The sequence below is a fragment of the Heteronotia binoei genome, chromosome 7 (assembly GCF_032191835.1).
Source record: "Heteronotia binoei isolate CCM8104 ecotype False Entrance Well chromosome 7, APGP_CSIRO_Hbin_v1, whole genome shotgun sequence".
Lineage (NCBI taxonomy): Eukaryota > Metazoa > Chordata > Lepidosauria > Squamata > Gekkonidae > Heteronotia > Heteronotia binoei.
In genome coordinates this window covers 25,718,862-26,007,219 of record NC_083229.1, presented here as the reverse complement: position 1 = coordinate 26,007,219, position 288,358 = coordinate 25,718,862, and the positions used below count along the sequence as shown (strand labels likewise).

The 288,358-nt window shown below is 44.9% G+C and overlaps 3 protein-coding genes across 4 annotated transcripts; 1 reads left to right on the top strand and 2 right to left on the bottom strand.

Moving 5' to 3' along the window:
- Positions 1–57,733: 57,733 nt before the first annotated feature.
- TAF2 (TATA-box binding protein associated factor 2) lies at positions 57,734–147,167 on the bottom strand. The gene is made up of 26 exons (XM_060243270.1): positions 145,798–147,167; positions 143,691–143,745; positions 139,377–139,537; positions 135,441–135,559; positions 134,626–134,767; positions 132,518–132,749; positions 130,185–130,369; positions 128,363–128,476; positions 127,460–127,559; positions 125,390–125,475; positions 123,031–123,166; positions 116,772–116,926; positions 114,653–114,767; positions 113,581–113,690; positions 112,800–112,865; positions 112,063–112,315; positions 98,917–99,057; positions 96,735–96,845; positions 94,979–95,172; positions 93,414–93,553; positions 91,646–91,715; positions 89,891–90,000; positions 81,001–81,230; positions 78,698–78,850; positions 77,698–77,803; positions 57,734–59,070 (listed from the first exon to the last, which is right to left on the bottom strand). Exons 1-26 carry the CDS (start codon positions 145,848–145,850, stop codon positions 58,805–58,807), a joined length of 3,603 nt encoding a protein of 1,200 aa, XP_060099253.1. The 5' UTR covers positions 145,851–147,167; the 3' UTR covers positions 57,734–58,804.
- Positions 147,168–148,787: 1,620 nt separating this feature from the next.
- DSCC1 (DNA replication and sister chromatid cohesion 1) lies at positions 148,788–162,563 on the bottom strand. Its single transcript, XM_060243269.1, has 9 exons — positions 162,236–162,563; positions 160,926–161,091; positions 159,587–159,721; positions 155,308–155,398; positions 154,789–154,927; positions 153,543–153,595; positions 152,291–152,445; positions 150,857–151,005; positions 148,788–149,224 (listed from the first exon to the last, which is right to left on the bottom strand). The coding sequence occupies exons 1-9, from the start codon at positions 162,403–162,405 to the stop codon at positions 149,116–149,118; spliced, it is 1,167 nt and encodes a 388-aa protein (XP_060099252.1). The 5' UTR covers positions 162,406–162,563; the 3' UTR covers positions 148,788–149,115.
- Positions 162,564–178,970: 16,407 nt separating this feature from the next.
- DEPTOR (DEP domain containing MTOR interacting protein) lies at positions 178,971–272,857 on the top strand. Of its 2 annotated transcripts, none has more exons than XM_060243266.1 (9): positions 178,971–179,101; positions 208,620–208,798; positions 211,262–211,385; positions 231,479–231,657; positions 248,739–248,942; positions 250,452–250,586; positions 253,871–253,941; positions 256,090–256,194; positions 272,443–272,857. In XM_060243266.1, the coding sequence occupies exons 1-9, from the start codon at positions 179,013–179,015 to the stop codon at positions 272,569–272,571; spliced, it is 1,215 nt and encodes a 404-aa protein (XP_060099249.1). In that variant the 5' UTR covers positions 178,971–179,012; the 3' UTR covers positions 272,572–272,857. The 2 variants fall into 2 exon arrangements, with proteins under 2 accessions (XP_060099249.1, XP_060099251.1); XM_060243268.1 differs by having other exon boundaries at positions 178,972–179,101; positions 248,739–248,924.
- Positions 272,858–288,358: the final 15,501 nt, after the last annotated feature.

The following is a 288,358-nucleotide window of genomic DNA, read 5'->3' as shown; positions in this document are numbered from 1 at the left end:
AAAGGAGTTCCTGCCACAAAAATAAGCACTGGAAATGAGCATCTACAGTTTTTCATGGTTAAGGTACACAATGTCACCGGGTAGAGTCCCACAAAAAGTTTTTTTTTCTCCGGGTAGCTGGTGTGGTGTAATGCTTAGAGCAGTGTTAGGTCATAAGAACATAAGAACATAAGAGAAGCCATGTTGGATCAGGCCAATGGCCCATCCAGTCCAACACTCTGTGTTACACAGTGGCAAAAAATTTTATATACACACACACACTGTGGCTAATAGCCACTGATGGACCTCTGCTCCATATTTTTATCTAAACCCCTCTTGAAGGTGGCTATGCTTGTGGCCGCCACCACCTCCTGTGGCAGTGAATTCCACATGTTAATCACCCTTTGGGTGAAGAAGTACTTCCTTTTATCCATTTTAACCTGTCTGCTCAGCAATTTCATCAAATGCCCACGAGATCTTGTATTGTGAGAAAGGGAGAAAAGTACTTCTTTCTCTACTTTCTCCATCCCATGCATTATCTTGTAAACCTCTATCATGTCACCCCGCAGTCGACGTTTCTCCAAGCTAAAGAGTCCCAAGCATTTCAACCTTTCTTCATAGGGAAAGTGTTCCAGCCCTTTAATCATTCTAGTTGCCCTTTTCTGGACTTTCTCCAATGCTATAATATCCTTTTTGAGGTGCGGCGACCAGAACTGCACACAGTACTCCAAATGAGACCGCACCATCGATTTATACAGGGGCATTATGATACTGGCTGATTTGTTTTCAATTCCCTTCCTAATAATTCCCAGCATGGCATTGGCCTTTTTTATTGCAAATGCACACTGTCTTGACATTTTCAGTGAGTTATCTACCACGACCCCAAGATCTCTCTCACTTAAATGATACTTTATGTTCTACAAAGAGATGGGCCAGTTTATTCAAAACCAGGAGAAGGGTCATTTAGGCTGGACTGTGTTGGTCAGCAAACAAATAAGCACAAGGCTTTTCCATAGTTAAAATGAACAAAAAAAAATTTTTTTTGCACATCACAATAGTTTTGAAACCTCTTGCTGAATATCTGCATTCTGCACGAAAATGGTTCACATGGAATAGAAGGCAAGCAAGCAAAAAAAAAAAAAGGAAGGCAAGCAAGCTCCATTTTGAAACCCGCTCTAGCATTTTTTTTTCTACAAAAGAAGGAAATGTAGACAGCGGTCCAATGTTGTGTACGAACGCCCCACCACATTTCTCAGGACAAGTCTAAAGATTACTCCAGTGGAGATTAAGATCATGAGAACAGCACTGATCAAAAGGTCTACATAGCCCACAGCTGCCACCCAGATGCCTTTGGGAAGCTCAATTACAGGGCAAGTTCCCCCTCCCCGATGTTGCCCCCGGCACAATTCCTCTGGACATAGAGGTGAGGAAGGAAGAGAGTACCAGAAGCGGGCCACGATGCTGCTACATCTAAAGCAAGAAATCCAGGTGGTGCTTCCAGTGTGATTTTTAAAAATGAATCCATTTCTTTTTAGGGTACTCCATAATCTGCTGCTATAGGTGAACCACTTCATCCTGGTTACGGCTTTTTTTGTAGAAAAAAAGCCCAGCAGGAATTCATTTGCATGAGGGCTGTGGTAAGCTTGTCAGACTGCGCCAGGCTACTGGTGTGAGAGTTGGCAGTGGGGATGCCATCTCATCTGTGCTACATAGGGTAGCTCTAGGAATTGCCAGAAACTCTTACGAGAATACCAAACGTTGCCCTATATCTCTTCTGGGTTTTCCCCAGACTGGCATAATGGCATAGATGACATTGCTATTTTTAAAAAGTATTCTCTTGCCACAACCAGCATGAGGGTTTGCAATGGGGACATTGAGGGATTGTGATGTCATCTGTGCCATGTAGGGTAGCTCTAGGAATTGCCAGAAACTCTATAGCAATTCCTAGAGCTATCCTACATCACTTCTGGTTTTTTTCCTGAAACCAACATAATGGCATAGACGATGTCACTATTATCTAATAATAATATATATATATATATATATCTGCAGACACAACCAGTGAGAGAGTTGGCAGTGGGGACATACAGCAGATGACATCACTGTTTTTGAAATAATTGTTTCTATTTTCAAAAGAAATCTTTCACCCACTCCTGCTCTGGCGGGAGACCTGGCAGCCCTGGTGCTGTGTTATATTTCAAGAGTTCAAACCCGCTTCACTCACATTATTTCCATAATAGTTAGCACTATGGATGGGCACAAACTGGCTAACGAATGAAAGTTTTATCACGAATTTTGCGTGGTTTGTGGTTTGCAGAGTAATGTTCATGAACTGAAGAATTACCAGGAACACGCAGTTTGTGGTGGTTCGTGGAGGTTTGTGAAGAGCAAAAAGCAGGAGTTTAAACTCCTACTTTCTGCTCTTCATGAAAAACAGCTGAGCTGTTTGGTTTAAGGGGGTGGAAGCCATTTAAACCCCTGCTGTCTGCTCCCCATAGCTTTTCATGGGGAGCAGAAAATAGTGGTTTAAATGGCTCTTTTAAAGTTTAAATGGCTCACACATTGATACAAACTGGTTCAATTCATGAAGCCACCTCCCAGTTCATATTGATACATGGCTCAGTTCATGGTTCAGCCATGAACCATGAAGCCGAGTGCAAAAATGCAGTTCGTGCCTATCCCTAGGTACCACAGCCCCATTTAACAGGCCATGTATTAAGCTTGCCTCCAGGTGGAACCTGGAGATCTCCCAAGAGTTACAATTAATCTCCAGACTACAGAGATCAGTTCAGTGGGAGAAGATGGTGGTTTTGGAGGGTTGACTTTATGGCATTATATTCTACTGAAGTCCCTCTCCAAACTCTGCCCTCCCAAGGCTCCACTCCCCCAAATCTCCAGGAATTTCCTAACCCAGAGCTGCCATCTTCCCAAGTGAAGGAGAGGATTCCGGGCTCCTAGCTCAAACTCTCAGCCTCTGAACTCGCAAACCAAAGAGCAACCAAAAACGAGGAGGCAGTTCTGTTTAGCAAACTGGTCCCAGGCTGTATGTTGGCAGAAAATGCTATTTACTTTCAGATGGCCCATTTACAGGAGCTCTCATGTCAAACAAAGGGCCTATTTCAGGAAAACTTTGCTCTCCATGCTTCATAGGCCAGCGCCGACTTCTCAGCAGTCCCCTGGGACCAAACCAGAGTGCCTGCTCAGAGCTATCTAGCCGTGTAGCTAACAGGAACGATGAAGTCAGTCAGAAGTTGATTTACACTTTTACAGGAATAAAAAGCCACACGTCTTCTCCAAAGTACCGTATTTATCTGAAAGAAAGACTGGGCTTTTTCCCCCATGTGTTCTGTCAAGAAAAAAAGAGAGGACCTGTGATTGAAAGACGTGTGTGTGTGTGTGTACCCTTTTCAAAAGGACGATTGCCTTGCATTCTGGGTTATCTTCCCTCCAGGTAAATATGGTACCCTTTCTGTTTCAGCTAGTTTTATTCTGTAAAACAAACTTAGCAAGCCAACATCCATGGCACAATGTTGCCTCTCTCCCTGAAGCAAAACTGTGCTTGAGAGTGATCCATGTGGGCAGCCATGTTGGTCTGAAACAACAGAACAAAGTGTGAGTCCAGTGGCACCTTTAAGACCGACAAAGTTTCATTCTGGGTGTAAGCTTTCGTGTGCGTGCACATTTCATCAGAAGAGCTCAAGAGTGCTTAGAATATCCCAGAGATGCCATTTCAGGTTGTAGAGGGGGAAGAAGTAGCCAAAAAGGATCCCAAGACCTTGCATATATTTGAGTTAAAATTCACATTGGGAGGGACAGTAGCTCAATGATAGAGCATCTGCTTGGTAAGCAGAAGGTCCCAGGTTCAATCCCCGGCATCTCCAACTAAAAAGGGACCAGGCAAATAGACGTGAAAAATCTCAGCTTGAGACCCTGGAGAGCTGCTGCCAGTCTGAGTAGACAATACCGACTTTGATGGACCGAGGGTCTGATTCAGTGGAAGGCAGCTTCATATGTTCATGTGTTCACTCAAAAATTATAGTGCATTTATGATAGTTAAATTCTTCACAATAAATCAGAGAGAGAGAGGTGTTCCAGATGAATAAATGCATAGAATCTGAAATATGGGTAGGAACATCCATTTCATTTGTTACAGTTCCAGATCAGGAACATGTATGAAGGGGTTTAGAAGAAGAATGCCACTGAATTGCACCCAGAGTCGCCATCTCCATCTTGGGAAATTCCTGGAGCTTTAGGAGAGGTGTCTGAGAAGAATGGAACTCAGAGAAATATTATAGCCATACTATCTTTATTCCATTTCTGGCATTGAAAGCTCATCCTATAACTTGGCCCTAAGTGTGAGCAGGAAAGACAAGGAAAGCTTTGTGGCCCCTTTAGATTAAGAGAATTATTTATTTTGGCAAGGGCTTTTCTTGTAGGAAAAGCCCATCAGGAACTCATTTGCATATTAGGCCACCCCCCCTGACATCACCATTGTTTCACACAGGGCTTTTTTGTAGGAGAAACCCAGCAGGAACTTATTTGCATATTAGGCCACACACCCTTGATGCCAAGCCAGCCAGAACTGCATTCCTGTGCATTCCTGCTCAAAAAAAAAAAAATCCCTTATTTCAGCCACTCTTTTCTCCTCAGGCAGTTTACAAATCACACTCCTCCCCCGTTTGTACTCAAATTGACCTATCTGTGGGCAAAGACTACAGTGACTGGCCCAGTATCACCCAGCAAGCTTCCAGGGCACAGGCCAAAACAACATGTTATGTTTTCACACAGCTCCAGTGCAGGGCCAGACCCTGACATTAGACAAACTAGGAGATTGCCTAGGGCGCCAGCCTTCAGGGGTGCAGAATTGGGCACCACCATGTGACTCAGTGACATTATCAGTGCAGAGGGGGGCACCAGAAGTTAGCCTTGCCTAGGATGTCATCGTCACAGTTGATTTATGGCAACCCTGTGGGATTTCAAGGTAAGAGACATTCAGAGGATGTTTGCCATTGCCTGCCTCTGCATCACAACTCTAGTATTTCTTGGTGGTCTCCCATCCAAATGCCAGCCAGGGCCAACCCTACTTAGCTGCCAAGATCTGTCAAGATCAGGCTAGCCTGGCCCATCTAGTTACCCCTCAATAAATGTGGATTTTGTTGCAGCCTGTGTCCTGGAGCAAAAAATTTAGGGTAGGGTCCATTCCATCTTTTTAGGAGCCTTACCCCAACAGACAGTAACACCACAGGAACATAAGAGAAGCCATGTTAGATTTAGGCCAATGGCCCATCCAGTCCAACACTCTGTGTCACACAGTGGCCAAAAAAACCAAGTGCCATCAGGAGGTCCACCAGTGGGGCTAGAAGCCCTCCCACTGTGCCCCCCCCAGCACCAAGAATACAGAGCATCACTGCCCCAGACAGAGAGTTCCAACAATACGCTATAGCTAATAGCCACTGATGGACCTCTGCTCCATATGCTTATCCAATCCCCTCTTGAAGCTGTCTATGCTTGTAGCCACCACCACCTCCTGTGGCAGTGAATTTCATGTGTTAATCACCCTTTGGGTGAAGAAGTACTTCCTTTTATCAGTTCTAACCCGATTGCTGAACACTCTCTCAGTAACCATGTTAATACAGACCACTGTTATCAGGGCTTTTTTTGTTGTTGCAGTAACTCCTTTGCATATTAGGCCATGCACTCCTAATGTAGCCAATCCTCCAAGAGCTTACAGTAGGCCCTGTAAGAAGAGCCCTATGAGCTCTTGGAGGATTGGCTACATCGGCGGGGGGGGGGTGTGTGTGTGTGACCTAATATGCAAAGGAGTTCCTGCTACAAAAAAAGCCCTGGTTATTGTTATTGTTCAAAGGTGAAAGTAAATAGTTTGCTAAGATAGCTCAGAACGTCAACAATGGAGCAGATTTTTAATCAGAAATTTCCCGGCTTGCACTCTTAATCAAAGCACACGATGTCCCCACCTTTCTGAAGCCCAGCCAATTTGGCTCTGGCCAGTTTCTGAATGGGAGGCTGCCTGGGAATTCCAGGTATGTTATCTCCAGTCCTTTGCAAAAAAGGCAGATTAGTACAGATAACGAAATATACTTTAAGAGCAGAGTACTATATACACACAGCTTCACAACAACATGTAGGGGCATCGTAGACCGTCTGGACTCTCTTTTCCAGACACATGCTGGATTGCCAAAGCACATCAGAGTGAAGATCTCTGAATGCAACAAGCACATCTTATTCTTGCAAACCGTAAGAAATCTGAGTTGAACCGGCTTAAATATCCCATACTTATTTCAAACAGCTGTTCATTGATTTCTTTTTAATCCCGATTGTACAGATGTGTCTTTCCCCTGAGGTTTGCCAAGCAGTTACAGTTCAGCACAGCCAATATTCTTTATGACAGAAGGGAATTCATAAAGACCCCATGCAACCTGCACCATCTAGATAGCTCAATTTTCCCAAATGCCTCATCCCACCTCATCCCAATTGTAAGGAGCCTCCCCATTATATCAGATTTAGTGCTGAAGGGTCAGATGTGCTTAATAGTTTATCAAGAGTATGTCAGATCAAAGATTCTCAAAGTCATGCCGGTAACTTTGAGAATCTTTGATTTCTAGGCCAGGGGTGGCCAAACTGTGGCTCGGGAGCCAGATGTGGCTCTTTCACACATATTGTGTGGCTCTCGAAGCCGCCACACGCCGGCTTGGAGAAGGCATTTCTCTCTTTGAATCACTTCTCTGGTGGCTTGGAGAATGCATTTAAAGTTGCTTTCTTTCAATCCCTCCCTCTCTCCTCCCTTCCCCCCCCCCCCATTTTATTGCCTGCCTGCCTGCCTCCTTCCCTCCCTCTCCTCTCATCTTGCAGCTTTTAAGCATTTGACGTTCATGTCTTGTGGCTCTCAAACATCTGACATTTATTCTATGTGGCTCTTACCTTAAGCAAGTTTGGCCACTCCTGTTCTAGGCTAACAACAGATGGCCGGTTCGGGGCAGCTTGAAGCCGCCCCAAAAAGGGACAGCCGGAAATAGAGTGCCCCAGAGCTTTCAGACAGCGCTCGGAAAAAGGGCGGACTGTGGATACCCAGGGAGCATCTGGAACGCTTACGCTTCCTGTCTGCAGCTCTCCGGCCGCTCTCTGGGTACTTCCTGACCTTCCAGATGGTTGGAGAGGTGCCTCGGAGGTGCCCCAGTGAAAAGGCACCACTTTCAAAGTGGTGCCTTTTTGAGCTGGCTTCCAGCAAGCCGAGGGCAACTTGGGGGCAGGAGGGGAACAGGAAGCAGATGTGCACATGTGGACACGCTTTTTTGGTCCACCTGCCTCCCATCCCTGGGGCAGCTTTAAACACCTGTCTGTAATCACCCCCAGAGCATCATCATAAGTTTATGCTTCTCTGTTGTTCCTGTAGGGAACACTGGGGCCATTTTCACATGGGGTTTTTTGCCCTGGGGTTGATGCTTTCTGAAAGTGGGTGGCAGTGGGGGGGGGGTTCCTGCTTCCCAACAGCACTGTGGTATATTTGTGCACCTCCCAGGGTTTCCCCAGTTTTTCTCTGACCTTTCTCAAATCTGCTTTGCTGCACAGTTTTGGGAAAGAACACAGTAAAGCCCAGAAGACTGCTGTGTAAGAAGGGTTGCCAGCACAGCCTGGCAACCAAAGGGAGACCAGGAGGGGGCCATATCCAACAGTGAGACATCACTTCTGGGGGGAAACCTAGAAGTGATGTCACACCTTTCTAGGGCTTTTTTTTTTTGTAGCGGAGCACCTTTGCATATTAGGCTGCACCCCCCTGATGTAGCCAATCCTCCTGGAATTTACAGTAGTCCTTGCACTATGAACCCTGTAAGCTCTTGGAGGATTGGCTACATCAGGGGTGTGTGGCTTAATATGCAAAGGAGTTCCTGCTACAAAAAAAGCTCTGCACCTCTCTAGGAAAAGTTGAAAACTCTATGGTGAAATCAAAGAGTTCCTAGGGAAGACATTACACCTTAGGCACAATGGCCATTTCTTGAATTTCTCCCACCCGAAAAAGGCAGAAGGAAACAGAAGTTAGGGGTGGGGAATCCTTCTTCCCCACCAGGAGACTAGAAACCCTACTGAGTGGGTAGGAAACTTTGGATTTTTCAGCCACATAACAATCAGGTCAGGCTTTTTCAGGGTTATGTCTATAGAAATAGCCCAGCAGGAACTCATTTGCCTATTAGGCCACACCCCTGACATTCCTGCTAAAAAAAAAATGCTGGGCTTTTCAAAATCCACAACTGAATATTGTAATAAAGTTATAACAACGTGTTTATGAGGCTCTCTGAATTCTCTCTGCATTTTTTCACTTCTGCATTGATGACAATGAGTTGCATCCTGCCAGGGCTTTTTTGGTAGAAAAAGCCCAGCAGGGACTCATTTGCATATTAGGCCACACCTTCTGATGCCAAGGCAGCTGGAACTGCGCGTTCCTGCTCAAAGAAAGCCCTGCATCCTGCTGAGCAGATCTGCTAGTGGTCATTCTCTCCAGCAGTGCAATGAGTCTTTCCTCAACACAACATGCTCTAGAATCAGGTGAAGGCTCCTTGTGATGGATGTTGGGAAGCAGGTCTCCAGCTACAACAGGAGACATTCAACCCCTTGCACCCAGCTACCCACTCTGCAGTTGCAGGAGAAAATGGAGGGGGGGGGGGGAATGTGCCATCACTGCACTGCTGCAGCATCACTTCTAGTTGCTTTGCCCTAACCTGGATAGCCCAGGCTAGCCCAATCTTGTTGGATCTTGGAAGCTAAGCAGAGTTTGCCGTGGTTAGTATTTGGATGGGTGACCTCCAAGGAATACCAGAGTCGTGATGCAGAGGCAGATAATGGCAAATCACCTCTGAAACATCTCTTGCCTTAAAAAAACAAGTCTAGCTCGCCACCTAGTGGTGCATTATGCTAAAAGAGCTAGGACTTCTAGCTGCCAGACTGTCTTAGGATCTCCTGGTTATACTACACACACTTCCATTCAGTAGCTTAACCAACAGAGATGTCATGCATCACCATGGGGCTCTAGCAATCCCACACACTGCTACCGGGGGGGAGGGGACTGCTAGAGAGTCATGTGACACCGAGCCCTGTCCTAAAAAGCTTCCTTCAAGCTGGAGGAAAGCACAACCTCTAGCAGGCCATATATGCTTGCGGGAAGAGCAGAATATAAATATAAACCTAAATAAATGCCAAAATATCTTAAATAAATTATTGTTTGCCAGTCTTTAAGAGGGAAGGTAGCATGGTATACTCCAATCTTCTCAGACTGCAGAAGCTAAACAGGATTGGTACTTGGAGGGGAGGCCACCAAGGAAGACTCTGCACAGGAAGGCAATGGCAAACTGCCTCTGCTTCTTACTTGCCTTGAAAGCCCCTTGCTGGGGTCACCATAAGTTGGAAGCTAAGTAGTGTCAGTACTTAGAATTATAGAATCATAGAGTTGGAAGGGACCTCCAGGGTCATCTAGTCCAACCCCCTGCACAATGCAGGAAACTCACAAACACCTCCCCCTAAATTCACAGGATCTTCATTGCTGTCAGATGGCCATCTAGCCTCTGTTTAAAAACCTCCAAGGAAGGAGAGCCCACCACCTGCCGAGGAAGCCTGTTCCACTGAGGAATCGCTCTAACGGTCAGGAAGTTCTTCCTAATGTTGAGCCGGAAACTCTTTTGATTTAATTTCAACCCATTGGTTCTGGTCCTACCTTCTGGGGCCACAGAAAACAATTCCACCCCATCCTCTAGATGACAGCCCTTCAAGTACTTCATCCACTGTGATGGTCCACTGTGATGGTGACAAACAGTATGGACTGTCTGCCAGAGTCTCGAGGCGGCAGGACAGAGGTGGCGGGCCTAGCTTGCCTGGGAAATTATAAATGTTTGTATGCAAATGCTAGAAGTGTCCGAAGTAAAATTGGTGAATTGGAATGTTTAGTGTTGGGAGAAAACATAGACATTGTGGGAATTTCAGAAACTTGGTGGAATGAGGAGAATCAGTGGGACACGGTGATTCCTGGATATAAGTTATATCGGAAGGATAGGGAGGGAAGGGTTGGAGGTGGGGTGGCTCTGTATGTCAGAGAGGATATACGGTCCAGTAAGACTGAGGTCAGAGAATTAGATTCCCTTTTAGAAATGCTTTGGGTTGAAATAGAGGGCCCAAAAGGAAATTTAACTATGGGAGTTTGTTATCGCCCACCAAATCAAAAGAGAGAGGACGATTATAATATGATGGAAGGATTAAAGATAGCGGCTAAACATAAAAACTGTGTCATAATAGGTGATTTTAACTACCCGCAGATTGATTGGGTCAATATGTGTTCTGGTCGAGAGAAAGAGATTGAGTTTCTTGATGCTCTCAATGACTGTGCTATGGAGCAGATGGTCTCAGAACCTACCAGAGGTGGGGCGATCCTGGATCTGGTCCTAAGTAATGCCCAAGACTTAGTGAGAGACGTAAAAGTGATTGCGCCGCTTGGGAACAGTGACCATAATGTTATTGATTTCACCGTTTGTATAAATAGGGAGTTGCCCAAAAAGACCGCCACAACCACATTTAACTTTAAAAGGGGTAAATTCTCTGAGATGAGGAGGCATGTGAGGAGGAAACTGAAAGGAAAGGTAAATACGGTCAAAACCCTTGGGGAAGCTTGGAGACTATTTAAAACTATAATCCTAGAAGCTCAGATAAAATACATACCACAAGTTAGGAAAGGCACAAACAGGTATAAGAAGAGGCCAGCATGGTTAACAAACAAAGTAATGGAAGCTGTAAAAGGTAAGAAGGACTCCTTTAAGCGGTGGAAAACCAGTCCAAGTGAGATTAATAAAAGGGAACACAGGCAGTGGCAAATCAAATGCAAGACTGTGATCAGGCAGGCAAAAAGGGACTATGAGGAGCATATTGCAAAAAACATAAAGACCAACAATAAAAATTTCTTCAAATATATTAGAAGCAGGAAACCAGCCAGGGAAGCAGTGGGGCCCTTGGATGACCATGGGGTAAAAGGATTACTGAAGGAGGATGGGGAAATGGCTGAGAAGCTGAATGCATTTTTTGCCTCCATCTTCACCGTGGAAGATGAGAAGTGTTTGCCCGCCCCAGAACCACTAATATTGGAAGGGGTGTTGAAAGACCTGAGTCAGATTGAGGTGACAAAAGAGGAGGTCCTACAACTGATAGACAAATTAAAAACTAATAAGTCACCGGGTCCGGATGGCATACATCCGAGAGTTCTGAAAGAACTCAAAGTTGAACTTGTGGATCTTCTAACAAAAATCTGTAATCTTTCATTGAAATCTGCCTCTGTTCCTGAGGACTGGAAGGTAGCAAATGTCACCCCCATCTTTAAAAAGGGTTCCAGAGGAGATCCAGGAAATTACAGGCCAGTTAGTCTGACTTCAATACCGGGAAAGTTGGTAGAAACCATTATCAAGGACAGAATGAGTAGGCACATTGATGAACACAGGTTATTGAGGAAGACTCAGCATGGGTTCTGTAAGGGAAGATCTTGCCTCACTAACCTGTTACATTTCTTTGAGGGGGTAAACAAACTTGTGGACAAAGGAAACCCGATAGATGTTGTTTACCTTGACTTCCAGAAAGCTTTTGATAAAGTTCCTCATCAAAGGCTCCTTAGAAAGCTTGAGAGTCATGGAGTAAAAGGACAGGTCCTCTTGTGGATCAAAAACTGGTTGAGTAATAGGAAGCAGAGAGTGAGTATAAATGGGCAGTCTTCGCAGTGGAGGACGGTAAGCAGTGGGGTGCCGCAGGGCTCGGTACTGGGTCCCATGCTCTTTAACTTGTTCATAAATGATTTAGAGTTGGGAGTGAGCAGTGAAGTGGCCAAATTTGCGGATGACACTAAATTGTTCAGGGTGGTGAGAACCAGAGAGGATTGTGAGGAACTCCAAAGGGATCTGTTGAGGCTGGGTGAGTGGGCGTCAACGTGGCAGATGCGGTTCAATGTGGCCAAGTGCAAAGTAATGCACATTGGGGCCAAGAATCCCGGCTACAAATACAAGTTGATGGGGTGTGAACTGGTAGAGACTGACCAAGAGAGAGATCTTGGGGTCGTGGTAGATAATTCACTGAAAATGTCAAGGCAGTGTGTGTTGCAATAAAAAAGGCCAACGCCATGCTGGGAATTATTAGGAAGGGAATTGAAAACAAATCAGCCAGTATCATAATGCCCCTGTATAAATCGATGGTGCGGTCTCATTTGGAGTACTGTGTGCAGTTCTGGTCGCCGCACCTCAAAAAGGATATTATAGCATTGGAGAAAGTTCAGAAAAGGGCAACTAGAATGATTAAAGGGCTGGAACACCTTCCCTATGAAGAAAGGTTGAAACGCTTAGGGCTCTTTAGCTTGGAGAAACGTCGACTGAGGGGTGACATGATAGAGGTTTACAAGATAATGCATGGGATGGAGAAAGTAGAGAAAGAAGTACTTTTCTCCCTTTCTCACAATACGAGAACTCGTGGGCATTCGATGAAATTGCTGAGCAGACAGGTTAAAACGGATAAAAGGAAGTACTTCTTCACCCAAAGGGTGATTAACATGTGGAATTCACTGCCACAGGAGGTGGTGGCAGCCACAAGCATGGCCACCTTCAAGAGGGGGTTAGATAAAAATATGGAGCAGAGGTCCATCAGTGGCTATTAGCCACAGTGTGTATGTGTGTGTGTGTGTGTGTGTATATATATATATATATATATATATATATATATATATATATATATATATATATATATTTGGCCGCTGTGTGACACAGAATGTTGGACTGGATGGGCCATTGGCCTGATCTAACATGGCTTCTCTTATGTTCTTATGTTCTTATGTGATCATATCACCTCTCATCCACCTCCTCTCCAGGCTAAACATCCCCAGCTCCTTCAACCTTTCTTCATAGGACTTGGTCTCCAGACCCCTCACCATCTTTGTTGCCCTCCTCTGGACCCATTCCAGCTTGTCTATATCCTTCTTAAAATGTGGTGCCCCAAATGAACACAATACTCCAGGTGAGGTCTTACCAGAGCAGAGTAAAGCGATACCATCACATCACGTGATCTGGACACTATACTTCTGTTGATACAGCCCAAAATTGCATTTGCCTTTTTAGCCACTGCATCACACTGATGACTCATGTTCAGCATATGATCCATTAAGACCCCTAGATCCTTTTCGCACATACTACTGCTGAGAAAAGTCTCCCCCATCCTATAATCATGAATTGGATTTTTCCTACCTAAATGCAGAACTTTACATTTATCCCTGTTAAAATTCATTTTATTGATTTTAGCCCAGTTTTCCAGCCTGTCAAGATCATCCTGTATCCTATTTCTGTCTTCTTCTGTGTTTGCAACCCCTCCCAATTTAGTATCATCTGCAAATTTAATAAGCATTCCCTCTATTCCTTCATCCAAATCATTGATAAAGATGTTGAACAAAACAGGTCCCAGGACAGATCCTTGAGGCACTCCACTTGTCACTCCTCTGCAAGACGATGAGGAACCATTCACAAGTACTCTTTGGGTGCCATCCGTCAACCAGTTACAGATCCATCTATCGGTAACAGGATCCAAACCACATTTTACCAGCTTGTCAACAAGGATAGTATGTGGAACCTTATCAAAAGCCTTACTGAAATCAAGATAAATGCTGTCTAGAGCATTCCCCTGATCCAGCAAGGTAGTCACTTTCTCAAAAAAAGAGATCAGGTTAGTCTGACATGACTTGCTCTTGAGAAACCCATGCTGGCTGTTAGTAATCACATCCATTCTTTCTAAATGTTCCAGGACCAACTGTTTGATGATTTGTTCTAAATCTTTTCCAGGTATAGACATCAACCTGACAGGTTGGTAGTTACCCGGATCATCTTTTTTCCCCTTCTTGAAGATGGGGACAACATTCGCCCACCTCCAATCTTCTGGCACCTCTCCTGTTCTCCAAGAATTTTCAAAAATAATAGCCAGAAGCTCAGAATTTACATCCACAAACTCTTTTAGAACCCTTGGATGCAATTCATCTGGCCCTGAGGACTTAGTTTCATTTAAAGAAACTAGGTGTTTATGTACTACCCCTACGCTGATCCTAGGTTGGAACTTCATATCCCCCTTATATGTTCTGTTTTTGCCATGTTGAGCACCGGTTCCCTCAGAAGAGAAAACTGAGGAAAAGTAGGAACTGAGCAGTTCTGCCCTCTCTCCATTACCTGTTACAATTTCAATTTCTTGCCTTTGCAATGGGCCTATCATGTCCTTGCTCTTTTCCTTACTCTGAGCATAAGAAAAGAACCCTTTTTTGTTGTTTTTAGCATCTTTGGCCAGCCTAAGCTCATACTGAACTTTAGCTCTCCTAACTTTTTCTCTACAACTTTTTCTCTACTCTCTGGTGATTTGTTTATATTCATCCTTGGTTATAAGGCCCTCCTTCCAATTCCTAAAGGAGGTTTTTTTTTATTTCTCAAGTCTTTAGAGAGCTGTTTACGGAGCCACTTTGGCTTCTTAAGGCTTTTTCCATTTTTTCTTCTCATAGGAATAGCCTGTGATTGCGCTTTCAGTATTTCGCTTTTAAGAAACTCCCATCCCTCCTGAACCCCCTTCCTCCTAAGTATTTCTGACCATGGGGTTTTACCCAGCATAGTTCTAAGTTTATCAAAGTTTGCCTTTCCGAAGTCCAACCTATGTCTGACTACGTATAGTTTTTCCTTTCCCTAAGACTGTAAATTCCAAAATCACATGGTCACTACTGCCCAGGGTGCCCACTATTTCCACTTCTTCAATCAATTCTTCCTTGTTGGTGAGAATCAAATCCAAGATAGCAGATCCCCTTGTTTCCTTCCTCACTTTCTGGAAAAGGAAGTTGTCAGGAAGACAAGTCAGGAATCTATTTGACTTTTCATTTTTAGCAGGATTGGACTTCCAACAGATGTCCGGTTAATTGAAATCTCCCATGATCACTGTATTCCTTCTCTTGGAGAACTTTGCAATCTGCTGTTGAAGTATCTCATCCAAGTCCTCTGCCTGACTTGGTGGTCTATAGCAGACCCCCACAGACCCCACCTGTTATTTCTTACTCCTTTTATTTTTACCCAGAGACTCTCAACTGAGCTGCCATGCTCAGATTTACATATTTCCTCACAAGTATATACCTCCTTCACATATACTGCTACCTCCGCCCTTTCTCATTTGCCTGTCCCTTTTAAATAAGTTGTATCCCTGAATCCTAATATTCCAGTAGTGAGTGTCATTCCACCAAGTTTCAGTAAGGCCTATTATGTCATAGTCTCATTCCTTTATTAGGACTTCCAGTTCCTCCTGTGTGTTTCCCATACTCTGTGCATTAGTGTAGAGACATCGGAATCCACGTTTTATGCATCCCGAGGGTTGAGTTTCCATACAAGCCTGCAAGTTAACATTACCTAGCGTATGCACCACTCTTTGCAAATCTTTAATGTTCTTATCCCCAGTTTCTGGTATTATACGAGGCTTTGAATTATTGTCTCGCTCCCCCATACAATTTAGTTTAAAGCCCTCCTTATTAGGTTAGCAAAGCTATTACCAAACACCTTTTTTTCTACTGCCATAAGGTGCAAACCATGGCCCGATAGAAGACCAGCATCTCGAAAGCGGAAGCCATGGTCCAGAAATCCAAATCTTTCCTGACGACACCATCGACGTAGCCAGTTGTTTATTTGGCATATTCTTCTTTCTTGTCCTAAGCCATGGCCTTCAACAGGAAGCACTGATGAGAACACAACCTGTGCACCCAGCTCCTTCACCTTCTGACCCAGAGCCACATAGTCTTTTCTAACACGTTCAGGGCTATAACGGACAGTATCATTCGTTCCCACGTGGATCAGCAAGAAAGGATAGTAATCCGTGGGCTTGGTAAGTCTTCCAATCCTTTCTGTCACGTGCTGGATGGGAGACCACCAAGGAAGGCTCTGCAGAGGAAGGCAATGGCAATCCACCTCTGCCTCTCACTTGCTTTGGAAGCCCCTTGCTGGGCCACTGCAAGTCAGCTGCAATTTGACATCACTTTACGCACGGAGAGACATTCCTAGACTGATGTAGCTGCAATCATGTATACGTGTATTGGAAGACAAATCCTTTTGAACTTGGCTGGAATTATTTTTGGGTAGGCATATGCATAAGAGCAGGGTCTTATTGCCCTCAGGGATCGCATGGGAATCCTTTTTAAACTTTGGAATGAAATTTGTTTAGAAGCTCTGAAATAGTATGCATTCCTACCAGCTCAGTCACGTATCCTCAGGAGAAGACGGTCTCAGCAATCTTGAACATGAATGCAACCAGAGCTAATTATATAAGCAGAATTTTACTGCAGGGAACATTTTAAAGTCAACCGGCCTTTTACTGGAAGCGATGAATGATTCCATTCTCCCAAGCATTCCAATCCAAACCTCTCCATTCTTGTATGTTGTTATTTATGCAGATGACAAATTGGCCAACGTAATTTGAATGACAGACCTTCCTTCACTGGACACTCAGAAATGAGGGTACTGGTATGTATTTACAACTACCTTGTTGCATATTATCTCTGCTCACAGGCTGCAGCACCTAGAGAGGCTACGTTTCTTGATATCTGACCGGCATCCTCCTATTACATACTTGGTTGCAAATTATCTTTCAATTGCTATGATGACCAAAGAGCACAATATTATACCTCTTACTGGGTGACTTTTTATTGTATTTCAAATCTTAAGAAGAATTTCAATCTGTATTCATGGCTGTATCATAGAGCTGGAAGGGACCTCCAGGGTCATCTAGTCCAACCCCCTGCACAAGGCAGAAAATTCACAAACAATTCCCCCTAAATTCGCAGGATTCACGTTGCTGTCAGATGGCCATCCAGCCTCTGTTTAAAAATCTCCAAGGAAGGAGAGTCCACCACCTCCCGAGGAAGCTCTAACTGTCAGAAAGTTCTTCCTTATGTTGAGCCGGAAACTCTTTTGATTTAATTTCAACCCACTGGTTCTGGTCCTACCTTCCGGGGTCACAGAAAACAATTCCACACCATCCTCTATATGACAGCCCTTCAAGTACTTGAAAATGGTGATCATATCACCTCTCAGCCGCCTCCTCTCCAGGTTATCTCTTTATGTATCTGTTTATGTATGCCAATAAAGGTATTGAACTGAACACCAGTTGTCCATTCCTTTCTGCACAGCCCCCATTAGGGCTGCCTGCTGTCAACAGCCAGTTACCAAGACCCACCACTGGCCCCTGAACAAAGATTCCACCTGGCCCTGTATTATGTGTTGTTATAGTGATCTCACCCTCTTCTCTCCCCCCCCCCCCCACAAGACTTTTCATTTGTTTCTCCTTTCTTTCTTGCTGAGCAGCCCCTACATCAGGGGTGGCCAACGGTAACTCTCCAGATGTTTTTTGCCTACAACTCCCATCAGCCCCAGCCATCAGCCATGCTGGCTGGGGCTGATGGGAGTTGTAGGCAAAAAACATCTGAAGAGCTACCGTTGGCCAACCCTGCCCTACATCTATCTTCTTATTTGTTGGTCTACAGCTGCCCCACCCTGTCACGTTATTATTTTTTTGTGTTTGTTGTATATTTTTGTGTGTATATGTATGTGCACACATGTGTCTGTACATGGAAGTCATGTTGACCTCTGGTGATTGACCCTTACTGGGGTGGAGGATATTCAGAGAGGTGGCTGAATAGAGTCTGCCTCTGCCTCCTGACTGGATATTTCAAGTCCATGTACTAATCACAGTCAACTCTGCTTACCTTCCAAGATCTAACGAGATTGGGCTTACCTGGGCTATCAGACCATGGCACGTTATTATATATTTTGATGCTGGCCTAGCCCAGGGACTTGAGGGAAGAGACAAAATCACTTGCTAATATTCTACTCCTGCTGTGGCACACAAGAGGCTTTTGAAAGTTCAAAAAGAAACTAAATATTTTATTTAACTTGAAAGCCCTTGGACTAGTGGCTCCAGCAGCATCTCCCTGTGTCCCTGCCCTGCTTCTGACTCTCACTGGTTGCTGGTTTCTGGCAGGCTAGAAACAGTCATGGACTCTATTGCCCATTTTGGCCCAGTTCAAGGAACCTTCCATTTTCATTCCAGTAATGTAGACAGGGCTTTTTTTGAGCTGAAACACACAGGAACGCAGGTCCAACCAACGCTGGCTTGGTGTCAGGTGGTAATATACAAATAAGTTCCTTTGGAATGAAATTTGTTTAGAAGCCCTGAAATAGTATTTAATCCTACCAATGCAGTTCTGGCTGGCTTTGTCAGGGGTGTGGCCTAATATGCAAATGAGTTCCTGCTGGGCTTTTTCTACAGAAAAGCACCATGCAAAACAGTGCTGATGTCAGGAGTGTGGCCTAATATGCTAATGAGTTCCTGCTGGACTGTTTCCATTTTTAAAAAAGACTTAATGTAGGTAACACCTACATTCATGTGTATTTCATGTGTATTTTTTTAAAAAAATCCAAAGAACACTCCTCCATAAAACATATATACATGTTTATACAAAGTGCACAAACAACATGAATTTCAGCTGTTGGAAAAGACTTTTCAATTGCATGTGCATCACTCAGTTTATTGCTCTGCACTTCTTTCTTCTTAAAAAAATGTTTACTGAGAACTTTCATGAAATAAAGTGCTAGAATGAACAAAGGGTCGGGGAAGAAGACACATCCTGTTGGAACAGAACTGTCTGTTTTCTCCAGTAAAGCAGAGTATAAACAATGTTTTCAATGACAAAATAATGGCCTATCGTTTTGATTTGTTTTTTAAAAGGTCGTGTGCCATAGAGCATAATTCAGACTCTTAGGAAAAGAGAAGTCACATATTGGAGCAAAGTCCTTGTATATACAAGGCATCAGAATTTCTCCTGTAATTGCATAGCACGGAGAAGTAAGATTGCAGATGTTCACAGCAACTTTTAAGGATCTTAATTCACTTAATTTAAGTAGTAATATTTCATCATTTTAAAATCTTTTGATCAGTTTAATCAATTAGCCTAATTGTTTTTAATGCAAACCAAGGCTTTTTGGGTAGAAAAAGCCCAGCAGGAACTCATTTGCATATCAGGCCACACACCCCCTACTGCCAAGTCAACTGGAACTGCATTCCTGTGCGTTCCTGCTACCAAAAAAACCCAAAAATCCAGCCCTGATGCAAACCCTTTAAAAATGCAGACATCATTGACGAGGTGTTCCTAGAAGATGGAATGCTTCTAAAATAGGTCTGCTCTGACAGAAGGATGAATCATTCAAAAAGCAAAGAAGTGTTTTATTGATATGCACATAATGCACACCATAGAGCAGATGAATGAGGTCAGCAGAGGCTTCTGCAGATGCCAACCTGCAAACTGGCAAAATCAGGGCTTTTTTTGTATCAGGAAATCATTTGCATATTAAGCCACACCCCCTTGATGTAGCCAATCCTCCTGGAGCTTACAGTAGGCCCTGTACTAAGAGCCCTGTAAGCTCTTGGAGGATTGGCTACATCAGGGTTGTGTGGCCTAATATGCAAAGGAGCTCCTGCTAAAAAAAGAAGCCCTGGGCAAAATCAACACGTGTGCCAATCTCCGTTGCTGCCCCTGCCTTGTAAAATGGCCTTGCAGAGGAGGTCAGGAAAGCTCCCATTCTCCTGGCTTCCCACAAACTATGCTAAACTGAATAATTCAAGAGGGCTTTTCTGCAAAGCTAATAAGGTTGCAGTGCACAAAATGGTTTTACAAACTTCCTTGGGTCATTGATTAGGGACTGTGGTCTCTACTGCTGAGTCTACTTTACTGTTAGTAGGATCTTATTATGCGATTTCTGCACCACTTAATGGGTCATGTTAATACTCATGCTATGCTGCAGTTCTTTCTAGTGATTCCAGACTTCTAAAATCCTAAGGCATTGGTTATCGGATGTCTCATTTGGTTGACCGTACTGATGTACTCTGTGTAATCTGCCTGGAGTCTGTGCAAGAAGGATGGAGTGTACACATTTAAAAAACAAAAACGAATTCTTGATCCCAAGGCAATGAGATGCAGCAATGTTGCTTTAAACGTTATGCCTGCTCAGAGAAGAGAGCAAATGGTAGGGATGCCAACCTCCAGGTGGGACCTGAAGATCCCCCCGGAATTACAGCTCATCTCCAGACTACAGAGAACATCTCCCCTGGAGAAAAGGGAAACCTGGGAAGGTGGACTCTGTAGTGTTGTACGGTACCCACTGAGGTCCCTGTCTTCCCCAGGAAGGACCAGAGTAGCCCCCAGTTTAGTCAAGATCCAGTACTACTGGGAGGATTGATCCCACTGAAAAGATAACAACAGCTGTGGAGTAAGCTAAGAAATGAAAGCATTTTACAGGTTTAATTTAAAAAAAAAATACAATTCTTTCTGTTTTTTACCAATAAATGTAAGGTCAGAGTACTAACTAGCTAGTTCACTCCCATGAGGAACGCCCCAGGCAAAGGAGTAGAACTGGGTTTGGCCAGAACCAAGACAACATAGGATTTAGGACTGCCAAACTGCTGCAGGGGACAGGGAATACCCCTCCCAGGAGGACCCCAACCCGCCAGCAGGGAGCAGGCCACCGGGGGGGATCCCTGCCATCCAAGAGCCTCATCGGCATGTGCCGTCATCACGCTGAGGACGTTGCACTGGGGATGCTCCAGGACTAGCGCAAAAAAATCTATGGTGCCATGGCGGGGGGGGACAGGACTTATGGCTTGTCAAAAAAACAATATTTTCTCAAAAACATATAACAGTAAGACTACTTTGCATTTCCCTAGTGTGGGTTTTTTGTTTTGTTTTGTTTTTTTAAATATTCTACAAGTAGGAATTTCCTTGGCATGATTCATGCATTTTGCTAAAACATAATATACTGCAGTTTTCTGGATAAGCATTTAAAAAAGGATAATAGAGCAACCTCTGTTTAAGAGCAGGCTGTCAAAACAAACAGCCTTGCTTAAACCCAACACAAGAGTGCAAACCAGCAATTAGGAGTTCCCTCCATAGACAGGGGAGGAAAACAGCAAAGTATTGGAGGAAGCCAGCAAAGAACAAGTTTCTTGTTCACTTTCAGGGTATAACAGCTCTCCATCCCCCAAAATGTTTTGTAGTTACGGCCTAAAACTGCTTACTGATATTGGTGCTGCTGATCAAGGGTGGTTCCCTTCCCTTACTACTTCTGTATATCTTGCCCATCAGATCTGATATTTGGTCCAAAATCCAGAGCCAGTAAGATGACTTTCTGTTAAGTGGCGGAGGAGCTGGAATCATGCTAATTGGTATGAGAAGAGAGATGTGATTAGTGTACTGATTGGCGAGATCACAAAATTCACCAAAACCTGAATACCCAATCAGCCTGGATGACTTCCTCCTCCATTAGGGTTGCAAGCTCTGGGTTGGAAAATACATCGGGATTGAGGAAGTAGACCCTGGAAGGGGCAGGGTTTGGTAAGGGACCTCATCAGGGTAAAATGCTACAGAGTCCATCCTCCAAAGCAGCCATTTTCTCCAGGGGGAACAGATCTTGATCATCTGGAGAGCAACTGTAATAGCAGGAGATTGCCAGGTGCCAACTGGAGGTTGGCGACCCTTCTCCTCCATATCCTCAGGGAAAGAGGAGAACAGAGGGACCAAGGCCAGTCCATTTCCCTTTTTTTATGGCTCCGTGAACTCATATCTTCCCCTCGCGCCTGCACACCAATTTCTACTGTAGCATCAAAAATTTTGAGGCAGACAGAACATTGGCTCATCGTTTAATTTATCATTTATTTACTTTATTTATATCCCACCTTTCTCCCCAGAGGGCAGCCAGAGCAGCTTACATCGTCGTTTGGTCCTCCATGTTATCCTCACAACAACCCTGTGAGGTAGGTTAGGCTGAGAGTATGTGACTGGCCCAAGGTCACCCAGCCAGCTTCCATGGCACAAGTGGGGATTTGAACCTGTCTCTTCCCAGATCCTAGTCCAACATTTTAACTACTACACCACGCTATGTGCCTTCCTCCCCATTTTTGAAAATAAAGTTGCAGAGAGTAGAGTTGGGAAAAGCAGAATGTGCTCTGAACACATATTCCATATTTCTTGCCAGCTCTTCAGGGTTCAGTGGAGTTAACAGTGTTAAATACAGGGTGTTTTTTGAGCAGGGATGCACAGGAACGCAGTTCCAGCTGGCTTGGTATCAAGGGGTGTGGCCTAATATGCAAATGAGTTCCTGCTGGGCCAGGGCCGGATCTAGGGGGTGCTTGCCCCGGGCGCCAAGAGGGGGGGCACCAAATTGGGTATGGAGTCCATTGTACTTTATGGGACCATAAGACAGAATGGCCCATAAGGGGGTGTCATTTTTAAATTCTGCCCCCCCTCAAAAAAATGGAGATCCGGTCCTGTGCTGGGCATTTTCTACCAAAAAGACACCTGGGTAAATATATCTTAAGGACCACCTCATCCCATATGAACTACCTGACCACTACAGTCCTCAGCAGAGGCCCTGTTTCAGGTGCCTCTGCCATCTGAGGCTCGATGGATGCCAACTCAAGAAAAGAGACTTCTCTGTCTTGGCACCTGTATTCTGGAATTCCCTCTAAGGAGATTCATCTGTTCCTTTCTATCAGGGCTTTTTTTGAGCAAGAATGCACAGGAACCCAGATCCAAATGGCTTGGTGTCAGGGGGTGTGGAAATGTGTCCCTGCTGGGCTTTTCCTACAAAAAAGTCCTGTGCGAAACAATGGTGATGTTAGGGGGTGTGACCTGTTATGCAAATGAATTCCTGCTGCACTTTTTCTACAAAAAAGCCCTGCTTTCCAGAGTTCCCTCTAATTGAGTTAGCGTGAGCTAGCTCACAGATTTTTAGCCTCCAGCTCATACATTTTTGTCTTAGCTCAGGAAGGATGACCCCAGAACACAATAAGTTATGCAGTAGTTCACAACTTTAATACCAGTAGCTCACAAAGTAGGATTTTTGCTCACAAGACTCTGCAGCTTAGAAGGAACATTGCTGCTTTCTATCATTGTCTTCTGCCAATGGATGAATACTTTTCTGTTTTGTCCGGCATTCCCTCACCAATTTTTATTGGCCCTTCCTCTCATTCATGTGTTTTGTGTTAAATGGTTTTATATATTCACACATTTTAAATCTTGTTTGCTGCCTTGGTGACTCCAAACTGGGTGAAATCCAGCTTTAAAACCTTTTAAATTAAAAAAAAAGGCTGAATACAGCCTTTTTTGAATTCCTTGGAGGGCAAGATAAAAATGTATTAATCAATAATAATGATCTCTTCCAACTTGTCTTTGCATTCCGCCATAGCAATGCAATGGCTTTTCATAATTCTTATAGGAATACATGGACAGCCATGTTAGTTTGAAGCAAGAGGAAAAAGTTTGAGTCCAGTGACACCTTTAAGACCAATGAAGTTTTATTCAAGGTATCAGCTTTTGTGTACATTAAATGTTAATTAAACTTCGTTGGTCTTAAAGGTGCCTCTGGACTCAAACTTCGTTCTCGTAGGCTTAGATAACTAAAAACACATTGCAGTTTTAAAGATGCTTCTTATACTGGAAAAAGTGCCTTCTACTGTGGAGATTTAAACCACACTTTCTCTCCAATGGGGATCCAAAGTGGCTCACAGCATCATTCACAACCACCCTGCAAAGTAGACTGGTAGTAGTTTAGAATAAGGGCGTATAACTGGTCCACAGTAAATGGATGTAGCAGAGTAGAGAAATGGAACCACATTTCCTTGATCCTAGTTCAGCTCTCTCAGCTCTCCACATCATTGCGGGTTGCCAACCTCCAGATGGAGACTTTTGTTGTTGTTCAGTCACACACTCAAGTCTGACTCTTTGTGACCCTATGGATCAAGTCATGCCAGGCCCTCCTGTTTTCCACCATCCTCCAAAGTTCATTAAAATCCATGTTAGTTACATTAGTAACGCTGTCCAGCCATCTCATCTTTTGCCGTCTCCCTCTTCTTTTGCCTTCAGTCTTTCCCAGCATCAGGGTCTTCTCCAGTGAGTGCTCCCTTCTCATTTGGTGGAAACTAGAGTTGTGTAATTACAACTGATCTTTAGAGTACATAAATCACTTATCTATTGATTTAATGTTTATTCCAATTCTCCCTGGGGAAATGGCTGCTTTGGAAGGTGGACTGCATGGCATTATACCTTACTGACCTCTAGGGCTTTTTTTTTGTAACAGGAACTCCTTTGCATATTAGGCTACACCCTTCTGATGTAGCCAATCCTCCAGGAGCTTACAGCAGGCCCTGTAAGTAGAGCCTTGTATGCTCTTGGAGGATTGGCTACATAAGGGGGGGGGGGGGGTGTAGCCTAATATGCAAAGGAGTTCCTGCTACAAAAAAGCCCTGCTTGACCTCTCCCCTCCCCAAACCTTGTTATTCCCAGTTCTACCCCCAAATCTCCAGGAATCCCCCTAGTGTTGTCAGCTGCTGCATGTGGATAGGGTCGCCGGGTCTGTGTTGGAAAATACCTGGAGACTTTGGGGGTGGATCTGGGAAAGGGTGGGGTTTGGAGAGGGGAGGGGCCTCAGCATGGTACACTGCCATGGAATCCACCCTTCACAGCAGCCATTTCTCCAGGGGAGCTGATCTCTGCCACCTAGATCAGTTGTAAAAGCGGGAGATCTCCAGTCCCACCTGGAGGCTGGCAACCCTAATTTCCCCCAACCTGGAGTTGGCAACCTAGTGGATGTACTTAACAGACAGTAAATTACATGTAGACTATCTTACATGGGACCCCAATGTAAGTCTCCTTTTGAGAATCTTGCTGAGGGACGGATTTGTTTTATTTGGTTTTGTTTTGAAGCAGATTTCTAGTCCTCAAGGCTGTGATGGCAAGCTTACACAAATTTACCAAAAATAATTTTGTATTAAGCCACAAAATAATGCAGCCTTCATTATTGATCCCAGCTGTTCGCCTCCTGTTACCCATTCTGATGCCAACCCTTGGACAAACAGTGGTTATTTGAGCGCATGGCATTTAAATAAAGTGACCATCCCTGGGCCGAGAGAGGTCAAACTTCAAAACACCAGAACACGGGCCTTTTCAGCTGCGGCCCCTGCACTGTGGAACCAACTCCCGGAGGAAGTGCGGGCCCTGCGGAACCTTGACCAGTTCCGCAGGGCCTGCAAGACCGCCCTTTTCAAACAAGCCTATGCTGATATTGATTACTGAGTTGCTAAGAATAATGAATCGCCATTTATAATACGATCATGGAACTACCTAAACTGGCAGAACCAGCGCCAAACAATTTTATTGCTGCCAGATATATTTAATGTAATTTGAATGATGTATTTTAACTTAATTAACTGGTTTTTATGTCTATTTTCTTTTTAATTGTTAAATTTAGAGTTTTACTTATTTATGTTAATTGTGTAAAATGTTGTTAGCCGCCCTGAGCCGCCTAGGCGGGGAGGGCGGGATATAAATAAAATCTATTATTATTCTATTATTATTATTACCCAGGCAGGCTCTGACAACTGAGGGATGCTAGGACAAGGGGGAGAAAGGCAAAGTGTCTACACACACGCAGTGCAACAATTCTGTTTAGAAACGAGTCAAGCGAAAGCTATTAGTGATGGGGAGACATTAACAGTGGGAGTTGGAGGTAGGGCCCAGGGGAGAAGGCTAGGGCACACAAGGCCTTGTACTCACCGGAAATCAAACATGTACTGTTTCTTATCACAGGGATGCAAGGCCAACGTTATGACATGAACAAGGCAATTTGGCACCAATGAAGTAATGACAATTGCTGAAGGTCAAAGCAGAAAGTGCCAAAGCAGGGTTACAGACAAAAGTAATGACTGCTGGGGAAATGACACGACGTTAAGGGTGACAATGAATAAGGTGAAATTGTTCAAGATTTTCTATTCCTTGGCTCCCGCCTCAACCCAAAGGGAGACTGCAACCAAGAAATCAGAGGGAGACTGAGATTGGGAAGGGTAGCTTCTGAAGCAGCTAGAATAATGCCTTAAGTGTAAAGAGGTCTCACTGGTGACACAGATCAAGCTAATTCGTGCCCTAGTATTCAACCATCACCAGTGGTCTGACCTAGCCTCAGATCGCAAAGCATGGAGACACACCATCCACCAGGCTGTCTCTTCCTTTGAGAACGCACGCATAGCTGGTCTTGAGGACAAAAGGAGATTGAGGAAGAATCGCACTGTTACAGCACCAACCCTAAATCAGACTTTTCCCTGCAGCCACTGTGGCCGGACCTGCCTGTCCCGCATTGGTCTTGTCAGCCACCAGCGAGCCTGCAGCAGACGTGGACTATTGCACCCTTCTTAAATCTTCGTTCGCGAAGCCAAGCCGAGAGAGAGAGAGAGAGAGATTCCCTGTTACTACACATGAGTGTGATAGTTGGGCAATGAAGAAAGCTGTCAGGTAGGAAGTGGATTTATTTGAAATGAGGTCTTAGAGGAGAGCTGTGCAGACACCAGAGCTGGCAATCCAAAGCGGTAAGCTTATGCAACCTGATTGCCAAGCCCCCAAATAAATGCAGCCTTCAAAAGACATTTGTCTTTTGAGTGGGATCCAGATCAAATCAAACCTGAACACTGAGCTACTGGAAAAGACAATAATGCTAACAAAAGCAAGAAAAGAGGCAGCCCCAACATGAGAGGGCATGGCTCAACACAGGAAGCCGGAGCCCTCAGTTTGCAAGACCTGATCAAAGCTGTTTTCTGTATCTGAAGAAATGAGCAGTGACTCATGGAAGCTCACACTCTGCCACAGATCTTGTTAGTCTTTCAAGGTGCTTTTAGACTCTTGCTCATTTCTAAGGCTGTTTAAAACTGGGCATTCTGGAGATCTTGAATTCCCAGAGCTGTCATAAGTCAGCAGCTTCACAGCATTTAATTCACACCCATGTCAAGTGATACCCCTAAGCATAACTTTTTATACAACTCTCACTAGTAGGAGACAGCATTTCCCCAAACTTCAACAAGGTGAAGGCCATTTGCAAAAGGAATTGTTTCTTTTGCATTCGGTAGCCAGGTTTTTGAACTGTTCTTGACCAGAAACCTCCATGCCACAAGAGCCATGCTATAGAAAGCAAGACCGATTTCGCACGAGGCTTGTTCCGGGTGGAGAGCCCTTTTGCTCCTGGGGCTTCTCTCCATTTTCGCACAAGTTGCCCTGGAGCTGCGAGTTGGTGCGCCATCTTCCCCACGGCAAACAGAAACCACTTGGAAGAGGATCTTGCTTGCTGTGGGAGAACAGCGTGCCAATTCGCAGCTCTGGGGCAACTCAGGCGAAAATGGAGAGAAGCCGCGGGAGCAAAAGGGCTCTCCACCCGGAACAAGCCCTAGTGCGACATCAGTCTGAGACCTCTCCTAAACCATATTTGAACTTCCTTTTAAATAGCCTGTAGCCAACCCATTTCTCTAAAGAAAGCATTACACCTGCTGTTTCCCGTATTAGGTTCTCTGGCCCTGCTCTTGTGCTTTTGAACATCATCCAGCTGCCATGCAAAAATTTATCGTCAGCCTTGCTCAACAAGAAATGAAGAATTCCCTCCTTGCTAGTCAGGAAACGCTTACCTGCTAACTTTGCATGCATCTAGTCACAGAGGAAGAAGAAGAAGAGGAGGAGGAAGAAGAAGACCACAGATTTATACCCTGCCCTTCTCTCTGAATCAGAGTCTCAGAGCAGCTTACAATCTCCTTTATCGTCTTCCCCCACAATAGACACCCTGTGAGGTGGGTGGGGCTGAGAGAGCTCTCACAGCAGCTGCCCATTCAAGGACAACTCCTATGAGAGCTATGGCTGACCCAAGGCCATTCCAGGAGCTGAGTAAGAAAAAGCTGGATAGGGTTGTCAGGTCCCTTCATTGCTCCAGTGGGGAAATTTGGGGGGCATTCTAAGATGTCCCCAACATGATGGCATCACCAGGAAGTGATGTCATCACATCAGGGATATCAGTGACGCTTTGGTTTTTGGACAAAACTCTGTGCTAAAAGCAGCTTCATACCATAGAGTTTTGCCCTCAAACCAGAGCATCACTGCGTAACGCCCCCAGCATGATGACATCACTTCTGGGTGACATCATCGAGTCAGAGATGTCACACAGCAACATCACTGTTTGGGGGCAGGGAGATAACCTGAAAACCGGGGGAAACCCCACTAGGACCCTGGCAACTCTAGCTACCTAGTATGAATCTTTGCTGGAACAGAGAGAGAGAGGTCCCACGCAACTGAAACTTTCTATCAGGATGAAAACTAACTCTTATTTGATGCACTTGATATTTTGTAAGGGTGCCAATTCAACAGAGATACTTTCAAAAGTTATAACTTTTTTTCATCAGCATTCCTTTTTGAAGAGCGATTAGCCACCGCTAGTGTCTTAGGAGATACATAAACCAAAAACAGGGTTAGCATTTTTTCATTTCTTAAAAAAAGCAGGAACTTTTAGTGATCATCGTCTTCAGTTATCTATCCTAAAAAGAAGGGTTGCCAGCTCTGGGTTGGGAAATTCCTGGAGTTTTTTGGTGGGTGGATCTTGGGGAGGGCAAGGTTTGGGGAGGGTCCTCCTTGAGCTACAGTACCATAAAGTCCACCTCCCAAAGCAGCCATTTTCTCCTGGGGAACTGATCTGTAGCTTGTGGACCAGCTGTAATTCTGGGAGACCTCTTAACCTGGAGATTGGCAACCCTAAATTCACACACTGAGAGAGAGAAAAGCCCCTTTGTTGTTGTTGTTGTTGTGCACAAATTACCAGATCTAAATTACCAGGGCCACCAAGTTCTCCTTAGAAAACCCACAACAGGAACTGCAAGTTCGCATCTTATCATCCTGGTGTTATAATGAACATTTCCCACTGGTAGGAAACTGTAAAGAAGCTTAAGAACTGTTATGAACTATTTGAAAGTGTTACCATGCAGGAATAAAATTACACATGAAAAATAAGCGTAACCAGGGCTTTTTTTTTTTTTTTAAAGCAGGAATGCACAGGAACGCAGTTCCAGCTGACTTGGCATGAGGGGTGCGGCCTAATATGCAAATAAGTTCCTGCTGGGCTTTTTCTACCAAAAAAAAAGAAGCAGCCCTGAGCTTAACTGCAAGGGGTCACAGGCCTTCCACATAAGAAAATTAAACCTCCAGTCACTGGAAAATACAGGCCAGGAGCCTCAGAATACTTTTCTGTAAAGCCATTCCTTTGAGGACTGCTATTGAGTAAACTACTTTGCCCCACAATCCTAAAATCATCATTAACTCAGGCTCAGCTGGTTTCTCTTCAGTATTATCAAAATGCATGAAAGTTAGAGACAAACAGGAAAGAAACATATGAAGCTGCCTTATACTGAATCAGACCCTTGGTCCATCAACGTCAGTATTGTCTATTCAGACTGGTAGCGGCTCTCCAAGGTCTCAAGCTGAGGTTTTTCACACCTATTTGCCTGGACCCTTTTTAGTTGGAGATGCCAGGGACTGAAGAACCTGGGACCTTCTGTTTACCAAGCAGAAGCTCTACCACTGAGCCACTGTCCCTCCCCAAAAGAACCCTTTACCAGCACATATGAATATATGAAGCTGCCTTATACTGAATCAGACCCTCGGTCCATTAAAGTCAGTTTTGTCTAATCAGGCTGGCAACAGCTGTCCAGGGTCTCAAGCTGAGGTTTTTCACGCCTACTTGCCTGGACCCTTTTAAGTTGGAGATGCCGGGGACTGAACCTGGGACATTCTGCTTACCAAGCAGATGCTCTGCCACTGAGCCACCGCCCCTCCCCAAACATGCTGGTTTTTTTCTCTCTCGTGTTTTGTAAACTGGATTACATACAAGTAAGCTCCACCAACTTCAAGAGGATTGACCCAGATGGCATGCAATTCAGTATTGCTCCTTAAATTTCAGCACAACGTTTGGCTTATGAGGTTTTCAACATTATCATTGATGCCACTGGCTCTGTTTTAAACACTTCCTGCTGTCTCACATCTAAGGCCAAACATCTAGCGTATATTTTAGAGCTGACTTACTCAAGATTTCAGTTCTTCATACAACCTGTCAAAGGGTGCATTCACACTGCACTAAATAATGCATTTTGCGTTTGGATGTTCGTTATTCTTACAAAGTAAAACTCCAGTTGCAAAATTCACCCTAAGTAAACCCCAAAGAATTGAGCACACAACTTATTCCCACATAATCTCAGACCTTAAACATTAAGACAGGAATATTACCTGTTGTAGTACTACATCAGCAACTGCATTTTTAAAAACAGTACAATGAATGAGAAGGGAGTGAGAGAGAGAGAGGGAGAGAGAAAATCATACCAGTTTGGTTTTCTTATCCATGGATAAACCTGCCTTTATCTCCCCCTTTCTGCTCTCGGTTGATCCCCCAGAGTCTGTGAGATGCGAGAGCCAGCCTGCCTGGGATTGTTTGTCCACTGGGTAAGCGTTTGTTTTTGAAATTGGTCCAATGCAGATGAAGTCAGGGTGCCAGCTGTCCACAGAGGACAATGGTGCAATTGGAAGATGCCTTTTCAAACAAAAGAGCAGCTTCCAGGATTGATTCTTCCTCCCCACCCCTTTCCCTCCCTTCAGGCTCTCTGCATACAACCTTTCTCCGAAATGTGGAAAGTGTCATCACCCTTCCAAAACCTGCTTTCAAAGGCATCGGCCTGATAGGCATTGAATTCCTTTGGCCACCACCACATTGAAGGGAGGCTGTCAGAGGTTACAATGTGCAACCAGTCAGATTTTAGTGGAATTGTTTCACAGGCTGACCTTTCTCTTTCGTCTTGAAATCGCTAGAGCAAACCTTCAGTGCCCTGAACATATCAGCACCCCAGGCTGCATACGGAATGTTATTGTGGCCCTTCCAAAGAACTAAAAAAAAGCCCAAATTTTCTTCCTATTTAAATAACAAACCAGATAACTCAAAAATAAGTCCAATTGTGTTCAATGGCATTGACTACCAGGTAAAGTTTAAGACTGCAATCCCATGCAATTCAGATCCAAGTAAGTTCCATTTAACATCCTTCCTAGGTCGGTAAAATGAGTACCCAGCTTGCTGAGAGTAAAGTATACGTGACTGGGGAAGGTAATGGCAAACTACTCCATAAAAAGTCTGATGTGAAAACATTGCAATGTGACATCACCTCAGAGTCATTTTACTGACCTAGGATGGATGTTAAATGGAACTTACTTCCACTATATTTTAATATATTCTTTTTTTTCTAATGGGAAACTAGAATTACGTTTATATGTGCGTTACATGTTTAAATCAAACCTCTGAGAAACCGATGCCCTTATCTTAACCCAGAGCTAACTTTACAACATACTCTCATTTATTGCACCTCACACCCGGAATAAATAATGGGTTTAGTACATGGACATCAATCAGCTATTCCAACTTAATTGTTGTTTCAGCCCAGTTAACATAAACTAACAAACACCAGACCCCAATTTGTGACTCTTTTAATCTGCTAAAAAACATTTCCATGACTCTGCGTACTCACTGCCCACTTTCTCTATATTTAGGACTGCTTGTCATTCCATCCTATTGTCTGATGAAGTGTGCTTCTAGCACACGAAAGCTTACATTCTGAATAAAACTTAGCTTCAAGAGGGGGTTAGATAAAAATATGGAGCAGAGGTCCATCAATGGCTATTAGCCACAGTGTGTGTTTGTGTGTGTGTGTGTGTGTGTGTATATATATATATATATTGGCCTGATCCAACATGGCTTCTCTTATGTTCTTATGTTTGTTGGTCTTAATAGACAAATGGGACGGAAAGTCTCCAGTAAGATTTCAAAATGGCACTAAACTCCAAAAGACTCAAGGCCATTTTGAAATCTTACTGGAGACTTTCTGTCTCATTTGTCCATTGGGAATTCTATGTGCAGTCTTTGGACGCACTGAAAAAGAATCTTGTGGGTTCTGCAGCTTTTTGCAATTTATTGATGCATCAGAAACACTTTGATATTTTTTCTGAGCTTTTGCCTTTGGTTGAGGTATGTGGTTGGAGCACCCTATGCTAGAGGAGGATTTGAAGCAGGAATAATCAAGTCGACCTGTTCATTGGAACACCTTTGATGGAATAGCGAAACTTTTGGGGAATTGTTATTGCTATTTAGTCTTCTATTGAACATATTTGTATGATTTTGTTTCAATTCATTCTTAGTTATTCGGTCACTATAACTTCGGTTGTGCTGTCTTTATCCTACAAGTATCCTCCATCATTCATGTGGGGCCTGCAGCTCTTCCAGAATTACAACTTCTCTCCAAACTACAGAGATCAGTCCCCCTGGAGCAAATGGCAGCTTTGGATGGTGAACTCTATGGCATTACACCCTTCTGAGCTCCAGCTCCAGGCTTCACCTCCAAATCTCCCAACCTGGAGTTGGCAACCCTATTTCCTGTCATCATCTCTCCCTCCCTCCCACACACACTAAAAAGTCCCTAATTCTTTAGTCTTTCCTCATAGCAAAATGTTGTTTCCCAGTAACTTTCCCTTTGCTGACTTTGAGTTTTCCACTTATCTCACGATTCCTGCTATCTGCTTTGTGGGCAGCTGTGCTCTGAACAGGAATGTGTGGCTTGAAAGATGTGGCACCAGGGCCTCCTCTTCCTGTTAGGGTGATCGGAGGCAAAGGAGGGAAGGGCTCCTGGAACTCTTGAAAAGTCTGCATGGAAGGCAGAATTAAAGCGACCTCATCAGGTGCAGCTTGCGAGGCAGCAGAAAGAAAAGGCAGAATTGTTGTCGCCAAGGCTTTTTTTTATAGCAGGAACTCCTTTGCATATGAGGCTACACACACACACACACACACACACCCCGATGTAGCCAATCAGGGCTTTTTTGGTAAGAAAAAAAAACAGCCAGAACTCATCTGCATATTAGGCCACACCCCCTGATGTCACCATTGTTTAACATAGGGCATTTTGTGGGGAAAACCCAGCAGGAATTTATTTGCATATTAGGCCACACCCCCTGACACCAAGCCAGCTGGAACTGCATTCCTGCTCAAAAGAAGCCCTGTAGCCAATCCTCCTGGAGCTTACAGCAGGCCCTATAAGAAGAGCCCTGTAAGCTCTTGGAGGATTGGCTACATCAGGGGGGGGATGTAGCCTAATATGCAAAGGAGTTCCTGCTACAAAAAAAAAGCCCTGGCTGTCATCATGTCCTCCAAACTGTTTGTGCAGAATCTTAAGGGGAGCAGCAGCTGTGGTTTGCAAAATCCTGACAACGTGAACCCCACTGAGCTCGAAAATTCCACAGCATTCGACCCTGTTTACTTGGCATCTTATCACTTTCACTTTTGCCCTACAGCGTTTAAAGTCATGATTTCAAAACAGACGTTTTGGGAACTGTCTTGCATCTGTCAAATATTCCATAGGGGGGAGGGTGGAACCACGAAAAACAGACAGTAACGTAGAGAGACAAAGTGGCTTTCTAATAACCGTAAAATAAAATGAGACTTATGACTAACAAAGGCAACTCATATTCTCTCTGGGCTATTAATCAAGTCCATCTTTCAGAATGAATCATAGGTTAAAATATATCCTTATGTTGCTGTTCATTCCACTCACAAAGACAGCCAGCAGGGGGCAGTGGTTCAAGTGTCGGACTAGGATCTGGGAGACCCCGGTTCCAGTCTGCTCTTTGCCATGGAAGCTCTCAGGGTGATCTTGGGCCAGTCACACTCCTTCTGTCCAGCAAACCTTTTGGGGATATTGTTATGAGGATAAAATGGAGGAGATGACAACAATGCTGTAAGCCATTGTGGGTCTTCTCTGCAAGTCCATGTGGTGATCACATGGTAGACATAATGCATAGTTTGTTCTGGAGTCCCCATGGTTAATGTATACCACAGGTGGCCAAACTGCAGCTCAGGAGCAACATGTGGCTGTTTCACACATATTGTGTGGCTCTCGAAGCCCCCACTTGCCAATATTCCCTTTAAGCTGTGGAGTCTTGTGAGCAAAAATTCTACTTTGCGAGCTACTGGCATTAAAGTTGTGAGCTACTGCATAAATTAGTCTGCTCTGGGGCCATTATCCTGAGATAAGACAAAAATGTGGGAGCCAGAGGTTAAAAAACTGCGAGCTAGCTCACACTAACTCAGCTTAAAGAGAACACTCCCCATCACCCCATTGGCTGGCTTGGAGAAGGTATTTCTCTCTTTAAATCACTTCTACAAGCAAAGCCAGCCAGCAACTTGGAGAATGCATTTAAAGTTTATTTCTTTCTAGCTCTCCCCCATCTATTTGCCTTCCTTCCTGTCTCCCTCCCTCCCTCACTCCTTCAAATATCTGATGTTCATGTCTTGCAGCTCTCAGACATCTGACATTTATTCTATGTGGCTCTTATGTTAAGCAAGTTTGGCCACCCCTGATATATACCCTTCTCCAGGAATCCGTACAGTCCCCTTTTAAAGCCAACTACACTCATGGCCATCATTCTGTCCACGATCAGTGAATTCCACAATTTTGATAGCTATCCAAAAACTCTGTTTTAATGTCTTGTTAGTTGGCTTGGAATATAAAACCCGTAATTTCATACAAATGAGATCGTAAACAAAATTCACATAATTCCTCTCAATTTTGCAAGGTTTGGTTGTCAGATCAATTTGTTTAGTGACCCAAGACTCCAAAATATTTCAGATTTAAGAACGTAGGAAAAGCCCTGCTAGATCAAACCAGTGATCCATCCAGTCCAGCAGCTGGTTTCACACTGAGGTCAGCTAGTAGCCCTGGATGAACAACAAACAGGGCCTTCCCTTGATGTTGCCTCCTAGCACCAGTATTTAATGTCTCTGAAAATAGAAGTAGTCAACCTGGCTAGTAGCCACTGATGGACCTCACCAGGGCCTTTTTTGGTGGAAAAGGTTCAGCAGGAACTCATTTGCATATTAGGTCACGCCTCCTGATGTCACCATTGTTTCACACAGGGCTTTGCTGTAGGAAAAAGTCCAGCAGGGACTCATTTGCATATTAGGCCACACACCCCCTGGCACCAAGCCAGCCGGAACTGCATACCTGTGCGCTCCTGCTCAAAAAAACCCCTGGACCTCACCTCCATAAATCTGTGTGATTCTCTTATAAAGCAATTTAAATCATACTTCTGTACCGACCCCAGCTTCACTCTGCCAATATTGGTTAACCATTTCTTAATCTACCTTAAATAACCCTGGTTTTCCAAATGGCTGTTCAAACTGCATAAGTCTCATGCTGTCAGTGTGGAGTGGAGGGGTGTGTGTGTTGAAATGGGCAGCTCTTCTGTGTAAACACAACTGACCACTGCAATCCCTTCTGGACAGCTGCCCAATATCCTTAGCCACTTACAGCTGCAGCCTCCTGTTACCCAACTGCAGGTTCCAACCCATCATTTGACAATTACTGCCTTAGATCAATGTGGTCTGAGCCGTACATCAATAATATGGTACCCACTGAATATCCCAAAGGTTCAATTAACAGAAAAGTTTACGCTGAGCTGGTATTTGAGAGGGCCCGTCTTGTGTCACATCCCACAATCAGAATGCATGCTTTTCTGCAATGTCTATAATTTAACTTTTTGGCATGGCTTTGCTTGAGTTTCGGGGAAGAATGTTTTAGTTACTGCACTTTGATCATCGGCTGTGCTATGTCCTGTATTTTCCAAAGGGATTCAGTCATCAGTCAGTTGTCAAAGATGTTCAGAATCCGAAGCAAGAAAACAAGGTCTGTGGTTCATAAGTCTTAAAGAAAGACATGTCATCCAATTCTATGTAGAGTTAAGCCTGCTTAAATCCATTGATTTCTTCTCTGCATAGTGTAAGGCTGGAACCATTGAACTTAATGGAACTTACTTCTGAACAAACATACAGAGGAGCTGGCTGAAAATTACATAACAAAAGCTCCAGTCCAGCAAATGCTGAGTGGGACACGTAAGTACACATGGCAACGTTTTCTGAAGACCACAGCACAATCACTAAAGATTTGCCAAGCTCAAATAAGTCTGTTAAGCCAATTCTGTTCAAGGAACAAATATAATTGAAATTTTCCAGTTAAACCCCCAGGAGTCTGAATACATGACATTGTCATATCTGAGTTGTTTTCTATTGCCCCAGAAGGTTGGACCAGAACCAACAGGTTGAAATTAAATCAAAAGAGTTTTCAACAAAACATTAGGAAGAACTTCCTGACAGTCAGAGTGGTTCCTCAGTGGATCAGGCTTCCTTGGGAGGTGGTGGGCTCTCTGGAGGTTTTTAAACAGAGCCTAGACGGCCACCTGACAGCAATGCTGATTTTGTGAACTTAGGCAGATGATGACAGGGAGGGAGGGAAGGGTTGCATCCGTGCTCAGTTCTCATGGCCCTTTCTTACACTTACATGCTGATTGCCACTTTGGGATCAGACAGAAAATTTTCTCCAGGCCAGTTTGGCCAAGGATTCTGGATGTTTTTTGCCATCTTCTGGGCTACTGGGGGTGGGGGGGGAGGTATTTGTGAATTTCCTGCATTGTGGGGGAGGGGGGGTTGAACTAGATGACTCTGGAGGTCCCTTCCAATTCTATGATTCTATATCTGATCTAAAACTACAAGGATATGTGAAGAAAGCAGGAATTTGAAGTGATGCTCTTAATAAATATATTGTTTGAACTGGGACAATAAGAGTAATCTGCATGTGTGTGCAGCTTCACTACAGAAGGTAGCATAGACAGCCTGATCTTGTCATATCTCAGAAATTAAACAGAATTGATATTTGGAAGAGGGACCACCAAGGAAAGCCATGCAGAGGCAGCAATGGCAAACCACCTATGTGTCTCACATGCTTTGACAATCCCTTGCTGCGGTTGCCATGTCACCCGTAAACTTAGAGCCAGTTTTATGTAGTGGCTAAGTATGCAGACTCTTATCTGGGAGAACTGGGTTTGATTCTCCACTCCTCCACTTGCAGCTGCTGGAATGGCCTTGGGTCAGCCATAGCTGTTGTAGGAGTTGTCCCTGAAAGGGCAGCTGCTATAAGAGTTCTCTCAGCCCCCACCTACCTCACAAGGTGTCTGTTGTGGGGAGGGGGGAGGTAAAGGAGATTGTGACTGCTCTGAGATTCAGAGTAAAGGGCAGGATATAAATCCAATATCTTCTTTTTCTTCTGTGACATGACGGCACCTGACATACACCACACTGCTTCAGGACGTAGAAACCAGAACTCCAAAAATACAGCATCCAGTTCATCCATACCAAAGCTGTACACGCAAAGCCGCAAAATACAAGTGTTGCTGCTCAGACAACACTGAGAATGGGCATACTGGGAGGATCTAGATGTGGCTGGGAAGTTTCTGGTATGCATGGATAGGACATGTGGAAAGGATTCATGCGGTAGAATATCTAGAGGGCTGAGAACAAATCTCTCCCTGAGACCTTGGAGAAAAATGGCCAGCCAAAAATGACAGTTAAGAACTAGACTGAACAGTGATTTGACTCACTATAAGACAGTTTTGTATGCTCACAAAAGAGGATATCTGAATTCAACTATATTCTTGGCATAGAGCCTCCCAGGTGGTTTTTTTTTTTGCAGCAGAAACTCCTTTGCATATTAAGCCACACCCCCTGATGTAGCCAATCCTCCTGGAGCTTACAGTAGGCCCTGTACTAAGAGCCTTGTAAGCTCTAGGCGGATTGGCTACATCAGTGGTGTGTGTGGCCTAATATGCAAAGGAGTTCTTGCTACATAAAAAAGGCCTGGAGCCTCCAATCAGTATTGCCCCCCCCCGGGTGGATCTACTGTCATAAATTTGTCTTTCTCCTCTTGCCTCATCAACTCATTTTGTTGTCATGAGTTATTTCTCATCCCAATGGATAACAAACTGCATGATCATAGGTAGTGTGTTTACCATTTAATCCAACATTTTGGTCAATAGGTCATGCTGCTTTGCCACCTCTAGCGCAGTTGACCTCATATCACCTCAGTGAAATGTGATTGGACAGTGACAGTTTCTTCTTTAGTTAATTAAAATTATTAATATTACAAAAGATTTTCCTAATGCCCTGACCTGGATAGGGCAGGCAAGCCTGATCTTGTCAGATCTCAAAAGGTAAGCAAGGTTGACTCTGGCAAGTACTTGGATGGCAGACCTTCTTTGGATACCAGAGCCAGGAGGGCAGAAACAGGCTTTATTCAGCCACCTCTCTGAATATCCTCCAGGCCCCCAGTAGGGGTCAATCACCAGAGGTTGCCGTGACTCCCAGGTGCATGCGTGCACGCACACACACACACGCATGCACACATATTTAAAAAATACAAGAAAGGGGAAGAAAAAGAAAAGAAGATCTCCATAATTATACTTTGGTCACAGTATATTGTTCAGCCTCATTAGTCTGGGCTAACATTATTGTGGACAAAGGCAGGAACCCTCATGAAGACAGTCCTATCAAAAAGCTTCCCTACATCTATGAATCTGGCTTTTATTAAGCTAAATATCACCCAGGTGAGGCAGAATGTCAAAAAAGGACGTGTTAGTCCACCATTTATTCAGGGAGAGTGGAATAGTACTGGCATCTGATAAGCTCTGGGATGCTACTGCAACCAACCTTCCTTTATCTAATCTTTCCCCCCTCTCTTCAACTAAGCTCACATTATGCCCTGTGATTCAGAACAGCCTCCGAGTCCGGAGTCCCAGTCAAAACATTATAACTCATTCAACAATTACAATCAAAAGCCTTAAATTCGGTACTGCTCAGAGCTTCTTGTTGTTGAAAAAGCCCAGTAGGAACTCTTTTTTGCATATTAGACCACACCCCCTGACATCACCATCGTTTTTCACAGGGCTTTTTTTGTAGCTCATCAGGAACTTATTTGCAAATCAGGGAATACCTCCTGACGCTCAGCCAGCTGGAACTGCGATCCTGGGCTTTTCTACTAAAAAAAGCTCTGGTACAGCCTATCTTTTCTATCCCCCCCTCCCCAAATTTCAGTCGTGTTTGCCTCATCTACCAGTTCACAAAATCAGTTGCAGGGTGCCAGCTCCTTCTTAGCCACTAGCAGTAATGGGTGGAGGGCAGGCTGCCAAATCCAGGTTAGGAAACTCCTGGAGATTTGGGGATGGAGCCTGGGGGGGACAGGGACCTTGGTGGGGTACGACGCCAGAGAATCCACCCTCCACAGCATCCCTTTTCTCCGGAGGAACTGATCTCTATAGTCTGGCAATGAGCTGAGATTCTGGAGGATTCCCAGGTCCCTCCTGGAGGCTGGCATCCCTACAAAAATAATACCATGCATCACTAAATATTCCAACAGTTGGTTAGCATGCATAAGTCTCCTGAAGGAGATGGGGCTCTTCTTTTCCTCAGGATGGTTAACTAGGGATCTAGTAAACAAAACATGTTTTAAACACAAAATGAATATCCCACCTTTCTGATCTTGCAAGGGCCACCAAGGCAGCTAACAGGGTTTAAACCTACATGATCAAATCACATTTTAAAACCATTGAAATCAACCCTCCTCCCAGACACATAATTAAAACAAATTAAAAAGTTTAAATATGCACAAAGATAGAAGTACAACAATTAAAGCACTGGTCAGGAAGGAGGGATCACTGAGGGAATGCCAAACAAAATGAGGAAAGTATTGACCCTCTGGAGGAAGTTGGCAACAACTACGGTTGTCAGTCTCCAGGTGGTGGCTGGAATCTCCCTCTATTACAACTGACCTCCAGGTGACAGAAATCAGTTTACCTGAAGAAAGTGGCCACTTTGGAAGGTGGATTTTATGACATTTATTTATTTATTTATTTCATTTTTATTTATTTTTTAGCCCACCCTTCCTATAGAACAGGCTCAGGGCAGGTTACATCATAAAAACAATCAACAATAAAAACAATATAAGACCTATTTGAATACATAACATCTAAAACTACAGAATGACTAAAACGGCAGGTTCTGCCTCACAGACATGGCCTGTTGTCCAGGTCCAGTAGATCTTACAGTACTGGGATGGACTAAAGCGGGGAGACCGGTAACAAGTGACATCCACTGCCTCAGCTGAAAGTCTGGCGAAAGAGCTCTGTTTTACAGGCCCTGCAGAACTGGAGCAGATCCCACAGGGTCTGGATCTCCAATGGGAGCTCATTCCACCAGGCAGGGGCCAGGGCTGAAAAGGCCCTGGACCTCGTCAAGGCCAGATGGACGTCTCTGGGGCCGGGTATTACCAAAAGTTGCTGGGTCGCTGATTGTAAAGACCTCCGGGGCTCATACAGGGAGAGGTGGTCCCAAAGGTATGCTAGCCCCTGGCCATATAGGGCTTTAAATGTAAGTACAAACACCTTGAACCGGATCCGATACTCAATAGGTAGCCAGTGCAGTTCGCGCAACACAGGATGGATCTGTGCCTGTATAGGCGATGATGTCAACATCCATGCAGCAGCGTTCTGCACCAGCTGGTTTCCAGAGGAGGGTCAAGGGCAGCCCCACATAGATAGAGTTACAATAATCTAGTCTGAAAGTGGCCATTGCATACGTCACTGTGGCGAGGTCGTGGAGGGTGAGATATGGGACCAATTGTCTGACCCGCCTCAGATGGAAAAAGGCCAATCTGGTGGTGGTGGTACTCCAAACCCACCCTGCTCACTCTCCACCCTCAAAATCTCCAGGTATTTCCCAACTTGGAGCTCTAAAGGGGACAGAGGAAATATAGGAAATATCTAGATCAGGCGTGTCAAACTCATTTGTTACAAGGGCCAGATCTGATATAAATGAGACTTTGTTGGGCCAGGCCCTATTTAAGATTAAGTAGCAGAGATACAATTTTATAAAGAACGAAAACACAAATATATTTTTTAAAAACTTAAAACATTAGCACTCATTGGACTTAATGATGCTTTCTTTGCATTTCTCCCAAGCGGTCCAGAGAACTGGGCAAAGGAAGCTCTGGCTCTTTCCTTCCTTCTGCAGGGGATGGGGGAAGGGGGGAGTCTCAGACAGTAGAAGGAAAAGAGGCTTGGCTCAGTAGCTCCACTGTGCAATTGAGAGAGCTTGGCAAAGGAAGCTATTCCTTCCCCCTTCCTCCCCAAGGGAGGAGCCTCAGCCAATGGAGAAAATAGAGGTTTTGCTCTGTAGCTCCTGTGCGATTGAGCAAGCCTGGCAAAGCAAGGGGTTATGCAGAATGAAGCAAGAGAGAGGGAGAAGGAAGCAGATGACAGCCAGTTGCTCGAGGGCCTGATAGAAGCCCTCTGGGGGCCTGATTCGGCCCCCAAACTGCATGTTTGACACTCCTGATCTAGATTGTTAACTAGGAGTCTAATCAGCAAAAGAGGTTTATGGTTCTTACCATGGTGAAAAAGGTGCCAAAATCCTTTTTTAAAGGACACTATTTTTTAACAGTTTTATTTCATTGCTTTTGGATCCCATTGGTCATCATAGTTTTTCTCTTCCAGTATGTGTATTTACACAGGGCTTTTTTTGTAGAAGCAGCTCAGCATGAACTTATTTGCATATTAGGCCACACCCCCTGACATCACTGTTGTTTCACATAGGGTTTTTTTGTAGAAAAAGCCCAGCAGGAACTCATTTGCATATTAGGCCACAAAAAAACGCCTGTATTTACATATGAGATGAAGTGTATTGTAGTCCATAGAGGCTTCTGCAATGACAATACATCTGTTTGGTCTTTAAGGTGTCACAAGGCTCTTTTGGGGGGGGGGGGGCAAGGAAAGCTAATTCACAGCTCTATCATTATTCTCACCAAGCACAAAAGGAATATTTAAAACAGTTGTTGTAGCCAACAGTCATCTTTCTCTATTAAGAAGGGCCTGGAAAAATGAAGGAATTAGATAATCTGGTTATTCGTATGACTAAATTTCTGTGGTGAATGTGGTCTGAGTAGAAATAAAATGCTATGAATGTATCCAAACAAGAAATACCTTCTCCTAGTTCTGGGTTTTATCACCAAACTAAAAGTATAGAAAAAGTTTCCTTGGCGAGGGAAAAAATGGCTAAAATATGGCATACCAGGTCTGTGTCTGTTGTGAACAGGCCTTGATATTTAAAGCTTCACGCATGATACTAAGGCACACATCTTTAATACAAATAGTGTTGTATGGCTTCCCTCAATGAATGATTGGAAACAGGAATAGGTTCAGTGAAATACTGAAAATCGTCGGTTAAATGTCCCTATTTTGTTTATTTGTTTCATATGTTTTATCTTGGCTTTTCTCCAAGGAGCTCAAGGTGGTTTCCATTGTTCTCTGTTCCTCCAACTTATCCTCACAACAAGCCCGGCTGTGAGGTAAATTAGATGGAGAGAAAATTACTGGCCTAAAGTTATGGAGTGAGCTTCCCTAGCTTTCTCTCCCTCACATAAGTACAATTCCCTGAGTCCTGTGGAAAAGAGGTGTTACAGTTAATGACTGTTTCATTTTTCCCTCAACCTGGTAGCCCCCATATTCTCATCATTCCTGACTTCCTTCTCTCCTGATCCCACCCACCAAGCCTGTATCTACCCCCCATCTTCAGCTATATTTATAATTTACTTTATTTGTATCCCATGTTTCTCCTTGTAGGGACCCAAAACAGCTCACATCATTCTCCTCTTCGTCAGTTTATTCTCCCAACAACATTGTGAGGTAGGTTAGGTTGAAAGTGTGTGACTGATCAACAGTGTAATCCTAAGAAAAGTTACTCCAGACAAACCCATTGATTTCAGTGGGTTTAGACTGGAGTAGCTCTGTTTAGGATTGTACTGTAAATCATTCAGTGAGCTTCCACAGCATTGGGGATTCAAATCTGTGTCTCCGACATCTTAGTCTGAAATTCTAACCACTACACTGGCTTTAGCAGGGAGGTTGCTGTTGAACAATACCATGCAGCTGGGTCTCTCACTCAATGAGTCACATGGCAGTAAATTGCCTCCCCTCAAAGGCCAAAACAGTCCGGGAAGGGCTCCTCCCTGCTCCCTGCTTTTTCCTAACTAAAACTAAGGTCTGAATACTATTGTGGTTGCCTAGCAACAACTAGTGTGGACATCTGTTTCTTAAAGCTACAGGTGCTCTTGGTATTATTTAGGGGAAGTCAACATACATGTGTTTTATTAAGGTTTCAGATTTTTCTGAAAACTTGGGGCTTTTCTCGCATTTATAGAAAGGTCTGTCTCATCTGTCCAATGTTCCAGTTTATGGATTTAGGTATCCACAGATGAGCCATGTTGAAAATTAGATAAATAAAAGGATATTGGACAATTTTTTAATAATGATCAAGTACTAGAAAAAAGTAGAATATGAATATAGGTTCTTATGGTTTAAGGGTACCTTTAAATGTTAGTATTTTAAGTATATAACTTCGGCGGGAGTCAAGTAACGGGAGGAGGGGGATTAGAAAATAGCATATGGGATAGATAAAAAGAAGGTATTAATGGATATGGTTACAATATGTTATCAATAAAATTGTGTTTAAACAGAAAATTAGATAAATTGATGATGATAATGATGACAATGATAACGACATCCATGGAATTTTGAGGGGGGGGCAGAAAAAGAGATTCAATAAAACTAGCAACATTTCTACGGGGGGGGGGGGCGGGGAGAAAAGGATTGCACGTTCTTGCTCTGTGTTATAGAGAACCCAAATCCACTAATCCAATTTTAGTGGAAACTTTCCTTATTCTTAGGAACAATTTGCAAAATCGAGGGGTCAGCTGGTGCACATCTGTGCCGAGTACACCACTGTGCACTCCAGGCAAAAGTATAGGAAGGTTTTTAAAATCTGATTCCAATTTCTTTTGCAAAATTTGGTTTATGTCATCGCTCACAGTTCATGGTCTGCTTCAGATTACTTCTGACATCTGTGCCTTCACCCCTCCCTTCTTGCTTGTCAGAGGATGGTGGTTTCAACTGTAATGTTGCCATCATAATCCAGCTGATTATTCATTAGGGAGTTCATCACCCTGCACTTATTGGCAGCAACAGGAGTTCTCAGAACTCTCCCTCTCACACACTACTACCCATACCACCAACCGACTAACAAAATTTGTGGGAGCGTATGAGCTTTTGTGAGTCGCTGCTCACTTCTTCAGGTACAGATATCTGAAGAAGTGAGCAGTAACTCATGAAAGCTCATACCCTGCCCAATTTTTTTTTAGTCTTTAAGGTGCTACTGGACTTTTGCTCTTTTCTACTGCTACAGACAGATTAACACAGCTGTGCATCTTGAATCAACCCACTGTTACTGTGTTTATAGGTTTGGTAATGAGAATATTGAATATGACCATAAGAGCTATTATGAAACAGATTATAATCTTTTTAAGGGTCAGAAGGTGAAAGATACGATAGAAACTGGAGATTTCCTAGAATTGTAGCTAATCGCCGTACAGAGATCAGTTCCCCTGGAGGATATGGCAGCTTCAGAGGACATACTCTATGGTATATTATAGAGTCTAAGAGAAATTAGAGTCCTAGAATGACAAGCTTTAGAAAATTGCACACATCTTTTTAAAGTACCATGAGAAGAACAAATGCCTGATATGCTGTGTATACCAATTATTCAAATCATGTGACCATATCTCCTCTGTCAACAATATTTACATTTTCCTTCTGCAAAGCACAATGCACCCTACATCACAACTGTAACCAAGAAAACCACCGTACAAGACTAGCAGGCAGCATCTGTCTAATCACTTCAACCAAGGCTTTGAGGAAACTGCTTTGGATTATATTTTGTTATTGTGACTTCCCAGGAAATTTAAACAAATTATGTGTTCTGTGCATATATGAGAAAGAAAGAATCCCATGAAAGAACTCATTTGCTAATTTCATGCTCGTTATTATATAAAAGTGATTTCCATATAATAGTAGAAAGTGGTGTCAAGGTTAAACCAATTTATGGCGACCCCCTAGGGTTTTCAAGGTGATGTGTTCAGAGGTGGGTTTGCCATTGCCTGCCTCCATGTAGCAACATAACAGAAGCCATGTTGAATCAGGCCAATGGCCCATCCAATCCAACACTGTGTCACACAGTGGCCAAAAAACCAGGAGCCATCAGGAGGTCCATCAGTGGGGCCAGGGCACTAGAAGTCTTCCCACTGTGCCCCCCCCCCCCACAACCTTAGACTTCCCATCCAAGCACAAATCAGGGCCAATTCTGCTTGGCCACTGATATCTGACAAGATTGGGTTAAGCTGGACAATCCAAATCAGAGCTGTTTTCCATACAGGAGAAGCATAACTTGGGTTGGAGAGCCAGCATGTGTGATGGTTACAGCATCATACTTGGATCTGGGAGACCCAGATTCTCCACTCTGCCACGAAAGTTTGCTGGGTGGCATTGGGCCAGTCACACACTCTAGCTTTACCTACCTCACAGGGTCATTGTGAGCAGAATGATGCAAGCTGCTTTGGATCCCATTGGGGAGAAAGGCAAGGTGCAAATGAAGTCAACAAACCCAAGTCATAAAGAATCCCATGTAGTCTAAAATGAAGCTCTGTGGAATGGATATACATCTTTAAAAATGCCTCTCAACAAACAATATGAAGAGACGGTTCAGAGGATGGACAGGAAGACCACATGTCTTTCAGTTACATAATCTGAAAAAGCTGAGGGGGAAACTCAAGAGTGGGGATACAGCAAACTTTCATGGACTCCGTGAAAGCACTGGATGGCTTTTTATGAGTCTGGGTACTTCCATCTGACAAGTCACAGTAAAATGACTTGTTTGTTCCCTCTTATCGCTATGACACAAAACAGGAATTGGTTTATTGGTTCGGATACCTAAAGGGTCAAATGGGTGGCACAAAAGGTTGCCGAACATTTTCCTAGCAAGTGAAGTCACGAAGAAGTCCTTGTGGGTTTCCTTCCTCTCAGCAAATGTGTCTCCTCTGGTTATTTTATTTTGCTTCTGTTAAATCCGGTTCCCTCCCCCCCTTCCCCATGTTGTGAGTGGCCAACTTTTGGAGAGATGGAATGATTTAAAATAATTTAAATAATTTAGCAGCTGTGTGGAAAAGTTCAGATTATAAATCTAGTCATAAATCTAGTCATCTTTGAAATTAGTGGTGGGGTCTTAAGAAATCTCTAAGGAAAGCCTGAAGTGTTCTGATAAATCATATCTCGTGGAGTTACTGAAAGAGATTCTTCACATCCTTTTGTTACCAGCAGATTTTCCTCCAAGCCAAATTCAAAACAACTCACCTCAGGGATCCCAAACTGGAAAAAAAAGAGATCCCAAACTGGAGAATTCACCCTCCAGGTCTAGATTCAGAACTCAGATAATGGAGAGGAAGATCACATCATGCAGCATAGCTGTTTATTAGCCTGGTCTGGTCTCTCAGGGGGCAAAAAATAAAAAAGGTCATGGGTAAAGTCCTTGCCCACAGAAAGAAACCTGAGCCTTTCACATTCAAATAAATTTACCTCATGAAATGACACATTCTCTATAGGAGTGTCACAGCAACAATTGGTGGTTCGGGTAGGTGAACCAGTGATGTGCTAGTACTACATGTGAATACAGTAAGCACATTTGAATATGACAGATGTGCACAGACTGCTACACAGGTAAGCACTTTTTCTGCCCATTTTGGAGTTTCTTTCAGCCTTCAATTAATAGGGTTGCCAAACCCCTGGTAGAGATGAGGTCCACTGCCATCAAGCCCAGTCCCCCATCAGCTGATTGGAGGGGGGACTTACCAGTACAAAGAGAAAGGCCCAGCCCACGTTGCGAGTGTAATACAGGAAGTGACATCATCATGCCAATGACTTCTAGGTGATGCTCTGGTATTTGGGCAAAAACTCTACAGCAGATGCCAGTTTCACCATAGAGGGTTTTTTTTGTCCGAATACCAGTGTGTCACTGGGAAGTTATTGGCACAATGATGTCGCTTCCCATGTGACACTGACAATGTGGACTGGCATTTCTCTTTCTCCTGTTAAGTGCCCCCTCATCCGCCACCAGTTGCCAGGAGGGACTTGGCAATGGTAATTGAGATACTATGGCAATTTTAAGAATACTTTCCTGAGAGTAATAAAATGGGCCTTACTTCCCAGTAGACCTCCTTAGGATTGCTTCCTAAATGAATTAAGAATTATCCGATATTTTGTAAAGAGAACAAACAGAAGACAATTTGTGAAATGTCCCTTTTTCTCATCTTGGTGTAACAAATTATTGCCAGAAGATGATAGCGTCAAAGAAAAAGAACCGTATGGTAGCCACACCTCCAGTATATTCAGATGTCTACAGAAAAGCGAGGAAAGTGAAACCTTGTGATGTCATAGATGACTGCACCCCCAGGGGCATAAAGAACTTGCTGTCTGACATGTTTCACTTTGCAGACACTAACCTGCATTATTGCTCCATCAGCTTAAAATTTTATCAGCCAGTGATGATTTTGTTTGGGTGCAATATGCGTGTTCCACAGTTTATTTCCCATATTGTTTACCAGGAAATAGATTTGGAACAGGAAGAATAGGTCAAGGATTTGCATTAGGGCTGTATAGAAAACTTCATGAATCAACAAACACTTTCCATTGTTTTTATTTTTAAAAAACGTTCTGAAATGCTTTGAGGGAAAACAATCTAGCATTTCAGATTTATCATTCTTTTTATCTTTTTGCTGCTGTATTAACATTGCCAACTCTGGGTTGGGAATTCCAGGAGATGTGGGGGAGCAAGAGTGGGATTTGGGTGTAGGGGTGCAGGAACAGTATCAGACATCACGCTGGCAAACCACGTGGCTTGCCTGTGCTGCCTGCACCCTGCAGGGCCCCAACCGAAACTGCTTCGTGTGCATTGTACTTTGCCCTGGCACTGCACTGTTGTAAAAGGGTATCAATCATTACCTGAGCCAACGCCTGGCTTACAAGGATATAAAATAAAGCAGGCGCTCCTGGCTCGGGAGAGCAGCCTTTTTCCCCACGGTCGTCTCGTCTGGTTTCTTGACTCCCACAGCTTTTTGGCTCCCACAGCTTCTTGGCTCCCACAGCTGGTGACCCCGACGTGATCAGCTCCCGGCTCCTGCTCACCCGACCCTTCGGTCTTCACGGTGCACCAATTTCAGGTGAGTATGGGGGAAACGTTGTCTAAGGAACAGGTAGTGCATGCAGATGAACTAAGGAAATTATGTCAGTCACAGCAGCCAGACAGATGCCCGTCAGGGAAAGAGATCCTTGAGCTCCTGTGGGAGATAGACTGCCAGTGTCCATGGTATCCACAATGTGGTTCCATGAAGCCCAGTGACTGGGGGAAAATCGGAGCGGAATTAAAACAGGAACCCCGCGCTCCTATGTCTCTGCTCATAACCTGGCAGCGGATTCATCATGCTATTTGCCAGTTCACTCCGGCTGATAACATCCTCTGTAAGCCCCCTGAGACGTCGGGTGAACCCCCTCCTCATCTCTACCCGGCCCTGGCCCTTTGGTCAGAGGCCTCAGCTCCCGCGGGAGCTCCCCAGACGGTTGTGTCTCCCCAGACGGTTGTGTCTCCCAGTGAGCCTCTGGGCTCAGCCCTCCCGGTGCCCCAGTCCTCTCCCGCCATGCTTCTCAGTCCCTTAGAACGCTCTTTGGCTCGAGCCCGAGAGGCAGGGGAACTGGACTTGTCAGAGGATTGGGGGGGGGGGGAATCTCCAGGGCTGTTCCCCAGAACACGGGGACCAGATCCTAGTCACCCTGACCGAGGTTAGGTGACCTGGACAGGGCTACCTTATTCTGTCCTGAGAGAATTGAATAAATCTATTAAGGACTATGGGTTAAAATCCACCTTTGTGCAAGGGACCTTGGAGGGCATCGCCCAAGGATATGCCATGTTGCCCTATGATTGGAAAACCCTCTTGAAATAAACTCAGCCAAATTCAGCTTGAGTCAAAGAAACTGGAAAGAGTTACAATTTTGAGCCCCACCCAGGCAGAAAGCTCATTATGTCCCTCTTTTCCACCTTTCTTTGTAAAAACTTATCAGGATTAGATAAGAGAGTACTGGCCAAATCCATTGTGTCTGTTAAAACCTTCCCCTTCTTTCCCATCTAGGGGGGGAGGGTGGAAATAGTGTGGAAATATTTTTGTGCTACTTTGAATTCTCATCTCCTGGTTTTGGGTCTAAAGGATATAATTTCAAAAGTCTTTCATTACCAAACCTTTTTCTAATATTGCAGTCTCTCACAGACAGCCTCTTCCCAGCCAGAGAAATACCTGGATGGAAGATGTGCATACGACTTTGTTTTTGTAAGGTCGCCAGTCTCCAGGTGGGACCTGGAGGTCTCTCCCGAAATCATAGCCTTTTCCCCAATACATTGAGGCTAAAGCCTCTGGAGGAAATAGGTGTCCAAGGAAATGAACTGCATGCCTTGTGATCTTCAAATTTGATTCAAGATTTCAGGAATCTCCAGCCTGGAGCTGGCATCCCAAAGTTCTACTTACAGCCAATCCTTCTCTGCTGGAGAGAATCCTCTGCCTGTAAACTGCCCTAATACCAGGAGTTCTCCTAGGTTAGAAGCTTGCTTTCTGTTATCTATTTTTGCCTTACCTTTTGAGTCTTAGAATAATCTTCTAGTGACTGGTAAACCCTTTTAAAATAGTCAGCCTATGATTTCCATTGTTCTAAGGAAATGGTGCACCTAATAGAGAATCCTTTTTGTTATCAATCTTCCCCTTTCTAGCTATTTGGTGCAGCTTGAGTTTTAATTGTTGTTTAATCCAGTCTGCCTGTGGAAAGAGGTATCCACATGTTCTTAAAAGGCCCCACCTTGTGGGCTCAGTATATCTTGTTAGAGCCAGACTTTTCTGAGTGAAAACCCTTTTCTATTTTCCATGTTCTCAAGGAAATGCGCAATAACCTGTTAGATTCTTAATGCAGATCCCTCAGGGTTCATTTCTGATCATGATTTTCTTCTTGCCACTAAATGTCCTTTGTGTTATTTTTGCATCTATAACCAGTTGGCTGAGCCTATCAAGGCTCTCCAAATTAAGTCTTGTTGTATTATGCTCAAATTTTAGTCTATTTGGCATTTCTGACAGCATGTTGCCTTCCAGCAACACATTCCTTGCACTCTGTGTATGCACAGAGGAAAATCGTTTTCTGGCACAAGCCTTAAACCTGGAGCATTGTGCCATCATCCTAGTTCTACCTGTTACTCCATGAAAGGTCTCTTCTTAACGGGATATGCTTTCGTGCTTCTAGTCTTTCTTTTGACTTGTCCTTGCAACAACTCAGCATTTTAATCTTGGTCCTACAGATGCCTTGACACATCTTTTCTCTTTTTATGCATTGTTTTAGTGTGTCTATCAAGGTATTAACCATGATTTGCTTTCTAGGATGTTGTAACCGTTTTGTTAAGTTTGCTCATCTTTTCTTTCAATATAGATGTGCAGGGAATCTGGACCTGCAAATCAAGTCTAATGCATGCTCAGTAGTTCTAAAGGTTGTTGATAGTCCTGTTAAGAATTGTTTTATGTATGTGTAACCATTATGTTCCTTTTCAGAATCCTTGTTTTGTTAAGTTTTTGTTGAAATCTATGCTCACATGTGAGACCCCCATGCCAAGATCGTTTTAGCTGAACTAGCCCAGAGAAAAACTGGATTTAGTGGGACCTGATCACCTCACTTATGTCCAGGTTTTTAATTTCTCTGCTCTAGCTCACCTGTCATTTTGGGTATGATCCCTCTCATATAAAGCTAGCTAGCATTGTTCTATTGAGGCCTCAGTTTTTGTTTTTGAAGTTTTTATATTGTTTTGACAATTTATTATATTCCAAGGCTACAGCAAAGGTTTTCTTTTGTCTCTTTTTTATGGAACTATTTTCATCATATGGGGGACGCCCCAAACTATGGTCATTTTCCTGGATTGTGCACAATGTTTTATTTAAAGTTTTATGTTGCAACAAAGGATGTTTTGGGTTGTGTTTTCTGTATTGTGTATGTTACTTCCCTTCCTTGACAAGGAAAAGGCCTCCTGCAGTCCTGAATGCTTAGTGTACTAGGCAAACCTGCCCAATGCAGGCCCCTAACATGACATATGTAAGCTTGTGACGTAAAAGCTCACTGGTCACCATACTCTGGACAGGAGGACAATGTTAACGACACTCGGTTTCGAATGTTCCACTATCAATATGCATTGCCGGGTATGTGTTTTTGTTGTGGTGCCAACCGTACCTTGAAAACTGCCCTGGCTGTTCTTGAAAAACAGAAAGGGGGAGAACCCCCCTCCGCTGTCTCCTGTGAAATGCTCTTAGAACAAACCCTCTTTACTATTAATCACTTACTATTGATCACTTGAATTTATGTTTTTCTCAGCAGTCAAGCCCACTGTGGTCGGGGTGTTCTGATCTTGTCTTTGTAGACCCACAGTTAAGTGGGGGTCCCGAGAAGTGGGGTACGGGGAGGGCAGCCGCTGCAAGTCTCACAGGCATTTTAACCTTGGGCGGCTATTCTAATATAGTAGCGCAGGAGAACCGCGCTTCCATCATTGGACTCACCTGCCGTCTAGAACAATCCATTAATGCAACTACCTCCATCATTCGTGACCTACAGAAGGAGATCTTCAGTCTGCACCAAATACAGTTGCAGCACCGGCTTGCCCTGGACTATCTGTTGGCACGCCAAGGAGGGTTTTGTAAGATTGTTGGGCCAGCAGCCTGTGAGGTACGGTTTCAAGACTTCAACCGGACCATCGAGGAAGAGTTGAAGCACTTGCACAACCTCATTGCGGATAATGCACTCCGTCCTGATTGGGACCCTTTTGCTTGGCTAACCTCCCTGCTTCCAGACCCTACTTGGCTCCGACAATTGATTTGTGCCATAATTGTAATTGTTGTTCTTTTAATCATTGCCTGTTGTTGTATTCAGTGCCTTCCTAATTTGCTGCACATGTGTACACGTTCTAAGGAAACATGGCAACGGCGTGCATTGTATTATGCTTATCATCAGCTTAAAAACAAAAAGGGGGAGATGTAGGGGTGCAGGAACAGTATCAGACATCACGCTGGCAAACCACGTGGCTTGCCTGTGCTGCCTGCACCCTGCAGGGCCCCAACCGAAACTGCTTCGTGTGCATTGTACTTTGCCCTGGCACTGCACTGTTGTAAAAGGGTATCAATCATTACCTGAGCCAACGCCTGGCTTACAAGGATATAAAATAAAGCAGGCGCTCCTGGCTCGGGAGAGCAGCCTTTTTCCCCACGGTCGTCTCGTCTGGTTTCTTGACTCCCACAGCTTTTTGGCTCCCACAGCTTCTTGGCTCCCACATTTGGGGAGGTATTCAGCAGGGTAGAATACCATAGAGTCTGCCCCTCCAAAGCTGGAGATCTGGAGATCTCCAGCCACACTTGGAGGCTGGCAACTTATGCTGTATATTCATTCTGTTTCATCATAGGTTTGGAGATACATGGAAGAAACCAATACTGGAACATATAAAAGATATATATGAAACTGACTTGTACCTAAGTCATTGGTCTATAGCAACCAGGGCTATTCCTAGACTGTCTGGCGCCTTAGGCAAGACTAACTTCTGGTCCCCCCCCCACACACACTGATAATGTCAAGTCACATGAGGGGCACCCAATTCAGCACCCCCAGAAGGTCAGCGCCCTAGGCAATCACATAGTTTGCCTAGTGGCAGGGCTGGCCCTGCTAGCAACAGCTTTCTATGGTCTCAAGGGGGGGGGAGAGAGAGAGAGAGATTCCTTATACTTGAGATCCTTTAACTGGAGATGCCTGGAGTTGAATATAGGGTCTTCCAGGGTTTTTTTTTTTTTTAGCAGGAATGCACAGGAACACACTTCCGGCTGACTTGGCATCAGGGGGTGTGGCCTCATATGCAAATGTGTTTCTGCTGGGCTTTTTCTATAAAAAGCTGTGTAAAACAATGGTGATGTCAGGGGGTGTGGCCTACTATGTAAATGAGTCCTGCTGTGCTTTTTCTATCAAAAAAGCCCTGAGGTCTTCTATATGCTTTGGAAATGAAAACATGGTTGCACTTACCTGCCAGATGTTCGAGTGACTTCTGTGCAGGCTATGGAGAAGTTTTCCAAAAGCTTCTAGAATTTTAAACTGAGTGCTTTTTGCTCTTTACAACAATAGCACTTGCATGTATAATCACAACAGCATATATTATACGCTAAATAAACTGAACTGGAAACCACAACAAAGGTTGCCAGCTGGATCCTATTTCAGTATGATTCTTCATCACTTGTAAAAAAACTTTTTATAATTCATGCAGTGCAGATATCAAAACTTCAGTCTTCAGTCTTCATTAGTTCCTGTTGTGCTTATATATGCAAGTGCTATTGATGTAAAGAAAAAATAACTCATCTCAATTAATGTTGTGGCACAATTTTATGCGTTACAATCTTTATAATCTAATTTTTATACATTTTGTAATTATAATTAATCCTCAGATTTTTGTGATGTGGTTATTATATATGCACTTTCAGTATCTTTCCATTATCAAGTTCTGACATCTGCTAACATCAGGGGAAGACCTTGGCCTCTATGCCTCTGTTTTGGACCACCAGAGGAACTGGTCGGCCACTGTGTGAACAAAAAATACCAGGCACCATAGTATACTGCCAAGACTAAAGCATCCAAAAAGATTACCGCAGAAAAACTTCTATAATTATAAACTACTAGTAAACATTTAATAAACAATCTAAATGTGTGTACTTCATCAAGTCCAACAACAATCGGTTAACAATCTATTAGAGATTCATATGCAATAGAAATCATATCAAAGTCCATTCCAAAGCATACAATTAGAAAGTCCTCTAAGGAGCATGTTATAACACTGAGATGTTGAACCTCTATGAATAACAGGTTCTGCTGTAGCTGAAGAGTTCATTCCAACCAGACTTCTTAGAGTATGACAAGCTGAATATAAAGCAAGGACCCAAGAGCCCAATGAACAATTGATGTGGGTCATTTCGAGGACTCTCTTTCTCAAGAGCTTGTGATCCTTATAATGGTTCATTTCCCTTAGGAACAATGTTCTCTGCGTAGAATGTAGAGCCAAATGGAAAAGTCGAAGCAGTTGGTTATTGACTGTGAAGGCTATAGCATTCTGTCTTACAAAGTAACTCCCTCACATGCCTGACATGCTACTATTCCTAAATATGCTTGATCCGATAGCCTGTGAAATGTGTGCATTTCCTTTCTTCTCATGAGGGAGAATCCATCCTCCCAGCTTAATAGCCTAATTCAAACATCAAAGCCAAATTGTGGTTTGTGCCCTCAGATTCCTGCCCTCATGTCCCAGTTCAGGCAAACCAAAGTTTGCCATGATGCTCAAACGGGTAATATATGCCACAAATGATTGTTGGTCTCCAAACTCGTAATGGAAAGTGGATTGCCAGTCCTGGTTTGGAGACAAATTAGGGTTTGCCTAAACCTCTGGCAGTGAGGACGGAAAATAAAATCGGCCAGACTGCCTCCACCCATAGCCCCCCCCCCCCCAAGTTAAGTGCTGATCATCAGATCAGATGATTAGCATAGGTCAGTGAAAATTGTTTCTCCTCAGGCAATTTTCTTGATGGCTGCACCTCTTCAGTGAAAGGGGCTTCCTGAGGATTTAAGGGAGGTCCCAACTTTGAAAAGGTTTCAGGGCTCTGCTTTTCCAACTCACTTTTGATGGCTCATGGGTGGAGTTAAGCTCTACTTCTTTTCTGTATACCTGTTGAGGTTTTAGTTGGTTTTGATTGATGTAAGCCACCTTGAGTCCCTGTTAAATAGGACCAAAGCAGGATATAAATATTTTAAATAAATGAAAAGGAGACAGGAGGAAGGCATGTATGAGCCCGAGCCACCGTCTGTTGTTCTTATTTTTGTTTTAAATCTTGTTTCTGTGGCAAAAATAGAGACTTACACATCCTTGAAGTCTGTGCCATACAGCATAATTTCTCCCACATGGAAAACACTTCAGGGGAGCAAAGAGCATGGAACTTAAATGGGAATTTGCTGCAAGTGACAATCTCTTGCTCACATATACATGGCTGGATATACATGCAAGTTTGAGAAATCATGGCCAACCGTGGCTACTGAAAATGCATATACATGTGGTAATTCTTATGCATATACATGTGGTAATTCTCAAGTCTCATGCTATTTTTTACATGGGGAGAAAGCTACCACAAAACCCATGGCATCTTGTGGTACAATTAAGCTCAGTGGTAGAGCAGCTGCCTGGCATGCAGAAGGTCCCAGGGCCTTTTTTATAGCAGGAAGTCCTTTGCATATTAGGCCACACCTCCCTGACGTAGCCAATCCTCTTAAGAGCTCACAGCAGGCCCTGTAAGAACCCTGTAAGATCTTGGAGGACTGGCTACATTGGGGGGGGGGGTGTAGCCTAATATGCAAAAGGAGTTTCTGCTACAATTCCTGGCATCTCTAGTTTAAAGGATCAGTTGGTAGGTGATTGGAAAGACCCCTTTCGGAGACGCTGGAGAGTTGCTGCCAATCTGAGTAGACAATAGTGACCTTGATGGACCAAGGATCTGATTCAGTAAGAGGTAGCTTCACATATAAACTGGAGTCTCGCATGAATTATTATTTTTTACTTTTTATGCCACCCTACCACACGAAGGCCATAAAGCAACATATGTGGTTCTTTCTTGCCCCCCTCCACCATTTTACCTTCCCAACCACCAGCCTTTGGTAAAGGTTGGGCCAAAAAATTGGAGTTGACCTAAGGACTCCCAGTTAGTTTCTTGGTTTAGTGGACATTTGAACTCAGATCATGGTAGTCTGATACACTTATTTCACTCATAGCTGGTGTATGTCAGGAAAAAGGACCGTGGAAATACACATAAAAGGTAGGACCAGTGTCAGGGTCCCCCCCCCCCCCGAAAAAAGAGGTGCTGGAACTTCCAAGAGGGAAATTAAGGAGAAACACATGGGTGCTCCTCATAAACTTGTTCCAGAACTCTGTTCCACTGCATTCCTCCAGCAAAAAAATCACCATCATCATCCCTGGTGGCAGCGTTTTTTACAGAGGGCACTTTCTAACACAGTGATCTTGTCTACATTGTGGTTGCCTCAGGGCAGTTTAGTCAGTGTAGCCTAGAAACTAGGTAAAAAAAAAGTTGTATTTCTAAGAAATAGGATTAGCCATGTTCACCATTTCCAAAACACACACAGAGCCCGTACATAAGAGACAAAATGGGGAAAGCACCACCCACAAGCACATTTTCTATTAATTTGATATAGAAAACACTGAAGTTAAACTAATCATTCATTCACATTTTTTATAAAATTACACTATCCAGCAGCAAGGACACTCAAACATATGTATCGTACATCAAAGAAGCACTTTTTTCACAGGACCAAAATCAAATTTTGGCACCCAAAGTAATGGTTTAGGCTGTACAGTAACAGGCTAATGTGGACTCATCCCAGCAACTATTCCCCATGAATCTTGAAATTTTTACTGCCTCTTATGTGACTGCCTGTGGCAAAGCAGACGTACAACCGATAAGGCCTATGCCCCAAGTATGCTGAGAAGCAGAGATTCCTTGGGGGCCACTTCGACATACTTTGACATTAATCATCGGCACAGAATGCACAACCAAACCAAGCCCCCTACAACTGTTAAAATTAGTAACTGTTATATAATTCTACCTTCAATAGGAAGCTGGATTTTAATACTCTTTTAGTATTTTGTTTTTGTGACACACCTCAAGCAGGTTCCTGGAGAAGCAACGGATGTATCCATTTAGAATTCTAAATAAACGATAAAATAAACAAAGCAATGCCATTTATTGCATTAGATCTAAATATGGTCTGATTTCTAGCCTTTAATGCATGGGGGAAAGATAAATTGAGAACCAGTGTAGTGCAGTGGTGAGGATACTGTCTAGGACTGGAGTGATTGAAGTTCAGAAGCTGCACTCAATATCCAGAAGTCTTTGTTTAAGTAATCTGCACTCAGTGAAGGATTTCAGTGGGGGACTCACAATAAGCTGAATCTACCACATAGGGTTATTGTGAGAATAATCATGGGAGAAGATGACCAGTCACTCTGAGCGCACACTCTCCACATATGCACCAGAAGATGGCTTTTTCCAACAGCATGGAATGTTAGGCTGGGATAAAACTGCTGTTTTATTGGAGAAATTTAAACAGGGCAGTCAGGTTTCCAATTATAGCAGAAGAATTACTGCCCTGGACACCTCCCTCCTCATGCTCTACCAGCACTCAGCAGAGGAAAATGGGGGGAGGGAGTCAATGTCACATCAGTGCCATAACATCACCTCTGGCACAAACTGCAAGTGAGGCTTATTGTGCCAGGGCAATGTTCTAGGATTCCGCAAAATTTTAGTAATCGTCCACTCCCCCATGCACATATGTAGAGGAGACTTTGCATGTTATGGGTCCAATATGTGTCCCAATTTGGGCAACAATCCCTGAGAAGGGAAGAGTCTTTGATAAAAAATGTTTTGATAGTGCAAACAGAGCAGATTCCTACTGGTGTGCTTGTGACATTCAGAGCCTTCTCTAAGATAATGCAGATCTTTTCCTTCCTTTTCTTGGTTTTGCACAGCATTGCTTCTGATTTGAAGTTAACCACCTTTATTGGTTAAAGCAATAAAATCTGAGGCAAGAATACACGGTGCCAATACGAGGCCCGTGCAGACTCCAGCTGAAAGGAAAAAAGACACACATGTCATGGGGGCCATGTCTACATCTGCAGTCTCAGTCCAAGAGGCTGAATAACAGACATCCTGTACTTTTTATATAATATTGTTTTAGTTACAAAGAAAAGACACAAGCCTGTTTTCTCTCCCACTAGCTCGTGTTTATACCCTGATGATTTTTATACAGCAAGCACACCATTAACAGCAAGACGGTATAAAAGTGTTTATTAACAACTGATGGTCTCATTAGAAAATCCAGTCTGAGTCCCTTCTTGAACTTGCTTTTCCTGGATTGGCACTGTTCAGTGTTCTCTCCACTGTCAATGGGCTTTACGACTGAAAAAAATAACACATGCACATCAAATAAAATACTTAATCTAAAGGCCAAACTTACAAGGGAAGGGAAAAACACAAACCAGATGGAAAAGCAACTTAAAAGTGTCCTTGAAAACTGTACTGGGAAAAAAAGATGTACTTACAACTACACAAAGATAAAAATAATAATATATACATCTTTGCAATATTCACTCAGCTGTGGAAACTGAATAGTTGCTAGATATTGCTGCTTCATATTGCCTGAATTGCAGCCCACTGTACATTGATGGGATTCTTTTTTTTAATCACAGAGTTTCCAGGAAATTTATCATAAGGAGTTTTTAAACGTTTCTGCAGATAAGGCATTCCCCACGACCACTGTGCCACTTTACAAGGAGTGCCTTTGCAAGGTTAACTGACATTTTAGGGAAAGGCACGCTTTGCCAATTTTGCAAGGGCTTGTTTTTGCCCAAGCTTCATTATATAATTACGAGGCTGATTACAGGACACAGCAAAACAGCAGCATTTTTTTTTCTGCCACCAAAACAAAAAAAAAAGTTGTGGAAGTGATTGCCAAATGCAAGTTCAAGTCACATGGGTTATGCGCATAATTTTTTTTTTTTTTAAGTCAACATCCTAAAAATAAGAAGTTCTCAACTTCGACTGCAAGCATTTTTTTTAAAAGTCAGAACGTGGTGGGATAACGGCAACGGTTAAATGACATGTTGAAAAGAGATCAGTCGAGGGCCTCTGTTTTCTCGGGAGGCCAACATTACATTATACAACACGGAACCGCAACTTTTCCAGAGACTTCGGCAGCTGGCTTCTGTTTAAAACATGCTTTGCCTTCACGACAGCCATCAAAGGTTTCAAAAACACAATCCATTCTGGCAACGCTCAGAGGAAGCCTGTTCTGACCTGGGGGCCTTCCGATAAAGCCACAGCAGCGCGAGAGGAGCTCGCTTCAGTCCGACAGGGAGGGAGAGCGGACAGAGCGCCCGCTGGCAGGGCTGTTGGAGAAGGTGAAGGGCTCCTTCTCCTTTTCCTTGCTGTCGTGTTTATGCTTGTGCTTATGCTTGTGTTTGTGCTTCTTCTTCTTCTTCTTGTGCTCGTGATGATGGTGATGATGGTGCTCACTGTGCTTGGAGGAGTTGGACTCTTTCGGGAAGCCAGGAAGTGGAGGCGCAGGATTTGGCAATGTGCCCAAGTCTAGCGAAGACTGTTCTTTACCTGAAATGGAAGTGATTACAAACTCAATTTTATGGCAATGTTTGGACAAACGTGTGGTATTCTCACAGCAAGTGTGTACTCAAAAGCTCTGAGGATGGGGGTCACTAATGCACCTTGAGGACTCCCATATATCTATATTCCATCAAATCCAAGCTATATATTGTGTTTTTAGGCTGCACAGTCCATAAGCACATAAGTCACCGATCTGTAATTCACACTGCTTGACCACTCTAACGTCATGTTAGATCATGTTAAATCAAGTATTTTAAAATCATGTATTTACAAATCAAAACGCTGTCTTTTATGTTAAAACTGATTGCAGCCCCTTTGTTTAGAGATTTTACCAAACTTTTCTGCATAATTCTGTACAATGAGATGACCCCGGAGTCATTGGTTTGAATCCCATGTTTTTAAACAGCCATGTGTGTTGGGAGACTGCAAGAGGGGAGGAGCTGATATGAGGGAAAAGACAACATTATTTTCGGCCATCAGGTAGATTAATCCAGGCCTCTCGGTCCATGTTCTCTTAATAAGCCTTTTGTTGAGTAGTGACTGTCCTTCTGTGGCATCTCAAACCACTATATCATACTCTCTCTCTTCTGCCCAAGCCCAGAAAGAAAAGACATAGTTTCTTTTTCTACTTGGCCACTTCTCTAATACAATCTATTCTTTTGGACTATAATGAGACACGGCCCTTGCTTCTTCCCTTTTGGATTATTTGCTGCCCAGATGTTTGGACCTCTGCCTTGGAGTTTGGATTCTCACTTGGGCTATAGGCAGCTATAGTCTTCTTTCTGTGCAGCGCTTGGATGCTCAGAGTCACTGGCTTTTTATATGAGTGTATAATATCGGGTGTTACAACTGAATTCTTGGTATTATTTTGACTGCCTGAATTTGCTAGCTTCCCAGACCATTATTCCCCCTCAATAAACTTTATGTCTCCTTCCCTTCTGTCTGGTTCTCAGTATCCCTTCCTAGGTTGTAGTGGTACCAGCCACTTTGTCAACAATCCATGTGTGAGTCACTGCCCAAATTAGGAGCATTCTCTAAACTGGTTGTAAAACCAAAGCCAAAAGATGGCAAAAGGAATTCTTCTTCTTCTTTACACTCACAACATTTCAGTGCAGATTTGGACTGGAAAGTAAGCCACATTTACACTGACAGATAAGTACACCTTTGGCTCACACAAAGAGCCAGTTTGGTGTAGTGGTTAAGTGTGTGGACTCTTATCTGGAAGAATTGGGTTTGATTCCCCACTCCTCCACTTGCAGCTGCTGGCATGGCCTTGGGTCAGCCATAGCTCTGGCAGAGGTTGTCCTTGAAAGGGCAGCTGCTGTGAGAGCCCTCTCCAGTCCCACCCGCCTCACAGGGTGTCTGTTGTCGGGGAGGAAGATAAAGGAGATTGTGAGCCGCTCTGAGACTCTGAAATTCGGAGTGGAGGGAGGGATATATATCCAATATCTTCTTCTTCACACGTGGCAACTGAATCTGAAGATTTATAACTGAAACACAGTATGAACCCAGTCTAATACCCTACCAACTCTCTTACAGCCATGGGACACCAAATAAGTCTAATGGGTGTATCCATATTTATATGAATGGGCAGAGACACTATGCAGTGGCTATGAACAAGTCTGCATGGAAAAGAAAACCTAAGAAAGAACTAGTGGCAAAGAAACAGACAGTTGATTTCTACCACAGATGCTCTCAGCAGACTGAACAGAACAGAGCCCATCCTACAGAAGAATAAACTGGTCAGAAAAAGAGACAGCAATGTGACTCAGCGTTGCATTGTATTGTAAATGTCTTTGCCCCCTGAAATAAAGTGCTTTTTAAAAAGAGACAGCTGTAGATAGGTATTGAAACGTTGTCCATAAAGGTGCAATCTATATAGGCTCAAGTTCCTATGTGTGAGATGGATAGACACCACAAAGAAGATAAGTTATCTCCCAACTGAAATAAACAAGCGTCACACTGCAGACTGTGGGGATCTACTGTTCTAAATGTAAAACTCCACCTGCAAAGTCTTTCTTTTCACAATGAGTTCAACTAGTTCATCTCTGTCTCCAGCTTAATGCCACTTAAGAATTTTCCTGCCTTCCTGATCTGAGAGCAGAGGGGACAGCAAGATCTTTCTCAGGATCAGTATATCATGTTCATGTTCAAAGTCTGAGAGCAATAATCTAATTTTGGAAGTCTCATAATCTTGTCCTTAATTCAGAATACCCACTGAAGATCACTATTCACAAGGGTGAGAACGACCCTTGGCACTTACCGTGAGGGGTCCTTCTCCTAGGAGGAAAGGAGGACATCTTGGGTGCTTTCCCACCGTCCAATCAGGGAGGCAGGAATCAAAACTTCCTCTTCCTGTGGCTGTGGGGAACCACCCATCTTCAGTTCGGGTGACTCCGAGCAGCAGTATAACGTTAACTGTATCTATAAAAATAAAAACTTCTAACAAGTGAAACAACAACAACTATTAGTCTGTCGGTGCCCATAAAGGAGATGGGCGATCGACGAAGGTATAAACTTTATTGATAGGAAAAGTAGGGAACAGGCCCGAAGGCCAAGTGGAGAATTCAGCTGCCCGAGGTAGGGCGATAGATGGGAGGGCAAGATGTCCTCCTTTCCTCCTAGGAGAAGGACCCCTCACGGTAAGTGCCAAGGGTCGTTCTCCCTAGGAGGCGGAGGACATCTTGGGTGCTCCTAGAGCAGTAGGTTACTTAGGGAGGGATCGCCCTACTCAGGCAGTACATGCTGTAAGATTCGTCTACCGAAGGCCGCATCCGCCGACGCGTAAGAGTTCAGCTTGTAGTGTTGAACGAAGGTGGAGATTGACGACCACGTAGCTGCCTTACACACTTCCTCGACTGAGGCGTTCCTGCTGAAGGCTGCGTTGGCGGCTGCGCTTCTGGTCGAGTGTGCTGTGATCCCAGGCGGAACCTCGAGGTGCAAGGCCTTGTAGGCCTCCGCTATGCACTGTTTAATGGCATGACTAATGGCCGACTTGGACATCTTTTGCCCCAATCTGGGTGCAGAGATATTGATGAACATAGAGTCTGACTTACGTAGTGACTCTGTTCTAATCAGGTAGACTTTGATCGCCCTGCGCACGTCCAGGGTGTGCCAGGTTCGTTCCTTGGGGTGTCTGGGATCCGGACAAAAGGATGGTAGGTTGATCTCTTGATTTTGGTGGAATCTGGATGACACCTTTGGTTGGAAGGTAGGATCCGGGTAGAGTACGACTTTGTCCTTGTGGAACACGCATAGCTCCTTCCTAGCAGATAGAGCTCCTAACTCGGAGACCCTTCTGGCCGATGTTATTGCCACCAGGAAAATCGTCTTCATGCGAAGCATCTTTAAGGGCACTTGCATGAGCGGTTCGAAGGGTGGACCTGTTAGGGCGGTCAGCATTGGGTTCAGCCTCCAGGTCGGGAACCGATGGGTCTGCGGTGGGGAGCTTAAGGAAGCCCCTCTAAGGAACCGTCGGATGTGAGGGTGAGACGACAGGGATACACCATCCACCTGCTGAAGTACTGATGACAGTGCCGCGATCTGGCGTTTGAGGGTGGCTGGCTTCAGGCCGGACTGTAGCCCATCCTGAAGGAATTGTAGCACCCTGGGAACAGTAGGGTGTAATGGATCCACACTCTTTCTCCGGCACCACCTGTGGAAGGCTTTCCAAGACATGTTGTAGATCCGCGTCGTGGATTCCTTTCTGGATGCTAAGATGGTATTCGTCACCTCGCTGGTGTACCCTAGGTCTAGAAGCGATCTCCTCTCAACCTCCACGCGGTCAATCTCAGCCATTCTGGGCGGGGGTGCCACACTGGTCCCTGCAGCAGCATGTCCGGCCCGGTTGGTAGGTGGAGGGGTTGCTCCGCCGACATCTGCTGGATTGAAGAGGACCAGGGACGCCGAGGCCACCAGGGCGCAACTAAGATGACTTCTGCCCCCAGCGACCTGATCCTTCTGAGAACTTTTGGGATGACCGGGATTGGCGGGAAGGCATACAGGAGACCTTGAGGCCACGGGGATGTTAGGGCGTCTGTGGCCTCCGCCTGACTGTGAAAGTACCTTGTGAAGAACCGGGGCAGCTGGTGATTCTGCGGAGATGCGAAGAGGTCCAGGGTTGGCGGGCCGAAGTGATCCACTATCTGTAGGAATATAGTCCTGTTGAGAGACCACTCCCCTGCCTGGATGCTCTCTCGACTGAGCCAGTCCGCCTGCACGTTGTGCGCCCCCTTGATGTGTTCTGCTCTTATTGACTTCAGATGAAGTTCTGCCCAGCCGAACAGTTTTCCGGCCTCCCTGTAGAGGGAGCTGGACCTGGACCCCCCTTGATTGTTTAAGTAGGCCTTCGCTGCTATGTTGTCCGTTCGCACTAGGACGTGTTGGCCTGAGACCTGGTCCTGGAAGTGTAGGAGGGCTAGGCGAACTGCCCGAAGCTCTAGTAGGTTGATTGGGAGGTTCGATTCCCTGGTCGACCACTGGCCCTGTGTTGGGATCTCGTTGAGGGTTGCCCCCCAACCGGAGAGTCCCACCTGGAGACAGGCAACCTTACAAAAAACAAAGTAGTATGCACATCTTCCATCCAGGTATTTCTCTGGCTGGGAAGAGGCTGTCTCTGTGAGAGACTGCAATATTAAAAAAGTTTGGCAATGAACAACTTTTGAAATTATATCTTTTTAGACCCAAAATCAGAAGATGAGATTTCAAAATAGCACAAAAAATACCTCAACTGTATTTCCACACTATTTCCACCCTCCCCCCCCTCCAGATGTGAAAGGAGGGGAAGGTTTGAACAGACAAACCAAAATTCCTTCCCTCTTGGATTAGGTGATGCTTACCTTAACAAAGGCTAAAAACAGACACAATGGATTTGGCCAGTACTCTTATCTGACCCTGATAAGTTTTTACAAAGGAAAGGTGGAGGGGGAGAATAATGAGCTTTCTGCCTGGGTGGGACTCAAAATTGTAACTCTTTCCAGTTTCTTTAACTCAAGCTGAATTTGGCTGAGTTTAATTCAAGAGGGTCTGCATGAGATTTGCCAATCAGTACTACATTAGTTGTTGCTGCTCCTGCAGCTGGAGGTTCTACTTTCTGTACTTTCAGATTTAAATGACAAACTTGCCCATTTGAGGTTAGCTGTCTTGTGTTACTGTGACCTTTGAGAAGGAGAGGCAACACCTCTTATATTACAAACACTGAATTTGATCTTTTCTGAGGCTCTGCAAGAAAACTTTCCTAGCCAGCCATCCACTGGAAGATATTGGGACAAGTTCTGTACAAGAATGGTGGCAAACCAAAAACTGTGGTTCCTCTTGCCACTGGCTAGTTATAGGTCTATAAGAAAATGAGGCTTTCTCTCAAAGACACTGAGTTGCTTGTACCTTAAGGAGACCTGAGATAAACAAAAATTTAATTTCTCAGGGCAATGCATTTAAAATTCTATTCCTTTGCCTTAGTTGCTTATCAAATCTTTACTGCTACAGATTTCCATTGAGCAAGAGGGAGAACAATTAACATTTCTTCCTGATGGCAGGAGTGCTGAGCATTTGCATATTTTAGCCAGTTCTATTTGGGCTAATCTGCAGGCACTCTGTACAAGCTCAGAGGCTATACCATTTAAATTTCATAGAACTGAGGAAATAAATATTTCCTGACTTTATAAGCAAGAGAGAGAAAGATGAACTTGGGAGTTTCACAGATTTTCATTCAGCCAATTTGAAAGTTAAAACTGGTCAGTTTCTTACATTTTGCTATAAATGCTTTGAATGAATAAAAACTAGTTCAATCTCTCTTTCTCAGGTACTTGATGCTGGCATCTTTAAAGGGTTAACCTAAATATATTACATCAAGCTCCCATTACCCTGCAGAGAAAACTAACTCTGCAGGCTGGAACCCTTGCTGGGATTCCAGGAGATCTCCAGGCCTCACCTGGAGAAATGGCCTGGTCTAATTGTAGTCCAAGTCATTGCTTGTATGTTTTCTTGTTTAGTCAAGGGAAAAGGCGCCCTTGTTACCTTTAAACCTAATAAAGCCAGATCTCTCTGTTTTAAGAGACATTCAAGTCTAGATGTTAGATTTTCCTTTGGGTAGGGGGGGAGGTTCAGAGACAAAGGAACCTTGCCTGCCCATGCGGGACAACCATTCCCTGAGGTTCCACAGAATTCTGGCTTTCAAATTCCCCAAATGGGATGAGCTAAAGACAGAAAATTTCTGGCGTAAAGGGCTGAGGCTTGCTCATGTAGCAGTGTCTGGAGCAAGTCCTTGCTAAAGGAATACCTTGTGCCATAAGTGGGGGACTCTGCATCTTCTGCTAGTAGACCCTGGGACTGTAGATCTGCCACAGGTGCATCAACCAGGGGAACCTGCAGTAAGTTATTAGCAAAGGCAGGTAGCTCATATAGCTTCTTAAAAGAGTTGGGAACCTGCCTGCTGGTACTTGGTTTTGCCCATTCGGCTCTTAGCTGGCGCTCGAAGAACTCTGGAAAGGGGAAGATCCTGTCAGAGGGTCGGTGCCTGGGGAAGAACTCTGAGTTCCCCTTGGGTATGTTCCTGGGGCTAGTCAGGGGGTTGACAACCTCCTGGTCCTCTGGCGACCCTTGGAGGTCCAGAGCAGCCAGCACTTTGGGTAAGAGGGATTGGAACTCCTCTGCCCTGAAGAAGCGTGAGGAGGGTTCTGGTACAGTCGTACCCTCTATCTCCTCATCCGATATGAGTTCGCCCTCCTCCCTTTCCCCCTGTTCTGACTCATCTGAGTGATCCCAGTACTGGGATCTCTCGCCCTCCAGGGAGTCACCGGCTATGGAGTCTCTGGTGGCCCTGTAATGGGAGCCCCGTTCCCTAGACCTTTTGGGTGAGGGGGACCCGGGAGGAGAGGGTGGGCTAGAGGGCCTTGGCCTCTTGAGGGTGGCTGCCTCAACTGCAGCTCCTACAGTCTGCCTGATTGATTCTAGGAAATCAGAAAAACAGAGAAGGTCCCATCATGGGTACATTACCCAAGCCCGTCTGGGGCTGGAGGGTCTGCGTGGCCTCCTGCTGCGGCTGCACCTAGAAGGTGTCGAAATCTCCCGCCTGGAGGTTGGCATGGGGGGTTCCCCGCCCCTGGAGGCTGCTCAGTTGCTGGTCCCCGTCCTTCCGTGCGCGTTTGCGCTTTTCAAAATGGCCCTCGTGGCCAGGGCGGCGCTCTGAGGAGGAAGTCTCCTCTGCTGCCGAGGACGACCAGCGCCGCTTCCGCTCCGCTCGCTCCTCTTCGGATCTTCTCCCTGTTCTGCCCCTACAGGGCACGTTGCCGGCAGCCGCGGCAAGCCCCGTGGTCATGCCGGCTCCGGGAAGCGGCCTCTCGGTCCCGCGCGATGCGCAGGCAGCCGAGTCCTCGTTGGGGCAAGCGTCCTTTGCCCTGCGCGCCATCTGTTCCGCGCCGCGGCTTGAGTGCAGCCCGAGCCGCCGGCGCGCCGCTTCTCTTCGGGGGGGGGGGGGATTCGAGAATCCCCAGGAGCAGAGAAGCCAAGAAGCAAAGAAGCAAGGAAGAAGTATTGGCAGGTGAATAAGGATCCAAAGAAGCAGTAGAGAAAGCTTGGTAAGATGAATAGAAGGAAGGAGGAAGAAAGATCTTTTTTTTTTTTTTTTGAAAGGAAAGGCACTTAAAGGGATAGGACCTATCCTAAGCACATGCTCTCCCTGTCGAGGCAGGAAAGGAACTGAAGATGGGTGGTTCCCCACAGCCACAGGAAGAGGAAGTTTTGATTCCTGCCTCCCTGATTGGACGGTGGGAAAGCACCCAAGATGTCCTCCGCCTCCTAGGGAGAAGCACTTATATTCAGTTCCAGACAAACTGGTTAAGCTTTTTCAGGGAAACTGAACACAAGCTACCTTTTGCTGAATCAGACAGCTAGTCCATCAAGATCAGTACTGTTGAAAAGCAGCAGCTTGCACATTTTTTTTAAACTGTGGATACTGGAAACTGGATGTGGGACCTTCCGTATGCTGAGCATCAGGCCTTGGATTCAGCAGGAGCTCAAAGGAGCACAGCTCCTGAACCTTTCTGACAGTTCCACCTCCTCCTTCCCATCTTGTCCACTGAATAGTAGGTGCAGCTGCATAACAATCCCTGGATGAGCTCCACCACCTTTTTTCCCTACAAAATGACCTCTGCTGAGCAGATACCCTACTGAGCTCTGATTCCTCACCAAAATTCTGACACTCCTATTTGATTGTTTCTTTAATAAACTGTAGAAACCAATCTGAAAGCATTATGCAATAAATGCCAGGGAGAAGTTCCATGCTTCCTTCTGTTGTGTGCTTTCTGCTAAACTGCTGGGTACAATCAGGAGGTAGAGGTCAGAGGCTTTACTGTTAACTGATGCCCTCAACTATTGCAGGGCCGGGGGGGGGGGGCAGGGAGCTGAACTTACTAACAAACGACATCGTAATGAAATTAAAAAGGCAAGCTCCCACAAACACAGTGGCGCCCTTGGGTTTATGAAATGTTCAACAGCAGTAAGACTGCTGACTGACTGATATGCCGACAGTACCTATCACCAAGCTTATGTGGCCTTTGAAATAATATAAGTTCAGACTGTGGTGAAAAAGTGCAGGGAAGTTTTGAAGGTAGAAGGAAAGTACCCATGATATACCTGGAAGCTATCCATTCCTGCTAAACATGTGGAAGAAATCCTTGTCTAGAGATATGAATCCATTGACCGGAAAGATTATACGTGATACAGGGCTTTTTTTGCAGTAGGAACTCCTTTGCATATTAGGTCACACACCCATGATGTAGCCAGTCCTCCAAGAGCTTACAGGGCTCTTAGTACAGGGCCTATTGTAAGCTCCAGGAGGACTGGCTACATCAGTGGTGTGTGGCCTAATATGCAAAGGAGTTCCAGCTACAAAAAAAGCCCTATACATAAAACTCTCTTGTACCAAGCTAGACCAATAGTCCATCTGCTTTAGCACTCCAGGGGATCAGGTGGAGACAGGACTTCCAAATACTAGCTACCCAAGACCCCTTAACTGGAAATCCTCTGGACTGAATCTGGGTCCTTCTGGATGCAAGGCTAACACCACGCCACAGTCCTACAGACACAAGGCAGCTTCTACCATAGAGAAGGACTATGCAGCTTAATAAGTTAGGGTGAGCTTAATAAGTTAGGATGATCTTCTCAGGAATCTGAAGCCTATTATGTTGTTTACGTTACTGTCTCTTTAAAACACTGGATTTCTTGCCCTGTTCTATTCCCAGACAAGCCTCTGGCCACATGATTATAGCTTCCATGTTACGGGCTTTTGTTGTATCTATGAAACTGTCATCCACAATTCATTACATGAACATAAAAAGGGCACCCTGATGATTTGGGTACACACATCTAACACAAATCAAACCAGATTTCAGAGCCATTTCAAAACGCGAGTTCAGAAACCAACCGCAAATACACAAAATGGAGAATGTATGTATGAATACCAGAGGTGCAGGAGAAGCAGGAAAACCGAGCAGAGGCAAGCGCTTGATTTAGGGCCTCAAATCCTCAGAACCACATCATTAATATATATATATATATATGACAAACTTCATTTGTGTGGTGGGGCTTGTGTATAAGCCAGAATATAAGCCCTTGAGTTTTATTGCTGAAACCTTTACCGGTTCCTTAAAAGATCTCAAACAAAAACAAAAATGTTGGAAGTTCTTGTAATTAATTAGCACAAATACCCAAATAAGATAAAGTCTTAAGTCTCTCATGTTGATTTCAGGTAAAAACCCCTAGCTATGTCCATTTCTTTGCCATGAGATATTTTTCCTGACTTCTAATAACACTAACTTTGCAAATGTGCTTACAAGTGCTTTGCCGTAGAAAACATCAAAACACATGGAAGAGGCCATGTGAGGAGGCATCTCAGACATATTGAACCTGAAGCAGCAAAACAGGTTCTCAAGTAGAACCACTGCTTATGTTTCTTGATATAAAAATATCAATATTAGGAACTCATTAGGCTGCTGTTCTAGAAACCTTAGTCACTTTTCTTTTGAAGTTAGCCACTGAAAAAACACATCAGTGGCCTGCCAAAAAAACTGGACACACCCTTCAACAAATGGTAATACATTTATTTCCAGGACTCAAACATCACCCTCAAATACCTCTGCGATTCCCGGGCTTTAGCTCCCTTAGTTCTCCGCATATATGAATAGCTCCCCTTCCACAATTATGCTATGATTAATAATCTGTCCCCAAACACTTCCTTCATATTGTTCTTAAGAGAACATACTGACAATGTACGCCCTGCTGCCCTTAAAGGGTACTTTGCTCTCTCTGATGGTTCAGGAAACAAGAGAATGAATCAGGGATTCTCAGCAACCATCCAAAGCCACCACAGAAGGGTGAGGTCTCGGAGTCTGCATTTGAAGTGGTTAGGAATATTCCTTGGAACAGAATATGCATTATACTAGCCTATTCACTTGGCACCTCCCCACAGTTTTGGATGTTCAGAGGCCAACGTAATTATTAGTTCTCTCTGTGGAACAGATGTTTAGAATCAGAACTGCTCTCCCAATTGAGAAGGTCAACTGGTCCCCAGATATCCCAGAACAAAGCTCACAATAATCCCAAGTAAAGTAAGAGCATGGGGGATCTGGGGTATGCATTATGGTCTACCCCAACTTCGGGTGCTGTCTCATGACTGCTGTAGCTCTTGGCTCCCACTGAATAATATCATAGGGATAGCTGTGTTGCGCCATTAGAAGTGTAAATAAACAGGAGTGTAGCAGCACCTGAAAGACTACCAAACATTATTCTGGCATCAGTTTTTATGGACTAGCATTCACCTTGTCTGGTGCATCTGCAAAGCAGATTCTAGCTCATGAAGCTTTTACCGAAATTAACACTTGTTGGTTTTTAAGATTCCACTGGCATCCTATGATTTTAACAACCTTGCTGCAATATGAAAGGCATTCCCCGCTGGGACACCTGAATCACCTTTAAGCACAAAACAGCTTCTTGTGTTGACAGCCATCTATGTTGGACAAGGCTTCAAACTTTGCTGAGAATAGGGGCTGGATTCCCCTCCATATAACACCAGGATGGTGAGGAAAGGGGAGAAGGGAGAGACTGGAAGTTACATATACTTCCTGGTCCCATAAGAACACAAGAAGAGCCTTGCTGGATCAGACCAGTGGTCCATCTAGTCCGGCATACTGTCTCATACATTTTCTCTGGAGAGTCAACAACAGGGCAGAGAGGGCATGGACTTCCCCTGATTTATTGACCTGTCCTCCATGGAACTATGTGATGCTTGAAGGCACTCATACTAACAATCCTGATCTTACCTGTGTTTACTAGTAAACAAAATCTCTGTATTTACTTATTTATTTAAAACACTTGTTGACGACATTTCTTTCTTACAGAGCTCAACACTGCTTAATATAAATAAAACAACTATAAAATAATTGCAAAAAAGACCACAATTTATGATCTCAACTACAAAGGCCTATTAATAAAAACTAAATTAGTCAAGTGCAGACCTAAATAAAATCAATGCCAACTGCCTACTGAAGATCGAAAGTGAAAGGGCCTAGTGCATCTCTCTGGGGAGGCTGTTCCAGAACTGCGGGGCTGCTACCAAAAAGGCCTTCTCTCATGTGCCCACCTGCCAAGTCTACAAAGTGACGCGACACAGGCATTGGGGGCAACTGTCAGACTTGGATCAGAGAGACCCCAGTTGACATCAGGAAGGTCACCAGTTGACCTCAGCACCAGGTGCTGTCTGTTGCAGAGGGCTGATGTGAGTGCAGGATGTTTTTCAAGCGGGAACGCACAGGAACGAGTTCCGGTTGGCTTGGTGCTGGGGTGTGTGGCCTAATATGCAAATAAATTCCTGCTGGGCCTTTTCTACAAAAAAAAGCCTTGTACGAAAACACCCTTGAGCCAGTTTGGTGTAGTGGTTAAGTGTGCGGACTCTTATCTGGGAGAACCGGGTTTGATTCCCCACTCCTCCACTTGCACCTGCTGGCATGGCCTTGGGTCAGCCATAGCTCTGGCAGAGGTTGTCCTTGAAAGGGCAGCTGCTGTGAGAGCCCTCTCCAGCCCCACCCACCTCACAGGGTGTCTGTTGTGGGGGAGGAAGGTAAAGGAGATTGTGAGCCGCTCTGAGACTCTTCGGAGTGGAGGGCGGGATATAAATCCAATATCTTCTTTTTCTTGTATTATGTCAGTGGGTGTGGCATAATATGCAAATGAGTTCCTGCTGGGGGTTTTTTAATAAACAACAAAGCCCTGTGTGAGTGCATGCTCGTGCACACATGAGGAAGCAGCAATGACCATGCTTGTCACCCTGAGGCTCCTTGGAGAAAGGGCAAAACAGAAACAGAGCCCAGTTATGAAGAATAAATCATAAATCTCCCAAGTAACTGCTCCAGTGCAAAGACTTCCTTTTATTTCCTCATGCAACATGAACAAACCTTCTCATACTAGGTAAAATAATCTGGAAGCTGGCGTTCAGAATTACAATGAGAATACAGCATGCCCTTCAGGCTCTTTCCTCCATGTTGAGGGTGGAACACTCCCTACAGTGTTTGAAGGTTTCATAGCAAATAAAATTCTGTTTTTCATATCAGGAGTCAGATCCCAAATGACATCAGCAGCTTAAAAAGACTTCCTACTGATGCTTTCAAAGCTACTGTATTTAGAACAGAGCTACAATTTTCACACCAATAGTTGACTGGAGGAATGTGAAAGGGTGATAATTTTTAGCTTCTGACAAATGAGAAACGGATTTTACAAAGGAGGGGTTTTTTTACTTTGGTATTCAGTGCCCTATGTATTTTTTTTTCCTAAGCAGATTTAAACATCAATAAAATTAAGGACTCTTGATGTTAACTATTTCCCTTGAGGTTTTCATTTCTATCGAGTGATGATAAAAAAGAAAAACAGCTTTTAACATTGTGACACTCAGGACAACTGAGGGGGGGGAATGGAACAAAGAGCACAATGGAAAATTTATATGTAAAACACACACACAAAAATTACCAGATGCTTTGCAAGTGTGCCAGCATCTTTCATCAAGACTTGTGTATTATGAAAGACATCTCCATGAAATGTAGATCTGGGTGGACAGGATCGTTCTCTTGTCTGCCATGGTCATAATTCTTCCAAGAAGCACCACAGCGCAGGCTCACAGGCAGAAGCCAGGGATGACCTCGCAGCGCTCAAGCAGCAAGGGCTATTCGGAACAAGCATGACTCCTAAAATAGCTCTCTTTGCCTGCTTTTACATGTACGCTGGTCCAACTGGCCCCAAAACTCCGCTTGTTTGCACTGAGCCCATTTCTATCCCAGTGCATTTGACAAGGAACAATATGTAGCACACAGCTGGTCGACCCAAGTGTCCCAAAAGCAACATCTGTTAGCTTTCTGGCACCATTCGCCAGCATCTTTTGTTTATTATAACTTTATACCCCCCATAAGGGTGGATGAGAATAGCACAGAACAGAGTATTATGAAACATCAGGAAAAGAGCTACTTCTTGGCCTATGAACTTGGACACTCCCCTGCATTTTTACACAAGGCCTCTCACTCTGGACTGTGCTTGCCACAACAGCACTTCGTTTTAAAATACTGAAATTGTCTACAGCCATATTGTCTCCAGAGCTTGCTGGACATTTGGTAAAAGAAACCTTGAGCATACTTTCAGGCTAAGTTATTTTTAGGGGCCTAACTAGGGGAAGCAATACTGCACTGACAGTGTCCATATGAAGAAACGCTACAGTCCTAGATTAGGGGTGGCCAAACGTGCTTAATAAACATCAGATGTTTGAGAGATGCAAGACATAAGCGTCAGATGTTTAAGAGCCACAAAAGGAAGGAAGGAAGGAAGGAAGGAAGGAAGGAAGGAAGGAAGGAAGGAAGGAAGGAAGGAAGGAAGGAAGGAAGGAAGGAAGGAAGGAAGGAAGGAAGGAAGGAAGGAAGGAAGGAAGGAAGGAAGGAAGGAAGGAAGGAAGGAAAGGTGGAGAGAGGGAGGGAGGGAGAGGTGGAAAGAAAGCTGCTGGCTGGCTTGGAGAACTGATTTAAAGAGATAAATGCTTTCTCCAAGCTCACCAACTTGGTGGTAAGGGCTTTGAGAGTTGTACAATATGTGCGAAAGAGTCACATGTGGCTCCCGAGCCACAGTTTGGCCACCCCTGTCCTAGACAGTTGCAGAAAATAGTTATGTTGGTCTCCAGCAGAACACCTAGATTTGAGTCCAGTAGCACCTTAAAGACCAGCAAGGTCTGGGGGCTTTGAGCTTTTGAGAGTCAAAGTGCTTCATGGACTTGAATCTAGCTGCACTCCCCCTTAGGTCCACTGGAAGTCAAAGGCTCAGAGCAGAGCAACTCTGCACAGCATGGCCCTCTTTTTGAAAAACAAAGAGCCAGCAAGTCACTCCCAATATCACAAGGTTCAGTTTCTGATTCTTCAGGGTATATTCAGGGGGTATTCCAATCTCTACTCTTAGAACAGATCTCTGGGACTCACTGCCACAAGATGGGATAACATAGGGCTTTTTTTGTAGCAGGAAGGCCTTTGCATAATAGGCCACACACTCCTGATGTAGCCAATTCTCCAAGAGCTTGCAGGGCTCTTAGTACAGGGCCTACTGAAAATTCCAGGAGGATCGGCTACATCATGGATGTGTTTTCCTAATACGCGGAGGCTACAAAAAAAGCCCTGGGGATACATCATCTTCAGTAAAAACAACTCTCATTCACAGCTCCCTTCTCCAATCATTTTCAGCTAAAGAAATACACACCAGGCAACACCCTGTGTTTAGTCCCAGCACATCTGATACTCCAAGAAAACCAAATTCTGTGCTAGCCATTTTGCAAAAAGGGGCTCTCTTTGTCAGTTGAACTGCTGACCTTCGAAAGAACTTCAGCATATTTGCTTGCATCTACAGCTGAAATAAAGGGGTTGGCAGAAAACAATGAATTTGGTTCTGGGGGGACCTAATGCTCAGGGGCGGCAATCAGACTATTGCGTTCTAGGGGAGGTGCCACACACCCAGTGATTCCGGCATTAAACCTTTTCCTATGGAGGGAAAAAAAAAGTCTTCTGTGGACTCCAGAGGGGACTGCTATCTAAAAGAGCCTCCTATACAAACAGAGCACTGATCTGACTTTGCATTGTCTGTCAAGAGGACAAGATCCTCATGGTACCTCTACTTAACATGTGGCTCAGTAATCCATGCTCCTCATCAGAAGTTCTGATGGGTTCACTGCATAATGGATAGATAAGTCTCCCCCAACTATTTTAGCCTGGCAACAACACTGATGGGAATACTTTATTATGTCAAAAATTACAGCGCAGACTCGGATCCCTTTAACTGAGAAATATGAAAGTTTTTTCATTGCTATATGGTATCCAATAATTGGTTATCTCACTGAACACGATATTCTCCCAAGCAGAATAGCTCACAGAAAAATGATGTACTTTTAGCTCTACCTATTAAGATATTAGTTTCAAAAATGTAAAACTGGAATTACTTATAACAGCTATGTTACTAACCCATTCTTCCTTTTGCCTATGAAAATGTAAAATGTTATTATTTCATTATTTCTGTATTTCTTAATTCTGTATTGTATATATATGATAAGAATAAAGCTTATTTACATCTGAAAAAAAACTCTATGGTGAACAGTAAAAAAAATGTTCTGATGGGCCTACATTGGGGGTGGGTGCAGGACACTTGAAAAGGATATGACAGTTGTTGACACACTTACAAAGTAACTTGTATTTTCCAAGACATGCCACATAACGTTTGGGGTGGGGGGGGATGGATTTATTTGGTCAATGTTGATTCACTTGCAAGCTATTTCTATTTTATTACTGACCAATAGAAATAGAAACACTATCAGCAAAGGAAAACATCTAGCAATAGCCTACTTAATTCTGCAAAACAGCTCCGCTTAATTTTAAAAAAAGGTAAATGCCCTAAATGGAATCGTAACAAAAATTTCTATTCAAATGTAGCTTCTGATTTGACAAAAACTAAAAGTTAACACTCCTTTGTATTCACTGCTGATATAAAAACTGTAACAGTCCATATCTCAACAATGGCCTGAAAGTAGAAAAACTGTGCATGGAAGCAAATATTCAATTCTGCTCTATTAGCAAGACTCCAAAATCCCAGTGAAGATTGCTCTTCTCTGCTTCCTGTTTCCCATATAAATTTCTGAAGGTGTCACAAAGGTTTTCACTTTGTTGAAATTCCACAAGTTGCGCACAGTGGGATTATTCAAGGGTCTATGTTTATTAGTTGTTATGGATATTCAATTGTATATTGTTTCATTATAATAACTCTACCTGGTTTTGGACATGGGAGGACTAAAATGCTTTAACTAAAAAACAAACACATCTCTAACTTTTGTTAACTTCTCTGACCTTCCACTTCCAGGAAGCTATGCTGGGAAAGCCTTGAAACATTCCTTCAATTTGAAATTTTCTTTTTTTCACTTCTTTTTTGCTTGAAGGGTGGTTTGTAGCCCTTAATGATATCCCGCCATCATACTTAGCAAACATTAGGGCAGGTTTTCAGGTTCAAATGCATGTAACTTGACAATTACATGTATCCTGCCTTGTTATAAATGAGTCAGAGAGCTAGTTAATCATTGTTCTCAAACCACCAGTGACAAAGGAGAAGTGGCAGTGAAGAGGAGGTCCCATCAGTGTGGGGGAAGCTGCTTAAGCCTTCCCAGAACAAATGTGCTCAGTACTCCTAGCAAATTAAAAACAATCCCGTTTGAACTTATTTTTTAAACGATCCCAATGGAGACAGTCTAAGAGTGTGCTAGAAAAACTGGCCTTAGAACTGGAAAAACACTAGTCATTGCTGGAACCTTGTCAAATCTGAAAAGGCATAAGCATCTCAGAGGCCACTTTCGGGTCTCAGTTCATTCACACACTGTTCAGATGAGCTGCAGTGCTGTTGACACGCGACAAAGTGAGCGAGACATTCATGTTAAAGATTTTCAGTGGCCAAGCAGTGCTGGGGCTGTCCTCTGGAAATCTGATTTCAAAATTTAATCTCTGCCACAGGAGCGTGGAGCAGGTCTTTCTCCCTAAAGCACGCATCTATGAAAAGACCCTTAGTAGCCCCTGCCTCACAACACTGTTGTGAGAACACTTACAAGAAAACCCTTCAAACAGAGAAAATTCTGTAGAAGTTTTAATCAAGACATGCATTTCCCAAAGCTGAAAGATCTTATTTGGGGTGTTTTTTGAACCTCAACTATTTCTAATACGTCAGCTTTCTTTCTTTTTATGTGAGAAAATTAATCTTCTTCCTATATGAGTTTACTATTTGTGAAAAGGCCTTTCAGAAGGGTGCTTTTCTGCATATTTATTTATTTATATTGGAATTTATACCCCGCCCTTCACACCGAAGTGTCTCAGGGCGGCACATATGCACATTGTTTGCAGACAGCAAAACATACACATATGAAGTTGCATTTTAAATTACACCATTAATCCCTTTAGTGTATAATCATCTAACTGACCAGTAGTGGGCTCTCCACAATCCCAGGGAAACTGTTTCTTGCCACCTGAAATTCTTTTTACTGGAGATGTGAGGGAATGGCCCTGTAATCCTCTGCACATAAAGCGCATTCTCTGTTACTGAGCCATGCCCCCACACCCATGGAAGCAGTCACTGATTTTGACAATACACACAGGGCCTTCCAAATAAGAACAGCTAGATTTCAGTCCAGTAGCATTTTAGTGACCAACAAGACTTTTGGGATATAAGCTTTTGAGCCTCAGCACCCCCATTCATCAGATACATTATGAAGAGAGCAATGACCAGGCATGGGCACAAACTGCATTTTTGCGGCGGAATCATCATTTTGTGGCTGAACCACGAACCGATATGAACCAGGTTGGTTCACAAATTGAACTGGTTTGTATGGGTTCATGAGCCATTTAAAGTTGAAACCCCTGCTTTCTGCTCTTCGAGAAAAGTGGCAGGAAGCAGAAAGCTGAGTGGCAGGGAGCATTTCACCCTCAGATTTCTGTGAGCCACATCTTTTTGCAGCCAGCAAAAAGCAGGGGGTGAAATGGCTTGGACCCATTTAAATCCCCTACTTTCTGCTTCCTGCAGCTTTTTGCAGAGAGCAGCAGTTTAAATGGCTCCAATCCATTTGCCACCTGATGCTCAATTATTTGGTTTAAATAGCTCCAAGCCATTTAAACCAAATAATTGAGCATCAGGTGGCAAATGATGTGAGACTTCTACCTGGGACCTACAGAGCAGCTGCCAATCAGAATGGATAATATTGACTGCGGCAGACCAACAATCTGGCCCAGTATAGGGCAATTCATGGATTCAAATTATGGCCCACTAGTTGCTCCCAGAAGATCCACCAGCGACATACAGAAGCCAAAGCCTCATTCCTACCCTAAAGCACCACTGAATACCCTAAAGCACTGCTGGGCATAGGAAATTGAATAAAGGTTCTTAGCTCATAATAATGCCTAGAGCACTACTTGACAAAACAGAGGCTGGGGAATGTGATCACTATGATCTGTACAGACGAGGAATAGGGATGCTTAGTTATGAGCACAACACTGATTACTGCATGCAGCCAGTTGAACCAACCTGGTGTTGACGGTCTTTCCAGCATGTTCAAATGATGGTAGATAAAAGCCTGACTATCGTGAACAGTGTCCATATCGATCTCTTCCTCCTCTTGAGAGTTTGAGAACTACATGAGAAACAAACACAATCAAATTGCTTAGGGAGCACTGACTGATGCACGCTAATTCCTACCCTCGCAAAATAGGAAGACCTCTGACCACAGAAAAGTATTCCAACGAGAATGTGCAGATCAACCCCTTCCCATCCCCCAGTACTGAAATGGGCAGGTTCAGTCATGCTTAAGTCTGCACAGGACATGATGCAAAATTCATTTTCATTTAGGATCCTACATGGGTTACAACAACTCCTCATAGTTGCCCATTGCCCTCTTCATCTCTAGCATATGAGAGGGCCAGCACACATACAGCACAGCATTTCAGGACGAAGAGGAGGAGACTTAATGGATACCCCTTCACTCGGAGTCTCAGAGCTGCTTGCAATCTCCTTGCCTTTCCCCTCCCCACAACAGACACCCTCTGAGGCAGGTGGGACCGAGAGAGTTCTCCTAGAACTGCTCTTGAAAGGACAGCTCAGAGAGAGTTATGACTGACCCAAGGTCGTACCAGCAGCTACAGATGGAGGAATGGGGAATCAAACCTGGTTCTCCCAGATTAAGAATCAGTACGCTTAACCACTACACCAAACTGGCTCTCCAGGGGATAGTGAGGTGGAGTCGGGGGACTTTGAGTCCTGGCCGTTCCCCATTATGCTCTATGGTATAAGTAAAGCTAGATTTCAGTCTGACCAAGGAGGTATCAAGAGTTAGGTATCAGTTTGCCCTCCTTCTTTCGCAGTCTGAATTGCAAAAAGCAATGGGATCTCTCACACCAGTCAGGTGCAGGATGGGACAGGATGCCAGAGTTAAGAGGGTTCCACCAGGACTGGCTGGCCACTCCTCGTGCTACCTTACATTGCTCCCTCCAACCATCCAAAGCTCAAAGACTGCCTGCCATTCACTTACCCTTATCTTGAGCTTGACTTTACTGTCTTCAATCTTCTCCAGGATCTGGCCTGGTTCCAGTGGGGACCCCAGGGGCGTGTCAGCTTTCCTCTTCAACCCTTGCTGGTGACAAGGAGGCATGGCTGCCATTTCTTTAACAAGATGATCATGCTCCTGAAGGAAACAAGAAAATTTTCAGATAGCCCAAAACGCTGTCAAGACCGCTGGCAGCACTGTACAGAACTTGAGTTAATTCAGCCAATGCCACAAGAGGGGAAGTGCTGCAAAAGATGTTCCAAATGGCTGGAAGACAAACTTGGAGAGAGTGCCAGGGCTACTGCTCCTTCTAAATTAAACTGCTCCTACTAAATTAAATTAACAAAACCAAACCCAAACCCAGGACATTTTGAACAATGACAGTTCTTATGGAATGAAGTTTGGTATATTGCGTCTTTGTCTGACCACAACCTGAATTACAGAAGTCGGGGGGAGGGGGATGAAAAAGATTACTCTATCCTTCCTGACGGATGAAGCACAAATGGCAAGCCTCTGTTAATTATTCTCAGCATTCCACAATTAAAAAGGGTACATCTGCCTATCAATCTCCAATTCTGATATATTTATTTCCTTCACTGTGTTTCCCGCTAGAATTAAATCCAAACAAATGGTAAACATATAAAGTAAGCTTGTTATTCCTGTTTGGTCCTTGAATCTTTGGTATGTTGCATTTTAATTTGCTGCTTGCCCTATACCTATACGTATAGTCTGGCAACTTTCATTTATATGGATCTGAAGAAGTACGCATGCACATGAAAGCTTATAAAACTTTGCTGGTTTTAAAGGCGCCACCGGACTCGTACTTTGTTGTCTATCTTTCTTATTTATTTATTTACTTTAGATTTATATGCCACCCACTCTGCAAGCGGACTCTGGGCGGCTAACCGTCATGATAAAACAGTTTAAAATACAATTATAAAGGAATAAGAACATATAAACCGCATAAAAGGTGTTACAAGATAAACAAAGGCGGTTTATCAATATCTCTGTATCTTTCCTGGTAGACAGCAACTAGCATGAACAGCTGTATAGAACATCACTACTGGCCTTTCTCGATAGAAAAACAGTAATCAACGAAAAATTGTTACCAGGTTTAAGCATCAATGGCATATTCGCATTATTTTACTATGCCTTACATTTCACCTATATCCTGCTGAAATCTTGACCACCACCTACTGAGGATTTTTCATTAGAAAGGGAGGGGGGAGGTGTGAAGGAAAACTATTACCAGTGTGGAAGCAGAACTGCTTCACGTCTGACGCTGCAAAGAGCAATAGAATAGTAGAGGGGCCTCTCACAGTTCTGGCACCAAAATTATGGGGCTCCCTCCTCAGGAATATTTATCCCATTCTATCACTTGTTTCATCTGGTGTTCCTTCAGTGACCCGGGGTTGCTAACCTCCAGGTGGGGCCTGGAAACCTCCCAGTCGTACACCAGAACTCCAGATGACACAGTTCAGTCCCCAGGAGAAAATGGCTGCTTTTTTGGAGGGGGGGGAGGGGGAGTGTTATGGCATTATATCCTTCTGAAGTCCCTCCCCTTTCCAAACCCTGCCCTCCCCAGGCTCCGCCCCCAAAACCTCCAGCTATTTTCCAAGCCAAAGCTGGCAACCCTAGTGACCCCCCCCCCCCCTCCTTCCTGCCCCATGTTTTAATTGCTGTTCCTGCAGTCTTATATTAGGTATTTTAGTTTTGGTTTTATGATCTATTTTTGCCGAATAATATGAGAACTGATGAACCCCCAGGTCCAGCGAGTGCCACACATCAGCAAGATTATATGACTCGAGTAAGTTATTAAGTTCAGTAAGATCCGAGGAGCCTCTTTTCCCGGGTTTATGAGTTTTATCTACTCTAGGATTTACTATCAGGTTGAGGTCTCCGCCTATAATAATTTCTCCATCATGAAAATCCTTTAGCATTTGAAATGTATTGTCAAGGAAGTTTTTCTGGTCAGAGTTGGGTGCGAATATTGATGCAATAGTGAGAGATTTTCCATCTAACTCACCCTTAATGAAAATGAATCATCCTTTAGGGTCAGCCTTAACTTGATGGCAGCAAAAGGGTACCGTCTTGGAAATATGATCTTTTTTTAATCATCTAGCTACCTTGGTGAATTTGACCGGGCAGCAAGGCAGGATACATATCTCGTAAACAAACAAAGGGCAAGATGAAGCACAAAAGAGACAATCATGCAGATGTCGTGAAACCAGACTGTGCTTGGGAAACTAGCAACTGTGATTTTTGAGGACGGCTGTACAATTGCTTACAGTGCTCTGGAAGCCAATTATCTGTCCCAGATTGATCGGGTTGTTAGCCATTTCCGGGCCACTTGACCCCGTCTCAGGAATGATGGTGGGGTTCAGCACGGCTTTCTTTTCTTTTAGGTTAAGGACCAACCCGAGTTCCGGAAGTGGCAAACAGGAAGGCCTGCTGAGACCAAACAGTGTGTAATACAAGTCAACAGCTCCACACCGCAGCCGCCAGTCATGGGATGTACCTACAAAACCAAGAAGAGAGCAAAGGTTCTCTGTCATTTTTGCACACTGTCTTGTATAACGTTTAATGCCCATTCTGCTGCTATCTGCTTGTGTCTACTGCACTAAAGTGTGTGCGGGGGGGAGACACAGAATGCAGTACCAAGTGCAGGCTTCCGTATCCTGGGAACTAAAGCATTATTTCTTTTGAAGCAAGTCATAGCCCTTATATTTGAGCAGATAAGTTCTAAGTGTTTGTTGGAAAGGCAAACTTAGACGTCAGGAGTGTTTAAGATTTCCCATGGCTAGGATAGGACTTTAGTATCCTGCATCTTACCCATATTCATGATTAGAATAAACTGCACAAAATGAGCCAATTTTCATGTTTTCACCTAATCATTCATACAGATCACGGAATTTCTCAGTAAAGGATGGGTCATAATTCTGTATGGTTTTTTTTAACAGGGTACATATACATATTTAGAGCCCTGGCTCACCATGATCTCTTGTGTTGCTGTAAGCATATAAGAGATGCGTGTCCTGCTGGAGAAGAACAGCATTTCATCTATTCCAGCATCCTGTTTCACACAGCAGCTAACAAACAGGGCATAGAGACAAAAGGCTTCCAAGGATGTTGCCTTCTAAGCACCAATACTGTCTCTAGATATGAAAGCTCTTCTCCTCCTCCTCCTCCTCCATCATCGTAATCAGTCAGTGACGGCCCTTTCCTCCACAAATCTGTTTAATTCTCTTTTAAAGCTATGCATGGTAAGGACCATCACTATATCCACACAACTTATTCATTCACTGAGTGAAATCCTTTCGTTCTTCCAGAATTTATCACCCAACGTCATTGACTGCCCCAGACTTCAAGTTGTCTAACTTATCAGAATTACTTTTAATATAAAGGTGTGCACCAAAGTTTGAGTCCAGGAGCACCTTTAAGACCAGCAAAGTTTTATTCAAGGCATAAGCTTTCGTGTGCAAGCACACGTCTTCAGTATCTGAGAAAGCGTTTTTGCATATGAACGCTTACACCTTGAATAACTTCGCTGGTCTTAAAAGGTGCTACTGGACTCAAATTTTGATCTGCTGCTTCACACCAACATGGCTACCCATCTGAATAAAGTGTATACACACAAACACCCCCCACAATACACACACACACATATACAAAGAGAGGCATCTCAGACTGGTGCTTGAAAACAGCAGATCTGAAGATTGTACCCAGCTATTTTGAAACACTGATCTCAGATTTTGCCCCGCACACTTTGCATGCATGAAACAAGTTCCCCATTGGAGGCTGGGGGGTTGGCAACTCTAGATTTTGCCACTCAGTTTTGTGTCTCCTGATCTTTGCTTTGCTTGTGTCCAAAGACTGTATGAAACAGGGAAACTCTTCTTATATACAACTCAGAAGTTGTGAAAGAAACAGAGTCCTGGCTGACATCTTAGAAACCACAATATCCTGGGGATATAACTAGTGTTCCCTCTAAGCTGAGTTAGCGTGAGCTAGCTCACAGATTTTTAGCCTCCAACTCACACATTTTTGCCTTAGCTCAGGAAGGATGACCCCAGAGCACACTAATTTATGCAGCAGCTCACAACTTTAATGTCAGTAGCTCACAAAGTAGAATTTTTGCTCACAAGATTCTGCAGTTTAAAGGGAACCTTGGATGTAACCTTTTGAGAGTTAAAGCTCCCTTCACCAGGTATGAGTTGCTGTATTGACAACAGACATTTTTGGAATTATAATACCTGTTGTGGCAAAGCAGGGATCCCCAGCCCTATTGAGCTTGTGGGCACATCTGGAATTCTGACACAACACGGCAGGCACAGCAACAAAAACGCCGCCACAGGAGGTAAAGATGGTGACAAAATGATTGCCACAGCTCACCTTCAGTTACAGTGAAGATCCTTGCACTGTGGTAGCAGCTGCTACCAAAACACCATTTAAAAAAAAATCTGCACAGTCAATCAAATTTCCAGTAGTCAATCAGAAGCCTTGCATGGAAAAATCCCTACCTGGCCCCACTCGCTTCCTAAAAACACTTGGCAGATGACAAAAATAAGGATGTCAGTCAGTGCTACGGCACCCAGAGGCATCACACTGGGGAACCGTGTTATAAGGAAATAGAGCAGCAAAACCAGAATGATACCAAGGCGCAATCTGGTTCTCCAGGATAAAAGCAAGCTTATGAATTTTCTTAAATAAAACTGATTAACGACATACGTTCTGCTACGACTGCATTATCATTTTTACTAACTTTATTTCAGACGTCAAACAATGCAAGTTAAGCAGAACAATCATCCTGCTTTCCAAGGTTGGATTAAAAAACAAAAACTCCCCAAGGAAACTAGGTCATCTCCCAAATAAAGGGAACTGCACAGAATAGGATGACACAAATTGATAAAGGGGCCTGCAGCAGAATAAACTGCATATTCCAGTACCGCTATTATCAAGGGGAAAATGGCAGCCTTGGAAAATATAAGTTTCAGTAATGCTATTGGGAAGAATCCATGCCTTGCTGAAGTGTGGCTTGAGAAGATGGCTGGCATTTCATAGCACAGCATTTGCCAATGCTGAAGTCCTTAAATCACTCTGGATCAAACTTGCCGTTTTTCCACCTGGTCATTCTTCTGCATATTGGTCTCCTACAGCGTACTACATACAAACTGATAATATATACTCTTCTTTTTAATGCTCCCTAAAACACAAAAGGCCAGAATTTGCCAAAGAGATCCCAAATTCTCTTTGGCACAGCTCTTGCTAAAACAATGAGAATCCCAGCAGCTAAGGCTTTTTTTGTTGCAGGGACAACTTTGCATATTAGGCCACACCCCCTGATGTAGCCAATCCTCCTGGAGCTTACAGTAGGCCCTGTACTAAGATCCCTGTAAGCTCTTGGAGGATTGGCTACATCATGGGTGTGTGGCCTAATATGCAAAGGAGTTCCTGCTACCAAAAAAGCCCTGCCAGGAGCCTTTGTTCACTTCGGCTTTTTTTTAAAACTGGCCGTTTCTGACCTGCAGCTTCCCCACCACAAAACCATATCTCTGAGGCTTGTTTCTTTAAGACGACGACAGAACACAAAACCAGTAAGTTTAAAAAAGAAACTTGTGATTTGGGGCCAGGGGGAGACCGTTTGAAAGGCACAGGGGTCGCTTAAAAAACCATGCAAATGCATAACACACCTCTCTCATCAGGGGGCTGAATTTTAGAGGCATCTATACAACACACACTGTGGGGTCCCCTTCCTGTTTAAGACCTTCAGTGCTACAGTCTATGAAACAAAATTTACTGGCCGTATGCGGAGAACCCAGTTCAGACCACTGCCTTTGTGCTCTGAATCCCACATAAATCCCTAAGTTGGAGAACTAGCCCAGCGATTTCATCGACAATACTGAGCATGTAAATAAATCATATACCAATTATAAGTTTGGGCTAGTCACTGCAAAGGCATCTTTAAGAGGGTTATAACCCTCAGGCTTCTGAGGGTCCTCGCGGAGGAGGCTGCAAACATGCCAAATACGAACATGAAAGCACTCTTCGTTACCCAGAGAAATATGGCAGCCGCATACCTCTCATGAAGCTGCCTTATACTGAATCAGACTACTGGTCAGTCAAGGTCACTGGTGGCCATTCAGACTGGTTCTCCAATGGAACATATGAAGAGCCCTGCTGGATCAAACCAGTGGCCCATCTAGCCCAGCATCCTATCTCCCACAGTGGCCATCCAGTTCCTCTGGATGACCAACAACAGGGCATAGAGGCAGAAGCCTCTATTACCAACACTGAACATTTGCCATATTGCTGCTCATTCACCCAATTTGTAGAGATCCTCTTGGTGGTTCTTCACAGTCATCCTCCAGGGCGGAACTCTTTCACATCACCTACTGCCTACTGTAGATGCCAGGGATTGAACTTGGGACCTTCTGCAAGCAAAGCAGAGGCTCTTCCACTCAGCCACAGTCTCTTCTCTCCCACTGCTGCTTGGCCATTCGCTACAACTCCTTATCTCTGTGCTGCTGAACCTCCAGCCCTGCATTGCTGCACCAGCCTGAGATCAAGAGTCAACCTGTGGCAGAAAGCAGCTGCTGCAGGACCAGGAGGCACTGCTCAAACAGAGCTGCCTTGATAGCCTTCCTTCTGCTCTCAATGCCACCGTAAGCTTGGCCACGTGAGGTCTGCATCATGACCAAATTGCACTTCGTTGGACAGGACCACGTTGTGGTTCTTAACCTTCAAGTCACTAGTGTCAACTGAGGATGCAACATTATATGCAAGATATAAGAAGTCACTGCAAGTGGGGGACTTCACTAACAGGAGTGAGCAGAGGTGGTCCAATATATTTCATAAGACTGCTCCCCTGGACATACTATCAATCTCCATACAATGACAATGATTAGTCTCCCCTCTTTATGCTCTGCATTCTTGGTGCTTGGGGCAGTAACAGTGTGTGTGTGGGGGGGGGGGGGCTCCTGGAGTTCTGGTCCCACTGGTGGACCTCCTGATGGCGCCTGGTTTTGGCACAGATGATTGGTCTGAATGGGCCATTGGCCTGATCCTACATGGCTCCTCTTATGTTCTTATTGCACTTTTAGCTTTGCACGTGGCAGTCACAGGAAGAAGCCACAGAAGTTACTGCTGCTGCTTCTACCATCATTGGAACCATTCAGCAGAAGGCAAGTAGGAAGTGAGCCCCTGGCATTGGTGACTCTACTAGGTGACTTTCAGTTATGACCACAGAGGAGGTAATCAGCTTCTCTAGTGATGGGTATCTCAACGGCACAGACAACTGTCACACTCAGCTCCATTACCTTGCATAGAGAGGTGACCCTGTATGGCTGATGTTTCCATAACATGTAACTGCGTTTATAAGTGACATGCAGCTGCACGACTATCACACGGACAGCTTTCTGACAAAGGGAGTTTTGACTCTCAAAAGATTATATTCTGAAAATCTAATTGGTCTCTAAAGCGGTAATGGATGCAAATCTAGTGGCAACTAAAGCAGGGATATTGTGCGACATCCGAAAGCATGCTGTAACGGAGACCCAAGTCCAGAAGCTAAGCAAGCGTTCACAGAGTGGCCAGTTTCCAGATGGGAAAGAGATTCAACTAGGAGACGAGATAAAAGGCATATCGCTTTTAAAAAGAATGCTTAGCAAAAAGGAAAGTTGCAAGACAAGCTCCCAATGTCACAAGAGCCCTAAGAATATGACACTCAATAGCTCTCTGCAGAGATGTAGGCCTGCCTTGCCCTGGTAAGACTTTTCCTAATGTCTACAAAGACACACTGAAATGAAGCATTCTTATCATCCAACCCTGAGCATGTTTTAAAGGAGACACAAACTGAGAGATTTTTCACACACACACACACTTTACTTTGCAAATTGCTAAACTGTGAAAGATGCATTTGTTTCAATACCGAAAAACAAAGTTTGGCTAAACCATTAACATTTCGATCCATTCACAGGACAGAGGAATTTTTATTACAGCTCGCATAATCGGTGCTGTAATTTTAACTTTCTAGAAATAGACACCTACACTCCTGATTATGTAACATCTGCTTAAATATGTTTCAATTAATTGGGGAAAAAAATCTAAGTTTTAATGAATGCTCATGCCAATGCATTTTTCATTCACTAGCGTTACCATCCTAGATACTAGCACCAGTCGTTTCCCTGAAGTTGCAACCACCACCATAAAAACGTCTTCCTTCCATATGGACAATAATGTTACAAAGCATTAAACTTGGAGAGGCGGGGGTGGTTTACTGGCACTCTGGGACTCTGCCACTGCTCCTTACATAAAGTAGAATTTGGGCAAGAAGTCCACACAATTCACAGAAATTTATGTGCTTAACACACCAAATATCAAGAACAGAACGTATCTTCTTACTATCGCTCCTTTTGTTACAAGGTCCCTAAGTTAAAGGCTAGCTCGGAGGGGGGTGGAGAGAGAGAAAGAGAGAAACGAACAGACCCACCACGAATTCTCTGGTGGCAAGATCCAAACTGTTTACTTCCTGAGCTTGACATCTGGTAAACCTTTCCAAAAATTAAGTGAAACAGGTCCCCCCACCGCTGCCCCCCACTGTTGAACTGCAGCTGTGAACTGCCAAACTCTAAAAATAATGATGTATAAAGAGCACACAGCCCTCAACATCCCTAGAAGAACACGCACAAATGATCATATCAGAGTACTACAAGCAATGTGCCAAATTTGGAAGGCCATTTTTAAACACCACTGGTCTCTTACTGGGAGGGAGGGGAGAGGAGACGAATAGTAATTACAGGCTGATTCTGGCACAAAGTCTTCCCTCCATGGAGGGGGGACCCCCTGTGGAAATATTTATCTGGATGTTTCCAGGAACAGACCAACAAGTATCCCGCTCAAAGATCTACCCTGAGAAATCAAGCATGTTTTAAAAAGAGTGTGTGTGTGTGGGGGGGGGGGGATTACATTCAAAATGGTTCAGCTACAGTTTGTCTTTCTTTACAAACAACGCTAGCTCATATTTTTAAAAAACTTTTATTTTGACCCAAATCTTCCGAAAGTAGTGTGGCTCTTCCAGTTTTCAGTGACTCCAGTTCTGCAACCCTGAGAGAGAATAAAATACGTTTTTGTATAACTGTATCCTGCCCTGCACTTTATACTCCAAGCTTATCATAACAATAAGCTGCTAGTTCATAAAAATGCAATGTTATCTGCAACTGTTAAATGTAAAGGGGGCGACGAACCCACCCTTTTATCTCCAAAAGGGTTGCAACTTACAAAACCCCCACAAAAAAAACAGCATAGTAGGCAAGAGCTGACAAGATATGCAAAGGCAGGCACGACAGGAAGATGAAATTAGCAAAGGAAGGAAGGTAGGTACCATCAGCTACGATATGAAATGTGAGTGCTGCACATATGTAACAATCTCCACCCCCTCCTCCTTCCTGAAATGGCTTCAGAAGGTGAAATTATCATTTGAGACTAAGAGGATGAACTACAGCATTTTGGGGAGCAGCTTCCCCTGTATTCTATCAACCACATGCAAGACTGTACCAACTCTGTGCCTGAATCTGAGATCAACTTCTCTACTTCCAAGGCTGATGCGGGCATTTAAAATTTCTTCACCTTCTCTGGTGCTCCACAATGAATTAATTTCCAAATCCGACAGAATACTAAGTGGCCCATGGCAGGGAATAACAGAAGCACACTCTACTCACAGGCAAATGCACAAGCATGCAGTACAATGGGTAATCCAGCCCTCACCAAGTACAATGCGTAACCCAGCCCTCGCCAAATGACAAACCTTATGTTAATTTTACTAGGAATTAATATGAAATTCAAAGTTATTTTCTAACGCGGTCTTTAGAAAGCAAGGTTGCAATTGTATAAAATTTTTAAGTATCTATAACCTGTTTCTTCACCAATTCTGAAGCATCTGATAACAAAATAAAAAAACCCAAATCAATGCATAGCTTTCCATCACAAGAAGCAAACATCAAACACTTCATAGATCAGCATTGCCAGTTACATAGCCCAGAGCCATCAGATCCCCTGCTCTCCCGAAAAATAAACAAAAATCCCAAAGAGAACCCTCATCAAATTTAATCTAAAAAGATGTTCTTTGCAAGATCATGACCTTACACGATTTGCAAGAACTGAGCAGTAAAGACACTTCACAGCTCTTCCAGAGAACAGCTGCAATACCAGAGGAGGAGTCTAAAAACATCAGGGAGGAGCAAATCTGATGGTGTTAAGGGGGCTACAAAGTAGAGATGTCAAAAAGATTTTACTTGGCAAGTGGGCTTGCCACAGGGCATAGGTAATTCTTCAGGTCTATGGATCTCAAAAGTTGCAAAGAGTTTCATAGGTACTCCAACCAGCACCAGACACAAACCAGCACCATGACTTTGCTTCTAGGTGGTCATCACCTGTCTTGAATGACCAGCACCAATCAAGGCACACTTGCTCAGGTAGCAGCTAAGATAGGAAGGCATACATGATGCAGCAACCTGGTTGAAGCTATTCGAATCTGAGTTCAGTCAGTGGCTGGATAAGAGATATTCTGAAAGTGTGCATATGCTGCCCTAGGCATCATGATTGAAAAAAAACCAGAATGATACTGCAATAAAATCCAATTAAACTAATGAGCCTGTTGTACTCAGTGGAATTTAGTTACAAGCAGGGCTTTTTTGTAGAAAAAGCCCAGCAGGAACTCATTTGCATATTAGGCCACACACCCCTGATAGCACTATTTGCATATTAGGCCACACCCCCAACTGCACCATTTGTAAAAAAGGCCCAGCAGAAACTCATTTGCATATTAGGCCAGACCCCCCCTGACACCAGTCAGATGGAACTGCGTTCCTGCTCAAAAAAAAGGCCCTGGTTACAAGCAATGTTCCCTCTAAAGCTGAAGTGTCTTGTGAGCAAAAATTCTGCTTTGTGAGCTACTGACATTAAAAGTTGTGAGCAAGTGCTTTGGCTACTGTATAAATTAGTTTGCTCTGGGGCCATCCTTCCTGAGAAAAGACAAAAATGTGTAAGGCGAAAGCTAAAAAACTATGAGCTAGCTCACACTAACTCAGCTTAGAGAGAACACTGGTTACAAGTAAGCATGCAGAAGATCTACATACACGGTGATCTGTTTCTTAAAAATAGTGGGGGGTGGGGGAGTTTAACCTGAATTCATAAGTTTCCAGAGCTGATCCACTAGTGCTTCGTTGCACAAAGGAGATTCCATGTTCTTGGTAAATGGCGGGTTCTTGGTTAACATGTTCAAGATCTTGTGTCTAGAAAACAAAAGAATCAACTTTTAAATTTATACTAACAAACTTTCCACTCCTAAATTTTTGCCTTTCTCCTGCCTTTTGCCAGCTTCATATATAAAAAGTCAAATTTGTCCTTCGGTGCTCACATCTTAGGAAATCAAAGATTTAAAAAATACATCAAGCAGCCATTTCAAAGAAAAGTCCTGGGGCAACAGAGATCAGTGGTAACAAGAAAAGGAACCCAAGAGGGATAAAAATATGAAGAAAGACTGCAGTGCTCAAAAGTTGCTGTTATCCAGATCAGCACGGTACCTACCAATGCACACTTGCAAACATTAAACCAACAGGACACAATGTTCTTCTACAAATGTGTCATTTATCATCTTTGACCCCCAGCTACAGACTAGAAACCAGTTGGAACTCCCCTTGGCTTCCAAGCACAACGAGGCCCACTCTCCTCCGATACACTGGGACTACTGTGGATTCCTTCAAAAGGAAAGACGTTTTCAAGAAATTCCCTCTTCTATAGCCAAAATGCTACAGATGAAGGCCTCCTTATGGAGGTGTGGAACAGCTGTCAGGACAAGCACCAGAAGAACACAAGTAAACTCTCTTTTGCCACAAGGAGGTATTTTCCCTTAGGGAAGTGGAAGAGTGCTGCCCCCTTGCTTAATAGCTACAAATGACCTCCAGTTCTGGACAGGAACCATTCAGATGACTCAAGACAGCTCACCCAATGCTGACAGTAGTGGAAGATGGAGAGTTTCCTTCTTGACTCTAGAAGGATTGTCATGCTCTGTGTCAGGGGTCCCAAGCATCTTTCCCAGCACCCACCAAATGTATTTAGAAGACGACGATATTGGATTTATATCCCGCCCTCCACTCCAAATCTCAGAGCAGCTCACAATCTCCTTTATCTTCCTCCCCCACAACAAACACTTTGTGAGGTGGGTGGGGCTGAGAGAGCTTTCACAGTAGCTGCCCTTTCAAGGACAACCTCTGCCAGAGCTATGGCTGACCAAGGCCATCCCAGCAGGTACAAGTGGAGGAGTGGGGAATCAAACCCGGTTCTCCCAGATAAGAGTCCGCACACTTAACCACTACACCAAACTGGGTGGAGTCAGGTGGGACTCTTGTGCAGCCGGGCTTCTGATGGGTCACTGGCGATCTAATTGGCAGTGAAGATTAAAAAAGCAGCAGTAGCCCTTTCAGGACAGCTCTGTGAGAGCTATGGCTAACCCAAGGCCATTCCAGAAGCTGCAAGCAGAGGAGTGGGGAAACAAACCCGGTTCTCCCAGAAAAAAGTCCAAGCGCTTAACCACTACACCAAACTGGCTCTCAAACTGGTGGCCTTTTTGCAGTTGCATCCACCATCTGTCAAAATCCCAAAGATTACCTTAGGCTCAAAAAGGTTGGAAACTCCTGCTCTGGGTTAAGAACAGGACACAGCAATGATATGTCACAAATTTTCATCTTCCGAAATCTAGAACGTTTGGGCCCATTTAGTGCCTGAGAACCCCCTGTAATTTTTTTTTAAAGCAGAGATCTTTTAAATGGATGATTCAAAGTGGATTACTGCAAAACCTTTGTGAGATAGAACAAAGGTACTGTTAAAAATAAATAGAAGAAAAATGCAAAACTTTGCCTGCCTGCTTGAAAGACTAACCTTATGTACGGCACAGGATCATTCTGAACCATATTCAGCAGCCACTGTAATTCCTCATAGCTCCTGTCAACTATAAAGACAAAATGTAGGACACGCTCAGCAAGATGGTGGTCTCAAGAAGCCAGACGTGGTTAGAAACTTGGGGTAGATACGAAGAACTTTTCCTCTCAGTTTCATCAGATTTCCCCACCACGTTACAGTTCCCCCTCTACAATCCTGCAGTCCCAGGAATAACCTTTGCCATTTTAGATTACAAAAACAGACAAAAATAGGCTGCATTAAAAAATCCTTAAACTCTTAGAAATGAATGGATAAGAACAAGAAGATACTGGATTTATAACCCGCCCCCCCCCCCCCCACCACTCTGAATCTCAGAGTCTCAGACCGGTTTACAATCCACCTTCCTCCCCCACAACAGACACCCTGTGAGGTAGGTGGGGCTGAGAGAGCTCTCGCAGAAGGTGCCCTTTCAAGAACAGCTCTGCGAGAGCTATGGATAACCCAAGGCCATTCCAGCAGCAGCCAGTGGAGGGAACCAAGAATTAAAACCAATTCCCCCAGATAAGAATCTGTACACTTAATCACTACACCAAAGTGGAAACCCGATGAATGGTCCCAATTACGGAAATGGCTAGGACTCTTTAAAGTCATTGTAGAAATGTATTACTAGAAGTGACAGTCACATAAGAATTCTTTAGTTTTATAGTCAAAGGATATAATCAAGGTAAATATCACTAAAAGGGAAAGGTCCCCTGTACAAGCACCAGTTGTTTCCGACTCTGGGATGATGTTGCATCATCAGATATCCATTAGATCGTAATGTACTTCAGTGCTGACTCAGTTCAGCTCATACTCATATAGAATTTTGTGTACATGTATTTGTTTAAATTTTTGCTTTGTAAAAGTCCTTTCTTATATTTACGCAAAAATTAAACCATACTGTTGAATATTACTTATTATTGTAAGTTTAACTTTTACTGCAATAAAGAAAAAAGAAAGGAATGTATGGAAAAGGAATAACTAGAACCGTGTCCATTTTCTTCCTTCCTTCATTTTTAATTTGCGGACTGGATGGATTGTTTGCTCTGCATACTGGTTCTGATTATGCATTATCACACTTGAATAAAAATATTTTTTAAAAGCATGCAAAACTTGAGATATAACGCTACGATTACCTAGTACTAGTGACAGACCCAGGAATGAGGGCCTTGCCTACAATAGCCACTCACTCAGAGCCAAACCACATGTTACAATGCATGCAAATTCACCTCAGGGTTTGGCAGACGTATCGCAGCTGTGAGTTCCTGGGGAAAACTTTCTTTAAAAGTACTGTGGGGCCCTGACTCAGCATTGCAACACTGGCGGAGGGTGGGCAGGAGCCCCTCTTACACCCATGTTGTGTTCCCTATCTGAATCCAGCCCCTAGGCACTTTGAACTGGAGCTCCCATCAGGAAGTTGCAGCTGTAAAATGGCTGACAGTCCCTATGGCATATTTCTGTATGTAAATGTTGCTCCTACAAAGCTCAGAGAGAAAGGATGCACTCAGGAATGCCATTATGGAGAAGACTGAACTTCTGCTACCTGCTGATCCTCAGTCATTAAGAACCAAGTCCACTCCCATCCTGGGTTCTGTTCTGGGTTCACTCTAAAATGTGATGGAATGTCCAAAGAATGGGCCAGATGCCAGAAATCAACAATTACACATATGTTACATGGAAATATAGGGTAATATGTATCATGATGAACCAAATGGCTTTAAAAAATTACCTTTTGTATAGTCGACAACTGCCTCCAAGGCTGCTATTCGGATATCCACAAAGTGCCCGTATTCTGCGTATGACTTAAAGACAGCAGGATCACTTGGAACATGCCCATTCTTCTGTAGTATGCGAATGGCATTCAGGCAACTAGTATTCAAAGGATGGGAGAAAGAAGGAGTGGGGGGGGGGGAGGTTCTGCTTGAGAAATCAGAACGTCCAGTCACAGGAGAGAAATTCGATTTCACATTGTGCAGGAATTCACACCACAATACACTAAATTTAGCCACTAAATAATACCTAACTTGTATGATAATTCTCAGAAGCTTGCAAAAACAACATTTTAATTTAAATGTAAGAGATTGTTCTGTATTTCCTAAAAAGATTCTCCAGCCTGCACAGAGCAAAACATGAGACCATTTAGGTATGAGATCATCTGGTGTGACATATGAAGTGATAAGACCCAACACAAGTAAATATTGTTGAACAGTCCCCCACTGGCACCATGGGTTCCCATCAACACTTTTCCTGGTGCCCACCAAATGTTTTCAGAAAGTGGGTAGAGTGGGGCTTTTGCCCAGCAGGACTTCTGATTTGCCACTGAAGATTTGATCAGCTGGGCAGATTTTTAAAAAGTTGCTTCAGCAGCAGCTGCCACCACACCGCAAGGGGTCGTTTGTCACTGCATGACTGAAGCGGTTATGTATTCAAGAAAATATTTTTAAAACAATAAGTTCATTTTGAAAAGCACCCCGTTAAACCAAACCTGTGTGTGAAACACTGATAACTTATTATTATTTTTTAATTCAAGGGTTTATTTATTTTTTGTTGCAGCTGATAACTTATCATTAAAGTTATCCATGACCTCAATCGACATTTTGTACTTGTGTCCACCATGCTGTACCCAAATTCCAAAGGTGCCCTCAGGTTCAAAAAGGATGGGGACCCTGATCTAGTCCGTTCTGGACTGCATCCATATATTATCGCATACTACACTGTTGTTACACTACAACAATCATCGGCAGGTGCATCATCTGGCCCACACCATAATGAATAATTGCCACGGCACAATACCGCAATATCCAAAAATGTGTGGCTGCAGCATATTTACAGGTTCCTTCCCTTCCCTCCCATACATGATACTATGATGCAAGGTATTCTGTTGCCTTAATTCCCCATGAGCAGCTGCAAACATCTGATGTGCAATGCGCACTTAATTCTTCAATGCCAAGCTTCGGCTAATTGTAGATCCCCCTGCCCCATTCTTTTGTTGTGAGAGATCAAAAGAAAAAACTTGTGGTTTCAATTCCACCAAATACTCTGATTTTAGAAGTACCCGATGATGATGATGATGTGTGTGTGTGATTTTTTTTTCATACTCTAACAGGACTTCATTGGTGCATAGTCATTCTCCCATTTATCTTCTGACTTTTGTGTATTTATTAGTCATAGTGAGAAGGCAACTGAAGGTGCCAAGTCAAGTCTACAAGATCAGAATGAACCGCTGCGGCTCCAAATGACAAAGGAAGTTTACAGACTGATGTTGCAGCAGTTCACGATGTTACAGAATCCTACCTGACTGTGATGGTGTGTCTGTAACTGGGCAGTAACTTCTCCATGTTTAAGAACCGAGTAATTTCTTCAAGAATGAGGCGAACGTCAGGGTTTAAATTATCCAGCGTCCGGGCTTCATTGTTCACACTGACGGCGGGGGTTACAGAGTTTGCTAGCGCATCTATCAGTTCCGCTCGGTAATAGTTGTCTGAAAACTAAAGCCGCAGACCAAAATGTAAACCAGCAAACCACGCAGAATGGGTCACTATAAACAAGAGGGATCTACCTGAAGGCGCGTTCCACTGAGTTTGTTTCCATACAAAAATCTGCCACCAGATCTGTTGTTTTTACCATCAAGTCACAGCTGCCTTATGGCAGCCCCGTAGGATTTTCAAGGCAAGAGACGTTCAGAGGTAGCTTGCCATTGTCTGCCTTTGCATCACAGCTCTGTCATTCCCTAGTGGTCTCCTATCTAAATACTAACCAGGGCCAACCTTGCTTGGATTCTGCCTGAGTCATCCAGGTCAGAGTTGCCACCAGAAAGGCATCAGTAAATCCCTTTGTTTTCAAAGGGACTTATATCTGTGTGATATAAGGTACAAACCAGGGGTCCCCAATGCAAGTTTCATGATGCCTTTTCAGTACCTTTCCTGCAACCTACCCACTGTTTTTAGAAGCGGCATGGTCTCATGGCGCTCCTGCCTAGCAGAGTTTCTGATTGGCTGTGCAAAGTAAAATAATATTTTTTTTCTGCAGAAGTGATTTGATTCTTTCTCATAAGAACGTAAGAGAAGCCATGTTGGATCAGGCCAATGGCCCATCTAGTCCAACACTCTGTGTCACACAGTGGCCAAAAAAACCCAGGTTCTCTTACTTCACTTCCCAGTGTATTTTTTAAAATTACTCCTCTTGTCCCCTGCACTTGGGCCTTCTCTGTTGCTGGCCCTCCCTCTCATGGAGGCCATTCTGTGGTTGGCTTCACTTCCCATGGTGGCTATTTTGTGGTTGCAACCACCACCCTGTGTTAGATTTCCCAAGGTGTTCACTGGCTGAAGAAGGCTGGTAACCCTGATGTTAATAGTATACTTAAAGCCATATATTTTGCTACAGGATCAGCATCATCGCTGATTTATCATGGTTCCTTCTCAAACTGCTCCATACTGCAATCATGTGAGGGCAGTGAGATTATATAGGGAAAAATGCACTCAAATCGTATGCTGCATGAGTAGGCGCGCACAGAGCATATGCACTAGAAAGTGCTTTCAGACAATTTATAAATAGTACTGTGATCAATTCTCAGTGAAGTTTGTCATCTGAACACGTACATTCAAGCAAACTTGCATTTGTTGGTTGGCACCAAACCAGGATCCCAAAACCATAGTTTATAAAACACAATTTGCATTCATTGTGGTTTGTTCTGGAGTCTGAATTTACAAACCAATTTGATGAGCGGCACGTCCCACTCCAGTTACCTGCAGGAGAGAGCAGGGCTTGGAAAGAGATCTTAACCAGCAGGCTAGAATGCCAAGTGTGCTGCTCATGTAGTGTATGAACTGGGCTACACTTCTGGGTAGCAAAGAACACGGAAAAGCAATCATCACATGATTCTATAACGTTTAAAAATTGGTAAACAAACACACACACTTTTTACACTGTTAAGGTAAGATATACAAATACATGCCATATGATTACATAAACACAGGCTGATCTGCTAGAGACAATTTGTTCTCTGCACACCAAACAGTGAGATCATGAATGTTTAAAAACAGCTTTTTACCTTGTTTTTTCTATTGTCGTTGTACTTGATTAGGTCTAAAATGAATGTTAAAACCTCTTTGGGACACAGGTTATGAACATCTCTCAGCAAGGCCATTGCAACAGGCATTGTCTGTGAAAAAGATTAACAAATTAATGAGGAACTGGTTTGATTTTAATATTTAATCAGAAACTAGTTCATGGAAAATCACTTGTCTTGAAACGCAACAGCGTGAAGTTCTAACTTTCAGGTCTACTTGAGTAACTTCTCTAGCAGCAGGGTCAGTTTCGTATCAGGCAACAGACAAGTCAATTTTGTGAGATTCATGTTCAGAACTCTGGGGAGGCCTAGGCTTAAGGCAAAAATTGTCACAGTAGTTCAGATCAACTAGACCAGCAGGTCTCCAACTAATGAACCCCAGAAGCTCATAGACAGACACAGAGAACCAGCCCCTGTGATTTTCTCCCCAAGACATAGTAATTAAAGCTTTTTTGAAGGGGGGAGGTACCTTTTTGAAATGGGAGAGGTACGAAACTTTAGATGTGAAGACCCAGGGGGAAAAGGTGGGGTATTTTCCTTTTAGTTTTTGAGGACCTTTAAAAAAAAATTATGACTGGGAAATCTGGGGATGCACTAATAACTCCTGTGAAATATTTTCTTTTTTTAGAATGAGTAAAATGCTTCTTAAGGCAAGATTTTTCACACTCACAATCAGTGTTCCCTCTAAGCTGAGTTAGCATGAGCTAGCTCACAGATTTTTAGCCTTCAGCTCACACATTTTTATCTTAGCTCAGGAAGGACCCTAGAGCACATTAATTTATGCAGTAGCTCACAACTTTAATGCCAGTAGCTCACAAAGTAGAATTTTTGCTCACAAAACTCTGCAGCTTAGAGGGAACATTGCTCACAATGTATAGCACTGAAAAAGGCTCAGGACTTTGCAATTTGTCAAACAGAAAAACTGGGACCGATTTCGCACTCACTTTACGCTGCTCTCATGTTTGTCTTCTCAGCACGGTTTCCTTCCAATTTCCCACTATCTGCCCCAGGGCTGCAGCAAGGATCGGCGTTTTCATGCAGCAAACAGAAACTGGTTTTTAGCAGTTTCTGTTTGCTGCACGAAAATGCTGATCCTTGCTGCCGCCCCGGGGCAGATAATGGGAAATCGGAAGGAAGCCGCACTGAGAAGACGAATGTGAGAGCAGCGTAAGGTGAGTGCAAAATCGGTCTAGGAAATTCTGGGGTATGCTGACAAAACACTATAGATATATACAACACATTCAAGACTTTTTTCTTTTAAATGTAAACAATTTTGGCAACGTTAATATGCTATAATTTAATGACAATACATTATTAAAGAGTTCAAAGTTTTCAACGTTATAAGATTTGGCTTAATATCCAAACACGCTGGTAGTTTTACCCACAGTGACTATGACAGAGTTTTTGTACAAATAAATACACTACTTCATTTACTACTAAGTTTGTTTTCTACCTTCAACTTTTATTTTTTCCTACTTCTCAGATGGCAAAAATTAAACCTACATGTTATGTTGTACCACAGGATGCAGCAATTTGCGAATCTTTGTCAAATATTGAGAATACTTTCAGTTTCCACCCAAATTTCCATTGTTTTCAGAAAAAGCGGAAAAATGTTTTTAAAACAACAACAAAAAAGCCCTCTTTCTCAAAAAAGCCCTCTTTCTTTCCTGGGAATTTTATATCTTTACCTAGAACTGTGCACAGTACTCCCAGTGTGGGCAAACCACAAATGTATCAGTCTCCAAAGAATGCTGATACTTTCATGGTAAACACAGCTGATAACTTGAAGAAGAAGAAGAAGATATTGGATTTATATTCCGCCCTCCACTCCGAAGAGTCTCAGAGCGGCTCACAATCTCCTTTACCTTCCTCCCCCACAACAGACACCCTGTGAGGTAGGTGGGGCTGGAGAGGGCTCTCACAACAGCTGCCCTTTCAAGGACAACCTCTGCCATAGCTATGGCTGACCCAAGGCCATTCCAGCAGGTGCAAGTGGAGGAGTGGGGAATCAAACCTGGTTCTCCCAGATAAGAGTCCGCACACTTAACCACTACACCAAACTTGCTCTCCAAACTTGACCCCAGGCATTCCTATCTTTACAGTCCAGGTCTCCTAATGGAAATTAAGACATTTAGGAATGTGAGATGACAAATATATCTTTTACCTTTTGAAGAAAGTAACTCTGGAAGTTCATGAAGTTGTTGGTTTTCACAATGTTGGGGCAACTTTTACAGCAGAACATGCGGGTGAAAAGAGACTTCATGGCTGGCGGTCCGGTCCATGTGCTCACCATGAAATTTGCAATCTGAATGAGTAGGGCAAAAAAAAAGGAAGCCATATTAATATTGACTTGAGTATTGCTCACACAGTTCCCCTCCCCCTCTTAATCACATTTATTCATCAAAGGGGGTGGTGGGAAGCTGAAGCAAGTGAACAAAACCTACAACCTTTTAACAGATAAAAGATCTTCATCGTGGTCTCTGTGCAGTCACACACATGGGTCTTGCCTTTGGCAACGAAACCTAACCTCGGAGATTCCAAAAGCTCGCTTGAGCGTTATTTTTGGTGCGCCGGCTCATCCTGGGGAGCAGGCACCGACTGCACATGCCTGGAGCGAGCGGAAGGTGCCCCTCCCACTCAGTTTCTTCCTAACGGCCACTCAGACAACACCTTCCTCTTTGCGTTCCTCTTCTTAGTTCGTTCTTCTCTTCATCTCTTCGTGTTCCCTGTGGTATCGTATTCTTCCCTTTTCTTCTCTACTATTTTTCGTCCATATCTGTTTAAAAAAAAAAAAGGTGCCTTATTTCTGCGCTTTTCTTTTCTTTCCCCTTTCCACTCCTCTGTCCGGAGCGTATGGAAGGGAAAACTACTTTCAAAAAGTGCCGCAGCTGTGGGGCTAAAATCCCGTCCACCGACGGTCATTACCACTGCCTTTTCTGCCTTGGGGAAGCCCACAGGGTCTAATCCTGCACCCACTGTGCCAAAAAACAGGTGCGAAAAAACAGGGCCACCAGGCTTCAGAGCTTTCTTCCAGAAAAATCTCTCCGGGCTATGCCCACTTTTAGCAATTCGTCACCTCCCCCATTTTGAGAGGGAGATTCGGCTGCGTCAGCCGCTGTGGCATCGCTAAGAAAGCATAAGTCCGACAAATCTGCTTCCTGCCATTCCGAGTCCAGTCACAAGTCTAAGAAGTCAAATCATCTCTCGGATTCATCCGCTTCAGCTCCCAAAAAACATCGGGAATCTACATCCAAAATCAGCAAGGCTTCTACTAAGTCGACACCTCCAGCTTCGATAGCCTCGACTTCGACTTCCACCTCAACTCCGATGGCATCGACTTCGACACAGCGTACCATCCCAACACCCCTACCTGCAGAACTTGCAGCTCCCACTGATGTCATCACTGAGATGCCCCAACTAACTCGAACCGCAGATGTGATTCCGATCTCATCCAGATCTCCATCGATCCACGGCTCTCTGCCTCTGGATATCCTGGAACCTGACCCCAGGCATCTTTTGGATCTGAACGCATTCCGGGATATAGGGGTTTCTCCCCTGTATAGAGAACCAAACACATGTTGAGACATCGGGGTTTCTCCCCTGTATAGAGAGCTTCATGAGTCATCCACCAAATCTCAACACAGCTTTATCCAGAGATGTCCACTCAATTCTCAACTCAGGACTACAGGGCACCTCTCTCCTACGAAAGGGATCTTCCTCACCGCCGTTCTCAGAACTCCACCATGACTACCACTATCGCTACGACTACTCCTCAGCCTCGAGATCGCCTTCGCCTCGGTACCGGAGGGCTTACAGACACTAATCCAGATCTCCTTCATATGAAAGTTTTCAATGTTTCGGTACCGTGATTAAGCTTAGTACAGGCTCTTAGGAGTCGACATGCTTCTCCTACACATGTTCTTCGGCTCCAAGCCTTGGTCTTGACCTCCGGCTCATAGATCTCCGATCCGAGCTCCTTGTTCACCAATCGCAACGACACCCTCGGCTCCGATCCAGGCCCCTTGCTCACCAGTTGCAACCATGCCCTTGGCTCCCATAGCTCCACCGAAAGATCCCAACAAATGGCTGTCTCCTTTGACTTCGGATCAGCCTCTGCTTCCTCCAGACGTGTCCCAGGCTGGCTTGTCTCAGGCTTCCTTAAGTCCCTCAAGGTGGACAGGGAGCATAGGAAGTAAAGATCCGGCAGGCAGGTTGGATTGTACTAAATCATGCACCACATCAGTGACTGCCGGGGTGTCAGTGAGTTCTAGGTCCTCCGGCTTCTACCACCCTAATTCTCCAGCCTCTCCCAGCTCCGACACAGCTCGCCCGGACTGCCTTTCTCTATTCAATGGCTCTAAGGTCTATCAATCTAATTTCCACCATGGCTGAGGCTATCAATGTCACCTTACCTTCTGACACCCCGACAGTCACTGATGTGGTGCATGACTTAGTACAATCCGACCTGCCTGCTGGATCTATACTTCCAATGCCTCCATTGTGCCAACTCCAAGAAGGTTTGACTCTCTTTATAGAATCCATGCCCTGGATTCGAAGTTTCTCTCCTCTCATCCTGCTCTGAGCTTGATAATTGTACACTCGGCTTCGAAGGCAAAACCCTCTAGACACCCTGATCCCCCGGACCGGGAAGGGCGTAAACTCAACACCCTATCATGGAAGATCTATGGCCTAGCTACCACCAACTCAAAAATCAACAATTATCTGGCTTACCTTTCAGCTTATGTTTTCAACCTTGCCAACCAGTTCACGCCCCTAATTCCTACTTTACCGGACGCTTCTCAAAATCTGGCTCATCAATTGGTTTCAGAACTCTCCAGAGTCAGTAAACAACAGATCAACACCATTCGGCATGCAGTGTCCTGCTCCTCCAGGGTCTTTGTGTCATCAGTAACGCTTCGACGTCATGCATGACTTCACTCAACCAACCTCCATACTGACATCAAACAGAAGATAGAGGACCTACCGTTTGATGGTCAAGGGTTGTTCCACGCATCCATGGACGAAGTCCTCACATCCGTAGATGATGGTCGTAAGTGTGCTAAGCGCCTAGGTGTCACCCAACAACAGCAGCCCCAAACTTTCAACCACTCCCGACCCTGGAAACAGTCCTATCTGAAATGCCAACATTCCCCTAAACAGTCAGAATACTGGCGTCGGAAGGAATCCCAGACCAAACAGCCCTACCAGTCCTACCAGCAAAAGTCATGTTCACAACCAGGCAAGAAGACTATGCCACCCTCTAAGCAGTATCTTTGACTTCCCTCTCCTGCTTTTTCCAGGTCACACAAGGCTTTCCCCGTTCCTCAGGACTTGGCAAAAGATCACCACAGACGCCTGGGTACTTACTATAATTCAGATTGGTTATTCCATAGAGTTCGTATCGCCCCCTCACCATCATCGTTTTATTTTAACATCGCCATCCCCATTGCTCCACAAAGAAATCCAAGATCTCCTTCGCAATGGGGTCATAGAACCCGTTCCCCTCCACCTCCAAAAGATGGGGTTCTAATTCCAGATACTTTCTAGTCCCAAAATGAGACGGAGGCAGACATCCAATTCTAGATCTCAGGAAACTCAACGATCAGATAATTTACAAAAAATTCAGAATGATCTCTGTTCAGTCAATCCTGCCGTTGATCCCGCAGAACACCTGGATGGCATCCCTGGATCTTCAGGATGCCTACTTCCACATATCAATAAGGCCCCAAAATCGGAAATACCTGAGATTCGCCATGGGTCACCACCACTTCCAATATCGAGCCCTCCCATTCGGACTGTCCAAGGCTCCTCGCATTTTCATAAAGTGTATGGCAGTGGTGGTTGCAGCTCTTCATCTCCGAGATAGCACCATCTTCCCGTACCTGGACGACTGGCTCCTGACTGCTCAGTCACCTCAACAGCTCAAACGGGACATTCAAGTCACGCTATCCCTTCTGGCATCCTTAGGTCTGTGTGTGAACCTTGCCAAGTCACAGCTTACCCTACCCAGGGCTTACAGTTCATAGGTGTCTGCTTCTGCCCGCACCTTCATATGGTTTTCCTCCCTCTTCCACGCAGTGTACAAATCATAGCGACTACCACTATTATTTTTCAGTCTCCATCTCAACCTGCTGTCATGTTTCAACGTCTTCTGGGATACATGGCAGCAACTATATCTGTCATCAGATTCGGCAGGCTTCGGAAAAGGCCTCTGCAACTCTGGTTTGTCCGCGCCTTTCATCCTCACAGACAACCTCAAACCACGATTCTCACCGCGCCCAAGGAAGTCCTACTCTCTCTCCACTGGTGGACCCTTCAGCCCGACTTGCTTCAGGGGATGCACATCCTGCCTTTCCCTACTGCAGATGTCACCATGGATGCCTCGAAGAGGGGTTGGGGAGCCCACTTAGAGGACAAGACTGTCAGGGGTCTGTGGTCTCCTGCAGAGAGAAAATTCCACATCAACTGCTTAGAACTAACAGCAGTTCACAGGTCCCTTCAATCCTTCCTCCCTTCTCTAACGGGTCGTCATGTTCAAATCACATCAGACAACATGGGAACCGTCTTCTACATAAATGGGGGGGGGGACGGGGACGAGATCTGTTTGAGTTTGCCGAAGATAAATCCAATATCTTCTTCTTCTCTCCATTGCCCTGTGAAAATGGTGCATTAAGCACAACATATACCTCACTGCAATTCATCTACCCAGAGTGGAAAATACTCTAGCGGACTCTCTCAGCCGGTTTCGACTGGATGACCACGAATGGTCACTCAATCCTGCACATCTTCATCGCATCTTCCGTTGCTTCGGGAGACCCAGTGTAGATGTCTTTGCCACATGACTCAGCACCAAATGCCACTGCTTCTACGTGAGGGGGAGCAACGATGCATTTCTCCACGTTTGGATGGGAGGACTCCATTGCCTGTTCCCTCCATTTCCACTCATCACACGCTCGATCCTCAAGATCGTCCAAGATCAGACAGACTGCATTCTCATCACTCCGTGGTGGCCGAGACAACCATGGTTCATTAGGCTTCTTCAGCTATCACGCCACTCCTATCATTGTCTCCCTATAGTACCCGACCTCCTCGCTCAACATCCGCTAGCTCCAGGCATGCGCAGTTGGTGCCTGCTCCCCAGGGCAAGTCGGAAAGCGTGCCAAAAATAATGCTCAAGCAAGCTTTTGGAATTTCCGAGGTTAGAATCCGTTGCCGAAGGCAAGACCCATGTGTGTGACTGCACAGATGACCACTCGAAGATCATCAGTTACAGGTAAGCAACCTGTTTTTTTAAATCACTGGTTTGCAAAGCTTTCTACCCTGCAGTTGTGCTGCTGGAGAGCTCCTGAACATTTGTTATGGGATCTGCATACATTGCAGAGAATTCTGAGGCACATTCTAGAGCATGTACTCATTCTTGAAACCCTCTGTGGGTTGAATTCAAGGCTCTGGTTATCACCTGCAAAGTCCTTCATGATTTTGGGCCCACATATCATCACTCCTGCTACGCCCCACCGCAACACCTTTGTTCCTTTGAGGAAAGCTTTCTCAAGGTACCAGCCTGCAAAAGGGCAAGACTGACAACTTCCTGCTTATGCACATTCTCTGGGGTGGCTCCCACCTTGTAGAATGGCCTGCCTGATAGTCAGGAACATGCCCCCCCCTTCAATCATCTTGCAGAATATGTGAAACAGACATATTCAGGAGGACATTTTTACAAAGAAATTAGAACAGTTGTATAGCAGAGAAGCACAGAAGGGACAGAGGAGCTATGCTGATCAGACCAGAGGTCCATCTAGTCCAACCTCCTGTCTCATGCCATGGCCACCCAGTTCCTCTGGAGGGCCAACAACAGGGCATAGAAACTGATGTAACTCCACTGCTGTGACCTGCATATAAGGGTGGCATAACGCAGCTGAACATAAAAGCATCCCATTCCCCAAGGCATTAGTCCAAGTCTATTCACAGTTGGACACAAATAAGATCATGAGAACTGGTCTAAACATGAACCCTGGAAGGCTGCTAGAAAGCAAAACACCTGGCTCCTCTAAAGGTACTCCTCCTGCCAGGTAAGTGACATGCATTCCTGCACATCCCAATGTGTAGATGTGCTGTCCTGAAACTTCCTACTCTGAAGTGTAAATATCATCTTTCTGTAAGATGCTTTATGGGTTTTTCCTTGGCTAAATCTCTTTAAATGTAAAGCGATTTCTCTCTGAAAGGTAGATATGTCTGTCACTTATAGTCAGGGCTTTTTTTTTGTAGCAGGAACTCCTTTGCATATTAGGCTATACCCCCCTGATGTAGCCAATCCTCCAAGAGCTTACAGGCTGTTCTTACAGGGTGTACTGTAAGCTCTTGGAGGATTGGTTATATCCGGGGGGGGGGGGGAGGTGGCTTAATATGCAAAGGAGTTCCAGTCCTGCTTCTAGTCATCTTCCTGAGCTATTGTCTTGGTGACCAAGACAACCTTAACTTTGATAACAGCCATCCACCTAGCAGATGCATCCAGGATACACCTCATCAGGGTACCATCACATCTTTTGTTTAAGGAGAGGTAAACCTCACACTTTCTGTGTTAGGCTCACAGGCCCCTCCCCAGCAAAGGTATAAAATGGGCTGCCCCACTCCAGCTCTGTGTGATTCTCCTGGGCGCCATACAGAGTCTCACTCCCAAGCATCTTGTTTGGGTCACTGGGTTGGGTATGCTGGCCTCAAGGACTTCTTCGCATCCGGATTGGTAATTATACCCTAGAAATACCTTATATGTCTCTGAGCTGGCTCCTTTTCCTGTAACCTGAGTGTGGTATTTGATTGCTTTGTGTGTGTTTAATCATTGCTTCTCAAATAAACAACCATTTCCTTATACATTGGTCTCAGTTATTTGAGAGATTTCCTCCTGAAACCAACCTTAATATATATACATTAAATGATCCCTCTGTGCCCTCTTTTGCCAGCCTTGTCTCTTACTAATTCCCCATCCCAATTGAGAAAGGCTATCAGGGTAACACTGAGACCTTCCCATTGTTGCCTCCTGGCTCTGGGATTCAGAGGTCGACTACCTCTGAACATGGAAGTTTCCTTTGGTCATGAAGGCAAGTAACCACTGATAGAAAGATTTGTGGAAGACTGGTCTAATATAAAGAAGAAGAAGAAGAAGAAGAAGAAGAAGAAGAAGGAGAAGGAGAAGGAGAAGGAGAAGGAGAAGGAGAAGGAGAAGGAGAAGGAGAAGGAGAAGGAGAAGGAGAAGGAGAAGGAGAAGGAGAAGGAGAAGGAGAAGGAGAAGGAGAAGGAGAAGGAGAAGGAGAAGGAGAAGGAGAAGGAGAAGGAGAAGGAGAAGGAGAAGGAGAAGGAGAAGGAGAAGGAGAAGGAGAAGGAGAAGGAGAAGGAGAAGGAGAAGGAGAAGGAGAAGGAGAAGGAGAAGGAGAAGGAGAAGGAGAAGGAGAAGGAGAAGAAGAAGAAGAAGAAGAAGAAGAAGAAGAAGAAGAAGAAGAAGAAGAAGAAGAAGAAGAAGAAGAAGAAGAAGAAGAAGAAGAAGAAGATGATGATGATGATGATGATGATGATGATGATGATGATGATGATGATGATGATGATGATGATGATATTGGATTTATATCCCGCCCTCCACTCCGAAGAGTCTCAGAGCAGCTCACAATCTCCTTTACCTTCCTCCCCCACAACAGACACCCTGTGAGGTGGGTGGGGCTGGAGAGGGCTCTCACAGCAGCTGCCCTTTCAAGGACAACCTCTGCCAGAGCTATGGCTGACCCAAGGCCATGCTAGCAGGTGCAAGTGGAGGAGTGGGGAATCAAACCCGGTTCTCCCAGATAAGAGTCCGCACACTTAACCACTACACCAAACTGGCTAAGAAAAGTCCAGCTGGAACAGTATTGTACATATCTACTTCCCTAACCCCCTTTCCTCATTCTATTATCCAACAGTCAGGCATTGCAAGGATAGATAAGTTAACGGTAAAAAAGGTAAAAGGTAGTCCCCTGTGCAAGCACCAGTCATTTCTGACTCTGGGGTGACGTCGCATCACAACATTTTCACGGCAGACTTTTCTACGGGGTGGTTTGCCATCGCCTTCCCCAGTCATCTACACTTTCCTCCCAGCAAGCTGGGTACTCATTTTACCAACCTCGGAAGGATGGAAGCCTGAGTCACCCTTGAGCCGGCTACCTGAACCCAGCTTCCACCGGGATTGAACTCAGGTCATGAGCAGAGAGTTTGGACTGCAGTACTGCAGCTTTACCACTCTGCGCCATGACAGACAACAGCTATTTGCAAACAGCATTTCTGCCACTGCTGACCACTTTGCCACAGAAACCGGATAACTGTCCATAGACCCCTAGTGAGCGGGGGCCCAGGGAACACTATTTAAAATAGAACCACTATTTAAAATGTAAGCACTATCTAAAAACCAGACAGCCTCTCATCACCACAGCTTCTATAAATTGGAACTATAATATGTGGAAACGGTTTGTACTTACAGGACATCTGCAACTAATTATCATCTCACAGTCCATACCTGACTTTACTTGTTCCCTCAATCACCACAATTTACATTTCAGACAGATTTTTTTTAATTTGGTAAGCTACATATTCAGCTTCTACAGAAGCCAGCCGCATAAGAGGTGTTAGTGTTACCCACTTCCTCAATTTATCCGGCCCATAACCTCACTACAGACTTCAGCCATGCCTCAGCCACCCTGAAAGTACCAGACCACCTGATGAGAAAGACAATTCAGAATCCCATCTAGGTTTAAATTATAGTCTAGAGCAGATGGAGGAGCGAAGCAATGTCAGCAATCGGCACAACAGAGACAGAGCTCATTCAAACAACTTTAGGTAAGAAATTCTGCATTATAGAACAGTAAAGTCTTGCAGAAACAAACTGCATTTACCAATAAAGACAGCTGATAAAGACTCTACTGGTTGAGCAAGATCTCACAAAAAGAAACAGGGGGAAAGCTGTGTCCTCCTATAGGGGAGGACGAGGTCTACAGTTCAATTATCTCAAATGATTATGAGAGAAAATGAACGTTTGCCTCTCTGTATAGGAAGATACTGTGACTCAATAGCAGAACATCTACTTGACATACAGAAGGTCTCAGGTTCAACCCTTGGAATCGCCAGCTAAAGGGATCAAGTAGAAGGTGATGTGAAAGATCCTAGAGCCACTGCCAGTCATGGTAGACTGTACTGACCTTCATGAACCAATGGTTTTATTTAGTATATGGCAACTTCATATGTGTTTATATTTAAACACGTGTGTTTATGTAAAAAAAGAGTTTGAAAACTTTCACCTTCGAAGATTAGTAATGCAAAAAAAAAAAAAAATTAGACAAGTTGTATTAATTAATCTATTAATTTTTAAATGCAATAAGAATCAAAACTAAGTATTTTGATACTCGTATTAAAATTGCGTTTGTTCAAATTTGCCACAAGCTCACTTGCCCAACTCTGGGAGAAAAGGCAAGAAACACAGTCAAATAAATGAAAAACAGTGAGTTCCAGGCAAACAGTTCTGAAACATCCAGAGAATTCCTTAAAATAGTTCATCAGAGCAAGCGCACAATCAATGTTATTTTCTAAATGAACTTCTAAGCAATTTCCAAGAAACAATTTTACAAAACATATGGTACTGACAGAATGTATGCTTAAACATAATAAAAACTACAAACTGAAAAAGAAAACAGTATCTTTATCTGCAGACAAAACATCTGCTTTTCTCTCACTGTCTGGGCTGCACTGCAGAACAAAACTAAGTTGCCTATGGAACACCGTGCAGAGTTTTGAGGCAGGAGGTAATAGACAGGAGGGTGTGTGAGGGATTTTTTTTTCAAATTAGGGACTATTGAACCTGAAAAATATTGCTATTTCTTGATATTTTCAAATCCCATCCCTATAGGGTATAATGGAGAATCAATCTGGGTGTATTTGCGGCTCTCGGGGGTCTGTTTTTTGAGGTAGAGGCACCAAATTTTTACACCACTGCCACCACAGCACAGGTTGGCTTGGTGAAGGTGTTTAAAGACGTCTCTTTAAACACCTTCTCCAAGCTGGCCTGTGTCATCGTGGTGGTGGCATGATTCGGCAAGTAAACGCAGGAGGTATTTAAAGAGAGCCAATTTAGTGTAGTGGTTAAGAGCAGCAAACTCTATTCTGGATTCCCCACTCCTCCACATATAGCTGCTGGGTGACCTTGGGTCAGTCATGGTTCTCCCAGAGCTGTTCTCTCAAGAATAGTTCTCGGAGAGCTCTCTCACCTACCTCAATCTATGTAGGGTTAGCAACTGTAGTTTCAGAAATTCCTATATATCTGGGAAAAATGCCTGGGGAGGGTGGAGGGTGGGGATGGGAGAGAGTCAGTTTGGTGCAGTGGTTAAGAGCGGCGGACTCTAATGTGGAGAACTGAGTTTGATTCCCCACTCCTCCACATGCAGCCAGCTGGGTGACCTTGGGTCAATCACAGCTCTCTCAGAACTCTCTCAGCCCCACCTACCTCACAGGATGGCTGCTGTGGGGAGAGGAAGAGAAGGAGATTGTAAACTGCTCTGGGACTCTCAGTGAAGGGCGGGGTAAAAATCCAACCACCACCACCTCCAGTGCCCAGAAGAAGAGTCGGATTTATACCCCAGCCTTCAATTGGCTTCTCAGAGAGGCTTACAATCGCATTTCCTTCCCCTCCCCACAATAAGCACCTTGTGAGGTAGGTGCGAGCTGAGAGAGCTGTGACTGGCCCAAGGTCACTCAGAAGGCTTCTTGTGGAGGAGCGGGGAACCAATCCTGGTTCTCCAATTATAGTATGCCACCATTAACTACTAGACCATACTGGCTTCTCTGCAAGGCTAAACGTACAGGCTCATGCTGAATTCCCTTCGCTGAAAAAAGGGGCAGTGGTGGTGGTGGGAAAGAACCAAGAAGGCTGTAAAGCTAGAGGTGAAAATTTACCACTTACCCAGATTTCCAAGACACCCAAGAATTTCTCAAAGAAACAACACACACATTTTAGCTGTCTGTTACTGTTTTAAAAAGGAAAAGGGGGGGGGGGGGAATCCTTAACCACAAGGATTAATGAAAACGAGGAAACTATTTTAACATCAAATATCTCCGTTTCAGCAATTATGGTGAACGGTACCTCTAATGCCCTTTTACAAAACGATGCGGTTTTCTTTTCAAATTGGTCATTTCCGAGCACTTGGTAAATACTTCCATAAGGCTGGATCGGACAGCAATTCCATTCGGGAGATGTGGCAGAGTTTTGACTGTTACTGATAGCCGATGTGTTAAAAATGAACAGAAGTTCTGCACTCCAGTTCTGGAATGTATGCTGGTTTTAAATTCAAGTCCCGTGACACCTTAGAGACCAACAAAAGTTTCAGGGCACAACCTTTCAAGAGTCAGAGTTCTACTGTGTCTGACGAAGGAAGCTTTGCCCTCTTGAAAGTTACACTCCGAAACCCTGGTTGGTCTCTAAGGTGCTACAGGACTCGAATCGAACTGTTCTAATGCAGACCAACACAGCTGCCCTCTGGAACCATCTTCTGATTTTAAAGCCACTAATCATAAAGCGAGGGCCAGTGTGCAGTATTGGTCAGTGTGTTAAGACCAGGACCAAGCAGTTCTGGGTTCAAATTCCCCAATTATCCATAAAACTCACCAGCTGACTAGTCACTCTGACTCCACCTAGTTTGTATAACCCTTGGAACATAGCCTCTGACCTTACACCTACCTTGATCAATTCTGGACCATGAGGTGAGGCACACAATAAGACACTGGATACAGTATGTGTGCCCTTGATTAAGACATAAGGCTGTAGAATAAAAGGCCTCAATCATATCTTTAAGCCTTTGTCACTTCATTAAATTTCCTTGTGGTCCAGCATTGTTCTATGGTTTTATTGTATTCTGTATTATGAGCCAATATACGTGCACTCTTTTCTGACCTCTGAAGAAGACCAGACTAGGTCAAGTTAAGTTAAGTGGGTTCCCATTGTGGTTTTATGACTGTACAAAGGATAGAGGCTAATGATGTGCCCCTAAATGCTTTCAGCTTTCTATAATAAATACATGTATGTTTGCTTATGATTTATTGTACAGTTTGCTTTTAATGTTTGGCCCTTTAATGGCATATCCACCTCACAGGGTTGCTGAGAGGATAAAATGAGGGAAAGAAGAACCACATCCACGTCTTTTTGCTTCTTATGGGAAGGTCAGGACAAAAATGCAATTCAGAGCATGACCTCCTATACCAACTTCTTCCTCCCATGCTATCCAAAAATGCCTCCCGCAATACGGCTCCTGGGTTTCCCCCATTCCTTAGGAGCAGCAAGGTGGGTGCAGTTTGGGCTACCACAGGAGGGATGTGGCAGGGAAATCATGCTTTCCTGCATTGTTCTTTCACTGGGGATCCAACCTAATGCTCATAATCCAGAGACAGATCTTTATACACCTCCTTATGATTTTTCTTGTAACAGCAGATGACCCCACACACACAGTCTCTGGCACTATTTTTGAAATTCCCACAAGCTACAAAAGCTGGTTACCATATTACAGGTGCACATGATGATAGGACGACCAGAGTATGGCAAAACACAACATGTACAGCTATTTGATAGCAGCAAACAGGGGTGGAATCCTAGCAGGAGCTTCTTTGCATATTAGGCCACACCCCCTTGATGTAGCCAATCCTCCTGGAGCTTACAGTAGGCCCTGTACGAAGAGCCCTGGTAGCAAATCTTATTCCTCATGATGTATGTTCTATGTATATATAACACTGTGTATATTCTTATTTTGGTTTTAACGGTTTTGGGGGAGGGGACAAATGAAGTCTAAGAGCTCTAGAATAGCAGCAACCTTCCTTTAAAAGCCTGGAGACAATTCACAACAACTATTTGTGTAGGACAGAAATCGCTCTGCTGTTCCAGCTGGAAGCTACTCTTGTGGGGGTCAGTTCCAGTGTTCCCTCTAAGCTCAGTTAGCGTGAGCTAGCTCACAGATTTTTAGCCTGCAGCTCACACATTTTTGTCTTAGTTCCAGAAGGATGACCTCAGAGCACACCAATTTATGCAACAGCTCACAAATTTAATGCCAGTAGCTCACAAAGTAGAATTTTTTGCTCACAAGACTCTGCAGCTTAGAGGGAACATTTGGTCAGTTCTGCCTTTCTCTGCAGGGAACATCAAGGGCTCGGATCTGACTCAGGTTCAACAGGACACCTGGGTCTGACTCTGCGAAAGCTCCATGGAAGTCTCTGAACCTGCAAAGGCATTTAACAGAAGACCAAGGTGGCCATCTCTCACCTTTGCGAGACAGAAGCATGCCATTATTCTCACTCGGTAGAAACACTGCTCTTGTTCGAGGATATCAGTCAGCGCGAGCCGTGATGCCGGAGTGGGAAACTTCTGCAGAGCCAAAATGGATTCCTCCTGGGCAACCACGTCTCTCTCGTATCGGAGCTGGTACTGCCACATGAAGTCAGCCTGTTCAAATTCTACCTTCCTTAACACAGACATGTCTGGGTCTATCCTTATCCAGAGCAAAGGGGAGTCAGCACTGAAAAAAGAGAATAGCAAAATTTATGCCGAGGAATAAAATGTAACAGAGGCACGCAGACCAACAATAACATTTTAATGTAGTGTGACCAGGGAGCCCTAAACTGTAAACCTCTCGTTCTCTAGATGCATGAGGCTACAATTTTACTCCTGGGACAAGCTTTTAACTGCAGCAATGTGCTTTTGGGGGTGGCGTCTTCCCAAAGTATTTCTACACCAGAGCACTCTTGTTGAAATCCTCTCTTTGTTGACTTTCATAAGCCTACACTTCTTCCATGTGCAGCACCCTCCTTTCTGGTAAGCAGGAGGAAAAAAAGTACATCCTAGCAGGTAAACTACTGCTGGAGCCGGGGGAGAGAAGTCTTGCAAGTTTCCATATCCAGATGACTACTGCTGGTTTGGGACCAGTATCAGTCAATCTTACTTCCTTAAAACAATCAAACACAACACAGGAACAGCATATTTCTTTTCATGAAATAACTTACTCCATAGCAGAAAGATCCATGTCTACTTCTTCTCCATTCATTAGTGGGATCTTTTTCTTCTTATTCCTTAAAAAAAGAAAGAAAGCCAAACATGTATTTTTTTTTCCCTTTCTGACCTCAGCAAGCATGGATTAAATAATGTTTCGATACACTGCGCGATGAAAAAGGTTAAGTCCGAGTCACTGAGATTTCATTTAACTGGAACAGATACCCCAGGCCGTTTCTGTCAATGATCCTTCAAAGATTCATGGCCTCCTGTCTTCTAGAATCATAGAGTTGGAAGGGACCTCCAGGGCCATCTAGTCCAACCCCCTGCACAATGCAGGAAACTCACAAATGCCTCCCCCTAAATTCACAGGATCAGCATTGCTGCCAGATGGCCATCTGTCAACCCTGCTTAGCTTCCTAGCTCTGACGAGCTCAGGCTAGTCAGGCTGCTGCTATCCCTGTAACAGGGATTCACGCCTACGTGATCAACTGAGGACTCGATTCTTGCCCATTAACAGTATCAACGAAGCCACCACATGGCTGCTCCTTTCCAGTCCACCACAGTCACATTAGAAGCCCCAGGACTCATGCGAAGAAGCCATGCTACAACTTCTTTGCTACAACACCACTACCCGTTTCCACAGGGCTACCTCAAACATGACCTAGTAAGCATGGTGGCTCCCATGTGACATAAAAAAGGGGACCAAGACAGTGGAATTGGGATATGGTAGCTGTTCAAGTTACATGCTCCGTAAGAATACTCTTACAAACGGCCTAAAGTTCTAAACCCTACCGTCTGCTCTTTGAGTGGCAGGGGATGTCGTGCTTAAGGCTGTTTTCTTCTATTTGCAGAGTATGGTTGAAAGATCCGTCAAGCTCTTGCACTGTCACCTTCAGAGGGCCCTTGGAAGAGATTAATTTACCATTACCAGAACATGAAGGAAGAAGAAAAAGAAGATAAAAGTTTTTTATACCCTACTTTTCTCAACCTTAAGAAATCTCAGCTTACGATTGCCTTTCCCTTCACCTAACAGGTATCTTGTGAGGCAGGTGGGGCTGAGAGAGCTCTGAGAGGCCTGAGGTCACCCAGCAGGCTTCATGTGCAGGTGTGGGGAATCAAACTCGGTTCTCCAGATTAGAGTCCCCTGCTCTTAACCATACCACAATGCCTCTCCATACAAACACCAGCTACAATTTATGTAATGTGATTTGTTTTCCAAGGTATGTAGCTTGAACTAACCTCAAAGCACCTTTTCTCAGTCACCCTGTGAGGTAAGTCAGGTGAAGATAAAGGGGTTTGCCCAGATCCATCGTGTGATCTTCAAGGCTGATCCGAACACAACATTCACATGCCTAATGTTCAGTTCACCATACTATCTCAGCTCTCTTAGGAGAACTCTGTGGGGTCAACCATCTTTGGCACAACCCATTAAACTGTATCAGAAAAAAACCCACAACAAATCAGTCTTCATGACTCATTAGCTGCAGAGAGATGTAATCACAAAAACATGAAGGAAACCAGGAAACCATAAGTTAAACTGAATTCCTTATGCGCTCATCAGAGTTCTCAAGAGCTGATGTAACAGCTGACAAATAATTTGGAAAACATCAACTGGAAATTATGTCATCTGATTTCAACAAAATTGCTATTTAATATGCACTAATGCCAATGCAATCAAATATTTAAAGTAGCTGAAGGCTACTGACTCCCCCCACTTGTCATGCCCCAGTTTAGCTCAGAGTTTCAAAAAAGTTGCCTCCGCCCCTTATTGAATGGTAGTAAAATAACAAAAAGGCTAATTGGCCCATAGATGGGTACAACAAAGGAGAAGTTTCAATAAAAAAATTGAGAGAACTGAACTTACCACATATTTCTGAGTCCCAGGAGATGTATAGTCCTGCTTTATTTCTAATTCCAGTACATTTCGTTTTCTGTTAAATGCAAAACTTCCATAAAACTTTACCACGCCACTCTGATCTCTAATGAACAGAATAGGATAATAACCATGTGTGTTTAGAAGTCACTTAAATTCCTAAGCTTTGTAATCACAACCGTGAGCGCCTACAGCACGTTAAGACTCCGTATTTACATCAGGCTCACGTGGCAGAATTTTCCAGTTGTTCATGCGATTCAATTTGCAATTTTTGGCATAGCGTGAATGAAGGAGATTGTAACAAAGCACACTTTAATAGCCTTTATAATAATAATAACAATAAACTTTTATTTATATCCCGCCCTCCCCGCCGTTTTGTTTATAGTATCAAAAGGTCACCAACTTTCTGGATTTGCTTAGTTATTTGCACTTCAAATATTTTAACAGGAAGTAACAGATGCTGGTAACTTGATGTGGTCAAGAACCCTGATCCGTAGACTCCCAGGGATGGGTAAGACATGAGTGTTCACTACAAAATCACCACCTTTGAATAGAAGTTTACTGCAGGTAAATTTTCACCGCACCCACATTGCTTTTTCAATATGGTCGACTCACGAGGTCAACTGTGAGCCATCAAGGATGAAGGCAGTGAGCATCTTCTCTCACAGGGAGAAGGTCACCTGCGCTATCTTCCCATGTCATACAAGGGAGACTGTATAGAGCAGGGTCTTCTAAGTGGGCACTAGGACCACAGACCTCTGTTCCACGAGGATAATTCTTGGCTAACCAACTCCTTGCTTTGAGAGGACTGATGAAATCATCCTAATATGTGAAGTCTTTCGGTTGAATGGATCTTGGTATAAACTGAATGCATGTTCATAACTGCTAATCTCTGTTTGATGTTTCTGCCCCTCAAAGCTAAGCTTCTTTTTTTTAGTCTGTTCATTTGTTTTTTGGTTGGTTTTCTTTTCTTTCTTTCAGCTTGCTTTGTTTCAGCTGACTTCCCTCGCTGTTTATGCTTAATGCAATTTAAGCTGTAATTTTATTGACTTGACTGTAAAATGTCATTTGGCTGAGAAATTGTTGCTCATTCCTCACTACCAGCTGCTCCGCCCCAGGGTTTCTGCTTTCCTTGAAGCAAGCGACCGATTCCTCACTAGTCACTGCACAGCCGCATTTTGACTCGCAGCTCCCTCCAATTTCCCTCGCAGTTCCTGGATCTCCAAAAAATAAAACCAAATCACCAACGAGGGAACTGGAGAGAGCCTCAAATCAAAATGTAGCCGTGCAGCGATTAATGGGGAATTGGTCGCTTGTTCTGAGGAAAGCAGAAGCCCAGGGGCGGAGCAACTGCTAGTGGGGAATAAGTATAAGATATGCTTCCACACATGAAATAGGTTCTACAGTTATCTCACAGTGGTTCACGCTATTCTGAAGAAATCCAAACATTGCTGGAGAATGTACCAAACTGTGGTACATCTTCCAGATAAGACTCGTAGTTCCAAAATTCCTTGTTACACAGTTTAGATATAAATTCAACTCGAGTTGCTGTACGTTTTTCAGGCCGAGTGCAACACTACAGATTGTTGTCATCTCCTGCAAAGAGCCCCGTGGCGCAGAGTGTTAAAGCTGCAGTACTGCCGTCCTAAGCTCTGCTCACGACCTGAGTTCGATCCCCGGTGGAAGCTGGGGTTTCATGTAGCCGGCTCAAGGTTGACTCAGCCTTACATCCTTCTGCGGTCGGTAAAATGAGTACCCAGCTTGCGGGGGAGAAAGCGTAGATGACTGGGGAAGGCAATGGCAAACCACTCCGTAAAAAGTCTGCCGTGAAAACATTGTGAAAGCAACATCACCCCAGAGTCGGAAACGACTGGTGCTTGCACAGGGGACCTTTCCTTTTCCTTTCCTGTAAAGAAGGATTTACAGAAACCTAACTTACACAAAAGAGACCCGGACCACAACAACTGGAACAGAGCTATAAACTTCAACAAACTTCTGAACAATCTCAAGGCTTCTTTGTATGTTCCAGTGTACTCATTTAACTGGGCCACGAAACAGCTACTTTTCATCTTCACGGTTAACTAGCTCAGAGCTAGAACAAAAAGGATACACCCATTGCTTTATTAATGGCTGGATGTCTTTGCCAGAGACGTTGGAGATGGATTTCAAAAACCCAGATGTGGAAACCAGCATCTGACTCCACATATGAGACTGGAACTTCTGGGATGAGGCGGTGCTGGCTAGACTCAACAGTTTGTTGAAAACCTACAAAGAAAAATTAGCCTCAATCTGTACTCGCAGCAGATCTTAAATCTTTTAAAGCAATATTAAAGGCATTTGGATCATGCAACGCAAACAGAGTTCATTTTAAAACAAAGCCAGAGAGGATCCTAGGCGGTCCCGACTGGCAGGGAGAGGAAGGTTTCAAACGACATCTCCTGGGAGCGAACCTGAACATAAACTACTTGGAGTCGTGTATCAGAAAACACATTATTTCAGAAGCGCCCAGTACATGACCTGCATAATCAAACATTTTGCTGCCAGCCAGAGACCTCTGGGAGCTCACAGCACAGTTGGCTCCAACATCTTGTATTCAGAGAAAGGCTGCCTTTGCGCATGGAGGTTTCATTTAGCTATCACGACTAAGCACTGACAACCCCATTATCCAGCAGCTTAATAACTAGTAAAGCGTGCTGCTAAGGGATTACAGTACCATCCTGTGCAGAGTTACTCCTGCACACAATTGTACTGCATGATTGTTAAAACTGTTTCTTGTAGAGGGTGGGGAGACAGAGCAGCTCAAGACAGGCAACACATTGAATTGTTTAAGCCACTGGTGAGTACCCTTGTTTTTGTAAGCGATGGCCTGATTCCACAGCCAGCTATTCAAGAGGAAACCTAGTTTTCCAGGCGTGGTTCTAACTGGCCCCAAGCCACACGGGTCAGTTATGCAAACAGCTAACCAGGCAAAGAGGTGCTTGGGTTCTCTGGGCTCCACGGGGTTGCCTTAGGGCAGCATGACACGTTGACATCAGAGAACCTAAGAACGTTTTAGGCCTGGGTAAGGAGACCATTTAACAAGCCCGCATATGCTGCTCCCAGCCCACATATGCTGCTCCTAGTTATCCAAAGGAAAGGCAGGGTACAAGTGGAACTAATAAATCTTCCATGGTTCGGGCCAGTGCAGATGTAAGGATGGCTTTCTCTTGCTCGTAGTTAAGATGTGGGTTGTGTGAACCCCTCCCCCCACACACATGTCCTCTCTGGAACGAACACCCACCCTCCTGCCTCAACCATGGGTAAGTGAGATCTTGACACCGAGGCTCACCACAGAGAGAGACAGGTTGCTTACCTGTAACTGTAGATCTTCGAGTGGTCATATGTGCGTTCACACTCATGGGATAGAGCTAGGGTTGCCAAGTCCAATTTAAGAAATATCTGGGGACTTTGGGGGTGGAGCCAGGAGTCTTTGGGGGTGGAGCCAGGAGACATTGGGGGCGGAGCCGAGAGCAAGGGTGTGACAAGCATAACTGAACTTCAAGGGAGTTCTGGCCATCACATTTAAAGGGACTGCACAAATTTTTAAATCCCTTCCTTCCATAGGAAATAATGGATAGGGGCACCTTCTTTTGCGGCTCATAGAATTGGACCCCCTGGTCCAATCTTTTTGAAACTTGGGAGGTATTTTGGGGAGAGGCACTAGATGCTATACTGAAAATTTGGTGCCTCTATCTCAAAAAAACAGCCCCCCCAGAGCCCCCGATACCCGCGGATCAATTCCCCATCATTCCCTATGGGAATCGTTCATAGAGGTGCATGATGGCTCTGTGGGTGGGGCCTCCCCCGCCGGCCAGCTGGCTGGGGGAGGGGGAAAGCCTGTAAAACCGGGGGATCCCCCTCTGGGACCTGGGGATTGGAAAGCCTAGATAGAGTGCCCGCGCCGATCCCCAAATCGGTACCTAAAAAGCCCAGGATTTTTTCGCGCTCGGCACCAGTGGGCATACGCAGGCATCCCAGTACACATGCTCACCGGTGCCAGCGCGAGGATCCCGCCAGTTCCTTCCTGACCGCTGGAAGCCCCTACCATAGGGAGACCGTCAGCAGTGGGGAAGGAGGGCGGGTAGTGTGAATGCACAGATGACCACTTGAAGATCTACAGTTACAGGTAAGCAACCTGTCTATCTTCTTCGTGGTCTCTGTGCTTCACACTCATGGGAGATTAGCAAGCAAGACATACCTGGAGGCGGGAAGACAGTCAACCAGAAGAGACAGCTTGCAGCACCACAGCTCCCAGACGAGTCCTCTGCTGAGCATGCACATCCAGAGCGTAGTGCTTCATGAAAGCATGAGGAGAGGACTAAGTGGCAGTCTTACACATGTCCATCAAGGAAACAGCCTTCAGGAATGCCACCGACGTCACCATCGCTCTAGTAGAGTGTCCACTAATGGGTCCAGACAACGGCTTCTTCGCCAGCAAGTAGCACAGTTTAATAGTCTCAGTAAGCCACTTCGAAAGCCGCTAAGATGAAATTCTGGAACCCAACTTAGGAGCAGCATAGGAAACAAAAAGATGCTGGTCCTGATGGAAACTCCTAGAATGACTCAAGTAAAAAAGTAACGCATGCTTAACATCCAAAGCGTGCCACCGACATTCCTCATCCGAGGAAGGCGTGGGATAAAATGTAGGTAACCAAACATTCAACTTAAAGTGAAACTGGGAAACCACCTTAGGAAGAAAAGAAACATCAGGAGCCAATGACACTCCAGACTCATGAAAAACTAGATATGGGTGGTCACCACGCATAGCCATGAGCTCCCCTACACAGCGTGCCAATGTGATTGTCGCCAAAAATGCAGTCTTCCAGGATAGAAGCTGTAGGGAACAGGTTGCTATTGGTTCAAAGGGACACAGAGTCAACCTGTCCAATACTAACGGCAAATCCCACAACTGTGGAGGTGATCTAGATGGAGGATGCAATCTGACCAGTTCTTTTAGAAATTTCTTCGAATGAGGATGAGCAAAGACTGATTGCCCCTCAACAAACTCATGGTACGATGATATTGCTGATAAATAAATTTTAACAGAAGAAAAGGAAAGTCCAGCATCCACCAAAGACAACAGAAAGTCAAAAATCACCAGTAGACCCACCCATTGGGGTGAAACTGTAGGGTCAGCCAAAAACTGAAGAAACTTCCCCCACTTCCTGTCATAGGAAGCTCGGGTAGACAACTTTCTACTATTTAGAAAGACGTGTTGGACTCTGCTGGAAAATTCGCAGGGTCGATGAACCACGCCGTCAGCTTCAGATGAGGCACATTGTGATGAAACACGTGTCCTTCCTGGGCTGACAGAAGGTCCGGTTCCGCCGGGAACTGATAAAAAAACCCCTCACTAAATGAAGCAAAATCGGGAACCAGTTCTGCCGAGGCCACCACGGTGTCACTAGAATGCAACTCGGTTTCTCTCTCGCTATTTTGTTGAGCACTTTTGTCAGCAGCAGAAGAGGCAGAAATAGATACAGGAACCAACTGTTCCACGGGAACATCAGGCCGTCTCCCAATGACTCTGGATCCGGGCCCCCCCGGTGCAGAACAGGGGACACTTCCGATTCCTGGCTGTGGCAAAAACATCCACCTGAGGATACCCCCAGAGCTGGAACACAGGTTGAAGGAAGTGCCACTGCATCTCCCATTCGTGTGGAGATGCTGCTCCTCTGCTCAACAAATCCACCTGCAGATTGAGTAGTCCTGGAAGGTGCACAGCCTTTACATAGATGCCATGCTCCAGGCACTCCATCCACAGTTCTAGTGCTAGCGCACAGAGCCACCGGGAGACTGTCCCGCCCTGCCTGTTGACAAAACAAAGGGCTGTAGTATTGTCCGTCAACAGGGCCACAGCCTTCCCCGCCACCAGAGAACGGAAGGACCGAAGGGCAAAATGAATTGCCAACAGTTCTAGATAGTTTATATGGCAACGAGTCAGCTGTGGAGGCCAAGGACCCCCCAACACAGAGAATCCATGTAAGCACCCCAGCCCCATAAGGACGCATCTGTGGTGATCGTAACTGTCGTCACAGGCAGATGGAAGGGGGCTCCCTGACCGATGTTGTCTCTGGATGTCCACCATTCCAGGGCCCGAAGGATTGAGGGTAGAATCATGAACCTCTTTCGAGATGAGTCCCATAAAGGCCGAAACTTTCTGAGGAACCAAAGTTGAAGCCCCCTCATATGCAGTTTCGCAAACAGCAACACACTGGTAGTCGCCGCCGTCAGCCCCAGCATCCGCTTCAGCTGTTGTGCTGTGCCCCATTTCCGGCTTTGGAAAAGATGAATAAGATTGAAAATGTCCATCGCTCTCTGCTGAGGCAGAAAAGCACGATGAAGGTTTGTGTCCAGCAGAGCCCCGATAAACTGAACTTTCCTTGATGGTATGAGATGGGACTTTTTCATGTTGACCTGCAGACCTAAGGTGTGAAGAAGACGAAGAGTGGTTGCAATATGGCCGGACAGACGCTCTTCCGAATCCGCCACAAGCAGACAGTCGTCGATATACAGAAAAACGACCATGCCTTGAAGCCGAAGACATGCAGCTACCACGCTCATCATCTTGGTAAACACCCGCAGTGCAGTACACAGGCCAAATGGAAGGGCTTTGAACTGGAAATGGTTGGAGCCTATCGCAAACCAGAGGAAATGCCTGTAAGCTGGATGGATGCTGACATGGAAGTAGGCATCCTTGAGATCCAGCGTTGCCATCCAGTCCCCTTGGTTGATGAGGGGAAGGATAGTTTGCAGAGTAGACATCCTTAATTTCTGGTACACGATAAACTTGTTCAGATTTCGAAGGTCCATAATTGGTTTCAATCCCCCATCTCGTTTGAGAACCAGGAAATAACGAGAATAGAACCACCACCACCACCCCCCATTCTGGCTGCTATCGGGACCAATTCTATGGCTTGTTTCTGCAAGAGGGAAGGAGATGTGGTAACAATCACTGACTAAGAACCTGAACAAAGTCTATCTTGTAGCCTTCTGCTATGATGGAGAGAACCCATCTGTCTGTGGAGATGGACTCCTAAACCGGTAGATGGTGATGGAGGCGGATATGGTAAGAAAGAGGGGCGACGGTGTGTACGGCAGAAAAGTCAAAGGCCCTGCTTCTGAGGGCGGGAGCCCTTAGATTTGTTGGTCGCAGAAGGCGCAGTGAACCTGGACTTGTTGTTTCCCCAATAAGGAGATCTACTCTCTGTCTGAGAAGAGCGAGGTCTCCCTGATTGGTCAGGGGAAAATTTCTGATAAGGCCTCTTGGGTCAAGATTTGTGCCGCTGCTTAGGCTAAGAAGAGGAAAATCAACAGATTACCAGGCACCGACCGGAGCAGTCAAAGGCAAATCCTTTCAATGCAGCGGTCAAGAAGGAACTGGTGGGATCCTCGCGCTGGCGCCGGTGAACATGCGTACTGGGACGCCTGCGCATGTCCACTGGTGCCGAGCATGAAAAAATCCCGGGCTTTTTAGGTACCGATTCGGGGATCGGCACGGGTGCTCTATCCCATGAGTGTGAAGCACAGAGACCACGAAGAAGATCCATTTTGGTGTAGTGGTTAAGTGTGCGGATTCTTATCTGGGAGAATCGGGTTTGATTCTCCACCCCTCCACTTGCAGCTTGGGTTAGCCATAGCTATCACAGAGGTTGTCCTTGAAAGGGCAGCTGCTGTTAGAGCTCTCTCAGCCCCACCCACCTCACGGGGTGTCTGTAGTGGGGGGAGAAGATATAGGAGATTGTAAGCCGTTCTGAGTCTCTGATTCAGAGAGAAGGGTGGGGTATAAATCTGCAGCCTTCTTCTTAAAGACTGAACAGGTTCCCTCTTAACCAGGTCTGAAGCTAGTTAAGAATCCCTGCCTAAGCTGTGAACTTGGGCAACTATGGCACTTTAATATCCCTCAACCATGGCTAGGCAGGTAAGGGCAACTGGCTCAAATCCCTGGTTGGCTCATGGTTTCTTAACTATGATTAACAGTTTTTAATAGGTACCAGCCATTTACACAAAATGAGAACACACTGGTTTTACCCGAAGAGCTGGATCCACCAGGTTCAGCTTTTCAAGCTGCTCAAAAAAGGACCACTTAAAAATTGCTAAGCTGGGGATCATTACACCACCACGGACAAATGCCATGTGGGATGGGGTTGTGGTAAGGAGAGGAAATGGGCAGGGCTGGCTGGATCCAACCCATAGTTTGTTCGTATGCCTCTTTTTTTACATCACATAAACTGAATTTTTACAAGGTCACGGTTAATGGAAAGAAAATAATCTTATAGGTTACTTTAAGGTAACCAAAATGCATCTCACAGAGTGATCCACATACTTACTTGTAACATGAATTCCATGCTTATCCTGTTTTCTATCAGCCTCATGACTAGGTGGGCCTTGCATTGGAACATAGTGTAGTATTCCCATGATAAAGTATGAGGGTGCTTTATAGAAAAATGCAGATGCGATGAAGGGCTGGAAAATTAAACCAAGAACACCTCAGAATGCAAGAACATTGCATTTTATAACAAAATCCCACCATGCTTTACAGCAGATATGACAGCACAAAGATTTTTAAGAAGTCAGCCAGAGGGCGATTCAGAGACAAGGCCGGCCCTAGGGCACATGACGCCCCAGGCAGCCTCACTGTCCACCACCCCCAACCTATGCCACGCCCTGCCCCCCCTTCCATATTTTAATGCCCGGGAATGATGGCTGGGACTCTTTCAAAGTCCCCCCCCCCCCCGGCTGATCAAGTAAAACCGCATGGAGGACGACGTCTCCCATGCCAGCCTTCCAGCACACTCGTCACAATCAGAGCTAGGGCAGCAGCGGCAGGAAGGACAAGCAAAAAATCAGCCGCTGCTGCTGCCTCCTGCCCACTTCCTTCCCGTGTGGATCCAGGGAGGAAGTGGGAAGGAGGCAGTGGCGGCAGCTGACTCGTTCTTCCTGCTAACGCTGCCCCAGCACTGATCATGGCGAGCGGGCCGGAAGGCCAGCATAGGAGCGCCGGCCTCCGCACGGCTTTACCTGCCAATCAGCTGATCAGCAGGGGGGCCGACCTTGAAAGAACACCAGGAGCACAGTGCTTCACCGCCTATTCCCGGGCATTAAAGTGGGAGGAAGGGGGAGGCAAATAAGGATTTGCCTAGGGGGCGGGTCCAACTTCGGTGCTCCCGCCCTGTCTAGCGGGTGGGCCGGCCGGGTTCAAAAACATATATTAGAAAGCAAAAGCAAAGTTCTGTAAGTGGACTGTCAACATTTAATGACACAGATTGTGCAACAGGCACCTGGTGGCACCTCACAGACTAACAACAATTCACGCCTAGGGGCACTTGAAAGACTAACATTTCTTCCAGTGTGAGCTTCTGTGAGTCAGAGCTGACTTTCTCAGACTGAAGACATGCACTAGCATGAATGTAAAATCAGTCAGACACACTGAAGGAATATGAGGAACATTTCTCTATCCAATAGTAAACTGGTTGGCCCTATGTGGACGACAAAAGGTGTACTATGGGGCCTAAAAATGACACAGTAGGAGTTCTCTAGACTCTCTTATATATTTAAGATTGACCAAAAAAAAAAGGGGGGGGGAGCTTATAAATTACCCCAAGGGAAAAAACCTCAACACCAGCTTGATGAAAATTAAATAATACTCAAGAAAAGACAGAACGTTCAGTACAGCTAAGAGTCAAAAAAAAAAAAAAAAGGAGAGAAGAGGAAAAATCAGCTTGCTCTAACCCCCCCACCCCCCAATCTTAGAGCAGGATCTTCAAACAAAAGACTGTGATTCTTAGCTGGACTGCACAGCTCTCCCTGCTGAGAAGCGAGTCCTTACTGAGCAGCCGTTGACAAGTGGTGTTTTGAGGTCTCTCAAGATCCAGAAGAATTTCCCCCAGCTGGCTTGAAAGAGGCTGTGCATTAGTTAGTGCAAATGCACCACTGGTCTATGGGCAAAATGTGTTTAAGCCTTTAGCTCGAAGCTCAGTCACGTACGGCAACCAGTCTGTTCTAGGGCATCAGGTGCAACTTGATATAAGCAACTTGCAGAAGTTAGAGTTGGAATAGGATCCGGGAGACCCTGGATTGAGTTTCTGCTCTTAGAATGGAAATTTGGCTGAGTGACCTTGGGCCAGTCACTCTCTGTCAGCCTAGGGTACCACACAGGGTGATTGCTGTGAGGATTACATGGAGAAGGAGAGAGCAATGAAGGTCACTTTGGGGGGCTCACTTTGGGAGGATAAAGGCAGGATATAAATGTATAAAAATAAATAAATTCCACATTAACTGACTTTGCATTATAAATACCTAGTATGTATTGCTCTCAAAATACAATGGGCTTAAGACCAACAACTAAGTATTTAAAATCTGAAGACATCCCTTTGGGGTGATGCACACCAGCAATTAACAAGGTATTTATTTAACAATAAAATGCTGTAAAACAACTTAGGTGTTTAAGTCGCTTTTCACTTAACCAGCAAACTGTTTACATTATAAAAGTTTTTACGATAAGTTACTGATGTTCAGCCACAGCACTTCCATTTTTACAGCTCAAACAAAGATACTTACCAGGGGACAACCTTTACGGGAACACTGGGCAGCTGAAAGTAATTAGACTTTTGGCTCAACTACTATTTACTCACTAAATACTCATACAGTAATGCCCGCACCCTTAAATCATTGCCCAACTAAACATACTTGTCTTTTTCTTTTCCTCCACCAAATATTGGATGCAGTAAGACTCCGCCAGTCTTCAGTTCATATGCCACTATCTTGTCCAGTTCCTGAAACGTACAACATATATGAACACTGTAAATGAGTATCTGATTGCACAACGCCGGACAAGCTGTATACAAATTCTCTGCTAGCAGCAAATTACCCACTCAAAGAATATGAGCATCAAAAGCAGGGCAGCTTCTCTCATGAGATACAGCGACACGGTGCGTGTCCGATGGACCCTGAACACAAGGGGCATGTGGATTTCTCTCATCTTGCTCTTCTCCTCCCACTGACCCTCCTGACTCTTGAAAACATTATTGGGGGGGGGGGGTGTCACAGAACCTGTATGGATTAAGAGCCAAATGGGGCCGCAGTGATAACGGGAAAGGGAATGAAATCACACCTTCTGTCCCTGAACAGACTGAATTACTGTTGGGGATGGTGGGCAATAATGCTCTCTGGGAGTGGCAAGAATATAACATTATTCTCGTGGAAACATATGAAGCTGTTTAAGAAAAAAAAATGCAGACGGAGGATGCGGGGCTACAAAATTAAACCAAGATAATTTAAAAGCCCTTTTTGTGGCAAAACACACTGTGTATTATTGATAGACTATAAAGACCAAGTAAAAGAACCAGATGGTTGGAGCTAATTAAAAAATCATGTGCTGGATTGAAGGATGTATGGCCTCCCTAAGAGGCCTAGGTTTACCCTGGTACTGAATTAGAGTGTGGATTGCTCCACTTCAGACATTTCAGATGAACATATGAAGCTGCCTTATACTGAATCAGACCCTCGGTCCATCAAAGTCAGTATTGTCTACTCAGACTGGCAGCGGCTCTCCAGGGTCTCAAGCTGAGGTTTTTCACACCTATTCTGCCTGGACCCTTTTAGTTGGGAGATGCTGGGGATTGAACCTGGGACCTTCTGCTTACCAAGCAGATGCTCTACCACTGATCCACCGCCCCTCCCCCAATGTTCTTCCATAGGGACAAAAAAGTTCCACACTTAGAAAACTATTATGTAAGTGAGGAACCAAAAGCCAGTTTAAATTTGGGGCCCTACTTCTTTATAGTTTTGAGTCCAGGAGTAAAATGCTAACTATATAAACTTTCCATGCTGGCTTGTTGACACACACACTAAAAAGGGAATGGTGACAGTATTATTTCATCATAGAGGCAGAGATACAAGAATAGTAATGAGTAAATTTACACTTATGAATTAAGTGGGCAATCCAGTATGACAACAAGTTGTCTTAAAGATATAGCTAGATAATCATATAACTCAGAGCAGCCTAATTATTAAGGTAGATCTTTCTGCCTGTGTATTGTGGTATTGTCTTATTAAATATCTCCAGAATGGTGTTGACTTGCTTCCAAACCTTGGTCAATCAAGCCAAGCCAAGTTCACCTTTATTGGCATAAGAATATCAAAACAAATCTCAGTCAACCTTCTGCAATAACATATCTTGAGAGCCAGTGTAGTGTACTGGTTAAGTGTGCAGGCTCTTATCTGGGAGAATCAGGTTTGATTTCCCATTCCTCCACATACATCTGCTGATGTGACAACCATTGTGAGAGTCAGTCACAAGTTCTCACACAGCTGTTCTGCTCAAGAGCAGTTCTGGGAAAGCTCTCTCAGCTCCACCTACCTCACAGGGTGTCTACTATGGGGTGAGGAAGGGAAAGGAGATTGTAAACCGCTCTGAGACTCCTTCGGGTAGTAAAGGGCAGGGTATAAATCCAATCTCTTCTTCCTTAAAATGTGTAAGACATAAAGGCATAAAGGCACCTGAAGAAAAAGTGTGTTGCCATCAGGGGCAGTGCTTTACCATATGCTCTGCTCCGTTCCCTTCCCCTGTGCATTTGCTTGTTACTGCCAGGAAACTTGTATTTATGTATGTATTTGTGGCCTGTTGCTTTTGCATGCTGTAAGCTGCTTTGAGCTCACACAGTGGAGAAAAGTGGAGTAAAATTATCCAAATAAATAAAAGAACGAACAAAGAAGTGTGCAAATGTTTTCAAAGAGCTATCCATCTGGACATACTACCTCCTTGATCCAGTGTCGATACTCATTTACACCAAAGGTTTTCTTCATCCAAAGACCATAAATATAGCCAGAGATTCCCTTCAATACCCATTCATCTGACCTGAAAGCAAAAGAAGGAATAAAGACTATCTCATTTGATTTTACAGAGCATTGTAAACGATGAGAACAGTAGTTCCTGTTTTATGTTTTCCCAGAGCTTCTATGTAAGCAGCATCCTAACACATCTATGTTTAAAATTTTTTTTAAAAAGGCCAGCCAAGATGTGAATGTGGGTGTGTTTTTCCATCTGTCCCCTGGCCAGAAGACACTCAAAAATCACAGATCTACTGAAAACCAAAGGGCTTTGCTTCTGAAGCTAAACTATTAAATTTTGTGTTAGATGGTACAGAAAAAGTAGGTTATTAAAAGAAGAATTGCAGATTTATACTCCGCCCTTCTCTCTGAATCAGAGACTCAGAGCGGTTCCCATATCTTCTCCCCCCACAAAAACACCCTGTGAGGTGGGTGGGGCTGAGAGGGCTCTCACGGGGAGGGGGTAAGCTCTTAAAGAGCCTGGAAGGTGCTTTCCTGGCTTAACATCATAAAAATGGAGGGAGGAGGAGGTGCCACCGGGGGGCGGGGCAGCGAGGCTGAGTGGGGGGGGGGGAGGCCAAGTTCAGTTCCCCCACCCTGCCGGTCCTGGGGCAGCAGTGGGTGGGCTGCCGGTCCCTGGTGCCAAAAAAGTTGGGGACCACTGCTCGGGGATTCCTTGGGGATCCTGAAGGCGATTTCTTGAACTTGGGCAGCTTTCCCCTGGGAAGGACTTCCACTGCTCTTGCCCTTGGCCTTCTCTGGCCAGGCCTGCCACAAATACCCCTAAGCAAAATGCTACATGAATAGATTTACAGGTCAAGCTGTACTCACCAAGACATTCTAGATATAAAACAGCCAAAGAATTGCTGGGCCAGGGCTTGAGCCAAACATCTCCTGGTCAGCGGGGTCTCATCTATTATCATTGCACTGTGCAAAAGGTTTGTGCTAAATAATTTTAAAATACAAACACACACAAATTACCATAGTGTATAAAATAAAACCAATACCACCCTACTCTTACGTTTAAACAATCAACACAAAAAGTAACATTTTAGGAATCTTCAATCTCCACACACAGAAATGTCTTTGAAAAGTTAAACTTCCAAAAATACAAACTTTAGTGAAGAGTATTTGACCCTGGAATAATGTAAATGGTGCCAATTTGTTTTGCAAACTTCTGTGATGGGTTTCTTTCCCCCACCCTGAAAAAGACCAGGTATTACATATTCTTTAAAAATGTTAAGATCAGAAGCTTTTAAATGGTCTTAAATTAACTGTTCCAAATGTTTTTGTATACTTTTCTTGTATGAAAGAAGAGCCCCGTGGCGCAGAGTGTTACAGCTGCAGTACTGCCGTCCTAAGCTTTGCTCATGACCTGAGTTTGACCCCCGGCGGTAGCTGAGTTTTCAGGTAGCCGGCTCAAGGTTGACTCAGCCTTCCATCCTTCCAAGGTCGGTAAAATGAGTACCCAGCTTGCTGAGGGGAAAGTGTAGATGACTGGGGAAGGCAATGGTAAACCACCCCGTAAAAAGTCTGCCGTGAAAACGTTGTGAAAGCAACGTTACCCCAGAGTCGGAAACGACTGGTGCTTGCACAGGGCAACATTAAGGAGGTTGTACAAATCAGAGAGCCCTTTGCCTTGTGTGGGGTCACGTTCTATGAACGTTGGCCCTCCATCCTCTCCCTTTGCCCTTTCTACCCAGCAGATCTCTGCAGTGCATCACGGGCTGCTTCTGAAGTTGCGTTGAGTGCCATACAGATCCAAGCATTGTTTCTGGAGTGAGAGAGACCCATCCTAAGCCTAGCAATTTCCTTTGGGATTCTGGCCCAATAAAACTGCTCACATTAAGGAAGACAGCTCTTATACTGGAGGTACCAAGTTGCATGAGGAACTTGTAAGGGGAGTCGGTGGTACAGAGCTTCCCCTATCTTCCCCAACAAGCTTGGCTGTCATGAAAACACCAGCCAAGTATTATGGGTTGAATCTTGCAAACAAAATGTGCTGGAGCGCAGAGGTCTGCAGGAGGTAGAAGGAACTGGGCAAAACCACATCTACCCAACTCTTCCTAGCAGCTTGCCCCAGGGATGCAGGAAGGGACGATTCCACATGGTTCCCACACTCTCACTGCAGCCCATTGTACTATATGGTGTGTTTTGTTCAGAAACATCCAACTATGAACAAAGAAGAAACTGCTAGGGGAAAGGAAATGTAGGAAAGAGATCCATACCACCAACTCCACCCATGAGCTCTTCTGTAGGACCCAACCTGTAATACTTGCTCAATTAGCTGCTAAATAAAAGTCCTTTGAAGGTGATCGGTAACAAGCATTGGAAATTCTCTAGGAAGTGACTGCAGCACCTTACTGGCTTAGATTATACACTTTTCCTCCTCATGTTCCTCTCTGTCCACTGCAGAACTATCCTCCATTAGGAAGCATGTTCCTCTGGCACTAGGCACTTCTTGGCATATTGAAAGACACTGGAGCTTGCATGAACCGAAGTGCTTAGCACCAGATGAATATGTTCCACAGTGTATTACGAGGAGAGCAAGTGGAAAGAAGGTTATAAAATCCAGGCTTTTACTTTCAGCAATAAATTGTAAAAAAAAAAAAAACCACCCTAGTTTTTAGATATAAAAATTCTAAGCACCGACCTAAAAATGCTCATAGAAGCATAGGCAGCTACTTCAACATAGGCCTCATCTATAAAAACCGTTTTGAAGCAGGAGTAAGGGTAGCGACAGGTAAGTATCTCTTCGTAGAATTCAAAGACTTCATGGAGATACGAAGTGGTGTGTTTGAGCAGTGGGAGAAGCTGAGGTAAACAAAAATGCGTCACCTACAACAAAAAGGAAACATGTATATATAAGTTGGCATCTCTCAACTTTTTAACATTGGAAATCTTAAAACTCTTGGGCTGTATCCAGGTTTCTCCAACCCCATTTTTTGCAACCCACTTCAAGAAATGTAAATAATGCAATTAAAATGTAATAATATTCCGTCCAAGGAAAATATCAAGAAGAGCAGTTTAGAGTCTAACTTCGCAATCACTGAAAGGGGCTGTCAGCCAAAGGGAGACTGGGGGTGCGGGAGACATGGGGTTCACTGTTACTTGATGACACAATGGCATTTCTGGGGCAAATATGGAAGTGTCATCACTCCACTCTAGGATTCAGTGGAAACTCTATGGTAAAACTAGTTTCCATTGAATCCTAAAGCCATGTGACATCACTTCCATGTTCACCCTGATGTCATGCCATTGATGAGGTAACAAATGTTTTATCCCCCCTCACTCCGCACTAGCCTATCAAATGCTTGGATGGGATAGGAGGTTTGCTAGCTGGATACCATGAAACAACCATTTAAAATTAAGGGCACCGTTTGTTTTAATTAACATCAAATATGTTCCCTAACAGATAGAGGGGGGCCCACAATTAGAAAATGTATGATCTGCCTTTATTCAGCATTAGGACAGCCACAAAAACAGTTCTGCCCCTTATTTCAGTGTTTTCCCATGATGGTATTCAGCGAGCAGAGAACCGACACCACTTTGAATAATTAAATACAGAGTGGTTCAAAACCCTGTCATAATGGAACAAAACAAGCTACCTACACTGAGCTTCAGGCTAGGATGAAATGAAGTTCTAAAATAAGGTACTGATTGACAGAATCACAGAGTTTGAATGTAAATCTTTCTTTCAGCTTCTGTCGTTTCTTGTCAGTTTGTAAATGCTGATTCTTTTTTTCTCTGCGTCAGTTACCATATCTTTGTAAGTATCAGTTTTAGTTAACCTTTCCACGAACTGCAAGTGCAGTAGCAGCTCAAAAGTATGCTGCCTATGCCTAGACATCTTCATCTTGCCAGGGTGCTGCTTAGTGCAGCATACATGGTTCTTTCCATGGCCTGTGATGTCTTCACAATAACTCTGTAAGGTAGGCCAGGCTCAGCCCCAAGTCCCTCGTTGCGCTTTAAGGCAGAGTGGGGATTTGAACCCAGGTCTCCCAGGTCCTGGTCCAACATTCTGATCAGAGAGCCAGCATGATGTAGTGGTTAAGAGTGATGGACTCCAATCTGGAGAACTGGGCTTGATTCCCCACTCCTCCACAGGAAGCCAGCTAGATGACCTTGGTCCAGTCACAGTTCTCTCAGAACTCTCTCGGCCCCACCTGCCTCACAAGGGGGTCTTTTGTGGGGAGATGAAGGTCATTGTAAACCACTTTGAGACTTCTTAAGGTAGAAAAAAGTAGGGTATAAAAACCAACTCTTCTCCTTCTCCTGATAATTGTATCATATAAGTCTGTAGTCTCAAACTAAGCAATTAAACATACTGTTTTATTCCCTCTCCTTGGGAGGCTGTGCCCCATTTCCAGAGTTCTGAAAAGGCTGTACAGGTCTGGTTACATTCCAGCATTAGCTTATACAATTCAGTACAGGTAGCTACTGCCACATACATTCAATTGTGTCTTTATTTGGTTACTGGTTTTCAAAAATCCAACTACAACATGTATACACTGAAAATCAAAACAATAACCCCACAACAGTAAACCCCTGCAGAACTGGATTCTTGAGTTACAATGTAATGTAATACAGTTTAGCATAACCCATGGGTGGCCAAACTGTGGCTCTTTCACACATATTGTCTGGCTCTTCAAGTCCCCACCACCCCACTGGCCAACTTGGAGAAGGCATTTCTCACTTTAAATCGTTTCTTCAAGCCAAGTCAGCTGGTGGGTTGGAGAATGCATTTAAAGTTGTTTTCTTTCCACCTCTCCCTCCCTCTCATTTTGCAGCTCTCAAACATCTGATGTTTATTTCATGTGGCTTTTACTTTAAGCAAGTTTGGCCAAACCTGGTAAAACCTAACTAAAATTCATATTACTAATGTAACAGTAACAGTATAACCCCAACCCTACTCTGCCTGAAAACACCACCAAAAATCCCCTCCAATATAAAGGATACTACAACAAGTCAAACGAAAAGCAATACCTCATGCATGTATGGGTCAACAAGAATTTCAAATGGTCCTATAGCCAAAGAAATATTAGAGGCTGCAGTTGGAATTGTCAGCATATAGTGGAAGGTCTTCTTTCTCATATCGTGAGTGTATACTGTTTCTACCAGATCTCCATTTGAGACAGCCACCATTGTGGCATCGACCGTATACTCTAGCTTCCATGTGCAAAGTTCAGAATATGAGTCGACACAAGGAAACCAAAACCTAGAGGAAAAATCAGATCATCAATCACCATTGATCTTTCCCAACTCAAGACTCCTAACACTGATGCTTTAGCTCTCAATATGGATCAAAGTTCACTGGTTCTGCCAGCAAAAAGGCACGAGCAAGCTGATGCTGGTGGCTAGGTATCACTTATCCTGCCCCAGGCCTCTGCCACAAGTACAACCATATTCTATCCATGCCCAAACACAAAAACCTGGCCACTTTAATACATTCTCAACAGGGTGTAATTCTGTAATATAGAAAAAAAACAGCTGCTTTAGGATCTGTGCAAAACGTCCATGTTATGGGAAAGTGCATAATTTAAATGTATTGGATTCTGCTCCTTCGTGACATCACACAGCTATATAAAACACAGGAAAATGCACTCCTCATACAATTCAATATCTTATATCACAGTGAACTTTATATGTAATGTACAACAGTAAATGTGAAGTCATATGCAATTACTCTGTTAATACAAAACGTTCCACGTCTCCAGCAGTAGCAAAGTACTGGTAAGTTACTCAATCTATATCTCAATAAACAAGTCCACTCTATAAAACAAAAAATCCTTCAAAGAGAGTGCTCGAGGAATTATTTAACAAGACAAAAAAACTCTGGAGGACAATTAAACTCTCAGAAAGACGCTGAAGTCTCTTGCTCCTGGACTCCTTAAATTGTAGGTTACAATGACCACCTTGTGCAACTGGGGAAGGCTTTACCGTTCCATACAAATTATTAGTGAGGAGGAAATCCCAGCCCTTGAAAAACACCTTCCTTCCGGTGGAAACAATCATCGGGCAAGGGCTCCCAGGAGCAAGACTGCCTGATGGGTAGTGGTTGTCACGTATTGGGAGAGCCCCGATGTCGCCATGGATGACACCAGGTCCGTCACCCTCAGGGAGCCCACGTCATTGGCATGGACACTGACATCATCCAGGATTAAGAGCTGTGGGTATTCCAGTGCCCAGTCTGCTATGGCCTCCATCAGGGACAGTAAGGCACTGGCTGGTGAATTAGGCAGACGATATACCAGCCTTAAGAGTCTATCTCCAACAGAGGCAGCTGCTTTACCCGAGGAAGACTTTTACTTAGTGGAAGAGTCTTTAAAGTCTTGAGCTCACCATACTAGGGACAGGCAGCTTGGAAACATCTTAAAATGAAAACAAAGTCAACTTACTGACTTACCCAAAAGCCAGCTAGGGCTACTTTTGAACATCCTCAACTACAAGGAAAGGCAGAGGGGCTTGGGAATGTTCAGCCTGGAGAAGGCTGAGGGAGCAATGATTGCTCTCTTTAAATATTTGAAAGGCCGCCACTTAGAGGAGGGCAGGGATCTGTTCCCTTTAGCAGAGGGGGACAGGATTCGAAATAAGAAGTTTAAATTACAGGTAGAAAGGTACCCAATGGAGATCAGGATTATTTTTTTTTAACCAGTAAGAGTAGTTCAGTAGTGGAATTGGCTGCCTAGGGAGGTGGTGGTGAGCTCCCCCTAACTGGCAGTCTTCAAACAGCAGCTGAACAAACACTCATCAGGGATACTGTAGGCCCATCCTGCATTGAGCAAGGGGTTGGACTAGATGGCCTAACATGGCCCCTTTGAACTCTGTGGTTCTATATCTAGAAATTACGCTTTACCACTGGCTCTTCTCAACGCATGGGCAGTTACAGTCTCTGCAAAGGACAGTACACAGTGATTCACTCCAACCCCTGTACAGAGATAACATTAACTCTGATGCGGTTCTACAGACACTAAGGAATAACCAAGAAACACAGCAGAACTAAATATCACGGCGCTTTGTCATTAGCTAAAACAAAGTTTCGAGGAGAATTACATTAGCTGGGTTCTGCGGAGGCAAAACTGTACAACTCTCACCTTGTAGAATTTTGATATCCACAAGAGAAGACATGGGCCCCTCTTTCGGCCAGGCTGCCCTCCACGTTGGGTACCACAAAATGAAGGCCTCCTTTTGGCTGGTCCAGAGAAAAGTTGATGTGCACTTTCAGGGCTTTTAGTTCTGTAGCAATAAAACAGCAACCACACATTGAAGGTCATATTTATGTATTTATTTATATGCTTACTTTGTTTAAAGTCCAACCTTTTCACTGAGACTCACTCAGTGGGAGAGTTTTGCCACATTAACTGCTTTTAATATTCAGCCATGCAAGAACCAGTTTGGTGCAGTGGTTAAGTGGGCAGACTCTTGTCTGGGGGAACCAGGTTTGATTCCTCACTCTTCCACTTACAGCTGCTGGAATGGTCTTGGGTTAGCCATAGTTACTGTAGAATTGTCCTTGAAAGGGCAGCTGCTGTGAGAGCTCTCTCAGCCCCACCCACCTCACAAGGTGTCTGTTGTGGGGGGAGAAGATATAGGCGATTGTAAGCCGCTCTGAGTCTCTGATTCAGAGAGAAGGGCAGAGTATAAATCTGCAGTCTTCTTCTTCAAAAGCATCCATATTAACAACTTGGGGAGGTGGGGGGGAGAGAAATACAAGTGCTCGTGAAGCTGAGATCTTTGAAGATAACCTATGACTCCCAACTGAAATGCAATTTTCTATAAAGTAGGTCTTCACTGGCACTGCAGTGTCCATCAGCTGCCCAACCCCAAACTGCCCACATAAAAAAAGATTCTGGACTGGGGTTCAAAATCTGCAGGGCCTTTAAGGATCAACAGGGTCTCTACAATTTACCATCAACTTGCTTCCACAGCTCTGATGGCACCTTAATGCACAGCTCTCCATTTCCGGCATCTGGGTCTACAGCACTGACTGCGGCAGCGTAAGCGTTGGAAAAGTAGTTGAGGTTTCTCCTGCAATGAGAAAACCCAACAGTTCTCTTCAGGTCCAAATTCAAGCTGAGGTAAAGGGGAAAAGTCTCAAATGAAGTTCTCACCGTGTTGGAGAGAAATATCCAGTAAGGCAATAAAAGACAGTTTAAACTGCCTCAGTAAGTCATGTAGCACTCTATAGCAACAAAGCAAAAGCACACTCAACAGTCATCAGCCTTCTGAAAGAGGAGGGGTCTGCCTCCCCTCAGAAAAGCTTCAAGAATTGGACTGCTTCAGAACTCATCCGGGAAACTATCCCCAAGTTATGGAACAGTTGCAGCAAAGACTCAGTCCCTTGACCCAAACGTTTTTGTCTCTTTTGGCCTGTGCACATGGAGCAGAGTCTGCCCACCATATGTAAACACTAACTTGGGTTGTAGAAAAAGAGGCGATCTCTGAGGGATGGGGAGGGGGGGAATCCCAAGCCACCATGGGCATCAAAGAAGCAACAGGCAGAACTGGGTCCAGGAGTAAAATGGCAGCCAGTGTGTTTATTGCAGTGTACACTGAATCCATTTTCACCTTTCCGCATCTGACAAAATCATGGTTTGCCGAATGGCTACGTACTGCCTGTATAATTTAAACCACTTGTATTATGACCATGGTATTTTCCACTTGGACTTCCAATGTATTCTGGGCGTTAACAAACAGCTGTAATCTTACATTTCAGGCCATGTGGATGGAAATTCAAAGAACCCACCCTTCCATACCTAACCACAGCAAATCCCATTGATTAAACCACTGAAAGCCTCTGCATCCTATTTCTCTCTAATGATGGTGATTTCACACTCAATTGATTTCTTTGGCTGGATGGCTTCATACCATACCTCTAGCATTCTTTTAAAGGGTGATCTAAGGAAGAACAGGGAATACTTTTGATTCCTATTAGATTATGAACTAGTTCTGTTAAAAACAAATCCAACAAAATATGCAGCAGCCTGACTCCTTCCTCTGAAGACACTCATGCAAAAGATACACTGCATTTACTGCTTATGTGCTTTATAAAAGTCATTGTCAGGCACCGCACAAGAAAAAGGTTAAAGCTTCACAAAAATCAGACATGATCTCATTTCAGAGCTTTCTGTTCACTTCCCATTCCACGCCTAACACAAGCAGAATAAGCCTCATTATGGATGTTTTTAAATCTGTCTCAGAAAGCTCAAAAAGCTAAAACGATTTATGTGAGGAGACTCTGGGGATCACACGCATCCCAAACCTAAAGCACAAGCCTTGTCATTTGAAGGAAGTGTTCTAGATGCTAGCTCTAGTTGCCAGGGGCTACAGATGCCCCAAATCTAAAGCATAACCCTCATCATTTTAAGGAAACATTCTAGATACTAGCAGAACTTTGATAATTCTAAGGGTCAGTTCACATATGTACAAGTGGTGACTGGTATTCCCTCTAAGCTAGTCTCCAGCTCACACATTTTTGCCTTAGCTCAGGAAGGATGACCCCAGAGCACACTAATTTATGCAGCAACTTACAACTTTAATGCCAGTACCTCACAAATTTTTGCTCATAAGACTCTGCAGCTTAGAGGGAACCTTGGTGGTGACTTGCTTGTGTGATTGACCAGTCATACAGCAGATACCACAGAACTTTCCTTATCACATTGCAAATTCTCAAAACAAAGGTTATCAATGGAGGCAATTCACCCATTGCACTGGAAGCCACCAAGTGTTAAAATATTCAAGTTATGAGTTAGCGACCATTAGTCACACATGGACTAGCCCAGTTTGGTTAGATACCTAACCCGCCCAATCTTGAAAGTGTATCTAACTTACATCGATCCAATAGATTCCCCACTAAATATAACTTTATTTATTTAGAGAATTTGGAAGCTACCTTTCCAGAGACTTCAATCTGAGTCCAGTGGCCCCTTTAAGACCAACAAAGTTCAATTCTGGGTATAAGGTTTCATGTGCATGAAAGCTTATACCAAGAATTAAACTTTGTTGGTCTTAATCCAAAATTAAATCAAAGGGGCCACTGGACTCAGACTTTTGCTTCAGACCAACATGGGGCCACTGGACTCAGACTTTTGCTCAGACTCTATTGCTTCAGACCAACATGGCCACCCATCTGAGTCTATTTCCAGACCCTCTTCCCAAGACCTGTTTGATATAGCATGGAAGAATTGTCGATTTAGTTTAACCATGCTCATCAAGAGCCACCCTTGAGTTACTATTCCCATAAACAACCAAATCTACAAAGTTCCAGTAAATGCAATCTATCAGCATACTTTTCTTTCCAGAATTAGGCTTACTGCCCAGCAAAAATCAACCACCCATAAAACAATTTTAATTTTGCTCCTTAGTCCTAACAGTGTTTTTATGTTAAATCTTAACGGTTATTGTATAAATGAAAAAAATAAAATACATTATCGCGGCACATAATTTTCACCAGAAATAAAAATTAATGCAGATCTCGGCTTCAATATTAGTTTCAGAGATACTTGTTTAAAACAGATTTAAAGGGATATTTGCACTTAAAGGGACTTATACTTTAAAGCAAATTTGAAACAGGAATTTTCTGCCTGTGATTATCACCAAGGGACAGCTTTTCTTGAATGATTGTGTTTAGAGGGAACTTGTGGTTAGATACTAAATACCAGTGGATTCACAGACAGGAACAGGCCACAATTTATGTAACGAAAAGCAGACTCCTTGGAAGAAAGGCTAATATTTCAGAGAAACCATTCTTTATGTTGCTCTTTTTTTTTCCTCATGTGGATTGGTCCAGCTCAAAATGTGACTCACTATAGCAGGAATCTATCTAGAGTACCAGTACGGTGAATGAGATACTTGATGGCTGTGTTCGCCTCTTGTAAATGGAACATAAAGAGTTGTGTCAACAGCGTCTATATCTGGATTTATATCAATTTGCCTTACGTTCATTTATTGCTGACATTAAGAAAGTTCTTCATGATCCTCAGCTTGAACAGCAAGCTTCAAGCCCAGTAGCTTCTGAGAGACCAACAAAATGTTTAAGGTATAAGCTTTCAAGAGTCAAAGGTTCCTTTTGTCAGATGCCTCATTGTCCTTGGCTTAAATGGTGTATTTTAGGGCATATTTTTGGGGATGCGATTTATTTATTTTATTCGATTTTTAGCCCGTCCTTCCCGTAGAACAGGCTCAGGGCGGGTTACATCATAAATACAATCAACAGTAAAAAACCAATTTGAAGTATATAAAATCTAAAATTAAAGAGTAACGGTGGATACTAAAATGGCAAATTCTGCCTCACAGACATGGCCTATTGTCCAGGTCCAGCAGGTCTTATAGCACTGGGATGGAATGAAGGGGGGAATCCAATAACAAATGACATCCACTGCCTCAACTGAAAGCCTGGCGAAAGAGCTCTGTTTTACAGGCCCGACGGAACTGAAGCAGATCCCGCAGGGCCCGGATCTCCAGAGATGTAATGCTGAATTATTACCAACCATGAAGTTCTGTTCAAGCTCATTATTCATAAATTATCACTTCTGAGTTTTGTTTCAGAGGGTAGTCATGTGGGCCCGCAATAAAAACAGCTGGATTCTAATCCAGCAACAGAGTAGTTTGATTCTTGAAAGCTTATATCCTGAAAATCTCGTTGGCCCCTAAGGTGCTACTGGATTCAAATCTAGCTCTTTTTCCAAGTTGACAGTGAGTTAACAAATGCAGTTTAATCCGTAAAATTGTAAACTAAGCCAACTGATCCTCTGTCTGCTTTCCTGCTCTGGATATATTTAAGGAAATGTCTATCGTTTCTCTTGATGATTCCTGGAACATGAGCAAATAAGACTTGTATACTTACTGTTTTGATTCGCTGTGACAAACTTCCAGCGTGGGATCATTATAAATAAAAGCTGCTTCCAAATCATTGACTCTCACTCTGTATATCCTACATTGTTTACTGTTAAGCTTGATTCTGTTTAGGTTTGCCACAGTGGGAAATATTGTCAGCTCCACATAACCCTGTAAGGATTTAAAACCATAACATAAGACACAGGCACATGTTATAGAAATCAGTCTTGTGTTTTTTACTTAGAAAAAGTCTGTACTCAAAGTGATTTATTTTTATAAAAGCTAAAGCATGCATGCAAAAAGGATTCTGTGCTACCTGAAATGCCAAAGGAAAAAAAGGAAAGGTTCCCTGTGCAAGCACCAGTCGTTTCCAACTCTGGGGTGACGTTGCTTTCACAAAGTTTTCATAGCAGACTTTTTACGGGGTGGTTTGCCATTGCCTTCCCCAGTCATCTACACTCCCCGCCCCCAGCAAGCTGGGTACTCATTTTAAAGACCTCGGAAGGATGGAAGGCTGAGTCAACCTTGGGCCAGCTACCTGAACCAGCTTTTGCTGGGATAGAACTCAGGTCGTGAGCAGAGAGTTCGGACCACAGTACTGCTGCTTTACCACTCTGCGCCACAGGGCAAAACAGACAAACAAAACGCTGTCCTGCCTCCAATTTGGCTTTTCTCTTTGAAAGTTGTCTGGGTATGTGAGTTAGGTGTGCCTGAGCCAACATACTGTCCACAGCACACACCAATTCTTTTCTTTTTGCCACCCCTCTGCACTATTTATGCTGCTTGTGTTTGAGAATCCTGCTTTGTATGAAACTGGAAATATATTTACACATGTCACAAACTGAGCACATATAACACTACAATTATGTTAGCCAGGGCTTTCTTTGTAGAAAAAGCCCAGCAGGAACTCATTTACATATTAGGCCACACCCCCTGACATCACACAGGACTTTTGTGCAGAAAAAGTCCAGCAGGAGCTCATTTGTGTATTAGGCCACATCCCCTGATGCCAAGCCAGCAGGAACTGTATTCCTGTGCCTTCCTGCTCAAAAAAAGCCCTGATGTCAGCAGAGATGAGGGCAGTAGATATACCAGACTGGAGGTGGCCAATGGGTCAGGAAGGTAAGTATAAACTATTTTAGTAGGCTTTTAAAAAAAAAGTCACCCTGGTGGAGGAAGAAAAACAGTGCTGCAGTCAGAACGCTCGTATACATGAAAACCATTCCCTTTTGAGCTTCAAAATTTGTCTTGATACTGGACAAGTTTACTTGGCTTTCCCACCTATTTGTAGATTCCCTTCAAGGAATCCCAAAGTCTAGCAAACAGCTGTGGTAACCAGTGTTCCCTCTAAGCTGCAGAGTCTTGTGAGCAAAAATTCTACTTTGTCATCTACTGGCATTAAAGTTGTGAGCTACTGCATAAATTAGTGTGCTCTGGGGTCATCCTTCCTAAAACAAAAATGGGTGAGCTGGAGGCCAAAACCCTGCAAGCTAGCTCATGATAACTCAGCTTAGAGGGAACTCTGGTGGTAACATCACAACCCAATCAAAGTGGGAGGAGCTATAGTTCAGGGGCAGAGCATCTGCTTTGCCTGCAGAAGGTCTCAGGTTCAATCAGGTAAAGGGATCAGATAGCAGGAGATGTAAGACCTCTACCAGAGACCTTGGAGAGAAGAAGACGACGACATTGGATTTATATTCCGCCCTCCACTCAAGAGTCAGAGCGGCTCACAATCTCCTTTACCTTCCTCCCCCACAACAGACACCCTGTGAGGTGGGTGGGGGCTGGAGAGGACCCTCACAGCAGCTGCCCTTTTAAGGACAACCTCTGCCAGAGCTATGGCTGACCCAAGGCCATGCTAGCAGGTGCAAGTGGAGGAGTGGGGAATCAAACCTGGTTCTCCCAGATAAGAGTCTGCACACTTAACCACTACACCAAACTGGCTCTCTACACCAAACTGGCTGTTCCATTGCCAGTCAGAGCAGGCAATACTGTTGGCACGGTTACCAAAAGGCCAGGACAAAAAATACTGTCTCTAGAAGCCTAGTGTGTTGAAGGGAAATAAAACCCCATTAAGCTTCTTGAAAAAGGAACAGAACATTATTCTCCTGACCTGCTGGAAACGTTAAGTGTTAGAGCAAAAGTGTAACTAATGCTATCTTGAGCACCCATTCACCTCATTTAAAAAAAAATATGAAGCAATTCATGCTTCCCCCAGTGTAACTAAGAGAACAACAATAAACATTGCTGGTGGTATGGGTTCATTTGAAGCTTGTGGGGGTGAGCACATGAAATGGAGCATATGGAATATATTAAGGACCTCTGGGAATACAAAAAGCTCATGAAAAACAGGAGGTTGCACCAATGAAAACCACCATTCCCAATCAACATGAGGTGGAGGAATGCAGCTATTCACGGTTCAATTGTATAGAGGAGCAAGCCAAAAAAGCACACTAAGTAATTACCATCACAAATAATATATCACTATAAATTGCTATACTGCAAAATATATAATAAATTATGTTGGTGGTATACAACAAAGATTTTTAAATTTGTAAATTTTTAGTGCTCACAGGCATCCTGAAACCATTTACAAATATTTGAGCATGTAAGGTTCCATTATTAAGGATCCCATTATTATTATGTCCAGAATATTGAGATGCTGAAATCTGGTTTCACTGAAGCAGCCTACTAGATGTCTTTTGCAACTGATGAAGAGAAACTGAAACACCATGATATCCAGAATGGGTGTTTTACTGCTGCTTATTGCTTCTCAACTGCATTTATGATTGATATGGGTTGTCGCTGTATACCTTTTTGCGACTTTGCATGCACTATCTGACTTTTATTGGAACTACAGCATTACTTCGTTGAGTACTCAACTTGCCTTATATGTTCACATATTTGTAAACAGTTTCAGGGTGCCTGTGAGCACTACAGATTTATAAATTTAAAAATCTTTGTTGTATACCACCAACATAATTTATTGTATATTTTTTGCACTATAGCAATTTACAGTGATATTTTCTTTGTGATGGTAATTACTTAGCGTACCTTTTTGGCTTACTCCTCTACAGTTAACTATGTTAAGTTCCCCTTTGTCCTTGCAACTGAGATTCACGATGCAATGGCTTTCTCTACAAGGGAGGGATCCAGCAATTATCATCCAAGACTTTATAACCTTCCAGACTGATTCCTGCAAAGCATCTTGCGGGAATACAATGTACATCCAGCTTCAGTTCCTATAAAGTCTGGATGCCTTGTGAGCAGTGTTCCCTCTAAGCTGAGTTAGCGTGAGCTAACTCACAGATTTTTAGCCTCCAGCTCACACCTTTTTGTCTTAGCTCAGGAAGGACGACCCCAGAACACAATAATTTATGCCGTAGCTCACAACTTTAATGCCAGTAGCTCACAAAGTAGAATTTTTGCTCACAAGACTCCACAGCTTAGAGGGAACATTGCTTGTGAGGCTTAATCTGTTCTTATGATTTTCAATGTGGAAATAGTTTTGGGTGGGTAGCTATGTTGATCTGCAGTAGAACAGCAAGATTAGAGTCTAGTAGTACCTTTAAGACCAATGACTTTTCCGGGGTAGAAGCTTCCAAGAGTCAAAGCTCCATTTGTATCTGACAAAGGGAGCTCTGACTCTTGAAAATATTATATCCTAGAAATCATGTTAGTCTTTAAGGTGCTACTACCCTTGAATCTTGCTTAATGGGGAACGCCTGTTTCCCAAAAGAACGGCAAGCTGATCTCTGACACCTCAAAGTCTGCTTCCTAGGCTTGCCTTTTTGGACCCAGAAACCTGAATTTTCCATTAATCTGTAGTTATTCAGTATTTTGTAGGTTGGGCTACTGATTTTTGTGGGGGTATCAATATATTACCAGATTAACATGTGAATTTAGGGCTAATCAGTTGGTTTGTTATGTTGTCATTACTGCTGTTGCATCCTGCTGCTTTGTAAAACAAGAAATGTGTTTAAAATGATTGTATAATTAAGTCAAATTTAAGCCTTTTGTATATTCTCACAGAAATCATCAGAATACACAGATCTGAGCACTCTTAGCAACTAAGCCAGCACGCTGCACTCAGCATCTGCAGACCAGCTTGGTGGTCAGGAGTAGAAGGCCAGATCAGATAGATAAAGAAAAGAACAATGCTTCTCAGGAGGGCTTTTACTGTCTATGATACAACACAAATGCAGTGTATCAACTCTGAGGAGAATGAGATGGAGAAAAATAATTAACCCCCCCCCCCCAACCCACTTGGTAGCTGTAATAAGTAGAAAATATTTGACATTTTCTCCATACCAGTTATACTTACAACCACAGATTTTCTCTGGAAATTTATGTTGTTGATACAGACCACCTGGTGCGTTGTGCTGGGCAGAAGAAAAAAAAACAGAGTTCAAATAAGTATCTTGGCAAACACAAGCAAATGCGCAACTTGAAAATAAATGAGTATATGTGTCATAGAATGGTTTTTAGATGTGGGTGTGGTAAGCTACTTTATTGGGGGGGGGAATTATTTCCACTCAGCCAATGCCAATAGAGAAACAGTGTTTTCAGTAATGATTCAGGAATTAACATTAAGCAAACAGTTGTTTATGTGTGAATGCATGACTAAACACCGTCATAAACGTAAGAAGCTTCTCTGATAATGTAACATGAAAAACATATATTATTTGCTTAAAAAGAACAGTTCATAACATCATCAGTGATTATGTGAACCCACAAAGGGTTGTAAGTGTTCTATCAAACACTTGTCAGGGATGCTCTAGGCTGATCCTGAATTGAGCAGGGGGTTGGACTAGGCTTGGGAGCTACATGTGGCTCTTTCACACATATTGTGTGGATCTCAAAGCCCCCAGTGCCCTGTCAGCCAGTTCAAAGAAGGCGTTTCTCTCTTTAAATCACTTTGCCAAGCCAGCCAGCAGCTTGGAGAATGCAATTAAAGTTTAAGTTGCTTTCTTTCCTCCTGTCCCTCCCTCCATCTACTTTCCTTCCTTCTTTGTGGGTCTCAAACATCTGACATTCATGTCTTGCGGGTCTCAAATATCTGATTTTTTATTCTGTGTGACTCTTATGTTAAGCAAGTTTGGCCACCCTGGACTAGATGGTCTGTATGGCCCCATTTCAACTTTGTGATTCTAAGTTTCCTTGTACACCATTAGATATACTAATACGTGTTTTACATATGATGGTATAACAAGAAGTAGCTTTAGGGTTTACCTTTTCTAGTAAGGCAGCTACAAATGGACAGCTGAATCTTTAATCATTCCAAATCTCTCTTGCCCTTGAACAGCACAAACAGGGTGTGGCAATCCCTCCCCCCCAAATCCAAGTTCTCTTCTAGTATATTTTACATATAAACTGTTCTGATCTTAATGTAAGCCTCTCTTCGTTATCACTGCAGAACCCTGGCTCACTAACAAAGGAGAGACTTTATTTTGATTGTAAATCCACAATCTAGTTTTAAAATGAGGTAAAAAGAGGAGCTAATCCTACCTAGCTCAACATGCATAACGGTAATGCACAGAAATCAAAATATTCTAGTTGACTTTATTTGTGCTGTACACTACTTTCAGATATCAAGCTAATTTTGACTGTCGGGATCAGGAAATTAAGTCAGGGTTAAGTCACATGAAACTGCCTTATACCAAATCAGACCACTGGTCCATCAAGATCTGTCTTTTGTCCTCAGAGTGCCAACTGCTTTCCAGGGTCTCAGACAGAAGGTCTTTCACATCACCTACTGTTTGGTTCTTTCAGCTGGAAACACATGAAATTGAACCTGCAAAGCAGAAGCTCTACCACTGACTCACAGCCCCTCCCCAAATTAATGTGTACTAAAAGCAAATATTAAAAGAGGCCCATGGTGCAGAGTGGTAAAGCTGCTGTACTGCAGCCAGAGCCCTCTGCTCAGGTCCTGAGTTCGATCCCAGCAGAAGCTGGTTCAGGTAGCCGGCTCCAGGTTGACTCAGCCTTCCATCCTTCCGAGGTCAGTCAAATGAGTACTCAGCTTGCTGGGGGGGAAAGCGTAGATGACTGGAGAAGGCAATGGCAAACCACCCTATAGAGTCTGCCGTGAAAATGTGAAAACAAAGTCACCCCAGACTCAAAAACAACTGGTGCTTGCACAGGGGGCTACCTTTACCTTTTAAAAGCAAATACACAGTTTCCCATTCCTATATAACACTGTGTGTTCTACCTTGAGTCTCAGTAGGACAAGCAGACTATAAACAATGCAAATAACTAACTTAAAACTGCTTGTCAAAGTACAACTTTAACAGCTCTATGGCATTCCTATTACAATCTTTCTGCTCACTAGCCTTCAGCAAACATGCAGTTTTTCATTTCAGAAAGTGTTGCATACTTTAAAATCCTCAAAACATGCTCACAAGACACAAAAATTTATCATAGATACTTATAATTTGTATGGTCTTGGGCTCTCAAACCCCTTGTCTCCTTTCTTCCTGTTCATCGTGAACAGCACCACTGGACCTCAGTGAGAATCAAATGCACACTGCCACCATCTTCAACAGGAGCCTCCTCAAAGATCCTTTTAATTTTCCTTTTCTTTGTGAACTCTTCTCACTACAGATCTTTCACCATCAAGTCTTAGAACAGCACAGCCATGGACATATCCAGAAAGGGACCATTATTCAGAAAGCCAAATAGCATACAGAAAGAAATTTAGGGAACTTTATAAAGAATCTCCCTAAGATCTGGGAAAAAGTTATATTACACTAGATTTTATACAATATGTCTAGTTCCAAAGACGCCATCCATTGAGGTAATGAAGCAAGGGAGTACAGCTAGAATGCACAAAAGCCAGTTTCTGAAACTCACATCTAAACTAGGAATGACCAGTTTATGTACTTTTAAACAAAGCTCCCGATATGCTGCTTCTTTCAGCAGACAGCTGTATAATGGAAAAAGTAGTATTTTTCTAGGATTGATCTGAGGAGAGGCCTTTAGAGAACAGACAGGTTACTACTGGTATTCCAGTATGAAGAAAGGAATACTGACAATAACCCATCAGCATTCCTCTTGAACAGACTTTAGGAAGAGTGCCTGAGTGCTACCACGATTCTCAGGCAGGTCTAGGGGTATGTCGCTAACACATGAGTGCCTTTCTACAGAAGCCTCCAAAACAAGGGAAGTCGGGTTTTTTTTTACTGGTGCTCCTGCTGGGAAGAAAGACCACCCACAGTAACTTAGCTTCACTCCAGCACCATCTAATTTGGAAGGGACCATCTGGCTCAATGCTGGGATGTAGGATCCCAGGCCAGCCTATGAATTTCCGGCCAGGGCACGGCTAATTCACTACGGCATCTACCCAGAACACGTGCATTTTGGGGGTAGCTCATAGCACAGGGTGTGTTGTAGTGCTGTTAGCGGAGTGGCATCTGGAAGGCATTCAAAAAAGGACGAAGGTTGCTGAGAGGAGAATCTGCAAGAAGTGGCGGTGTAACTCTTCACGATTAGATTCTTCAAGCAGAGGCGCGACGGTTGCCCTCCTCGGAGGAGCGCCGCTTTTGCTCAGTGGCGCTCGGAGGCTCGAGGCGGGCTGTGGTGAGGCTGAAGGCAGCTTGCCCGGAGGGACAGCACTTCTTCGCACATACAGTCAAGAGACACGCTCCGAAGACTTCGCTCTGAGACCGCTAGGGCGGACGGTTCCCGGTCCTCACGCCGGCGGCGGCAAGGAAGCCACCCGAACCTCTTTCTCCAGCTTAGGGACCATCGACCGCCTCACGCCGCGGCTCCGTCACTCGACCCTTTCCCTGCGCACCCAATCAGCTTTGCGTATCCGGAGGGCGCCATTTTATTGGTAACCTTTGACCTCCCGCCGTCGGTTCAAAGGTCGCCGTCGGCGACGTTTTTTCTCTGTGGGGTTGTTTAATTTAGGCCAAGGTTATCGGGCGAGTTATTTTAGACAGCTGGTGTGTGTGTGGTAAAGAAAAGTTAGGGGGGGGAGTTTTTAAACACCCAAATCCTGACGATTGAAGCGCATGCGCAGAGTAGAGACGCGTTCGTTTCCCCCGGAACGCGCACGCGCGCAACCGGTTTTGCCCTCATAGTCAAGACTAGCAGCAAATGGTTCGGTTTGTGGCTTCAAACCGGGGGAATGGCTTGGCGGCGCTGTGCAGTGAAGGCGGCAATCAATTCAAGTTCGTACGTGGGGAATCCAAGAAGACTGGCAAAAATCCACGAGCCCGCTCTTAGAAGCTTAATGGAGTGAATCAAGTCAGGTGCATAATCCCTGGGTCTAATCTCACAGGATTGTTTGTGAGAATAAAATAGGGCAACCTGTGAGCTCAGCGAAAGTTAGGATCGTTATATGGGCTTCAACCAGCAACTAGAGCAGATAAAGGGTCCCCCTCCTCCCCTGCAGTCTCTTTAGACCCACCCCACCCCCCAGAAAGATTATACTGGGGGTAGTAGGACCTGTGTGAATGGAGGGGCTTTAGTGGTATATCGCTTTACTCTGCTCTGGTAAGACCTCACCTGGAGTATTGTGTTCAGTTTGGGGCACCACATTTTAAGAAGGATATAGACAAGCTGGAACAGGTCCAGAGGAGGGCGATGAAGATGGTGAGTGGTCTGGAGACCTATGAAGAAAGCTTGAAGGAGCTGGGGATGTTTAGCCTAGAGAGGAGGCGACTGACAGGTGATACAATCACCATCTTCAAGTTCTTGAAGGGCTGTCATCTAGAGCAGGGGTGGCCAACGGTAGCTCTCCAGATTTATTTATTTTTTTGCCTACAACTCCCATCAGCCCCAGCCAGCATGGCCAATGGCTGGGGGTGATGGGAGTTGTAGGCAAACAATATCTGGAGCACTACGTTTGACAACCCGATCTAGAGGATGGTGTGGAATTGTTTTCTGTGGCCCCAGAAGGTAGGACCAGAACCAAGGGGTTGAAATGAAATCAAAAGAGTTTCCGGCTCAACATTAGGAAGAACATCCTGACTGTTAGAGCGGTTCCTCAGTGGAACAGGCTTCCTCGGGAGGTGGTGGGCTCTCCTTCCTTGGAAGTTATTAAACAGAGGCTAGATGGCCATCTGACACCAGTAAAGATCCTGTGAATTTAGGGGGAGGTATTTGTGAGTTTCCTGCATTGTCCAGGGGGTTGGACTAGATGACTCTGGAGGTCCTTTCCAACTCTATGATTCTATGGAATGCAGAGAAAGGAAGCACTGGGGGATGTGGGAAACATCGTCCCCATTCCACCTTCTGCTAGGTCAGATACAAGGCATGTAAAACAACAAATGTCTACCAAAGACATGTCTCAGGATTTCCTGGAAGAGGAAAGAAAAGGCCCTAGACCCAAATGCTTTCCTACATATTGGTCCTCTTGCCCTTAGCAGCTTACTGCCATTGTATTATACCACCTGCCAGCAAAATCAGCAGAGAATCCAAGGAACATTTTTTTATTATTATAAATATAAATATGTTTTGGATCATTATGGATACATTTTCCAATGATTTGAAAAGAAGTATTCCTCTGTAACAATTGGGGGACGAGGGTATTTATTGTAATTATGTACCTGAATGTTTTTATAACAGGTTATAAATTTAATAAATCATCATTATCATCTGAACTTTCCCAGTACATTTTAATGTGGTTACACACTCAATAAAAGACCGTAATCATGTGATAAAAACCTAACAACCTCCACCCAAATATGAGACACCAGCTGAGAGTCTAGAAGTATCTTTCAGCCCTTAATTGCTGCTGCTTCTCATGAAATGGGCCTTCTAGAATTATAAACCTTAATTCCATTCTGTGTTGAAGAGCGAGCGTATTTTGTCAGCAATGCACCAATCGTTTGCTTTGCTGAACACAGGTCCCTGCAAGATAGAAAAGAAACACCCTTTATGTAGTTTTTTTTTAATCCAATCAAAATCATGTTTCAGTTAAGGCTCTGCACAGTGACATAGGCTGTTGAGTACCTGAAGCTGAGCGGTAGTGAAGCTGGTTTCAGAGGGAGTTGATACACCATGGTGGGGTGAGTTCGGCTACTGGGATCAGGTAGAGACAGGAACAGAACCCAAGTAAGGCAGTTGCTTTAGGGAACTTTGTTGTTTTCCACCCAGCTGCTTTCTGTATGGGTTTTACCCTATATAGTTGTAGTGTCCCTATATTAATTCTGCCCCATATTGATAACTTTCCTCCTGTTTTCTTAAACAGTTACAATGCTCATTTAATAAACTTTCCCCTTTACTCTACCTGGGTTGGTCACACCTCAAATTCAGTCATAGGGTACGCCCTCACTGAAAAGGGAATTGCCTGGGGAAGAGTTGCGCTGGGCCCTCACTAGTAAAGTCCTAGAACCAGAGTGTAGCACCCAGTTAATGCCTTTGCCTGCTCCAGGGCTGACGGGGTCAGGAGAAAAGGAAGGGGCATACGGGGGGGAGAAAGATCCCTTGAAGGTACATCCTGTCTATGGCAAACCCTTTTTGCAACAAATCTGAATCCCAGTTCTTGGGAGTGGGGCATCGACTGGAAGAGGGTTTGGCCTCCATGGCCTGCTTGGTTGGCTTCTAAGGGAACTTGGCTGTTCACTGTGTAAAACAGGAGGTTGGGCTAGGTGAAAACTTGGTCCAGTGCACCCTCCAGGTGCACTAGGTGAAAACTTGGTCCAGTAGCAGAGTAGTAAATAAGGCCAGTGGAGACACTGCTTGAATAATGGGGCATGCCTCAGTTTAAATAAAAAGTGCAGAGAGGAGAGTTTGATAGGAGATGATATGATATGATTCTATGATATACCTAGAAACATCTAGGAGCCACTGGTGAAATGCAAGCTGCCTGCATAATAGCAATGCAATTGGAAGAGTGAGAGGGGAGTGAACATATGAAGCTGCCTTATACAGAATCAGACCCTTGGGTCCACCAAAGTCAGTATTGTCTACTCAGTCTGGCAGCAGCTCTCCAGGGTCTCAAGCTGAGGTTTTTTACACCTATTTGCCTGCACCCTTTTTAGTTGGAGATGCCGGGGATTGAACCTGGGACTTTCTGCTCCCCAAGCAGATGCTCTACCACTGAACCACCATCCCTCCCAATAGGTCCAACCCACAACTGCTTAAGCAGGGCTTTTTTTGGTAGAAAAAGCCCAGCAGGGATTCATTTGCATATTAGGCCACATCCCCTGATACCAAGCCAGCCGGAACTGTATTTCTGTGCGTTCCTGCTCCAAAAAAAGCCCTGCATTTAAGATTAAAGTATTAATCCTTAAACCTCTCCAAGACCCCTGGAATCAGGTAACATCAATCTTAAGTGATACTTAAAGCTATCAGAATTCATTGAGTTCACCCCAAGGAAACCATATATGGGGACTTTAAAAGAGACAGAAGAAAGGAATGCATAAATAAAGGGAGATGTGAGAGGCTAAAGAAACTGCAGGAGCAGAATCAAAGTGTAAAAGTGAGCCATGTAAATAAAGAGCTTAACCCACCGGCAGAACAGGCATGTAAACTACTTACTGTATATATGGAGCTATATCAGCTTCAGTCCACTTCTCTCGAATGGTGAATAAGCTGTTAAATCTTTCCTGGCTATCCTCGGGCAAGTCTTCAACATTTAGCAAAAAGATAGTCTCTGGTCTGGAGGATCGATCCACAAGAGCCAAACCCTGGCAGAAACAACATCTTGAAGAGGGAAGTAGCTATCCACCCACATCAATCTATGTCGCATCACACAGTTTGTTTTCTTTCCAATGCCAATGTGGCACAATGGTCAGAAAGTTGAATTTAGACTTAAGCAACCCATGTTCAAATCCCTGCCCAGCCATGAAAGTTACCATGCAACCTTGGACCAGGCACCCTCTCTTACCCCAAGCCCAAAACAACAGTTTTGAGAATAAAATGGAAGTAGAAGAAAACAGTGTACAATGCTCTGAACTTCTTAGTGGGGGAAAAAATTTCAATGGATTGATGGAAAAAAATTGCAATAGAGGTCTGTTGGGATGAGGGCCCTCCCTTGACTGCCCATGCCCTGGGATGGCTGAGTCCAATCAGCTGAGAGCCACACTCGCCCATCCCAAAGGAGAGCCAGAAAGAGCGGGGGGGAGAGCCCCAATGTGAAGAGGAGCGCACTGGACACACCAACAGTGTCTGCGGCTCAGCTGAGAGTGCTGTGGGCGCCAGTGTCATCATCAGGTACCCAGGTATGAGTGACTGGGAAGGACCCAGGTCCTCCGGTCCAGAAAATAGCTGGCCAGGGAGCTGCCATGGCAGTGGGAGAGGCATGTCCTGGGAGTCCTGAGGACTCTTCCATGACTGGCAGATGACAACCCTTTTAAATCATCTTAATTTATGTTATTTATAACCCTCCTTTTTTACAGGGCTCAAGACAAATGACACATGGCAAGACAGTAGTCAACAAAATGGGACATTCAATAAACAATGAATTATGATTGCTGAAGCCTAGAACCACCAGAAAGAAGTGAAGCATAGCATATATATATTCACACGGCACAATTCAATCACTCAATCAAGTTTGTTATGGTCAAAAGACCAGCAAGGTTAAATACGGATAACATGGCACAATTAATCTCTTGTACAGTTGGCATGTCTACCTTAAGGTATTGAGAAAAAAGAAGATGATGATATTGGATTTATACCCTGCCCTTCACTCTAAGTCTGAGAGCGGTCACGGTCTTCTTTACCTTCCCCCCCCCCCCCCCGCTCACAACAGACACCCTGTGAGGTGGGTGGGGCTGAGAGGGCTCTCATAGCAGCTGCCCTTTCAAGGACAACCTCTGCCAGAGCTGTGGCTGACCCAAGGCCATTCCAGCAGCTGTAAGTGGAGGAGTGGGGAATCAAGCCCGGTTCTCCCAGGTAAGAGTCTGTGGACTTAACCACTACACCAAACTGGCTCTCACCAATAGAAGACAATGTATTCATGTTTTACATTACCTTTAACTGGTCTAGCCTCGTTGTCAACCCATCAGGGACACTTTGCTGCCATACTTCTTGGAATTCTGAGAGGCTGAACTTGACAGCGTTTTGCAAGAGCATCAGTGCTGTAGCCCTGCATATCTTCTCTTCATTCATTTCAAAGAAAATCTCACCTAGTATGGAGCAATGAAGAGCACAAATCTCGGAACATGGATTCAGCACACACACAACCTTTTTTCTTTTATTTTAAAAAGGTGGGGGATCTCCATCTCCCTGAAATAATGGCGCTTGGGCCAAGCTAGATAAGTTGGCCTGGCTTATATAAAACATTAGATGGAGACCGTGAGCCACCAAGTCCATGCCTCAATTAGCCCATTAAGCTGCTAGAAAACACAGCATTTGGTTGTCTCCTGGTAATATCCAAAGCTGTATTACTTGTTTGTTGAGAGATTGTATGCCAAATTTAGGCATGCTTATCTGTAAGAAAATGGGGGGAAATTGGGCTTCATAGGAACGCTATAAAGGGAGTAGGGACAAGGCGTAGAGGAAACAGAGCAGTTGCGTTTCTCTCCCCCACCTCTTGCCATCAAGTGCCACAAATGTATGAGCAAAAGATACATACACACACATGTATATGCACAGGCATACAGTACACCTCTCCAATTTTTAAAGCAAAAGCAGTGCCCACCAAAGTATTTCTAAACCACCCTGCTCTATCTTAGCCTTTCCGTCAATCTCCCATTTCCATTTCCAGCACTTTGTCTTCAGCTAAGCTAGGCTGGCCCTGACGCAGCTAGCCCAATCTCATCAGATCTTGGGAAGCTAAGCAGGGACAGCCCTGGCTAGTAGTTGGATGGGAGACCCCCAAGCAAGTCCAGGCTTGCTACACAGGCAAATTACCTCTGTTTATATATTGTGTGAAAACCCTATGGGGTTGCTGTAAATTACCTGTGACCAGACAGCACTTTCCACCATCACCAAGCTAGAGAAAAGCACTTTGGGAAGACCCAAGTTTAAACAGGATGATGACCTGGTTGATCCAAGCTGTATTTATGTCAGTGAACTTTGCAGGCACAGGCTTCAGGTCTACATAATGGCAATTCTGGATTCAGAAGGGTCTGCTGAAATCAGTTCTAGTTTGGCCTGATTACGCACCATTTGGATACTTATTTGGGGACTGCATTTTTGTCTGCCATTTTTCATGTGTGCCTGTTGTACAGCAAATAGTTATTTTAAGGGCTTCAAACATGCGTTCACAAGGGCAGCTTACCTTCATCAATGATTTGTCTTCCATAACTCCTAAGAATGTGTTCTATCATTTCCCTGGAAGAAACATCATTTGTCTACTTTCAGCATGCTATGAGGAATAATAATCCCCATCATGCTACAGAAATCGAATACCTTGGACAGTCTTTGCAACTCTTCAACTAGACTCCTGCCTTTAAAAATCTGACGACAAAGCAACAGAAATATGCAATAGCACCACTGTTGAGGCTGATGTGCTCTGCTATTTCGGAAAAGGAGCACTGTGGGGATTGTTAAATGTGCGTTTCTTTAAAAAATCATTTACTTTTTTTTTTCCTTGCGGTATCCCTGATCCTCCACGTTTCCCTATTAAGGGGGAAAATTCTGTTCCAGAAAAAACAAAAATGATCTGACCCCAATGGTAACAAGAGAAAGAAATTACAAAAAATAGGAGCACATATGACATATTCATGTAGGTACATTTAATTTATTGTGAACAGATTAACTTCAATTTAGGTTAACTTGTTATAGCTCCAAGCCCAGGCAAAAGAGAGAAGAAGAGAGGTCCAATATGAGTTTAAACAGAAGGCAAGAGTTGGCTGAAGAGGCTCAACATATAACTGCCAAGTGAACCTGAGTGTGAGAATTCCCTTAACCCTTTCCCTCCCAGGTCCTCTTGTATGCAAAGTTACAATATCCAGCAGTGAAAATGTATAATCTAGATCAGGCTTTTTTTGGCCCAAGTCTTAACAACCACTCAAACCGTGAATATACTAGCATCCTGGTGAACATGGGGGGAATGGGGAGAACAAGGGCTGAACCTGGCCAAACAAACAAGCTGCACTCCAGGGTTTAGCTTGGCTCCTTCGGCAGAGAACAAGCTCTGGAACATCAAGCAAAGCAATCAGGCACGCCACTTTTCAGCATGCATGCTGGGAGTTCCAACCTCTGATGTTGACCATCAGTGCTATATCCAACAGAACTAAGCATACTTACTTTTTCTTTTGTAGAAAAAGCCCAGCAGGAACTCAGGCCACACCCCGTGACATCACCATTGTTTCACACAGGAAACAGCAAGAACTCATTTGCATATAAAGCCACACCCCCAATGCTAAGTCAGCCAGAACTGCATTCCTGTGCGTCCCTGCTCATAAAAAAGCCCTGGAGATTGTTCCACTGAACCGAGTAGCATGACTCACAGCTCAGAATAACTTTGTGGACCAGCCCTAAGGATTCTGGGAATTCCAGCAGTTTGTTAACAAAGAACTTACTTGGGCTCCAGAGGTTCAAGTTCTTGAAGACAGATACTTAAAGGAACTTTGCTGAATGTCCACGACTCTGTATATATCAGCTGAGTCACATGATTCAACAGTTTCATCTCATAGTCAAAGTCTAGAATCCGCCAATATCCTACCAGGCACAGAACATGATAATTATTTACTTAAACAGCTAAAAACAAAAAACAGACATTGTGATGCCACTTCATTCAGATATTTTGAAAATGTATACTGTATCCCTTTATACTTTTAAAATACCTTTTTCTACAGATTAGCCAAGATACGCAGAAAAATATGCCTAGCCCTGAGTGGAGGGTAGGGCCCCCTTCCATATTTTTTGATCCACACAGGAAAGCTATTCATTGACATATGATGAGGCAGGTGATAATCAGAATTAGTAACCTCTGGATTTAATCGGGGGAACTGAAACAGACAATTTAGGGAGAATGTGACATAAGATTCCTATCTATGTATGTCCTAAACAGCAGCACATCTTTCTGCAGGAACATATACCTTCAACTTCACATGCTTTTAGAACTTCCAGCTGCTGCATTATTTCTTCCTCGCTTGCTTGTATCTGATCTAATAAGTCATCTGTTGTGTACTGCAAAACATCAAGCAAAAAAGTATTCAGGATATGTTAATTTTCTTGCTAGATTTTACAGCTTTGTGATTCTGTAAAGCACCACACAGAGAGAGGAAGGTACACACCCCACCTTTCCACTGCTGAGGTTTTCAAGGCAGCATGCACATATAATTTGAAGCAGCATGAAAATGTCAGCAATAAAATTTATTAAATAAGCCAATTAAAAATGAATCAATGTGTTTGTTTTTCCATAATGCATACAGCTGGTTTCCAACACTGGGTGTCAGTCTCCCAATCTTTCTCTCATGCTCCTGAGTAAATAGATCCAAGGGGGCAGCCGCGCTGGTCTGAAGCAGCACAAGTCAAGTTGCACCTTTAAGACCAACAAAGTTTTATCCAGAATGTAAGCTTTCGTATGCATGCACACTTCTTCAGACAAGGGGACAGTGGGCTGAAATACGTGTAGTTGGTGGGTTAAGAGTGTAAACTGATACAAAATTAGGATCATATGGTGAAATAGTGTAACAAATTGAAGAAGAAGAATTGCAGATTTATACCCCGCCCTTCTCCCTGAATCAGAGACTCAGAGTGGCTTACAATCTCCTATGTCTTCTCCCCTCACAACAGACACCCTGTGAGGTAGGTGGGGCTGGAGAGGGCTCTCATAGCAGCTGCCCTTTCAAGGACAACCTCTGCCAGAGCTATGACTGACCCAAGGCCATTCCAGCAGGTGCAAGTGGAGGAGTGGGGAATCAAACCTGGTTCTCCCAGATAAGAGTCTGCACACTTAACCACTACACCAAACTGGCTCTCCAGTTGGAAGACCATTTGGTCTGGATAGCAATAAAAGGTAATAAAAGTTGTCCGATAATTGCTGTTGCTGCAAGTCTAGGTAAAACAAAATGACATATATTTCCTAGTGATGTTCTTGTCCACCTAATTTACTTTTTAACATCCTTCTCCTAAGTAAAGTGCCCCAAAACAAAATTCTGGAGGGAACCTCTTTATCCTCTACAACTTAAAGTCAGGCAGCTGATCCTAATCGCTGGAGATTGCAAGGACTGAATTTGGCACTGCCCACATGCCAAGCAAATGCTCTGCCACTGAGTGCCCCCACCAGCATGACAGGCATGTTGCTGGTACTAATTATGACAAGCAAAAACAAAAAAAAAATCCTGGAAAACTAAAGCTCCAAGAGGATCAGCTACATCAGGGGTGTGTGTGGCCTAATATGCAATAATGTTGCCTCAGTTGAATGTTATGTCCATTCAGTTAAGGAGAAATGCAAGGAGCCTCGTGGTATCTTGGAACCCTAAAATATTGGTAATTAAAATATATGCCTTTGAGAAACAGTACTGGCCAAAAGATGGAATATATGAACACATGAATCCGCTTTGTATTCGTCCATCAAACCAGTATACTTGTCCTGCCTTATACTGGGCCCTTGGTGCATCAAAGCAGTGGCTCTCTGGGACCTCAGGCAAAGGTCTTTCACATCACCTACTGAATGATCTTGTGAATTGGAGATGCCTGGGATTGAAGCTGGGACTGTCTGCTTGTCTAGCAGATGCTCTACCACTGAGCCACGACCCTTCCCACAGCTAAGAAGCAGGAAGCCCTGCTAAGAACTCATTCACTGGCCTTATGTGGGCTTCTCAACCCCAGAGTTGATCAGTGCTTCCAGGCCCCCCCTGGCCATTGGCTGGGGATGGAGCCTGGGGAGGACATCCATTTTCTCCAGAGCAACTGATCTCTGTAGTCTGGAGATGAGCTGTAATTCAGGAGAGTGCCCAGGTCCCACCTGGAGGCTGGCATCCCAAAGGTCTAGCCAACATAGGCAGGAGTAATACTGCAGATCTGTCAGTAGTTGAATCTACCTTTACACAGTTTGACAGCTCAAATGTGACAGCAGGTGATCTAGCTGGCATGCTAGGTCACAGTGACCTTATCTACAGGCCGGTTCTAGCCGGCAGAGGACAGGTGGAAAGGACCTGCTGAGTCAGCATGACTGTGGACTGCCAGGATTGGCTGATAGAACTATATATGGACTGTGCTTGCAATGCACAGGTCTCTCTTCGAGAGTTCATAAGAACATAAGAGAACATAAGAACATAAGAGAAGCCATGTTGGATCAGGCCAACGGCCCATCAAGTCCAACACTCTGTGTCACACAGTGGCAAAAAATGTTATATACACACATACACTGTGGCTAATAGCCACTGATGGACCTCTGCTCCATATTTTTATCTAAACCCCTCTTGAAGGTGGCTATACTTGTGGCCGCCACCACCTCCTGTGGCAGTGAATTCCACATGTTAATCACCCTTTGGGTGAAGAAGTACTTCCTTTTATCCGTTTTAACCTGTCTGCTCAGCAATTTCATCGAATGCCCACGAGTTCTTGTATTGTGAGAAAGGGAGAAAAGTACTTCTTTCTCTACTTTCTCCATTCCATGCATTATCTTGTAAACCTCTATCATGTCACCCCGCAGTCGACGTTTCTCCAAGCTAAAGAGTCCCAAGCGTTTCAACCTTTCTTCATAGGGAAAGTGCTCCAGCCCTTTAATCATTCTAGTTGCCCTTCTCTGCACCTTCTCTAAAGCTATAATATCCTTTTTGAGGTGCGGCGACCAGAACTGCACACAGTACTCCAAATGAGACGCACCATCGATTTATACAGGGGCATTATGATACTGGCTGATTTGTTTTCAATTCCCTTCCTAATAATTCCCAGCATGGCATTGGCCTTTTTTATTGCAAACGCACACTGTCTTGACACTTTCAGTGAGTTATCTATCATGACCCCAAGATCTCTCTCTTGATCAGTCTCTGCCAGTTCACACCCCATCAACTTGTATTTGTAGCTGGGATTCTTAGCCCCAATGTGCATTACTTTGCACTTGGCCACATTGAACCGCATCTGCCACGTTGACGCCCACTCACCCAGCCTCAACAGATCCCTTTGGAGTTCCTCACAATCCTCTCTGGTTCTCACCACCCTGAACAATTTAGTGTCATCCGCAAACTTGGCCACTTCACTGCTCACTCCCAAGTCTAAATCATTTATGAACAAGTTAAAGAGCATGGGACCCAGTACCGAGCCCTGTGGCACCCCACTGCTTACCGTCCTCCACTGCGAAGACTGCCCATTTATACTCACTCTCTGCTTCCTATTACTCAGCCAGTTTTTGATCCACAAGAGGACCTGTCCTTTTACTCCATGATTCTCAAGCTTTCTAAGGAGCCTTTGATGAGGAACTTTATCAAAAGCTTTCTGGAAGTCAAGGTAAACAACATCTTTCGGGTCTCCTTTGTCCACATGTTTGTTCACCCCCTCAAAGAAATGCAACAGGTTAGTGAGGCAAGATCTTCCCTTGCAGAACCCATGCTGAGTCTTCCTCAATAACCCGTGTTCATCAATGTGCCTACTCATTCTGTCCTTGATAATGGTTTCTACCAACTTTCCCGGTATTGAAGTCAGACTGACTGGCCTGTAATTTCCCGGATCTCCTCTGGAACCTTTTTTAAAGATGGGGGTGACATTTGCTACCTTCCAGTCCTCAGGAATGGAGGCAGATTTCAATGAAAGATTACAGATTTTTGTTAGAAGATCCACAAGTTCAACTTTGTTCACATGCTGGCGGAGCACTTTGGTCCTGTGTTTAATGTATTTTTCTGCACTAGTGAGCACGCTGTATATATATTGTAAATACACTGTTTTAGCACTAGCTGCAGGTGTCTGGCTCACTTCTTTACTGGGGCTCACCGTTGAGCACATCACACCGCTCTCTCTGCAAACACCCGTACCGACAAGATCTAGGTTATAAGGTTTGTTAGATAGTTCAGTATTTAATGTTATCATTTAATTAATTAATTTACTCTATTACCCTGCTTTTCTCCCCAGTGAGGACCCAAAGCTGCATACATTGTCCTCCTCTCCTCCATTTTATTTTCACGACCCTGTGAGGTGGGTCAGGCTGGGTGTGTGACTGGCCCAAAGTCACCCAGAGAGCTTCCACAGCTGAGTGGGGAATTGTACCTGGGTATCCCAGATCCTAGCTCAACATTCTAAGCCCTACACCATATTGGCTACTTTTCAGTTACAGTTATTACCTTGGAGTCATTCAGCTGTTTCCTGTCTACTCTTTTGCACACAATCCTTGTAAATTATCGGTTTTGCCTGACTTCTCCACATTCCCATTTTTACCTTTGGGTTAGTCAACGTTTTCTCTTTCTCCTCGTCTGGCCCTTCATAAGGATTTTCCATTAGGAGTTTCTTGAGCTTCTTTAGCTTGGGTCGACATCTTCTTACTTCCCAGTAATTGTTGGAAAAGCCTGCGATCTACAATAGGCATCTTAGTTGAGACTTGCCATAAGCAAACGCATGCACACAGAACCCTGATGAGAAACAGGCCTATGACTAAACCCAGCACTTTAACCCTCTGAAGAGCATACTGGATGGTCTCTTGCAGTTCTTTTGTGCATATCTATTTGGTTTCTCTCAACTCGTCCCTTGGCATTGCTTGTAACTATTTTATAAACGCAGCTTTTTCTTCTCCCCCTTCCCAACTAGTATTCCTGTGGGAGGGCTTCTGGAGTTCTGACCATGCTGGTGGATGTCCTGATAGCACCTGAATTCTGGCCACTGTGTGACACAGAGTGCTGGGCTGGATGGGTCATTGGTCTGATCCAGCATAGCTTCTCTTATAGTCTGAAGGGTCTATATTTGTGCCTGAAGGGTCGGCTGCACTGTGCTGGATGTGACCAATGAGACAAGAGGCTATGATGTGACCAATGAGACAAGAGATGCTCTGGCCTGCTGTAGCCTGATCAGCACGTCCTGTTTTCAGGTGAAGGCAGCCAATTGGTTGGCAACCAACATGAGATGAACAGGTTTTTGCCCAGTAAAGAGATGTGGAATTAAAGCAATTTTCCTTTTGGGTTTGCCAAAATGGCAATTTTGATATTGCTGTTTATACCACCAGACACAGAAGGTGAAAAAGCATTTTTGGTGCAACTAAAAGTGGGGGTTTTTTTCTCCTCAAGCTATTATTAGGAGCCTTAGAAGCTGCAGCTAATTGCCTTTCTTATATTACGAAGACGATGTAAATGATAGCTTTTTCTCTCATGTTTCATGTGAATATTATACAATTATTTCCAGCATGAAGACCTGTGTTTGTAATATTGGGAACTACTATTGTGAACCGCTCTAAGACTCTGAGCAGAGGGTGGAATATAAATCCAACGTCGTCTTCTTCCTCACAACAGATACCCTGTGAGGTAGGTGGGGCTGAGAGAGCTCTTAGATGTCTGCTCTTGAGAGAAACAGCTCTGAGAGAGTTATGACTGACTCAAGTTCATACCAGCGGGTGCATGTGGAGGAATGGGGAATCAAACCTGGTTTCCCAGATTAGAGTCTGTGCTCTTAACCGCTACACCAAACTGGCTCTCTGTCACTTACACAAGAAAGATGCAAACACTACCAATCAATATTATATATTTAAATAATTTTCCCTGCCAAGAAAGTTACCCACTCGAGAAAATACCTGAGTGTAAATGACAGATGGAGGCTGGTCTGCACCGAGCTGCTCAGGAGTTTCACAGGTAGGTATAAAAAGCAACATGTTAGAGGTATCTGCTACTTTCATGTCGTAGGTCTTATCTTTGCTACACAGCACAGCATGTTCATCTTTATCTCCACGGATGATGAGGCTGGAAACAATACAATACAAACAATGGTTTTTATACATATACACAGATTGTAATGCAGAAATACTAAGCAACAGCATTCATAGCAGTGCAGAGTGAACAATTTTCAAACCACTAGACCAGGGCTGGCCAAACTTGCTTAACATAAGAGCCACCAGTAATAAATATCGGATGTTTGAGAGCCACAAGACATGAACATCAGATGGTTGAGAGCCATAGGATAAGAAGAAAGGAAAGAAGGCAAGTACATTGAGGAAAGGAGAGGTGGAAAGAAAGCAACTAACTTTAAATTCATCCCCCAAGCTGCTGGCTTAGTTTGAAGAAGTAATTAAAGATAAAAATGCCTTCTAGGAATGGGGTGGTGGGGGCTCCAAGAGCCACACAATATGTGTTAAAGAGCCACAGTTTGGTCACCCCTGCACTAGACCCAAGTCAGGACTCAGTTGTTACAAACGCTACTGCATGCTAGATGCAAAATATAAATTATGCCTTTGACTTGTTTGCATAATATTACATTACATGCAAATACAAGGGGAAAAGAGGCGGGTAAAAAACCAAAAGATGCTGAGGATTCAGAGAACTTGCTCCATCTGTCATCATAACAGTATACCGATATAATGATACTCTAGCGCCAATTTTTAAAATAAAAATCCAGTGGCCCAATGTTGCTGCTTTGGGGGAACTGAGGCAGGGAATTTGTGAGGAAACCTGTCGTGCAGACACCACAGCAACAGGGAAACCACAAAATCCCATCCTGAATGATTAACTGAATGGAATTATACCCCGCTGAGGTCTCTCCCCAAGCACCACGCCCTGACTCCGGTTCCAACTTTCCAGGAATCTACCAATCCAGGGTTGGCAACCGTAAATCATCCTCACTTTCCCAGAAGACCCATCTAGATAGATCCAAGAGGGCAGCCGTGTTGATTTGAAGCAAGCTGAACAAAGCAGGAGTCAAGTTTCACCTTTTAAGACCAACCAAGTTTTATTGAGAACGTAAGCTTTCGCGTGCACTCTAAGCACACTTCATCAGACGAGGGAATCAGGTCTTCTATCTGCTATTGACCTTTCCAGCCGCCAGGGTGAGCTCTAGAGCGCAGACCGTCTGCCCACCCCAGACCCGGCCGCCAGAGGGCGCTGCACCCACCTTCGCCCCGCCTCCAAGTCGGCGCAAAGCTCCGGCTCCAGCTGCAGGAGGAAGCAGTCGGCGGCATCGGCCTGGGCGCTGAAACTGAGGCACTGCGCGGCCGGCAGCAGCTCCGCCGGGTCCAACTTGGCGACTTGCAACGTGGCCTCCACTTCCTCCCGGTTCCGCATCTCTGGTCGCTTTGTTTTACCGGGGGGAGGGGGCGCTAGGGACCGTTATTGTTGCCAGTAGCAACCGTAAACTCGCGGGGGGTAGAGAAAGCGGCTCACTTCCAAAAGCGCGCCAATGCGCCTCACGTGATGCGGAGTGGGCGGGGACTAGGCGTTCTGTATAGCGGCGGAGAGGAGGGGCCCGAATTTGGCTACGCGCGTGGGACGTGAATTTGTTGTTGCAAAGATTAATTTTGTGGTTCGCGTGCGGTGGTTCGGTAAAGTCGATGCGGGAGGCGAGAATCTGGATTCGTATTTCAAAAGAATTTTAAAATTGCATTTAATAAAAGACGCCCTTGTCTTGTACAGCGTCAGTGGAGGGGAAGCTACTGTCCCTAAAGAAAAGAGCAAGAATCCAGCAGCACCTTAAAGATTTAACAAAATTTATGGCTGGGGATGATGAGGTTTTGTGAGTTAAGGCTCCCTTCTTCAGATAAGGAGGTCGAGAAAGGGGGCTGTACGCCTGTCTTGTACATTCCTGTACATGTTTAGTCTGAAGTCCCATGTTCTTCACTGGGGGTCAGTCCCAGTTTTTTCAGATAACAATTTTTTAAAGTTCCAGGTTTTAGTAGCAAACTAGGCAGCAGTCCACTTTTTGCATTGTTAAAATTATTATTTTTACAATGTTTTAGGACACAATTGTAGCTCTTTAAAAATGCTTTTTAAAAGCAGTCTTTTTTGCAGTCTGGTGATGAACATATTTTCTCAGAATTTGAACATATGAACATATGAAGCTGCCTTATACTGAATCAGACCTCTGGTCCATCAAAGTCAGTATTGTCTTCTCAGACTGGCAGCGGCTCTCCAGGGTCTCAAGCTGAGGCTTTTTTACACCTATTTGCCTGGACCCTTTTTTGGAGATGCCAGGGATTGAACCTGGGACCTTCTGCTTCCCAAGCAGATGCTCTACCACTGAGCCACCGTCCCTCCCCCCAAAAAAGGTGAAATCCTAATTGAACATATATGAACATATGAAGCTGCCTTATACTGAATCAGACCCTTGGTCCATCAAAGTCAGTATTGTCTTCTCAGACTGGCAGCGGCTCTCCAGGGTCTTAAGCTGAGGTTTTTCACACCTATTTGCCTGGACCCTTTTTTGGAGATGCCAGGGATTGATCCTGGGACCTTCTGCTTCCCAGATGCTCTACCACTGAGCCACCGTTTCTCCCCAATTTAATACTACTGAGTTTAGGGAGAGGTACTGCTAGGCTGGGTGGCTAGGAAAGAATAGCCTAGCCCAGGGGTGGCCAAACCTGCTTAACATTAGAGCCACACAGAATAAATGTCAGGTGTTTGAGGGCTGCAAGGAAGGCAGGAAAGTAGATGGAGAGGAGAGAGGTAGAAAGAAAGCAACTTTAAATGCATTCTCCAAGCTACCAGCTGGGCTTGGCTTGGAGAAGTGATTTAAAGAGATAAATGTCTTCTCCAAGCTGGCCGGTGGGGGCTTTGAGAGCCGCACAATATGTGTGAAAGAGCCACATATGGCTCCTGGGCTCCAATTTGGCCACCCCTGGCCCAGCCTGACTTGCTGGAAGAATAAGAAGGTTCTTCTTATTTACATACCACAAGCACTTGCCTACATCCGCATGTCAGAATTTTAGAAAGTGTGGTTACAGTGACCTGTTCAAGATGGGATTGTCAGGTCAGTGTTGAAAAATACCTGGAGACTTTGGGGGTGGATCCAGGAAAGGGAGGGGCTAGGGGAGGGGAGGGGAGGGCCTCAGCAGGGTTCAATGCCATAGAAAATCAGCCATTTTTCCAGGGGAGCTGATCTTTGCCAGCTGGAGATCCGTTGTAAAAGCAGGAGGCTAGCAACCCTAGTTCAAGAATTGAACCCCCTTTCTTCCCTTTTTCAGATGTTTTATATTGTCCCTCTGTATGAGTTTTATGCCTTCTTAATATAAAAACTGTTCGCTGATTTTATTATTATTTATTCACTTATGTTGTATTTTAGAAGGTTTTATTGTATAGTTATGAATTGTCCCCTGCTCTGAGCCGGTTTCAGGGAGAGTGGATTAGAAATTGAAATCAATAAATTGGCACATTGGTTCCCAAGTAAGAATGCACAGGGTTGTGATCTTACAACCTTATTCAAAAGTAAGATGAATAGAGCTTAGTCCAAAGTTTGTGGTTGTGATTTGAGTTTCAGATGAGGATTTGGGGAATTCGGCTCAAATTCATGCACTTCCATGAAGATTGCCGGATGACTTGGGGCACATGGGCCTAGCCAGGGTTGTTGTGAGGATAAAATGGGTAAAAGAAGTACTTTTCTCGGGTTAGAATGCATAAAAGCAGGTACTTCTTCACCCAAAGGGTGATTAACACATGGAATTCACTGCCACAGGAGGTGGTGGTGGCTTGCAAGCTTCAAGAGGAGATTGGATAAATATATGGAGCAGAGGTCCATCAGTGACTATTAGCCACAGCGTACTGTTGGAACTCCGCTGTCTGGGGCAGTGATGCTCTGTATTCTTGGTGCTTGGAAGGGGCAACGGTGGGAGGGCTTCTAGTGTCCTGGCCCCACTGATGGACCTCCTGTTGGCACCTGGGTTTTTTTGGCCACTGTGTGACACAGAGTGTTGGACTGGATTGGCCAGTGGCCTGATCCAACATGGCTTCTCTTATGTTCTTATCCCCTCTCCTGTTTGCTGTTTTCTGCAGCCTTTGAGTTGTTCAAGTGTTTAAGCTCTGAAGCCTCATAGATAGAGGATTAAAGGGGTTTTTTTTACCAGTGGACCTAAGGCAGGGACATCAGCGAAAAGAGAGCCAATTAATTTCTGTTGGGAAAGGCTGCCCCTCTCACCTGAGGTTTCAGAATATTGTTGCCAGCTCTTTCTTGGCCTGGCTGTTGAGTCTTTCACTCCTGCAGGTAAGAAGAAATTCACAAAGAGAGCCTTATCAACCCGGCAATTTCATACAGTTCAATTTCTGCATATCCTGCAGCTATTAAAACAGCGGGTGCCCTCAAAAAATGAGTAGTATTTAAATGCTTCATGTTTGAAATCCCTGCTTGCAGCCAAGTGAAAAACCTGAGTTAAGGATTTGCTGACTAGTGTCTGATTAAAGCCGGATGCCGCAACTTCTGTCCTCTTCTCTTGCTCTGTAGTTTGCAACAGACTGAGCTCAGTCTTGGGTACTCTGTGCAAGCTTAGCTGCAGGGCAGCCTCCTCTTCTTCTTCGTTGCTTGCTGTGTTTTAATATGGAACCATAGCCCTGGAAGTAAGTTAACTGGCTTAGATGCAGCTTGGCTCGCAGGCTGATCTTTTTGTGACTGTGTTATTCTTTGAAAATAAGAACATCATCCATGTTTTAAAGTAAAGACACACTTTTAGAGAGATATCTGTTTGATCCGAGAACCATAAAAGGTACATTTCAGCAGTGACGGAGGCTAAGAAATGGAAGAGTGAAGCAAGCGCCTGGGATGTAGAGAAAGGAACAAAAGGAAAGGCCGGGTTAACAAGAAACCAATGCAAGCTCAATTAATGAGCATAGGCTTCGTTTCATTTGGTATTTCAAATGCTGATCTAGCGGCAGGGCTTCTTTTGTAGCAGGAACTCCTTTGCATAGTAGGCCACCCCCCCCATGATGTAGCCAATCGTCCAAGAACTTACAGTAGGCTCTGTAATAAGAGCTCTGTAAGCTCTTGGGAGGATTGGCTACATCATGGGGTTGTGGCCTACTATGCAAAGGAGTTCCTACTACAAAAGAAACCCTGTTAGCAGTTAATTCGTCCTGCTCTCACCCCTTACATAAGACCAGGGGTGGCCAAACTTGCTTAATGTAGGAACCGCATAGAATAAATGTTAGATGTTTGAGGGCTTTAAGACATGAATGTCAGATGTTTGAGAAGGAAGGAAGGAAAGCAAATAGAAGGAGGAAGGGAGAGGTGGAAAGAAAGCAACTGTAATTTTAAATGTAGTCTCCAAGCCAACCGGTGGGGTGGGGTGGAGGGCTTCAAAAGCTACATAAGACAGTTGGTTTATCTTTATGCCACCCCTGCATAAGACAGTTGATTTATCTTTATCAACTATATTATTTCTAATTTTTTTTTAAATGCACAAACCCACCCTCACGTAACACCATCTGAATGTTACTCTATTTTCTGAAGGTCCCACTACAGGGTGCAATCCAAAATATTAAATGCAGAGCTCCAGATGTTTACTGCGGCTGCCCAGGGTCTCCTTCTGCAGCCTGCCAAAAGCTGTTCTGGAAAGCTGTTCCCTCTGAACTGGTACCTGCTGGTTTGCCAGCGTTTGCTAGATGCTGCAGGAAGAGGAAAAACCAGCCACACAGTGGTGGAGTTTGCAGCTGAGGCAGAAGGAACGTTTTGATCTCTCCTTATTGTTGACAGATGGGAAAGCCAGTGTGACTGGGACAAGAAAGAGGATTGCAACTAAAAAAAAAAAAAAAAGTAAAGGTAGTCCCCCTATGCAAGCACCAGTCGTTTTCGACTCTGGGGTGACGTTGCTTTCACAACGTTTTCACGGCAGACTTTTTATGGGGTGGTTTGTCATTGCCTTCCCCAGTCATCTACACTTTCTCCCAGCAATCTGGGTACTCATTTTACCGACCTCGGAAGGATGGAAGGCTGAGTCAACCTGGAGCCGGCTACCTGAACCAGCTTCTGCTGGGATTGAACTCAGGTCATGAGCAGAGGGCTCCGACTGCAGAACTGCAGCTTTACCACTCTTTGCCACGGGGCTCTTAGGATTGCAACTACCGCACCATTCATGAGCCAGGATACTAGTCCTTTGTGGATCTCAACTTCCTTCTCAGAAACCATCCATCCCACCATTTAATTAAGTCTGAAAGTAATCCTAAGCAGGTCTACTCAGATTCAATGGGGCTTACTTCTAGGACAGTGTCCTTAAGATTGTGGTGTCTTGACTTAGAAGAACAGTTATGTTTGAGTTCAGTAGCACCTTCTAAACAAATTTGATGCACTGACTCCTGAAAGCTCCTACCCTGAAAATCTTTGTGTTCTCTAAGGTGGTACTGGACTCAAATCTAGACCAAGAGGGGAGGGACGGTGGCTCAGTGACAGAGCATCTGCTTGGTAAGCAGAAGGTCCCAGGTTCAATTCCTGGCATCTCCAACTCAAAAGGGTCCAGGCAAAATAGGTGTGAAAAACCTCAGCTTGAGACCCTGGAGAGCCGCTGCCAGTCTAAGACAATACTGACTTTGGTGGACTGAGGGTCCGATTCAGTATAAGGCAGCTTCATATGTTCATCTAAGATGGCTACGTCATGAATCTTAGAAGCAGGCTTTGCATAAGAATGCCTAAGGTCATTTTAATGCTCCAGTTGCTCCAAAATTCCTTCCTTAACTGCTGACAATGTGAGCTTTGACTCACAGAAGTTTATACCATGGTGTTGGTTTTTAGGGTGCTGCTTCCAGCCTTGAATTTTGCTCTTTGGAATGTTTTGTTGGGCTCTCTTGCGATCTTTCTCAGTCCTGTTGTAGGTCGCAATGCAGCCACAGGGAGGCAGACTGGTACAACATGTACAATAGGAGACCAGTTGCTATGGCGAAGGTATCACGCGAATGGAAGGATGGAGAAATCCCCCTGTGTTTCTGTTAGCAATCTTCTCCAGCTACTGCTGTCTTTATTCCCTGCTTGCACTCACAGCTGGAGGGAGTTTTTGCATCTAGCATGTATTGCTTCTTGCAGAACCCCACTGTTTCGGTGCCTTCTTGAAAACACACCAAGGATTGGGTAAAATTCTGGCTTTAAGTTCTTGGAGAAGTCAGTGAATTGTTGCTGAATTCACCTCCCGCAAAACTGGAACAGTACTGACCAATTGTACAGGACAACAGACAGGTTAATGATGCTAATTTTAATTTGTATAGCACTTTCAGGTGTTTGAACCGCTGTATGGCTATGATCATACTCACTAAATAATGCACTTTCAGTCTACTTTCCAACTGGATTTTGCCAGTTCGCACAGCTGAATCGAGTTGGAAAGTGCATTGCAAGGTGATTGAAAGTGCATTATTTAGTATGTGTGATTGCAGCCTACTTGTTATTTCTTGCTGCAGTTCTCATGTACCCCTGCAAGGTATTTCAGTATGATTACCCGCATATTCACCCTGCAAATTTTGAGGGGGGAAATCTTACCTTAAAGATTTTCACTTATTTGGGTGGGAAAGGAATAGAAGGTTGTGGGGGTTTTTTCCGCAACTTCCCTTTATTTAATTTTTTCCCAATGGAAAAATTGAAAAGGTCCTTAGTTTTTCATGATGTTTGGAATAAGTAAAACCTTGCCTTAAGAGGAATTTCACTCATTTCCAAAGAGACGATATTTCATCATTTCTTTCCCCAGTGCTGCCTCTCATTTCCCAGTTTCTCTGTCAGAGAATGTGTAAAGTCATTAGGTGGGAAAAACACGGGGCTCGTTTCTGTGTTTTTTCTTCCCCCTCCCCTGGGCCTTCACATCACTAAATGCCAGGAATTGAACCTGGGACTTTGCATCCAAAGCAGCCTGCTCTTGACCCCATAGCCTTTTCCTTCATCAGCTTTTTATATTATCAAGGACTGGTGACTGTTTATAGCAGAAGTTAAAGATGACTGACAAGAGATAAACTTTGGGTAAGCCCCTACATAATGCAGAGGGGAAAGCCTGTATAAATTCTGCAAGCCCACCTCCTACTACACAGCTTGTCAGTTGCAAGTATAAGGAGAGGCAGAGTGGCCATCAGTTTTTAGACAGCCGCTTCTCGTGAGGTTTCATGAAAACATGAATTAAAGCAGCTGAACAATTAACAGCTGTCAACAGCAAGGAAACAAATGCACAAATAAAGCTATAATCAGCTTTTCATGTGTAGTCAGCAGTCAATTAATTAACTGTTCCCAGGATTACAGTTGGTTTCCATCATGGGGGCTTCTAAAAATGCTCCTTCAGCAAAGATTATGGGACCTGCTGGGACAACACGGCTTGTGTATGGCGTAAGAAGGAGAATTGGGTGAGATTTTGTGAATCGGATGGTGGGATCCTAGTCCCACATCAGTCCTGTCACTGACCAACTATACTTTTGTCCTGTCTGATTAGATTTATGGTAATTTAGGTTTGCAGTGTGGAAGGGGGATGCTAGCTTATAAAACAAAGCCCACATGAGGCTTGTTGCCTTAGGAAAGAAACGAGGTCCCAAATTGTGAAAGAACTCTATACTGGATAAGGAAAGGTATAGGGGGAAAAGTTCTAGCTGCCTCCCTAAGCTAGGAGAAAGCCAGTTTGGTGTAGTGGTTAAGCGTGCGGACTCTTATCTGAGATAACCGGGTTTGATTTCCGACTCCTCCGCTTGCAGCTGCTGGAATGGCCTTGGGTCAGCCATAGCTCTTGTAGGAGTTCCTTGAAAGGGTGGCTGCTATAAGAGCCCTCTCAGCCCCACCTACCTCACAGGGTGTCTGTTGTAGGGGAAGAAGAAAAAGGAGATTGTGAGCCACTCTGAAACTCTGATTCAGAGAGAAGGACAGGGTATAATTCTGCAATTCTTCTTCTAAGGATAGAAAGATTATGGAGAGCAAATCATGCCCTCATAGTGCTTAGGGAGGAAGTGGAGGAGTTAGCTGGAAGGAAGGAGCTCTCTATGAGTAACATTCTGCATAAGCAAAGGGATAGTGGTTGAGCTGAGCAAGGAGGAAAGGGATATAGGAAGTGACCTCTCTAGCCTTATTATCTCCTCTGTCCCCTCTGAAGAACCCATGTGCTCTGGTGAAAGAGATAGTGTGCAGTCTTCTGCTTCCAAAATTTTAACACTTCCATATGATCTCATGCACCAAAAGAATCAGAAAAAAAATTAGATTGAGATATTTGCAGCTTTAAAGAGAGTGAATCTGCCAGAATATGGGGGACTCTTAGTTTACTGGGGATCAAAAGAGTTCAAAACATACACTTGTATAGAATGCCACTCTGCTTTGACTGGAAACTGGTACGATACTTCCTGTGTCAACTGAAATGGGATGGCCTGTGTCCAATATTTGGTTGAAGTTGCAATTCATGGGCATTTGCAGACTCAAATCATACACCTCACAGTTATTTTTATATTCATGCCTAGTTACTTGAGATCTAGCATGGTGTAGTGGTTAAAGTCTGAGAGTAGGATCCAGGAAACCCAGGTTTGTATCCCTGCTCTGCCATGGAAGCTTGCTGGGTGACCTTGGGACAGCCCCATACTCTCCTTAACCTTAACTCAGTGTTATTGTGAAGATAAAACAGAAGAGGAGAATTATGTAAGCCCATTGGGAGAAAGATGAGATATAAATCTAGATAATCCAGGCAAACCCAATGTTGTCAGATCTCAGGAGCTAAGCAGGGCCAACCCTGGCAAGTACCTTGGATGGAAGACCACCAAGTAATACCAGGGCAGGGACACAGAGGCAGGAAATACAAGCCACGTCTCTGAAAATGTTCTAGCCCTGTTAGGGGTTGCCAGAAGTCACCATAACATCCAGGCATGCAAGCATACCCATAAATGTGCATACATACCCAAAAAATAAAGATATAAAGTAAATAATTTACAAACAAAATGAGACTTTTAAGTACTGCATTCCAAGATGATCCAGTAGTTAACTATATGTGTGTGTGTTGCTTTGAAGTGTGTGTATTGCTTTAAAGTGGTCCCCAGAGTTATAAAATTACCTGCTGGACTCAAGTATTACCAATTGGACCCTCCATTTTAATCCATGCACCCCTCACTCGAAGCCTGAATACATGTACTGCCTGTGTAACACCATAAGCAAATCTCAGCCCCCATGAGGCAAGCACAGAGCATGGGGAACATCCACGGTGTTTCGTGTCTCACGAAGGATCCTGCTCCAAAAACAATTTTTGAAGAAGAAACCTTTTGGCGGGAGAAACCACAGAGCGCAAGCTGCGGTAATGGAGCTAATGCAATCAAGTCACACTGGGGTAGATGACCAAGATGCCGCTCCCCTGTATCCTTTACATTTTAATGCAATCGCCGATCACTGCTGCAGTTCCGACTTACGAAAAGTAAACTTTGTCAGTCTGCAGGAGAACTGGCAGATTCAAGTCCGGTAGTATCTTAGAGCCAACAAGATCAGTGGGGTATGAGCTTTCGAGAGCCAAAGTTCTGATTGAACTTGTTGGTCCGTAAGGTGCTACTGCTTGTAAGTCCACTGAAGTCAACGGACTTACAAGGAGTAACCCTGCTGGCAGTCTGTCAAGCTGCAAAAGGTTGGTGAGGTGGGCTCTTTGTTTTAATGCTGTTGGGGGGAGGCAGGATATTGTGCAGCCCAAGTTGCAAAGCTATATTGTGACAGGCTTGATGGTTTCGGAGCACAAGCAAAATTCGAACGGTTCCTTGTTTCCTTGTGGGTGTACTGCATATTTCAGTGTGGCCAGGCGTCAAAATTTGGTTTCTTTCATTTCTTTTAAAACCACAAGATAGCTCTTATCTCGCATGGGCATGACTGCTCACTGAACTGTGCTGTTAAATGTGGGCTGGAGCCAGCAGTCCCGTGACATTGATACTCATGTATGAAAATTAGCTCAATAGTTGTCGGTGTTTCCAAGTTTTCTGAATTGATTTGCGGCTATGCAGCAGTGTCCATTTACAGCTGGATTTCCATATCTGAGTGCTTTGGGTGATTTCAGTGTCAATGTAGCATCAGTTGTGGTGGCGCACCAACAAACACTGCGGTTTGTCAGATAAGTCTGCCTTTTAAAAACTGATAGTTCAGAATGAGTAACCATGTTTGTCTGTAGTAGTAGAAAACAGCAAGAGTACCTTAAAGTAGTACCTTAAAGACTGATAATATTAGTGGACGGGTGTGAGCAGTGATTCATGAAAGCTCCTACCCTGCCACAAATTTTGTTAATCTTTTAGTCTTGCTCTTTTCTTCTGTCCCCTGCTGTTGCCTGTAGGAGGCAACTGAAATAAAGTGAGTTCAGCCGGCTCTGAATCAACCAAGAGCACTTTATTGCAAGAAAAAACTGTCACAAACAACCCAGGCAATTCACTTAATATATACATCGTGACTGAGTTAAACATGCCCCTTTTACTCAGCTGCAGTTACTTCTATTGGCTCACTCCAGAATCCTTCATTTGCATCTCTTTGTAACAGGTTGTTACATGCCTAGCATCCTGATTGGCCAGTTCTTCCAGGCTTCAGGATCCTGATTTGCAAGGAGTGCCTGTCTCAGCTTCAGGCAACAAGAACCCAGTGAGATGCAATACATAACAGCAACAAACCACAATTATGCTCGAAGAGTCTTAGCTGTATCCACACATCAAGAAATGGGCACTAGCGATGTAGCTTGTGGGCTGAAACGACTATAAATCAGTGGCCCTTGTGTTGGGATCCTCATTGGAGTCATAAAGCTCCACCTGTTGGGTCATGAATCTCTGTAGAGCTTTGACTTTTTAATTTTTTTGCTGCCTTTTGGAAGCACCTGCTGATAAGAGACTGAGAGTGCCTTCTGCCTTTCTTTGAATGCATGCTGAGAAAAGCAGCGGTGCCAGCAGAGCAAGGTCACGAAGAGGGGAAGGACGGTGGCTCAGTGGTAGAGCATCTGCTTGGGAAGCAGAAGGTCCCAGGTTCAATCCCCGGCATCTCCAAAAAAGGGTCCAGGCAAATAGGTGTGAAAAACCTCAGCTTGAGACCCTGGAGAGCCGCTGGCAGTCTGAGAAGACAATACTGACTTTGATGGACCAAGGGTCTGATTCAGTATAAGGCAGCTTCATATGTTCATTCCTTCATATATTTGGTACTTGACTGGTTCCCCGCTACAGTCAGCCTAATGCTTGACTTGCGTTCCCTGGTCCCAAGCTCTCGATTTCAATGAAATAACTTCCCTTCCATAGTGTTATTATGACTTCTCTCTGTTTTGTCACATGTGCATGGGACTATCGAGAGGTTACTGTTTTCTTCCGCTTAGTGATTATATGGACATGATCCTTATTCATTCAAAGATAACAGAAGAAAATGAGCTTTTACTTAGGACCTCGTGATGTCATCTTGTATCTTTCATTGTATATGTTCTTATAAATTGTTACTTTACTGCAAATAGATTTGTTAAATTTACCCTTAAGTTTTGGTTTATGCTTTCTTGTATCTTTCCACTTGAGATTTATATGTCCTTGATTATTTTCATATCATAATTCCTGCTGTTTGCATGTTCAGCACAGTCATGTTTCTGCCCAAGTCTTTTGGTTTTCTCCAGGACTAAAAAGGTACACCAGTTGTTTACGACTCTGGGATGACATCGCATCACAATGTTTTCACAGCAGACTTTTTACGGGGTGGTTTGCCATTGCCTCCCCCAGTCATCTACACTTCCCTTCCAGCAAGCTGGGTACTCATTTTACCAATGGAAGGCTGAGTCAACCTTGAGCCGGCTACCTGAACCCAGCTTCTGCTGGGATCCAACTCAGGTCATGAGCAGAGGGCTTGGACTGCAGTTCTGCAGTTTTCCCATGCTGCGCCACGGGGCTCTTTTCTCCAGGATTACTTCTTTTTAACTTCATCATGTTCCTGGCTTGATGAGATTATGACTCTGGCTTCTCTTCTCGTCTCATGATTCTGAAATAATGTGATTTCCTGTTATGTGCACCTCAGTGAATCTCATGCTCAGTGGCTTCAGGGAAGGTTGAAGACTACTGCTATAAATTCATCTTGCACACCTGTTGATTCTGACCTGTGATTAAAGAACAAAATTTTCAAAAGCCTGTTATGTGCATATGCCAAGAATGGTTTATGGTTTCTCTGGTTTAAAAGTTTGAGTCCAATAATGCCTTAAAGAGCAACAGCATTTTCCAGTCTTATAAGCCTTTGCAAGTCAGAGCTTACTTGGTCAGATACTATGACAGGGGTGGCCAAACTTGCTTAATGTAAGAGCCACATAGAATAAATGTTCGATGTTTGAGAGCCACGAGACATGAATGTCAGGTGTCTGAGAGCCGCAAGGCAGACAGGCAGGAAGGAAATGGGAGGAGAGGGAGGTGGAAAGAAAGCAACTTTAAATGCATTCTCCAAGTTGCTGGCTGGCTTTGCTTGGAGAAAAGATTCAAAGAGAGAAATGCCTTTTTCAAGTTAGCTGACGGGGCAGTGGGGGTTTCGAGAGCCACACAATATGTGTAAAAGATCCACAAGCCACAGGTTGGCCACCCCTGTACTATGACTTCCTTCTAAGTGTTCCCTCTAAGCTGAGTTAGCGTGAGCTAGCTCACATATTTTTAGCCTCCTGCTCACACATTTTTCTCTTAGCTCAGGACAAATGGCCCCAGAGCTCAATAATTTATGCAGTAGCTCACAACTTTAATGCCAGTAGCTCACAAAGTATAATATTGATTTTTGCTCACAAGATTGCAACTTGGAGGGGACATAGCTGACCAGTACAGATGTTAATTTTTTGCCCCCTACCCTTTCCCCTCTTCTCTACCCAAGCTGATTATAATATACACTGTACCTTAGCTTCCTTTGCAAGCATTCTTTACAACACCCCACCCACCTTCTGGCTAGGATAAAAGGACCTAGACATCTCCATTTCTACTCTAGTGTGTCTGAGGAAGGGCCCTTTGACTCTCCGAAGCTCATACCATGAAACGCCTGTTTGTCTCTAAGGTTCTGCCGGACTCAAACCTGTTATCTAACCAAGCGATCTTTGACTCACAGAAGTTCATATCTTGGGAAAATTTTGTTCATCTTTAAGGGGCTGCTGGGCTCAAATTTCATTGTGCCGCTACAGATTAACATGACTACCCACCTAATAGCGGTTTTAAAGTGTTATTGTGTGTTGTCTTGATTTTATTTGTAAGCCACTTTTTCCTGCCAGGAAAAGTGGCATGAAATTATGTAAAGTTTTTCAGCACCTCTACTGTTTTTAAAGATTTAGTCAGTAATTATTGCCTCAAAATAATAACAGAGTAACAACAGAGTCTCAGTTTATTATTCAGAACAGTTAAGGACTCCCTTACACCTTTGTCTCCTATTTTGACATTGTTCCCCCCACCATTAAATCCAAACAAATAGTGACCTGGTGGCCACATAAACTTGTAATGTAATGTAATGTAAAATTTTATTTATATCCCGCCCTCCCCCGCCGAAGCAGGCTCAGGGCGGCTTACAACATTTAAAATGAACAATACAATAATAAAACATTAAAATCACATTAAAACCAATCAGTAATTAAAACATTCCTAAACTAACAGTGGCGGTAAGTATTATTAATCTAGCCGTAAACATTAGTACAATCATTAGTAAACGCCTGTCTGAAGAGGGCGGTCTTGCAGGCCCTGCGGAACTGGTCTAAGTTCCGCAGGGCCCGCACCTCCTCTGGGAGCTGGTTCCAGAGTTGTGGGGCTGCGGTGGAAAAGGCCCGAGTGCGGGTGCTTTGCAGTTTTACTTCTTTTGGCCCAGGGATATTCAGTCTGTTTTTGCCTACTGACCTCAGTGCTCTCTGGGGCTCATATAGGGAGAGACGGTCCCTCAGGTAGGTCGGTCCTTGGCCATATAGGGCTTTAAAGGTTATGACCAGCACTTTGTACTGGATCCGGTATACAATCAGCAGCCAGTGCAGTCCGCACAGCCCCGGCCGTATATGCTCCCATCTTGGAAGACCAAGTAACAGCCTGGCTGCCGCATTCTGCACTAGCTGCAGCTCCCGGGTCCGGTACAGAGGCAGCCCCATGTAGAGAGCGTTACAGTAGTCCAGTCTTGAGGTGACCGTCGCATGGATCACCATTGCTAGGTCCTGCCGCCCTAGGAAAGGGGCCAACTGCCTCGCCCGCCTCAGATGAAAGAAAGCTGACTTGGCAGTGGCTGTTATCTGGGCCTCCATTGATAATGAAGGCTCCAGTAAAACACCCAGGCTCTTTACCCGTTGCGCCGTCTTCAGTGGCGCCCCGTCAAAGGCCGGGAGAGATATTTCCTTCCCCAGAGTGCCACGACCCACGTGGAGAACCTCTGTCTTCGCTGGATTCAACTTCAGCCCGTTCAGTCTGAGCCATGTTGCAACAGCCTGCAAAGCTTGTTATTACTGTTTGGCCTTTGTGTAAGTCAAAACATCTTCAATTAAGTCGTATGCTAATTTGCTGTTTACCAATGGAGAGGCATCTGTCTATATATATGAACTGTTAACTTCATGTCAGTGTATCTGAGGAAGTGTGCCTGCACATTGAAGCTCATACCTTGAATAAAACTTAGCTGGTCTTAAAGGTGCCGCTGGACTCGAACTCCGTTGTAGAGCTTCAGACCAACATGGCTGCCCATCTGGATCCCTCAATCTACAATGCACAGTAGTCTGAATTATTCCAAATGCAAGCAATACCCAGACGAGTGCAGTTAGATAAACACAGAGAGAGAATCAATCAAGATCTGTGCTAATGAAAGTGTAGACATTTCATTTCTTTAGAATATACCAGGGGTGGCCAAACCAGCTCAGAAGCCACATGTGGTTCTTTCATACATATTGTGTGGCTCTCGAAGACCCCACCACCCCGTAGGCCAGCTGGGAGAAAGCATTTGTCTCTTAAATCACTTAGCCGAGCCAGCCGGTAGCTTGGAGAATGCGTTTAAAATTAAAGTTGCTTTCTTCCCACCTCTCCCCCAACTATTGGCCTGCCTGCCTGATCTCAAACGTGACGTTCATGTCTTGCGGCTCTCGAACATCTGGCGTTTATTCTGTGCGGCTCTTACGTTGAGTAAGTTTGGCCACACCAGAATATACTATAGATTAGCAAGACGGAAGGGGGGAAGGCAGTAATAACTACGAGAACCCCTCTGACTCTTTCCCCTGAGTTCTGGGTGACCCTAGCAGACCCCATACTCATCTGGAGTAAGAGACAGTGGTGTTCTAGGTTAGAAGGTTTGGCTTTCATGGAGGCTTGAGCACCTGTACCAATTAAAAAAAAAAACAATAAGTGAATTCTTTTATCTGACTGACCCCTTTGGGCCATTTGCACCCCGCCCCCGCCCACTGTAGAGGAAGGACAGCAAAAAGTTACATATAGCTGGTAGGCAGTGGTTTAGAATGCAAAATGGTACAAATTTAAAATCTAATGACAATAGTAAAATTAACAAATTGAGCAAACCTTTGATCTGGGTAACAGGAGTGTGAGAAACCAATAAAACAGTAACATGTCAAAATGTGAGAATGTCTGTTAATCACTCTGTTGTTATAAGCCCCGGGCCCAAAATGAGGGCATTTTTTTCTCAGAAGTTTTTCCCATCCAACTAATTTACCTTTTAACACGTAGCATACATATAGTTTGCCATTAGAAGAAAAATACATTAAAATATAGTGGAAGATGGGCTTGGTATACGTCATGAGATAAACAACCAATATCCCTATCCGAGTACGTCAATACAACTAAAAGAAATACATCGGTTAGTGATGTTCTTGTCCACCTAATTTACTTGACTCCTACTTTGTTCTTCCGCTTCAGACCAACACGGCTGCCCACTTGGATCTGACAGCAGAAAGGATTCAGGGTGGAAGAGGGAAAGGCTGTGTGTGCGCGTGGTGGGGAGAAACAGCTGGAGCTTCCCCTAGGAAGAGGAGACAGCTGAATCCTGGATTGCAGAAGCGCCTCCCTCTTCTTCGCTTGCCAGCCCCTTGCTTTCGCTCTTCGTGGAAAAGGTGGTTTGAAAGGGGTGTGTGTGTGTGGTTTGAGCGCTGTCCCTGTCCAGCCTCAAGCCGAGCTGGATTCTGCCGCAGCAGGGAACAGACACTAAAGGCAGCCTTAGCCTTCTAGCCGCGCCAGACGCAGGAGGACGCTGCTGGCTCGGCTGGCCGTGTTGCTGCGCTGCAACCACGTGCCTCGCTCGGACTTGCTGCCTGTGTGTGACACAAGAAGGAAGCCAGCGGTGGGATCTTTTATTTCCAAAAGGGGCGGGGAGGGGGGGAAACGACCGTGTACAATTGCAGGTGAGTGAAAGCCGGGCTGGGGGAGAGGAGAAGGGGGTGTTTTAGAGATTGCAGCGCGCGTCGGGTTTTGGTGGTGTTCCCCCCCCCCCCCCAAAAGCTTCCGATCTGAAGGCATGCAAATATTTTGTGCGCGTCTGTGTGCGGAGCAAAAACTGGCTTCCCTTTGGCCTGCTGCGCTCAGATCTCTCCAGGCTGTGCCGTCCAAAATTGCTCTCGAGGGTATTTTATGACGGGCCGGCTGCAAAAAGGGTCTTCGGTGCCGAATGGCAAGAAAGGAGCCTGCAAGGGGAGAGGCGAATAGGCGCGGAATGGAACGGGCAGGGAGAAGCCAGCGGGGAGAACTTGGGGAAGCCGAAGAAGACAGGCGCTGGCACGGGCACACAGGCTGCAAATGTGCGGGACGCGAGCAACAGGGCGCGAAGCCAAAGCTCGGCACGACTCTGAATGCAAGCAGGGCAGAAGCGACCCTCTGGAGAGGGCAAGATCCAAGCTGCCAGTCGGGGGGCCTGCGTGGCGAATGAAGGCACGCTGCAGAGGGTAGAGGCGGGGGGGAGAGATTATTGCTCAATTGCAAGCGGAAGGTTGGGGTGGGGGGGTGTTGTGGTGGAGGGAAATGGTCTGTCCCCTTTAAGGCTTGGCTTCTCGTGTTCTGTGCCCCCCCCCTCCAGGTTGGGAGCGATGGAGGAAGGCAGCCTGGGCACCATGCAACAGCGGGCCGCCGAGCTGGAGCACATGGCCGAAGTCCTGCTGACCGGGGAGCAGCTACGGTAGGAGATCTTGGTCTTTTCTGTCGCGCCTAGCGATTTGAGCGAAATTGGTGTGCTTGCGCAATCGACGCGACGCCCGTCTCTCGTTCTTTTCCCGCTGGCACATAAATCAGGCGCCCCACCTCCCAAGTGAACAGTTTGAGGTTAAGGTTGCCCCTCCCACGTTTCTATGCAAAAGTCAGGGGGGCTTCTCTGAGCCGCATCGCCATGACGTCTGGCCGGAGGCCAAGAAGGAACGCTCTCCCAGACTTTTAATAGCTGGGTATGTAAAAAGGACTTTTGGCAGGTGTAGCTGGCGGCTGCATAGAAAAACTATACCTCCCTCCAACCCCCAGTCCTTTGCCTATCCTTGGTATTGAAGGCGCTGAGTCTCCTGCCCTCATTGCACCCAGGGCCAGGTGTAAACTAGGTGATTGCCTAGGGTGCCAGCATTCTAGAGCGCCAAATGGAGTGCCCCCCCCCATGTGACTCAGTGATGTTAGTTTGCCTAGGATGCCAGTCTAAGGCCGGCCCTGATCGCACCCTGACTTGGGTGGTGCAGACTAACCCAATCTCAGGGCACAGCTGCGTCGGCCCTGGTTTGTGCTTGGATAGGAAACTACCGAGGAAGTCCTGGGTTGCCAGACAGAGGCAAGCAGTGGCCCACCATCTCCATTCATCTCTTGCCTTGGAAAATCCGGCAGTGTCACCGTAATTGGGCTGTGACTTGAAGGCACTTTACACAATTACACTAATTGCAATATGCGAGAGATGTGTGCTTTGTGATACAAAAAACTCCCAACCCTGCAGCCAAGATCAATCGTGCAAAGCTGGCTTGTTTTTTAATAGGGTGGCGGATTTAGTTTGGTTTTCAAAGGACTTGGATTTTTTTTCCTCTCCCCCAAGGCTTGAGGGAAGGGGTGTAGGAGCTGGGAGAGGAGAAGAGAGGGATGAGGCATGAAGCTGACAGCCCACATATGCGGCTGCTGAAAACTGAGCCAAGTCCTCTTCTTTTTAAATTTTTATTTTATTTTAATTACACAGATACACAATTAAACTAAGTATACATTGTGCATTCAAGACACAGTTTGAGGTATATCACAGGCTATTACAAGGAAGTGAAAGATAAAGAGAACAGTCTCTAAAGGCCAAATATTACTTAAAACTAAAGTACAACATTTGTGCATATAAAGAATTACGTGGAACAATTTCACGTTTTGATAAATACTCTACTATAGGAAAGCCAAGTCCTCTTCTGAAGATTTTACCTTGCAGGCTTTCTTCTGCACCCGTAAGACTAAGGATTCTTTTTTAAGGAGACAATTATACATGGCATTTGTATATTGCGTCTCATCTATGCTTCCTTTCCTCCTTCCCATGGCAATCTTATTCTTTCAACAAGCATGCAGGATAGGTTAAGAGGAGTAGGAGGCAGTGACCAGCCCAAGATAATCCAAGTGCACTTTGTGGCCAATTTGAACCCTGGACCTCCTAATTTGATGCTCTCTCCACTGTACTGTTAGTTCTCAAACAGTGAGTGGGGGCTCAAATGGGGCAATTCTCTTTCAGCAAGGCCAGGAAAGATGAAGTGGGAAATGATGAGTTAGGAAAGGAAGCTTGGTGGCAAATTTATTCAGCCAGTTTGGTGTAGTGGTTAAATGTGCGGACTTATGTCTGGGAGAACTGGGTTTGATTCCCCACTACTCCACTTGCACCTGCTGGAATGGCCTTGGGTCAGCCGTAGCTCTGGCAGAGATTGTCCTTGAAAGGGCAGCCACTGTGTGAGTCCTCTCAGCCCCACCCACCTCACAGGGTGTCTGTTGTGGGGGGAGAAGATATAGGAAATTGTAAGCTGCTCTGAGTCTGATTCAGAGAGAAGGGAGGGGTATAAATCTGCAGTCTTCAGTCTTCTTCATTTATCCCACCTTTCTTCCCAGTGGGAACTCAAATTGGCTTGCATTGCTCTCCTCTCCTTTTATCTTCACAACAACCCTGTGAGGTAGGTTAGGCTGAGAAAGAGAGCGTGACTGGCCAAAGGTCACCCAGTGAGCTTCCATGACAAAGTGGGGATTCGAACCTGGGTCTCTCCAGTCCTAATTTAACATTGTAACCACTGTACCATATTGGCTGGATTTGCAAGTCTCTGTGTTTGGTGAAATGGCCACAAAATAGAGCTTGTTGCCCAGTAATGCTGTTTATGCCTGCATACTAAAAATGCAGATTAAAATATAAACTGGTTCATGATTGATTGATGTGAGACTCGTTGATTGATGTGAGGCTCTTGTATTTTACACTGGGAAGGAGCAAAGCAGCGTGAAGTTACTTTGCAAGCGGATGCCAAAGAAGTAGAGTTGGGTTAGAACTGGGTCGCAAAGAATTTAAGAACCCCTCCTGCATTGCTTCTTTATACTCCTCTTTTCTTCCCAATGGGGAGACAGAGTGCTTACAACACTCTCCCCTTCTCCAGTTTATCCTCACAACAACTCTGGGAGGTAGAAGAGTAAAGAGTCCAGTAGTACCTTTAAGACTAACAACTTTTATAGTAGCATAAGCTTTTGAAAAACACAGCTCTCTCCATCTGACGAAGAGAGCTGTGTTTCTCAAAAGCTTATGCGACTATAAAATTTGTCAGTTTTAAAGGTGCTACTGGACTCTTTAATATGTTGCAGCAACAGACTAACACGGCTGACTCCTCTGGACCTGTGAGATAGGTTAGACTGGGAGTGTTTGACCCAAGGTCATCCCAGCAAGCTTCCATTGCAAAATGCAGATTCTAACCTGAGTCTTCCAGATCGTCATCTGACATGCTAACCGCTGGAACACTCTGACTAACTTTATATTACACTGGCTCTTGTGTATAGATAACAATGGAAGCAATTCTCTTGTGTTATCTCCAGTAATTCTTAGAAAAGCTCTGTAGCGCATGCCAGCATTATATTGCGGGTGAGGCTGAAACTGAGAGCAGTTTCCTTAAGACTGCTGTGATCCATTAGAAATTCAAACCACCCTGTAAAAAAGTCTGCCATGAAAATGTTGTGAAAGCAACGTTACTCCAGAGTCGGAAACGACTGGTGCTTGCACAGGGGACTACCGTTACCTTTTTTAACCCTTCTGGAATGAGTTAGTTAAGGCATCTTGAATTATGCATAGGATCAAGCTGTAGGTGAATATCTGACCAGGGTGAACAGGGCTTTTGTTGTAGTGGGAACTCCTTTGCATAATAGGCTACATACCCCTGATGTAGCCAATCCTCCAAGAGCTTACAGGGCTCTTAGCACAGGCCTACTGTAAGCTCCAAGACAATTAGCTACATCAGGGGTGTGTGGCCTAATATGCAAAGGAGTTCCAGCTACAAAAGAAACCCCTGAGGGTGAGATTTGACCTGAGAGCTCCCTCTGTCAAAGCATTGGATCCATTACGCTACAGCATCCCGTCACCACCACCTGGGTTCTTTAAAAGTTGCATAATTCAGTGTGTGTGTGTGTGTGTGTGTGGAGAGGTGTTCCTACAGAGCAAAACTGCGGACAAACGAAAGATGCATGGCCTTAATTTTTAAGCCCTAGTTAACTTTTAGGAGCTGTCAGAGGCCTGATGTGTAAATTCTGACCTTGAACACAGCTGGAGAACATAACCAAATAATCATGGTTATGTCTAACATGTTGATAAGGACTGGGTTCTCAGTTGGCGAAGTGCCACCCCTGTTATTTGCAGAGCAAGCAAATATTTATACAGTGGGAGGGGAAACTCTTGAAAACGGAGACACTGCGCTGTTCGTTTTAGTCACAATGTTTTGTTTCTGAAGCGTCCGTCCTTTTATGGTTTGCTTGGGGAAAGAGGTGAGAGGTGACTGCCGGTCTGGCTTCAGGTGAAGCCTAGCAAATGAAGGCAGCGTTGGGAAACCGATTGATGATTCAGGGCTATTTTTGTAGCAGGAACTCCTTTGCATATTAGACCGCACCCCTCCAATTTAGCCAATCATCCAAGAGCTTATAGGGCTTTTAGTACAGGTCCTACTGTGAGCTCCAGGAGGATTGGCTACATCAGGAGGGTGTGGCGTAATATGCAAAGGAGTTCCTGCAAAGGAGTTCCTGGTGGTGAAGGAGGAGAGTGCTGTCAAATCGCAACCAACTTATGATGTTATGGGGTGTTCAAGGCAAGAGACATTCAGAGGTAGTTTGCTACTGCCTGCCTCTCTGTCGTGACACTGAACTTCCTTGGTGGTCTCCTATCCAAGTACTAACCAGGGCCAATTCTTCTTTGTTTCGGAGATCTGACGAGATTGGGATAGGCCATCTAGGTCCGAGTGGGACATATTTAAGCCCTTTTACTTAGGGTTGGGCTTCAAGGGTGGAATTCTAGCAGGAGCTCCTTTGCATATTAGGCCACACACCCCTGATGTAGCCAATCCTCCAAGAGCTTACAAGGCTCTTTTTTGTAAGCTCTTGGAGGGTTGGCTACATCGGGTGTGTGGCCTAATATGCAAAGGAGCTCCTGCTAGAATTCCATCCCTGGTTCAGTCTCTTCCACCCACCCCAAGGTGTGGTCCCCCAGAGGCCTAGGAGCTGACAGTGGGAGGAATGCCTTCCTCCATAGAATGGAGTTTGGCATATTTACTTCAGTCAGCTTCACCTCTTTCCCCTGAAGGGACAGTTATACTGTGTATAACTGTCCCTTCAGGGTGCTATGTTTGTCAAGAAGAGTGCCTCATGTCTGGGGTTGTACTAATTTGGCTCTTGTCGGTCTCTGATTTATGAATTCCTGCCATCTCTGTTTGGAAACAAAGAAGAATGTGGATTTTCCAGGTCTATCCATGCTTGTTTCGCATGTCAAAGATTGACCCAGTGAAAGTTTGCCTTTCCTTGTTGGCCGTTTGGCTCCCTAGGTCAAAAACTAGGGTTGCCAACCGCCAGGTGGGGTCTGAAGATCTCTCCTAATTACAGCTGTTCTTCAAACTACACTTATAAGTTTCCCTGGAGGAAATGGCTGCTTTGGAAGGTGGACTCCATTGCATTTCATTCCTGATGAAGTATGAGGAAAGACTGAAGGACTTCGGAATGTTCAGTCTGGAGAAGAGGAGGTGGAGGGGGGACATTATGGCTCTCTTTAAGTCTCTGAAGGGCTATCACTTAGAGGAGGGCAGCAGAGGAGACGACTCGCAATAATGGGTTTAAATTATGTGTGGAAAGGTACTGGTTAGATATTAAGAAAAATGTTTTACAGTAAGAGTTGTTCAGAGGTGGAATCGGCTGCCTAGGGAGGTGGTGAGCCCCCCCTCCCCAAACTGGCAGTCTTTGAGCAGTGGCTGGACATGCATGTTGTGTATTTGATTATCTAACTTTAGTACTTAAAAAAGTCCTGCCCCTTCTTATGAGGAACTTTTATTCTTACAACAAACTCCCTGTGAGATGGGTCAGACTGAATGAGAGGGAAGAAGAAGACGATATTGGATTTATACCCCACCCTTCTCTCTGAATCATAGACTCAGAGCAGCTCACAATCTCCTTTATCTTCCTTCCCCACAACAGACACCCTGTGAGGTAGGTGGGGCTGAGAGGACTCTTACAGCAGCTGCCCTTTCAAGGACAACAACTACGAGAGCTATGGTTGACCCAAGGCCATTCCAGCAAGTGGAGGAGTGGGGAATCAAACCAGATCTTATCTCTCAGATAAGAGTCTGCGCACTTAACCACTACACCAAACTGGCTCTCCGGTCACCCAGCTGGCCCAAAGTCACCCAACAAGCTTCCATGGCAGAGCAGGGTCTTGAACTCGGGTTTTCCCAGATCCTAGCGTGATGTTGTGAGTGCTGTGCTGTGTTGGAAATGCCACCCTCCAAATCAATACTCTTCTTCAAATGGATTTTTTAAAAATATTTCATTGCCTTTTTCTTTTTTGGAATCTCCTTTTTGTATTAGCTCTGCTCAGCAGCATTACTGCCGCTAAAAACCATTCAGAGTACCAAAATGAGCCACCGTTAACTGTCGTCTGCTGCAGTTTTGGACTGCTTGCTGTTCATTTCAGCACTTTTATTTCACAGGCTGTTTGAGAGCAGGTCAGCAGATGCGCTGAGGAAGGCACGGAGGGAGGAGCCATAATTGCAGAGGCAGAGGGACGGTCTGCATTCCGTGTATACCGTGCATACTTAGCATGGGCAGATGCTTATATTAGACAAAACCTCTTGGCCTTGCTGAGTGCTGGCTGTACATAGTCCAGGTCATGAGATAAGGCTAAAAAAATAAAGTCAATTCAGGATGCAGGGCTTAGGATCCCTTGGAATTCGTTCTGCCATGTAAATGTGATGGGTGGTGGGATGCATTGCAGCACTGAGAAGTGTGGTGAAGTGTTCCCTGTACGCTGAGTTAGTGTGAGCTAGCTTACAGGTTTTTTAACCTCTCTGGCTCACATGTTTTTGTCTTAGCTGAGGAAAGATTGCTCCAGAGCATACTAATTTATGCAGTAGCCAAATCACTCACTCACAACTTTAATGCCAGTAGCTCACGAAGTAGAGTTTTTGCTCACAATGCTCCACGGCCTAGAGGGAACACTAATGGTGAGTGTAGATGGCTCCCTTACTTTTCAATCTTAAACCCATTTCCTGGGAGTTCTGTTGATTTCACTGGGATTTACTTCCAAAGGTGATGGGGTTGTAGTTTAAGAATAATTTTGATGTGCTGTTCAGCAACACTGTTGACTCCTGTTTCCTTCCCTTTTTCTTGCCACAACATGACCAAAGAATGATGCAGGTGTAGAAGCCGTTAGCAAAAAAGGGAAAAATAGTCACAATTTTTTAACTATTTGGTCTCGTGATGGGGAACTTGTTACTAGCCATGTGTTAGGAAAACCTCAAACTTTTATGATATAACATACAACTTTCAGCTTCTCCAGGTTTTTTTTTCCCAACTTTCACATTAAGGTAGGTTCTTTACCAAGAACTTAAGTATCATACTGTAGTTTTTATTTTTCAAGGAAAGAGATGTATGCTGCAGTATAATGGCCTTCACCAACTAAAGAGAGAGAGTGCTAAGTAAACTCACCATCTGTATAATAGCACCAGCATATTAATATTAATATTAATTTTATTGTTTTAGAATTTTAATAGAATTTGAATTAACTGTTAAATTAGTTTTGTTTAAATATACTGTACAATGTATGTCTTGATTTGTGCTGTTAGCCGCCCTGAGCCTGCTTCGGCAGGGAGGGCGGGATATAAATAAAATGATGATGATGATATTGAGGAAGAGCATCGCCATTTTAAATTTGTCGAACTACAGAAGTCCTTCTTTCCCATCCCTCAAAAGAAACATCAAAAGAAATAAAACAGACCTCCATAGAATGGATGCTAGTGCTATGCAGGGTGGAATTACATTGTTCAGCACTGAGGCTGATATCATGGGCATTGTGCAATAGGTGCCTGCGACGCTTGCTCATTTCCCCAGCAAAAAGCTGGCTGTCTAAATGCTAGAAAACAGTAATATTGCCATGACAAGATAGATGTTCTATGGGAATGTGTTTCAATTAAGGGTGCCCGGAGAAAAACATTCTTTAATAGAGGCTTAATGTGTGGAAATGGGCAGCTGAAGCATTTAATGGCATGGGGAGGGTTCATGCCATCACCTGATAAATAACTTCCCATTAAGCCTCTGCTAAAGGGACAAGGCATTGTTCTCTCTCAGGAAACTGGCAAACCTAATCTGTCCTCTGCAATCCATGCGTAAAATTACTTAGCAGAAGATTAGTTAGCTTTTGGTTTGTTTTTGTAAAGTTACAGCAGTGCAGCTACGGTACTCTTCACATCTGCTCCAAGGAAATATTCTTCTCCATATTATAGAGCCTGCACTTGTTGCAGTTTAAAAGGGATTCTTAGACAACTGCTCTGTGTGATGTCACGAAACAGGTGAACGGAGATAGAACTGGGTGAAAGTTTATTTGAACAGTCATGGCATGTTTAAAATGTACAACGTCAGGGTGGTTGACTGGCATATAAGGCCACGCCTGGGGCGTGCTACTGACCCTGAATGCTGAAGAATTACATTGCTTGCTCAGCTCGGGTCTATTTAGTCCAACATTCTCTTTTGGACTACAGAGGCCTCTAGAACTTCCCATACAGGGCATGAAGTAGAACGAATTTTGAGTTCAGTGGCACCTTTAAGACCAACAAAGTTTTAATTCTGGGTATAAGCTTTCGTGTGTGTGCCCACTTCATCTGATGGCCGTCTTCCTGGTTGTTCCCAAAATAGGAAAAGGTGTCCCCCTCCTCAGCTCAGTGCTGAGCAGAATTGGGTCTCTTCCGGCTTTTAAAATGTCGTTCCCCTGCAGCTGCTGTAGACCTGTGAGGAAAGCAAACTCAGAACCCAACTTCCAATCCTGGATAGCTTGCCTGGCTATCCAGATCAGGGCTGACGATGCTGGCCTTGATGGTCTGGTTGAGTATAAGGCACCTTCTAGACTTCCCACCTGACCTGGAGGAAAATGTCCTATCCCTTTAATGGTGGCAGAGGGTGCGGTCACACATCGCATTAAAAGCGGGTGTGTAGCACTCAAATTTGAATCTCTGAATAATGTGCTGTGAGCCGCCCTGAGCCACTTTGGTGGGAAGGGCGGGATATAAATTGAAATAAACTTGAAACTTGAAAACTTGAATATTGATTCGATGCAGGGCCGTTCAGACGAGCATCCAAGAAAGCGACTCATCCTGTTGTTGAGCGATCAGACATCCAATACTATCATGCTCTTTTCTTGGAGCATGCATGATCAGATGGTGATTTCTGGGAGGGGAGGGAAATCAAACGTTGCTTCAGAGGCGGGGGAAGGGGGGAAAGTTTCCGGAATTAACATTGACGATTCAAACCAGGGAACTGCCAGGAATTACTTTCCTAGAAATTGGAAGTGACAATGATATCTGGAAATCCTCCACATAGAAAAAAAAAAGATTTTTTTCCTGTTCTGAATAGTGAGATAACGTTTCTCTCCCCCGCCCCCCAATCCTGTGTTGATTGGAGAAGCAGAAGCGTCACCTCAGATTCCCGGATGATCTGGCAATGCGCATGTCTGCTGGGGCTTTTTAAAAAGAAAATAAAAGGTGGGGGGGACGGTAAACGTTCAAGGGGCAGTATTGCGCGTGAGCTGTCCAAACAGGAAAAAAACGATCTTGTACCGCTTCTTTGAAAAAGGGCCGGACTTTATGTGCTATCAAATTAATGCGGCATTGATCCGCAGCAAGCCGAGATGACCCTGGATGACGCTCGATTGGCGGATGTGGATGTCTGGACGAACATATTTAATCCGTCAGCGAGACAGAGCTGTGTCGCCACTAATGGTACGTCTGAACGCACCCTTAATGTGTGGGAATGGCCAAAATAAACTTTTCATGGCAGAGAAGTAAATAATGTCACCACCTGGTAAACAAGAATGTGTCACGGGGCAGGACATTTTCCCCCAGTCCAGTTGTTAATCTAAGCAGCTTTGCACGTATTCATCCAATAGTAAAGTGATTAGTCCCCATGCAGATGACATGGCAGAGCAAACAAGCCATCCATGTACGAATGAGGGGTTTTGATTAGGGGTGTGCAATTGGGTATTGTTAGCCCAATAAAATGCCTGATATTTCCAGGTTCAGATCAGCAATCTCCAGTATCACAACAGGTACTACAAACATTTCCCAAGCCTGATATTTCCTTCCCAGAAAATATCAGATTGCAGCCTCTGGTGCCCCACAGCAGAGCAAACAGGGCCCGCCCCTTGTCACTGTTTCGATTTGGGGGGGAAAAGGCACGGAGGGAAGGCCGAAGCCCTTCCTCCCCCTTGCCCTCCTGAGTTGAATTGGACCCTAGAGCACTTGGAAACATTGGTTCCCCAATATTACATGTGTTTGCAAGTCAGGTTGGGGGACCCTTGACCTGACTGATGTCACACATACCGTCTAGTTACTGAACATAAAAGCCACTTAGAATAAACGTCACATGTTCAAGAGCTGCAAGACATGAACATCATATGTTTGAGAGCCGCAAGACATGAATGTCAGATGTCTGAGAGATGTTTGGGAGAGGGAGAGAGAGAAATAAATCAATTTTAAATGCATTCTCTAAGCCACTAGCTGGCTTGGCTTGGAGAAGTGATTTAAAGAGACAAATGCCTCTTTGGTGGTGGGGGCATCAAGAGCCACATAATATGTGTAAAAGAGCCACACATGGCTCCCGAGCCACAGTTTGGCCACCCCGGTCTAGTTTCTCCCTAAGAAAGGTTGCGAAGAGGTTGTGCAGAGTAGCAGGTAAATTCACATTGCTTTGGGGATAGCCAAATTCAGATTCCCTGCTGCCTTAAAGGGACTGTGTTATCAGCCTGTTTCTACCTATGTAGGTAATAAATCAGGAATAATTTCTAGTAAAAAGATAATTATCAGGAATAATTTCTAGTAAAAAGGTAAAGGTAGTCCCCTGTGCAAGCACCAGTCGTTTCCGACTCTGGGGTGACGTCGCATCACAACGTTTTCATGGCAGACTTTTTATGAGGTGGTTTGCCATGGCCTTCCCCAGTCATCTACGCTTTCCCGCCAGCAAGCTGGGTATTCATTTTACCGACCTCAGAAGGATGGAAGGCTGAGTCAACCTTGATCTGGCTACCTGAACCCAGCTTCCACCAGGTTTGAATGCAGGTCATGAGCAGAGATTGGACTGTAGTACTGCAGCTTACTACTCTGTGCTGTGGGGCTCACATAATTTCTAGTGCTAAGTTCCTATTGTGTCATTTTGAATATGCAGCCTCTGTGTGTGTGTGTGTGTGTGTGTGTGTGTGTGTACTGTGGAATGGATATCTACATAACCACAGTAAATTAGCAAGGGCCAAAGTCTGTGCGTTATATGCACATGCAGTTTGTGGTGCAGCCCAAGTGCCAGTTGAAAAGTATAAAATACATCCCCTAATCTCAGGAGATTTCCCCGTCTCTGATATACAGTTTGGCTGAGTTTAATATTGCTTTTACTTCTCCATGGTTTTTAATGGCAAACACTTTCACTCTGAAATTGCTGTTATTATGACTTGCAATTATTTGTGTAAAAACATCTCAAGCTTAGAAATCAGCTAGACTTAGCATCAGCAAGAGATGATGATGATGATATTGGATTTATATCCTGCCCTCCACTCCGAATTTCAGAGTCTCAAATCGGCTCACAATCTCCTTTATCTTCCTCCCCCACAACAGACACCCTGTGATGTGGGTGGGGGCTGAGAGGGCTCTCACAGCAGCTGCCCTTTCAAGGACAACTCTATGAGAGCTATGGCTGACCCAAGGCCGTTCTAGCAGGTGCAAGTGGAGGGGTGGGGAATCAAACCCAGTTCTCCCAGATAAGAGTCCTCACACTTAACCACGACACCAGACTGGCTCTCAGTGATTAGCAGGTGCAGTGCTGTGGGTAAAACTACAGTGAAATTCCTGCTATCCTGTGGCATTTTGACTGGCCTTGGATGGGCCTCCCTTTCTCTAACTATAATGGGAATATTTGTGGCTTAGCTCACAGGACTATAGCAGGAATTATGTATGTAAGTGCCATCAAGTCATAAATTACTTATGGCCACCTCAGCAAAGAGCTTTCAGGGCAAGTGAGAAGCAGAGGTGGTTTGTCATTGCCTTCCTCTGCTGAAAAGAACAAGAATCCAACAGCACCTTAAAAACTAACAAAATTTGTGGCAGAGTATGAGCTTTTCTGAGGCACTGTTCACTTCTTCAGACTAACACAGCTACCCATCTTGATTTCCTCTGCAGAGTCTTCCTTGGTGGTCTCCCATCCAAATACCAATCCTGCTCAGTTTCCAAAAGCTGGCAAGATCAGGGTATGCCAAGGGTGACCAAACTGGCTCAAGAGCCACATGTGTTCCTTTTGCACACATCGTGTGGCTCTTGAAGCCCCCACCACCCTGTAAACTGACTTGGAAAAGTCATTTGTCTCTTTAAATTGCTTCTCCAAGCCAGCCTGCAGCTTGGAAAATGCATTTAAAGTTAAATAATAATAATATAATAATAATAATAACTTTTTATTTCTATCCCGCCCTCCCCGCCGGGGCAGGCTCAGGGCGGCTTACAACATAAAGTACATTATACATCAGTTTACTTATAAAATCACAGTTAAAACAATTATTAAAATTAACAATAGCAATATCAACATGGTACTAAGCGTTAGGTCTTCAGCAGAATTCAGTAATTAAAAGCATTTTCAATGGCACTTCCCGGTTTGTCATTGGTTGAAGGCTATTTTGAAGAGGTGGGTCTTACAGGCCCTACGGAATTGATCTAAGCATCGTAGGGCCCGCACCTCCTCCAGGAGTTGATTCCACAGCAGTGGAGCTTGCTTTCCATCTCTCCCTCCTCCCATTTATTTTCCTTCCTTCCTTCCTTCTGTCTTGTGGCTCTCAAACATCAGATATCTATGTCTTGTGGCTCTCAAACATCTGACATTTATTCTCTGTGACTCTTACGTTACAAGTTTGGCCACCACTGGGCTATATCCTGCTGCCTTCCGTTCAGTCACAACAGTTACTTGTATCTTATTGTAAAGCATTTTAAATAGCTCCAGGGCTTTTTTTTTTTTTTTTTTTTAGCAGGAACGCAGTTCCGTTTTGCTTGGTGTCCGAAGTGTGTGGCCTGGTATGCAAATATATTCCTGCTGGGCTTTTTCAACCAAAAAAGCCCTGGAGACTTGTAATCCTAGAATGTTAGGAGGCATACCTTTTAGCTTTGAGAAAATGTACTTATTTTTGTTCCAGTTACCAACAATAGTGACATAAGGGAGTGTGGCCTGATATACAAATGAGTTCCTGCTGGACTCCCCCCCCCCCAAAAAAAAGCCCTGAATAGTTCTATTAAATTAGTTTGTAAATATGCCTTTGAGGAACCATTTTCAAGTCTGCTTGTTTCTGAGAAGCCCCATTGGCTTTTCCATGGACCATTGTATGTCACGGACCTTTCTGGGTACATTCTCACCAACTACCAGGTTTCACTGAGTGGGAACATGTGTGATCTGGACCTGTTCCTCTTTAAAATAATTACTTGCTTGGTATAGTTAAAAAAAACCATACCATGTGTCCTGTGATCTTTTTGTTTTGGAAGAGTGGCGTAAATATGAAGACTCCTTTTTATTATTATGTTTTGTTTTGTTTTAAATAGAAAATCTGAAACTTAGCAAAGAGGGATATGAAAGAGGAGGACTGGAAAAAGTATTAAACTTTCAAAGACCAGCCACTCAAAGTAATTAATCATTCATGCAGATTTTCTATTATGCAAACCATCTGCTTCGGGATTCTGGAGGAGTCCAATACATTTCAGCGGGTTTCACTGGCATAAATCTCAGCTCCAAAGTAATATGCTTGGAAATAACCCACCCTAAAGTTTGAAAGCACTTAGCAGGTTGGCAAGAAGAGCTGTTGCCTCCAGCCCTAAGAAATTCATGCAGCCGCCTGTGACTGTATTCTCTCTGAAGAACCCAGTAGTGAGAAAATAATAATTGACCATTGTCCTCTAGCATAGGGGTGGCCTACGGTAGCTCTCCAGATGTTTTTTGCCTACAACTCCCATCAGCCTCAGCCATCAGCCATGCTGGCTGGGGCTGATGGGAGTTGTAGGCAAAAAACATCTGGAGAGCTACCGTTGGCCACCCCTGCTCTAGCATATTTCGAATGTTCAAAGCAGGCCGGCTTCACACATGTCCAAGAACAAGGTGACAGAATGGACTGGATTGCAGGGGGTGTATTCAGTCTTTCAGTGGACCTTTGCATTAAAAATCTCCTTGCAACAGAAAACTAGGGGAGGAGGCAGAAAGGTTCTGGTGGTGGAAACTGCCATCAAGTCACAGCTGACGTACTGGCAATCCCATAGGGTTTTCAAGGCAAGCAACAAACAGAGGTAATTGCCTGCCCTCTGCAGAGGAACCCTGGACTTCCTAGGTCAGGGATGTCAAACTCATTCGTTATAAGTTTAAAATGTTAGCACTCATTAGTCTTAAAGATGCTTTCTTTGTATTTCTCCCACGGGATCCAGGAACTGGGCAAACAAAGTTCTGGCTCTTTCCTTCCTTCCTCAGGGGACTGGGGGGCGGGGGGGGGGGAGAAGCCTCAGACAATAGAAGGAAGAGAGGCTTTGCTCAGTAGTTCTGCAGTGCGACTGAGAGAGCCTGGCAAAGCAAGCTCTCCTTCCCCCCTTCTCCCCAAGGGAGGAGCCTCAGCCAATGGAGAAAATAGAGGTTTTGCTCTGTAGCTCCTGCGCAATTGAGCAAGCCTTGCAGAGCAAGCTGTTATGCAGAAGGAAGCAAGATATAGGGAGAAGGAAACAGATGACAGCCAGTTGCTTGGGGGCCTGATAGGAGCCCTCCAGAGGCCTGATTTGGCCTCCAAACTGCATGTTTGACACCACTGTTCTAGCTAGGGCCTACTTAGCTTCTGAGATCTGGGTAGCCTGGGTCATCCATGGCAGGACATTCTACACCAGGGGTGTCAAGCATGTGGCCCAAGGAACAAATCAGGCCACCAGAGGGCTCCTATCGGGCCCCTGGGCAACTGGCTGTCATCTGCTTCCTTCTCCCTCTCTCTTGCTTCCTCCTGCATCACAGCTTGCTTTTGCCGGGCTTGCTCAATCACACAGGAGCCACAAAGCAAAGCCTCTATTTTCTCCATTAGCCGAGGCTCCTCTCTTGGGGAGGAGGGGGGGAGGAATAGCTTGCTTCGCCAGGCTCTCTCAATTGCACAGCGGAACTACTAAGCCAAGCCTCCCTTCTATTGGCTGAGACCCCCCCTCCTGGACCACAGGGAAAGAAGGAAAACTTTGCCCAGTTCCCTGGCTCACATGGAGAGATTAAAAGAAAGCACCTTTAAGACCAATAAGTGCTAATGCTTCAAGCATGTTTTGTTTTAAGTTTGTGTCCTTTATAAAGTTTATATCTCTGCTACTTGGCATTACATTTTATGATACGCATGGCCAGCCCAACAAGGTCACATTTATGTTGGATCCAGCCCTCATGACAAATGAATTCAACACCTCTGTCAAACCTTTATTTTTTATTTGCAGGGAATATTTTTTTTAAGATGGCAACATTCCAAAAGGTGATCCTCCACCTGCAGTCTGAGTGATGCTGTCTATTCCACCGCCTCATTCTTTTGCATATGTGAATCAGGCCAGACTTCATACATTCTATTTTGTACTCTTTACAAGTTATTCAGGGTAGTAGGCCAGTCTCATTATTACCATATTTCAGAGCCTTAGTTAAGTGCCGTGGTTCACAAGGTAGGGTACCTCTCTCCCAGGCATCTACTATTCATTTTAATGTGAATTTAATATGAATTTATTGTTTTATTATTGTGTTGTTCACCTTAAATGTTGTTAGCTGCCCTGAGCCTGCTTCGGCGGGGGAGGGCGGGATACAAATAAAATTTTACATTACATTTTTGGAAAAATTCTATGAGGAGGCCCACTCCCTTCACTGTTTAAGATAGGCAGTCATTACCAAACCGTTAGCTTTTGATAACTTAGTGGATAGATCTGTTCAAGAAGGTCCATCTCTAAAGTAAGATACTGGAAGTCTTTAAGGCCTAATAAATAAAATATTTATTGCTACATTTAAAGTGTTTGGTTGTCAAGGCCTAGTCATGTGCCCTTGGCCTTCCCAATACGAGCCAAGAATTTTGAGAATAATTGACAAAAGTTCTTCAGTGAGGTTAAATCATTAACCAGCAAAGGTTTGCAATTAAGAACGGGGCTGTTCCCTGCATATAATTTTGCTATCAGGTCAGAATATGAACATTCATAAGAAGAAGAGTCCGATTTATACACTGCCCTTCACTTGGAGTCTCAGAGCAAATTACAAAGTCCTTCCCTTCCTCTTCCCCAACAGGTACTCTGTGAAATAGGTGAGCTGAACTTTTTTTGTAGAAAAAGCCCAGCAGGAACTCATTTGCATATTAGTGTCAGAACTTAAGAACTTCAAACGGATCCCATACTTGGTTACAAAGTTAGGATTTTATTGAAGAGAACTAAGCACTGGAAGAGGCAAGATAACAGTGATGGCGAGAGCCAGCACCAGCACAATTTTATACACGTAAAGCAAACATCTCACAAAGCCACAATTCACACCGTTACAGGCACATCTGTCTTCTCACCATCACTATCAGTAGAGAGGATGCCTCCCTACTCCGAAGGCCATGCTGCTCGGCTTCAAAGGGTCCCAGTGTGAGAATGTGCAGAGACATAACATAACTCATTCTACAGCCCCAAATATTTTGGATACCAGTGGGGCAAGGTTAATTACTATTCAAGCACTTTGGGTCAAGCAAGGGTTACAACATGGAGTCAGTTTGGTTCAGTAACAAAGCAGCTCTAAGCCATAGTAAAAATACATTACAGCATTGGTCACAATATAGGGAACCAGCAGTAAAGATACAAGTTCTGACAATTAGGCCCCACCCCCTGACATCATTGTTTTGCACAGGGCTTTTTTGTAGAGAAAGCTAAGCAGGAATTCATTTGCATGTTAGGCAACACCCCCAGACACCAAGCCAGCCAGAACTGCATTCCTGTTAAAAAAAAAAGCCCTGTAGGTGGGGTTGAGAGAGCTCTGAGGGAACTTCTCTTGAGAGAACAGCTCTGAGAGAATTGGGATGGATCCAAGATCACCCAGCAGCTGCATGTGTAGGAGTGAGGAATCAGCCCTGGTTCTCCAGATTACTGCTCTGCACCACAACACTAAACTGGCTTTATCACTATACCAGAGCTTCACTCTGAGGAAGAAGTGGAGGAATTGTGCAAGGCAAATGGAAAGCCAGATCTCAAGCCTATACTATGTTGGCAAACTGCATTCCATACAGCATTTGCAGTCAGCAGGTTACATGCTTTCATCCTTGTCAATGTGTGTCCATTGTAACTAGATTTATACTCCACCTTAAAAACAATATTTCTATGTATTTGTAGTCTTACAGTACAGTCCTAAGCAGGTTTGCTTAGAATGCTATTGAAGTCTATTCATTAGGGTTTTCTCCCGGGAAACTGTTCCTAGAAGTGCAGTATTATGTAATAGGAATGGGTAGAATCAGGCAGCTCTTTCAAAAATCTCAGAAGCAGTGAATGGATGGGAACTTTACTGCTTTCCTTCTTAATTTCATCCCTTTCTCTTCATATTCCTGTGGTCCATGTCCTGTTTTGCGTTGGCATTCCTAGGTTTAGTTATTCCCTCTCCCTTCCTTTCCCAGGCTTTGTTTCCATTTTCTCTTGTTTCCTAAACCAAGATGGCTGTCCAGACCATCTCCCCACAACACTGAGGTAACTGAGCGGTAATTCTTAAACATAGTAAATGAGTGGTGTGGTTCTCCTGCTTCTGTGTTAATTATAACCCTTTGAGTAAAGGCTTTGGCTCCTCCAAAAAAGAAAAATGTGAATGTAATGTCAGTTTACTGTTTTTATCAGCAATATATCTAATTCCAAACAGGGTCCAAATATGTGAATTAACAAAACCACAGAATAAGCCCATTCACAGACAAGAGAGGCTTTCCCCCTTGCAAATCATGGGAGAAATCCTGAACTTTATAAAAAAAATGAAGAGGGTGTATTGTACAAGAACTCCAAAGCAGGAGGAAAAGATCACATGATGCTTATCCACCACTCTGGGATGGGCAGTGGTAAAGGCAGCTACCAGTGACAAACAAGCTGGGCAGGTTGAGTAATCGAGCAAGTAAGAAAAGCCAGTCTACTGGCTATAAGAGGTGAAGGCAAGGGAGAAGGAAGTGGAAGCTGCTTCTTCATTGCCTAGTCCGGCTTCTTTTGCGGCTGACAGTCAGGAGCAGTGTCTCTACATCCTCCTTTCCTCAGCCAACTTTGGTTTGCCCCATTTTGGTTTCAATTTGGAACCAGTTTGGTGTAGTGATTAAGAGCAGTGGACCTAATCTGGAAAACCAGGTTTGATTCCCCACTCCTCTGCATACAGCCAGCTGTGTGACCTTGGTTTAGTCACAGTTCCCTCAGAGCTGTTCTCTCAAGAGCATTTCTTTCAGAACTCTCTCAGCCCCACGTCCCTCACAGGGTGCCTGTTGTGGGAAGAGGAAGGGAAAGAGATGGTAAGCCGTTCTGAGATTCCAAGCGAAGGGTGGAGTGTAAAATTGACTCTCCCCCTCTTTACCAGGGGGAGGAGGTGGACAAATGGGTGGGTATGAAATGGTGGTGGTGTTGTTCCTTCCACCTAGCCTGGGAGGAGAAGTTGAAAAGGAAAGAAGACAAGTCAGTGGCACTGACTTGGAGGAAGAGGTATTGCTGTCAGTCTGCACCAGAGAGAGAAGGTGGGCAAATAGTGGTAGAATTCTAGCAGGGTCTCCTTTGCATATTAGGCCACACACCCCTGATGTAGCCAATCCTCCAAGAGCTTTCAAAAAAGAGCCTTGTAAGCTCTTGGAGGATTGGCTATATCAGGGGGTGTGTGGCCTAATATGCAAAGGAGCTCCTACTAGAATTCCACCCGTGAGTGGTGGCAAGGAAGAGGTGTCTCCCCTCCATTCTCCTCCTTTGAATTTCTCACATCCCTCTGCTTGTTAAATCTTAATAATCTAAGTGCAGATCAAAAAGGAAAAATCAGCAGCAGGGGTCCAGGCACAGACAGTAGGCATTTTTACATTTTTTAAGTTTAAAAAAAGCTTTTTATTGAACACATAAACATCATACATAGAAGTAGGCAAGCTATAACAGTAAATAAACATTGAAGCATTATATGTAACTAGTAAAGTATGATATCTTACAGAGATCAGATGTAGAATTATTCTTCAGAGGAGAGCAAATAATATTTGACAGTCATAAACCTTATAATATTCCGAAATCAGTACCATTCTACATAGAAGATCATTGTTACAGGCAGAGCTACATCTCAAGTCTATAGACATTTTCTACAGACACGAGGGGATCCCCCAGATTTAAAAGTTTTCTTTAAAATTTGGTGGGGGAGTTCAAATTGCCTCAGGATGGAAGAGCATTGTCTTCACATATAAGAGAAGGAGAGCCCTGGGTGATGTGGTAGCAGCCATTGCTGGGATAGCTGTTGCTGCTGTGATAGTAGCCACCAGTGACTATAGAATGGGGGAAAAGGAAAGCAGGTAGGTGGTGAGAGAGGGTAACTGAATGGTATTATGGTGGGCAGAAAGGTTGGCACAACTGCTGCCAGAAAAGTTAATGGAAGACAAAGCCAGGTAGGCAAGCAACAAGGAATGAGAGAGTTGTGGAGGGAAGGAACTACAGCCCATCCTCTGAACAGTGCAAAACCTGCTCATCATCACACTCTCATCTTTTGATTTTACACCCAGTTGGTGTACTCCCAACTTTCAAGTCAACCATTAAAGAGACTTACAGGTTTTGCATATATGTCCAATACCATTACTTTCTGCTCATGTTGTTGTATGGTTACACAGGGCTTTTTTTTTTTGAGCAGGAATGCAGTTCTGGCTGGTTTGGCATCAGGGGATGTGGCCTAATACGCAAATGAGTTCCTGCTGGGCTTTTTCTACAGAAAACCCCCCTGTGGAATACAAAGAGCCTCACTTGTAAATAGGAGGTAGGTTTGATGGAGACGAGATGTGGTTTGCAGCTAGTGTTTTAGAGTATCGAGTTTCCTCTTGAACCATATGGACTCAGAAGGATCCTCATCTGTTTGTTTGTTTTTTCCTTCCCAGTGTTAGCCTCTGCATTTTAGTATATTTACTTTCCTACCACAGTCAAATGACAATACATTTTCATGTGGCTGGGATGTAAATAGAAAGAGGAACATGACTTTGGAACATGCTGACCACTAGCTGCTGAGGATTGGCAAATCTGTGTGAAACAGCCTGTCCTACACCAGGAGCATCACTTTTCCCAAATGCCTCCTCCTGGGCCTCCCAGGTCACATGTTTTCAATGACCTACTTTTGATATTCTTGTATCTTGGGTGGGTTGTGTGATAGTTGTATGCCATTTGCACAAGAACAGAGTAACATTGCGTTCAGCAGTCTGAAGATACCACCCTGCAGTCTTCCTTCCCTTCCTTAACCACCCTGAGATTTTAATCACTGAGATTTTAGATGTTAAATGCTAAGTGATCTATGATAATGGCTGCATCTGATATGTGTGGGAGTACTGGCAACAACTGCAGGACTTTTTTTGTTGCAGGAACTCCTTTGCATATTAGGCCACACGCCCCTGATGTAGCCAGTCTCCAAGAGCTTACAGGGCTCTTAGTACAGGGCCTACTGTAAGCGTCAGGAAAATTGGCTACATCAGGGGTGTGTGGTCTAATATGCAAAGGAGTTCCTGTTACAAAAAAGAAGCCCTGACAAGTGTACAAGAGTAGCCCACAAACACTACCATACTCCAGAGCTTCCTTTTGTTTTAGCTGGGTACATTAGCCTTGCTGTTGCCACTGGCTGAAATTCTACAAGGAATCTGGCCACAATTATAGTGCCCCCTGTAGTCTAGAACAGGGGTTCCCCAACCCCCAGGCCGTGGACTGGTACCAGTCCACGGCCTGTTTCCAAACGAGCAGCGCAGCCTTGCTGCCCCGGGAGCCTCGCCCCCACTGCGGTGCCTCCTCTCCTGTCCCCCCCCCCCATTTCCACCATTTTAAGGCCAGGGAAGGGACTGTGAAGTGCCTCCCAGGCTGACCTCCCCCCCCCCCCCGTCGATCAGCTGATTGGTTGGGAAAACTGCAGCAGCAGTGGCTCATGACAGGCAGCGCTGCTCTTTCAGCGGGTTGCTGGCCACTGCTGCCACGGTTTCCCCTGTCCATCAGCTGATCAGCGGGGGGGGGGTCGGCCTGGGAGGCGCTTCATGGCCCCTTCCCCGGTCTTAAAATGGTGAAAATGGGGGGGCGGTGAAGTTGTGCGGGGGGGGGGGAGAGGCGATGCTATGCGGGAGGGGGCAGAGGAGGAAAACAGGAGGAGGAGGTGCCGTGAGGGGGGGCTGGGGGGCCAAATTGGGTGCCTCCACCCTGCCGGCCGTGGGGTCGCAGTGGGCAGGCCAGCCCTGGGGCCAAAAAGGTTGGGGACCACTGGTCTAGAACACTTCCCCATAAAACCACACAGATTTGGTGTTGCAGATTAACACTGGAGATTGCATCTTTATCTGGATGAAAGGGAGAGACACATGCAGAGACCATCTGAAGTTCACAAATCATATGCCTTGGCAAACTCTTCCTGTGCCTCTCTCATGTACCACACAGTGTGGGAGATTGTATTGCATGGCCAGTAGTTGGCATGTTACAGACAGGGCTTTCTTTGAGCAGGAACGCAGTTCCAAGTGGCTTGGTTTCAGTAGGTGTGGCCTAATATGCAAATGAGTTCCTCCTGGGCTTTTTCTACCAAAAAAAGCCCTGGAGACTGGTAAACCTAAAATGTTAGGAGGTGTGCCTTTTAGCTTCGAGAAAATGGACTTATTTTTGTTCCACTTACCAAACCTCTAGTAAAAACTACCAAAGGCACAGAGCTGCGAGAACTGCCTTGCTAAATTAGATCAAAGTAGCCAGGAGTAAGAATTAACCTACTAGTGAACTTCTTCCGTATGATCAAAATGTTTTTAGAGTTAACTCTCATTCTTATCATATCTAAGCATTTTCTGAATTTTATGCTGAAGCTTCAATTTTTTTTAAAAAAAGCACTTTCAGAAGTGCTCTTGAATAATTATTTCCATGTCTGGCAAAATCATACTTCCTTTCCTGAGGCCATCTGCACTGAAACTTATTCCAAAAGACCACATTACAAATCTCTGCCTTTTATGTACAAAATTAATGATAACATTTGTGTAGTGCTTGTATATCCTGCTTAGACTCAGGTCTGCTTTAAGTAGGGTTGCCAAGTCCAATTCAAGAAATATCTGGGGGACTTTGGGGGCAGAGCCAGGAGCAAGGGTGTGACAAGCATCATTGAACTCCAAACGGAGTTCTGGCCATCCCATTTAAAGGGACTACACACCTTTTAAATGCCTTCCTTCCATAGGAAATAATGAAGGATAGGGGTACCTTCTTTTGGGGCTCATAGAATTGAACCCCCTGGTCCAATCTTTTTGAAACTTTGAGGGTATTTTGGGGAGAGGCACTGGATGCTATGCAGCAAATGTGGTGGCTCTACCTCAAAAAACAGCCCCCCCAGATACCCGTGGATCAATTCTCCATTATTTTCTATGAGAATAAGTCTCCATAGGGAATAATAGAGTTCCCAGCAGACATTTCCCTCCCCTCCCCCCGCTTTCTGATTACCCTGAAGCGGGGGGAAAGCCTCCAAACTGGGGGATCCCCTGCCCCCACCTGGAGATTGGCAACTCTAGCTTTAAGCAGTGTTCAGCTCACCTCTGGGTCTAAATAGCCCTTTAGGTACATAAGCTATTGACTGGATTGTAAGTGCTGCTGGAGCATAGGTCTATCATTGGCTACTCTGTGTTGACTGAAAGGAAGCTCCACATTCATAGGCAGTTGTTGTTGAGCCTCCTGAGGAACTGGCTGGCGACTGTGTGAGACAGGATGCTGAACTAGATGGACCACTTGGTCTGATCCAGCAGAGTAATTCTTACGTTAAATGGCTTGTATGAGATTGGCATTCCTTTCCTGGCTTGCTTTTGTACACCAGTTGGGGCTTGGAATAATAAAAGTTAAGGCTGGAAAACAGAGAGTTGTTTTCCAGCTATGGCTGGAGAATAAGAGATTCAAAGCCCAAACTACAGGTGGTAATTGTTCAGAAAATTTTGGTACAGAGCAGAGAATTGGCTTTGATGGAATGGTTTGGGCCACAAGTATGCATGAGGTCAGGAAAAGAAACCCACAGACTGTGATGTTGGGGGCAGTGTTCAGCTTCCTTTTAAAGAAAGCAACACACCATGAACTAGGAGATGAGTCGAAGCACAGAACTCTTTTTACATCCCCTGATAAAGAGAGAGCAGCTTTGAAATGTTCTGGCAGGGGACAGACTTCAGAGGCTGGTGAGGTTCATGGTACTTAACCTCACAAGAATGGCGAAATGTCCTTTGTTCCTACAGACTTGCTGTTTGCACTTTGCCCAGAATTCCCAAGGAGGTCAAAACACATGAATGCAGGTAGCTGCCTTAAAGAGAGCCAGTTTGGTGTAGTGGTTAAGTGCACGGACCCTCATCTGGAAGAACTGTGTTTGATTCCTCACTCCTCCACTTGCAGCTGCTGGAATAGCCTTGGGTCAGCCATAGCTCTCGCAGGAGTTGTCCTTGAAAGGGAGTTTCTGGGAGAGCTCGCTCAGCCCCACCTACCTCACAGGGTGTCTGTTGTGGGGTGTGGGGAGGTAAAGGAGATTGTGAGCCGCTCTGAGGTTCAGAGTGAAGGGCAGGATATAAATCCAATATCATCTTCTTATACTGAATCTGACTATTGGTCCATCAGACTCATTATTGTCTACTCAGACTGACGGCAGCTCTCCAGGTCAAGTTCTTTCACATCTACTGCCTGAGCCTTTTAACATGAGATCCCGGGGATTGAACCTGGGACTTTCTGTGGGACCATTTCTGCACAAATGGAAACCTTCGCATCAGTGTTCTTAGATAATCAAATTTTGTAAAACTTTCAGCGCAACTTTTTGCCTCCCCAGGAATCCACTTTTTCCACGACCTTCCCCCCTTTGGATCCAAACTCAGTTTTCCAGTGTGAAAATTCCCAGTTTTGAATTTTGTTTCCTACTGCCCTTTTGTGTCACCAGTCTCACAAAGTCAAAGCATCAGCTGAGAATTCAACTCACTGGCAAACAGCGGCAACACCGAGGTGCCTAAAAGGCTCATGTCAAGCTGATGCTGTGCCTTTGAGTCACACAACCATTCCTGCACAAAAGAATTCTCAGTTGTACATCTTCCCCCTTCTAGATTAGTGGTGCAGTTGGTGGAGCTTTGGGTACCTTCACAATTCATACAGCAGATACAGGGGCTGTGGGTGTGCTGCTGTTACAGTGCTGATTCCCATGACAAAAATGCTGTGCCTTTTTCATCTTTGTAATCCTGATACAGTGTGGTGAGCACAGCCACAAACAGCTGCCACAGGAAGTGGAGCCAGCCACAAAAATGGCTGCCACAGCTTAACTTCAGTCACATAGTGAAGGTCCTTTTGCTGTGGTGGCAGCTGCTGCCAAAGCAACCTTAAAGATCTGCACAACCAATAATATCTCCAGTGGCCAATCAGAAGCCTTGCTGAGCAAAAGCCCTGCCTGGCCCTGCCCACTTTTAAAAAACACTGGATACCAGAAATGGTGTTGGTGTTTACCAGGGCATTTTTTTAAGCAGAACTCCTTTGCATGTTAGGCCACACACCCCTAGTGTAGCCAATCCTCCAGGAGCTTATAGTAGGCCCTGAACTAAGAGCCCTGTAAACTCCTGCAGGATTGGCTACATCAGGGGTGTGTGGCCTAATATGCAAAGGAGTTCCTGCTACAAAAAAAGCCCTGTATGTACTGCAGCCATAATCTCCATGCTGACAGAACACCACTAGCGCAATGAGGAAATCTGGGCAGAGCTGGCAGGGGAAGATACAGATCTTCTGTTCTCTGAAGAGGCTGATCAGTCTCCTGGTGATGATGTAATGCTGTGCTTTCAACAGAGCAGTATATGTAAAAATACTCTGGGCTTTTTCACACAGTCTATGTATTCCGGTATGGAAGCTGGTCAGTTACTGAACAGTAACGGGTTTCTGCTGGCATTTCAGACAGACCCGATTCAGTAACTGGCTGCTACCGGAATACTCTCACCTTTTCACACACTCCCGCGGCTGTCCCGGTAGTGAGGCATGCCTGAGTCATTACAAACAAAGAGCAGCTTCTTCCACTTTTCAACCCCTCCTTCCGGGTTGAAATCGCTATGGGGTGCTGTGTGAAATGTCCAGTATCTAACCCGGGAGCAGTTTTCGTGCCCTTTTTCGCCCGCCGGCGCGCGGGATCTCCGGCTTTTTTTTTTTTTTTTGAACGTTGGGCTAAGATTGCTATAGCGCTATAGCGACGTATCACAATAGCATCACCATAGGGATGCCTGGGCTCCATTAAGATGCCAGATATCGCCACCGCTGAAACCTGGTAACTTATGTCAATAGAGCCTAGCCATCTCTATGGTGTTGCTGTTGTGATACGTCGCTATAGCGCTATAGCGATCTTAGCCCGACGTTCCAAAAAAAAAAAAAAAAAGCTGGAGATCGCGAGCTGGCAGGCAAAAACGGCTGGCGCTGGTGGAAGCGAGATAAGAGTGGAACAGTGTGAAATGGCTCGCTTCAATCACGGAACCCTACCGGAAAAAAAAACATGTGTCTGAAAACTCCCATCCCTGTCTCGGATTACTGCAAGCGGCACAATACCGACTCCCTTCCGGTTTCCACTGGTAAGTGTGAAAAGGGCCTCTGTATTGGAATCAACAGAGATCTCAGCCCAACTATCCCCTCATATTTTCCCCTTTGCTCTCACAGCCATGTGGGAAGGCTAGAATTCCAATTAGTTCAGCCAATTGTGATGCTTCTCTGGGGGCAAAATAAGTCTTGCCAAGGGCACGGAGCCCATCTTTCAAGAAATACAGAGATTATGGAAAACTTTGGCAAAAGGGCACCATATACAAAAGGAACACTTTGCATAAACAACAGACCACCGAGGTCAATCAGCAAATTGGAAGAGGGGCAGATGTCTCTTGAGAATCCCTACGATTGTTTGTTTGTATTGCGTAAGTTGCTGGGCCACCATTAATCTCATTAAATCGATGTGGTACCTAGTCCTTGAACAACAGTTGCCCTTAGGGTGGCAGTCTCACACTGGGAACATTTAAATTAGGGTTGCCAGGTCTATGTTGGGAAATACCTGAAAACTTTGGGAGTGGATCCAAGAGAGGGCAGGGTTTGGGGAGCGGCCTTAGCATGGTACAATGCCATAGAGTCCACCCTTCAAAGCAGCCATTTTCTCCAGGGGAACTGATTTCTAACAGCTGGAAATCAGTTATAGACAAGCTGGAACGGGTCCAGAGGAGGGCGACGAAGATGGTGAGGAGTCTGGAGACCAACTCCTATGAAGAAAGGTTGAAGGAGCTGGGCATGTTTAGCCTGGAGAGGAGGCAGCTGAGAGGTGATATGATCACCATCTTCAAGTGCTTGAAGGGCTGTCCTATAGAGGATGGTGTGGAATTGTTTTCTGTGGCCCCAGAAGCTAGGACCAGAACCAGTGGGTTGAAATTAAATCAAAAGAGTTTCCGGCTCAACATCAGGAAAAACTTCCTGACCGTTAGAGCGGTTCCTCAGTGGAACAGGCTTCATCAGGAGGTGGTGGGCTTTCCTTCCTTGGAGGTTTTTCAACAGAGGCTAGATGGCCATCTGACAGTAGGCTTGCCAATCCCCAGGTCCCAGTAGGGGTTCTTCCGCTTTCCCAGACTCCTTCCTGCCCCCAGTCAGCTGGCCAGCGGGGGGAAGCCCCGCCCCCAGAGGACCATGTGCTTTTCCTCCTCCAGAGGCTTCAGGCTCCGATTGTAAAGGCTTCCTCTTGGGATCGTGTGTCTGTGTTACTTTGAAGAAGTTGGCAGCAACTCGTGAGTAGAGAGGCCAATCCCTCACTTCAGAGTCGCCAGAAACACAGGGGTTGGGGCGGTGGGAGGGAAACGTCTGCTGAGCACTTCATTATTCCCTATGTGGAGATCGATTCTCATAGGGTATAATGGGGAATTGATCTGGAGGTTTCGAAGGCTCTGGGGGAGCTGTTTTTTGAAGTAGAGGCACCAAATTTTCAGTATAGCATCTAGTGCCTCTCCCCGAAGTACCCCCCCAAAGAGTTCCCTAATTTAAATGTTCCCAGTGTGAGATTGCCACTCCAAGGGCAACTGTTGTTCAAGGACTAGGTACCACATCGATTTAATGAGAATAATGGCGGCCCAGGAACTTTCTTTTCAAAACTATTGGACCAGGGGATCCAATTCTATGAGCCCCAAAAGAAGGTGCCCCTATGTGCTATTATTTCCTATGGAAGGAAAGTATTTAAAAAGGTGTGCTATCCCTTTAAATGTGATGGCCAGAACTCCCTTGGAGTTCAATTATGCTTGTCGCACCCTTGTTCCTGGCTCCGCCCCCAATGTCTCCTGGCTCCACCCCCAAAGTCCCCAGATATTTCTTGAATTGGATTTGGCAACCCTATCTGACTGCAATGAAGATCCTGTGAATTTAGGGGGAGATATTTGTGAGTTTCTTGCATTGTACGAAGGGGGGAGGGTTGGACTAGATCCCTGGAGGTCCCTTCCAACTCTGTGATTCTATTATTCTAGTTGTATAAGCGGGAGAGCTGCAGGCCCCACCTGGAAGCTGGTAACTGTAAGTCCCTGCGGATCTCCTCTTACTGAATCCCGCCCCCCCCCCCCCACATAGCTTCTAGAACCAGTACAGAAATGTGCAAGGGGGAATCTTAAGATTCTATCAGTCACCTTTTTGAAAAATAAACCAGAGACACAATCAAAATGTTGCAGATCTGCTGCAACAATCTAAGGCACTCCATTCCATTGCTGTGAACCTCAGCTTGCAATATTTACTTTCTGTACAGAGACTGGTTTATGCACCCACACTCTTGTTCTTCACTCTGGATGTCGTTCCTGTAACTTTTGGCATCGAGATTGCCCATATCATGCGGTACTGGGAAGCTTGTTAATGCAACGCTTGTTTAACACTTCCATGGGAAAATGACTCCTGTCCTGGCTTCCCCCGATGTTCCAATGCTTGTTTAATACACACACACTGGAGCATGTTTATATGTTTTCGCATATGGCAGGGGAAGCTGCCTCCGTGTCTCCTCCTGTTCTTATTTTCTGTTGAGCCAACAACCAGTTCCTCCATCTGCCAGGCCTAGAATTGACTTTGTGTTCTTGAGACTTATCTGTTCTGCAGACTTTTCTCCAGCAGGGGTAGAAAGTATGGAGGTGGCAGTTTTATTTTATTCCAGAAAACAGCACAAAAGCCTTCCCCTCACCCCCAAGACAATCGCAGAAGGGTAGCTGTGTTGGTCGGCAGTAGAACAGCTAGATTCTAATCTAGGAGCTCCTTAGAGATCAGGTGTAACCAAACTTGCTTAATGTAAGAGCCACAGAGAATAAATGTTAGATGTTTGAGAGCTGCAAGACACAAATGTCGGATGTTTGAGGGGAGGGGGAGAGGAAGGAAGGAAGGAAAATGGAGGGAAAGGTGGAAAGAAAGCAACTTTAAATGGCTGGCTTGGCTTGGAGCAGCGATTTAAAGAGACAAATGCCTTCTCCAAGCTGGCTGATGGGGTGTTAGGGGCTTTGAGAGCCACAAAATATGTGTGAAAGAGCCGCATGTAGCTCCCAAGCTACAGTTCGGCCAACCCTGTTAGAGACAAAGAGGAGTTCCAGGGTATGAGCTTTCAAGAGGCAAAGATTTCTCCCCATCTTATCATGCCACTTTTAGTGGGGCATTTTTCTGAAAATGTTGGGTATTAAAACACTGCCAGTGGAAACTAGGGTTGGCAGGTCCACATGCCATTGTGATGGGGGAACTTGGGGGGGGGCATTCTGGGGTGGACAGGATGTCCTATGTGGCATCCCCAGCCCAATGGCATCACCCTGAGATGACATCATCGTGCCAGGGATATCCCACGGTGATGTCCCTCTTTGGGGATGGGGTTTCCCTCTCTAATCAACTGGCTCCAAAAGCAATGGAACCTCTGCTGGAACCCGGAAGCTGGCAACCCTAATAGAAATATAATGGAGTGGCCAACAGTAGCTCTCCAGATGTTTTTTGCCTGCAACTCCCATCAGCCCCAGCCAGCAGGCCAATGTAGGCAAAAAACATCTGGAGAGCTATCGTTGGCCACCCCTGTATGGCTTTTGACCCAGTACTATTAGATTAGTTTAGATAAATTAGGACTATACCACTACTTTATAATACTCTTCAGGATAGACAAAAGGAAATACCTTTTTACTCAATGAGTGACTAAAATGTGGATGTAGTGATGGCCACAGGCATTCTAAAACGGGGATTAGACAGCTTCATGGAGGATAGGCCTATCAGTGGCTACTAACCCTGGTGGCTAAATGGAACCTCCACATTCAGAGGCAGTAAACCTCTGAATCCCAGTGCCAGGAGGTAACATTAGGGGAAAGTCTCAGCCTCTATGCCCCATTGCTGGACTCCAGAGAAACTGGTTGGTCACTGTGTGAGATTACATGGGCCACTGATCTGATCCTGCAGGGTTCTTGCTATGTTCGGACTGGTTATATGTGTGGAGGACAATTGCATTGTTGAACATTTCCCCCGCTAATATCCCTGCAGATGGAAAGCCAGTCTGCCAAGGAGAAATGGTCACCTAGCAGAGGTGGAGTTCTAGCAGGAGCAATGTTGCATATTAGGATACCACCCCTGATGTAGCCAATCCTCTTTTTTGTAAGCTCTTGGAGGATTTGCTACACCAGGGTGTGTGGCCTAATATGCAAAGGAGTTCCTGCTAGAATTCCATCCCTGTCACCTAAACTTTTCCCAAATATTTCAGGGAGAAAATGTGAGACATCACCGACAGTGTGAATGTCGTTTCACCCACAGGTTACGCCTGCATGAAGAAAAGGTAATTAAAGATCGAAGGCATCACCTCAAGACGTATCCAAACTGCTTTGTTGCCAAAGAACTGATTGACTGGCTGATTGATCATAAGGAGGCCACGGAGAGAGAGACTGCCATTAAACTTGTACAGAAATTACTGGACCGTAGCATTATCCACCATGGTGAGTGAAAACAGTTGACCTTTATTAAACTCTGTAGTATTAAGTTTGTTTCAACCCTGATTTTCCTTCAAGGAGCCGCTGAAGGTCATTGAGCAGACTTCATGGTAAAGTGGGCATTTCAGCCCAGGCCTTGTCATTTCATACGTTATGGAGTACACAGACTGAGTCTGGGTGGACACCAGGGCTTTTTTAGTAGCAGGAACTCCTTTGCATATTAGGCCACACACCCCTGATGTAGCTAATCCTCCTGGAGCTTACAGTATGCCCTGTACTAAGAGCTATGTAAGCTGTTGGAGGATTGGCTACATCAGGGGTGTGTGGCCTAATATGCAAAGGAGTTCCTGCTACAAAAAAAGCCCTGGACGCAATGTAGGGTGGACCCTGTACAGCAGTCAGGCTTATGTTGTGGGTTCCCCTCAATTCCCACATGCGTGGAGCCCAATTATGGCGCATGTAGCGAAGGGGCTTCAGCCTTACCCTTGTACCCAGCCTGAAATGACCTCAAGGGGCACTATTTGGGTCACTCCTCTGGACTTATTCAGGCTGGGAAGATGGCATGGGGGAATGCTGAAGCTGCTTCTCCATAGGTGGTGCATTTCCAATCTGAATTGGGTCTCGAGACCTCTTGCGTGTATGCAGAAGAAACCTTTATTGAAAAATCAGGAAGCAGACACTATTAGCATGCATTCACAAGGCTATGCCTTGCCAGACTAAAGAAAAACGAAAGTTACAAATCAAATATAATTACCTGTCAATGGCTTAGCACCTTTTCCCACTTCCCCCTCTCCCATGTTAAGTCTGTGAATTAGATTCCCAGGCCTTGGTGGCACTCTCTGTCAAGCCACATTCCAATTGCTCAGATGTCTCCCGTTAGTATCAGTCTTCATTTCCATGGAAACAAGATCAAGCAAGGCCCTCTCCCAGCATCTGGTCCTCTTTCCCTCCAGAAGGAATGTACCATACAAACCATTATTTCTAGGTTACCTACAAAAATAAAAATGGATATAAACATAATGACCTAATACATAGTGTTATGAATATATATCTATGAATGGATATATATATATATATGAACAGTTAATATACTTGTTACAAGATTGTGAATATCCTTAAGGAAATCAGTATAGCCCATTACACCACCACGGTGGAAGACGTCATTGTCAGGGACTTGTACCTGACACCTACGTGTAGAACTGGAAGAGAAACCACAACTTACGTCTGACAGGGTGCATTCACACCAGACTAAATAATGCATTTTGCAACTGGATTTTGCCATTCTTACACAGTAAAAATCCAGTTGCAAAACTCGTTATTTAGTGTAGTGCAAATGCACCCTTACGGAGGGTGGGGATTCTAGACCCAAGCTGTGTGTTCTGTAATGTATGAATTGACTTCTACTAACTACACTATGATAGAACCAGGGCTTTTTTTGAGCAGGAACACCCAGGAATGCAGTTCCTACTGGCTTGTTGTCAAGGGTGTATGGCTTAATATGTAAATGAGTTCCTGCTGGCCTTTTTCTACAAAAAAAAAGCCCATCGTATCTGTCAGGCTTGTAGAAAGGGATTCTTAAGGAAGAATCGTCTTCAGGTAAGCAGCTAAAGAAGTCATTTACACAGGAAGGTATTGTTCCTTTTCTTTCTCTCTTGCAGCCTATTGATTTGGGTGTACCACCCCCCCACACACAAATAAAGGCTAAATAACTGTTTGTAGACATACTTCACAAAGATTTTTGTATTATTCTGCCCTTGTTTCCAAGTTTGAGATAGTTTGTTATTACTGGGCGTTTGGGTATCTGCTGTGAGAAATGTTAGCATTTCTGATTTCTCGTATCAGTAGAAAAGAGCAAGAGTCCGGTAGTGCCTTAAAAACTAATAAAATTAGTAACAGGATATGAGCTTTTGTGAGTTACTGTTCAGTTCTTCAGGTATAGCTAGAATGTGAGTCCGCCTGACCTTATAATTGGAGAGTGGAGTGTTTCCAGATGCTGAGCGACATTAGCAGGCAAATGACAATAGCATGTGATTCATCTGCTGTTGTCATTTGGCATCTGAAATCCCTCCACTCTGCAAGGTCAGATGGACTTATGGCTGAATTTGAAGAAGCGAGCAGTGACTCAAGAAAGCTCCTACCCTGCCACTAGGGCTTTCTTTGTAGCAGGAGCTCCTTTGCATATTAGGCCACACACCCCTGATGTAGTCAATCCTCAAAGAGCTTACAGGGCTGTTCTTACAGGGCCTACTGTAAGCTCCAGGAGGATTGGCTATATTAGGGGTGTGTGGCCTAATATGCAAAGGCGTTCCTGCTGCAAAAAAAGCCCTGCCTACCACAAATTTTGTGACTCTTTAAGGTGCTGTTGGATTCTTACTCTTTTCTACTGCTACAGACAAACTAACATGGCTACCCATCTTGATTTCACGAATGCTACATTTAATTGACGATCTAATGTATTTTACATTTTAGTGTGTGATGAACATAAGGAATTCAGGGATCTCAAACTTTTCTACCGCTTCAGGAAAGACGATGGAACGTTTCCACTTGACAACGAAGTGAAGGTGTTCATGAGAGGGCAAAGGATCTATGAAAAGTATGTTGCACCCAGTTTGGTGAGAGAGGTCTCGTTATTGGCTTGCTTCTACAAATGCCCAGGAAAATTGTGTCGCTGCTGTCAAAAATTCTAATTGAATTGCATTATTTCTTTGCCTGTATATTCTTACAGGAAATGTTATACTTGAACAAATACGGAGGGAGAGAAAAATATCAGGCTGGAGCATGTAAATAAGATTTGAAACAGATGTTTGCAAGGAGACATAGAATATTCTTTCTGATTATATGGGTCAAATGAAAAGCCCTCGATATGTTAAACTAGATTGTCCGTCCACCACTAAACGCAAGCACCCTTCCCCTGCCTTGTTCAAGCAACAGGGCTTGTTTGCAACACTGGAGTGTCAGTCACACAGAAATAAATAGAATGTGTGAGTTGACATATACGGACAGCAGATAGTACAAAAGGTGAGCGGATGTTTTATTGAATGAGTCTTGCAGGATATGTTCCCTCTAAGCTGCAGAGTCTTGTGAGCAAAAATTCTGTTTTGTGAGCTACTGGCATTAAAGTTGTGAGCTACTGCATAAATTAGTGTGCTCTGGGGTCATCCTGAGCTAAGACAAAAATGTGTGAGCTGGAAGCTAAAAATCTGTGAGTTAGCTCACATTCACTCAGCTTAGAGGGAACACTGGCTGGGACAATGTCACTGTTCAGGAGATGTACATGCAGCTTCATAGGATGCAAGTAACCTGTTGAGAGACGTTGTGTTTTGATGGTCTGCAGCCGACATTGTCTCCACATTGGTTTAAGTGTGTGCAGAAAGAAGGATTAAGAAAAGACTTTGGAAAAAAGTAGCAATCCTGAGCATAAGTACGGAATCAGTGGAACAGGCTTCCTCAGGAGGTGGTGGGCTCTCCTTCCTCGGAGGTTTTTAAACAGAGGCTAGATGGCCATCTGACAGCAATGCAGATCCTGGGAATTTAGGGGGAGGTGTTTGTGAATTTCCTGCATTGTGCAGGGGGTTGGACTAGATGACCCTGGAGGTCCCTTCTAACTCTACGATTCTATGTTTGTAGTAGTTTCAGAAGGTAGTGGTGTTGGTATGAAAAGCTCAATTTGAATCCTTAGAGCCTTAGAGACCAACAAGGTTTTTTGGGTATAAGCTTTAGGAGCTTTGCCTCTCAAAAGTTTATATCCCCGAAAATCTTATTCATCTGTAAGATGCCACTGGACTCAAATCTAGCTGTTTGTATTAGAGGAGGAAGAAGAAGAACCAGCAACTGGATTTATACCCCACCCTACACTCAGAATCTCAGAGCAGCTTACAGTCTCCTTCCCTTCCTCTCCCCACAACAGATGCCCTGTGAGGTAGGTGGGGCTGAGAGCTCATTCCAGAACTGCTCTTGAGAGAACAGCTCGAAGAGAACCCAAGATCACTCCAGCAGGTGCATGTGGAGAAGGAATGGGAAATCAAATTCGGTTCTCCCAGATTAGAGTCTGCACTCCTAACCACTTCACCAAACTGGCACCACACCAATCAGGCTTCTATTACGATTCAATGGAATTTAACATGAAGTCAGGCAAATCTTTTTATTTAAAAAAAGGTGATCGTAGTAAAATAGAAATGCTGTTTCTTGGGGTGTATGTGCTCAGTTCCCCCATTTCACTAGGTTTTACAGGTTTTTCTAGTGCACAAAAAACTATTTGACCAGAGACGATAGTGTGACAAAGAAGTTCCTGTGCCATGGACAATGATGGGCTGGATATATCTAGGAGTGGAATTCTAGCAGGAGCTCCTTTGCATATTAGGCCACACACCCCTGATGTAGCCAATCCTTCAAGAGCTTACAAGGCTCTTTTTTTGTAAGCTCTTGGAGAATTGGCTACATCAGGGGTGTGTGACCTAATATGCAAAGGAGCTCCTGCTAGAATTCCAGCCCTGGATATATCTACCCTCAAGATGTTCATACTCCATTTTCCTCCCTAGTGGGAGCTTAAAGCAGCTTTAAATATCATTCTCTATTCCTCTGTTTTGGCCTCACAATACTCTGTGAGGTGGATTAGGAGGTGATATGTTTTAAAGAGTTGACTCTGGGTTCCCCCTCTCTCCAGTCCCTGTAGTCACAGAGTAGTGGAAGGACTATTTTTTAAAATAAAGGAGAGCTTGATTACAACTTGGGGGAGAAGTGGGCACTTGCTTTCCCCTCCACACCTTTTCCTCACCAGAAATGGTGCTGGGGGATTATTTTTCCTTTTGGCTCCTGGTATGCACAGAATATTGCACATGGAGCTGCTGAAAAGGGGGAAATAATTTGTCCCAGCAAAATTTCAAGTTGGGAACAGGCACAAAGGGGAAGGCTAGGACCTCCCCTCACATTGCAGTTCCCAGCTCAGTTGGGGGTTTCCTTTATTTTTAAACAGACAGTCCCTGCAGTGGCTGTGGCATTTTGGCCCTCAAGAGTGTCTGGCTCGAGGTCAGACAGTATGAGCTTCCATGGCAGAGCAGTGCGTGTCTCTCTCTCTCTCTCTCTCTCTCTGCCTTGCTCTGTCTCTCTGCAGAGTTAGAAACATAACTCCAGAGGTTAGCCATATATATGGCAGTGTAGAAAAAAATAAAAGAATGTTAGAGTAGATGGTGGAGGAAATTTCTCACATCTGTTTTAGAAATCATAATCAAGGTGCTTTTTATCATTGAGAACAGCTGGCAGTTTCTCTGAGATGTTCCAAAGACGAGGAGGCGGTCTCTCGGCTCGTCTTTCATTTTTTAAGTACATCAGAGCAACCGTGATGGATCAGACCGATGGTCTGTGTGGTCCTGTTATCGTGTTTCCTGTATTACCAACCAGATGCCTAGGATTGTCAATCCCCAGTTGGGAGCAGGGGATCCACCAGTTTGGACGTCTACCCACGCTTCAGGGCCATCAGAAAGCGAGGCAGGGGGAAATGTCTGTTGGGCACTCCATCGTAGCCTCTGGAGACCATTTCCCAAAGGATATAATGGAGAATTGATCCATGGGTATATGGGGCTTGGGGGGGCTGTTTTTTGAGGCAGAGGTACCAAATTTCAGTATTGCATCCGGTGCCTCTCCTCAAAACACCCCAAGTTTCAAAAGGATTGGACCAGGGGATCCAATTCTATGAACCCCCAAAGAAGGTGCCCCTATCCTTCATTATTTCCAGTGGATGGAAGGCATTTAAAAGGTGTGCAGTCCCTTTAAATGTGATGACCAGAACTCCCTTTGGAGTTCAGTCATGCTTGTCACATCCTGGCTCCACCCCGAAAGTTCCCAGAAATTTCCTGAATCAGACCTGGCAATCCTACATCTGCAGGAAGGACGTGTAGGCTGAAACTTTCCCTCTTACTTAGAGCCCCTGGCACAAGATTTTGACAGCCATGATGTGCCCCTGGCAATTAGCTGAAGGCAAGCCCCAATCAGCCATAGCAACTAAGAATCAGTAGAGATGAGGAGATGGAATAGACAAGATGTGACTGTGCTCTGGACAAAATCATAGAATCACAAAGTTGAGAGGGGCCATACAGGCCTTCTAGTCTAACCCCCTGCTCAATGCAGGATCAGAGATGGAAGTGTGGCAGGCACATAGATAGTTGTTGAGTTGGTCACCTGTGGTGAATTAACATTCCTTCCAGACAACCAGCTGAGGACTCAATGCACAGCAGCCAAGAAGGTCAGAGCGCCTGCTCCGGCTGCAACGCCACTGAGGATGTTCTCCGCAGCCAAGAACAAAACGTCTGGAAGGAAAACTTTCTCCAGTAGAACACGGCACTTGAGCCCGAAAGATTCTACAAACCCTAATGATGTTATCAGCCATGAAAACCTGAAATCTTGGACAGCTGAGGAAGCTTTGACCATTTCCCCACTAGCCTTATGCCGCTCTCACGCTCCTCTTCTCTGTGGGGTTTTCATTGCATTTCACACTATCTGCCCCTGGGCTGCAACTCACTCTGCTTTTTTTGCACAGCAAACAAGATTCTCTAAAAACCTGTTTGCCGCTCAAAAAAGGCAAAGCGAGTTGCAGCCCCGGGGCAAATAGTACAAAATCAGAAGGAAGCCCCGCAGAGAAGAGGAGCGTGAGAGAGGCCTAAGGCTAGTGGGGAATCGGTCTTTGTTAAATGGGAAGAAACTTGGTCCTGTTCTTTCAAGCTTTTGAGGAGCTCCGTGGTTATCCAGCAAACAGGCTGGTGGTTTTAGTTGCTGGGCTGAAGCCGTCAGAGAGCAAAGGAAAAAGAGCCCGCTGTGATGATAGTGGTTTAGGTCCAATTAAGTATCACATTCTCCTTTTCTTGTCAAACGCTTTTATTTCTTTGTCATGGCTTCGTTTGCTGCAGACAGGAAAACAAATACCCTTGGCTTTGAAATGGCAGAGAGGCAGCAAACTGGAGGGTGAGCTGTGTTTTCAGCATGTTGATGTCATGCAATAGGAGATTGTTTTTCAGAACTAGCAAGGGATCCCAGGCCTGTGTTTAGGGCTGCATGTTCCAACTTGGAATTGATGGCTGCGGTCAGAGACGTTCCAGCTTGGAGTTCAGCCCCCTTTTACACGATGGGAAAAATGCTGCCGGTCAGTGCTGGAGGTCAGGGAGAGACGGCAAACGCGCTTCCCACTCATTCAGAACCCTGTGCTATTGATATATTTACTTATCTGGAAACATATGTGACTTTTTTTTTTTAGAAAAAGCTCAGCAGGAACTCATTTGTATATTAGGCCACACACCCCTGACATCACCATTATTTCACACATGGCTTTTTGTAGGAAAAAACCAGAAGGAACTCATTGTCATATTAGGCCACACCCCCTGACACCAAGCCAGAGCCGGATTAACAGTTAGGCCAAGTAGGGGAGGCGGAAGGCACGGGGGGTGTTGTGGGGGGGGGGGGTGCCAGGCAGCGAGTCTGCCTAGAGTGCCATGGGGTGTCAGGCCGGCAAAATTGGGGGGGGGGGGGCTTCAAGAGCCACATAATATTTGTGCAAAAGCCACATGTGGCTCCCAAGCGGCAGTTTGGCCACCTCTGTTCTAAAGTAGTTGTATTAAGAGCAGGGCTGGGTGCACTTTTTGAAAGCAGCTGCATTCTCCTGCATGCTGGCCTGAATGGTCCAGGGCCGAGTCACCTACAGGGTTGGTGTGACTTGTCTTTTACACACACACATTGTCCTGCAAACCAACCAACTGTGAGCTTTGTGCTCAGAATAAAGAGATGCATGTTGTTCAGAATGTTTGTGGGAGCAGACCCTAACCATTGGTCCAGATAGCCAAGTACACTCTGCTCGGACCTGGCAACCCTACCTGAGAAGCCGAGGTTCAGCTTAGGCCAGAAAGCTGACCAAAACAGCAATACTTGGAAACCTTGCTATTGGGAAAATCCAATTACTCGCTCCTGTATTAGGTTGCTTATCCGTTTAATGCACAGTCCTCGTACATAGACTTCTGGAGCGACACATCTGCAATGCGATGACAGCTAATACATTCTTAATATTTTTTTTTGGCAGGAACAACATGTTCTGGATTTGAAATGTTAAATGGCTGTCTGAGCTTAGCAGGGAAGGGAAAGCTACAGTCGATACTGCGTTATAAAATGACCCCGTGATATCTAAAACCAATAAAATATGTAGATCTTGCAGCTTTTCTGTCCAGGGATGCATACAGGCGGGGAACGCCTCCATACTGGGGTGGGTGGGCTCCAGATGGTTTTCTATTTAGTTATCCAAATAGGCGCAAGCTTACCTGAGTAATAGAATATCTAAGTAAAACTGCTGTGGGATTTCCTGTCTGTGTACAAGCCCAGTGTTCAAACCAGTCCAGTTATTAAAAGGGCTAGCCAACCACTTTGGGGCATGTGTATTTGTGTGCATAGGAAGGGTTTGTTTTTATAAGAAGCTGTGCAGGTAGAGGGGGGAGAGGGTGGTGCTCTGTGCAGAGATAAATCACATCTCCCCATGGAATCGCTTTAAATTCAAGGTGGGACATCCATTCATTCTTTTGCCATAACCATGTTCTCTCCAGAGGAATGAATGGTAATCAGTGATTTATATAGGAAAAATTTGGGGAAGGGGGTGCTGGATACTGCTTTCTTCCTGTCAGTGGCCGTTAGCCCCACAAGGTATAGATCGGGATGACCAAACTGTGACTCAGGACTCAGAAGTCACATGTGGCTCTTTCACACATATTGTGTGACTCTCAAAGCCCCCACTGCCCCATTGGCCGGCTTGGAGAAGGCATTTGTCTCTTTAAATTAATTCGCCAAGCCAGCCAGTGGCTTGGAGAATATATTTAAAGTTGCTTTCTTTCCACTTCTCTCCTCTTTTCCCCATCTTCCTTCCTTCCTCCCTTCCTCCCTCCCTCCAGCTCTCAAACAGCTGATGTTCATGTCTTGCAGCTCTCAAACAGCTGACATTTATTTTATGTGGCTCTTATGTTAAAGAAGTCTGGTGTAGATGGAATACTATGTCTGGGGCAGTGACGCTCTGTATTGTCGGTGCTTGGAGGGCAACAGTAAGAGGACTTCTGGAGTTCTGGCCCTGCTGTTGGATCTCCGGATGGCACCTGGGTTTTGGTCACCGTGTGACACAGAGTGTTGGACTGGAAGGTCCAGCATGGCTTCTTTTATGGTCTTGTGTTCACTAACTTCCCGTAACCAGGTTTATTTCCCCAATCCTCCACTTGCAGCTGCTGGAATGGCCTTGGGTCAGCCATAGCTCTTGCAGAGTTGTCCTTGAAAGGGCAGCTTCCATGAAAGCTCTCTCAGCCCTACCTACCTCGCAGGGTCTCTGTTGTGGGGGAGGAAGATAAAGGAGATTGTGAGCCTCTCTGAGATTCAGTGTGGAGGGTGGGATATAAATCCAATATCATCTTCTTCATTATTCTCTTACAGGGTAGGATGAGTTCCTCTGGTATAGCTGCTGTGGCTCTGATCTGCTTCGGCCCAGTGAACAGCTCATTGTCCAAAAGGGTCATTCAGATTTTAAATGCTCTCTCTGGCTTTCCCGTGTATTTTTATCCCACCCTGGGTGACATACATGGTCGTCCTAAGGTTGCCAACTGTGGGTTAGGAGATTTCGAGGATAACACCTGGAGAGGATGGGGCTTGGGGAAGGGAGAGGCCTCAGTGGGGTCCACCCTCCAAAGCAGCCATTTCCTCCAGGAGGACTGATCTCTGTAGTCTGAAGATCTGTTGTAAAAGTGGGAGATCTCCAGGCTCCTGGTGGTTGGCTACCCTAGGTATTCCACTCCTCCATCACAACAACCCCCTGAGGTAAGTTAGGCTGGAAAAGACCTTCGCCTAAATGAAGGCTTAATGTAGACCTGCAGTAGATATAATCTACTATATCCATCCGCCACACCCACTGAGATGTAGCACCGAAAATTTTAATTTTAATTGCAAATGATGGTTTTAATTGTGTTGGTTTTATTTATGAATTATTGAACTGTATTGATGTTTTATATTGTAAATTGTAATTTTATATGTTGTAAGCCGCTCTGAGCCTGCTTTGGCGGGGAGGGCGGGATATAAATAAAATGTATTATTATTATTATTAAAATTAGGGTTTGCCAGTTACCAAGTGGTGGCTGGAGATCACCTAGGATTACAGCTAATCTCCAGAGGGCACAGATCAGGTCACCTGGAGAATATGGTCACTTTGGAAGGTGGACTCTATAGCCTTATACCCCATTGAGGTCCTTCCCCTCTCCAAACCCTGCCCCCTCTCAGGCTCCACCCCCAAATCTGGGGCTCTGGGAGGGACTGTTTTTTAAGGTAGATGCACCAAATTCGCAGCATAGCATCTGGTGCCTCTCCTCAAAACACTCCCCAAGTTTCAAAAAGATTGGACCAGAGAGGTCCCTATCCTGAGGCGTTGCAAACCATGGCTGGTTGGTTGCATCAGAGCCAACTGAAGTTTAATCCATCTAAGACAGAAATCCTGTGTCTGGTTCAGCGGGGGGTGGGGGGCAGAGAGTGGTATCAGGCTCCCACCCTTCAATGGCACTCCATTAGTGCCATCGACAGGTGAAGAGCTTTGGGGGTAGTCCTGGATGCCGCCTTATCTATGGAGGCCCAGGTTGCCACCACTGCAAGGACCGCCTTTTTCCATCTTAGGCAGGCCCGGCAGCTGGCCCCCTATCTGGCACGCCGTGATTTAGCCGCAGTGATTGAGTGATCGAAGGGTGGGAGCCTGATCCCACTCTCTGCCCCCCCTCCCCGAACCAGACACAGGATTTCTGACTTAGATGGATTTAACTTCAGTTGGCTCTGACGCAACGCAATAGTCACCTCCAGATTAGATTATTTTAACTCTCTCTACGCGGGGCTTCCCTTGACTCCGCTCCGGAAACTCCAGCGGGTGCAGAATGCAGCAGCCCGGTTGTTAGCATTAAGGCCTATATGGGGGTGAATGCAGCCAGTGCTGCATGAACTGCATTAGCTCCCCATCGAGTACTGGATCCATTTCAAGGTGCTGGTCCTTACCTTTAAGGCCCTACGTGGCCTGGGGCCTGCATATCTTCGGGACTGCCTCTCCCCATACTAACGTGCCCCCCCCCCCCGGGCTTTGAGATCATCTACACAACATCTTCTTGTGATCCCTGGTCCTAAGGATGCCAGGTTGGCCTCAACGAGGTCCAGGGCCTTTTCAGTCCAGGCCCCTACCTGGTGGAATGAGCTCCCATTGGAGATCCAAGCCTTTCGGGACTTACCTAAGTTTCGCAGGGCCTGTAAAATGGAGCTCTTCCACCAAGCTTTTAATCTACCAGACGTCCTCTGATACCTTCCCCCAGCACCATGTGCTTGAGCTCGGTCAAGGGTCTGAGTCACAGCCTTAAGTGGTGTCAATGACCTGAAGCTGTGCTAAGTGGTGTTAATTAGCTGAAGTTGTACCAACTGCTGAACTATGGCCTCAGGCTGTACCATTGTTGGAGTTATGGTTTTCTTATTTTAATCTGTATGTATTATATTTAAGTGATATCTTAAATTTGTTGTGTTTAATTTGATATGCTTTATCTATTGTTATTGTAATGTCTTAATGTTGTAAGCCACCCTGAGCCCGCTTGCAGGATAGGGTGGGGTATAAATCGTAAATTAAATTATTCCAAATGAAGGGAAGGCATTTAAAAGGAGCGTGGTCCCTTTAAATGTGATGGCCAGATCTCCCTTCGGAATTCAATTGTGCTTGTCACACCCTTGGTCTTGGCTCCACCCAAGTCCCCAGATATTTCTTGAGTTAGGCCTGGCATCCTGCACTCATCAAGACTTTGGGGGGGGGGGGGGCGAGGAGAATCCTGTCTAGATATTCCATCTGTTTTTTGGTTGTATTTGAGTATCCCTTTTTCTTTTTGTTCAACTTAAATTTCTGTGTGGACTAAATTAAAAGAAACCCACAGTCTCCGAGTTAATAATAAAAGCATTATCAAAAAGAGCGAACATCTATTTTTATTGGAAAGAACAGTGGGATTTTTCTCCCCAGACGAATCTGAAGTTCAGTTTCAGATCAATTATTTTCTTCTTGCTGCAGAACAGTTTTTAATCACACAAGCAGCATGTTTTTGATATACAGCTTCCTGGATTTGACATGTAAGCCAGTCTCTTGCTGTTTCCGCTCAAATCAATACAAAGTCAGCAATTTTACATCAGTAGGAATTCTGTGGGCACCTTCTTCAGTTTTAGTTGCTTCTTCCTAGCATTGGAAGAGCTTTCATGCATACATGAATACTTGAGTAAAAATGAGTCAACTTGGCAAAGTTTGCTTTGTTTTCCCTGCAAAATGAGGCATTTTAAAGTAATTGTGTCTGCCTACCTCTATACCTAGTGTATAGCTCAAATACCCTCTATTTGTGCCACTTTTTTGCAGCCAAAGCCCCAAAATCCATAATGGATATTTTCCAATCAGCCGTCACAGTGTTTTTTTGCTGAGAGTTGCAGGTATTCAAATGTGCATGAGGTCATCAAAATTGTTGCAAGGCATTCATAGCTAGTTCTTGAGCACCTGAAAAGCCAAGTGAGAATTGGTTCTTAGGGCATTTTTTCAAATAATATCTGTAGCTTGACCACATAATCTGGGAGATCAGATCACAGATCTGCCAATGTATTTCTAATGTTAAAAAACCAGCTACAGGAAGTGTAATTTAGATTAAAAAAGAACAGTAGGTCTTTATACCCTGCTTCTCTGTACACTAGAGTCTCAAAGCAGCTTATAATCACCTTCCCTTCCTCTCCCCACAACAGGCACCTTGTGAGGCAGGAGGAGCTGAGAGAGTTCTGAGAGTTGTAACTGAGTGAAGGTCACCAAGTAAACTTCGTGCAGAGGAGTAGGGAATCAGACCTGGTTCTCCAGCTTAAAGTCTGCTGCCCTCAACTACTATACCACACTGGCTTAGGAGATGGAGGAGACAGAGTATCACCCTTTCCCTTGTTCCAGTATCTGACAGAAATCCCGCCCACCAGCTACTTTTAGCCTGGCTGTAGAAAAATATAAACATAATATGGATTTCAGGAGGATTTCTGCTAGAGAAATGGCATGAGTGGAGGGTTAACAGCCTCCTCCCCATATATCTTTATCCAAATAAACATTCCAGTTAGGGTTGCCAACTCTGGGTTGAAAAGTTTCTGGAGATTTGGGGTGAAGCTTGGGTTAGGCAGAGTTTGGAGAGGGGAGGGACCTCAGCGGGGTATGATGCTACAGAGTCCACTTTCAGAAGCAGACATTTTCTCCAGGGGAACTGATCTCTGTAGTCCAGAAATCAGTTGTAATTCCAGGAGGTCTCCAGGCTCCACCTGGGGGCTGGCAACTCTACCATTCCAGCAGTTTTTCCCCATTGATATATGTTGTATATCTGCTCATGGATTTCTCACAAAAGTTGTACAGCCCTAAGAACGTCTCACCTTGGCATAGTGATATGCAGAGGGTTTTTTTTTTTCCCTGGGGAAACACAGCTGAACAGAGTTCTAGAACCACTTCATGGAAACAAAATTTAAAAAAAAAAGCTTAAAAGTTCACGAGGGGCACCTGTGTGTTTCTGCTTCATTTTCCTCTTGAGAGTTCCAGCACCTTTCTCCAGAAAAAAAGCCCTGGTGATATGTAACTTGAAAACATCCAGTTTTGAAATCCAATGCATTATGTAGCCAATAGTTTTTTCATTCAAAATGCAAGATACAGGAAAGAAGAAGAACAAAAAAATCCTTCCACATTAGAAGAAAAGTATGGCCAACTTTGTCCCCTGTAAGGCTGCTATTCTGCGTGCAATAGGATTTTTTTAACATGGAGGGAATACTCAAAACCAGGCCTCATTTTTTAGGTAAGCGCTCGCAGGAGCAAAGCTCCAAAACCTCTTAAGTTTTATTTTGCTCATTCTTTCTTACCCCCCCCCCAAAAAAATACTCATCCCCCCCCCCCAAAAAAAATCTTGCTTCTGGCCTCCATTGTTCAAACCCCCTGTGAGAATTTTGCTGAACTCTATTCTTCCCCACAAAAAATGGGAAAATAACCAAAACATACAAAGCAGACTGATGGAAATCATCATGCCTCTGTGGCCACACAGGAGAAAGTAATTTAAAAACTATGATGGGAGTAAGGTTTTATTATGACAATCAGGGGTTTTTTTAAAGCAGGAATACACAGGAATGCAGTTCCGGCTGACTTGGTGTCAGGCGTGAGGGCTAATAAGCAAAAAAAAAAAAGCCCTGATGATAATTATAATTCAAAAAGCATTTTAAGGTAGATGCTGAGCTGATATAATTTAGTACACCTTCCGGTGATGTGGGGGGGTGTGGCATATGGGGAGGGACGGTGGCTCGGTGGTAGAGCATCTGCTTGGTAAGCAAAAGGTCCCAGGTTCAGTCCCCAACATCTCCAACTGAAAAGGGTCCAGACAAGTAGGCGTGAAAAACCTCAGCTTGAGACCCTGGAGAGCTGCAGCCAGTCTGAGTAGACAATACTGACCTTGATGGACTGAGGGTCTGATTCAGTAGAAAGCAGCTTCATATGTCCATATATGCAAATGAGTTGTGCTAATGAGCTCCGGCACCTCTTTTCCCACGAAATGACCCTTGCTCAAAACTACCATTAACTGCATGGAGCCCAGAATGATACAGTTCACAAAGTTCAGTAGGGATGCCAGCCTGTGAGACCTAGGGATGTCAGCCTCCAGGTGAGACCTGGGGATTCCCCAGAATTAACAGCTCATCTCCAGATTACAGAGATCAGTTCCCCTGGAGAAAATGGCTGCTTTGGAGCGGGGGCCCTGTGGCATTGAACCCCACTGAGGTCCCTGTCCTCTCCAGGCTCCACCCCCAAATCTCCAGGAGGTTCTCAACCTGGACCTGGCAACTCTTCCTCCCCCATCGGTGGCCAGGGGGGGACTTGGCAACCCTAGTTCAAGAGCTGCTGCTTGGCCTCTTAAGCGTCCTGAATGTTTATACCAGCTATCATGTTGTATTACATACCTTTCCCGGTTTCAGCAGTGTAACATTTTGAGAATTCTAATGCACTTCTTGGGTTGGATCCAGCAGTAATTTTCCACTGATGCAAATGCTTCCATCCATGGAACATTTTCCTGCCTCCTTCCAGTATACCACATTGAGCTCCCCAAAATCTGGCTCTTGAGGAACTTGGGACTTTCAGAAACAGCACAAGGGGTGAATCCGTAGAGTTATACAGTGAGACGCTCAAGTACTGAACCAACAGAGGAAGTCAGGAATAACGATGCAAAATTTCTGGATCATTAGTGAGGCAATGTGTAATGGTTAGAGGGCTGGAACAGGATCTGGGAGACCCCTGTTTGAATCCCCAGACATGCCATGGAAACTTGCTGGATGACTTCTGGCCAGTCACACACACTCAGTCTAACCTACCTCACAGGGTTGTTGTGAATGCAAAGTGGAGGAGAGGAGAACCATGTAAGCCCTTTTGGGTCCCCACAGGAGAGAAAGGCAGGGTATCAATTAAGTTTGAAAATGGCTCTATTGAATTTGAGTTTTGGAGTTCATTTGGGGATGTAACTCAGCAGAATAGAAACACAATTGATTTGAGTAGTTCCTCTCCACCCTCTTTTTAGTGTCACCATTTAGGAATTAGCAGCAGGCCAGTTTGTTCTGTGGCTTTCTTGCAACGAACACAAAAGTGTACTGCAAAATCTGCTTAATGCCCCACTTCCTGGGTATACGCATCTTCTTCATGTATTTTGGGGCACACAATTATCATGATCTTTTTTAGAGACCAGGTCTTTTTTTGAGCAGGAACGCAGTTCTGGCTGGCTTGGCACTAGGCGGAGTGGCCTAATAAGCAAATTCATTTCTGCTGGGCTTTTTCTACAAAAAAAGCCCTGTGTGAAACAATGGTGATGTCAGGGGGTGTGTCCTGATAGGCAAATGAGTTTCTGCTGGGCCTTTTCTGCATAAAAAGCGCTATTAGAGGTAGAGCCTTTGAGGTAGAAACAGATGTCCACCCAAGGCAGGAGCTTCTCTGTTGTAGCTAAGGATGCCAACCTCCAGGTGGGGCTTGGGGATCTCCAGGCATTACATCTCCTCTCCAGTCTGCAGGGACCAGTTCCCCTGGAGAAAACTGAAGCTTTGGAGGGTGCACTCTAGCAGTGTATCCCACTGAGGCCTCTGTACTCCTCAGGCTAGATCCCCAAATCTCCAGGAATTTTCCAGCACAGATCTGGCAACCCTACCCTACCCCACCCCAACCCCCACCCCTGCCAAATCTCCAGCCAGTGGCCAGTGTGGCCCTAGTTGTAACCAATCAATTATGGAGAGCCTGTTCTGTAGCTTTCTGTAAATTAGGGTTGCCAAGTCTGACTCAAGAAATATCTGGGGACTTTTGGGGATGAAGCCTGGGGGCAAAGGTGTGACAAGCACAATTGAACTCTGAAGGGAGTTCTGGCAATCACAGTTAGGCCAATTCTACAGAAGACCTTTAATCCTGGTTCAGCTTTGTCCCCAAACTGACCCAATCACCTGTTAAATGCCTTCCCTCCGTTTGGAAATAATGAAGAATAGGGGCACAGTCTTTTGGGGCTCACAGAATTGAACTCCTGGTCCAATCTTTTTGAAACTTGGGGAATGTTTTGAGGAGAGGTACCAAATGCTATGCTGAAAATCTGGTGCCTCAAAAAACAGCCCCCAAAGCCCTAGATATCCACAGATCAATTCTCCATTATACCCTGTGGAGAGGCATTATACCCTATGGCAGGAGTGTCAAACTCTTCTGTTGTGAGGGCCAGATCTGACATAAACGGGACCTTGTTCAGCCGGGCCATGTGTGTCATGAAATGTAAAGCCAGGTAGCAGAGATATAAACTTTATAAAGGACACAGACAAACAGAATTAAATATTATTTTTTAAATTAAGCATGTTTTAAAGTATTAGCATTCTTGTAATATCGTGGTCAGTATCAAAGCAAGCTCTCCCACCTCCTCCTCCCCAAGGGAGGAGCCTCAGCCAATGGAGAAAATAGAGGCTTTGCTCTGTAGCTCCTGTGCGATTGGGAAATCCTGGCAAAGCAAGCTGCGATACAGAAAGAAGCAAGAGAGAGGGAGAAGGAAGCAGACTTGTTCACAGGCCTGATAGGAGCCCTCCGGGGGCCTGATCTGACCCACGAGCTGCATGTTTGACACCTCTACCCTATGGGAATTGGTCTCCATAGAGTATAATGGAGTGCCCAGCAGACATTTTTCCTCCCCCTCCCCATGTTCTGATGACCCTGAAGCAGCAGGGGAGGGACTACAATCTGAAAAATTCCCCGCCTCCAACTGGACATTAGCAGCCCCACTGTAAATGTAATGTTTCTTGTTTAATCAAGAATTTTCTGTTTGTTGAGTTGTTTTTTGGATTGCTGCTTGTTTTGTCTAAATTTGTTCTTTTGATTGATCTTTGTGATACCTTTTTTCTGCATCTGTTTCTGTAGGAGTCTTTTAAACTCCTGTTTTTTTAAAAAAAAATTACTACCACCATTTTAAAGTATGCTAACTATTCATTCCCGCTTCTGGTCTTTTATTATAACTTTCAGGGCAGGATTGCTGTTTTATGGAACTTGGTTTTATTGTTATGCCGTTTTTTGTTTGTTTTGTAATTATGATGTTTGCAAACCACTTTCAGAGATTTTTATAGAGCGTGCTGCATGTAAATACGTTCAGCAAATAAAAGAGTGGCCACACTGCAAGCTGAAACTGGTTCAATCGTCACACTAGTTTTGCAAAGACATCTCTTAAGGGAACTCCCAGCAAAGGTCTTTGGGAGGAGCTATGACATTTAAAGAGGTACAAAGCCAACTCAGTGGGGCCTTGGTACTGTTCCTGAACCTGAGCTATGTGACTAAGGCTGCAAAGCCCTCAGTGAAGGTAGGGGATGCCCTGCCCACAGATCCTGTTGCTCACTGCTGCTGAAAAATTAGCAAGAGCAAATTTGAAGAAAAAATAAGCCCTTGTCTACTTACAGAAACTTTTTACCATAGAATTCTTGGTGATTCCTAGAGCTGCCAGAAGTGACAAAGGGTAGTTCTAGGAAATGCCAGAAACTCTGTGGTAAAAGCTTCCTGTAAGTCGACAAGGCTTTTTTTTTTTTTAAAAAAAAATTCTCCTGGAACACTGTTCCTTCCTCAGCCCTCTATCCCGTTGTCAGGCAGTGCCTGCAACCCTGTATTCTGCTGGCTTTATGATGCGAAAAATCAGGTTGCAAAGCCCTCCCTGCCGCTGCCACCTCCTCCTTTACTTGACAGCGATCCAGATTCCTTTCGTGTTTCTGTCCCTTTCAGTCACTGGCTTCCCTTTTGCAGACACAGAGCTCTCCCTGCCACTCCAATCTGCCAGGCCCATTATTTATAGACTCATCAAAGAACAATTAACAAAGAATTCCCACTCAGCATCTACAGATCCGGTGTAACCAATTTTTCACACCACAGCTGCTTTGAAAAGACTTAGCTAATGTTTGGGGGATTTTTAATCTCTAAACTAGAGAGAAAGGGGCATAACTAAAAGCATCCACACCAAAGGGCTGTTCATACCAAAGCGGTAGTCGAAAGCTAGCTATTTTCATCTTTACAAGGGCTTGCAGAAGCTACACCACAGGTAGGGTGGTGGTCTTTGTCGTCTTCCCTTTTGAAATCATGTCTTTGGATCCAGCTTCATTTTGTCCTGAGCCAAAGGACTGGTACTATTATAAGGAGAGTTAATTGAACTGCTGGAGGTTATTAATGGGTCTTTGCAAGGCTTTTTTTGTAGCAGGAATTCCTTTGCATATTAGGCCACACCCCTGTGACATAGCCAGTCCTCCTGGAGCTTACATTAGACCCTGTACTAAGAGCCCTGTAAGCTCTTGGAGGATTGGCTACATAACGAGGGTGTGGCCTAATATGCAAACTGGAGTTCGTGCTACAAAAGAAGACCTGAGTCTTTGAACTATTGCTTGCCTAGATTATTAACCAGGCAAACTCAGTCTCAAGTTATTTCTCATTGAAACGACTGGCAGAGGCCCACATTGGGACTTATAACTAAGGAGTTAATCATTATTTATCTAATTCCAAACCGTGCGTAGAGGATATCATCAATAGATCCACAAAAGGGAGCTAGGAATAGATAAGGGGAACTTTTCTACAAACCTGAAGTCACTGGTTTAAGGGGGGGGGGAATCTAATATAAATATATTTATATCTATTGGGGGATTAAAACTCTAAAAAATAATAGAAACACCTGTAGCTTTAACAAAAAGAATGCCCACTGAACTCTCCGTGGCAATTTTGAAGTCTGCCCTGCTATGCACCACAATAATATTGATGGCTTCTAATCCTTGGTTTTTGTAAAGCAAACCCATAGGAAGATGGGGCAGTAGATGTGAACTTGAATGCCAAAAAAGCCTTGGAAAAGGTCCCCTCCCCTGTCGTATCCGCTGACAGAACAGGACTAGAATTGCTGATTCTGGGTTGGGAAATTCTTGGAGCTTTGGGGGTGGAGCCTGGCCTAGCAGTCAGCATGTTACATAGGGTTGCCAGCATCCAGGTGGAGCCTGGAGATCAGCCACTTTTACAACTGATCTCCAGCTGGCAGAGATCAGCCCCCCTTGGAGAAAACGGCAGCTTGGAAGGATGGACTCTGTGGCATTGTACCATGCTGAGACCCCTTCCCTCCCCAAACCCTGCCCTCTCCCAGATCCACCCCCAAAGTTTCCATGTTTTTTTCAACATAAGCCTGATGACCTTACCTGGTCAGCAGCACCAGCAGCCACCATTAAACTTCCCCAGAGAGAGGCTGCCAGAGAGGGAAGGAGGGGAAGCTGAAGAACAGCAGGCACATTAAGGCAAGTTAGTTGGTAAGTGGGAAGGAGAGAAGGAAGCAGGAAAAGGAGAGAGGCTATGAGGGTTGCCAGGGACGGAAAAGAAGTAATAGTAGGGTACGGGAAACAGTGGGAAATGAGATCACCACCACAAGTCCTTGCAGATCTGTGGTTTATGTAATCCTGTTATCCCTAAGTTTCTTGAGGTTGTATTACATAAAAACTCTGAATAGGTAGCCACTGATCATCAGATCCTTAGGAGATTGCAACTGAGGCCATGGAGGGCCTCGACTCAACATGCTAGGCCCAGAATCCATGGATGTCTACAATTCAGTGGTACACATGGGCACAGTTTGGATCAGGATTGTGGTATATTAGGGCTTTTGCCTCCTCACCATGCTGTTTTCCCAAGCTTATAAAATCATAGAGTTGGAAGGGACCTCCAGGGTCATCGAGTCCAACCCCCTGCACAATGCAGGAAACTCACAAACACCTCCCCCTAAATTCACAGGATCTTCATTGCTGTCAGTTGGCCATCTAGCCTCTGTTTAAAAACCTCCAACGATGGCAGGAGGTACATAACCCGTATTTGAAATTTACCTTAGAACTGTGGGATAAAGTAAGAGGCCAGTTGGCCCCTCCAACCTCTCCAATGATGGCATTTCTGGGGCAAACCTGGTTTGTCGCAGGAAAAGCCTCTTTAACTTTTGGGGAATGGAGAAAAAAGGGCTTATATAGGTTAAATGACCTAGCAATTGCAGGTAAATTAGGAACTAGGGAACAACTAGAGGAGAAACACCATATTACTATTTCATGGTTCCAATACTATCAAATCCATCAGGCTTTTCACCATGTAATTCCACTAATTTATAAAACTAAACAACTGAATAACTTTGAAAAAGTGCTAAAATCAGGAAGAACAAATTTGAAAGGCATTATTTCAATAATTTATACAATTTTGATGGATAAAATATGGCTGCTACCTACCTCACAGCAAAATGCATGGCAAGGAGACTGCGATACACAATTTACTGAAGACGACTGGGTTCAGATTTGGAACTCACCCCTTTTAAAGAGCAGAGCTATAAATATTCATACGCAACAATTTAAACTCCTTTCACGTTAGTATTTGACTCCTTTAAAAAAATTTCGAAGTAAACTTAATAATAACACAGAATGTTGGAAAGGGTGCGGTAAGGAGGGCAACTTTCTTCATTGTTGGTGGCTATGCCCTGAAATTCAAAAGTATTGGGCTCGGTTGATAGCGAAAATATCTGAAATAGTTGGCTGTATGGTACCTTTAACACCAGAATCAGTACTTTTAAATCTCTGGCCAGATAGTTTTTCCACTCCTCAACGCAAAGAGCTTATTGCTTACTTGATACTGGCAGGTAAAATTTTAGTAGCTCAGAAGTGGAAAAAACCTAATCTTCCTACTATGGATGAATGGTTTGCGAAAGTCAGGGAGCTTATTGTGCAAGATAAATTGTCCACACAGCTTTTAATCATGGAAACACCGAACTATAACAATAACTTTATCGAAAAATGGTTTCCATATCTTGAATATGTGAACTCAATTGCCTCTGTAGAAGAAATATTGCCTCCTGAATTGTTGAACTTTATTCTTCTGTAATTGATTGATCTATGCTTCTTTTTTGTAAAACCCAACTTTGATATAACTTTTGTATAAGCGTTATTTAAGTTCTTGTTTGTAACATTTTTTTTTAACAATAAAATTGAAATTAAAAAAAAAAAACCTCCAACGAAGGAGAGCCCACCACCTCCCAAGGAAGCCTGTTCCACTGAGGAATCGCTCTAACGGTCAGGAAGTTCTTCCTAATATTGAGCCGGAAACTCTTCTGATTTAATTTCAACCCGTTGGTTCTGGTCCTAACTTTTGCGGCCACAGAAAACAATTCCATCCAGTCCTTTAGATGACAGCCCTTCAAGTACTTGATGGTGATCATATCACCTCTCAGCCTCCTCTCCAGAAGGGCTTATGAGGCCCTGGAAGGCCACAGTGTGACGACATACCCCCTACACGTGAAGTCCCTGACAGGGCAAATACTTCTGGGACCATTTCAGATTAAGACAACAGTGTGCAAAGGCAGTATAAGCCATCTCACACATTTTGGCCCCCATCAAAACCAGCTGCCGCCTTCCTTGGAATTGAGTTCACAGTGGAGAATTCCCAAAGCAAGTCTGATCACGTGGACCTTGAGAAACATGCGGTATATGTAGCTGTTCCCTCTGAGATTCCATTGGAACCATTGCCGTTAGAGGGTTCATCGTTGTTTCTTGCTTCCTAACGCTGTTGTAAGGGCACTTTAAAAAGGAGACTTGTCAGATGAGTTTGGGACAATTTATTTGTTGAAATAACATGCCCCGAGTTCCTTCTGTCTGGAGGTGCTGAGGATCAAACTAGATGCAAAACGTGTGCTCAGACGCTGAGCTATAGTCCTTCCCTGAGGTGGAATTCTAGCAGGAGCTGCTTTGCAGGTTAGGCCACACACCCCTGACGTAGCCAATCCTCCAAGAGCTTACAAGGCTCTTTTTTGTAAGCTCTTGGAGGATTGGCTACATCAGGGGTGTGTGGGCTTAATATGCAAAGGAGCGCCTGCTAGAATTCCACCCCTGGTCCTTCCCCATTCTGGGAACCTGTCTCTTCAATCACACACTCCTTGACCTATGTTCCTAATGCCAGTGTTCCCCCAAAGCAAGAACTCAGGTCATTTATGCACTTGGTACATCCCCAGCTTAATGTAGAAGGGATGCAGTGTTAGAAACTTGAGTGGTTTTTTTCCGGCTTAACATCTGTGTGGGTTTCTTCCTTCTCCCCCCACCCCACTCTCATTGCAGACTGATGAGTACTGAAAATGCTCTTTTACAAGCCAGAGAAGAGGAAGGCATAAAGCATGAACGCACTTTTGTGGCCTCTCAGCTGATCGATTGGCTGATACAGGAAGGAGAGACTACTATGCGGTCTGAAGCCGAACAACTTGGCCGCCGGCTGCTGGAGCATGGAATTATACAGCATGGTGAGGACTTAGTTCTGCCCAAGGAGGTGGCACGTTTGAATATCAATCCCGTCACTGTTCTAAATTCTAAATGAAAAAAAGAGCGTATGGTTGCTGGTGCCAGGAGGCAACATCAGGGGAAAGCTTCCACCAGTGTTCCCTCTAAGCTGAGTTAGCTCACAGATTTTTAGCCTCTAGCTCACACATTTTTGTCTTAGCTCAGGAAACATGACCCCAGAGCACACTAATTTATGCAGTAGCTCACAACTTTAATACCAGTAGTCCACAAAGTAGATTTTTGCTCACAAGAGTCTGCAGCTTAGTGGGAACATTGGCCTCAACCAATGTTCCCTCTAAGCTGAGTTAGCGTGAGCTAGTTCACAGATTTTTAGCCTCTAGCTCACACATTTTTGTCTTAGCTCAGGAAAGATGAACCCAGAGCACACTAATTTATGCAATAGCTCACAACTTTAATACCAGTAGTCCACAAAGTAGATTTTTGCTCACAAGAGTCTGCAGCTTAGTGGGAACATTGGCCTCCACCAATGTTCCCTTTAAGATGAGTTAGCGTGAGCTGGCTCACAAATTTTTAGCCTCCAGCTCACACTTTTTTGTCTTAGCTCAGGAAAAATGACCCCAGAGCACACTTAATTTATGCAGTAGCTCACAACTTTAATGCCAGTAGCTCACAAAGTGGAATTTTTGCTCACAAGACTCTGCAGCTTAGTGGGAACATTGTCCTCCACCCCTTGGCTTGTTTGTTGGCCTTCCAGGGCAGCTGGTTGGCCCCTGTTTGAGACGGTGGGTGCAATCACACAAGGAATTTGCCCAGCAATAGCCCGGCTTTGAAAAAAACAGTATTGTTTGATGTGTGCCCGGGCATTCACACACACCCTGCGCTGCTGCTGGGACAGGCACTGCCCCCCCCCCACACACAAGGAGCATTCAGACTGCTTGTGTGCATGTGGATCACCTGCATTGCATTCCCAGCCCTTCAGACAGCCAGGAAACACACCCAACATAAGTTGTAGAGATTTGCTACTGGGAGAAGCAGGGCTTTTTTTTGTAACAGGAACTCCTTTGTATATTAGTCCACATGCCCTGATGTAGCCAGTCCTCCAAGAGCATACAGGGCTGGAACGAGTCCAGAGGAGGACGACGAAGATGGTGAGGGGTCTGGAGACCAAGTCCTATGAGGAAAGTTTGAAGGAGCTGGGGATGTTTAGCCTGGAGAGGAGGCGGCTGAGAGGTGATATGATCACCATCTTCGAGTACTTGAAGGGCTGTCATCTAGAGGATGGTGTAGAATTGTTTTCTGTGGCTCCAGAAGGTAGGACCAGAACCAGTGGGTTGAAATTAACTCAAAAGAGTTTCCAGCTCAACATTAGGAAGAACTTTCTGACAGTTAGAGCGGTTCCTCAATGGAACAAGCTTCCTCAGGAGATGGTGGGTTCTCCTTCCTTGGAGGTTTTTAAACAGAGGCTAGATGTCCATCTGACAGCAATGAGGATCCTGTGAATTTAGGGGGAGATGTTTGTGAGTTTCCTGCATCGTGCAGGGGGTTGGACTAGATGACCCTGGAGGTCCCTTCCAACTCTATGATTCTAGGTACTCAGTGGTTTACTCTAGTTGTTACTAATCAGTACACTGCAGTTTCCGGTTTACCCACCTGGGGATTGGCAACCCTATCCAGTACCTCATTGCAATATGAGCAGATGTTCTTGGAAAAGCGCTGCGAGATCACTTTCCTGTACTTCCTTATTTGTGGAGCCCTAGCTGTTTGCCGGAGGAGGGTGCGCAGACAGCTGAGCAGATCGACTTGCTGAGTTCCTAGAAGACTTCTAACTGTGGACTGAAGGTGTGAAGAGATAAGCTCTGACGCACAAGGCCTGATCTTGCAACGGTTTGTTGCAAAATCAGTCAAGACTTTCTCAAGACCCTGGCTGTGCAGATTAGTTCAAGGTCCCACTTTCCAGAGTATTTTGAATGAGTGGATGTTTAAGGCACATCTGCATAGTAATGCACAGGCTCTGTGAAAGAACCAAGAAGTCCTTGGCCACTAGAAGAGCGAATGGTCAGTGCTATTCTTATCCCCTAAGGCAGGGGATCTGGTGTGGTTAACATTAGCATTTCTGTGCATGCACAGAAGTTTATTGAAGGCATATTCAAAACCCCTTTGAAAAGTAATGTGCAAATGTGCTTGTAGATGAGGACTATAACGTCCCCCTTTGGCTGTGGGTTCCCAGGTTAGAGTACTCACTCAGACACCTCTTCTCAAGTCCATTCAGCAAAGAAGAAGACCGTAGATTTATACCCCGCTCTTCTCTCTGAATCAGAGTCTCAGAGCAGCTTACAATCTCCTTTATCTTCTTCCCCCACAACAGACACCCTGTGAGTTGGGTGGGGCTGAGAAAGCTCTCCCAGAAGCTGCCCTTTCAAGGACAACTCCTACGAGGGCTATGGCTGACCCAAGGCCATTCCAGCAGGTGCAAGTGGAGAAGTGGGGAATCAAACCCGGCTCTCCCAGATAAAGGTCCACGCACTTAACCACTACACCAAGCAGGCTCAAAATCTCAGTCCATTTATTTGCAAGGAGACAACTCCAACTACCAACATCTTCAGCTGACATACAAAACTAGAAACTGAAACAAGAGCTCCACTCAGTAGGACCAAACTAAATCACAGATAGTAGGGGAGGAGCAGACTATTCCATTACATGCATACATGGCGTTTTTGTAGCAGGAACTCCTTTGCACATTAGGCCACACACTCCTGATGTAGCCCATCCTGCTGGAGCATATAGTAGGCCCTGTATTAAGAGTCCTGTAAATTCTTGGACTTGTAAGTTCTTCCAGTGGCGCAGAGTGGTAAAGCTACAGTACCGCAGTCCAAGCTCTCTACTCACAACCTGAGTTCAATCCCAGTGGAAGCTGGGTTCAGGTGGCCGGCTCAAGGTTGACTTAGCCTTCCATCCTTCTGAGGTCGGTAAAGTGAGTACCCAGCTTCCTGGGGGGTAAGTGTAGATGACTTGGGGAAGGCAATGGCAAACCACCCCCTAAAAAGTCTGCCGTGAAAACGTCATGATGCTACGTCACCCCAGAGTCAGAAACGACTGGTGCTTGCACAGGGGACTACCTTTACCTTTATGTTCTTGGAGGATTGGCTATATCAGGGGTGTGTGGCCTAATATGCAAAGGAGTTCCTGCAATTAAAAAAAGCCCTACCGATACATACATTGAATAAATATATCACCATCACAGAGACGAAGGGTGGTGCCAGCACATCTCAGCCACAAGCAGGGTTGCCAGCCTCCAGTGGGGCCTGGAGAGCTTCTGGAATCAGAACTGATCTCTAAGGGAGAAAAGTCAGTTCCCGTACAGAAAATAAGCAATATTAGATAACCACCGGAAGCAATAAAACTTTCATGCCAAGCATGTAAATATGCATTTTTAGTGAAGTTAAACAAAAACAGAACTAAGGAACACTGAACATTCTTTCTTTTAAAAATGAAAATAAATTTTTATTGGATTTTGCAGCATTACATAGGTATAATAGAAATAACACAATCAAAAACAGGATAACATAAACTTAGATTTTACCTCGTTATTGCAAAGACATTATAGTGATAGAATTTCCTTGGGTAGGGTTCTCCGGTTGAAAGAATTTGAGTACCCAGATTCCGTGTCTATTTTTTCTAGAATCGGGGACCATTTGGTGACAAATCAAAAAAATTTTCCCACAAAGTCTCTCGCCCTGAGCCACTTGTTGGGAAGGGCAGGATATAATCATAAAATAAATAAATAAATAAATAAACAAACAATCACAAAGAATGATAATCTCTTCAAACAGGACTTAATGAAGACGTGGGTGAAGTCCTTCATTTCTTAATGTTCCACTCGTGATGGTGCGGAGAGAATAAGGAACCGCTTTTAAAAGCAGTCCTCACAGTTTCAATAGTTAGTTCTTCCTCAGCCTCTTGCTCCTGACGTTACATGGAGCCACAGCTCTACTCTTTACAACATGGATCCATGCATGCTCTAATTTGCTGCTACTGGCTCCATGTAACGTCAGGAGAAAGACGCTGAGGAAGAACTAACTATTGAAACTATTGAAAGCAATTCCTTATTCTCTCCGCATCATCACTAGTGGAACACTAAGAAATTAAAGATTTCACCCACGTCTTCATTAAGTCCTATTTGAAGAGGCTATCATTCTTTGTGACTGTTGAGAAACTTTGTGGGGAAAATTTCAAGAATGTTCAGTGTTCCTTAGTTCTGTTTTTGTTTAACTTCACTGAAAACGCATATTTACACGCTTGGCATGAAAGTTTTATTGCTTCCAGTGGTTATCTTATATTGCTTATCTTTACACCGGTTCCAGTAGTATTTACTACCTCTATAGAAAATGGCTGCTTTGGAGTGTGGACGCTATGGCATTATACCTCATTGAGGTCCTTCCCCTCCCCAAACCCCTCCCTCCCCAGGCTTCACCCCCAAAATCTCCAGCTGTTTCACAACCCAGTGCTGGCAACCCAAGGCCAAAGACAACTGTGCTGCCCGTTAGTTCCCAAGACTGCATTTTGCTTCCACACCCAGAAGTCTGGAAAGAGGAGGTAACTTTGCTTTGTCAGATGGCAGCTGTCATTCAGGTAACAAATGTCCCAGGCCAGTCAAGCAAAATTTCTCCTGGAGACGCAGTAATGGAAACCCACTGAATTAGTGCCCATTACAGATGTGTGCCAGTCCCTTTTGTTGGCTCATTGTTTGTGATGGAGTGTTCTTATTGACTCCCCAAAGGGGCTTCAGGGTGGTATAAAGCTTGTTAACGGACCATAGACAAATCACTTTATTTGTAGTATGCTTTGCCAGCAGGAGATCTGGTTTGAAGGGAGACTTAGCTCATCCTACGGATTTCATTGCTGTTTTGCTAGAGTTAGAAAGTATATTGTATAGAGTTAGAAAGTATATCTCAGCAGAGAGATAATGATTATGGGTTTATGTAAGGACTGTAACGTCTGCTTTAATTACAGTATCCGTAGACTTAGTAAGACTACTACAGCTAGAAAATTAGAACACCCTCCTCCACATACACACACAAAAACATACGTGTACCATTTCCAAATTGTCAACTTAATTTGAAACAACAGTTGTCTGGTATTCATTGTATTCCCTTTTTACTGAGGTCTTTATGGAAGTCCACTTTATTTGCAAGTAAATACCGTGTATCCGTTGGCGAGCTCACTCTGCTCTCCGAGAGCCAAACGGTTTCCTGTGTCTTGTGTGTCAGCTTTGTCAATATAGATTCAATTAACACTAATTGGCACGGCTGCCTGGGCTTGGCGAGGACTGAATGAAGTCTTTGGCTGAGGACCGAGTAGGGAATAAAATACCTTTTGTGCCTCGTAGGTCATCTTTAAAAAATGCCATCACCTTTTATAACAGAACTTGGCCCCAGTTATTGTTGAATAAGCACAAAATGATGATAAAGTAAAGCTTCCGGGTCTGCGTAATGTTAGTACAGAATCAGAAGGGACCTGAATGTCCTCTCTTAGAAGAATAGGTTTTTATACCCTGCTTTTCTCTATCATAAGGAGACTCAAATTGCATCCCCTGCCCCACAATAGGCAACTTCTGAGGTAAATGCGGCTGTGAGAGTTCTGAGAGAACTGTGACTATCCCAAGGTCTCTCAGCAGGCCTCAATGGGAGGAATCAAACCCAATTCTCCAGATTAGAAGTCACTGCTCTTAAAAATTACTCAGCTCTGGGTCTCTAGTCCAAGTATGGATGGTGAGGCGAAACCTGTTGTCTCCAAACCAGTCTGCTCTTTGAACTCTTCCCCGAGGACTGCCCCTTTGTCCTGGCTATGCTTTCTGCCTTCTGAAGGCTTACAGCGTTCCTCACTTATCCATTTTATCCTCCCAACAACCCTGTGAAGTAGGGGAGGCTGAGAGTGTGTACTTGGCCCTGGGTCACTCCTCAAAGCTTCCATGGCAGAATGGGGAACCGAAGCTGGGTCTCCCAGTTCTTAGACTGACACTGTAGCCAGCACACCATGCTGGAGCTGGTCCTGCGCTGCAGTCACACGTGCTAACTAATGCACTTTCAATCCATTTACAAGGCACTTTCCAACTGGATTTTACTGTGTGAACTGGCAAGATCCAGTTGGAAAATGCACTGAAAGTGGATTGAAAGTGCATTAGTGTGTGTGATCGCAGCCTTGCTGTTTCTTTTTTGTATTTTTATGTGCATGTGTGTGTATGCACCTGGAAGTCATAGTAACCTCTTGTGACTGTCCCCTACTGGGGGCCTGGAGAATATTCAGGAAGAGGTGGCTGAATAAAGCCTGCCACTGCCTCCCGCCTCTGGTATTCCAAAGAGGTCTCCATCCAAATAGTCGCTCAAGTTGACCCTGCTTAGCTTCTGAGATCTGATGAGATTGGCTTGCCTGGGCTATCCAGGTCAGAGTAGTCTTGCTGTTTCTAATAAACATGTATGTTTATCCTGTGCTTCCTGGGCAAGTCCTCTTATGATTTATTTTTATTTAAAGCATTTATTAGTCTCCTTTCTTGTTTATGGAGCTCAAGGTGGCTTACGATATAAATAAAATAGATCACACAAAAATATACAAAGCCAAAATTTAAAATCGCAATGTTTTATTCAATGCTTTATTCAAATGCCGTCCTAAATAAAACCATTTTTAGCTGCCTCATATAGACGGAAAGACAGGGGGCCAGGTGCAACTCCTGGGGGCAGGATTGTTCCAGAATTGTGGGGACATCACTGAAAAGGCCCCATCTCTTGTACCCACCAAATGAACTTCTTTCATTGATTGACAGTCAGAAGGGCCTCTTCCTGTGATCTTAATTCCCAGGCAGGAAAGAGATGCCAGCTTCCAGGTGAGACCTGGGAATCCCACTGAATTACAGCTCCTCTGCAGACTGAGACAGTTTCTCCCGAGGAAATGGCAGGTTTGGCGGGTGGGTTCTGCGGCATTGAGCCCCACTGAGGTCCCTATCCTCTCCAGGCTCCATCCCCAAATCTCCAAGAGTTTCCCAACCTGGATCTGGCAGCTGTAACCCCACTCCCCTCCCATGCTGGTGGCCAGGGGGACTTGGCAACTCTAAAGGAACCTGAGGTTATTATGCTGAGGAGAGCTGAAGGAGTTCTGTAAATACAACATTAGCACAGAAAGGAAAGGCTAGGCCAGAATCCTTTTCTCAGACATTCAGGATTTCCACAGGCAGTCACAGAGTTTTGGTTCATGAAGAGAGTTCCCAATCTCAGCCCCACATAAGATGTTATATGAATGTTGATCTATATGGAACCTTAGTGATAGATTTAACTCTGAAGTGTGTGTGTGTTTTTAAAACTTTAGCCAGATTACAGATCGCTCCTAGGGATGCCAGTCTCCAGGTGGGACCTGGGGATCCCCTGGAATTACAGAGATTAGTTCTCCTGGAGAAAATGATTGCTTTGGTGGGTGGACTCTGGGGCATTGTACCCCATTGAGGTTCCTGTCCTCAGACTCCATCCCTAAATTTCTATAAGTTTCCCAACCTGGATCTGGCAACACTTACCACCACCACCCCATGCCCCATCAGTGGCCAGGGGGGAACCTGGCAATCCTGATAGCTCCATATGCCCATCTGAACTACCGTGCCAACTTTCCCCTCTAGCTTCAGACTCTTTAAATGTCTGAGGTACCATTAAGGTGAAGGTTGCTCTCAAAAACCTCAGAGTCTATGGACTTTCTGCTCCCCAGCAAACAAGATTCCTCCACAGGGACCCCTATATTTGCCCTGATATAGCTGCCAGAGCCCTGGATTAAATATTCTTTTGAATACCAAACGGAGGTCCCTGGATCTAGGCAGAGGTTGCTCCAGGGCATTGCTGGCTGGGAGCAACCCACCTTCCTGAAAACTTTCATCAAAGCCCCATTCAGATTCCAGAGTTGCTCCACACCCTTTTTGACCATAAGAAAAGAGGTGTACAGGACAATAAGCAAGCCGTCCAGCTTGGTGGTTCCTCCTCCACTCCCTAACATGGGCAGTCTTTGCAGTGGAGGACGGTAAGCAGTGGGGTGCCGCAGGGCTCAGTACTGGGTCCCATGCTCTTAACTTGTTCATAAATGATTTGGAGTTGGGAGTGAGCAGTGAAGTGGCCAAGTTTGCAGATGACACTAAATTGTTCAGGGTAGTGAGAACCAGAGAGGATTGTGAGGAACTCCAAAGGGATCTGTTGAGGCTGGGTGAGTGGGCGTCAACGTGGCAGATGCGGTTCAGTGTGGCCAAGTGCAAAGTAATGCACATTGGGGCCAAGAATCCCAGCTACAAATACAAGTTGATGGGTTGTGAACTGGCAGAGACTGACCAAGAGAGAGATCTTGGGGTCGTGGTAGATAACTCACTGAAAATGTCAAGACAGTGTGCGATTGCAATAAAAAAGGCCAACACCATGCTGGGAATTATTAGGAAGGGAATTGAAAACCAATCAGCCAGTATCATAATGCCCCTGTATAAATCGATGGTGTGGTCTCATTTGGAATACTGTGTGCAATTCTGGTCACCTCACCTCAAAAAGGATATTATAGCATTGGAAAAAGTGCAGAAAAGGGCAACTAGAATGATTAAAGGGGTGGAACACTTTCCCTATGAAGAAAGGTTAAAACGCTTGGGGCTCTTTAGAAACGTCGACTGCAAGGTGACATGATAGAGGTTTACAAGATAATGCATGGGATGGAGAAAGTAGAGAAAGAAGTACTTTTCTCACAATACAAGAACTTGTGGGCATTCGATGAAATTGCTGAGCAGTTAGGTTAAGGAAGTACTTCTTCACCCAAAGGGTGATTAACGTGGAATTCACTGCCACAGGTGGTGGCGGCTACAAGCATAGACAGCTTCAGGAGGGGGTTAGATAAAAATATGGAACAGAGGTCAATCAGTGGCTATTAGCCACAGTGTGTGTATATATGTGTGTGTGTGTGTATAAATAATTTTTTTGGCCACTATGTGACACAGAGTGTTGGACTGGATGGGCCATTGGCCTGATCCAACATAGCTTCTCTTATGTTCTTAATCAAGAGCCTGAGAGGGCCATCAAATCCTTTATTAAAGCAGCCCAAACTGGTACTCTGGGTGAGTGTCCCACCCTGAGTTGGCTTTCTTGTACAGAGCATGCCCATATTTGGGGCTCTTTTTACCTTTCACCCCCCTAAATTCAAAAATCTTCCAATGAGAACCAAGGCCCATACATTTCTAAGCCTACCCCACTGTGATTGAGGGCTGCTCCCTTAAATTTGCTAAGCGGTTGGCTGTCTTCCTGGACACCTGGATTTTTACCCCACCTTGGATTGCTTCCTTTCCCCTTTGGAATCTTTGCCACCAGAGACTGGACTTCCCCTGGCATGCTCTCCCGTCCCTCCGGCACCCCTTTCTCCAGGATCAGGTGCAGTATAATTTTCTTGGGCCCTTTTCTGTTTTCCTCACTAGCTTATTTCCTCCCTCAGATCTTCCTCCAATAGACAGAAAATTGTAGACTTGTAAAGGTTTCTTGGTGTGCTGCCACATTCCTTGTCTGTTTCATTCTGCGACCATTCAGTTTTTGCCATTTCCTTCTTTGATTTGTATTCCGGTTAGAGAAATAAGAAGCTTTTCCTTTTCTTCATTGGGGTTCTTTTCATTCTGATTGTTGTTTTGTGGAGCTACCTGAACACTCATATAAAGGCAGACTAGCTAAAGGCTTTGTATCAGTTGGAAAGAGGGGAACCTACCTTGTGTTGAAGATGGTAGCTAGGTCTAGTATATAATGGGGGGGCCTTGTCAGATTTGCTTCTGCTGACTTCTTTTCCCTTTCCCCGTAAGAGTAAATAGCTACCATTCACTTATGTAAGACAGTACAAGGGGGCACAATTGGAGTAGACTAAACCACTGCCATTGGTGACCCAGTAAGAATTTAGTGTACTCCTGTCTGCATAATCTCGTTCTGGCTTTCATTCTTCAGGCCTAAGGCACGATGCAACATTGGACGAGTAAGACAGAATACCGTAATTGGAGCGTTTTAAATATAAAGCTAGAGAATACAGATGAGCTCTGGAAAGAGAATATATAGATTGTTAGCATCAGAGTCTAGATTCTGAATGCAGGCCACTCCTTAAAGTACATTTGCAAACGCCACATTAGATCACAAGGCTTTTTGAGAAATTGGGGGTAGGGGAGCTCTCTGCCTTAGTTGCACATTTAATGTAAAAGCTGGGCTATGCCTTTAAAAGCAATGGGCACAAGTGCCATTATTCTTTTAGAACTTAACATGCACCAAAAAAAAGTGTACAGTTTTAGAAAAGCGGGCTCCTATGATACATCCTTTAAAAACTATAGGAGTCCTATAATACATTCTTTAAAAATCCACTATGGACACAAAGATAAAGGATCAGAAAGCTGTGCTATTTTCTGTAGGAATGACCTTTCAATGCGGTTGAGTTATTTATAAAATGTATTTGGTATTTTGTGTGCTTTAAAAAAAAAACAGTTTATTGGAGGGTTTTTTTTAAAAGTGGGAAGAAGAGGAAAATAAATTTGAGTTTAGATATCTGGTATGTGTGTTGAGCCAAGTTTTTTTTTTAATGGAAACACAGAAAGTGGCTATTTAGTTGTTCGTGAGTTTGAGACAGGAGCAGACAGTCTTGCTTACAGGAATGAAGTGTTTGCATTGGAGAGGGAAGAGAAGAGCAGTAGGGTTGCCAGCTCCAGTATGGAGATTTGGGGGTGACCTTGAAAAAGGTGGGGTTTGGGGAGAGGAAGGACCCCAGTAGGGTATAATGCCATAAAGTCCATCCTCTAAAGTTGCCTTTTTATCCAGAAGAACTGATCTCTATTGTCTGGAGATTGTTTGCAATTCCAGATCCCCAGACCCCACCTGGAGGTTGGCAACCATAAGTGATCCCATTCAAGATTAAATATGACCTGCCCATTTTTTTTTTGTATTTAAATTCCAACCCCACCCCTCCTCAAAATCTGCCGCTATGAAGGGGGTTCCAGTTTTGATTGGGGGGGGGGTTAATCCTTTTCTGCTGCACTCTTTCCCTGTTCTGAATCTGTCCCCAGCAGCTATTGGCAGCCCCCTAGCTGCTTTAACCCCATTGGGGGAAAATTACATGCACATGATTGGCAGCAACTAGGGTCCCCTTTGACCACTGGCAGGGGATGGGGTTAGGGTTGCCAGATCCAGGTTGGGAAATTCCTGGAGGTTTGGGGATGGAGCTTGTCTGCTGGGCGCTCCAATATATGGAGACTGAGTCCCATAGGGTATAATGGAGAAAGGATCCATGAGTATCTGGGACTCTGGGACCCCTGTTTTTTCAGGTAGAGGCACCAAATTTTCAGCATAGCATCCAGTGCCTCTCCTCAAAACACCCCCCCAGTTTCAAAAAGATTGGACCAGGGGGTCCAATTCTATGAGGCTCCAAAGAAGATGCCCCTATCCTTCATTATTCCAAATGGAGGGAAGGCGTTTAAAAGACGTGTGGTCCCTTTAAATGTGATGGCCAGAACTCCCTTTGGAATTCAGTCATGCTGGTTACACCCTTGCTCCTGGCTCTACCCCCAAAGTCTCCAGATATTTCTAGAGTTGGACCTGGCAACCCTAAGGGTTGTCAAACCCAGATCGAGAAATTCCTGGAGAGTTGAAGGTACAGCCTGGAGAGGGTGGATTTTGGAGACAGGAGGGACCTCAGTAGGGGATAATGTCACAGAGTCCTCCAAAAGAAACCAGTTTCTCCAGAGGAACTGTTCTGGAGATCAGCTGTACTTCTGGGAGCTTTACAGGAAGTTGGTGTGGGGATTGGGGAAGGACTTCTGTGGGGTACAGTGCCATAGACTCCATGCTCTAAAGCAGCCATTTTCTCCAGGGAAACTCTAATTTGGAGATCTATTGTGACTCCAGATCTCCAGGCCCCACCTGGAGGTTGGCAATGCTCAAGGCAGAAAGGAAAGGAAGCGATCTTCACATTTAGGGCGGGGGCTGGCTAGGCAGTTGCTGAAACTTTTGTCCCCTCTCCAGATGTTCACTGCGTATATTGAAAGCGATGAGATCATCCCCGCTCTTTCTCCCTGTAATGAAGTCAGATACCATCTATAGTGTAATTAGAAGCTCGAAACGAGGAAATGAATCGCTACAAAATGTAACATCCTCTGCGATTTCAATTTTAAAACTGAGCAGCTTTAATGCAGGCCTGGGGGGGATTGGAAAGCACACCTGGTGCAAAGAGCCAAGGAAGCTGGCAATGAAACAAACTGCAAAAATTGGAAAAGATGGAAGAGATCTGGGCCCCTCTGTTGCAATTTAATAATGATAACTGCAGGTGGTGGATTCCAGAAACCAAGGGGCAGAGGATGTAGCAGTCGGCCTGCTCATTAGGACTCGGAATAAGACAAAGCTAGAAGCTGCAATCTCTCCCCACCCCCACTCCATTTTCTTAACCTCCATATAATCAGTTTTCCTCCACTCTGATCCCTGATAGTCCATAGAACACAGTGCAGGAACATGGTGGAAATCATCAGTGTGTGTAGTACAGTCCGCACCACATGGAGGAACACACATACAACTGCTTTATACTGAGGAGAGACTGTGGCTTGGTGGTAAAGCATCTGCTTTGCATGCTGAAGGGTCCCAGGTTCAATCCCTGGCTTCTCCATTTAAAAGGGTTCAGGTAGGAGGTGATGTGAAAGACCTTTGCCTGAGATCCTGGAGAGCCACTGCCAGTCTGAGTAGACAGTACTGACATGGATGGACCGAGGGTCTGCTTCAGCTTCGTGTGTTCATATCTCTTTCATAGTCAGCATTGTCAACTCAGACTGGCAGAGGCTCTCCGGGGATCTCAGGCAAAGGTCTTTCTCATCACCTCCCACCTGATCTTTTAAACTGGGAGTGCCAGGGATTGAACCTGGGACCTTCTGCATGCCAAGCAGGTGCTGTAGCATTGAGCCTTGGCCCTTCACTATCTTGTGGAATCTTTTCTCATAAATATCATAAATCATGTTTCTTGCTGTACAGGAAAATACTGATTTCCTTCCTTTTATGCTGTAATGCTGTATGTAGAATTGAGGTACAGGAAATAAATTATACATGCCTGGTGATTCTCCTTAAATATTGTGTTGCCAAGTTCAGACTCTTTTGGGGGCATTTGTTTAAAATAATTTATTAGCTGCCTGTCTTCCTTAGAGAGCCCAAGGGGCTTGCAGTATTAATAAGAAACATGTTTTTAAAAAAACCATAAAACCAAAACTTTAAAGGCACAATTTAGGACTGCTTTAATCACAATCCTAAAGAAAACCATCTTCGGCTGCCTCCAAAAGATCAAAAGTGAAGTGAAAATGAAGGTGTACCAGGTTGTTCCATAATCATGGGGCTGTCACTGAAAAGGCCCTCTCTCATGTACCCACCAAATGAGCATCTTTGAATGATGGGACAATCAAGAAGGTCTCTCCCTGTGATACCTCTGCCTTCTGAGGCTGGGTAGGTGGCAGTTGGGAATATGCCTTTCAGATTCCCACTTTGCCTTTTAAATTCTCCATGTACAGTCGTGTAGTACCAGCATTGCTCTCTTGGATGCCGACTAAAAACTGTTTTATTCACTGAGCATTGGTGGATGACCTACTTTTGTTTTCCTTGCTGGGCTAGAATCTGGGAGGCCCATGTTCAAATCCCCCTCTGTCACAGAAGTTTGCTGGCTGAGTTTGGCCCCATTGCATCCTCTTAGCCTAACCTACTTTACAGGGCTGTTGTGAGGATAAAAAGGAGGAGAGGAGAAGAATGTAAGCTGCTTTGATTCCCCTTTGGGGATAAAGACAGGGCATAAATGAGGTAAATAAAAGTCATCTAAAAGTGATGGCCATCATTCATTGGTGAATGCCATTAGGAAGAACTTCTTGACAATTAAAGCGGTTCCTCAGGTTTCCTTGGGAGGTGGTGGGCTATCCTTCCTTGGAGGTTTTAAAACAGAGGCTAAATGGCCATCGGACAACAATACAGATCCCGTAAATTTAGGGGGAGGATATTTGTGAAGTCCTTGCATTGTGCAGGGGGTTAGACTAGATGACCTTGGAGGTCCCTTGCAACTCTAAGATTCTGTGTCCAAAAAAAAAAAAAATGAAATCCCTGTCTGTCTTTAGACAAACATTCAAATTCATGGGGGATTATTGCCATTTTGTACATGACTGGTCACGCAGAAACACTCTGCTAGTTTTTCTTTTTTAATAACACAGCAGTGTAACATCATTCTGTCTTAAAATGTCTCTAAAAAAGGTAAATTTCTCCTGCCAGTGGCCCATAGTTACTCAGGACTGTATCTTTGGTCACCAGTATCTTTTGGCAGTTAGTAGAGCATTGAGAGAATGAAGTTATCTTTGTACTGCAGTGTTCTCTAAATTCAGTCTTAGGTGATTGCCACATCCTCCCTGGCTACCAGTGGGGGAAGAGGGGGGAGGGTCAGGGTTGCCAGATTTCAGGCTAGAAAACTGGAGGTGTAGAGATGGAGCCTGCGGAGGACAGGGACCTCAGTGAGCCCACCTTCCAAAGTGTCCATTTTCACCAGGGAAACTGATCTCTGTAGTCTTGAGATTAGCTTGTAATTCTGGGGAATCCCTAGGTCCCACCTGGAGGCTGGCATCTCTAGGGCTGGGAAGAAGATGTTATATAAAGCTGTTGGTTTAAAGCAGAGGGAATATTATTCTTGGCAGAAGTTCTTTTCCTAAAGCCGGGCGCAGGGCGTCTTTCCAGGAATTACCGCAGCAGGGAGATCAAGCACACACCTGGCTAAAAAGAAGGTGTTACAGCCTTCAGGGGGAAGAATGGGGAACAGCTGAATGAGGGAGCACAAAAAAACGATCATATCAAAGTGTGTATTTAGCATTTGTTATTCAGGGTTTTATCCTAGACTTGGGGAACAGATTTACCTGGTGTGGGTTTCCAAGGCTGCGCTCAGTAAGAAGGTGGAGTGAAGTTGTCAACAAGAGTATCCACCGGCAAGGCTTTTTTTTTTGTAGCCGGAACTCCTTTGCATATTAGGCCACACACCCCTGTTGTAGGCAATCCTCCTGGAGTTTATAGTAGGCGCTGTACTGAAAACCCTGTAAGCTCTTGCCTGGAGGATTGGCTATATTGGGGGGGGGGGGGGAGGGGGTGGCCTAACGTGCCACAAAACAGCCCTGTCCACCAGATTTCTCAGAATTCTGGAACAACCTAGGAGGAGGGAGGTCAGGGGATGGGATTGCCATAATCTATTACAGGGATCCGGTATGGTGCCTGTGCAAGCCATGGTGTCCCCTGTTAGGGTTGCCAACCTCCAGGTGGGTCAACAGTACAAAGCACACAGCTTCCCGTGACACCAGCTTCCTTTCAAAATAAACCAGTTCGACAACCTTGAAAAACAATAACATGTATTAACTTCATAAACAACCATCCAATTAGTCCTTGATACAAAAAGGAAACGTATACACCAAGAGTTCACTCTTTTTCTGAGGCAAATTGCTCAGTTCATTCCTTGAAATCCCTGGTGCAATAATGAAAATGATCAATGTCTGTTGATGGTTGCAGCCAATAATCCAAATTTGAGCAGACAAAGTCGTACTGGAACCCTTGTTTCGACTGAGCTTCTTCAAACTGCAAACAATCCTTTTAGCAATTTCTTCATACCCTGTTATTGTTTTTCAAGGTTGCTGAATTGGTTTATTTTGAAATGGAAGCTGGTGTCGCAGTAAGCTGTGTGCTTTGTACTGTTTAGCTATCTCTTTTTGCCGTGATTCTCTTTTTGTGTTGTGGGGCCTGGAGATCTTCTGCTATCACAGTTGATCTCCAGGTGACCAAGATCAGTTCCTCTGGAGAAAATGGCTACTTTGGAGGATGTACTTTATGGCAGGGGTGGCCAACGGTAGCTCTCCAGATGTTTTTTGCCTACGACTCCCATCAGCCCCAGCCAGCATGGCCAATGGCTGGGGCTGATGGGAGTTGTAGGCAAAAAACATCTGGAGAAACTTTTGAAACTTGGAGGGTCTTTTGAGGAGAGGCATTGGATGCTATGCTGCAAATTTGGTGCCTCTACCTCAAAAAACAACCCCCCCCCCCAAAGCCCCAGATATCTGGGGAGCAATTCTCCGTTATTCCCTATCGGAATCAGTCTTCATAGGGAATAATGGAGTGCCCAGCAGACATTTTCCTCTCCCCCGCCCCCCACTTTCTGATGAAACTGAAGTGGGGGAGGGCCTCCAAACCAAGGGATCCCCTGCCCCCACCTGGGGATTGGCAGCCCTATCCACACTGCCACTCACCTGTGCGTTGGGAGGAAACTGATGGCAAAATGGAAGGGCATGATTGCCATCCCAGTGCAGTTACACAACTTTATCTTTGCTCATGGATGGTGATGCCATTGCACTGGGGACAACAGTCGCACCCCTATCTGTAAGTTTCCATCTCCCCCACCTCCTGCTGGTTGCCTGGCAACCCTGAGTAAAGCAAGCTTCCTGTCCTGTTGCTCTGTGCACTCATCACCCCATCCTGGGTCCCTTCAAATCCTTATTTTAATAACCTTTGTGCAGGCAGATGAAGCTGGCTTGTACTGGCTTAGACCATTGGTCCACTGGGCTCAGTATTATCTTCTCTGGCTCATGGTTGCTCAGCATCTGAGGAAGAGGAAGATATTTCCCAGCATCCTTTGAGAGTCTTTAACAGGAGAGGCAAGGATTGGACCTGAATGCAGATAACATGCAGTCACCTCTGCACACCATGCAGCTTCCCTGTATAAAGCATGTGCTCCATCCACTGGACCATAGCTCCTTTGCCTTTGATTGAGTTCTGTTTCAGTCACACCATGGCTCCTGTGCTCTTGACTAAGTCTTGCTTCTTTCTCTCTCCCTCTCTGACCAAAAAGAGTTGATGCTTATTACATTTCCACACAGAGCATACTGAAGTGAAGTCTCTTTATTGCTAAACTTGAACTTGGGAGTAAATGACTGGTGTTCTGTAAACAAGTACAGGGCTTACTATTTCTGTCCTGACTTTTATAACCTGCCGTGTGAGATCTATCCATTTCTCTCTCTTTCCATCCTTCTCAGTGTCCAACAAACACCACTTTGTAGACAGCAACCTGCTCTTCCAGTTTCGTATGAACTTCCGTCGGAGGAGAAGGTTGATGGAGCTGCTTTCTGAGAAATCCCGTTTGATACCAGAGAGTCATGACAGTCCCTTCTGCCTGCGCAAGCAAAATCACGACAACAAAAAACACACCAGTTTCCTTTCAGGTACGTTCTTGTTTAGATGTAAAGGCATTTGCTGATTCCTTTAATTTCAGGGCCAAAGAAAGCATTAGAAGGGATCATCAGAGTGAACTGATGCCTTTCTACATTGACCCAAGATTCAGGCCTATGTGGTTGACGCACACAGCAGAGCAAAACGAGATGGTAGATCTTTGAGGTGGTGGAATGGATTGTACCAATTCAAGCTAGAGCAAACTGTATCTCATAGGGCTTGTTCTCCAGGCCCCTGATCATTCTCATCCCTCTCGTCTGCACTTGTTCCACCTTGAAGTGAGGCCTCCAGAAGTGCACACAAGACTCCAGGTGTGGCCTGACCAATGCAATGTACAGTGGGACTATGACATCTGGCAACTTGGATATTATTTATGATGCTTTGCAATCAATTAAATTTATCTCATCTGAAATCAGGACCTGATTTCTCTGCCCTGAAGCCTTTCTCCCCTGCTCTAATCAAGCTGATTCCATTTTGAATTTCCATCTTGACTCCCTTCTTAGAATCATAGGCAATACTCCCTCTAAGCTATGGATTCTTGTGAGCAAAAACTCTGCTTTGTAAGCTACTGCCATTAAATTGTGAGCTACTGCATAAATTAGTTTGTTCTGGGGCCATTTTTCTTGAGCTAAGACAAAAATGTGTGAGCCAGAGGTTAAAGAAGAAGATATTGGATTTATATCCCGCCCTCCACTCCGAAGAGTCTCAGAGCGGCTCACAATCTCCTTTATCTTCCTCCCCCACAACAGACACCCTGTGAGGTGGGTGGGGCTGGAGAGGGCTCTCACAGTAGCTGCCCTTTCAAGGACAACCTCTGCCAGAGCTATGGCTGACCCAAAGCCGTTCCAGCAGCTGCAAGTGGAGGAGTGGGGGATCAAACCCGGTTCTCCCAGATAAGAGTCCGCACACTTAACCACTACACCAAAATGGCTCTCCACACCAAACTGGCTCCACACCAAACTGAGCTAGCTCACACTAACTCAGCTTAGAAGGAACACTGATCATAAGACTTGGAAGGGGCCTCCAGGGTTATCTAGTCCCTGCACAATGCAGGAAACTCATAAATACCTCCTCCCCATGATACCTGCTCCATTCCCTTCCCACTTTCTGACTGGGCTCAGGGGTCTCCGTTCCTGCTTGTATCTGATGAAGAGAGCTTTAATTCTTAAAATCTTTTGTACTCTGGAAATCATGTTGGATTTTGTTGCTGGTGGTGGAAAGTGTTTTCAAGTCACAGCTGACTTACGGTGATCCCTGTTGGGTTTTTCAAGGCAGCAGACTTTCAGAGGTGGTCTGCCACTGCCTGCCTCCACGTCAGGACCCTGGTATTCCTTGGTGCTGCTGAACTCAAAACCTTGCTCTTGTCCTCCTCTGGTATCGTGGCAGGAAATCTGCCTGTTAAAGGTAGATGGGGGTATTCCGGCAGCCATCCGATGAACAGACGTAGGTTCTTCGAGGAAAATTGTACCTCAAGAGGCAATAATAATTTCCTTCTTCTGTATTTCTTTTTTGTTGGACAGTGAGCCCCAGCAAGGAGATAAAGATCATCTCTGCAGTCCGGCGGAGCAGCATGAGCAGTTGCGGGAGCAGCGGGTACTTCAGCAGCAGCCCGACCCTCAGTAGCAGTCCACCAGTCCTCTGCAACCCCAAATCTGGTAAGGGCAGCATCAGTGCCTGTTACAACATCGACAGCTCTCTCTTACACAGAGAACAATGAAAACAAAAAAACGTTTCTGTCTGCCGTGCCTAGAGAACTTTGGAGGAGTCTGGTGGGATTTGGGATACTAGGGACAGCTGTACTGCTATTATACGCTACTATTATAGACCTCTAATTCGGAGCCGCACTCCATGATCATAGCCTCACGTGATGCCACTGTTGCTTGACTGCAGGTGCTTTCGCACATGCTGAATTATCCACTTAAGCAATAGTTTGTAAGTGGGTTTCCCCATTTTGCACAGGAAGATTCCATTGCAAAGTGGATTGAAAGTGCATGATTCAGCATGTGTGAAAGCTCCCTAAATCACATTGGATTGGAGACGGAATCTTTGTCTCACAGTAAAAACAGGAGATACTATCTGCACATCCGGGTAGTTACATTCAGGGGTGGCCAAACTGGCTCTTTCACGCATATTGTGTGGCTCTCAAAGCCCCCACCACCTTGTTGGCTGACTTGGAAAAGGCATATCTTTCTTTAAATCACTCCTCCAAGCTAAGCCAGCTGGTGGCTTGGGGAATGCATTTAAAGTTGCTTTCTTTCCACCTCTCCCTCCCTTCTCCCTCTATCTTCCTTCCTTCCTTCCAGCTGTCAAACATATGTCATTCATGTCTTGTGGCTCTCAAACATCTGACATTTATTCTATGTGGCTCTTAGGTTAAGCAAGTTTGGCCATCCCTGTGCTAGGATCTGATTAGACAATACATTAAATGCAGGTTGTGAGAAACCCCAGCCTAACTCATGGTTAATGTGTGACTTGGAACTCACCTTTAAAAAGGGGGTGGTGGAGGTGCAAATCAGCTCCTGAAATCTCTGCTCCGAAGACACGAGGAACTGGCAGTAGGACAAACAACTCACTCTCCCCCGCCCCCCCCCAGCCCTTTTCTGCTATCAAAATTACATTTTGGGGGGGAAGCGAGGGAATGATGATGCTCTTCCTGCCTCTGTGCAGGTGCAGAAACCGATTTGCGCACCCCCCCCCCCCCACACACACCAGAAGGTAACATTGTGTTTAACATGTCACCTGATCAGATCCTTGGAGCCCTTCTCGCTGATACACTCAGTCTGAAGGTATAGAGCACTCAAGCAAGGGAACATTCTACGACTCGATTCCTCCATGCAGTCTGAAATGAAGTGAGCCAGCAACAGACGCATCATGTGAGGGTAACAGTACGTGTGGTGTTATATTTCTCCGTCGGTTCACACTAGTTATGTATTTTCCACCATTTGAACCAGCACATGGCAATCCTTGCACTTGTATGCAACACTTGAAGTCCTTTGTGGTGAAAATTTCCATGCACACTGAAAGAAATAATCAGGAGTCGGGCATATGCCTTGATGTAAACTGGCATATTATGTGCTGAAGCCCAGCTTGCTAGCCAAGGACTTGCATTTCAGTGCACCTGCAGGGCATTTTGAGGGTTGGCTCTTGCGACTTGCCTGCTTCAGAGCCGCTGAGGATTGTGTTGTCTTCAGCACATCAGGGGCATGTTCAGAAGCGGTCTTGTGCAGGCTAGCAAAGCGCACAGAATTCGGCATCAGCTGTATCCCCCTGAAGAACCAATCTTTGCCTGGATTCAGCGATGCACCCTGCTGACCTGTCTACTCACTGCATCGATGTGACAACCGCTGCTCAGGTTTACTCGTCTATCAGCTGAAAGAATTGGCCCTTAAATTAGGCGGGAAATCCCACTTTACAACTGGTTAAACTGGTTTGTGGTTCGCTCTAGTTTTCTGCATGACTCAGAGGAAACCCAGTGCTGTGATGGCAAGCACGCCTGTGATTTATTACGACCCTTTAATTAAACAGGGCAGCACATGAAAGGGGAAAGCAATAAAAGGGTAAAACTATGAGTGTAGAGAATTAGGAATATTCCCAGCTGTTGCTCTCAATCAATATTTGACAAGTCCCTCTTTAGTGAGATGAAAGCGGCCAGTGTTTTTTTTTCCGAACTAATTCCGTAAAGAGGAAAGATCACCCATTGCTACCGCTCTTCCTGATCAGGAAATACATTACCACCAGTCGCTCTTCATTCATTCCAAAGGGAGATCTGAATATCAAAGAGCAGTTTTGGGGCTTCCTTCCTCACATCTTCCATTCTGCATTAATGTACTCTTCCTTCAGAGCCAGACATGAAAATTAACCTTTGGACAGGAGGCAAAGTTCCCTTCCGAAAAGGAACAGCTTCACAAACCAAATGACTGTGATTTAGAATCTCATTTTGTAAGCGAGAAATAAACCAAAAATTGTCATTTTGCCAGATTCAGACATTATGACTAACTGCGGTCTTGTATCAAGTCAGACAGTCTTCAGCCTGCACCGGGAAGGAAGGAAGGAACAGATGAGCTTGAAAACTTTCAGGGCTCAGTCTCATCACTAATTCGTTCGTTCGTTCGTTCATTCAAATCTCTGAAACGTCCAATCCCCAACTGTATGGGGCTCTGGGCAATTTACAGCAGGTTAAAAACATCAGCATAATACCACCAAAGCACAACATTAAAAACCATTAAAATCAACAAATCAGTGTAATCTCCAAATGACATCCATAATTTAATCTAAAACCCACTCTGGAATGTTCTTCTATCCCACATGCAGGTTAAGGAGGTTTAATGAAACCACGGTTTGTCCGTGATGTCTGAACATTGCCAGTGTCTGGACTGAGACTCAGTTAAAAGGATGCAAAGCGTCAGGGGTCATTTCATAGAAAAAGAGGTGCCGGAGCTCATTAGCGCAAATCCTTCGCATATGCCACACCCCCAACACCACCAGATCATATCAGTTTAGCATCTACATCGACATTTTTCTTGAATTACAATTGTCCTAATAAAACCTTACTGCCATCATGCTTTTAAAATTACTTTCTCTTATGTGGCCACAGTGGCATGATAATGATTTCCATCTGTCTGCTTTATATGTTTTGGTTATTTTTTTGGGGGGGGGGGGGTAAGAAAGAAAGAAAGAGCACAATAAAATGTAGAGGTTCCAGAGCTCTGCTCCTGTGAGCTGCTGCCCAAAATGAGGCCTGCAGAATATTGTTTAAACTGGGGAGAGGAGAATTAGGGAACAGCACAGATTCTTCACTGTTTGGTGCTAAAAGGGGAGTAGGCATGGCAAACAATTCCCATGAAACACTATGGGAACTCAGAAAAAGCAGGCCGTATGCCATGGATTCAGTCCCAGCCTCCAAGAACAGCTTTTTAAAACACTTTTCCATGTTCCACAGTGTTAAAGAGACCAGTGACTACTGATGAACTTCTGATGCCCGGCGCACCCTATGCCAGGAAGACCTTCACAGTATGTCTCAGCTTCGCATGCTTCTCTTCTGTTACCTTTAGGAATAGGCTATCTTGTTTGTAGGATAATTTGTATGACATTTTGCTCAGTGGTTCACACACACTGCAGCGGTCTTAACCATTGGGCAATGGGGCAGCTGCTCCCAGGCTCCACTCTGGACTGGACACGGCCATGTCCCCTGAACCAAGGAGGGGTGGCTGTCTTTGTGGCGGCAGCCGCTTGTGTCTGCTTCATCCATGCCTCAAGCAGCTGGTTTCCAGGGAGAGCAGTAGCTCTCATCTCCTTCCACTGGATAAGCACTGCCCCTTGCTTGGATCCAGCTGTTAGGGGGTGGAGCCTAGCAGGGAGTAGCAGAGATTCCCAAGCACCATCCTTGATCTTTGTTCAGGGCACCAAATTCACTAAGATCACCCCTGTTCACACAATCATTCTTATGGTGGGATGAACTATATCTGCATCTCTTAATGTAAGAGCCACACAGAATACACATTGGATGTTTGACAGCTACAAGACATGAACATCACATGGAAGGAAGGAAGGAAGGAAGGAAGGAAGGAAGGAAGGAAGGAAGGAAGGAAGAGAAAATGGGGGATAGTGAAAAGAAAGCAACTTTAAGTTTAAATGTATTCTTTAACCCCTGGCTGACTTGGCTTGGAGGAGTGATTTAAAGAGAGAAATGCCTTCTCCAAGCTGGCTGACGGGGCGGTGGTAGCTTTGAGAGCCACACAATACATATGAAAGCCAAATGTGACTCCTGAGCTGCAGTTTGGCCACCCCTGTCCTAAAAAGGTAAAGGTAGTCCCCTGTGCAAGAACCAGTCGTTTCCGACTCTGGGGTGATGTTGCTTTCACAACATTTTCACAGCAGACTTTTTACAGGGTGGTTTGCCATGCCTTCCCCAGTCATCTACAGTTTCCCCCCAGCAAGCTGGGTCCTCATTTTACCGACCTCGGAAGGATGGAAGGCTGAGTCAACCTCGAGCCAGCTACCTGAACCTGGTTTCCGCTGGGATCAAACTCGGGTCATGAGCAGAGCTTAGGACTGCAGTCCTGCAGCTTTACTACTCTGTGCCACGGGACTGTGTTAATTTTAGCTGTAGGGTATAGTGTGGCAATGTCCTAATGCTGTGGGGGGTTACTGCCATAGGATGGCACAGAAGTGGTATATTTCCATAGCCATCAGTGAAATCTGCATACTTATGAATGGGTTAGTGTACCCTCCAGCTTAGGCTCAGGGGGTGGTGGAAAGAGCCCTGCCAAGGAAGTAACTGTTGTGTATGTAGACTCACGTGGATGCTCCTCACCAGTGTTCCCGCCTGGCTCATTGGAGCTTTGAGGACTGAGCTTGGGGACTCTAGAACAGTGGGCAGTAGGATCCAAATCCCTGTTGCCCTGGCTCAACCAGAAGCCCCCTGCTGATCTAATGGCGTTCTAGCATGGGAACTCAGGATTGTATATAGTTAGCCTCATTGGCCCGGTTAGCCAGTCTTCTAGCTTACTTGTTATCATGCTGTAACTCAATAAAGAGCTATGATCACCGCAGCCGCATCTCTTCCATGCACCGAACCCATTCTATTATAGTAACGGTGTGCATGTGTGCCTGCTCTGAATTTCCATTCCAGGAGGCCGCTGACTGCAGCCTCTTTCTGAGTCCACACAGCAGGGAAGAGATATTTGGTTGCAGATGATCCCTTGACCAGAGATCACAGTTGAGGCAGGAAAAAGCAATCAGTGCTTGTGCCCTGTTTTAACGGTGGCTCTTTAAAATCCTTCTCTCTTTACAGTCTTAAATATCGTTCTTCCTTTCTCTGTGTGAGCTTGCTCATCAGTGGAACCATTGTTAGAAACTGACAGATCTTTGGAGGAAATGATGCCTTTCCATCCCAAACCAGAAATATTTCTAATGTTTGCCTTCTGCTTTCTGTGAAGGCTGATGAGCCCAAAATTTTATTTAAACACACATACACGCGTTATAGGTTTTTTTTTTAGATTTCTTGGAATGGAAACCAGTTTGAGCCTCTTTGGATGGGAATTGGTGAACACTGTGGGTTTGGGCAGAACCAAGGAAACATGGATTGCACTGTTGTTGTTTTGATCTTGGAACTGCACAGACGAGAGAGTTAAAGCGTGCATTTTCTCTTTCCTCAAGATCATAGGCGACGCTGTCGGGTGGGGGTTTGTTGTGCGTGGAAGCAAGCCTTGCCACATTCAAGCCGTGGACCCCAGTGGCCCTGCAGCTGCAGCAGGAATGAAGGTAGGCTTATTTAACATCACAGGTAAAATCAGTCGGGTTGCCATTTTTTCAGGGCTGCTCCAGATGCGATAGCAGGAAGCCCTTCCATGTAGGTAGCAACACTTAGCTCTGTGAACATTACAATGTGTGATAATTGCAGAAATGATTGCAGATGATTGCAGACACTGTTGCCCGTAGTTCTGGTTACTTTTATGCCAAGCTTTTGCTCTGTGCTCCCTGCAATAGCAGTGTGAGGTCTGGACCAAAGTGGACTTAAATTGGACTATTACAAGGACTACCGGGAGCAGAGACTCCTCATTTACTGGTTAAGCTGGGCAGGCATCATTTGGAAAGGACTGAGTTGATTGTTTGGATTCACTGCTTTGGTTTTCCTTTGTGTTTTGATCTCTTATTAGAGATTGTATATAACTATATTATTTATTGTTGACTTGCATATTACTGAATTATTCTGTATATTTAATATAGCAATTTCTCAGATTTTCATCACTTATAGTTGAGGGTTTGTATACATGGAGGCTTTGGGTTTTTAAGTTTCACCTTCTCCCTGGTTCTCACTATTTTGCTCATTTAAAAAAACTGGTTGTAGGTCTATTGCTACAGCAGCATTACACTATAGCCCAGGGGTAGCCAAACTTGCTCAATGAAAGAGCCAGATAGAGTAAATGTCAGATGTTTGAGAGCTGCAAGACATGAATGCCAGATGTTTGAGAGAAGGAAGGAAGGAAAATAGATTGGGGAAGGGAGAGGTAGAAAGAAAGCAAATTTAATTTTAAATGCATTCTCCAAGCTGCCGGCTGGCTTGGCTTGGAGAAGTTTTTTAAAGAGACAAATGCTTTCTGCAAGCCAGCTGATGGGGTGGTGGGGGCTTCAAGAGCCACACAATAGGTGTGAAAGAGACACAGTTTGGCCACCCTTTCTATAGCCACTATTACTTTGGCTGTAGGGATATTGCTATAGTAGCATTATGCTACTGCCACTATCACCCACTATCATTTTTTTAAAGCTAGCAAGAAGTACTTCAGCAATGGGTGCAGGAGTGGTGGGGATAAGGGACAATGGAGGAATGGAGAATTCCACCACCATCCTGGGTTCCATTGCGATAAGATCACAGCGGGGGAGTCGCCCTGGTGTGGCAACCGCTTACGTTTGTGTAGCCGTTTTGAGCTGGTTCCTCCAGTTTTCAAATCAGAATTCAGATCTGTCCAAGGAAGTAAGCAAGTTTGCCCCTCCTTCTTCCTCTCCCAATGTGAATCTCCTTTAGAAGTGCATGCGTGTGTATGTATTCGCAGGCACACAGACAGCTTCTTCGAACTCAGGATAGTTATAAATCTGGCAATGAAGAGGCATCTGTCCTTCTCTAAGAAGTACGCTCTGCCGGAGTTTCTTGGAACACTCGAGTAACAAAACTAGACAAGAAAACTTGGCAAGAATGGAAAGGGCAAGGATCTGAAGAAAAGCCAAGGTTCAGCGTTATGCTTTCTAGAAGAGCCTTCAGCTTCAAGACAGCACCCCCCTTCCCTCCTTCCTTCTGGACATCTGCTGCAGGCTGGATTTATTTACTTCCCTTCCGGGCGCCATGAAGAGCAAACTCCTCAGGGTAGGACTTCTGCCCTGCAGCTCTGCATATGCCCTTGATGGCCCCCCGTTATAGAATGTTGGAAAGACAACATGCTGCAAGACCAGCACAGCTTCTTATATTTTTTAAGGCTAGGGGTGGGGCGGTAGGGGGAGAGTTATCCAAAAGTAATCAATCTCAGTGGGTTCTGGAGCAAAGCCTGGAGCAGTCTGTTAAAGCAAAGGGGAGAAATTGCTGGTGTTGAATTTCTAGCCAAAAAGAGAGAGAGACAGAGACAGTCAGCGGGACTGAAGTCTGTTTGGAAACACCACACTTTTGATTCCTGAGTACTTCCCTTCTAGGGTTGCCAAGTCCAATTCAAGAAATATCTGGGGACTTTGGGGGTGGAGCCAGGAGCAAGAGTGTGACAAGCATAATTGAACTCCAAAGGGAATTCTGGCCATCACATTTAAAGGGGCCACACACCTTTTAAATGCCTTCCCCTCTATTGGAAATAATGAAGGATAGGGGCACTTTCTTTGGGGGCTCATAGAAGTGGATCCCCTGGAGAGGCACTGGATGCTATGCTGAAAACCTGGTACCTCTACCTCAAAAACAGCCCCTCCCCAAGAGCCTTAGATACCCGCAGATCAATTCTCCATTATACCCTATAGGAATCAGTGTCCATAGGGAATAATGGCAGCCCAGTTAATGGATTTTGCTTCCAGAGGGGTGGAAAGAATGGAGGAGGAAGATGCGGGGGGGGGGGGAGGGCTCCAGTTGCCTCTGCACTTGGATTAGTGCTTTTTTTGCAACCTGTGGCAAAATGATAAGTTTGGACAGGCCCTTTGGCCACTCTCCTGTCAGGTACCCAATAGCTCTTTGGAAATCAGTTTGGTGAGAACAAACAGCTTTTCTTTTGTTCTTTCAGCCACCTTACAGGTTGGGCTTGGTGTCCCATGACTGAAAGTGAAGTGAGGTAAATATTGACACAGTGTTAACATTGTGTTTACAAAATGCCCCAGCACTCTTCCTGCTCAAGATTCAAAAGGGCACGGAAATGGAAAGGATAAGGCCCGTTGTCTGTTTCCAGTGGGAAAACGGCGAAACTGCCTGCTCAGGGTTTTTGGGTTGTTGTTTGTTTTTAAGATCTTGAGAGGCTGCCAAATACAACAGTGACATTATGTGGTGGCGGAAAGTGCCACCAAGTTACAGCTGACTTGTGGTGACCCCGCAGGGTTTTCAAGGCAAGAGACGTCAGAGCTGGTTCACCACTGCCTGCCTCCCCTTTAGACCCTGGTATTCCTTGGAGGTCTCCCATCCAAATAGTAGTCAGGGCTGACCCTGTTTAGCTTCCAATATCTGCTGAGATCAGGCTATCCTGGGCCATCCAGGTCAGGTGACATTAGGGATCAATCTGCAAGTATCTCAAGGACAACTTTGGTGATCCAGGAAGGTCAGCACAGAACAACTTCATTTCCTTCTTTGATTGAGTGACGAGCTTAGTGGATTGAGGGAATGATGTCGATGTTGTTTACCTGGATTCCAGTAAAGAGTGCAGTTCTGGAGGCCTCACATCAAAAAAGATGGAGCGGGTGTAGACGAGAACAAAGAGGATGATGAGAGGCCTGGAGACCAAGCCCTACAAGGAAAGGCTGAGGGAGTTGGGAATGATCAGTCTGGAGGAGAGGAGGTTGGGGGGGCATGATTGCTCTCTTGAAGGCTTTGAAGGGTTGTCACTTAGAGGAGGGCAGGGAGCTGTTCCTGTTGGCAGCAGAGGAGAGGACTCACAAGAATGGGTCTAAATTAAGGGTGGGAAGATATTGGCTGGATATTAGAAAAAAAAAATTACAGTCAGAGTTGTTCAACTGTGGACTTGGCTCCCTAGGGAGGAGATGAGCTCCCCCCTCACTGGCAGTCTTTAAGCACTGGCTGGACAAACACTTGTCAGGGATGTTCTAGGCTGATCCTGCATTGAGCAGGGGGTTGGACTAGATGGCCTGTAGGGCCCCTTCCAACTCTATGATTCTGTGTACACCATGAAAAGTAGAGCAAGCTTTGGTCTGGGGAAGCAGATAGAACTACAGACTGCTCTATCTTCTTTGCTGTTGTCTGGATTCTTAATCAACCCTTTCCTAAAATTTCTTATTATTGATTTATAATCTTGGCAGCCCACAAGGATCATGGTGTGTGTGGAGGGGAGGGGGGCGATTTAGAAGTCTTAACCCAGAAAACTTTTTTCAGACTGATTTGCCCTCCTTTGCCCCCTTTTCCTTTAGCAGAAAGCCAGCTTGTATTCTGCTGTGTATATACTTCTGTGTATGGAGCTCCCATATTTACATATGGAGCTCCCAGTGGATCTTCATCGTGGTCTCTGTGCAGTCCCACATATGGGTTTATCCGCAGGATCGAGCCCATCTCGGAGAATTCAAAGCAATCCTAAAGCGTTATTTTTGGCGTGCCTTTCCCCTCGTCCCGGGGAGGGGGCAGCGACTGCGCATGCCCAGACGAGGGGGAGGCGGCCAACCCACTCAGTTTCTTCTTTACCGCCGTCCGGAAAACACCTATCTCGCTGATCTCCCGCTTCATTGCAGTCCTCTCTGATCTACGTTCCCGTTCCTGATCTACGTTCTTCTTCTTCGATTCCTCTTCTCTTCATTCTGGTATCGTTAAAAAAAAAAAAAAAACTTTCTCTTTACTTCTTTTCGGCCCCTCTTCCCCCCCCCCCTCTCTTTCCGGGCGGATGGAAGGGAAGGGAAGAGAAAAAATTACCTTTAAGAAGTGCGCTCGCTGTTCGGCAAAACTTCCATCTACCGACGGGCACTCTCTCTGCCTTTTCTGCCTCGGGGAGGCTCACCGTACTGACTCGTGTGCGCACTGCAGCCAGTTCGGCAAGCAGGCGAGAAAAAACCGCGCGGCAAGACTCAGAAGCCATCTGCTAGAGTCTTCTCTGCACCCCAATATGGCGCAGGCCGCGACCTCGCAATCATCACCGTCTTCCCTACTTCTACAGGGAACAACTCAGCCGGTTGCTTCCGTGGCTCAGATTCCCAGCAAGCATAAATCCGGCAAACACCACAAGAAGTCTGACGACTCCAAGAAACGGCATCGCACCGAGTCGATCCCGAGGGACCCTTCGACCTCGCCTCCGAAGGATTCCTCGAATCCGAAGTCGCCCAAGAAGCTAAAATTGGCTCATAAGACTCTCGAACCTGACGACGCGATTCGACCACCTCTCGAACCCGTCGTCATAATTAGGCCTCCTATATTTAGGCCTCCTACGCCTCGACCTTCCTTGACGGCTGCCGCCTCAGCTTCGACATCCTCCTCGACTCCGGCCATCACGCCATTGGAAATCGTACGCATAGATTCTAGATCACCATCGGTGCACGAGTCACCTCCAGACCAAATCCTAGGTACCGAGTCCCCGACTTCGACCAGGAGCCAGCATCCGATTCCTCTCCGGGAACGCTTCCGTGAGCTCCCCTCGCTACAGCCGATCACTTCACCGCTTCGACCGATCACCTCACCGGAATTAGTGAGGAACCCCTCGACCCCGAGAGACCCTTCTCGGCTCCGACAGGATAGATCCCCGAGAGACGCTTCTCGGCTCCGACAGGATAGATCCCCGAGGGACCCTCCTCGGCTCCGACAGGATAGATCCCGAAGTGCACACAGAGACCGCTACTATTATTATTCACCTTCGAGATCTAGATCCCCATCTCCTCGCAGATACTACAGATACTATAGATCGCCCTCTTACGGCTCCTACAGACATCGGACCCGAGACGACTTTAGGACCCGTGAAAGCTCCAGACACCGAGAACGAGCTTATTATAGGGATTGTTCCCGCGAGCGCGACCGCCCTCGGTACCGAGACCAGTCTCCTCATCAGTACCGAGACCAGTCTCCTCATCAGCACCGTGACCCCAGGCCTAAACCGTTGTCACCTATCAAGCCGGCAGATCCGCCTCCACTGGAGCTTCCTGCACCCGAGCAGCTCCGAAAGACCCCAGAGGTTGACACCGTAGATGACTCGGAGGCTGAACAATCCGTATCATCCAGTTCCTCAGCTTCAAACCTCCATTCTCCTGATTCGGACATAGCCAAGCCGGCAGACCTCTCTCCTTCCGAGGGCCCCAAGTCATACCTTGACCTTCTATCCAACATGGCTACATCCCTTAACGTGAAGCTAACTTCTGACATCACTAGAGTATCTGATGTGGTCTATGACCTCGTTAATGCAGACCTCCCTACAGGATCTTCTTTCCCTATGCTCCCAGTCCATTTGGAAACCCTAAAGGAAGCCTGGGACAAGCCGGCATCTGTCCCTCCGACGTCCAAGAGAGTTGAGGCGCTATACAAAGTGCATGCACCAGAGTCAAAGTTCCTCTTCAGTCACCCAGCTCCCAACTCTATGATCGTCCACTCTTCCTCTAAATCCAAACAAACTAGGCACCCTGTTCCTCCTGAGAAGGAAGGTAAAAAACTAGATACCATTGGGAGAAAAATTTACTCCCTCACTACTGCGACTACCAAGATCCATAACTACATGGCTTATTTTTCCGCTTACGCCTACAATCTTACATCACAGCTGAGTTCTTTGGTCACCGCCCTACCGGAAGCTGCCCAGAAGCAAGCCAATCATGCCCTGCAAGAACTTTCTAGAGTGAGCAAACAGCAGATAAATACTGCCCGTCACGCAGCCCAATGCTCCTCCAAGGCATTAGCTTCAGCCATCGCCCTGCGTAGACACGCATGGCTCAGATCCTCGTCCCTACAGCCAGATATCAAATTCAAAATTGAGGACTTACCATTTGATGGTCTGGGACTATTTAATGCCACTACGGATGACATTCTCACCAATGTCGATGATAGCAGGAAACGAGCAAAGCGGCTAGGAGTCACCCAGCCACAATCCATTTCCAAGCAGAGGCCCTGGAGACCCAATTACTTCAAACGGTCCAGATCTCCTCGTCAAAATGAGCCTTGGAGACGCAAGCCTACCCTAAATAAGCAGCCATTCCAACAAAGGGCTCGCCCTCAAAGAAGACAACACCCACCAACAAGCAGTCTCTTTGACTCCCCTGCTTCTCTTCCGTCTCCCCTTCTCACCGACATCAGACTTCAGCCGTTCTTCCACAACTGGGAGGCCATAACATCCGACTCCTGGGTACTCTCAATTATTCTAAACGGGTACTCAATAGAGTTCAATTCCACCCCAACTCACCGCAGGTTCATCTCTACTCCTCCATCACCCCATCTTCTTCAGGAAGTGGCAACCTTGCTGGCCAAGGGGGCCATAGAACCAGTCCCCCCCCCTTACAGGGTTCTACTCCCGCTACTTCCTTGTTCCGAAGAGAGACGGGGGCCTGCGTCCCATTCTAGATCTCAGAAAACTCAATCACCATATTCATCACAAGAAATTTCGGATGGTCACACTTCAATCCATCCTTCCGTTGCTCCCAAGACAAGCTTGGATGGCTTCGATAGATCTCCAAGATGCATATTTTCACCTCTCCATCAGTCATCATCACAGGAGATTTCTCAGATTCGCCATAGGGGATCAACACTACCAATTCCGTGCTCTCCCCTTCGGACTGTCTACAGCCCCGAGAGTGTTCACCAAATGCATGGCTGTAGTAGTAGCGACTCTGAGACAACAGCGCATCTCCATTTACCCCTACATAGACGACTGGCTGGTCGTCTCACGCTCCAAGGAACAGCTCCAGTCCGATGTTTCCGCGACACTGTCCCTCTTGGCCACTCTGGGCCTTCAAGTCAACACCTCCAAATCGAACCTAACACCTACTCAATCCATTCAATTTATAGGGGCTCATCTTTCAACTCTGTCATGCAAGGCATATCTACCAGAAGACAGAGCACAACACATCATATCTCTGGCCAGGGACATTATTCTTCATCGCTCCCAGACAGCCTTTACCTTTCAGAGAATGCTAGGCCTCATGGCCGCCACCACCTCTGTGCTCCTGTTCGCCAGACTACATATGCGCCCTCTTCAACTTTGGTTCGTGAGGACCTTTCATCCTCAGCGTCAACATCAGCTCACTCTACTCACTATCCCGACTCACATCCTCCCATCTCTCAAATGGTGGACTGTGCGCCATCACCTTCTCAGGGGAATGTCCTTTGCTCGGACTCCTCCCTCGGTGATTGTCACTACGGACGCTTCGAAGTGGAGATGGGGAGCCCACTTGCGACACCTCACCGTTCAGGGCCAATGGACAGAATACGAACGCTCCCTTCACATAAATTGCCTGGAGTTGATGGCAGTCCACAGGGCCCTGCGGTCCTTTCTTCCCTCACTCCACAACAAGCATGTCCAAGTAGCTTCGGACAATGTTGCAACTGTCTTCTACATAAACCGACAGGGGGGCACTGCTTCCATCAGACTGTGCAAGAGAGCCCTGAGCCTATGGCACTGGAGCATTGCCCACGGCATCTTCCTATCTGCAGTGCATCTACCTGGAATCCAAAATACGCAAGCGGACACTCTGAGTCGACATCCCATCAACGATCACGAGTGGTCCATCAACCGCCGTTATCTCCTGCCCGTGTTTCGAGAGTTCGGCACGCCGGACGTAGATGCCTTTGCAACACAAGACAACACTCAGTGCCCGCGCTTCTTCACCCGCGGCCAGCAGTCTCCACTGTCAGCAGGGGACGCCTTCCTACAATCCTGGAAAGGCCTAATGTTGTACATGTTTCCACCAATTCCTCTCATCATGAGAGTATTGCAGAAGATCATGACGGACAATGCCAATTGCATCTTAGTGACTCCGTGGTGGCCACGTCAACCGTGGTTTACCACTCTCCTTCTGCTGTCTCACGGACTCTTTCTCCGCCTCCCGCAGACTCAAGACCTCCTCTCTCAACAGAGGGGCAGGGTTCTTCATCACAACCCTACTCTCCTCCATCTTACAGCATGGAGAATCAATTTCTAACTTTCTCACCGGAGGTTCGTCATATCCTCAATGCTAGGAAACCAGCCACTAGAAAGGCCTATAACCTCAAGTGGAAGCGTTTCTCTAAGTATGCAGCATTACACTCCTTTCAACCTGAGGCGGCAAATATTAATCAGATTCTAACCTACACCCTGACGCTCTCCAAAGCTGGTCTCTCTCACTCCTCTCTGAAAGTGCACTTGGCAGCTATTTCGGCATTCCATCCTCGCATCGACGGCTCCACTGTATTCTCGCACTCCGCTACTAAGGCTTTCCTGAAGGGAATTTTCCACCTTCACCCTCCAATTCGCAAAATACAACCTGCTTGGAGCCTATCCTTGGTCCTCAGTCAGCTAATGAAGCCACCATTTGAGCCAATGGGTTCCATCTCCTTAAGCCTTTTGACATGGAAGACTGCCCTTCTAGTAGCCGTCACCACTGGCAAATGAGCTAGCGACATTTGCGCTTTCAGGTCAGACCCTCCGTACACTATTTTTCACCATGACAAGGTGGTGCTGCGCCCCGATCCTGCCTTTTTACCTAAGGTCGTATCGCCTTTCCACCTTGGGAAACCGTCCGTCTTGCCTGCGTTCTTCCAGAACCCTACAGACACAGCCCAACGCACTCTGCATCATCTAGACGTACGCAGACGTATCCCTCTTTGTGTGTGTTTTCATTTTATGGAAGAGAAGAATGACAACCAGTGTTCCCTCTAAGCTGAGTTAGTGTGAGCTAGCTTGCAGTTTTTTAGACTCTGGCTCACACATTTTTTTTATTTATTTTATTGGATTTATATCCCGCCCTCCCCGCTGAAGCAGGCTCAGGGTGACTTACAACAATAAAAACATTTACAAATATTGAGCATTAACTAATTCAAACCTTAAACAGTATAACAATTAAAAATATTTGTTTATTTTACATATTTATTTTTGTCTTTGCTCAGGAAAAGTGGCCCTAGAGAAACTGATTTATGCAATAGCTCACAACTTCAATGCCAGTAGCTCACGAAGCAGAATTTTTGCTCACAAGACTCCACAGCTTAGAGCAGAGGTGTCAAACATGCGGCCTGGGGGCTGAATCAGGGTTAGGGTTCCTCTCAGGCCTCCAAGCAACTGACTGTCATCTGCTTCCTTCTTCCTCTCTTTTGCTTCCTTCTGCATAACAGCTTGCTTTGCAAGGCTTGCTCAATCACACAGGAGATACAGAACAAAACCTGTTTTCTCCATTGCCTGAGGCTCCTCCCTTGGGGAGGAAAGGGGGGGGGGAGGGAGAGTTTGCTTTGCCAGGCTCTCTCAATCACACAGCGAAGTCACTAAGCGAATCCTCTTTCTTCTATTGGTTGACGCTCCTTCCCTTCCTGGTCTCCTAGGGAAAGAAGGAAAGATCCAGAGCTTCCTTTGCCTAGTTCCCTGGATCCCATCGGAGAAATACAAAGAAAGCACCTTTAAGACCGAATGCTAATACTTTAAGCATGTTTTCTTTTCTTTAAAAATTTTTTTTAATGGTGTTTGTCTGTGTCCTTTGTAAAATGGATATCTCTGCTACCTAATCTTAAATAGGAACATATATGGCCCGGCCTGATATGGCCTGGCCCAACATAAAGTCTCATTTATGTCAGATCTGGCCCTCATTTCAAGCATTGCTGGTGACTAGCTGAGGGGCGCTTAGTGTGCCTCTAGAGCAGGAATGCGTGGCAGAGGAGAGCGTGAGGGTCCCGCTTGCCTGGGGAGTGACAACAGCTGCAGCCATTCAGACGGGTGCCAAGTGGCCTCGCTCTTGGCTGCCAAAGTAAAACAGAGCCCTGCTTGTGTGTTTCTTCAGCCTGTAAATTCCAACCTGGGCTGCGGCCCAAATGATGGCTGTAGTGCTGTGCCAGACAGTGCAGCTGTGACCTTTTACCCTTTTGGGAGCGTTTGCTGGCTACTGAAATAGACATCCGTTCTCATGTAAATAATGGGGATGAGAATGCTGATGTTGGAGCATTTCAGAAATGCACTTTTTAAAATCTAGGCATTAATAATGCTCTCCCTCTCTTGAATCTACCTGTTCCTTCCTGGCCATTTTTTCCCATTAATAATACTGCTGAACTGTTAATTGCTAGCGGGCATCAGTTCTTCAGGTGCAGCCTTTCCTTCTATAAACTTCACACCTGCTGCATTTCTGCACAAGATGTAGGTATTCTCCGCTGTCCTGCAAAGCTGAGGGCTGAACTTTGAGTAGGTACTCAAATGTTCAGTCCTCTAGGATCAATTTAGAGCTGTTTAATAAAATCTACAAATCCTGAACAGTTCAGAGTGGCCAAACGTATGAGATCGATAGCTTTTTCCCCTCTGTGCCCTTTCATGATCTCAAAGAATGATTTCCACAGGGAACGCTAAACAGGTCTTTTAGACTCTCGCTATATTCCTTTCCCCCCCCCCTGTCTTTTTTTAAAATTGAACCAATTTATTGACTCTCACTATATTCCTTAAGAATATTGGTAATGCACAGTAATAAGAACCATACATATTGTGTGGCTCTAGAAGCTCCCACTGCCTAATTGGCCAACTTGGAGAATGCATTTAAAGTTAAAGTTGCTTTCGTTCTGCCTCTCCCTCCCCAACGTCCTTCCTTTCCTCCCTCCCTGTCTTGTGGCTCTCAAACATTTGACATTTATTCCATGTGGCTCTTCAGTTAAGCATGTTTGGCCACCGCTGGACCAGCATGTCGCTAGTGTTGGGAACACATGAAGCTGCCTTATACTCAGGCCTCATTTTGGTCAGGCGCTTGCAGGAGCAGAGCTCTGGAATCTCTACATTGTATTTTGCTCTTTCTTTCTTACCCCCCTCCAAATTCTTGCTTCTGGGCTCCATTGATCAAACCCCTCTGTGAGAATATTGCTGAATTCTAAGATTTGACAAACTTTCTAATATTTTTCCCCACACACAAAAAAGGGAAAATAAGCAAAACATATAAAGCAAACAGATGGAAATCTTCATCGTGCCACTGTGGCCACAGAGGAGAAAGTAATTTTAAAGGAGTAAGGTTTTATTAGGACAATTATAATTCAAGAAGCATTTTAAGGTAGGTGCTGAGCTGATATAATTTAGTATATCTTTCGGTAATGTCAGGGGTGTGGCATATGCAAATGCGCTGTGCGCATGAGTTCTGGCACCTTGTTCTACGAAATGATCCCTGCTTATACTGAAACAGACCCTTGGTTCACCAAGGTTGATACTGTCTACTCAGACAGGCAGCTGTTTTCCAGAGTGTCTCAGGAGTGGTCTTTTACATAATCTTCTGCCTGGTTGTTTTAACTGAAGATCCAGAGATCAAATCTGGGGCCTTTCTTCATACCAAGCAGATGCTCTACCAACTGAGCCACAGCCTAGGGAGTGTCTCTTTTAACGTATGCATCAATTTAGCTCAGGAAGGGTATGTTCAGCATGCCACTCAAGAGACACGTCTGACTTCCAATCCTAAACTCTTTAATGGGAAGTCTCAGTGAACAGTAATGGAATAAGCTTCCCTGGTCTAGGAAATTTACTCAGACTTAGTGATGGCATCCTGTCACTCAGCCATATAGAAGTTAACCAACCCAAACTTGCTTAAATAGGACATGAAACTTGCATTAAAATAATGTCCTCTGGCCCTGCTGGTGGATCTCCTGATGGCACCTAGGTTTTTGCCACTGTGTAACACAATGTTGGATTGGATAGGCCTGATCAAACATGGCTTCCCTTATGTCCTTCTGATCAAACATGGCTTCTCTTGTGTCCTTCTGATCAAACATGGCTTCCCTTGTGTCCTTCTGATCAAACATGGCTTCCCTTGTGTCCTTCTGATCAAACATGGCTTCCCTTATGTTCTTCTGATCAAACATGGCTTCTCTTGTGTCCATCAAACATGGCTCCTCCTATGTTCTTATGACCAGAAGATCTTTCTTTCTGATTCCAGATATGAGAGGCCCTATTGGGATCACTTCCCAGAAATGGGGAATTAGATGTCAATAAGCATTGTACATATAAGCAGAGCCTTTTTCTGATTTGCTATAAATAGTAATAAAAGTAGCCTTTTTGGAATGGACCAGTGGTCAATCTGTTCCAGTGTTCTTTTTCACACAGGGGCCAACCAGATGTCCCAGGAAGGCCTACAAGCAGGGCATGGAGGCCAAGGCCTCTATTTTTTTGTTACCCCCAAGCACTGGTATTCACAAGGCTGCAGCCTCTGAACCTCAAGGTTCCATTTAGTCATTGTGGCTAATAGCCATTGATGGGCCTGTCCATGATGAATTTGCCTGATCTTTTGAAGCCATCTAAAATACTGACCACCACTACTGTGAATCTCACATATTAGCTAAGTACTTCCTTTTCCTTCATCGACTTCATTGGGTATCCCCTGTTCTACTTTTATGAGAGGCTCGGAAGAGTTCTCTTTCTCTCCCTCACTTGCTTATTCTCCACCTCATGTGTGATTTTTGAGATCTCTATCATGACCACTGGTGAAGAGAGAGCCCACAGACTGTGGCTTATCTCTTTGACTGTGACTTATCTCTTGAAACTGGGGGGGGGGGGGGGGGGAGAAATACCCAGAAAAGCTCTCTGCCTGTGTCTGCACTTTTCTGCTTTATACATATATGTGCCATTTGTGGGATCCCAAACAAGGCCATAGCCAGGATTTCCTGTTTGGTGGAGCCCACAGCAGAATTTGTTATTTGGAGGGGCCGGGGGGGGGTCACCCAGTTTGGTGGCCCTGGACTCTCAGAACTGTAAGCTGCCTTGAGTTCCACAAGCTAACCCCCCTTCACCTGGGCAGGCACAGCAGCTCCGCTCCCCCCACCCCTTTCTTATGCACCCCTCTCTCAGAGAGACAGAGATCTCTTGAACTGAAGTTGCGTGCCTGGAAGGCCAGCTGTGAAAAGACCAGCAGCAATGCTACTACTTGTTTGGAGTGGTGGTGAGTAAAGGAGACAGATTGGGGGCCCTCCAATGGAGGGGCCATACAGCTGGAAGGGGGGGTTGAAAGGATGGTCCTGGTCCCCCCAGGCCCCACTGTAGCTATGGGCCTGATCCCAACTATTTTCTGGCTGTCAGCTGTACAAGCTAGCTTAAGTTCAACCGTTGGAACGTCGGTGCATTATTTTAGTTCTAAATGCAGCTTTTAGTTCTAAATGCAACAGGCCGCTTTCCTCTCTCTCTTCACTAAGCTGTCACCTCTGGGTGGTGGTATTATCTGAACAAAGATAGCATCACCAGATACCAGAAGTAATAATGCCAGGATTGCTTGTCATTCCAAAAATGAAGTTGTTTTGCTTACCCATGTAAATTGAACCCCAATGTCTAGTAAACATTTTCTGTGAATTCTCTAATACGACACCAGGCAGGCTTTCAGCTTGTAAAGATCGAGAGAGAACATTAAGTCTCCGGGGACGTAATGTTTATGCGAGAGCTGGATCACTGCCTGCCCCCACACCGCCCACTCTTTGGCCAATTACATATTTGCTAGAGGCACTTAAAACAGAGTTCCACACACAATGAACAGTGCAAGCCTAAGCAGAAGTTATATACCCTTCACAGTCAATTGACACAAATGGATCTAGAGTGTTCTCTGCTCAGGATGGTGATTTAAATGTTGTGCTGAAAATAATTATTTCTTGTGTTGGATGTTCAATAAAAAGAGAGGGGGGAAAGATGCTACTGGTGGAGGATTGAGACTGTGGAAGAAGAATTGCAGATTTATGCCCCACCCTTCTCTCTGAATCTGAATGACTTACAATCTCCTATATCTTCTCCCCCCACAACAGACACCCTGTGAGGTGGGTGGGGCTGAGAGGGCTCTCACAGCAGCTGCTCTTTCAAGGACAACTCCTGCGATAGCTACGGCTGACCCAAGGCCATTCCAGCAGGTGCAAGTGGAGGAGTAGGGAATCAAACCCGGTTCTCTCGGAAAAGAGTCCACGCACTTAACCACTACACCAAACACTCTCAGTTTCACTCCGTCTGCACAAAAAGCCAGTTTGGTGTAGTGGTTAGGGGCACAGATTCTAATCTGGGAGAACCGGGTTTGATTCCCCGCTCCTCCACTTGCAGCTGTTGGTGTGACCGTGGGGCAGTCACAGGTTCTCTCAGAGCTGTTCTCTCAAGAGCCCAAAAGAGCTCTCAGTCTGTTGCGGGAAGAATAAGGGAAGGAGATTGTACGTTGTTCTGAGAGCAGAACAGAAGATGCCACAGCTTCATGACTTTGAAAGAAAAATCCTCTCCTGATTGCAACCTGGCAGCTGTAGGGCGGAAAAGATTTCAAAAACATAAATTTGTGCAAGCAATGGGTATTGTTGCAGCCAGGGCTTTTTTTGAGCAAGAACGCAGTTCTGGCTGGCTTGGTGCCAGGGGTGTGTGGCCTAATATGCAAATGAGTTCCTGCTGGGTTTGTTCTGCAAAAGAAGCCTTGTGTGAAACAATGGTGCCACCAGGGGTGTGGCTTAATATGCAAATAAGTTCCTGCTGGGCTTTTTCCTACCAAAGAAGCCTGTGGTTGCAGCAAAGCCCGTTGCATGAATAACGTCATAGAAAGTTGTTCCATCAGTGGAGGTTTGTTCTGCTCGGTTTTGTAAGGGAATTGTGTTGGTTTTTCCCCCCTTCCTCTGCTGTACAATAAAACGTGAAATGTCTTCTTTGGTTAGTTAGTACTCACGTTGGTGGTAATTGTTAAGCATTGGTTAAGGCTTGCCCAAAAGCTCTATAAAATTAAGAAGTGCTTTGGGACCGTTCTGCTTAAATGTTGCAATCCTTCTTTATCCTTGCCAAACGCTGCCAAAGGCCTAGCCTTTTCTCTCTCTTTTTTTTAAAGAAAACTTTTTATTATCATCATAAAACCTCTTGAGTTTAGCACATTGTGCTTGTTAAATTCAAAGAATCCGCATTTGAAAACTGCTCACTGGGAAACTGCTGCACTCAGATACTAGCAGTTAACTCTAAAGCGCCAAATGAACTTGGGATTTTACTATTTAAATGGCACCTCGTTGGCATGGTTTTTTCCCCTGGGACCAGTGTTCCCTCTAAGCTGAGTTAGTGTGGGCTAGCTCACAGTTTTTGAGCCTCTGGCTCACACATTTTTATCTTAGTTTATTATTTGTTTATTTATTATTTTCAGTGTATAACCCACCCTTTCCCAAATGGAAATGTTGTTACCTGCCCACCCTTTCCCAAATGGGCTCTGGGCAGGTAACAACAATCAATAATACAAGATTAAAATCAAATACATATAATAAAACAATGTGCAATCTAAAAGCAATAGAACAGTCTAAAAACAAACTCCAATTCTGCAGTTGGTGATATCAGTTGCCTCCACTCCTTCCATACATCCCCCAGCTGGTGTAAGATAAATAGTTCAGGAAGGATGGCCCCAGAGCAAACTAATTTATGCAGTAGCCCAGGGGTGGCCAACGGTAGCTGTCCAGATGTTTTTTGCCTACAACTCCCATCAGCCATGCTGGCTGGGGCTGATGGGAGTTGTAGGCAAAAAAAAATCTGGAGAGCTACCGTTGGCCACCCATGCAGTAGCCAAATCGCTGGCTCACAACTTTAATGCCAGTAGCTCATGAAGTAGAATTTTTGCTCACAAAACTCCACAGCTTAGAGGGAGCATTGCCTGGGACAGAAGTGGGGGTCTTAAATGGCGGTTCCTGACCTTAGGGCAGGATGCTACACCCTACCAAGTCTTTGACTCCTTGCTGCTTTTCCCCCTCGTCAGGTCTGCCAGTTTGTGGTTTCAGTGAACGGCCTCAACGTCCTCCATGCAGACTACAGGACAGTGAGCAACCTCATTCTGACCGGCCCTCGGACCATCGTCATGGAAGTGATGGAGGAAACAGAGCCCTGAGAAAGACGCTTCCTCTTTTCTTCTTCCCCCGCACTCGGACGCTACACAAAGAAGTCTCAGAGTTAGACAAGGAGATACGTTCGTGCCTTTCCTAAGTGAACTGTTTTGCTTCTAGGGTCCTTCTTCCCTTCTCAACAGCGATAGCTGCTTTGGTGAAGATGCTGAATGACACTTTTGCGCTTGTGCCAATCAGAAAGGTCCAACACCAAAACTGACTTGCTCCATCCACGCTGCACAATTGATTCTGCTCACTCCGTAGAGAGACCAGAAGCTCTGCACAGTGCTGAAGTCTTCTGGAGCTCTGAGTTCATCTTGCTCCAGTTTTGAAGTCCTTGCTAAGCATTGACTGCATGTTTTCAGCTTATCTGCAGTCCATAAGGATGAGAGATGTGCCTTCAAAGCTGGATAATTCTTCACACAACCATACTGGGACTTGGGAAAGGTGTGGGCAGCTGAGAGGCCAGATTACAAGAATTTGGAAATGGAGAGGTCCTGTGATCCTCTGGGGTCTTCTACGTCTCAGTGTGGATTTCTTGCAACTCTGTTGAATTCTTGCACCAGTTTGGTGCAGTGGTTAAGTGCACGGACTCTTACCTGGGAGAACCAGGTTTGATTCCCCACTCTTCCATTTGCACCTGCTGGAATGGCCTTGGGTCAGTCATAGCTCTCTCAGAGTTGTCCTTGAAAGGCTAGCTGCTGCAAAAGCTCTCTCAGCCCCACCTACCTCACAGGGTGTCTGTTGTGGCGGGGGGGGGGGGAAGGTAAAGGGGATTGTGACCACTCTGAGACTCTGAGATGGAAAGTATGGGGTGGGATATAAATCGAATATCATCATTTTCTTCTTCTTCGTCATCTACAAAAGGTAATAACCACTAAACATGGGCACGAACCAGGAAAATGGAGGTTCGTGGAGTCTCACAAACCATGAATTTCTGTGACCTTCCCAGTGAACAAACTGAGGCCAGCAGAAAGAGGGGGGGGGGAGATCTTGCAAAACCCATTTAAAGGGAACGTTCTCTTTAAATTGTTTTTGCAAGCGGGCACCTCGCCGTACATGAGTGAAGTCCAAATGGCGAGTTCTCCACTTCTGGGTGAACTCACCACTTAAACTTCACTCGTGCATGGCAAGGCACCCAGTTGCATGAAGGGTCATGGGAGGGTCATAGATAGGGATGAGCAGGGTTTTTTTTGTAGCAGGAACATCTTTGCATATTAGGCCACCCACCCAATGCAGCCAATCCTCCTGGAGCTTACAGTAGACCCTGTACTAAGAGCCCTGTAAACTTTTGGAGGATTGGCTATATCAGGGGCATGTGGCCTAATATGCAAAGGAGTGTCTACTACAAAAAAAGTCCTGGGGATGGGCATGAACCTCCAGTTTGCGAACCACAAAACCGGTGATGTTTGTCATGAAATTAGGTTTGTGATGAGGTTTGTGCCCATCCCTAGTGACACCCCCCCCCCTCCAAGCAAACCCCTTGCTTTCAGGATGGTTTAAACAAGGATTGCCAAGTCCCCCATGGCCTCTGGCGGGGGACTTATTTTGTGGCACAACGATGTCACTCATAAGTGACGTCATCATGCTGGCGATGTTGCGTGTTGGCCATTTAGGAGCTTCCGGGAAGACTTTATGAGTTTATGAAGACTTCATGAGTTTTCCTTTATGAGTTTATGAAGACTTTGAGTTCCTTTTTGAGGGGATCCCCCCACTGGCCCACTGGATCCCCTTCTCCCCACCCGGGAGCTTGGCAGCCCTGGTTTAAACAGCTTCTTGCCTAAGTATGGTGCAGAGATTTTAAAACTGTTGCATCCAGGGCACTTTTTTATAGCAGGAACCCCTTTGCATATTAGGCCACACACCCCTGATGTAGCCAGTCCTCCTGGAGCTTACAGGGCCTACTGGATGCAAAGGAGTTCCTGCTACAAAAAAAGCCCTGTTTGCATCCCCATTGGGGATGCAGTCCTCCCCTACAATTTCAGAGGTTTGTGAGGGGATCCATGCTAATCTATCCTATCCATGCCTGCGTACAGTTACCTTTTGCAGTGGCAGATGAGGAAGTTCTGAAATACAGTAGCTTTCCACTTGCAAAATGATTGCTGAAGTGCGTTGAAAGTGCATTATGTGACGTGTGCGAAAGCAGCCAAAATGTACCCCATCTTGAGGGTTGGGAAGGCCAACTGCAAGTTAGAGAAATCTCAGCCTCAGTGACGCATCTAAAAAATGGGGATAACCCTCCCTCCCTCCCATGACTAGTGTAAGGGGAGGGACGGTGGCTCAGTGGTAGAGCATCTGCTTGGGAAGCAGAAGGTCCCAGGTTCAATCCCCGGCGTCTCCAAAAAAGGGTCCAGGCAAATAGGTGTGAAAAGCCTCAGCTTGAGACCCTGGAGAGCCGCTGCCAGTCTGAGAAGACAATACTGACTTTGATGGACCAAAGGTCTGATTCAGTATAAGGCAGCTTCATATGTTCATATGTAATAACTGCCAATGCTCTTGGTGCTCTCACAGTAATTCTGGTGTCCACCTGTGGATTTATGCAGCTTATGCATTGTTCCTCCTACCTCCTTCCAACAAGTCTCCTGTCATAAAGTTTTGACAGTCCTGATATTAAAAATGAGGGGAAACCAGGCCCTTTTTTGAGCAGGAACGCAGTTCCAACTGGCTTGTGTTAGGGGGTGTGGCCCAATATGCATATGAGTTTCCACTGGGCTTTTTCTTTAAAAAGGCCCTGTGTGAAACAATACTGATATTGGGTGTGTGGCATAATATGCAACTGAGTTCCTGCTGGGCTTTTTCTACAAAAAAAGCCCTGGGGAAAATGTTTATGAAAGGGCTTGGATATAAAACTGCAAAGTTGAATAAAATTGGACAGTCAGTAGCTTAAAAAAAGGGTACTCTCCAGAATAAACTAAGGTACTGTTCAGTGTGGGGTGAATGAACCTGCTGAGGCTTTGTTTAGCATCAGTTTCAAAAAGATAAAAATAAACTACAGGAAGCTGCCGACTTGCGGTTGAAAACGGGCCGCTGACGTTGTTTGATGCGTATCTTCTCTAAAAAGAACAGCTTTCGCGTTTTGTAGAATTTTATCTGAATCACTGCTTTGGAAAATTGTTTAAATGCCTGGGGATCAGAATTAAAAGCTGAGCAATAGATTGCCCCCCCCTCCCCATTTTGAAAGGCATTTTGAAAAGAGCAATTGTTGTTTGCAAAGACATCGATCCCATTTTTACAAATGGTGAACAGGTATTGCAGGTGGGGGGGAGGGTGTTGTCCAAAATCTACCAGACCTACGTTGGCAATAGTGGGATGAAATAAATTGTGTGTACAGAATGCCACAGGGTAGCCTCTGTACCTCTGTAGAACCATGTACAGTGCTCATAAAGGCTATTAATGTGTTTTCAATCTAAATTAAGACTTGCAGACCATGAAGTTGCAAAATTAAAGTTTCCAAATCCCCCTAGCTTTGGGGAAGACATACCTACAATTTGATATCTCAACATTTTTAGAAGCAAAATTCAAGCTTTTCTGCCTTCTGTGCTCAACCATTGATTTGTGATTGAATTTTATACCTGTCTGAAAAATTCAGGTTTGGGATTGTATCATGTAGAATGATAGGTAAATATGGCAAAGTTTGAATGCCGGGAAATATTTGCCTAAGCATTATTGTTAAGTTACTTGTCACTCCCATGAGGATAGGTGTGCCATAAATCTGTTGAATGTATATGTGTTGATATGTTTTTCACTACACTGTGTAATCAGAAGTTATTCTGGTACTGCTCAATTTCTACATGTTAAGAGTTTTTAAAATAAACTTTTTAAAGAACTGTGGAAGTCTGTGTGGTATGGAGTACTACCTGCATTTAAAATAATAAATGTATGAAAATTAGAAGGTCTACACTGAGGGGTAGCCAAATTTGCTTAATGTAAGAACCACACAGAATAAATGTCAGATGTTTGAGAGCCATGGGACATGAGCATCAGATTTTGAGGGCCGCAAAACAGGAAGGAAGGAAAAGCAAAACAAATAGATGGGGAAGGGAAAGGTGGAAAGAAAGCAACTTTAACTTTAAATGCATTCTCCAAGCCATTGGCTGGCTTGGCTTGGAGAAGTGATTTTAAGAGACATGCCATCTCTAAGCCAGCTGATGGGATGGTGGGGGCTTTGAAAGCCATACAATATGTGTGAAAGAGCCACAGTTTGGCCACCCTTGATCTACACACATACCCTCTTCACAGCAGCAGACTGAGCAAGGAAGGCAAAGAAACATTGCAAGTGCACGTTTCTCTGTCCTTCCACTCTATACCCTCGCTGTTATTATAAGGCTGGTTCTTTCAGCTTAGAAAATTATGTGTGTCTGTGTGTGTAAAGTCCCATCAAGTTGCAACCAACTTATGGTGACCCCAGTAAGGAGCTTTCAAGGCAAGTGAGAGACAGCCGTGGTTTGCCATTACCTTCCTTTTTAGACCACCTAAAGCCAGTTTGGTATAGTGGTTAAGTGTGCAGACTCTTATCTGGGAGAACCGGGTTTGATTCCCCACTCCTCCACTTGCACCTGCTGGAATGGCCTTGGGTCAGCCAGAGCTCTGGCAGAGGTTGTCCTTGAAAGGGCAGCTGCTGTGAGAGCCCTCTTAGCCCCACCCACCTCACAGGGTGTCTGTTGTGGGGGAGGAAGGGAAAGGAGATTGTGAGCCTCTCTGAGACTCTTTGCAGTGGAGGGCGGGATATAAATCCAATATCTTCTTCTCTTCCTTGGTGGTCTCTCTTCCAAGTACCAGCCCTGCTTAGCTTCAAAGATCAGGCTATTCCATGCCACCTTCCCTCCAAGCTGAGAAGTTCAGTTTGCTAAAAACTTTCCATGCTCTCGGAGGCCTTGTCCAGGCAGCCATTCCTTTGTCTGCTCCATGTGGCCATGGCTGTAATCAAGATGGCGCTCAGGTGTGGGAGCTCCTTTCTTCAGATGAAATCACCCCTCTCCCTCTGTACCAATTCTGTATCTATTTGCACACCACTTGTTGGCCAAAGAATATTTTCCTGAGGTCTTCAGGATGATACAGTCTACCCTAGTACACCACAAGGTCTCTGTGGCAATTTCTAGGTGTCCAGTTCCAGCTAAGGTGTGAGCTGCATCATTTCACTGTTTTCTGGCAGAAGGGCCACTTGGATTTACAAAGAAGAGCTGGAATGATCCACCCTCACTCAGAGTCTCAGAGCAACTTAAAATCGCCTGCCCTTCCTCTCCCCACAACAGACCCCCTATGAGGTAGGTGGGGCTGAGAGAGCTCTGACAGAACAGCTCTGAGAGAACTGGGACTGACCCAAGGTCACCCAGCTGGCTGCAGGTAGAGGAGCGGGGAATCAAACCTGGTTCTCCAGGTTAAAGTCTGTCGCTCTTAACCACAACACCAAACTGGCTCTTTGATGGCTGCTGCTTGAGGGCAGTGCTTTGATGGTGGGTACTTGGGGGCTGATGCTTGGGAGCAATTGACTTCCTCTCTCCTGACTGTTTTCTGCTTCAAGAGATGAAATTGAAAAACAACAACAAATTATGGGAGTTTTGTCAAGCCCAAACCTTGAAGTTAAAAGATATTTCTCCACAGAGCATAACAACAACAAAAGCTTTTTAAACAAAACAAAAATCCTTAATGAATGCAATCTTTCCTCTTGATAGCAAAACCTGCAGCAGTATAGCTGAATCTGAAGAAGCGAGCAGTGACTCACGGAAGCTCCTCCCCTGCCACAAATGTTGATAGTCTTTAAGGTGCTCCTGGACTCTTGCTCTTTTCTACTGCTAAAAAAAAAGGTAAAGGTAGTGCCCTGTGCAAGCACCAGTCATTTTCGACTCTGGGGTGACGTCATCTACACTTTCTCCCCAGATAGCTGGATAGCTGCTTGAGGGCAGTGCTTTGATGGTGGGTACTTGGGGGCTGATGCTTGGGAGCAATTGACTTCCTCTCTTTTACCAACCTCGGAAGGTTGGAAGGCTGAGTCAACCTTGAACCGGCTACCTGAACCCAGCTTCCGCCAGGATCGAACTCAGATCGTGAGCAGAGGGCTCTGACTGCAGTACTGCTGCTTTATCACTCTCTTTTTCTGCTGCTACAAACAAACTTAACACAGCTACCCATCTCGAACTATCGCAATATAAGTGATAAAATGCAGTCTTTGTGATGTGAGAAAGCACAGTTGGTTCCATAAAGGCATTCACCTTTAATCAATTCAATACACCAGTTTGATTCTCTACTCTTCCACTTACAGCTGCTGGAATGGCCCTGGGTTAGCCATAGCTATTGCAGGAGTTGTCCTTGAAAGGGCAGCTGCTATGACAGCTCTCTCAGCCCCACCCACCTCACAGGGTGTCTGTTGTCGGGTGGGGGGAGAAGATATAGCAGATTGCAAGCCGTTCTGAGTCTCTGATTCAGGGAAAAAGGCAGGGTATAAATCTGCAGTCTTCTTCTTTTTGAAAAATACATGTTTTAAATTGATATGTAATTTTTTTTTAAAAAAAGCTGTCAAAATAAACATTCCTCTCCTCCCTGTTCATTTAAAAATGATGAAAACCCAGTAGTATATTTTCACATGAGTAGAACCTTCAATCAAACATAAATGGAGCCCTCAGATACAGCTTTCCATGTTGCCTGATATTTGAAACCTATATAAAATGACATTTTTACAAGGTATTCAGGACTCGGTACGGTTGCCAATGAATCCCATTAAAGGAAACGGCACAGCATCCTGGGTCAATGTTGAGCAATGCTCTCTTATTATATTTAATTATTTCTACCTCTAACTTTAAATGCTCTTTGATACAAAATGCTATGCCTTTTTTCTTTCCCAAGGCTTATAATAAACATTTAACACACACCCCCCCCACACACACACACGCACACAAACACACAAATGTGCAGTTTGGATCTTTTTTAAAAAAGTAAATTCTTCTTGGCTTAACTAATATTCTCATATTGCTTCTGTCTGTTGCCTTGGCAGAAGCTTAAAAAAGTTGAAAAAAAGCAAAACTGGGTCACAATTCAGCTTCGCGGTGCAATGCAGAGAGCTCTTGAGAAGGACGGGGGAGGGGGGAAATCGGTACGTATCATTACAGAGCGGTTACGTTCACAAGAGTCTACTCTAAGCCCCATAAATTTCTTTGCTGGCCTCCTGATTCATATTGTTCTTCACCCTGGGTTCTCAGAGATTTACTTTATAATCAAATATGAATAACTACCCTACCGCAGGTTATATTGTAAAATGGGTATTAGGTATTTGTTTGGCAACTTTCCCTATTTTATATAAACAGTATGCACCTTTTAAAAACCTGGGGCAATTACATTTAAATCAATTTAAACACACAGTTAGAAAATGGATAAGTGGAAAGGGGTCGAGGGACTGAAGGCCAGCTCACGAATTATAAAATCTGTGTCAGCACCATGAGGACTTTGGTGCAGTGGGAGTTTTGTGCCTTCCAGAGGTGCATAATGCCAATGTTAATTGCTCGGGGTGCAGAGCAGGGGGCTAAGGCTAGTCACCACAGAATCAGGCTGCGTGCATCTGTGAGTAGGGATGCTTTTTGTAGAAAAAGCCCAGTAGGAACTCATTTGCATATTAGGCCACAGCTTCTGACACCAAGTCAGCCAGAACTAGGGTTGCCAATCCCCAGGTGGGGGCAGGGGATCCCCCAGTTTGGAGGCCCCCCCCCCGCTTCAGGGTAATCAGAAAGCGGGGGGAGGGGAGGGAAATGTCTTCTGGGTACTCATGATTCCCTATGGAGACTTATTCCCATAGAAAATAATGGAGAATTTATCCACGGGTATCGGGGGCTCTGGGGGCCCTGTTTTTTGAGGTAGAGGCACCTAATTTTCAGTATAGTATCCGGTGGCTCTCCCCAAACTACTCCCTAAGTTTCAAAAAGATTGGACCAGGGGATCCAATTCTATGAGCCTCCAAAGAAAGTGCCCCTATCCTTCATTATTTCCTATGGAAGGAAGGCATTTAAAAGATGTGCGGTCCCTTGAAATGTGATGGCCAAAACTCCCTTCGGAGTTCAATTATGCTTGTCACAGCCTTGCTCCTGGCTCCACCCCTAATGTCTCCTGGCTCCACCACCAAAGTCTCCAGATATTTCTTGAATTGGACTTGGCAACCCTAGCCAAAACGGCGTTCCTGCTGAAAAAAAAAAAGCCCTGGTGTATTCCATTCAAATCTCACTGTGGTATATTGTATGTATGTATGTATGTAATGGAACAGTCTGCTCCTCCCCTAATTCTGGGTAATTTAGTTTGGTCCTATTGGGTGGAGCTCTTGTTTCAGTTTCCGGTTTTGTATCTTAGCTGAAGTTCTTGGTTGTTGGAGTTGTCTCCTTGCAAATAAATGGCCAAGCCAGCTTATCTCTGCTGAATGGATTGGAGAACAGGTGCCTGAGTGAATACTCTAACCTGGGAACCCATAGCCAAAGGTGGACATTACACTTACTTCTGCCAAAAATTCACAGAGTGGCTTAGTCATTCCCAATCAGGCTCACATCTGGAATCTTGGTACTTTAAAGGGCAGTTGTAAGAATCACAGAACAGGATAATTTCAGTGATGCGCTTTGAACAAAGGAAGTGCCATGTCAATGGTAAATATATATTTATGGAGGGGTGGCCTTAGTTAATGGGCAACAGGGGCAGCTGCTCTGGGCCCCATGCTTGTGGAGACCCAGCCCTTCCCTTCAAAGGAAAAGGGGTAGAGGAGGAGGAGATAGGATTTATACCCTGCCCTTCACTACCCAAGGGAGTCTCAGAGTGGCTTCCAATCTCCTTCTCCTCCCTACAAAAGACACCCTGTTAGGTAGGTGGCACTCTGAGAGAGCTCTGAGAAAAACTGCTCTCGAGAGAAACAGCTCTGCAAGAACTTGTGAATGACTCAAGGTCACTCCAGCAGGTGCATGTAAAGGAGTGGGGATCAAATCTGGTAACTAGAATGATTAAAGGTTTGGAACACTTTCCCTATGAAGAAAGGTTAAAACGTTTGGGGCTCTTTAGCTTGGAGAAAGGTCGACTATGGGGTGACGTGATAGAGGTTTACAAGATAATGCATGGGATGGAGAAAGTAGAGAAAGAAGTACTTTTCTCCCTTTCTCACAATACAAGAACTCGTGGGCATTCAATGAAATTGCTGAGCAGACAGGTTAAAACGGATAAAAGGAAGTACTTCTTCACCCAAGGGGTGATTAACATGTGGAATTCACTGCCACAGGAGGTGGTGGTGGCTACAAGCATAGCCAGCTTCAAGAGGGGGTTAGATAAAAATATGGAGCAGAGGTCCATCAATGGCTATTAGCCACAGTGTGTATATATATGTGTGTGTATAAATAAAAAAAAAATTGGCCACTGTGTGACACAGAGTGTTGGACTGGATGGGCCATTGGACTAATCCAACATCGCTTCTCTTATGTTCTTATGACAAGAGTCCAGGCACTTTAACCACTACACCAAGAAGAGCAGACTCCTGCAGTCACTTGCACTTGCCTCATCTGGGGTCTGGGAGCTGGCTTCTGGGAGCAGCAGTGGCTTTCAGGGGAGGGGCCATTTCTCACAAGATCCCCATATAAGGGACAGCAATGATTCTGGGACCCCATCCTGCAGTTTTGCTCTGAGTCCCAGAATCACTAAGATTGCCCCCTTTCAAACATTTCTCCAATCACCCACCAGAGACTGAACTGTTGGTGATCCAGGAGAGCAGTCCAAAACTTGAAAGAAAGCCACTGTGCGTTGCTTATATTAAATAATACTCAATATAAGTATTAAGTAAACACTTAAGAACATAAGAGAAGTCTTGTTGGATCAGGCCAATAGCCCATCTAGTTCAACATTCTGTTTCACACAAGTGGCCAAAAACCCCAGGTGCCATCAGGAGGTCCACCAGTGGGGCTAGAGCTCCATAAGCCCTCCCACTGTTGCCCCTGCCCCCCAAGCACCAAGAATACAGAGCATCACTGCCCCAAACATAGTGTTCCATCTATATACATCTATATATTTAAAAAGCAGTCCCCTGTGCAAGCACCAGTCGTTTTCGACTCTGGGTGATGTTGCTTTCACGTTTTCACAGCAGACTTTTTACGGGGTGGTTTGCTATTGCCTTCCCCAGTCATCTACACTTTCCCCCCAGCAAGCTGGGTACTCATTTTACTAATCTCAGAAGGATGGAAGGCTGAGTCAACCTCGAGCCGGCTACCTGAACCCAGCTTCTGATGGGATTGAACTCAGGTCATGAGCAGAGCTTAGGACTGCAGTACTGCAGCTCTATCACTCTGAGCTCTAAAGATGTTCCATTTATATCTTGTGGCTAATAGCCACTGATGGACCTGTGTTCCATATGTTTATCCAATCCCCTCTTGAAGCTGTTTATGTTTGTAACAGCCACCACTGCTTGTGGTAGTGGAAGTCTCTGCATCTCCCGATAAAGCAAACAGAGCTCCAACAGAGAACCAGTGAATTACTAGGGACAGCACTCTCCAGTTTCTCCTGCTGCTTATTGCCTTATCTCAGCTGTTATCAGTTCTGATTACAAGCCAGGGAGTTTGTACTAAAAGATGGCTCTTGACCCTGGGTATAATCCAAGGTCGGGACCTCCTTTTCTGCCTGCTGAGGCACAATCTAAAATAAACATCACAGGGTAATGCTGAGGGCCTCAATCTATTACGATCTGTTCTGAAACCTGATAACCTCCGTTGCTTTCACCCAGGCCCAGCTGTTTCCTCAACACTGTTGACAACTGACCAGGAAAAGAACACCAGCCTGAACAGCTTTTGTGCAGTTTAACTTAGATATATGTCCTTGCTTTTTCTGTCCAATGAGGGCCAACAAGGTGGGCTAACTATTAAAACGTGCCTGTTAAAAAGACATCATAAAACAAATTTTAAATCTAAGCTAAAATACATACTAAGCTAAATACCTACATCCACTCTGAGCCCCTGCAGGGGAATGGGCATAATAATAATAATAAACCAGAGTGAAAAATACATGTAAAAATAAAATTCAAGACAGAAAATTAATACATAAGGCAGGAAGGAAGGATCATTGAGAGAATGCCAAACGAAACAATACAAAAGTCTTCACCTGCTGGTAGAAGACAGTCATCGTCAACTTCCAGGTGATGGTAAGTCACCTGGGATTACAATCGATCTTCAGGTGACAGAGATCAATTCATCTGAAGAAAATGGCCACTCTGGAGGGTGTAGGGTTGCCGAGTCCAATTCAAGAAATATCTGGGGACTTTGGGGGTGGAGCCAAGATCAAGGCTGTGACAAGCATAATTGAACTCCAAAGGGAGTTCTGGCCATCACATTTAAAGGGACAGCACACTTTTTCAATGCCTTCCTTCCATAGGAAATAATGACGGATAGGGGCACCTTCTTTTGGGGCTCATAGAATTGAACCCCCTTGTCCAATCATTTTGAAACTTGGGGGGTATTTTGGGGAGAGGCACTAGATTCTATACTGAAAATTTGGTGCCTCTACCTCAAAAAACAGCTCTCCCAGAGCCCCTGATACCTCCAGATCAATTCCCCATTATACCCTATGAGAATCAATCTCCTCATAGGGAATAATGAAGTGCCCAGCAGACATTTCCCTCCGCCCCCCCCCCCCTTTTCTGGTGACTCTGAAGCGAGGGATTGGCATCTCTACTCACGAGTTGCCACCAACTTCTTCAAAGTAACACAGACACACCATCTCAAGAGGAAGTCTTTCAATCGGAGACTGAAGCCTCCGGAGGTGGAAAGTGACATGGTGGCTGTGGGGGCGGGACTTCCCCCTCCCCGCCGGCCAGCTGACTGGGGGCGGGAAGGAGCCTGGGAAAGAGGGAGAACCCCCGCTGGGACCTGGGAATTGGCAAGCCTAGGAGGGTGGACTCTATGACATTATACCACATTGAAGTCCCTCCCCCTCCACCCCCAAAATCTCCAGATATTTCCCAACCCGGTTACAGCAGCCTTAATAGAAGAGGGCAGATGAATATTCCTAGAGAAGGAATTCCATAATTTTGGCACTACAGCAAAGAAGACCCTCTCCTCCTCTCTGAGATTGCCACCCATTTAGCCTCCAACAGTGAAGGCCCCCACAAAGAGAGAGTCAGAAGATATTAAAGCGGTTGGTTAGTTTCCTTTGAGAGTAGGTAGTCCTTAAGATATACTGGTCCCAGTAGGGTTGCCAGGCTCCAGGTGAGGCCTAGAGATCTCCTGCTTTTACAGCTGATTTCTAGGTGGCAGAGATCAGCTCCCCTGGAGAAAATGGCTGCTTGGAAGGGTGGACTCTATGCCATTGTACCAAGCTGAGGCCCCCTCCCCTCCCCAAACCCCGTTCTCTCCTGGATCCACCGTCAAAGTGTCCAGGTATTTTCTAACACAGACCAGGCAACCCTAACTGTAGAGGGCTTTAAAAGGTCAATGCCAGCATCTTGAATTGGGCACATAAACAAATTGAGAGCCAATGGAGCAGAAGCTTGAACGGGAAGAAAATAGTTGGTGAATTTCCGCCCCCTCCCCCTGAAAACAACCACTATTTTGTGTCAAACCAATTTTATTATTGCAATGTATTGTAACAATATTTATAGAAAAAGCACTAAAAAAAGCACTAAAGCAAAAATAATACCAATACATCACTTTTCACCCGTTCCATCCCCCTTATTTTGACCTCCGCCAGTGTTTACTTAAATTGCTAAAAATACAAAGTAATATCTCTTAGAAAAAAAACCCCTTATACTCTATCGTCTTAACCTTATCAAAAAAAGATACTAATAGTCCAATAAAAACCAAAACCAAAAAAGGAAAAAAAAGACAATTCCATTTTTTTATAATTATTACTATAGTCCCCCATTCCACAAAGCTTCAATTATTTTCAAACATCACTAAATGTCCCTTTACTTTCCAATGTTTTTCAACGTATATTTGAAATTTCTCCTACTCCATTTTAAACTTCTCCAAACCATAGTCTTTTAAAATTCTTGTAAGTTTGTCCATTTCACTCCAAGACACAACTTAAAATCCATTCCCATTTTTCTGGTGTTTTATCTTGCTTCCATAGCTGTGCATACAATATCCTTGCAGCTGAAAGTAGATACCGCACAATAGTTCTGTCTAATTTCGGAAAACTTTCCATTTTGAAAACAACCACTATTGTCTACTTACTTCAACTGATCAAGCTACAGTTCAGAGGTGACCGGTTTTGGGGTCGCCATCTTGTGTTTAATAACATGGATTCCCCCCCCCCCAGGTTATCTTTGCTCCCTCGCTGACCCCCACCACAAATACAATTTTTAAAACCTGCCAATGATCATTTTTTTGAAAATCCATTAATTAGGAACAATTTCCCAAAATATGGTTGGAGGCAGGGAGTGAATGACTATACTATCAATTTTTGGACTGTCCAAAATCATATTCATTGGAGATGCCCTAATGATTGGTTGCCCAAATTTTTCTGAGGAAATCTCTTCAGTTTTTAGAACAATAATAGAGATGAATTATGAGTTACCATTAAAATATTCTATACTTTCTGATTTTTCTGGTTTTTCCCCATTACCACTTGTTGAATCATGCATACCTAGTTCCTCAGAGAAGGACAAGCAATACCAAAGAATACCAATAATTTTTTAAATGCCATTTTTGCATTTTAGAAAATTGTTAGAATCAATTTTTTGTGCTATTTATTTAAAAGATTTCTATTCCTGCTCTCTTGTGCTCAAGGGCAGCTATATTGAACAGCTGTTTTCATATTCTAGTCTAATAAAAGCCCCAGTCCAGTCTGCACCAATATACTCTTGATCTTTAAGACAGGCTTTTCATCATCTCCAGCAGACTCTTGTCTTTGTTCTGGATATTTATACCAAGAATACTTTCCAGCCTGGAATATGTCAGTTGCAAAGGCTTTTAATTTGGAGTACAAACTGAAAGAAGTTCATTATTAAACTCAGGGCTTTTTTAAGGCAAGAACGCACAGGAATGCAGCTCCAGCTAGCTTGGCATCAGTGGGTGTGGCTTAATATGAAAATGAGTTCCTGCTGGGCTTTTTCTACAAAAAAAACTCTTTGAAACAAGGGTGACATCAAGGGGCATGGCCTAATATGCAAATGAATTCCTGCTGGGCTTTATCTACAAAGAAAGCCCTGAACCAATCATGCATTCTAGTCCATTAGGGACGCCCCCCCCCCCCAGCATCCTGATTGGCCACTTCTTCCAGGCTTCAGGATCCTGGTTTATAAGGAGTGCCTGTCTCAAACTCAGGCATCAAGACCTCAGTACAACATGATACATAACACCCAGGTTGTCTTTAAAAGGCAGCCCCACACAGAGCATACTGTATTTCTGGAACCAAAGACCTGTGCTTTTTCCATGAATGGAGAATCCACTGAAGAGGATGTTCTCCTGACCTCTTCAGATTCAGCACTGTTACTCAGCTCTGTAAACTTGAGCTTGTACATTTCTTGGTGCATTTGCAACTTCAAAGACAAATCCAAAGCAGGGAGATATATAGATGGAGGGATTCTTGACTTTCTCATTAGTAGCACCAAACCCAAAAATGTAGTCTTGACTTGGACTTTAAAGTGGGCCCAGTCAAAGCAAGTTTTAAATAGTGATAGTCTAGCTCCTCTTGCCCTTACCTGGATAGCCCAGGCTAACTAGGGTTGCCAAGTCCAATTCAAGAAATATCTGGGGACTTTGGGGGTGGAGCTAGGAGACTTTGGGGGTGGAGCCAGGAGACATTGGGGCAGAGCCAAGAGCAAGGGTGTGACAAGCATAACTGAACTTCAAGGGAGTTCTGGCCATCACATTTAAAGGGACGGCACACCTTTTAAATGCCTTCCTTCCATAGGAAATAATGAAGGATAAAGGCACCTTCTTTGGGGGCTCATAGAATTGGACCCCCTGGTCCAATCTTTTTGAAACTTGGGAGGTATTTTGGGGAGAGGCACTAGATGCTATACTGAAAATTTGGTGCCTCTATCTCAAAAAACAGCCCCCAGAGCCCCCGATACCTGCAGATCAATCCCCCATCATTCCCTATGGGAATCGTTCATGGAGGTGCATGATGGCTGTGGGGGTGGGGCTTCCCCCGCCGGCCAGCTGGCTGGGGGAGGGGGGAAGCCTGTAAAACCGGGGGATCCCCCTCTGGGACCTGGGGATTGGGAAGCCTAAGGCTAACCCAATCTCATCAGATCTCAGAAGCTAAATAGGGCCGGCCCTGGTTAGTACTTGGGTGGGAGTCCAACGTCACTACACAGAGACAGGCAATGGCAAACCACTTCTGAACATCTCTTGCCTTGAAAACCCTGTGGAATCACAGGACTTAGGTGTGACTCAACGACGCTTTCCACTACCAGCTCCCCTTGTCCCAAATGGAAATCAGGTTGGCAACTGCAAGCAGCACTTACAAATGCTCAGAAAATAATTGCTTAAGCTCGTTTTTTTTGAGGTGCATGCGCCCTCATGTTGTCACTTGGGGAACCGTGGTGCAGAGGTCCAGTGAGCAAGACAGCATGTCGCCTAGTGCACATTTATACTATCAAGCTGCCTTAGATTGAATCAAACCCTTGGCCCATCAAGGTCAATATTGTCTACTCGCACTGGCAGCCTCTCTCCAGGGTCTCAGGCAGAGCTTTCACACCAGCTGCTACCTGGTCCTTTCAACTGGAGATGCCAGAGATTGAACCTGGGACTTTCTGTGTACAAAGCAGATGCTAGGGTTGTCAAATCTGTGTTGGAAAACACCTGTAGACTTTGGGGGTGGATCCAGGAGAGGGCAGGGTTTGGGGAGGGG

Bases quoted from the DNA above. Each gene is read 5' to 3' on its own strand.
- TAF2 (XM_060243270.1), bottom strand. From the start codon at position 145,850: ATGAACAGGAAGAAAGGAGACAAGGGGTTTGAGAGCCCAAGACCATAC. The intron at 139,538-143,690 runs GTAAGTATAACT...AAATCCTTACAG, and splicing joins TCCAGAGAAAATCTGTGGTT to GGTTATGTGGAGCTGACAAT. The intron at 127,560-128,362 runs GTGAGTACAGCT...TTTTGCTTTCAG, and splicing joins TTTATATCTAGAATGTCTTG to GTCAGATGAATGGGTATTGA.
- DSCC1 (XM_060243269.1), bottom strand. From the start codon at position 162,405: ATGCGGAACCGGGAGGAAGTGGAGGCCACGTTGCAAGTCGCCAAGTTG. The intron at 161,092-162,235 runs GTGGGTGCAGCG...TATTGTTTCCAG, and splicing joins GACTTGGAGGCGGGGCGAAG to CCTCATCATCCGTGGAGATA. The intron at 159,722-160,925 runs GTATTTTCTCGA...TGCCTATTGTAG, and splicing joins CATCTGTCATTTACACTCAG to ATCGCAGGCTTTTCCAACAA.
- DEPTOR (XM_060243266.1), top strand. From the start codon at position 179,013: ATGGAGGAAGGCAGCCTGGGCACCATGCAACAGCGGGCCGCCGAGCTG. The intron at 179,102-208,619 runs GTAGGAGATCTT...TTTCACCCACAG, and splicing joins CTGACCGGGGAGCAGCTACG to GTTACGCCTGCATGAAGAAA. The intron at 248,943-250,451 runs GTAAAGGCATTT...TTTGTTGGACAG, and splicing joins AGGTACGTTCTTGTTTAGAT to TGAGCCCCAGCAAGGAGATA.